At 36.4% G+C, this 283,461-nt stretch overlaps 27 protein-coding genes, 1 long non-coding RNA gene and 6 pseudogenes across 48 annotated transcripts; 20 read left to right on the top strand and 14 right to left on the bottom strand.

Moving 5' to 3' along the window:
• Positions 1 to 809: 809 nt before the first annotated feature.
• On the bottom strand, positions 810 to 3,601 carry LOC116133154 (protein FATTY ACID EXPORT 4, chloroplastic-like). Its single transcript, XM_031418828.1, has 5 exons — positions 3,522 to 3,601; positions 3,257 to 3,443; positions 3,073 to 3,137; positions 1,274 to 1,361; positions 810 to 1,115 (listed from the first exon to the last, which is right to left on the bottom strand). Exons 1-5 carry the CDS (start codon positions 3,558 to 3,560, stop codon positions 1,006 to 1,008), a joined length of 489 nt encoding a protein of 162 aa, XP_031274688.1. The 5' UTR covers positions 3,561 to 3,601; the 3' UTR covers positions 810 to 1,005.
• Positions 3,602 to 15,143: 11,542 nt separating this feature from the next.
• LOC116133156 lies at positions 15,144 to 18,588 on the top strand (annotated as a pseudogene).
• A 5,167-nt stretch (positions 18,589 to 23,755) lies between these two features.
• LOC116133168 lies at positions 23,756 to 37,965 on the bottom strand (annotated as a pseudogene).
• A 3,660-nt stretch (positions 37,966 to 41,625) lies between these two features.
• On the top strand, positions 41,626 to 44,177 carry LOC116133167 (annotated as a pseudogene).
• Positions 44,178 to 56,561: 12,384 nt separating this feature from the next.
• LOC116133166 lies at positions 56,562 to 62,472 on the top strand (annotated as a pseudogene).
• Positions 62,473 to 64,217: 1,745 nt separating this feature from the next.
• Positions 64,218 to 66,585, top strand: LOC116133165 (stromal 70 kDa heat shock-related protein, chloroplastic-like). The gene is made up of 5 exons (XM_031418835.1): positions 64,218 to 64,337; positions 65,018 to 65,189; positions 65,401 to 65,480; positions 65,585 to 65,727; positions 66,119 to 66,585. The coding sequence occupies exons 1-5, from the start codon at positions 64,218 to 64,220 to the stop codon at positions 66,306 to 66,308; spliced, it is 705 nt and encodes a 234-aa protein (XP_031274695.1). The 3' UTR covers positions 66,309 to 66,585.
• Positions 66,586 to 66,867: 282 nt separating this feature from the next.
• On the bottom strand, positions 66,868 to 67,628 carry LOC116133155 (protein FATTY ACID EXPORT 4, chloroplastic-like). The gene is made up of 3 exons (XM_031418829.1): positions 67,308 to 67,628; positions 67,128 to 67,196; positions 66,868 to 66,924 (listed from the first exon to the last, which is right to left on the bottom strand). Exons 1-3 carry the CDS (start codon positions 67,480 to 67,482, stop codon positions 66,887 to 66,889), a joined length of 282 nt encoding a protein of 93 aa, XP_031274689.1. The 5' UTR covers positions 67,483 to 67,628; the 3' UTR covers positions 66,868 to 66,886.
• Positions 67,629 to 69,359: 1,731 nt separating this feature from the next.
• On the bottom strand, positions 69,360 to 71,146 carry LOC116133152 (probable receptor-like protein kinase At1g33260). Its single transcript, XM_031418827.1, has 2 exons — positions 70,368 to 71,146; positions 69,360 to 70,254 (listed from the first exon to the last, which is right to left on the bottom strand). The coding sequence occupies exons 1-2, from the start codon at positions 70,702 to 70,704 to the stop codon at positions 69,575 to 69,577; spliced, it is 1,017 nt and encodes a 338-aa protein (XP_031274687.1). The 5' UTR covers positions 70,705 to 71,146; the 3' UTR covers positions 69,360 to 69,574.
• Positions 71,147 to 73,672: 2,526 nt separating this feature from the next.
• Positions 73,673 to 78,365, top strand: LOC116133164. Its single transcript, XM_031418834.1, has 4 exons — positions 73,673 to 74,868; positions 77,072 to 77,296; positions 77,403 to 77,956; positions 78,030 to 78,365. The coding sequence occupies exons 1-4, from the start codon at positions 73,854 to 73,856 to the stop codon at positions 78,138 to 78,140; spliced, it is 1,905 nt and encodes a 634-aa protein (XP_031274694.1). The 5' UTR covers positions 73,673 to 73,853; the 3' UTR covers positions 78,141 to 78,365.
• A 3,697-nt stretch (positions 78,366 to 82,062) lies between these two features.
• Positions 82,063 to 86,270, top strand: LOC116133178 (trihelix transcription factor GTL1-like). Of its 2 annotated transcripts, none has more exons than XM_031418853.1 (3): positions 82,063 to 83,074; positions 83,493 to 85,251; positions 85,423 to 85,575. In XM_031418853.1, the coding sequence occupies exons 1-3, from the start codon at positions 82,761 to 82,763 to the stop codon at positions 85,432 to 85,434; spliced, it is 2,085 nt and encodes a 694-aa protein (XP_031274713.1). In that variant the 5' UTR covers positions 82,063 to 82,760; the 3' UTR covers positions 85,435 to 85,575. The 2 variants fall into 2 exon arrangements, with proteins under 2 accessions (XP_031274713.1, XP_031274712.1); XM_031418852.1 differs by having other exon boundaries at positions 82,071 to 83,074; positions 85,419 to 86,270.
• Positions 86,271 to 88,662: 2,392 nt separating this feature from the next.
• On the bottom strand, positions 88,663 to 93,540 carry LOC116133182 (transmembrane protein 120 homolog). The gene is made up of 9 exons (XM_031418859.1): positions 93,225 to 93,540; positions 93,042 to 93,136; positions 92,860 to 92,964; positions 92,699 to 92,778; positions 90,693 to 90,783; positions 90,512 to 90,619; positions 90,169 to 90,255; positions 89,292 to 89,360; positions 88,663 to 89,111 (listed from the first exon to the last, which is right to left on the bottom strand). The coding sequence occupies exons 1-9, from the start codon at positions 93,505 to 93,507 to the stop codon at positions 88,983 to 88,985; spliced, it is 1,047 nt and encodes a 348-aa protein (XP_031274719.1). The 5' UTR covers positions 93,508 to 93,540; the 3' UTR covers positions 88,663 to 88,982.
• A 3,728-nt stretch (positions 93,541 to 97,268) lies between these two features.
• Positions 97,269 to 100,949, bottom strand: LOC116133181 (probable methyltransferase PMT18). Of its 2 annotated transcripts, XM_031418857.1 has the most exons (6): positions 100,623 to 100,949; positions 99,468 to 100,188; positions 99,128 to 99,338; positions 98,521 to 98,818; positions 97,962 to 98,429; positions 97,269 to 97,870 (listed from the first exon to the last, which is right to left on the bottom strand). In XM_031418857.1, the coding sequence occupies exons 2-6, from the start codon at positions 100,173 to 100,175 to the stop codon at positions 97,642 to 97,644; spliced, it is 1,914 nt and encodes a 637-aa protein (XP_031274717.1). In that variant the 5' UTR covers positions 100,176 to 100,188; positions 100,623 to 100,949; the 3' UTR covers positions 97,269 to 97,641. The 2 variants fall into 2 exon arrangements, with proteins under 2 accessions (XP_031274717.1, XP_031274718.1); XM_031418858.1 differs by lacking the exon at positions 100,623 to 100,949 and having other exon boundaries at positions 99,468 to 100,537.
• An 863-nt stretch (positions 100,950 to 101,812) lies between these two features.
• On the bottom strand, positions 101,813 to 115,685 carry LOC116133179 (HEAT repeat-containing protein 6). 2 transcript variants are annotated; one of them, XM_031418854.1, is made up of 29 exons: positions 115,297 to 115,680; positions 115,125 to 115,226; positions 114,858 to 115,033; positions 114,440 to 114,716; positions 114,295 to 114,362; positions 114,086 to 114,155; positions 113,628 to 113,987; positions 112,471 to 112,550; positions 112,316 to 112,367; positions 111,989 to 112,142; positions 111,758 to 111,845; positions 110,663 to 110,765; positions 110,476 to 110,566; positions 109,211 to 109,308; positions 108,596 to 108,775; positions 107,692 to 107,943; positions 106,772 to 106,867; positions 106,568 to 106,662; positions 106,396 to 106,459; positions 106,209 to 106,296; positions 106,047 to 106,120; positions 105,287 to 105,362; positions 105,100 to 105,212; positions 104,921 to 104,994; positions 104,001 to 104,107; positions 103,648 to 103,766; positions 103,028 to 103,105; positions 102,276 to 102,598; positions 101,813 to 102,236 (listed from the first exon to the last, which is right to left on the bottom strand). In XM_031418854.1, exons 1-28 carry the CDS (start codon positions 115,465 to 115,467, stop codon positions 102,392 to 102,394), a joined length of 3,513 nt encoding a protein of 1,170 aa, XP_031274714.1. In that variant the 5' UTR covers positions 115,468 to 115,680; the 3' UTR covers positions 101,813 to 102,236; positions 102,276 to 102,391. The 2 variants fall into 2 exon arrangements, with proteins under 2 accessions (XP_031274714.1, XP_031274715.1); XM_031418855.1 differs by lacking the exon at positions 101,813 to 102,236 and having other exon boundaries at positions 102,577 to 102,598; positions 103,580 to 103,766; positions 115,297 to 115,685.
• Positions 115,686 to 117,286: 1,601 nt separating this feature from the next.
• On the bottom strand, positions 117,287 to 121,116 carry LOC116133189. Of its 4 annotated transcripts, none has more exons than XM_031418871.1 (6): positions 120,717 to 121,116; positions 118,956 to 120,152; positions 118,223 to 118,850; positions 117,903 to 118,111; positions 117,630 to 117,741; positions 117,287 to 117,519 (listed from the first exon to the last, which is right to left on the bottom strand). In XM_031418871.1, exons 2-3 carry the CDS (start codon positions 119,577 to 119,579, stop codon positions 118,476 to 118,478), a joined length of 999 nt encoding a protein of 332 aa, XP_031274731.1. In that variant the 5' UTR covers positions 119,580 to 120,152; positions 120,717 to 121,116; the 3' UTR covers positions 117,287 to 117,519; positions 117,630 to 117,741; positions 117,903 to 118,111; positions 118,223 to 118,475. The 4 variants fall into 4 exon arrangements, with proteins under 4 accessions (XP_031274731.1, XP_031274729.1, XP_031274730.1 ...); XM_031418869.1 differs by having other exon boundaries at positions 117,630 to 117,826; positions 117,907 to 118,111; XM_031418870.1 differs by having other exon boundaries at positions 117,907 to 118,111.
• Positions 121,117 to 123,468: 2,352 nt separating this feature from the next.
• LOC116133186 lies at positions 123,469 to 125,500 on the top strand. Its single transcript, XR_004128505.1, has 4 exons — positions 123,469 to 123,758; positions 124,687 to 124,773; positions 124,859 to 124,991; positions 125,146 to 125,500. It is a non-coding gene; the product is annotated as an uncharacterized LOC116133186 (long non-coding RNA).
• A 1,807-nt stretch (positions 125,501 to 127,307) lies between these two features.
• Positions 127,308 to 128,108, top strand: LOC116133195 (RING-H2 finger protein ATL79-like). Its single transcript, XM_031418881.1, has one exon. The coding sequence runs from the start codon at positions 127,404 to 127,406 to the stop codon at positions 127,998 to 128,000; it is 597 nt and encodes a 198-aa protein (XP_031274741.1). The 5' UTR covers positions 127,308 to 127,403; the 3' UTR covers positions 128,001 to 128,108.
• A 255-nt stretch (positions 128,109 to 128,363) lies between these two features.
• On the top strand, positions 128,364 to 134,180 carry LOC116133191 (dehydrogenase/reductase SDR family member on chromosome X-like). Of its 5 annotated transcripts, none has more exons than XM_031418877.1 (11): positions 128,364 to 128,728; positions 129,406 to 129,460; positions 129,610 to 129,843; positions 129,933 to 129,999; positions 130,576 to 130,604; positions 130,690 to 130,898; positions 131,635 to 131,753; positions 132,155 to 132,250; positions 132,329 to 132,404; positions 132,669 to 132,737; positions 133,658 to 134,180. In XM_031418877.1, exons 3-11 carry the CDS (start codon positions 129,646 to 129,648, stop codon positions 133,701 to 133,703), a joined length of 909 nt encoding a protein of 302 aa, XP_031274737.1. In that variant the 5' UTR covers positions 128,364 to 128,728; positions 129,406 to 129,460; positions 129,610 to 129,645; the 3' UTR covers positions 133,704 to 134,180. The 5 variants fall into 5 exon arrangements, with proteins under 5 accessions (XP_031274737.1, XP_031274736.1, XP_031274734.1 ...); XM_031418876.1 differs by having other exon boundaries at positions 128,374 to 128,728; positions 131,698 to 131,753; positions 132,584 to 132,737; XM_031418874.1 differs by having other exon boundaries at positions 128,383 to 128,721; positions 132,584 to 132,737.
• A 1,505-nt stretch (positions 134,181 to 135,685) lies between these two features.
• Positions 135,686 to 136,699, top strand: LOC116133196. Its single transcript, XM_031418882.1, has 2 exons — positions 135,686 to 136,016; positions 136,316 to 136,699. Exons 1-2 carry the CDS (start codon positions 135,825 to 135,827, stop codon positions 136,556 to 136,558), a joined length of 435 nt encoding a protein of 144 aa, XP_031274742.1. The 5' UTR covers positions 135,686 to 135,824; the 3' UTR covers positions 136,559 to 136,699.
• An 879-nt stretch (positions 136,700 to 137,578) lies between these two features.
• Positions 137,579 to 139,945, top strand: LOC116133194 (probable cinnamyl alcohol dehydrogenase 1). Its single transcript, XM_031418880.1, has 7 exons — positions 137,579 to 137,732; positions 137,810 to 137,900; positions 137,976 to 138,089; positions 138,178 to 138,408; positions 138,950 to 139,235; positions 139,321 to 139,471; positions 139,592 to 139,945. Exons 2-7 carry the CDS (start codon positions 137,812 to 137,814, stop codon positions 139,786 to 139,788), a joined length of 1,068 nt encoding a protein of 355 aa, XP_031274740.1. The 5' UTR covers positions 137,579 to 137,732; positions 137,810 to 137,811; the 3' UTR covers positions 139,789 to 139,945.
• Positions 139,946 to 140,056: 111 nt separating this feature from the next.
• LOC116133193 (WAT1-related protein At1g43650-like) lies at positions 140,057 to 141,858 on the bottom strand. Its single transcript, XM_031418878.1, has 6 exons — positions 141,673 to 141,858; positions 141,407 to 141,586; positions 141,087 to 141,330; positions 140,844 to 141,002; positions 140,576 to 140,727; positions 140,057 to 140,487 (listed from the first exon to the last, which is right to left on the bottom strand). The coding sequence occupies exons 1-6, from the start codon at positions 141,843 to 141,845 to the stop codon at positions 140,304 to 140,306; spliced, it is 1,092 nt and encodes a 363-aa protein (XP_031274738.1). The 5' UTR covers positions 141,846 to 141,858; the 3' UTR covers positions 140,057 to 140,303.
• A 2,951-nt stretch (positions 141,859 to 144,809) lies between these two features.
• Positions 144,810 to 154,149, bottom strand: LOC116133162 (annotated as a pseudogene).
• A 4,787-nt stretch (positions 154,150 to 158,936) lies between these two features.
• On the bottom strand, positions 158,937 to 164,035 carry LOC116133161 (nuclear pore complex protein NUP98A-like). The gene is given in 14 exon segments (XM_031418833.1): positions 158,937 to 158,998; positions 159,463 to 159,538; positions 159,615 to 159,632; positions 159,730 to 159,816; positions 160,239 to 160,298; positions 160,418 to 160,483; positions 160,486 to 160,544; positions 160,547 to 160,678; positions 160,681 to 161,040; positions 161,139 to 161,366; positions 161,546 to 161,851; positions 162,236 to 162,592; positions 163,663 to 163,962; positions 164,017 to 164,035. Coding segments are annotated over 14 exon segments (2,130 nt in total).
• Positions 164,036 to 166,302: 2,267 nt separating this feature from the next.
• LOC116133160 lies at positions 166,303 to 184,127 on the bottom strand (annotated as a pseudogene).
• LOC116133198 (WAT1-related protein At3g30340-like) lies at positions 176,394 to 177,811 on the top strand. Its single transcript, XM_031418884.1, has 4 exons — positions 176,394 to 176,628; positions 176,941 to 177,003; positions 177,076 to 177,192; positions 177,280 to 177,811. The coding sequence occupies exons 1-4, from the start codon at positions 176,447 to 176,449 to the stop codon at positions 177,791 to 177,793; spliced, it is 876 nt and encodes a 291-aa protein (XP_031274744.1). The 5' UTR covers positions 176,394 to 176,446; the 3' UTR covers positions 177,794 to 177,811.
• A 300-nt stretch (positions 184,128 to 184,427) lies between the features above and the next one.
• On the bottom strand, positions 184,428 to 185,261 carry LOC116133188. Its single transcript, XM_031418867.1, has one exon. It carries the CDS (start codon positions 185,078 to 185,080, stop codon positions 184,592 to 184,594), a length of 489 nt encoding a protein of 162 aa, XP_031274727.1. The 5' UTR covers positions 185,081 to 185,261; the 3' UTR covers positions 184,428 to 184,591.
• An 862-nt stretch (positions 185,262 to 186,123) lies between these two features.
• LOC116133177 lies at positions 186,124 to 188,220 on the top strand. 3 transcript variants are annotated; one of them, XM_031418850.1, is made up of 7 exons: positions 186,124 to 186,264; positions 186,375 to 186,589; positions 186,880 to 187,014; positions 187,094 to 187,136; positions 187,653 to 187,709; positions 187,810 to 187,924; positions 188,032 to 188,220. In XM_031418850.1, the coding sequence occupies exons 2-7, from the start codon at positions 186,375 to 186,377 to the stop codon at positions 188,160 to 188,162; spliced, it is 696 nt and encodes a 231-aa protein (XP_031274710.1). In that variant the 5' UTR covers positions 186,124 to 186,264; the 3' UTR covers positions 188,163 to 188,220. The 3 variants fall into 3 exon arrangements, with proteins under 3 accessions (XP_031274710.1, XP_031274709.1, XP_031274711.1); XM_031418849.1 differs by having other exon boundaries at positions 187,650 to 187,709; XM_031418851.1 differs by lacking the exon at positions 187,653 to 187,709.
• Positions 188,221 to 189,326: 1,106 nt separating this feature from the next.
• LOC116133175 (protein NTM1-like 9) lies at positions 189,327 to 192,257 on the top strand. 3 transcript variants are annotated; one of them, XM_031418848.1, is made up of 7 exons: positions 189,327 to 189,658; positions 189,811 to 190,100; positions 190,320 to 190,583; positions 190,702 to 190,767; positions 190,873 to 191,088; positions 191,287 to 191,514; positions 191,600 to 192,001. In XM_031418848.1, the coding sequence occupies exons 1-7, from the start codon at positions 189,493 to 189,495 to the stop codon at positions 191,900 to 191,902; spliced, it is 1,533 nt and encodes a 510-aa protein (XP_031274708.1). In that variant the 5' UTR covers positions 189,327 to 189,492; the 3' UTR covers positions 191,903 to 192,001. The 3 variants fall into 3 exon arrangements, 2 of the variants coding, with proteins under 2 accessions (XP_031274708.1, XP_031274707.1); XR_004128503.1 differs by adding an exon at positions 192,012 to 192,257 and having other exon boundaries at positions 189,330 to 189,658; positions 190,702 to 191,088; positions 191,600 to 191,962; XM_031418847.1 differs by having other exon boundaries at positions 189,333 to 189,658; positions 190,702 to 191,088.
• A 3,287-nt stretch (positions 192,258 to 195,544) lies between these two features.
• Positions 195,545 to 196,104, top strand: LOC116133190. The gene has a single exon (XM_031418872.1). It carries the CDS (start codon positions 195,792 to 195,794, stop codon positions 195,969 to 195,971), a length of 180 nt encoding a protein of 59 aa, XP_031274732.1. The 5' UTR covers positions 195,545 to 195,791; the 3' UTR covers positions 195,972 to 196,104.
• A 2,064-nt stretch (positions 196,105 to 198,168) lies between these two features.
• On the top strand, positions 198,169 to 199,960 carry LOC116133184 (heavy metal-associated isoprenylated plant protein 30-like). Its single transcript, XM_031418864.1, has 3 exons — positions 198,169 to 198,515; positions 199,351 to 199,426; positions 199,507 to 199,960. Exons 1-3 carry the CDS (start codon positions 198,393 to 198,395, stop codon positions 199,827 to 199,829), a joined length of 522 nt encoding a protein of 173 aa, XP_031274724.1. The 5' UTR covers positions 198,169 to 198,392; the 3' UTR covers positions 199,830 to 199,960.
• Positions 199,961 to 200,495: 535 nt separating this feature from the next.
• LOC116133174 lies at positions 200,496 to 204,748 on the top strand. 7 transcript variants are annotated; one of them, XM_031418844.1, is made up of 6 exons: positions 200,496 to 201,081; positions 202,070 to 202,135; positions 202,238 to 203,394; positions 203,860 to 204,012; positions 204,183 to 204,265; positions 204,524 to 204,748. In XM_031418844.1, the coding sequence occupies exons 1-5, from the start codon at positions 200,763 to 200,765 to the stop codon at positions 204,210 to 204,212; spliced, it is 1,725 nt and encodes a 574-aa protein (XP_031274704.1). In that variant the 5' UTR covers positions 200,496 to 200,762; the 3' UTR covers positions 204,213 to 204,265; positions 204,524 to 204,748. The 7 variants fall into 7 exon arrangements, with proteins under 7 accessions (XP_031274704.1, XP_031274702.1, XP_031274701.1 ...); XM_031418842.1 differs by having other exon boundaries at positions 204,384 to 204,748; XM_031418841.1 differs by having other exon boundaries at positions 204,111 to 204,265.
• A 5,419-nt stretch (positions 204,749 to 210,167) lies between these two features.
• Positions 210,168 to 212,545, bottom strand: LOC116133197 (B3 domain-containing protein Os03g0120900-like). Its single transcript, XM_031418883.1, has one exon. It carries the CDS (start codon positions 212,170 to 212,172, stop codon positions 210,862 to 210,864), a length of 1,311 nt encoding a protein of 436 aa, XP_031274743.1. The 5' UTR covers positions 212,173 to 212,545; the 3' UTR covers positions 210,168 to 210,861.
• Positions 212,546 to 215,006: 2,461 nt separating this feature from the next.
• LOC116133185 (mitochondrial import inner membrane translocase subunit Tim13) lies at positions 215,007 to 215,846 on the top strand. The gene is made up of 2 exons (XM_031418865.1): positions 215,007 to 215,167; positions 215,480 to 215,846. The coding sequence occupies exons 1-2, from the start codon at positions 215,057 to 215,059 to the stop codon at positions 215,627 to 215,629; spliced, it is 261 nt and encodes an 86-aa protein (XP_031274725.1). The 5' UTR covers positions 215,007 to 215,056; the 3' UTR covers positions 215,630 to 215,846.
• A 2,659-nt stretch (positions 215,847 to 218,505) lies between these two features.
• On the top strand, positions 218,506 to 219,907 carry LOC116133159 (protein DMR6-LIKE OXYGENASE 2-like). The gene is made up of 4 exons (XM_031418832.1): positions 218,506 to 218,625; positions 218,829 to 219,076; positions 219,164 to 219,485; positions 219,640 to 219,907. The coding sequence occupies exons 1-4, from the start codon at positions 218,506 to 218,508 to the stop codon at positions 219,901 to 219,903; spliced, it is 954 nt and encodes a 317-aa protein (XP_031274692.1). The 3' UTR covers positions 219,904 to 219,907.
• A 2,072-nt stretch (positions 219,908 to 221,979) lies between these two features.
• LOC116133158 (caffeic acid 3-O-methyltransferase-like) lies at positions 221,980 to 225,091 on the top strand. The gene is made up of 4 exons (XM_031418831.1): positions 221,980 to 222,145; positions 223,567 to 223,701; positions 223,963 to 224,027; positions 224,798 to 225,091. The coding sequence occupies exons 1-4, from the start codon at positions 221,980 to 221,982 to the stop codon at positions 225,089 to 225,091; spliced, it is 660 nt and encodes a 219-aa protein (XP_031274691.1).
• The last annotated feature ends 58,370 nt before the right edge of the window (positions 225,092 to 283,461 follow it).

The raw sequence follows: 283,461 nt of genomic DNA, 5'->3' as shown, positions 1-283,461 counted from the left end.
TGCATGTGTAAATTGTAATGCGGTTGGTTTGACTATTCTTGGAAGCAATTAGCTTTCATGAAATTAAACTTTAATTTTGGAACGTGTTTGTTGAGTAGATAATACTCCGCCAATCCGCAATTTGATTGGCTAAAAGAAGGTCCCAGTATTTCCTTTTCGTTCTCTTTTGAAAGCACTTAAGATGGGATATCATCATCTTTATGGAAAATGCGCGCAACTCATAATTCATAAAGCACTAACCAATACCAACAGTAGTCACCGGAACCTTCCATCATCTTCTCCAAATGTGGCCACAGTGTTTGAGAGGTTTTCCCGCAAATTTAAATGGCTTAGAATCTAGTGCTTGCTATCTTTTTACTAATATGGATCATCTCATTTGACTTTTGAGGAATAATCTTTAAAACACATGATTTGGTTGTTGACTTTGAGGACAGGTTGAAAGTCTTACGAGGGGTATATACTTTTTTTTTTTTTTTTTAAAAAAATTATTAAATTAAATTTTATATTTATATATTTTCTAAAATTTTAGTTTTTTTTTTTCACAAAATAAGTCTTAGATTAATCAGGTATACCACGACATTTGTATGTCCATCCAATGACATCTCCCTACTGTTGTATTAATTTTATCTTTCTTCCAACTATTAAAATAATTGATTAATTTTGAAATAAATACATAGATAATAAAATTTTATTGGATAATCATACATTGTGTTTGCACCACCACAAGGGTTAGAGCAATATCAAATTTTAATAATCTTACAGTATATTACAATAGTTTACACTTTACATTATGATGGCTCGTCATCTGATAAATTGCCCAACCTACCGTGATTAAACTTACATTAAAATTGCGGAAAAGAATACTCCAACAGGCAAGTGATGAAGTTGAGAAGGTCAGTTTCTAGTTCGGTTATATACTAAGGACAAATAAATCACTGTCACAACTACCAACATTAACATAAAGTAATTCAAATTTGCAGCAATACTGTCACCAAATGTAGACGGTTATATCCTATCTTGCAGATAAGCAATGATAAACACAGCCAATGAACAGATGGAAAGACCAAGCAAAAGTCCGGCAGGAATTAGTTTTCGACTAGCTGCCAATCGTATACCTAGAACAGTAACACACAGAATAAGGAAAAAAATGTGGCTTCAAGTTTCGAGTCTCGCATTAATAAGAACCAGCATAAGAAGTTCCCATAAAATACCATAAAACTTGCAATTTTTATACATGGAGCAAAGCATTAACAAGAGCATGGAAAACACATACCAAATACAGAAGCAAAGAGGAAGGCAGATCCAAACCCAAGGGCATCACCTATTGCTTTTGTCTCTGGTGATTGCATAAGAAAATAAGCCTACATGGTAGAATCAAATCTTTGGCATTAAAAATTTGAATTTCTGCAGGAAAATCTTGTTCATAAACAATGTTTTCAAAAGACATTAGGTTTGCAGTTTCACTATTTTATACTCTAACAGCATTTAGAACCAAGAGAATCTTAAAAGATACAAATGCAACAAATGAAAATACGAAGTACATCAATATCAGTAAATTCAATTCTTCTTTTTTATTTATCATATTATTGTCTTCATCCTAATTGCCATGTGCTGACTCAACTGGTTCATAGACTACCATGAAAAATTAGGGAACCACAAAATGCCGTAAAAAAAACTTCAAAAATCTTTATCTGTTGTCCTGCTTTTGATTATCTGTTCAGTTTTATGTTTACTCAACTTGTGTATCAACATCCCCATCACATCATCATAATATAGCAAATTCAGATAACTTATTTGAGGTCAACATTAACTAAATGAACACTGTTTCTTTAATGCCTTTTAGAGGATTCTTTATGCGGGTGGTAAGTTTGTATTGACTAGACAAATGACATGGCAGAGATGAAGGTGCAATATTCACTGATAGAGTATGGCAGTTGAACAGACAGTACAAAGAATATATAGAGTTAAGAGGATGTCAAAGACCCATTGTGTGGAGAGAAAGAAAGATGGAGAGAATTACCATTTATGAGGATAAGAGGGAGACCAAATGTGTGCAGAAGATTCATGCAAAGGATGAGAGGACTTCACCTTGAAAGAGGCCATACACTATGTATAGAATAACCAGGGAAATCTTTCAACTTATAGGAAAGCCTCGTAATGTCACAGCAAATGTTTGCTTATTGCAAGTCACTGAACTTGCTCTGCTCCCAGTTGGGCAAACTCCACACTGGTCATATGTCATAGTATATAGAGTAGTACTCAGGGTTCCTATTATACTGTATTAAATCCTATACCAGTGACGCAGGATGTCCAAATAGGTGTTTTTGGTGCTTAATGCTAAGCGAAGACACTAAGATATAGAAATGTCGTAACCCAAATTACATACCAATAATTGCATAGCTCTTGCCTCTGTCCATTATGGATGCAGCATGCTCCACAGAATTTATATAGGTTTGATCAATGGGTAGAAAAAATTATAACTAAAAATTCGAGTAAAAGCTTTCTCAAGATAGTATCCAACAAAGCTAAAACACAAATACAGTGACATCACATCAACAAATTGGAGGTACAATTAAAAATGACTTTGGACCAATACTGTAAAGTCAGCATAAATAAAAATGGATGTCATAAGAACTTCACACAAGAGCAAAAGGCATTAAGGAGGACCGAGTCAACTCTAGTACCATGTTAGAAACAAGAGAACAAGAAATTAGCCTTCTCTTAGTGATTGTGAGGGTGGTAAATTAAGGGACAAAGCCAATGGATAAAAATTAATAGAAATTATAAAATATTAAAATTCACTAAGAACTTATCACATAATGAGAGGTGGAGGACGAAGAACATCAAAATGCGGAAAAGTAGAGAACATTGTATATTTGCAATCAAGATCAGAAATGACAATGAAATTGCCAACATAAAAGAACATTTACGAGGATTAGATAACAACATTTTGTGCTTAAGAAAAAGTGGGAAAGAGGTAAAACAAACTTAACATAAAAGAACATTTACGAGGATTAGATAACAACATTTTGTGCTTAAAGAAAAAATGGGAAAGAGGTAAAACAAACTTACTGATGCCATGAGAGCAGCCCCCGTTAATCCTCCAAAAAGGGAACCCTTGCTCCCTGATTTTGCGACTACATGCAAAAGTTAAAAAAATAAAAAATAATAATAATAATAATTTGACCTTAACTTAGAGAGGCAATGTATAGCAATTCAGGATATACGTAAAAGAAAGAAAGAAAGTATAATGTACAGGCAAAGAGACCGCCCCCCAAAAGCAGGACCCCATATGAGGCTGAGGTGATAGGAGCGAGCTCTGCTACAGCCACACCCAGTTGAGATTTACAGCAGAAACGCCTCCGGGTACCAAAATTACGTTTCCCATTCCTTAAATATGCAGCATTAGAGATGCTTCGAGAGAAACTCATTACTGGTATATCTAAACTCTTCACATTATAATAAGTATTATCATTATTCGAATATGAGAATTTGGTACTTTCACCCGAAAAGATCTTAGCCGGGGCTGCTGCCGAAATCAGTCCACAAGTGAACGACATCTTCAGTCTTCACAGTCTCGCACTTGCTCAACAAGTCAACATGCACACAGTTGTGTGATTGTGTCCCCTTTCCTCTAATTCTAATGCTTAAATGGGCCATCAGCCCAATCAAGATCGGCCCAAAATAGTTTAATTGAAAGGTTAGGCGGTTTAACTTGAATTTTACTTAAAACTCATAATCATCCATCTACTCTAATCTAATACCCCAAATAATGGACATAAAAAATTAATTAGGTGGATCAAAGAACGTATTACATATCAATGTTGTTTATTACACATAAAATAATGATTTTTAAAATAATTTTGTAATCAATATGATTTTTTTTTTTTTTTGGTGGTTTTATTGATTACAATCTCTATTCACTCAAGTATTATTCTATTGATTTAGTGTTAGAATTATGAAAATTTGAAATTTTTGTATTGATATATTTAGAAAATAGAGGTTGAGACCGGGTGTAAATAGTCTATTCCAAAATAATTTTATTTATTTTAAAGAAGAACAATATAAATAGTTTAAAATAATACTTGATGAAGTAATAATTAAAATACAAAAATTTGAGTAATACTACACATATAATATTTTTATACAATATTTCTTATATGTGGCAAAAGATGATTGAGTAAAAGTTTATTTTTAAATTAAAAAACCAATTATACTTTGTCACATCAAATTATACGGAAAATATTGTATAATTGCTAAAAATTATTCTAGTTTTTCCTTCAACGAATGAGTAAATAAAAACACTCTAATTTAACCATTGAGCATTGATAAACAAATCTTGTCCCAATAATTTTTATAAGAGCATCTCTAGGTGTTCTTTATTTTTTCATATAAATAAAGAGTATCTTCATTGATTTTTAAATATAAAGAATAAATTTTTTATTTAAATCCAGTAGACTCTTTAAATTTTAGGAGAGAGAATATATTTTTTCAAGAAATAAACTTAATATGAAAGATAAATCATAAATAAAATGTATAGAAACTTGTAATTTATTATTTAAAATTATGATAAAAAGTGAAATTTGACTCTCTAAATGTAGAAAGTTAAACTCACTTTTTAATTTATATTTAAATAATAAAGAGTATACAGTCAAACCTCTTTATAGTCATAATAGTGGGACAAACTAATTTTATTACTATAAGGAGGTTATAACTTAATGGAGGTGTAATTACAAAAATTATAGTTTTAATTTCTTATTTTATAATTCATGTTTTAGTAGTACAGTATTAAGATTTCAATTTATATTTTAGTAATATTAGGATTTCAATTCAGCGCTTCAATTGTCTACTTTTGAAAATGATAAAAGATCGTTTCTTAGAACCAGGAAAAATAAGTGTCATTGATGGAACTGTAAATGCAGTTGATGCATGGTTAATTGATGTGAAGCCACAAACAATTGTCAATGGTTTAAGTGCTGTAAAATTAGGACCACTAATGTCAATGAATTGTAAGTTACAAATGAAGTGGATGAGGAGAATAAAAGAGTCACTACAGAATTAAGTGATCATATTTGACAACTTCATTACACCAATCGAATGGATATTAATGTATTCTTCGATTATCCAAATGAGCAATAAATCGTGTATGCTTTAACCAAAGGAGAAATCATTGTTGCAATTTGGACAAGAAGATAAATGAAATAAATAAGGATAATAGTACGGAAATACAAAAAGTCATGTGCCATGAAGCTCTAAACATGCTTGAGAAACTGAAAATATTTTGGCTTCAACAAGAAGGTGTCCATACTAACGAGCTAGTACGTACTAGTAAGGTAAAAGATGTGATAACAATTCTAAAGCATAAATCATTGTCCCAAACAATTATAAATAAATATTTTATTTCATTTTAAATCTTTAATTTTACATAACATATTTTTTTTTGTAATATACAGATAATTATTACTATGTAGAGGCAACTTTCCTTAAGGCGGGAATTCAAAAAATTATAACTTATTACAATGTAGAGTTTATTCTTATTTGTAGCTATCCCAAATTGAGACTAGAATTTTTTATGACTATGTAGAGTTTATTCATATATAGAGTATCGCTATAGAGAGGTTTTACTAGAGGTGGAAAAGCGACCCGCCCGGCTCGACCGGACCCGGCCCGCGACTGGTTACGCAAAGTGGCGGGTCGGTCTTGACCCGCCTGCTAACATTGGCAGGCCGAGTTAGGCCCGCCAATTATGGGAAATTGGCTAACCCAACCCGGCTCGCCAACCCTAACCCATCGGGTTAGGCCGCGGGTCGGGCCAAGTTAACCCCCTTTTTGAATTTTTTATTTTGTTTTGTTTTGTTTTGTTTAAGTTTAAATGTTTAATTAACTTTTCAAATGAATAATTAACAATTTATAAATGAATTAATGTAATTGTTTTTAGTTAACTTAAATTTTTTTTTTTTGTTAACATTCCAAATATTAATTCAATTTTAATATATTAAAATTGTAATATAAGAAAAATTAAATTTATTCATTTATTAAAAAATAAAATAAGAAATTACAATAATTATTGCCTCGTTAAAAACCTCACCAAGAAAAACTCAATGGGACAAAAACTTGGTAAGGAAAGAGTGCAATAATTGACAATTAATTTACAAATTACAATTTACAATTTACAAAACAACTAATTTTGGGGTTGACTAGGACCTCCCTCATCCGTATCATCTATATTNCAGATTTAACGAAAGGGAACTGAATGATCTTCTCTTCCAGATTCTGTTTGATGAAATGTCGATCTATCTCCATGTGCTTGGTGCGGTCGTGTTGAATTGAGTTGTGAGATATGTCAATGGCAGCTTTGTTATCACAGAATAAATTCATTGCAGAGTCAGGAGGAAAACCAACCTCTGTTAGCAAACCTCTAAGCCAAAGAAGCTCACATAATCCTTTCGCCATGCCTCAGAACTCAACTTCAATGCTGGATAATGCTACCACCTTCTAATTTTTACTCCTCCATGTAACTAAGTTTCCTCCCACAAATGTAAAGTAGCCTAAAGTAGACTTTCTATCCAAGATATTCCCAGTCCAGTCTGCATCCGTGTACCCTTCAATATTCAGATGAGCATTCTTGGAGAACATTAGTCCTCTTCTTGGTGATGACTTTAGATAGCGGAAAATTTGAATTACGGCACCCATATGGTCTTCACTCGGATTATGCATAAATTGGCTTACCACACTTACAGTGTAAGCAATGTCTGGACGAGTGTGAGATAAGTAAATGAGCTTCCCTACTAGCCTTTGATACCTCCCCTTATCGGCTGGCACCTAGTCCGAATATTCTCCAAGCCTATGGTTCTGCACAATCGGCGTATCCACAAGTTTACACTCTAGCAATCCCATTTTCTTCAATAAGTCTAGTACGTATTTCCGTTGAGAGAGGAATATGCCTTTTCTTGACCTCGCCACCTCTACTCCCAGAAAATACTTAAGCCCTCCCAAGTTCTTCATTTCAAATTCAGTAGATAATTGCTCTTGTACCCTCAAGATCTCATTAGCGTCATCCCTCGTAATTATCATATCATCCACATAGACTATTAATGATGTCACCTTGCTTTGTCGATGTTTCAGGAAGAGAGTATGGTCAGAGTTACTTTGGCGATAGCCATACTTCCTCATAGCTGAACTAAGTCGGCCAACCATGCTCGCGGTGACTGTTTTAGTCCATACAATGCCCTCTCCAATTTACAAACAATTTTGTTCCCAGCCGATCCTGTATATCCTGGCAGAATATCCATGTATACCTCCTCGTCAAGGTTGCCGTGAAGGAAAGCATTCTTCACGTTTAGTTGATGTAGTGGCCAGTCCAAATTTGTTGCAAGAGATAGTAAGACTCTAACAGTATTCAGTTTAGCTACTGGTGAGAAGGTTTCTGAGTAGTCTATGCCATATGTTTGGGTAAAACCCTTTGCCACAACTCTCTCCTTGTATCGGTCAATTGATCCATCAGTCTTGTATTTTATAGAGAACACCCATTTGCATCCCACTATTTTTTTTCCTTTCGATAATGGGACCAACTTCCAGGTATTATTTTTCTTTAAGGCTTCTAGTTCTTCTTGCATTGCTTGCGCCCACTTTGGATTAGATAACGCCTCTTCAACACTACTGGGAATATGGCAGGCGGATAGTGTTTGAGTGAAAGTCTTGAGCGGCGTGGACAGACCTTGAGTAGATACATAATTGGGTACTTGGACTTCCTTTCTTCTTCATCTGGGCTGTATCTGTTCGGTGGTTTCCCACGATTGTGTCTAAAAGGCAACACATAACCAGTAAAGGAATCCAAAATATTAGCATGTAAAGGTTCAGTGTAAACCCCGTGTTATTATTCCGATGCCTTAAGGTATGAAATTTACCTTTCAAGTAATTTTTTTTTTTTTTTTGAATGGATGGGTAAAATGGTCAATTTACATGTATTTCGAGATGTGGCCATTATAAAGTATAAGGGGTGATGTCATTGAAGAGAAATGAGGGTAGAATGGTCATAAAGTTGATTGATATGGTTAAATGACGTAAACGGTAACCAAATGTATAATGGTCTTTTCATACAAATCCATATGTAATAAGTATCTATAAAAGTGCACCAAGGGTAAGTTAGTCATTTACCTAATGGGATTTCTTAATTGTTAAGTGTTTTAAAGAAGTCAAATGGCATTAAATGAGTGCTAATCTTTATGTTGTGGTAGAAATGACCAGAACGCCCTTATATGAAAAATTTATGTCAAATGACTCTTATATCTAACTTTTATTGACCAATCACATTAGAGCAACAATGGAATAAATATTTACAAGGTTTAAAGGGAGAGGAGTTGGCCTTGTACACCCCAAACATATAATCTTCTTCTTCATCTCTCAAATCCACCATAAAAGCCACTAATCCAAGCATTTTATTCTCAAATTTTCATAGGATTTCAAGTTGATTTTCAAAGGACATCACTATCCACACTTAAAGAACTTCAATTTCAGAGCTTAAGGTGAGTTTCAAAACCCTAGTTGTTCTGATCTTTTAGTTAAAAGAGAAATTCATAAGTGGTTATGTGTGTAAGGTAGAAAGGTGAAACTTTGGAGCCAAGGAGGAGTACCTTTGTGCTTTGAATACTAAGGTAAGGAAAAAATCTCCCTTATGACTACAATTGATAACACCTAGGGTTTATGAAACTTACATTTATTTATGTTAATATGAGTGTGATGCTATGTTTTGGTTATGGATTGTTTAAATGGGTGTGTTGATTGGTGTATGTGTGCATGTGGAGGATGATTATGCCAATTAAGAGATTTGTAGTTGGACGATGTTTTGGCACTTTTTGGTTCTGTAAAAAGGGAGGTTTTTATGGCCTTTTATACTAAGAATGATATGGCAAATGATATGAATGTGCAAATGAAGGTGACATGGTTAAAATGAATAGAATTCGGATTTGGCTTTTTGAGACTTATACTGTACATGCTTCACTGAATCAGTCATAACTGAAGTTATAGAAGTCTGATTGAGTTGATTCTTGAAGTGTTAAAAATTTGAGAAACAGACCTAAAACGTTTATGTTTTAGCCAAAAATAAATTCGAATTAGAAGATAATGGAAAAATTGCTTGAAAGTAACGAACTGTATGGCATCCACCTTCTTAATGGAAATTCCCATTTGTTTCTAATTCTAATAAACCCCTGAATAATCTTACTACTGAAATTCCTTGTATTGTATGAGAAATTGAATGAATTAAGTTAAGAAGTTTAGTAGGAGAATATAGTATGATTGAGCATGGAATATGTTAGTCCATATGTTTGCATTCATAATGGTAATGCATATAGCTTATTTAGTTGTCTTATGAAAAATTTATGAAATGTTAAAGAATGAATTCCATGAGTCTCTTGAGGTATAAACCAAGATCAGAGGAATGGAATTCTTATGGAAACCATGAGTCCTTTGAGGTGACGACCAAGAACAAGGTAATGGTTTAAATGAATCCGATCGGATAACAAAGACTAATGAAACCATCAAGTATAAAGACAAAAGAAATAAGCATGCCATGTACATGAATATTTCATAAGTCATATATGTTCTATGTTATATTATGTATGATTATGTTATGACTTATGTTTATGAGAAAAGTCCAAAGTGTATGATATGTTTTATGAACTTGTTATGTTAAAGAATGAAGGTCATATTTTGTAGGTAGGTAAGGTCCTAAGTAATATACTTGTAAAATCTTGTATAATGAACCTTAATAGTTTATAAATGGCCATATTCCTTACTGAGCGATTAGCGCTCACCCCACGAAATGTTTTAAAATGTTTTGCAGGTAAGGATTAAGGCATGAAGCTGGGAGAGGATTCCGAGGGACGCTATGAGCATGAAGGGATGTTTTAATTATGACTATTGAATGGTTTTGCTAGTATTTAGTGTAGTAATTATGTTTATATCTCATAGTGCAGTAAATATGTCCATGTTATTATGGAGTATATATGTTTGTGTTAATAAAGGAAATCAAATTGCTAGTAAATTTTGTAAAAGCGTGTATGTTCTCGTAAGTACTACTATGGATTTTATAATGTACTCCAAGAATGGAAACTATATTTTTACTTATACAATGAACTTATTATAGTTTAGAAATTAAATTAAAATAAAAATAGATATATTTTTTTTTAAAATACAAGTTTATTCTTTAAATAGGATTTTAAAATAAACTTCTTTCCTAGGCGTGCGTTTTCTAGGTTCTCAATGGCCAAGGGACACTTAGGAAATACTTGGCTAGGGAGGGGTTTTACATTCAGCAGGAGTACTTACCTCAAGAACATTCTCAGGAGGAGGAGGGTCTTCCGGTATTGAGGAGTGAGGGGACTGAGGGTACTTTGTATTTTTTGTTTCTTCATTTTCGGCTTCTTCATTTCCAGGTTCTTCGATTTCTTCATTCCTCAATTCGACATACAATTCATCCCTTCTACTTGAGTCTCCCCCTGAAGGGAAGAATTGGATACCGGTGAAGGATAGAAATTCTCAGACTCAAGAAATGTAACGTCCATGGTGATATAGGTTCAGTTGGTAGTGGGGTCATAGCACTGGAAGCCTTTTTTATGTAAACCATATCCTAAAAATAAGCACCGAACGACACATGGGTCCAGTTTGGTACGTTGATTCTTATGGAGGTGGACAAAAGCAACACACCCGAAAATTCTAGGAGGAAGCATCAATATCGAAGGAAGGGATTTATGAGTAGATAAGATTTGTAAGGGAGTTTTAAAGTGTAAAATTTTAGATGAAGTACACGACAGTAGCCACAACATCCCTCTAATGGCAACTCGACACCATTGCTCCAAGGAGTAAGGCACGGGATGTTTCCAAAATATGCCGATTTTTCCTCTCGGCGACACCATTTTGTTGTGGTGTTTGAGAGCATGAGGTCTCATGGAAGAGGCCATGTTGTTGGAAATAGGCCTGAAATCTGTGGTTGATGAATTCGCCACCATTATCAGAACGAAGAATTTTTATCTTGGAAGAGAATTGAGTCTGAACCATGGCATGAAATGCTTGAAAAATGGAGATGACTTTGTCTTTGGTTTTTAGCTGATAAAACCATGTCATTCGAGTACAATCGTCGACAAAAATTACAAACCAACGGTGACTAGAGGAAGTAGGTATCGGAGATGGTCCCCACACATCGGAGTGTATCAATGCAAATGGAGTATTAGTTTTATTCAAGCTAACTGGATAAGAAAGTCGTTGGCTTTTAGCCTTGATACATGTATCACATTTAAAGTCCACATTCTGCAAATGGGAAAATAAAGATGGGAGTAGATGCCGAAGATAGCCAAATGATGGGTGCCTCAAGCGCCTATGCCATAGCCAAATCTGCCGTTCATGGCTACTGGTTTGATGGTGCGTGTAATTTGCTTTGCCTGGGTTGAAGTCATCAAGGTAGTATAGTCCCCCCTCTTAGTACAACGCCCAATAATCTCCTTGCTGAGAACATCCTGAAGAAGACAAAAAGTAGAGTATATCAACACAACACAATTAAGCTCTTCAGTAACTTGACTCATAAACATCAACTTGTTGGAGAGAGATGGAACAAGAAGTATGTCAGCTAGAGTGAGAGAGGGAGACAGGGGCACAGTTCCAGCCCCTGTGACAGGGTAAGTGGCCCCATTGGCATTGGCAATGCAAGTCCTACGTGGCTCAGTTGTGTTGGAGAAGTCATTTGGATCAAATGTCATATGATCAGTTGCTCCAGAGTCGATAATCCAAGCACCATCATTTCGAGTAGTTGAGCCGCAAAAAACTTGACCACAATTACCTTGATCTAAGGTTGAGGTAGAAGGTTCAGCCACGGGAATAAGAGAGAGTTGAGATTCAGCCGTGGCCACCACTGCTCAACTTGGAACATCTTCAGTTGTAGAAGCATCTCGTTTCTTTCGGGCTTGTAATTCGTGTCACCAGTCTGGGTAGCCATGTAATTTGAAACAGGTTTCCCGAATATGTTTTGTACTCCCACAATGAGTGCACTTATTCCCATCAGAATAACCTTTGGGTCGTGAGGAGGACCCAGACTTTTGTGACTGGCCGGATTTCAAGCCTTTGACGGCTATAATAGCACCACTAGCCACTGCTTCTACTCCCAATATCATCACAGATTGTCGGAGATCTTCACTTCGAACGTGAGCATATGCTTGCTCAATTGAAGGGAAAGGTTTCAGGCGAAGAACATCGCTCCAAACATGATCCAATCGATCATCTAGTCCGTTAAGAAAAGTGTATACTCGCTCCTCCTGTAAAATGGAGTTGTAGCTTTTTATGTCAATTGCACATTTCATTGGATTTGATCGACGAAAATCGATCTCTCACCACAAGCCCTGTAGATCGTTATAGTATTTTTCTATAGATCCTCCTGCTTGTTTCATTCGAGATACATGACGTCTAAGCTCATATACCTGCGAGGTGTCAGTTCCATCGAAGTATGTTGTGGCAGCAAAATGCCATACTTGCTTAGCCGTTAGGTAGCGAATAAAGTTCACGACCAAGGAATGGTCCATGGAGTTGATCAACCAGCCTTTCACCATGGCATTCTCAGTGCGCCACTTACGAAAGGAGGGGTCGGTTTCCGGTGGTTGGGGGTAGTCTCCACTGATGTATCCCAGTTTGTCTTTTCCTGAGATGTACATCTCAACAACCTGGGACCATAAGCCATAGTTGGAACCATCCAACTTGATACTGATTGGAACCATCGGGGAATCAGTGGTGGGAGAGGAAGAGGTCTGGACCTTTGGCAAAACCTCCGTCATTTTTGACGTTGGATTATCAAGGATGTTTTCGGTGGAGTCAACCATGAAAGCTGAGCAAAATCTTGACCCTTGTCTGATAAAAAAAAAGGGAACCCAAGATCATGCTCTGGTACCATTTCAAACGTAACTTTCTTTCATATCCATTCCATAAAACTGAGTACAAGATATAGAGATACAAGAAACTAGTTTAGGAAGCTATTCTACGTCTGTACAATATTTACGCCTACAATCATGTTTGACCCTTGAATGGAGGGATTCCTAAATCTAAGATTTCCATAACTAGCTAATTGCGGGACTCACGCCAACACAAAGAACGCATCACATATCTATGTGTTTAGTACACATAAAATAAAGAATTTTTAAATAATTTTTGTAATCAATATAAATTTTCTTTTTTTTTTTTTTTTTTTTTTTTTTTGTGGTTTTATTGATTACAGTCTCTATTCACTCAAGTATTATTCTATTGATTTAGTATTAGAATTATGAAAATTTGAATTTTTGTATTGATATATCACCACTTCTCACATAGCATTTAATAATTATTAATTCTACTAAAATTATTTATTTAACCCAAATTAAAAAAAAAAATCGTTTGGTTTATTATTTTGGATATTGGGAATAATATTAGGTAGTTGGATAGGAGAGTATTACGAGGTAAAATTTAAAAATTTATGAAAAAACCCTTAGGTTTGCTAATTTAATTAAACACCCTAATATATAAAATGACAAAAACACCCCACCAATTACAGTGCCAGATTCTGGCCACCATCGTCGAAATCTGGCCGAAAAATCACGTTACGACATAGACCAGTCGGATCTGTGTCATAACACGTCGTTATGTGGATCTGGCCGGAAAAGGCCAGATCTATGGCCTGATATGGCCGCGACGACCGGAAAAGGCCAAAATGACAACGACGGCCAAAGATATTGTCGTTGTTGACGGCCAGATTCGTGAAATTCCGGCCATTTCTGGTCAGTAAATAGGTCGTTGCATAGATTCTGACTACCACTGATGGTGGTTACCGAAATCTGACAAGTATGGGTCATGGGGGTATTTTTGCTAATTTTTAAACTTTTTTTTAAGAGATATTTAATTAAATTAATAACCTTACGAGATCTAAAAATAATTAAAAAAATAGGGTAATATTTCTGCAATAATGTGTCAAACATTATTTAGAGAATATGATTGGAAATATGGAAATAATAAGCCAAACAAGCCCCAAAATACCAACTCAGTGTTCTTAATCACAATCTTGGCTTCTTCAATCCCAATCGATTTCCACTGCTCATCCATTTCCCTCAGTTTCCCTCTCCCCAAAGACTTGAACGCCTCTCTCCACTCCAAATTCAACGGCAAGTACTTGGAAAATTCACCCACTGGTGCTGGGTAATCCTCCAAATTCACCACTTCTTCACGCTCCTGTTCTCGTTCACCATTTCTTTCAGCTTCAACCAACGCCACATTTTCTTCTTCCTGTTCTTCTTTATCACTGGACTGCCGGTCTCCAAGTCTCTTGCTTTTTCGCTTGATTTGCTTGCCCCATAATTTGCGGGCAATCTTGAAGAGCTTCTGGTCATGGGGGGTTTTGATGAGAGACTTGGTTCGCAATCTGCGGAGCTTGTATGTGGTTTGTGACTGGGTGAAATTTGAGTTGAGTGCCGAGTTGATGCGGTTGAAGGTTTCGGGATCGACAGTGATTTGAGGGGATGATGGGGTTGACTTGATGAGTTTTTCAAGGGTTTTGAGAAGACGATGAGTCGGTGAACAGGCGGCCACCACCGTTTTGGATGGCCGACGACGACGACGGTGTGGCCTGCCTCGTCTTAGATTTGGAAGGAGTGGACATTGTTGTGTTAACGGGTGGATGTGAGATGGGTAGTGGGTGACTATGGTTTTGAAGCACTTTCCTCTATTTGGAACAGCATTTTTATTTATCAAGCATCTTTTATTAATTTTAAAATATAAAAAACATAAATTTTATTTAAATCTAATAAATTTTTTACATTTAATAAAGATACTTTTATTGTTAAGAAAGATATTTAATAGAAAAAAAATTAATAAATAAAATATATAAAAATTTAGTTTATTAATTAAAATTAAAATAAAGAGTTAATTTATATTTTAAAGACAAATAGTATATTAAACTGTTTTTATGAATAAAGCCATATAAAAAGCAACTCTTTTCAGTTTGGTTACCGTCGTCCGTCGGAGGTATTTTGACTAATTTTTTTTTATTTGGGTTAAATAAATCATTTTAATTAATATAATTATTAATTATTAAATGATGTGAAAGTGGTGATGTGGCAATTGACGTGGTAATACCACATCAGCTGTTTCTGTTTGTAAGCCTAGGATGTTTAAACTTTAAACACTAAACAGCTAAACCCTTACAAAACCATGTTCTGTCTCTTCTCCACTTCTCAATCTCCTTAAAATCCGTGAACTCAACTCAAACTCAATATGGCTTGTTCAAGTTTCACTCTTTCTCCTTCACCAAAACTCCTCCACAACAACAAGAGTTTTCATTTTCAAAATTTAAGCCCTTTTGTTTCATCAAACAGTAGCAAACACTCTTTCTCTTTGAAACCCCACCTCTCATTACTCATCGTTCTATCTCTAATCACGGCCGTTCTTCAGCCCACTCACGCGTCTTACCCAGAAATCAGAGCCGTCCATTGCTGTTGATGCACCCAGCAAACATGGTAAGCTTCTGGAACCGTGATTTTTCTGGGTATTGATATATTTTTTTTTACTTTTTTAATCTTTAAAATTGATGGGTTGTTGTTCTGTGGTTTTATAATCTTTGTTTGTGAAGTGGGTCAGTTCTTGTTTTGTAAAGTTTATAATTTCCTGGCGATGGGAAATGCTACTTTATCCTATATAAACCCGGTAAGGTTGCTGGATAAGCGTTTAGGTAACACATAAGGTGATATTGCTGTGAAATATGAATGTTTGAAATCATGTTTTAGTAGTAACATGCAATGTGTGATGGATAAAAGATAGCATTTTGATGTTGTAATTTGTCTGGTAACATCATAAAGCCAGCGTTGTAACACTGCCTTTTAGCAATAAGAAGAGTTAATTTGTTGATTCCTATCAACTTTTTGCCAGTTTGAAATTATTGGGAAGGAATTCGTTTGAATTTTGTGCTCAAACCTTTGATACTCCTGTTGTTAGGATTGTTGGATTTGCGGGTCCCATGTGGGTCACGTGATATGATTGATGAATATATGTTTGTATTGGAGGTTGAAGCATGGAAGATTATAAGCAATGCAGTGAGTATAGTAGTGCTATAAACCAATTGCAAATTGTGTTCCTGTTTTGTGTAATTTCATTGATGAATAGGAATCAGATAAAAGATAGAATAATATGTTCAAATGGATGATGTTGTTATTTGGTTATTTATGGATGGAGTAATTCTTTGATTTTTTTTTTTTTTTTCAATGGTGCAGAGGAGAGGGTGGTTGTGCTAGTTATTGGTGGAGGGGGAAGAGAACATGCCCTTTGTTCTGGTATGAAGCGATCTAGCTCTTGTGACTCTGTATTTTGTGCACCTGGAAATGCGGGGATATCTAGCTCAGGGGATGCAACTTGTATTCCTGATCTTGATGTTTTTGATAGTGAAGTTGTAGTTTCATTCTGCCGGAAATGGGGAGTGGGACTAGTTGTTGTGGGACCGGAGGCTCCTCTTGTTGCAGGTCTTTCCAATGATCTTGTAAAAGCTGGAATTCCTACTTTCGGCCCTTCATCAGAGGCTGCTGCTTTGGAAGGTTCTAAGAACTTCATGAAGAATTTGTGTGACAAATACAGGATTCCTACCGCTAAGGTTTGTGTTTTTTCTTTGGTCTCGATTAGGAAGTTAATTATGAATTATGATCAGATCAAGAAAGTGACTGTGACTAGTCATGAATGTACCATCCTGTTCCTACTTCCTGCCTTTTGTCGGCAAACTAAAAATCTTTAAGTTCATGGTGTCTCTCTTCTTTCCTTCCTTTCACCGGAGAAATTCTTTACTGATGCTTTATTTATTGCTGCAGTATAAAACATTTACAGAGCCATCTGCTGCAAAGAAGTATGTTCAAGAGCAAGGGGCACCTATTGTTGTTAAAGCAGATAGATTAGCTGCTGGAAAAGGAGTCATTGTTGCTATGACACTGGAGGAGGCATACAAAGCTGTTGATTCAATGCTCATTGAAAATGTTTTTGGTTCTGCTGGGTGTCGAGTCGTTATCGAAGAGTTTCTTGAAGGGGAAGAAGCATCCTTTTTTGCCCTTGTGGATGGAGAGAATGCTATACCTCTAGAATCTGCTCAGGACCATAAAAGAGTTGGTGATGGTGATACGGAGCCAAACACTGGTGGGATGGGGGCATACTCTCCAGCACCAATCTTGACCAAAGAACTTCAGTCTGTGGTCATGGAATCTATAATTCTCCCTACGGTGAAAGGAATGTCAGTAGAGGGATGTAAATTTGTCAGTGTCTTATATGCTGGGCTCATGATTGAGAAGAAGTCTGGCTTACCTAAGCTAATTGAGTACAATGTGCGATTTGGGGGATCCAGAGTGTCAGGTTGTTAAAAAGTTTCCCAGCATATATCTCTTAATATGATCCCGCTCATAATTTAGATATTGATTCAAATAGAAGTTTATTTCTTGCGGAGTTGTTCATGCCATCTATTGATGTCTATGGGTTGGTAGGTGGTTTGTAACAAGAGCAAGGTAGCGAGAGGAGAGTTCTAACGACCTATGAGATGCATGATATTGTTTCTCGTACCATAGGTTTTCTATGTTCTATTTTAATGATTGGCAAGTGGTTGGGTAATACTAATATCTAGTTTGCATACTTTATGGTGTCTTGTGCTGAAAGGAGGCAACTGACCATCTTTTGGGTTCATTTGCATGTTATAGCCAAGAAAGTTCAGTTTATGCTATGGATAGCATAAATGATGATATAATTTGATGTGGATTTCTCTTAACCATGTCTTATTACCCCATTAATGGTGCACAGGTATTGATGGTTCGCTTGGAGTCTGATTTGGTACAAGTTCTGCTTGCAGCATGTAGAGGAGAGCTAACTGGTGTGACGCTAAACTGGTCCCCAGGCTCTGCCATGGTGGTCGTAATGGCAAGCAAGGGTTACCCAGGATCCTACGAGAAAGTCACCATGATAGGAAATCTCGAAGAAGCAAAACAAGTTACTCCATCTGTCAAGATATTCCATGCTGGAACTGCACTTGATTCTGGTGGCAACTTCATTGCCACTGGAGGCCGTGTTCTTGGGGTTACTGCAAAGGGGAAAGATCTTGAAGAAGCACGAGATAGAGCTTATCAGGCTTTAGAGTAAATTAATTGGCCAGAAGGGTTCTACCAGCGAGATATTGGATGGAGAGCACTTCCCCAAAAGCAATTTGCCTCACAAGGGTAAATTTATGTCCAAAAACCAGGGCTGGCTTATTTGAGGACACACATATCATTCAATGTTAACTGTTGAAAATGGCTGATAGAGTTATCAAAATAATGTAATAAAAAAGCGTTTCCATGTTAAGCGAAATTCTGTTACCTGAGAAGTCTTCATCTTTTTTCTACCTCACATTAAAAGATTCAAACAAAGAAACTTAGAAACTTTCTTACCAATTCAGAATCTACATGATTCACTATGTAAGGGTAGCGAGGTTGACTTTTTGATCCAAGCATTGTCTTTTACACGCATGTATTTACACAACTACGTAAATTTTCTCCATTAATATGTATTGGTTTACTTTTAGTGAATTTTCCCTTGTTTTGAGAATTTTTATGATTAGATGAATTTTGGCTTACAAATTATTGTCGTCAACTCTCATTGATAGCATTCTACATTGCATCTATTTCTTTCCTTTTGTTATCCTGTTTATTTGTCAAGGTGGAACAGCTTCTAGGCAGTACAAGGATGGCATTTGTTATTGTGTTTATGTATTTGTAATCTTATGGCATTGTTTTCATTTCTTATATTTGAATAGTGTTATGAGTTCCACCTTCTCGATAATGTCATGATTAATTTGAAAACTTTCAGATTCTTTTTTCACATAAATTCTGCTGTTTATCTGTTTCTTTTTTTAGTGATCCAGTTTCTCTAGCTGAAAATCTTAGTGTCTGCAAAAAGGATTTATAATCCTCACCTGATCACCTGATCGTTTGAATTTATCATTTCAGTAGCAAACTATCTAATCTTGTTAGATTCCTCGAGGAAGCTTTTTGTATAACTCTTTTTATCAGGGTAAAATGGAGAGACATGGAGTGTCCACCTTGTTTGTACAGCATTTAGTCACAGCAACATGAAGTTGATTGGTACTCCATTGACACATCAAAGGTTTATTATTCCAAGAATTGCAGGAACTTATCAGCAGGGTATCCAAACTGGTAAACACATTTTACTTAGGCATTCAAGACACATTCCATAGCTTCAATTTCTTGAAGATTCTACTTTCGTCTGGCGTTGGAGTTCTTGCTATTTCTGGTGATGTTTCATTCTCATGCTGAATCACCAGTTTTGATTATTCAATTCCAAGAGATTCATTGATGAGCTCAGTGTCTTCTCTCCTAGAAAATGTCTTATCTTTTTTCTTGCCTAAGGCTTGAACAGTTGGCACTTCTAGGTTTGGATTTTGATGCCTCCATTAGCGAAATCTCTCAGCTTCTTGTATCTGTATAATGTTATTTGATTTTTTTCTTTCAAGACAAAAGCATGTTTTTTTTTTCTACATTTTAGTTTATGAATTTAGATATATTTCGTTCTTGTTCCAAACTTAACAGATTTTGTAACATTGATTGATTATCGTTTTATATATATATGAATAATTCTCTAGTTAAATGTTTGGGGTTTTTGGGAGGTGGTTTTGTGTAGATTTTGGATTTTAAGGCTGAATTTAATTTTTTTAATAGGGTCATTTTTTCTTTTTTTTCTTTTTTTTTTTTTTTTTTTTTTTTTTTTTTTTTTTTTTTTTTTGTGTGTGTTTAGTTTATTGTGCGTTTTTTAGGTTGAGTTGATGTTTTTATGTGGATTTGGTTAGCTTTGGTGGATTTTTTTTTTTTTTTTTTTTTTTTTTTTTTTTTTTTTTTTTGGAATTCTAGTGCTTCGGTGGGTAATGGAGTGTTTGAAATGCTGTCTACATCAGGAGATACCATTTGGTGGGGATGACTTTGATAAGGTTGGAATCTTTGCCTCATATGCTTTTATGCATTGTATATGGTCTTTTCCTCCTCTGCAGTCTGTTTTGGTGCTGAATGGACTTACTTATCCCATATGAATGCGAGGATGGTTGATTGGCTTGCTGCAAACTTCAAGAGGGACGAAGGTATGGACCTTTTGAAGGACAAGCAAGCTCTTCACCGGCTACTAAGACCGCTGAGAAAGCCAAAATCGGTTTGTCATCTTTGACTCAAGACAACCATCAGGTATGTTGCTTGTAGTTGGATGACTCTCTCTGTGGGCACATGGACAGCCCCTCCCTGATGCACTTATGTCTTACTGATTTTTTTTCTGTTTTGCTAGTTTGCCTTTCATCACTGCTACAGCAGATGGTCCTAAACATATAAGAACCACCATTACTAAAGGAGCTTGCAGACAAGGTTCCGCTCCGTCAAAGAGAAGGTTGAGGCAAAACTAAGGAGCTCAAGGTTGCAATTGCATCAGAGTCAACCAAAGCAATGAAAGATGCCATGGCTGCCCTTAATCAAGAAGTCATGCAATTGGTCATGTCCCTAACAACCACCATGCCTGGCACTGAAGCTAGACTGTCAAATTCATCAACCAAGGATCTGATAGTGATGCCATTGATGCAGATTTCACTGAGAGCAATTGAGCAACTGCTCAGTCTTTTTGACTTTTGGTAATGTGTAAAAGGAATTTGATTTTTGGGGGATTGGATATGGTTTGAGCTATAATTTTTTGCCGTCGTTTTTGTTTCACGAGAAACAGATTCATTTGTTTCTAGAAATATAGAGGATGATTTAGAGACCAATTAGAGAGAATCCATAGCAGCAAACCTTTCTATTTGTGTATATTTTTTTTTTATATAATTTTAGTGAAATAATTATACATGCAGAATATATTTTGCAAGTGTGCTGATTATATATCTAAATATTTTTTCTGAATTTCATTTGTCATAAAATACTTTTATGACAAATGAGGCAGCTCGATAGTGAAGAGACTAAGAGAGGAAAGCAAACCCAAACGACGACAAGATCCCGCAGGTTGGAAAACCTGACAAATCACCCCTGAGATCCTAAGTACAACCCGTGATCCCTTGCAGGTTTGAAAACCTGACAAACACACCGTTAACAACTTTCACATAATGAGAGTGTAGAACAAAGAACATGAAAATGCAGAAAGAAGAGAATAATGTATATTTGGAATCAAGATCGGAAATTACCATGAATTGCCAACATAAAAGAACATTTACGAGTACTAGATAACACATTTTGTGCTTCAAGAAAAAATGGGAAAGGGGTAAAACAGACCTACTGATGCCATAAGAGGGGCCCCCTTTAATCCTCCAAAAACGGAACCCTGGTTCCCTGATTTTGCAACTACATGCAAACGAAGAAAAAAAAAAAAAAAAAATTGACCTCAAATTAGAGAGGCAATGCATCAGCAATTCAGATATACGTAAAGAAGAAGAAAGAAATATAATGTACAGGCACAAGACCGCCACCCAGAGCAGGACCCTATATGAGGCTGAGGTGACAGGACGAGCCCTGCCACAGCCAAACCCAGTTGAGATTTACAGCAGAAACACCGCCGGGTACCAAGGTTACATTTCCCATTCCTTAAATATGCAGCATTAGAGTTGCTTCGAGGAAAATCTTAGTCTTACTGGTATATCTAAACTCTTCACATCATAATCAGTATTATCATAATTCGAATCTGAAAATTTTGTATTTTCATCCGAAAAGACCTTAGCTGGGCCCGCTGCCGAAATCAGTACACCATGAACGACATCCTCAGTCTTCACAGTCTCGCACTTGCTCAACATTCACACAGCTGTGTCAATTCAACCCATTTCTTCTAACTCTAACGCTTAAATGGGCCATCATCCAATCAAGATCGGCCCATATAGTTTAATTGAAAGGTTAGGCTTTTAACTTAAATTTTAATAAAAATTCATATCATCCTCTACTCCAATCTAATACTCCAAATAATTGACACAAAAAATTAATTAGTGATCAAAGAACATCTTACATAACTAGGATGTTTAGTACACATAAACTTTTAAATAATTTTGTAATCTATTAAAAAAAATTCTATGGTTTTTATTTATTAGAATCTCTATTTATTTTAGTATATTCTATTGATTTAGTGCTAGAATTATGAAAATTTGAATTTTTTTATTGAATTTTGTGATGCTTGATTTTGACACCAACTATTTTGTACTTGAAATGCTGAGCAGGCTCAGAAGTCACGCGTGATTATGAAATTATTTGATTTGATTGGTTTTGGTGGGGGGGGGGGGGGGGGGGGTGAAGAACAATGTTTAAGTGGTTCGGATGCTCACAAAGCGAATCCTACGTCCACTGATATTGTATTATGAGTGAAGTTAGATCACGTTCAGCGGCTGATATAGCTTGAGAATACAAGAGAAAGAGGAGAGAGTATGTTATTCCAGAGTGAAATTAGTCAATCCACAAATAGGAGAGAATCATCTATTTATAGTGGGATAACCAAAGTAATGATTACTAAATCTGCAAATGTGGTAGATGCCGTGCAAATCCAGCTCTGCATCCCATTGCTCATTTGCCCGAGTGATTTCCTTGACTCATGCAGGGATTGGACACTGGACCGTTTCCAACCATACGCACCTGACGTACACCTACCACACTGGCAGGAGCATACCACTCACGTCATTACGCAATGTAACCACATCTGAACGGTTGTAGAACCTTCTCAAGCTCTGACCACCCATGCTGACAGGGCTCTACATCAGTCCTACTTTTCTAGGCATAACAAATATATTTAATAGAGGTTGAGAGTAGTGATTTGGGTTTAAATAGTCCCTTCCAAAATAATTTTATATATTTTAAAGAGAAAAATATAAATAGTTTAAGTGATAATTAAGAATAAAAATTATTCTGGTTTTCACTTCAACGGTTGGATACTCTAATTTGACCATTGATAACAATCTTGGTCCCAATAGTTTTATAAGGCAATAGAGTAGGTATCAATATCATGTTCCTTGTGTTAAATAAACAAAATATTTTGGTTTAAAAAGAACAGGCAAGACCTCCTCCCTATGGATTTTTTTTTTCCCGTATTTTGGTTGAAAAGTCATATTGATATCATAGAGACACGATAATTTGTAAAAAGAATATGTTAATGGCCAAATGAAGTTTAAGGGTTTTTTTTTTTGGTTTTTTTTTTTTTGGTATTTTCACAATAATTCCCGCACATAAAACTATTAATTACCTGAATAAAATTATGTACACTACTAATTTAAGCTAATCCAAATACTAATATTGATTTTTAAAATCTTTCAAATAAAAATTCGAATTTTCATATTTAATACTTAAATTAATTAGTACATATACCATTACTCTAATTACCTACTCTGACTGCATAACTTTTTTTTCTTTAGTAGAAAATGTTGTTGAAAGATATTAACAAGATATGGTAGACTATTATATTGAAATGGATCTTATCTATGTATTTCAAGGACAAATTAAAATATAAAGATTTATTTGAATTTGATTATGTTTTTGTTTTCTGACTGAAGTTCAAATACACAATTGATTACAGCCTTTAACACTCTGTCGGCACACACGCGCGTCATATACCCACAATCACGATGGTACTATGACATGCAGCAAATTTAACTACAAAGAGAAAAATTAATTTACAGTTTTTCACATTAAAGGTTTATGGATTAATTATTTACTTGTGAATCTTTGTTTGTTGAGAGAAGATTTTATCCTCCATAGTATGCAGAGTTCACTAGCAGAAGGCCTGTGAAGGGAGCCTGTCGAAGGCAAAGTTCAGAGATTGATAGCATGGTCCTCGCCTTTCCAAGTCAACTCCCCGCCCAACCGTGGATCCACCCATTTCTTTTACTTTCTTGCTTTCACATTCAGAGACATCTTTCAGGACGGCTGCTGCTAAAGATGTCAATAGTTGACCTCTTTCGGGGCAAAAAGCCGCCATCCCCGTTACAAGTTCCAAAAGGATAACTCCATAGCTGTAAATATCATTCTTCTTTGGGCTATTCCGAGTTCTCAAGTAGTGAGGGTCTGTGTAACCTGGAGAACCCACATCACTTGCTTGGTCCTTGACGGTGGCGCACAACCAAGAAAACCCCATCTTTGCAGACCCAAAATCACAGAGCTTGCAGTTGAAATACTCGTCCAGAAGGGATGTTTGAAGATTTGATGTCACCGTGTACGATGTGCAGGGTGCATTTCTCATGTAGATACTCAATTGCTTTGGCAACCTGGAAAGCTATAGCCATCGTTTTTTCAACGAAGTATTGACTCCATCCTTTTGCTTCCTCCATGGAGCTTCTCATGCAAGCTCCCATTCGGCACGTATTCAAACACCAGAGCGCCTTCATCTGCATAACGATAAGGACACCGTGGCATCAATATATAACTCAAGAAACTCAATAAGACTAAAACCATAGATTGCTTTGCAAATATATATATATAACTACCTTTATCGTTACAGTAGCCGAGAAACTTGACAATATTTTCGTGGCAAAGGCGGAGCAGGATACTAGTTCTTGCTGGAAGACCTGATAGAGAATCTGATTGCCCCTTGAGGGTGAATGGAACCAGGTAAACGAGCCGATAGACGTTACTAAACCCTCCTGATCCAATCACTACCGAAAAATTATTGGTGAATGTCTCAATGCTCGTCCCAACTGTATTTCTTTGCGGAAGAACCATCACCATCCTCCGCCTTTTGATCAACCACGACTCCAACTTGATTATTACTGGGTCTGCGTCTCAATTTTTTTGATCCTGAACAATTTGGCGAGAGGCCATTACAAACAGTAAGACTAGTAAGAGAAGAACAGAGGAAACAAGGGCGGGGCTATGAGGGTCAAAGTTGTGGGATTTAAAAGGAGATATTGTCGGTGGATAATTATTAAGGAGTGAGTACGGTAGACCCAAAGAAAAAGCGGTAGCCTTAGCGGGTATGGGGTGGGAAGCGACGCAGAAGGTGAGTTGAGAAGACAAGAGAAATTAACAACACCAAAACCTGGAGACAAATAGACCACAGTACGGTAGGAGGAGTCTTGAAATTGAAACACTCGCTTCTTCCCCTTTGTTAGATGTCAAACCCTGGAAGGACAATCCGACAGGCATGGAATCCTCTTCGATCTATCATATTTAATAAAGATACAGAGAGAAAGGTAGAGCAGAGATTTAGAATAAGACGGACATTGGATCACGAACAGAACACAATAAAGAAATCATTTTCTACATTATTTTAATCGTGATGTTATTAAATTAAAAAGAAATTCTAGATGATCCCGTCGTTCATGAGTCTATCTCAGATGGGTTGGATAGATAGTAGTTTTCAATCTTCTTTAACACGTGGCTTCTTTGTGATGGTCCACTTATAATTTTGATTATAACATAACCAAGAACAATTTGAATCTCAGATTTATTAATATACAGTAAAACATTTTGATGCAAAACACAACTAGCGAATGGTTAATCATTTTAGTAATGTTTGGTGTGCCATCAATCATTCTTTATATATGCAAATCATACATACAATGTATATATGCACACGTGTTTATTTATTAAATGGTCTCCATCCAGGGCGTCAAGTCTGACTTTGCATTTGATAATTTAGGCAATGTATCTTTGTCACAAGCTCTATTACATAAATTGATTTGTGTGGGAGAAATTGTCTTGTCCGCGTGCCAGAACAGCAGACAATGAAAGATTCCATGCCATCTTGACATGAACCAATTTTGGAGAATCTCTAATTTTTATAAAGCACCATTCTCCTCATCTTAATAAATGTTTACATAACTATATAATTTTCTTCTTTTTCATTTCGTGACAAATATTCTGAAGCTCCCATATCATACCACTAATAGGAATGCAAAACTGAAACTCAGTTAACTTTTAGGTTATATCTTCACAAATTCATTGGAGAGTGGTCGATTTTTCCCTTTAGGGAGCCAACTCTTAACATTTATCTATCTTGATAGTATAGCTAAAATTTAATCTTGGTAATATCAATAAGTTAAATTTAAGGATGTTTTTATATCACAAAATGAAAAACTGTTGGTGTTGGGGAGACTCTTTATCTCTGAGTTCAATATTGTCTCATCCACCAAGGACTAGAGTTGATTCGATCAATTTGAGAAAGCTGATATCCACGTGTCTCACCCCAAGAAAGCCTACCACGTAAATTAAAGGATTCACAAAACCTACAACCCTCACAACTTCATTCCTCTCTATAGATAATGAATTGTAAAGATGACGCACACATCAGCAACCAACCTCTCTCTTTTACCAGGCCCAATCCCTTCCCTTTGAGATTGGCGTCGAAATCCAGCCACTAGCAATAACAATATTCTTCAAATTCTCTTTACCAATTATTATAATTAAATACATTTTTATAAATTAATGTAATGTTTATTTAGATCATTTTTAATCAATTTTAATTATACAAAAATTTATATTTGATATAGCAATATTATGTAACAAATTATCAAACTATATTTTACATAATGTTATCTGAATTTAATAATACAAACACATTAAGAAGGCCTTTAAATCATATAATGTTTTATTATAAAGAGATGTTATATTAACAGAAAAATAAATCATCTTGAAGATTACTGTGAATATTTAAGAAATGTGTTTTGTTAGTTCGAATAAATGGGTGAATAATATGCTTTGTTAAGAGGATAAATTGGTAGATATATTATATATATTAATAAATCGAACTCTTTTCCAAATATTAATATAATATTATTTTTAAATTATTTCTTTTAACCTCTTATATTTGAAATTTTGCTAAAACACCCCAATCATATTAAACTTTAATTTGTAGCAAAATCACATCCACCCATCCTATGCCACTGTCGACAGCCAGCCACCATCGCCAACCGTTATCGATAGTCGACGGAATGACGCACGACTAGCCGTATATGGCCAGTCGTGTGTCGATAGTCATTTCACAACCATATCTTTGATCGTGAAATGGTCATAGAAACAATTAGATCTGACCAAAAAAAGGCCTTATTGGTGCACGACTGGCCAGATCCCACCAGTCGTGCGCTATTATGACGATTGACGTCGGCGGTGGTTGTGGGTGGATGTGTGTATTTTATTAACTTTTAAACTTTTTTGTAGCTGAAGTGTTTTAGCTAATTTCTCAAATGTAGGGCGTTAGATAATTATTATTTGGTAGACATGTAAGAGTAAAATAAAATTAGATTGCCTAATAATCTTTTAATAACATCCAAGGTATCGGATTACCCCTTACATGACCAACCGTAAATACTATTTACAATGAAAGTTATCCATAATATTTTATTACTTGCAAAACAAACATAATAATTTTACAAAATAAATGAAGATTACTCAATTATCTTATATGCCTTAATCCAAACACATCCATTAAGTATTATTACTTTAAGAAAAAAAAAAATATTGTTTAATATCATTTATCAATCGTGTACAAAAAGTTATTTTTAATGCAAATTAACATCGTGTATGAATAATTTCAGGTAATTGGGCAAACCATTCTCTTTTGTGATGCTTGATTTTGAAACCAACTATTTGTACTTGAGAATGCTGAGCAGGCTCAGAAGTCACGCGTGATAAGAAGTATTTAGTTGATTGGTGTTTTGGTGGGGGGGGGGGGGGGGGGGGGGGTGAAGAACAATGTTTAAAGTGGTTCGGATGCTCACAACGCGAGCCGAATTACGTCCACTGTATACTTGTATTAATGAGTGAAGTTAGATCACTTCAGCGAGCTGAATTATAGCTTAGAGAATACAAGAGAAAGAGGGAGAGAGTATGTTATTCCAGAGTTGAAAGTCAATCCCACAATAGGAGGACGTCATCTATTTTATATGGGTGAACCAGAGTAATATTACTAAATCTGCAAAGGTGTAATGGCCGTGCAAATCCAGCTTCTGCAGCCCATTGCTCATTTGCCCGATTGATTTCCCTTGACTCATGCGGGATTGGACACGTGGACCGTTTCCAACCATACGCCAACTGACGTTAGCACCTACCACACTGGCAAGCATACCATCACGTCATTACGCAATGTAACCACCTGAACGGTTTATACCTTCTCAAGCTCTGACCACCCATGCTGACAGGGCTCTACATCAGTCCTACTTTTCTAGGCATATAACAAATATATTTATAGAGGTTGAGAGTAGTGATTTGGGTTTAAATAGTCCTCCAAAATAATTTGATATATTTTAAAGAAAAAAAAAATAGTTTAAAGTGATAATTAAGAAATAAAAATTATTCTGGTTTCCACTTCAACGGTTGGATACTCTAATTGGACCCTTGATAACAAATCTTGGTCCCAATAGTTTTTTAAGGCAATCGAGTAGGTATCAAATCAATGTTCCTTGTGTTAATAAAACAAATATTTTGGTTTAAAAAGAACAGGCGAACCTCCCCATATGGGATTTTTTTTTTCCTATTTTGGTTGAAAGTCAATATTGGATCATAGCGACACGCAAGTTGTTAAAAAGAATATGTTTTAATGGCCAAATGAAGTTTTAAGGGTTTTTTTTTTTTGGTTTTTTTTTTTTTTGTTAATTTCCAATATTCCCGCACATAAAACTATTAATTACCTGAATAAAAATTATGTACACTAACTAATATTTAAGCTAACCAAATACTAATATTGAAATTTTAAAATTTCTTCAAAATAAAAAATTCGAATTTTCAATGTTAATACTTAATTAATTAGTACAATACCATTATCTAATTACCTACTCTGACTGCATAACTTTTTTTTCTTTCTTAGAAAAATGTTGTTGAAAGATATTAACAAGATATGTAGAAACTATATATTGAAATGGATCTAATCTATGTATTTCAAGGACAAATTAAAAATATAAGTTATTTGAATTTGATTATGTTTGTTTGTTTTCTGACTGAGTTCAATACAACAATTGATTACAGCCTTAACACTCTGTCGGCCACACACGCGCGTCATATACCCACAATCACGATGGTACTATGACATGCGCAAATTTAACTACAAAGAAAAAAAATTACAGTTTTTCACATTAAAGGTTTATGGTAATTATTTACTTGTGAATCTTTTGTTTGTTGAGGAGAAGATTTATCCTCCATAGTATGCAAGATTTCACTAGCAGAAGGCCGTGAATGGGAGCCTGTCGAAGGCAAAGTTCAGAGATTGAAGCATGGGTCCTCGCCTCTTCCAAGTCACTCCCCGCCCAACCGTGATGCACCATTCTTTTACTTTCTTGCTTTCACATTCAAGACATCTTTCAGACGGCTGCTGCTCAAGATGTCAATAGTTGACCTCTTTCGGGCAAAAAGCCGCCATCCCCGTTACAAGTTTCCAAAAGGATACCTCCATAGCTTGTAAATATCATTCTCTTTGAGGCTATCCAGTTTCTCAAGTAGTGAGGTCTGTGTAACCTGGCGAACCCATATCACTTGCTTGGTCCTTGACGTGTCGGCACACGAGAAGAAAACCCCAGCTTTGCAGCACCAAAATCACAGAGCTTGCAGTTGAAATACTCGTCCAAGGATGTTTGAAGATTTGATGTCACCGTGTACGATGTCAGGGTGCATTTCTCATGGTAGATACTCAATTGCTTTGGCAACCTGGAAAGCTATTGCCATACGTTTTTTCCAACGAAGTATTGCTCCCATCCTTTTGCTTCCTCCATGAGCTTCTCACATCAAGCTCCCCTTCGGCACGATTCAAACACAAGCGCTTCACTGCATAACGATAAGGACACCGTGGCATCAATATATAACTCAAGAAACCAATAGACTAAAACCATAGATGCTTTGCAAATATATATATATATACATACCTTAATCGTTACAGTAGCCGAGAAACTGTTACAATATTTTCGTGGCAAAGGCGGAGCAGGATATCTAGTTTTTTCTTGCTGGAGACCTGATAGAGAATCTTGATTGCCCCTTGAGGTGAATGGAACCAGTAAACGGCTACAGATAGACGTTACTAAACCCTCCTGAATTTCCTAATCACTACCGAAAAATTATTGGTGATGTTCTCAAATGTCGTCCCAACTGTATTTCTTTGCGGAAGAACCTCACATCCTCCGCCTTTTGATAACCAACGATCCAACTTGATTATTACTGTGGTACTGACGTCTCAATTTTTGATCCTGAACAATTGGCGAGAAGGCCAGTACAAACAGTAAGACTAGTAAGAGAATAAAACAAGGAAACAAGGCGGGGCTATGAGGGTCAAAGTTGTGGATTTAAAAGAAGATATTGTCGGTGGATAATTATTAAGGAGTGAGATAGCGGTAGGACCAAAAGAAAAAGCGGTAGCCTTAGCGGGTATGGGGTGGGAATCGAACGCCCAGAAGGTGAGTTGAGAAAACAAGAGAATTAACAACACCAAAACCTGGAGACAAATAGACCACAGTAGCGGAGGAGGAAGTCTTGAAATTGAAACACTCGCTCTTTCCCCTTTGTTAGATGTCAAACCTGGAGGGACACCGACAGGCATGGAATCCTCTTCGATCTATCTATTAGATACAGAACAGAAGAAAGGGTATAGGCAAGAGATTTAAATAAGACGGACATTGGATCACGAACACACACAATTAAAGAAATCATTTTTCTACATTATTTTAATCGTGATGTTATTAACTTAAAAAGAAATTTCTAGATGTATCCGAGTCGTTCATGAGTCTATCTCAGATGGGGTGGATAGATAGTAGTTTTCAATCTTCTTAAACACGTGGCTTCTTTGGCAATGGTTCCACTTACTAATTTTAGATTAATAACATAACCAAGAACAATTTGAATCTCAGAATTATATAAAATATAACATAAAACATTGTGATAGCAAAACAACTAGGCGAATGGTTAATCACACTTGCGCATTCACATCGTTTTAGTTTGACATGAATGTTGGTGTGCCATCAATCATTCTTTACATATGCAAATCAGACATAACAATGTATATATGACCCCACGTGTTTATTTATTATGGTCTCCCTCCAGGTCGTTACTCTTGACTTATGTATTTGATAATTTTTTTTCAATGCAGCTGCAGGCAATACACCTTTGTCACAAGTGTTACCGAATATACATAGATTATCATATTATGTATTTGTGGGAGAAATTGTCTTTTTCCGCGTGCCAGAACAGCAGACAATGAAGACCCGAGTCATTGTTCCATGCCATCTTGACATGAACCAATTTTGGCGAGTCTCTAATTTATATAAAAGATCTTAACTATATGTTATATTTGGTTATCATAAATTAATCAATACTATTATTTTTCTATTGCCTTCCGGTTGGAAAACTTGACAAATACACCCCTGTGATCCTAAGTACAACCCCGTGATCCCTTGCAGGTTTGAAAACCTGACAATCACACCCTTAACAACTTATAACATAATGAGAGGTGGAGAACAAAGAATATGAAAATGCAGAAAAGGAGAGAACAATGTATATTTGGAATCAAGATCGGAAATGACCATGAAATTGCCAACATAAAAGAACATTTACGAGGATTAGATGACAACATTTTGTGCTTAAAGAAAAAATGGGAAAGGGGTAAAACAAACCTACTGATGCCATAAGAGCAGCCCCCGTTAATCCTCCCAAAAGGGAACCCTTGCTCCCTGATTTTGCAACTACATGCAAAAGAAAAAAAAAAAATTGACCTTAACTTAGAGAGGCAATGCATAGCAATTCAGGATATACGTAAAGAAAGAAAGAAAGTATAATGTAAAGGCAAAGAGACCGCCACCCAGAAGCAGGACCCTATATGAGGCTGAGGTGACAGGAGCGAGCCCTGCCACCACAGCCAAACCCAGTTGTGATTTACAGCAGAAACACCGCCGGGCACCAAAGTTACATTTCCCATGACCATTCCTTAAATATGCAGCATTAGAGATGCTTCGAGAGAAACTCATTAGTCATTACTGGTATATCTAAACTCTTCATATCATAATTCGAATCTGAAAGTTTTGTATTTTGATCCGAAAAGACCTTAGCCGGGGCCGCTGCCGAAATCAGTACACAAGTGAACGACATCCTCAGTCTTCACAGTCTTGCACTTGCTCAACATTCACACAGCTGTGTCAATTCAAGCCATTTCTTCTAATTCTAACGCTTAAATGGGCCATCAGTCCAATCAAGATCGGCCCAATATAGTTTAATTGAAAGGTTAGGCGGTTTAACTTAAATTTTAATAAAAATTCATAATCATCCATCTACTCTAATCTAATACTCCAAATAATTGACACAAAAAATTAATTTGGTGGATCAAAGAACATCTTACATACCTAGGTTGTTTAGTACACATAAACTAAATATTTTTAAAATAATTTTGCAATCAATATTAAAAAAAAAATCTGTGGTTTTATTGATTAGAATCTCTATTTACTTTTAGTATTATTCTATTGATTTAGTGTTAGAATTATGAAATTTTGAATTTTTTTTATTGAATATATTTAATAGAGGTTGAGAGTAGTGATTTGGGTTTAAATAGTCCCTTCCAAAATAATTTTATATATTTTAAAGAAGAACAATATAAATAGTTAAAAGTAATAATTAAAAAATAAAAATTATTCTGGTTTTCACTTCAACGGTTGGATACTCTAATTTGACCATTGATAAGCAAATCTTGGTCCCAATAGTTTTTATAAGGTAATAGAGTAGGTATCAATATCATGTTCCTTGTGTTAAATAAAAACAAATATTTTGGTTTAAAAAGAGCAGGCAAGACCTCCTTTATATGGGATTTTTTTTTCCCGTATTTTGGTTGAAAAGTCAATATTGATATCATAGAGACACGACAAGTTGTAAAAAGAATATGCATATTAAAGTCGGATGAAAGTGTGAAGTTATATAGATTGATGTGGCCGATAATGGTTCGAGGGCGATTTTAGGGTTCTTTTGTAGGAAAACCGTTGGAAGTTGGTTCAAAGGAAGGGGATAATGAGGAAGTTGGCAGAGATTTGCCTGATTTTAATTTGAACTGAGGGCATTGATTTGTTAGTTGAAAAATCAAGAGTAACGGTGAATTGGGTGGTGAGGGGACATTGTAGAAGAGGTTGGTCATGGGCGGCAGAATGAAAATGTTGAGGAGGAGGACCCTGTACATGTTCCCGTAGATGTAGAGATTCTTTTAAATAAAAATTATGCAGAAGGTGTAGTTTGTGAGGAAGAGAACTCTATGTCGTTTATGTAGGTTCAGAGAGGGGCAATTGCAGGTAGTAGTGAATAGCTCAGTTTTATGGATGGATCGGAGTTGCATATAGGGTATTATTTGACAACAAAGAGAAAGTGGTGAGGAAGCTAAAACTTGTTGCGGTGAGAGATAATTTTGAGGTCCATCTCCAAAAGAGATTCAAAGACTTGTGCGCACAGAGTTGGGATGTGTTGTTAGTTACTGGAAATGCTGAAAAGGAGACAACGTGCACAAGATTTTGTGAGGGGCACGCCGGAGCCCAGGTACGCAGTATTAGAAGCGACCGTATATGTTTGAGTTGACAAACGAAGGTAGCAAGACGGCTTTGAAGTGGGACAGGAATATGATGTTTAAATATTTTTTGTTGCTTACGGTTCTGCTATAAGGGGTTTGTAAACATGAGAAAGTGTTGGTTGTTGATGGTTACTTTTTGACGGGAAAGTATGGAGGTACATTGTTGGTGGCCATTGCACAGGACAACGAGAATCAACATATCCTCTTGCATGGTGTGTGGTTGACTCTGAGAATGCAAGTCGTGGACTTGGTTTTTTCAGCAATTACGTACGATAATGCCTTGCCAGCAACCTTGATTGCAGATGCCTCCTCTGCCAACCCGCCTTTGAGAAGTTTTCAAATTCTGTTTGCAGGAACTTATCTGAGATCATTGTTGGTACCATGCCTTGCCAGCAGCCTGATTGTAGATGCCTCTCTGCCAACCAGCCTTTGAGAAGTTTCCTCCCATTGTTTGCTAGGAACCTACAAAATTATCCGGCACACACCTGCAACCACGTAGCTTTTGTAAATAAAAAAAAAAAATCCAAAAATTTTGGAGTGCAAGATTGAGAAGTTCACTTAGTCCGTCTCTTTCGGTAAACTCGTATAAGATGACACCTGAACATCAGCACCATAACCCAATTATTAACATCAACATCAATAAACTACAATATTCAAAGTCAACTTCCATATCTTTTGATTAGGTTCTGGTCACTCAAACGGATCCATATGCCCCTGGAAGTACTCAACAGCCTAGCGTCCGACAGTTGCTCATTGTTCATCTTTAGTCTTATAAAGATTAAAGAAATGAAAGGGATTACAATTCAAAATCTTAAATGAAATGAGTGGACTGGATTGAATCAGCGGTATCTTGGTTGCATTTTTCTTGGAGGGATTTTCTTCTTTTATGCCGATATGCAAATGAAACCCTTCATAGCACCGCAAAGGTCTGCGTAAGCCTCTCAATCATTTTGTTCTGCTTTAGGTGCATTGGGGGGGGCTGCAGTTGTCGACTCTGAAAGAATGGTTTTATGTGAAGAAGAGGTCTTTATAAAGAATCAGAGCCTATTCTGTACCAGGATGAAAGAAGATCGGAGTCGTGAAAAGGAAAAGCTAAGACCGGTTATGCCGAAAGTAAAGAGCTGGTATTTCTCGCCTGGGGTGATCCGAGTGAGGAAGATTTGGAGATTGAATGACTTGCTGGGTATTCCTTATTATAGATAGCACACACAAGAAGATGGGTAGCTTTGGGATTGGTCATGGTCAAGAGCCAAGACCTATTAGGCCGAAAAGACTTGATCACCAAAGTGCTCAAACATCCCGCTATCATGTAACAGCCAACGGAACAACAATGACAGTGGCTCCAACCGATCTCCAACTGCTTGTCTCGACAAATAGTTGGGTTGCAGTTAAGGATCTTCAGCAACCCTCATCTAGATGCGCGACAACTGTATTTAGTGCATATCTCTGACGTTGATGATGCAGTAGGCTCTTTTAACCTTGCCCAACTGTGGCCCTATTTGGGCCTTTCCCCCCGTACATAATGCATAATCCTGTCATCAAACTTAAAATCGTCAGGGATGCAGTCTGAGTCTTCTGGGGCCAATCTTTTTCGCTTGGCTCCTTTTGCTGCACCTTTACCAACGACCTTTTTAATTAAATTGCGAATGTCGAAACAAACATTTGGCCAAAAGCCACATCGGTGAGGCACAGTCGGTATACAATAGATCACCATTACGGTCTGTGTTGCCTATCAGTGTAATACCTCATGATGTGCTGCATTAATTAAAAACAAAATGATAAGTATGGAAAACATAAGAAAATTAAGGAAAATAAGCGAAAATGACTCATCGGGTCCTCAAGCCACTGCCCATCGTCAACAACTATTCAAACCATTCCTGATGATAATCTCCTGTCTTACACTTTACATGGGATCACTTCCTGATTCATTGTAATAGGCATAGAAGAGTTTTTTCTTTTCCTCCTCTATTGGCCTATACAAATCGACTTTGAGTCATTTCTGCTTGCCCACTCCTACCCTCCTCCATTATACATCCCCACTTCTCCACCAACCTCCTTAACTCCTCCATTTTTGCTTCTTCCTATTTGTTTCTTAATTTTCTTCTTCTTCCATGTGTTACCACGTGTAAGGCAATTTGACAAACTTGCTCTTTCGACTCTCTCTTTTCAGCCTAGGTTACACTTCAACTGCCTTTAATACTCCACCAACTTCTCCTCCACCGTACCAATTTCAGCCACTTTATCCACTTTCTCTCCCACTTTTTCATCCGCTCTTCTATTTGGAAACCTGTCATAAACGGTTATTGTAAAACTCTCAAACAGGCCGTTATGAGGTTAACACCTCATTCTCCTAACGCCAACGTCTCGGCAAAGCGGTACCTGTTGTACGGTTTGCTGAGGCATACGAACCTCTTCTCCCTCTCCTCCTCCTCCTCCCTCCCCCCGTCGATTGGAGCTTCATCATCCTCGGCGTCAACCACGTTCTCAAGCAGTGACCCTGCAACTGCCGTCACATGGTGACCCCTTCTAAGTCCTGCATCAGGCGGTCTACCATTTCCCTTTCACCTCATTGCTTTGAAAGATGTGACATACCTCCGCTTCACCCCCAGTAGCAGTGAGAAAGGGAAGGACGACTCCTACAATAAGAAGGACATTTTAAAGCAACGCATATTCAAAAGCTTAATCATTTAATCTTACCCCAGTCGCTTCAATTTCAAGTCTATGTGGTCGTAATCCCAATGGGTCAATTCTGGACATGCACAGCAACATCTAGGAAAGCTCGTGTCATACATCCGAACTCTTCCCCCTCCCCCCGCCTTCGTGAAGACAGGGACGGCCTCATACACAAGCCTACATTGTAAAAAATAGTATATTCATAATTCAAACACATATATTACAAAAAATATAACAAAAAGCTATTAATATTTACCTGCATTGCCCATGGGAAGCCAAACAAATGTACGTGCTCGGCTTATCCTTCCGACCCCCTTGGGAGTGCTTTAAAGCCAGTTTTTCCCTTGTAGGGAGTCCATGGTTCGCTTAAATGATACCCATCCCCACGAATAAGAATTAAAGAAGTCCAAGTTGCTTGCAAACTCACTCAATCTATATCAACGACTTTTATTGGTCACCAGCCATTAGGATCGAATGTAAGAACAATACCAAGCACAGTTTGAACTTTTTGGATCGGTAAACCGAAGTCTCTTATAATCTTCTCTAAATTCCTGTATAGACGCTTTCCCCTGCAAAACCTTCTCAACCAACCTTACGGCTGCCACCCATCTCCTTTTGCCTTGCCTCCTCCTCATCTGGATTTCCCACATCTTAAGCTGGTACACACAATATTCCATCATCCCAAAACGTAGTGGCTTTCCATCCACCACGAACCACATTTCTTGCTTTTTTTGGCATTTTACGAGTGCAATAACTATAATGCACTCCCTACCCCCAGAACGCCTTTTTCCAATTTGCTCCGATTTTCAAAAACTGACTAAAACAAATTCTTTGAATTGTCGTTGACCATTCCTCAATCCATCTAAAATCCTTTATCTTCAAAAACATCCATCGACCTGATTGTCACCCTTACAAGGAAGTACGGTACATTTGCTACAATGTCCAACCCGTACTCTTATAGTTTACAGTCCGCACAATCTGTACAATCGATATAAACAAAAATCAGCAACAAAATAAACCAAAACAACTAATAAACAATATATCAGCAACAAAAATTACCTCTGTGGTCGCTTAAGCGATTTCGGAGCTTAAGAGATCTTGATTCTGCCCCGTGCAGATCTCTTAAGCGATTTGAAATCGCTTAAGCAACCAAGAGTAAACTGAATGAATCGCTTAAGCGATACAAAAGATCGATTAAGCGATCTTAGATCTGGGCAGATGATTTTGCCGCACAAGATCGCTTAAGCGATGTGGAATCGCTTAAGCGACCAACAGTTAGATGAATCTTAAGCCATAAAAAATATCGCTAACCGATCTGGAATCACTAAACGACAAGAGTAAAGATGAACGCTTAAGTGATCTAAATCTGGGCAGTGACTCTGCCTTGGACAAGATCGCTTAAGCGATCTGGAATCGCTTAAGCTACCATGAGTAATAGAGATGAAATGACGCTTAAGCGATCTTAGATCTGGACAGATGTTGATTCTGCCTCAGACAGATCGCTAAGCGATCTGAAATCGTTTAAGCGACCATGAATAAAGGGATGAATCGCTTAAGCGACAGTACAGAGCAATACACCCACAAACAAATCGTACCTTCTTCGTCGGCCTCCTCATCGCCTGCATTCTCTTCGGCCTCCTCCTCCTCGCCGGACTCCTCCTCTCGCCTGAATTCTCGTGGCCTCCTCTCTTCTAACCGTTTGCTTCTTTCTCTATTGTTGTGCCGCCGTCGTTCCTCTGACTGTGGACCACCTTCACTGATCAGATGATCCATGAAGCAGCCATTGAACTGCTTGCGCCATTGGACTCTAGGATTCCAAGTGGCATTGGGTTTTCGTCCTCATTGTGAATGTCAGCCATGGTTTGGATTGATTTGGTGTGAAAAAATTGCAATTCGATCGAAAATCTAGAATGTATCGCCGGAAATCGCAGAGATTCGTTTAGGGTTCAAGATCTATTTTAGGATGAATTTGGTGTGAAAATTTGCAGTTTCGATAAGAAATCGCAACTGTATCTCCAAAAATCGCGACTGTATTCGTTTAGGGTTGAACAAATTGATTTTGGATTGAATTGGTGTGAAAATTTGGAGTTGGATCGGAAATCGCACAGTCTCCGTTTAGGGTTCAAGAAATCGATTTTTTCCTCATCAGTTTCGATTAAGCGATTGAATGGGTGGGGTGAACTTTTAAATTTCAAATTTTAAAAACTTTCATTAATTATGATTTTTCCCACATATGTTTAATCCTTTCATTTTAACCATTTTACATGTTTATGAATCTTAACTGTGCCACGTCAGCCTCTAAATTAAAAAAAAAAATGAAAAAAATTTTCAAGGCCATTTTGTTAAATTGAATCTTGGGATGGCCGAGGAGTTAAATTTTCTCCTCAGTGTTCTATTCTTCAATCCCAATCGATTCCACTTCTCATCAATTTCCCTCAGTTTCCCTTTCCCCAAAGACCTCAACGCCTCTCTCCAACCAAATTCAATGGCAAGTACTTGGAAAATTCACCCACTGTGCTTGGTAATCTCCAAATTCACCACTTTTTACGCTCTGTTCGTTCACATTCTAGCTTCAACCAATGCCACATTTTCTTCATGTTCTTCTTTATCACTGGACTGCCGGTCTCCAAGTCTCTTGCTTTTTCGCTTGATTTGCTTGCCTCATAATTTGCGGGCAATCTTGAAGAGCTTTTGGTCATCTAGGGTTTGTTAGAGTAGATGCCCTGAGCCAATCAATTATTGTAGAATTGACTCTTTGTAATAATGTTCATTAATCAATAATAAAAGATTTTATTCTATATGCGGTAAATCATTATTATAGCAATATGTATTGATATATGTCCTTAGAATGTATGAACCGTGACGAGGGTATCAAGTGTTTCAAATCTTGATAGTGAGAACCCTATGAGCACATATAGTGGCCATTCTAGAAACGTCCGTAGCCCAGTATCATTCTGAAGGAAGGGCACAGATAACGGTAAGGCTATCATAGTGTTGAACGACCCTATCGAAAGGCATGACTGATCTCACTTGTCAAGGTTGTTTGGTGACAACCTGGTGCAACACCTGGGTGCTTGCTTTAGGCAAATACACACACAGCAAGTTCACTGGAATGACCCATCAGAGGATTCCATATGGATGATAACCCAAGTGTCTATGAAACAAACTTCTAACGAATGGTGGTGCATGTGATCCTAGAATTGAGATCACCGGAGCGCCTTGGTGACCGATTGGTGCAGTTTGACACTAACATAACGCAGTTTATTCAGAGTGTCAATATGGTGGTGATGACTGCATCAAGAGTGTATCAAGACTATGGTGAGTTGACAGAGGATTCATCACTCCCGGGTACAGGAGAAGTTATCTCACGGGGCAATTCAGTTATGGCAATGACACTAAAACTGTGGCTACAGTGGGATTGAGTTGTTGCTCTACCAGTTTATAATACAGGGCATTGGTCCAGAAACTGAATACATAATATGAGAGTAACGAAGGTTGACAATATTTCTATGCCTTCATCTCGTCGAGAAACGTATGATGAAATGATCAAATTGTACGGTAACCATATCATTGACAGGTAGCTACTTTGTTGAATCCGAATCTATCGGGTGGCCATGATGTCTTGCTAGGGGCCAATCTTGGTCTGTGTTAATCGGATATTATACACTGCCGGTTGATGAGGAGCCTAAGGGTCACACCATAGAAGATAATTTAAGACTCAAGAAGAAAGAAGGGCGTTTTCGTCTTTTAGGTGAAAGGGGATTTTGGTAATTTCACAGTGCAATTAAATTTGCTGAAGGTCGTAGCCTTTATTTAATTAGAAAAATTAAATAAGTGAAATTACGTTTAAATATGTGTTCACATATATTAATTAAATCATCATTATTGAATGTATAGATTAAAATATATTAATTGATTTATTGAGATAATGATGAAATAAAAATTAAATATCTAATTGGGAGTGTTTGGTAACATGGGGTGTTGAGTTGGAGCCAAGCCTATTCCATATGGAATAGGGTAACTAATTTTATAAAAGAAAAATGTTTCTTTGTAAAATATATGACTTTTCTTATTTCATTCTCTTGAAAACCAAAACAGCAGCCCCCTTTTCTCCCACTGCAGAAACCCATTTTGCTAAAATCCATTCATTTTGATTTCATTCTTCTTTAATCTTAAAGCCAAAGAGGATCTAACAAATCCCTCTTGGTTCTTTGTGATTGTCTTCATGTAGACTAGTCGGTTCGATCCTACGCTTGAGTCGGTAGCAAAAACGTTCAAAGACAAATATGGTGGAGCCTCAAACGTGCGTATAATTCTCTAACTCATGATTAACCTTTTTGTGTAGATTTTACTTAATATAAATTGTAAATTATAACCTGACTTGGCTCATGTAAACGATCCTTGTATTATTATTTTTTGTTTCCGCTACGTTATGGATCATTACTAACAAGGTTTTGATGAGAGAAGGTTGCAATCTGCGGAGCTTGTATGTGATTTGTGACTGGGTGAAATTTGAGTGAGTGCCGAGTTGATGCGGTTGAGGTTTCGGGATCGACAGTGATTTGAGGGGATGATGGGGTTGACTTGATGAGTTTTTCGGGTTTTGAGAAGACGAATCTCGTTTGAGTCGGTGACAGGCAGCCACCGCCATTTTGGGTGGCCAATGACGACGACGGTGGCTGCCTCGTCTGATTTGGAAGGAATGGACATTGTTGGTTAACGAGTGGATATGGGTAGTGGTGACATTGTTTTGAAGCGGTTTGTAAGCTCTCTTGATGTCGAGGTATTTTGACTATTTTTTTTTTTTTTTAATATGTTATGTGCACTAATCAAAACCATAGTAATAACTAACGTGATAGACCTCTCTTATTAAGTCAGTTTTCTCAAAAACAAAAAACAAAAAATTCAAAATTTCGATTGTTAGTACTTGGATTAGTATAATTGATTAATACATATAACAATACTCTTTCTTTTTTTAATTTAGGTTAAATAAATAATTTAATTAATAAATTATTAATTATTAAATGATGTGAAAAGTGGTGATATGGCAATTGACGTGCAAAACCACGTAGCTCTTTCGTTTGGAAGTCTAGCATTTCTCTATGTTTAAACACTAAACGGCAAACTCTTACAAAACCATGTTCTGTTCTTCTCCTTCACTTCTCAATCTCCTTAAAATCCGTGAACTCAACTCGAACTCAATATGGCTTGTCCAAGTTTCACTCTTTCTCCTTCTCCAAAACTGCTCACAACAACAAGAGTTCTTTTCAAATTTAAGCCTTTGTTTCATCAAACAGTAGCAAACACTCTTTCTCTTTGAAACCCCACTTGAGTTTCACCTACTCATCGTTCTATCTCAATCACAGCTTCTTCAGCCCACTCACGTGTCTTTCGCAGAAATCAGACGTCATTGCTGTTGATGCACCCAGAAACATGGTAAGCCGCTGGAACGTGATTTTTCTGGGTATTGATATATTTTTTTTTACTTTTTTAATCTTTAAAATTGATGGGTGTTGTTCTGTGGTTTTATAATCTTTGTTTGTGAAGTGGGTCAGTTCTTGTTTGTAAAGTTTATAATTTCCTGGCGATGGGAAAGCTACTTTATCCTATATAAACCCGGTAAGGTTGCTGTAAGCGTTTAGGTAACACATAAGGTGATATGCTGTGAAATATGAATGTTTGAAATCATGTTTTGTAGTAACATGCAATGGTGTGGGATAAAAGATAGCATTTTGATGTTGTAATTTGTCTGGTACATTATAAAGCCAGTATTGTAACACACTTTAGCAATAAGAAGAGTTAATTTGTTGATTCCTATCAACTTTTTGCCAGTTTGAAATTATGGGAAGGAATTCGTTTGAATTTAGGATTGTTGGATTTGCGGGTCCATGTGGGTACGTGATATGTTGATGAATATATGTTGTATTGGAGGTTGAAGCAAGGAAGATTATAAGCAATGCAGTGAGTATAGTAGTGCTATAAACCAATTGCAAATTGTGTTCCTGTTTTGTGTAATTCATTGATGAATAGGAATCAGATAAAAGATAGAATAATATGTTAAAGGATGATGTTGTTATTGGTTATTTATGGATGGAGTAATTCTTTGATTTTTTTTTTTAATGGTGCAGAGGAGAGGGTGGTTGTGCTAGTTATTGGTGGAGGGGGGAGAGAACATGCCCGTGTCTGCTTTGAAGCGATCTAGCTCTTGTGACTCCGTATTTTGTGCACCTGGAAATGCGGGGATATCTAGCTCAGGGGGTGCAACTTGTATTCCTGATCCTGATGTTTTGATAGTGAAGTTGTAGTTTCATTCTGCCGGAAATGGGTGGGGACTAGTTGTTGTGGGACCGGAGGCTCCTCTGTTGCAGGTCTTTCCAATGATCTTGTAAAAGCTGGAATTCCTACTTTCGGCCCTTCATCAGAAGCTGCTGCTTTGGAAGGTTTAAGAACTTCATGAATAATTTGTGTGACAAATACAGGATTCGTACCACTAAGGTTTGTGTTTTTTCTTTGGTCTCGATTAGGAAGTTAGTTATGAATTATGATCAGATCAAGAAAGTGACTGTGACTAGTCCTGAATGTACCATCCTGTTCCACTATTCTGCCTTTTGTCGGCCAAACTAAAAATCTTTAAGTTCATGGTTGTCTTTTTCTTCCTTCATCACAGAGAAATCTTTTCCTGATGCTTTGATTTGTTGCTGCAGGATAAAACTACAGAGCCATCTGCTGCAAAGAAGTATATTCAAGAGCATGGGGCACCTATTGTTGTTAAAGCAGATGGATTAGCTGCTGGAAAAGGAGTCATTGTTTCTATGACACTGAGGAGGCATACGAAGCTGTTGATTCAATGCTTATTGAAAATGTTTTTGGTTCTGCTGGGTGTTGAGTCGTTATCGAAGAGTTCCGAAGGGGAAGAAGCATCCTTTTTGCCCTTGTGGATGGAGAGAATGCTATACCTCTAGAATCTGCTCAGGACCATAAAAGAGTTGGATGTGTGATACAGGGCCAAACACTGGTGGGATGGAGGCTACTCTCCAGCACCAATCTTGACCAAAGAACTAGTCTGTGGTCTGGAATCTATAATCCTCCTACCGTGAAAGGAATGTCAGTAGAGGGATGTAAATTTGTCGGTGTCTTATATGCTGGCTCATGATTGAGAAGAAGTCTGGCTTACCTAAGCTAATTGAGTACAATGTGCGATTCGGAGATCCAGAGTGTCAGGTTGTTAAAAAGTATCCCAGCATAATTTCTTAATATGATCCGCTCATAATTTAGATATTGATTCAAATAGAAGTTATTTCTTGCGGAGTTGTTCATGCCATCTATTGATGTATATGGGTTGGTGGTGAGATTTCTATATAGGTGGTTTGTAACAATGGACAAGGTTGCAAGAGGAGAGTTTAACGACCTATGAGATGCATGATATTGTTTTTCGTACCAAGGTTTCTTGTTCTATTTTAATGATTGGCAAGTGGTTGGGTAATAATAATATCTAGTTTGCACTTTATGGTGCTCGTGCTATAAGGAGGCAACTGACCATCTTTTGGGTTCATTGCATGTTATAGCCAAGAAAGTTCAGTTTATGAGCATAAATGATGATATAATTTGATGTGGATTTCTCTTAACCATGCTTATTACCCATTAATGGTGCACAGGGATTGATGGTTCGCTTGGAGTCTGATTTGGTACAAGTTCTGCTTGCAGCATGTAGAGGAGAGCTAACTGTGTGTGACGCTAAATTGGTCCCAGCTCTGCCAGGTGGTCGTAATGGCAAGCAGGGTTACCCAGGATCCTACGAGAAAGGCACCATGATAGGAAATCTCGGAAGAAGCAAAACAGTTACTCCATCTGTCAAGTATTCCATGGAACTGCACTTGATTCTGATGGCAACTTCATTGCCACGGAGGCCGTGTTCTTGGGGTTACTGCAAAGGGGAAGATCTTGAAGAAGCACGGATAGAGCTTATCAGGCTTATAGGAAGTTAATGGCCAGGAGGGTTCTACGGCGGATATTGGATGGAGAGCACTCCCAAAAGCAACTTGCCTCACAAGGGTAAATTTATGTCCAAAAACTAGGGGTGGTCATTGAGGACACATATCATTCAATGTTAACTGTTGAAAATGGCTGATAGAGTTATCAAAATAATGTATTAAAAAGCGTTTCCATGTAAGCGAAATTTGTTACCTGAGAAGTCTTCATCTTTTTCTACTACATTAAAAGATTCAAACAAAGAAACTTAGAAACTTCTAACCAATTCAATGCACAGATCTACATGATTCACTATGTAAGGGTAGCGAGTTGACTTTTTGACCCAAGCATTGTCTTTTACACATGTATTCCACAACTATGTAAATTTTCTCCATTAATATGTAGGTAACTTGTAGTGAATTTTCCCTTGTTTTGGATTTTTATGATTAGATGAATTTTGGCTTACAAATTTTGTCATCAACTCTCATTGATAGCATTCTACATTGAATCTATTTCTTTCCTTTGTTATCCTGTTTATTTGTCAAGTGGAACAGCTTCAGGCAGTACAAGGATGGCATTTGTATTGTGTTTATGTATTGTAATCTTATGGCATTGTTTCATTTCTTATATTTGAATAGTGTTATGGTTCCACCTTCTCGATAATGTCATGATTAATTTGAAAACTTTCAGTTCTTTTTTCACATAAATTCTGCTGTTATCTGTTCTTTTTTAGTGATCCAGTTTCTCTGCTGAAAATCTTAGTGTCTGCAAAAAGGATTTTAATCCTCACCGATCGTTTGAATTATCATTTCATAGCAAAATATCTAATCTTGTTAGATTCCTCGAGGAAGCTTTTGTTATAACTTTTTTATCAGGGTAAAATGGAGAGACAGGGGTGTCCACCTTGTTGTACAGCATTTAGTCACAGCAACATGAAGTTGATTGGTACAACATTGACACATCAAAGGTTTATATTCCAAGAATTGCAGGAACTTACAGCAGGGTATCAAACTGGTAAAACACTTTTACTTAGGCATTAAGTCACATCCAGCTTCAATTTCTTGAAGATTCCACTTTCGTCTGGCGTGGGAGTTCTTGCTATTTCTGGTGATGTTTCATTCTCATGCTGAATCAGCAGTTTTGATATTCAATTCCAAGAGCTCATTGAGAGCTCGTGTCTTCTTTCCTAGAAAATGTCTAATCTTTTTCTTGCCTAAGGCTTGAACAGTTGGCACTCTAGGTTTGGATTTTGATGCCCATTAGCGAAATCTCTCAGCTTCTGGTATCTGTATAATGTTATTTGATTTTTTTCTTTCAAGACAAAAGTATTGTTTTTTTTTTTTTACATTTTAGTTTATGAATTTAGATATATCGTTCTTGTTCCAAACTTAACAGATTTTGTAACATTGATTGATTATCATTTATATATATGGAGAATAATTCTCTAGTTAAATTGTTTGGGGTTTTGGGAGGTGGGTTGTGTAGTTTTGGATTTTAAGGTTGAATTTAATTTTTTTAATAGGGTCGTTTTTTTTTTTTTTTTTTTTTTTTTTTTGTGTGGTTTTAGTTATTTTTGCGTTTTTGAAGGTTGAAGTTGATGTTTTTATGTGGATTTGGTTAGCTTTGGGTGGGTTTTTTATATTTTTTCCTTTTGTCTAATTTTAAGGCTATCTATAGGAAAATTTGTGATTGGATTTGTTCAATTATTGAATTTAAGGTTTTAAGCTCATATTTTATGTGGATTTGGTTAATAAAAAGGTTATGGAATCTGTGAATGATGTGATACTGATGAAACCACCCGATAGTGGTATACAGTAGAAAACCAAGGGAGGCAAGCAGGGGAATTTGGGCGTAACAGAAAGATTCTGATGGATGAGGTGTGAGAGTGAGGTGTAAAGGTTGAGTGAGCTGTAGAAATTGGTTATTGGGTGAACAGATGGCAGTAAAGGATGGGATAAGGGAATAATTCTGTTAGGAGGAAAAGTGAATAAAAAGGGGAGGCAATCGAGAGGATGATCATCAGAAAAAATCATAGGGAAATCGGGGGGGGCTGACCCTCGAAGTTCAGCAGGGATAGGAGTAATTTCTGTTTAATTTGTAATTTCCTTTTATGTGAGGTTGGTTGATTCCAATAATTGTCTTTGTTTCACCCATTTAATGCTTTTCTTTGTTAAATGAAATATGCAGTTTCCATTTCCATTTTAATATCGTCATTCTCTGTACGTTTGAGTTACTGTTTCTTTAATTTTGAGTTGTTGTGAAAACGTAGGGATCAACAGATACTTTCTAGGCTAAAAGATAGGTGTTTAGTTGATTAGTGTTTATGCACAAAAGGAGCTCACTAATTGGTGAGTGAGATCAATCGTGTGTTGTTTGATTTCTTTTTCATTTTTGGTTTATCTCATGTCACATACTTAGATTTTTTGTTAATAATTTTTTTTTTTTTTTTTTAAATTTTAGGTTTTGAGGAAGCTTGTGGACGATGAATCGAAGTTTCTAAATGATAAAGTGACTAAAGCTTCGGTTGCAGTTCCTGCTTAGTAAATGACTACAGAGGACAGCTACAAAGGATGCTGGTTGATTGCTGGCTTAGAAGTTTCTCGTATCATCAATGTGTCTACTGCTGTTCTTTAGATATGGTTTGAAAAGAAAAACAATGAGACTATCCTAGTTTTTGATCTTGGTGGTGGCACTTTTGATGTTTCAGGTACCGTCTTAAAGTTCTCTGTTATGTCTACTGTATTTATGCTAGGTAATAGATGTCAATACTTATTCATTCTATGCTGAGGAAGTAGTCTATGTTGAGTCAAAATTCTGTAACTTTTGTCTCTTGATTAGAAAGGTGTGTTCATACTTGAATATTTGAGTATTATCTCGTTTATTTATTATTTATTTATTTTTTTTGGAATTCTAGTGCTTGCGGTGGGTAATGGAGTGTTGAAATGTGTCACATCAGGAGATACACATTTGGGTGGGGATGACTTTGATAAGGTTGGAATCTTTGCCTCATATGCTCTATGATGTAATGGTTTTTCCTCCTCTGCAGTCTGTTTTGGTGCTGAATGGACTTACTTATCCCATATGAATGCAGAGGATGGTTGATTGGCTTGCTGCAAACTTCAAGAGAGGCGAAGGTATGGACCTTTTGATGGAAAAACAAGCTCTTCAACGGCTAACTAAGACGGCTGAGAAAGCCAAAATGGAGTTGTCATCTTTGACTCAGACAAACATCAGGTTGTTGCTTGTACTTGGATGACTCTCTCTGGGCCATGGACAGCCCCTCCCTGATGCACTTATCTCTTACTGATTTTTTTTTGTTTTGCTAGTTTGCCTTTCATCACTGCTACAGCAGCAGATCCTAAACATATAGAGACCACCATTACTAAAGGAGCTTGCAGACAAGGTTCCGCTCCAGTCAAAGAGAAGGTTGAGGCAAACTAAAGGAGCTCAAGGTTGCGATTGCATCAGAGTCAACTAAAGCAATGAAAGATGCCAGGCTCCCTAATCAATAACATGCAACTTGGTCAGTCCCTTTACAACCAACCAGGTGCCTGGCACTGAAGCTGGACTGTCAGATTCATCACCAAGGGATCTGATAGTGATGCCATGATGCAGATTTCACTGAGAGCAATGAGCAACTGCTCAGTCTTTTTGACTTTCGGTAATGTAAAAGGAATTTGATTTTTGGGGGATTGGATATGGTTTGAGCTATAATTTTTTGCCGTCGTTTTTGTTTCACGAGAAACAGATTCATATTGTTTCTAGAAATATAGAGGACGATTTAGAGACCAATTAGAGAGAATCCGTAGTAGAAAACCTGTTTCTTATTTGTGTATGTAATATTTTTTTATATAAATTTTAGTGAAATAATTATACAGCAGAATATATTTTGCAAGTATAAATCTAATTGTAAGGTGTGCTGATTATATATCTAATATTTTTTTCTGATTTTCATTTGTCATAAAAATACTTTTATGACAAATGAGGCAGCTCGATAGTGAAGAGAGAGGCAAGCAAAACCAAAAATATACATCAGAATTATAACGCCAAGTAGTACCCATATTAGTTATTTGAGTTTGATTGCTTTCTCTATTTCCATGTTGATTAATATGTTTATTAGCATGCCTTTTTAAAGTACTAGTACCATTACCTGAATCAACTTTATAAATATTTCCACAGTATTTGCATCTCGCTTTCTTGACTTGAACGCCATTTTCTATCTCGTAAAACTTGTCGAAATGCGCCCAAACGTCTGATGTGTGTCCGTCTTCGGTTTCGACAACAGTTGATGAACCTGCCTCAGCTTGAGATGAAGTTGGACGAGGACGACGATTACGAGGACAACTTCTAGAACCACCGGGAGCTGTATGGGGAGGAATCGGGGGCATATTTTGAGGTGTATCAGATTCTCAGACTGGGAAAGCTGTGGGACTATTTGAATCTCTTGCATTTACGTTAGTAAAATCAGCAGGACTAGGACTAGGATAGTAGTTTTCTTCATCATTGATATTGATGGGAGAGAAATATCTATCCATTGTAGTTGAAAAAAAAAATTGATGTAGAAGAAATAAAAAATTACAAAAAGAGAATTGGAATATGGAAATTGGAAATATGAATTGAAAATTACAAAAACTAATAAAAATTAAAATAAGAACAAATTGATAACAAAGAGATTAAGAGACTAAATGAATAATTGAGAGATTAGAGAAAATGAGAGAATGAGAGAATTTGAGTTGTGAGAAAAGATGATAGTTTAGGGCCAATTATAGAAAAAAAATGGAAAAAGAAAATGACGAAAAAGACCCATCCAACGGCTATAAAACGGCTATATTTCAAGGGTAAAAGGGTAATTGGAAAAAACAAAAAACAAAATTATTATTTTTTATTTGTTTTTCGGCCAACCCGCGAGTCAACCCGGCCGGTTGGCCGTTGGTGCAACAGCCAACCTGTCGGGTTGGCAACAGCTAACTCGTCGGGTCAACCCGGCGGGTTGGCGGTCCTTTCTCTAGAAAAGACAAAACAGTAACCGAGCCGGGAGTTGCTGAACCCGACCCGCCTTATTGGCGGTCCAGGTTGAACCCTCGTGAATGTGAGCCAAGTTAGGGTTGACCCGCCTAACCTGGCCCATTTGTTCCACCTCTAGGTTTTACTGTATTAGACTCTTTTCTATGAATAAACTATTTATAATAAAGAGTTTTGTTTAAAATGCTCTAAGTAATAGATATCACCACTTTTCACATCAGCATTTAATAATTATGAATTCTATTAAAATTATTTATTCAACCCAAATTAAAAAAAAAAAAAATTAATCAAGATACCCAACTCAGTGTTGGGGCATTTTATTAAAAGACCATTTTAACTAAAAATTTAATTAAAAGGCTATAGAGTTTGTAAATTTTAACTAAATGGCCTTGTTTTTTTTATTAAGCTTAATTAAACATGGTTAGGGAGTTAATTAGGATTAATGAATAATTGTGTAATTTTTTAAAAATTATAATAAGTCTCCAAAGAGTCGAAAATCTTGTAAACAAACCCAAACACCTTCTTCTTCTTCCTCCCGCCACATTAACACATTCCTCGGCCATTAACATCTTCTCTAACACAGATCCTCCTCCTCCTTCTGCTGCTGCTGCTGAAATTTTGTCCAGGTATGTGTGTCTCCCCTTTCGATTTACAAAGATTTAATGATGGATTGGGTTTGGGTTATGATTTTGATTTAGTTGTATAGGTTGTTGGGTTGTGTTTGATGTAATGGAAGTTGAAAGGAGTGGAATTTGTTAAAAAATTTCTTGCATTGTGGGTAGTTGGGGGTGGTAGCACCGACCGTAGGTGGAGATGATTGAAAACGTGTTTTGGATATGATGGATCGCTTAAGCGATCTGGTGTATCGCTTAAGCGATCTGGTACATCTGGTAATGTAGCAGATAGATCGCATAAGCGATCAGGTATGTGGCATAAGATCGCTTAAGTAATTTGCTAAAAGTTTGGTGTATAGCAGTAGATCGCTTAAACGATCAGTAAATGACATAATATCGCTTAAGCAATCATGCCTATCTACACTAGATCACTTAAGCGATCCATTATATCGCTTAAGCGATCATGTTTATTTACACTAGATCGCTTAAGCGATCCAGTAAACGATATACCAAATCGCTTAAGCGATACAGCAGATCTGTCAAGCACTGTGCAAATGCTTTTTAAAATATTTCAACCTTTAGTACATTAGTTAAGAATATTTTTTTTCTTGCATTATAGGTAGTTGGCTATTATTAGACATGGGACAAGTTGTTTTGGGTGTTGAATATTTTGGTGAGTGGGTTGAGGAAGAAAGTAGGTGGAAGTGGATTGGGAAGAGCAAAGAAGTTATACCAATTGCTGTGAGCACAAAGGTTAGTTTTGATGAGTTGATTGATGAAATAATTAGAAAAGGTGATTTGAGTTGCTCACGCAGTGATATAGTTGTAAAGTATGTTTTAAGCAAAGTTCCTGAACATTATAAGGTACCTCCTGCTATATTAAAGTCGGATGAAAGTGTGAAGTTATATATGATTGATGTGGCCGATAATGGTTCGAGGCCGATTTTAAGGGTTTCTTTTGTAGGAAAACCGTTGGAAGTTGGTTCAAAGGAAGGGGATAATGAGGAAGTTGGCAGAGATTTGCCTGATTTTAATTTGAACTACGAGGGCATTGATTTGTTAGTTGAAAAATCAAGAGTAGACGGTGAATTGGGTGGTGAGGAGGACATTGTAGAAGAGGTTGGTCATGGGCGGCAGAATGAAAATGTTGAGGAGGAGGACCCTGTACATGTTCCCGTAGATGTAGAGATTCTTTTAAATAAAAATTATGCAGAAGGTGTAGTTTGTGAGGAAGAGAACTCTATGTTCGTTTATGTAGGTTCAGAGGAGGCAATTGCAGGTAGTAGTGAATTAGCTCATGTTTTATGGATGGATCGGAGTTGCATATAGGGTATTTATTTGACAACAAAGAGAAAGTGGTGAGGAAGCTAAAACTTGTTGCGGTGAGAGATAATTTTGAGTCCATCTCCAAAAGAGATTCAAAGACTTGTGCGCACAGAGTTGGGATGTGTTGTTAGTTACTGGAAATGCTAGAAAAGGAGACAACGTGCACAAGATTTTGTGAGGGGCACGCCGGAGCCCAGGTACGCAGTATTAGAAGCGTACCGTTATATGTTTGAGTTGACAAACGAAGGTAGCAAGACGGCTTTGAAGTGGGACAGGAATATGATGTTTAAATATTTTTTTGTTGCTTACGGTTCTGCTATAAGGGGTTTTGTAAACATGAGAAAGTGTTGGTTGTTGATGGTTACTTTTTGACGGGAAAGTATGGAGGTACATTGTTGGTGGCCATTGCACAGGACAACGAGAATCACACATATCCTCTTGCATGGTGTGTGGTTGACTCTGAGAATGACAAGTCGTGGACTTGGTTTTTTCAGCAATTACGTACGATAATGCCTTGCCAGCAACCTTGATTGCAGATGCCTCCTCCTGCCAACCAGCCTTTGAGAAGTTTTCAAATTCTGTTTGCCAGGAACTTATCTGAGATCATTGTTTGGTACCATGCCTTGCCAGCAGCCTTGATTGTAGATGCCTCCTCCTGCCAACCAGCCTTTGAGAAGTTTCCTCCCATTGTTTGCTAGGAACCTACAAAATTATCCGGCACACACCTGCAACCACGTCAGCTTTTGTAAATAAAAAAAAAAAATCCAAAAATTTATGGAGTGCAAGATTGAGAAGTTCACTTAGTCCGTCTCTTTCGGTAAACCTCTGTATAAGCATGACACCTGCAACATCAGCACCATAACCCAATTATTAACATCAACATCACATAAACTACAATATTCAAAGTCCAACTTCCATATCTTTTGATTAGGTTCTGGTCACTCAAAACGGATCCATATGCCCCTGGAAGTACTCAACAGCCTAGCGTTCTCGACAGTTGCTCATTGTTTCATCATTTTAGTTCTTATAAATGATTAAAGAAATGAAAGGGATTACAATTCAAAATCTTAAATGAAATGAGTGGACTGGATTGAATCAGCGGTATCTTGGTTGCATTTTTCTTGGAGGGATTTTCTTCTTTTATGCCGATATGCAAATGAAACCCTTCATTATGCACCGCAAAGGTCTGCGTAAGCCTCTCAATCATTTTGTTCTGCTTTAGGTGCATTGGGGAGGGGCTGCAGTTGTCGACTCTGAACGAATGGTTTTATGTGAAGAAGAGGTCTTTTATAAAGAATCAGAGCCTATTCTGTACCAGCTGATGAAAGAAGATCGGAGTCGTGAACAGGAAAAGCTAAGACCGGTTATGCCGAAAGTAAAGAAGCTGGTATTTCTCGCCTTGGGCTTGATCCGAGTGAGGAAGATTTGGAGATTGAATGACTTTGCTGGGTATTCCTTATTATAGATAGCACACACAAGAAGATGGGTAGCTTTGGGATTGGTCATGGTCAAGAGCCAAGACCTATTAGGCCGAAAAGACTTGATCACCAAAGTGCTCAAACATCCCGCTATCATGTAACAGCCAACGGAACAACAATGACAGTGGCTCCAACTCGATCTCCAACTGCTTGTCTCGACAAATAGTTGGGTTGCAGTCAAGGATCTTCAGCAACCCCTCATCTAGATGCGCGACAACTGTTATTTAGTGCATATCTCTGACGTTGATGATGCAGTAGGCTCTTTTAACCTTTGCCCAACTGTGGCCATATTTGGGCCTTTCCCCCCGTACATACTGCATAATCCTGTCATCAAACTTAAAATCGTCAGGGATGCAGTCTGAGTCTTCTGGGGCCAATCTTTTTCGCTTGGCTCCTTTTGCTGCACCTTTACCAACGACCTTTTTAATTAAATTGCGATATGTCGAAACAAACATTTGGCCAAACGCCACATCGGTGATGGCACAGTCGGTATACAATAGATCACCATTACTGGTCTGTTGTTGCCTTATCAGTGTCAATACCTCATCGATGTGCTGCATTAATTAAAAACAACATGATAAGTATGGAAAACATAAGAAAATTAAGGAAAATTAAGCGAAAATGACTCATCGGGTCCTCAAGCCACCTGCCCATCGTCAACAACTATTCAAACCATTCCTGATGATAATCTCCTGTCTTACACTTTACATGGGCATCACTTCCTGATTCATTGTAATAGGCATAGAAGAGTTTTTTCTTTTCCTCCTCTATTGGCCTATACAAATCGACCTTTGAGTCCATTTCTGCTTGCCCACTTCCTCACCCTCCTCCATTATCACTTCCCCACTTCCTCCACCAACCTCCTTAACCTCCTCCATTTTTGCTTCTTCCTCTATTTGTTTCTTAATTTTCTTCTTCTTTCCATGTGTTACCACCGTGTAAGGCAATTTGACAAACTTGCTCTTTCGACTCTCTCTTTTCAGCCTAGGTTACACTTCAACTGCCTTTAATACTCCACCAACTTCCTCCTCCACCGTACCAACTTTCTCAGCCACTTTATCCACTTTCTCCTCCACCTTTTTCATCCGCTCTTCTATCTTGTCAAACCTGTCATAAACGGTTATTGTAAAACTCTCAAACAGGCCGTTTATGAGGTTAACCACCTCATTCTCCTAACGCCAACGTCTCGGCAAAGCGGTACCTGTTGTACCGGTTTGCTGAGGCATACGAACCTCTTCCTCCCTCTCCTCCTCCTCCTCCTCCTCCCTCCCGTCGATTGGAGCTTCATCATCCTCGGCGTCAACCACGTTCTCAAGCAGTGACCCTGCAACTGCCGTCACATGCGTGACCCCTTCTAAGTCCTGCATCAGGCGGTCTATCCATTCATCCCTTTCATCCTCCATTGCTTTGAAAGATGTGACATACTCCTGTTCCGCTTCACCCCCAGTAGCAGTGAGAAAGGGAAGGACGACTCCCTACAATAAGAAGCGACATTTTAAAGCAACTGCATATTCAAAAGCTTAATCATTTAATCTTACCCCAGTCGCTTCAATTTCAATGTCTATGTGGTCGTAATCCCAATGGGTACACTTCTGGACATGCCACCGCAACATCCTAGGAAATCGCTGTCATACATCCGAACTCTTCCCCCTCCCCCCCGCCTTCGTGAAGACAGGGACGGCCTCATACATCCAAGCCTACATTGTAAAAAAATAGTCTATATCATAATTCAAACACATATATTACAAAAAATATAACAAAAAGCTATTAATATTTACCTGCATTGCCCATGGGAAGCCAAACAAATTGTACGTGCTCGGCTTATCCTTCCCGACCCATTGGGAGTGCTTTAACGCCATGTTTTTCCCTTGTAGGGAGTCCATGGTTCGCTTAAATGATACCCATCCCCACGAATAAGAATTAAAGAAGTCCAAGTTGCTTGCAAACCTCACTCAATCTATATCAACGACTTTTATTGAGTCACCAGCCATTAGGATCGAATGTAAGAACAATACCAAGCACAGTTTGAACTTTTCTGGATCGGTAAACCGAAGTCTTCTTATAATCTTCTCTAAATTGTTTCCTGTAATAGACGCTTTCCCCTGCAAAACCTTCTCAACCAACCTTACGGCTGCCCCACTCTCCTTTATTGCCTTTGCCTCATCCTCATCTGGCATTTTCCCACATCTTAAGCTGGTCACCAACACATATTCCATCATCCCAAAACGTAGTGGCTTTCCATCCACCACGAACCACATTTCTTGCTTTTTTTGGCATTTTACTGAGTGCAATAACATATAATGCACTCCCTACCCCCAGAACGCCTTTTTCCAATTTGCTCCGATTTTCAAAAACTGACTAAAACAAATCTCTTTGAATTGTCGTTGACCATTCCTCAATCCATCTAAAATCCCCTTTATTCTCTCAAAAACATCCCAACTCGACCTGATTGTCACCCTTACAAGGAAGTACGGTACATTCTCGCTTACAATGTCCAACCCGTACTCTTTATAGTTTACAGTCCGCACAATCTGTACAATCGATATAAACAAAATATCAGCAACAAAATAAACCAAAACAACTAATAAACAATATATCAGCAACAAAAAATTACCTCTGTGGTCGCTTAAGCGATTTCGGATTGCTTAAGAGATCTTGATTCTGCCCCGTGCAAGATCTCTTAAGCGATTTGAAATCGCTTAAGCAACCAAGAGTAAACTGAATGAATCGCTTAAGCGATACAAAAGATCGATTAAGCGATCTTAGATCTGGGCAGATGATTTTGCCGCACAAGATCGCTTAAGCGATGTGGAATCGCTTAAGCGACCAACAGTTAAGATGAATCACTTAAGCCATAAAAAATATCGCTTAACCGATCTGGAATCACTTAAACGACCAAGAGTAAAGATGAATCGCTTAAGTGATCTTAAATCTGGGCAGATGACTCTGCCTTGGACAAGATCGCTTAAGCGATCTGGAATCGCTTAAGCTACCATGAGTAATAGAGATGAAATGATCGCTTAAGCGATCTTAGATCTGGACAGATGTTGATTCTGCCTCAGACAGATCGCTTAAGCGATCTGAAATCGTTTAAGCGACCATGAATAAAAGGGATGAATCGCTTAAGCGACAGTACAGAGCAATACACTCCCAAAACAAATACGTACCCTTTCTTCGTCGGCCTCCTCATCGCCTGCATTCTCTTCGGCCTCCTCCTCCTCGCCGGACTCCTCCTCCTCGCCTGAATTCTCGATGGCCTCCTCCTCTTCATAACCGTTTTGCTATTCTTCTCTCTATTGTTGTGCCGCCGTCGTCTCCTCTGACTGTGGACCACCTTCACTGATCAGATGATCCATCGAAGCAGCCATTGAACTGCTTGCGCCATTGGACTCTAGGATTCCAAGTGGCATTGGGTTTTCGTCCTCATTGTGAATGTCAGCCATGGTTTAGGATTGAATTTGGTGTGAAAATTTGCAATTTCGATCGAAAATCTAGACTGTATCGCCGGAAATCGCAGAGATTCCGTTTAGGGTTCAAGAAATCTATTTTAGGATTGAATTTGGTGTGAAAATTTGCAGTTTCGATAAGAAATCGCAACTGTATCTCCAAAAATCGCGACTGTATTCCGTTTAGGGTTGAACAAATTGATTTTAGGATTGAATATGGTGTGAAAATTTGGAGTTTGGATCGGAAATCGCACAGTCTCCGTTTAGGGTTCAAGAAATCGATTTTTGCCCTAATCAGTTTCGATTAAGCGATTTGAATGGGTGGGGTGAACTTTTAAATTTCAAATTTTAAAAAACTTTCATTAATTATGATTTTTCCCACATATGTTTTAATCCTTTCATTTTAACCCATTTTACATGTTTATTGAATCTTAACTGTGCCACGTCAGCTTCTCTAAATTAAAAAAAAAAATGAAAAACATTTTCAAGGCCATTTTGTTAAATTGAATCTTGGGATGGCCGAGGAGTTAAATTTTCTCCTCAGTGTTCTTATTCTTCAATCCCAATCGATTTCCACTTCTCATCAATTTCCCTCAGTTTCCCTTTCCCCAAAGACCTCAACGCCTCTCTCCACACCAAATTCAATGGCAAGTACTTGGAAAATTCACCCACTAGTGCTTGGTAATCCTCCAAATTCACCACTTTTTCACGCTCCTGTTCTCGTTCACCATTTCTTTCAGCTTCAACCAATGCCACATTTTCTTCATGTTCTTCTTTATCACTGGACTGCCGGTCTCCAAGTCTCTTGCTTTTTCGCTTGATTTGCTTGCCTCATAATTTGCGGGCAATCTTGAAGAGCTTTTGGTCATCTAGGGTTTGTTAGAGTAGATGCCCTAGAGCCAATCAATTATTGTAGAATTGACTCTTTGTAATAATGTTCATTAATCAATAATAAAAGGCATTTTATTCTATATCGCGTAAATCATTATTATAGCAATATGTATTGATATATGTCCTTAGAATGGTAGAACCGTGACGAGGGTATCAAGTGTTTCAAATCTTGATAGTGAGAACCCTATGAGCACATATTGTGGCCATTCTAGAAACGTCCGTAGCCCCAGTATCATTCTGAAGTAAGGGCACAGATAATACGGTAAGGCTATCATAGTGTTGAACGACCCTATCGAAAGGCAGTGACTGATCTCACTTGTCAAGGTTGTTTGGTGACAACCTGGTGCAACACATGGGTGCTTGCTTTAGGCAAATACACCACAGCAAGTTCACTGGACTGACCCATCAGAGGATTCCATATGGATGATAACCCAAGTGTCTATGAAACAAATCTTCTAACGAATGGTGGTGCATGTGATCCTTAGACTTGAGATCACCGGAGCGCCTTGTGCACCGATTGGTGCAGTTTGACACTAACATAACGCAGTTCTATTCAGAGCTGTCAATATGGTGGTGATTGACTGCATCAATGAGTGTATCAAGACTATGGTGGATTGACAGAGGATTCATCACTCCCGGGTACAGGAGAAGTTATCTCACGGCGCAATTCAGTATATGGCAATGACACTAAAACTGTGGCTACAGTGGGATTGAGTTGTTGCTCTATCCAGTTTATAATACAGGTCATTGGTCCAGAAACTGAATACATAATATCGAGAGTAACCGAAGGTTGACAATATTTCTATGCCTTCATCTCGTCGAGATAACGTATGATGAAATGATCAAATTGTACGGTAACCATATCATTGACAGGTAGCTACTTTGTTGAATCCGAATCTATCGGGTGGCCATGATGTCTTGCTAGGGGCCAATCTTGGTCTGTGTTAATCGCGATATTATACACTGCCGGTATGATGAGGAGCCTATGGGTCACACACATAGAAGATAATTTAAGACTCAAGAAGAAAGAAGGGCGTTTTCGTCTTTTTAGGTGAAAGGGTATTTTGGTAATTTCACAGTGCAATTAAATTTGCTGAAGGTCGTAGCCTTTATTTAATTAGAAAAATTAAATAAGTGAAATTACGTTTAAATATGTGTTCACATATATTTAATTAAATCATCATTATTGTTAATGTATAGATTAAATATATATTAATTGATTTTAATTGAGATAATGATGAAATAAAAATTAAATATCTAATTGGGAGTGTTTGGTAACATGGGGTGTTTGAGTTGGAGCCCAAGCCTATTCCATATTGGAATAGGGTAACTAATTTTTTACTATAAAAGAAAAATGTTTCTTTGTAAAAATATATGACTTTTCATTATTTCATTCTCTTGAAAACACAAACACAGCAGCCCCCTTTCTCTCCCACTGCAGAAACCCATTTTGCCTAAAATCAATTCATTTTGATTTCATTCTTCTTTAATCTTAAAGCCAAAGAGGATCTAACAAATCCCTCTTTGGTTCTTTGTGATTGTCTTCATGTAGACTATGTCGGTTCGATCCTACGCTTGAGTCGGTAGCAAAAACGTTCAAAGACAAATATGGTGGAGCCTCCAAACGTGCGTATAATTCTCTTAACTCATGATTAACCTTTTTGTGTAGATTTTACTTTAATATAAATTGTAAAATTATACCCTTGATCTTGGCTCATGTAAACGATCCTTGTATTATTATTTTTTTGTTTCCGCTACGTATATGGATCATTTACTAACAAGGTTTTGATGAGAGACTTGGTTTGCAATCTGCGGAGCTTGTATGTGATTTGTGACTGGGTGAAATTTGAGTTGAGTGCCGAGTTGATGCGGTTGAAGGTTTCGGGATCGACAGTGATTTGAGGGGATGATGGGGTTGACTTGATGAGTTTTTCAAGGGTTTTGAGAAGACGAATCTCGTTTGAGTCGGTGAACAGGCAGCCACCGCCATTTTGGGTGGCCAATGACGACGACGGTATGGCCTGCCTCGTCTTAGATTTGGAAGGAATGGACATTGTTGTGTTAACGAGTGGATATGGGTAGTGGGTGACTATTGTTTTGAAGCGGTTTGTAAGCTCTCTTGACTGTCGAGGTATTTTGACTATTTTTTTTTTTTTTTAATAATGTTATGTGCACTAATCAAAACCATAGTAATAACTAACGTGATAGACCTCTCTTATTACCACGTCAGTTTTCTTCAAAAACAAAAAACAAAAAATTCAAAATTTCGATTGTTAGTACTTGGATTAGTATAATTTGATTAATACATATAACATTACTCTTTCTTTTTTTAATTTAGGTTAAATAAATAATTTTAATTAATATAATTATTAATTATTAAATGATGTGAAAAGTGGTGATATGGCAATTGACGTGGCAATACCACGTAGCTCTTTCTGTTTGGAAGTCTAGCATTTCTCTATGTTTAAACACTAAACGGCTAAACTCTTACAAAACCATGTTCTGTCTCTTCTCCTTCACTTCTCAATCTCCTTAAAATCCGTGAACTCAACTCGAACTCAATATGGCTTGTCCAAGTTTCACTCTTTCTCCTTCTCCAAAACTCGTCTACAACAACAAGAGTTTTCATTTTCAAAATTTAAGCCCTTTTGTTTCATCAAACAGTAGCAAACACTCTTTCTCTTTGAAACCCCACCTCTCATTACTCATCGTTCTATCTCTAATCACGGCCGTTCTTCAGCCCACTCACGCGTCTTACCCAGAAATCAGAGCCGTCCATTGCTGTTGATGCACCCAGCAAACATGGTAAGCTTCTGGAACCGTGATTTTTCTGGGTATTGATATATTTTTTTTTACTTTTTTAATCTTTAAAATTGATGGGTTGTTGTTCTGTGGTTTTATAATCTTTGTTTGTGAAGTGGGTCAGTTCTTGTTTTGTAAAGTTTATAATTTCCTGGCGATGGGAAATGCTACTTTATCCTATATAAACCCGGTAAGGTTGCTGGATAAGCGTTTAGGTAACACATAAGGTGATATTGCTGTGAAATATGAATGTTTGAAATCATGTTTTAGTAGTAACATGCAATGTGTGATGGATAAAAGATAGCATTTTGATGTTGTAATTTGTCTGGTAACATCATAAAGCCAGCGTTGTAACACTGCCTTTTAGCAATAAGAAGAGTTAATTTGTTGATTCCTATCAACTTTTTGCCAGTTTGAAATTATTGGGAAGGAATTCGTTTGAATTTTGTGCTCAAACCTTTGATACTCCTGTTGTTAGGATTGTTGGATTTGCGGGTCCCATGTGGGTCACGTGATATGATTGATGAATATATGTTTGTATTGGAGGTTGAAGCATGGAAGATTATAAGCAATGCAGTGAGTATAGTAGTGCTATAAACCAATTGCAAATTGTGTTCCTGTTTTGTGTAATTTCATTGATGAATAGGAATCAGATAAAAGATAGAATAATATGTTCAAATGGATGATGTTGTTATTTGGTTATTTATGGATGGAGTAATTCTTTGATTTTTTTTTTTTTTTTCAATGGTGCAGAGGAGAGGGTGGTTGTGCTAGTTATTGGTGGAGGGGGAAGAGAACATGCCCTTTGTTCTGGTATGAAGCGATCTAGCTCTTGTGACTCTGTATTTTGTGCACCTGGAAATGCGGGGATATCTAGCTCAGGGGATGCAACTTGTATTCCTGATCTTGATGTTTTTGATAGTGAAGTTGTAGTTTCATTCTGCCGGAAATGGGGAGTGGGACTAGTTGTTGTGGGACCGGAGGCTCCTCTTGTTGCAGGTCTTTCCAATGATCTTGTAAAAGCTGGAATTCCTACTTTCGGCCCTTCATCAGAAGCTGCTGCTTTGGAAGGTTCTAAGAACTTCATGAATAATTTGTGTGACAAATACAGGATTCGTACCACTAAGGTTTGTGTTTTTTCTTTGGTCTCGATTAGGAAGTTAGTTATGAATTATGATCAGATCAAGAAAGTGACTGTGACTAGTCATGAATGTACCATCCTGTTCCTACTTCCTGCCTTTTGTCGGCAAACTAAAAATCTTTAAGTTCATGGTGTCTTTCTTCTTTCCTTCCTTTCACCAGAGAAATTCTTTCCTGATGCTTTGATTTGTTGCTGCAGTATAAAACATTTACAGAGCCATCTGCTGCAAAGAAGTATATTCAAGAGCATGGGGCACCTATTGTTGTTAAAGCAGATGGATTAGCTGCTGGAAAAGGAGTCATTGTTTCTATGACACTCGAGGAGGCATACGAAGCTGTTGATTCAATGCTTATTGAAAATGTTTTTGGTTCTGCTGGGTGTTGAGTCGTTATCGAAGAGTTTCTCGAAGGGGAAGAAGCATCCTTTTTTGCCCTTGTGGATGGAGAGAATGCTATACCTCTAGAATCTGCTCAGGACCATAAAAGAGTTGGATGGTGATACAGGGCCAAACACTGGTGGGATGGAGGCATACTCTCCAGCACCAATCTTGACCAAAGAACTTCAGTCTGTGGTCATGGAATCTATAATCCTCCCTACCGTGAAAGGAATGTCAGTAGAGGGATGTAAATTTGTCGGTGTCTTATATGCTGGGCTCATGATTGAGAAGAAGTCTGGCTTACCTAAGCTAATTGAGTACAATGTGCGATTCGGAGATCCAGAGTGTCAGGTTGTTAAAAAGTATCCCAGCATATATCTCTTAATATGATCCCGCTCATAATTTAGATATTGATTCAAATAGAAGTTTATTTCTTGCGGAGTTGTTCATGCCATCTATTGATGTATATGGGTTGGTGGTGAGATTTCTATATAGGTGGTTTGTAACAATGGAACAAGGTTGCAAGAGGAGAGTTCTAACGACCTATGAGATGCATGATATTGTTTTTCGTACCATAGGTTTTCTCTGTTCTATTTTAATGATTGGCAAGTGGTTGGGTAATAATAATATCTAGTTTGCATACTTTATGGTGTCTCGTGCTATAAGGAGGCAACTGACCATCTTTTGGGTTCATTTGCATGTTATAGCCAAGAAAGTTCAGTTTATGAGCATAAATGATGATATAATTTGATGTGGATTTCTCTTAACCATGTCTTATTACCCCATTAATGGTGCACAGGTATTGATGGTTCGCTTGGAGTCTGATTTGGTACAAGTTCTGCTTGCAGCATGTAGAGGAGAGCTAACTGGTGTGACGCTAAATTGGTCCCCAGGCTCTGCCATGGTGGTCGTAATGGCAAGCAAGGGTTACCCAGGATCCTACGAGAAAGGCACCATGATAGGAAATCTCGAAGAAGCAAAACAAGTTACTCCATCTGTCAAGATATTCCATGCTGGAACTGCACTTGATTCTGATGGCAACTTCATTGCCACTGGAGGCCGTGTTCTTGGGGTTACTGCAAAGGGGAAAGATCTTGAAGAAGCACGAGATAGAGCTTATCAGGCTTTATAGGAAGTTAATTGGCCAGGAGGGTTCTACCGGCGAGATATTGGATGGAGAGCACTTCCCCAAAAGCAACTTGCCTCACAAGGGTAAATTTATGTCCAAAAACTAGGGGTGGCTCATTTGAGGACACATATCATTCAATGTTAACTGTTGAAAATGGCTGATAGAGTTATCAAAATAATGTATTAAAAAAGCGTTTCCATGTTAAGCGAAATTCTGTTACCTGAGAAGTCTTCATCTTTTTTCTACCTTACATTAAAAGATTCAAACAAAGAAACTTAGAAACTTTCTAACCAATTCAATGCACAGAATCTACATGATTCACTATGTAAGGGTAGCGAGGTTGACTTTTTGACCCAAGCATTGTCTTTTACACATGTATATCCACAACTATGTAAATTTTCTCCATTAATATGTATTGGTATACTTGTAGTGAATTTTCCCTTGTTTTGAGAATTTTTATGATTAGATGAATTTTGGCTTACAAATTATTGTCATCAACTCTCATTGATAGCATTCTACATTGAATCTATTTCTTTCCTTTTGTTATCCTGTTTATTTGTCAAAGTGGAACAGCTTCCAGGCAGTACAAGGATGGCATTTGTTATTGTGTTTATGTATTTGTAATCTTATGGCATTGTTTTCATTTCTTATATTTGAATAGTGTTATGAGTTCCACCTTCTCGATAATGTCATGATTAATTTGAAAACTTTCAGATTCTTTTTTCACATAAATTCTGCTGTTTATCTGTTTCTTTTTTTAGTGATCCAGTTTCTCTAGCTGAAAATCTTAGTGTCTGCAAAAAGGATTTATAATCCTCACCTGATCACCTGATCGTTTGAATTTATCATTTCAGTAGCAAACTATCTAATCTTGTTAGATTCCTCGAGGAAGCTTTTTGTATAACTCTTTTTATCAGGGTAAAATGGAGAGACATGGAGTGTCCACCTTGTTTGTACAGCATTTAGTCACAGCAACATGAAGTTGATTGGTACTCCATTGACACATCAAAGGTTTATTATTCCAAGAATTGCAGGAACTTATCAGCAGGGTATCCAAACTGGTAAACACATTTTACTTAGGCATTCAAGACACATTCCATAGCTTCAATTTCTTGAAGATTCTACTTTCGTCTGGCGTTGGAGTTCTTGCTATTTCTGGTGATGTTTCATTCTCATGCTGAATCACCAGTTTTGATTATTCAATTCCAAGAGATTCATTGATGAGCTCAGTGTCTTCTCTCCTAGAAAATGTCTTATCTTTTTTCTTGCCTAAGGCTTGAACAGTTGGCACTTCTAGGTTTGGATTTTGATGCCTCCATTAGCGAAATCTCTCAGCTTCTTGTATCTGTATAATGTTATTTGATTTTTTTCTTTCAAGACAAAAGCATTGTTTTTTTTTTTTTTCTACATTTTAGTTTATGAATTTAGATATATTTCGTTCTTGTTCCAAACTTAACAGATTTTGTAACATTGATTGATTATCGTTTATATATATATAGAATAATTCTCTAGTTAAATTGTTTGGGGTTTTTGGGAGGTGGGTTTGTGTAGATTTTGGATTTTAAGGTTGAATTTAATTTTTTTAATAGGGTCGTTTTTTTTTTTTTTTTTTTTTTTTTTTTGTGTGTGTTTTAGTTATTTTTGCGTTTTTGAAGGTTGAAGTTGATGTTTTTATGTGGATTTTGGTTAGCTTTGGGTGGATTTTTATATTATTTTTCCTTTTGTCTAATTTTAAGGCTATCTATAGGAAATTTTGTGATTGGATTTGTTCAATTATTGAATTTAAGGTTTTAAGCTCATATTTTTATGTGGATTTGGTTAATAAAAAGGTTATGGAATCTGTGAATGATGTGATACTGATGAAACCACCCGATATGTGGTATACAGTAAGAAAACCAAGGGAGGCAAGCAGGGGAATTTGGGCTGTAACAAGAAAGATTCTGATGGATGAGGTGTGAGAGTGAGGTGTAAAGGTTGAGTGAGCTGTTAAGAATTGGTTATTGGGTGAACAGATGGCAGTAAAGGATGGGATAAGGGAATAATTCTGTTAGGAGGAAAAGTGAATAAAAAGGGGAGGCAATCGAGAGGATGATCATCAGAAAAATCATATGGGAAATCGGGGAGGGGCTGACCCTCGAAGTTCAGCAGGGATAGGAGTAATTTTCTGTTTAATTTGTAATTTCCTTTTATGTGAGGTTGGTTGATTCCAATAATTGTCTTTGTTTCACCCATTTAATGCTTTTCTTTGTTAATATGAAATATGCAGTTTCCATTTCCATTTTAATATCGTCATTCTCTGTTACGTTTGAGTTACTGTTTCTTTAATTTTGAGTTGTTGAAAACGTAGGGATCCAACAGATACTTTCTAAGGCTAAAAGATAGGTGTTTAGTTTTGTCTATTAGTGTTTATGCTACAAAAGGAGCTCACTTTAATTGGTTGAGTGAGATCAATCGTTGTTGTTTTGATTTCTTTTTCATTTTTGGTTTATCTCATGTCACATACTTAGATTTTTTGTTAATAATTTTTTTTTTTTTTTTTTTTAAATTTTAGGTTTTGAGGAAGCTTGTGGACGATGAATCGAAGTTTCTAAATGATAAAGTGACTAAAGCTTCGGTTGCAGTTCCTGCTTAGTTAAATGACTCACAGAGGACAGCTACAAAGGATGCTGGTTGTATTGCTGGCTTAGAAGTTCTTCGTATCATCAATGTGTCTACTGCTGCTTCTTTAGAATATGGATTTGAAAAGAAAAACAATGAGACTATCCTAGTTTTTGATCTTGGTGGTGGCACTTTTGATGTTTCAGGTACCGTCTTAAAAGTTCTCTGTTATGTCTACTGTATTTATGCTAGGTAATAGATGTCAATACTTAATTCATTCTATGCTGAGGAAGTAGTCTATGTTGAGTCAAAATTCTGTAACTTTTGTCCCTTTGATTAGAAAGGTGTGTTCATACTTGAATATTTGAGTATTATCTCGTTTATTTATTTATTTATTTATTTTTTTTGGAATTCTAGTGCTTGCGGTGGGTAATGGAGTGTTTGAAATGCTGTCTACATCAGGAGATACACATTTGGGTGGGGATGACTTTGATAAGGTTGGAATCTTTGCCTCATATGCTCTTATGCATGTATATGGTCTTTTCCTCCTCTGCAGTCTGTTTTGGTGCTGAATGGACTTACTTATCCCATATGAATGCAGAGGATGGTTGATTGGCTTGCTGCAAACTTCAAGAGAGGCGAAGGTATGGACCTTTTGATGGACAAACAAGCTCTTCAACGGCTAACTAAGACGGCTGAGAAAGCCAAAATGGAGTTGTCATCTTTGACTCAGACAAACATCAGGTATGTTGCTTGTACTTGGATGACTCTCTCTGTGGGCACATGGACAGCCCCTCCCTGATGCACTTATNCTTTTATGCATGTATATGGTCTTTTCCTCCTCTGCAGTCTGTTTTGGTGCTGAATGGACTTACTTATCCCATATGAATGCAGAGGATGGTTGATTGGCTTGCTGCAAACTTCAAGAGGGACGAAGGTATGGACCTTTTGAAGGACAAGCAAGCTCTTCAACGGCTAACTAAGACCGCTGAGAAAGCCAAAATCGGGTTGTCATCTTTGACTCAAGACAAACATCAGGTATGTTGCTTGTAGTTGGATGACTCTCTCTGTGGGCACATGGACAGCCCCTCCCTGATGCACTTATGTCTTACTGATTTTTTTTCTGTTTTGCTAGTTTGCCTTTCATCACTGCTACAGCAGATGGTCCTAAACATATAGAGACCACCATTACTAAAGGAGCTTGCAGACAAGGTTCCGCTCCAGTCAAAGAGAAGGTTGAGGCAAAACTAAAGGAGCTCAAGGTTGCGATTGCATCAGAGTCAACTAAAGCAATGAAAGATGCCATGGCTACCCTTAATCAATAAGTCATGCAACTTGGTCAGTCCCTTTACAACCAACCAGGTGCCTGGCACTGAAGCTAGACTGTCAAATTCATCAACCAAGGGATCTGATAGTGATGCCATTGATGCAGATTTCACTGAGAGCAATTGAGCAACTGCTCAGTCTTTTTGACTTTTGGTAATGTGTAAAAGGAATTTGATTTTTGGGGGATTGGATATGGTTTGAGCTATAATTTTTTGCCGTCGTTTTTGTTTCACGAGAAACAGATTCATATTGTTTCTAGGAAATATAGAGGATGATTTAGAGACCAATTAGAGAGAATCCGTAGTAGCAAAACCTGTTTCTTATTTGTGTATAATTTTTTTTATATAAATTTTAGTGAAATAATTATACATGCAGAATATATTTTGCAAGTATAAATCTAATTGTAAGGTGTGCTGATTATATATCTAATATTTTTTTCTGATTTTCATTTGTCATAAAAATACTTTTATGACAAATGAGGCAGCTCGATAGTGAAGAGACTAGAGAGAGGAAAGCAAACCCAAACGACGACAAGATCCCGCAGGTTGGAAAACTTGACAAATACACCCCTGTGATCCTAAGTACAACCCCGTGATCCCTTGCAGGTTTGAAAACCTGACAAACACACCGTTAACAACTTATCACATAATGAGAGGTGGAGAACAAAGAACATGAAAATGCAGAAAAGAAGAGAATAATGTATATTTGGAATCAAGATCGGAAATTACCATGAAATTGCCAACATAAAAGAACATTTACGAGTACTAGATAACAACATTTTGTGCTTCAAGAAAAAATGGGAAAGGGGTAAAACAGACCTACTGATGCCATAAGAGGGGCCCCCGTTAATCCTCCAAAAACGGAACCCTGGTTCCCTGATTTTGCAACTACATGCAAACGAAGAAAAAAAAAAAAAAAAAATTGACCTCAAATTAGAGAGGCAATGCATAGCAATTCAGGATATACGTAAAGAAAGAAAGAAAGAAAGTATAATGTACAGGCAAAGAGACCGCCACCCAGAAGCAGGACCCTATATGAGGCTGAGGTGACAGGAGCGAGCCCTGCCACAGCCAAACCCAGTTGAGATTTACAGCAGAAACACCGCCGGGTACCAAGGTTACATTTCCCATTCCTTAAATATGCAGCATTAGAGATGCTTCGAGGGAAAATCATTAGTCATTACTGGTATATCTAAACTCTTCACATCATAATCAGTATTATCATAATTCGAATCTGAAAATTTTGTATTTTCATCCGAAAAGACCTTAGCTGGGGCCGCTGCCGAAATCAGTACACCAGTGAACGACATCCTCAGTCTTCACAGTCTCGCACTTGCTCAACATTCACACAGCTGTGTCAATTCAACCCATTTCTTCTAACTCTAACGCTTAAATGGGCCATCAGTCCAATCAAGATCGGCCCAATATAGTTTAATTGAAAGGTTAGGCGGTTTAACTTAAATTTTAATAAAAATTCATAATCATCCATCTACTCCAATCTAATACTCCAAATAATTGACACAAAAATTAATTGGTGGATCAAAGAACATCTTACATAACTAGGTGTTTAGTACACATAAACTTTTAAAATATTTGTAATCAATATTAAAAAAAAATCTTGGTTATTTATTAGAATCTCTATTTACTTTTAGTATTATTCTATTGATTTAGTGTAGAATTATGAAATTTGAATTTTTTTTATTGAATTTGTGATGCTGATTTTGACACAACTATTTGTACTTGAGAAATGCTGAGCAGGCTCAGAAGTCACGCGTGATTATGAAAGTATTTAGTTGATTGGGTTTTGGTGGGGGGGGGGGGGGGGGGGGGTGAAGAACAATGTTTAAAGTGGTTCGGATGCTCACAAAGCGAATCCTACGTCCACTGATATTGTAAATGAGTGAAGTTAGATCACGTTCAGCGAGCTGAATTATAGCTTAGAGAATACAAGAGAAAGAGGGAGAGAGAGTATGTTATTCCAGAGTGAAATTAGTCAATCCCACAATAGGAGAGAAGTCCTATTTATAGTGGAGGAACCAAAGTAATGATTACTAAATCTGCAAATGTGGTAGATGCCGTGCAAATCCAGCTCTGCATCCATTGCTCATTGCCCGAGTGATTTCCTTGACTCATGCAGGGATTGGACACGTGGACCGTTTCCAACCATACGCCAACCTGACGTACACCACCACCTGGCAGGAGCATACCACTCACGTCATTACGCAATGTAACCACATCTGAACGGTTGTAGAACCTTCTCAAGCTCTGACCACCCATGCTGACAGGGCTCTACATCAGTCCTACTTTTCTAGGCATAACAAATATATTTAATAGAGGTTGAGAGTAGTGATTTGGGTTTAAATAGTCCCTTCCAAAATAATTTTATATATTTTAAAGAAGAAAAATATAAATAGTTTAAAGTGATAATTAAGAAATAAAAATTATTCTGGTTTTCACTTCAACGGTTGGATACTCTAATTTGACCATTGATAAGCAAATCTTGGTCCCAATAGTTTTTATAAGGCAATAGAGTAGGTATCAATATCATGTTCCTTGTGTTAAATAAAAACAAATATTTTGGTTTAAAAAGAACAGGCAAGACCTCCTCCATATGGGATTTTTTTTTTCCCGTATTTTGGTTGAAAAGTCAATATTGATATCATAGAGACACGATAAGTTGTAAAAAGAATATGTTTAATGGCCAAATGAAGTTTTAAGGGTTTTTTTTTTTTGGTTTTTTTTTTTTTGGTAATTTTCACAATAATTCCCGCACATAAAAACTATTAATTACCTGAATAAAATTATGTACACTAACTAATTTAAGCTAATCCAAATACTAATATTGAAATTTTAAAATTTCTTCAAAATAAAAAATTCGAATTTTCAATGTTAATACTTAAATTAATTAGTACATATACCATTACTCTAATTACCTACTCTGACTGCATAACTTTTTTTTCTTTAGTAGAAAATGTTGTTGAAAGATATTAACAAGATATGGTAGAAACTATATATTGAAATGGATCTTATCTATGTATTTTCAAGGACAAATTAAAATAATAAAGATTTATTTGAATTTGATTATGTTTTTGTTTTCTGACTGAAGTTCAAATACAACAATTGATTACAGCCTTTAACACTCTGTCGGCACACACGCGCGTCATATACCCACAATCACGATGGTACTATGACATGCAGCAAATTTAACTACAAAGAAGAAAAATTAATTTACAGTTTTTCACATTAAAGGTTTATGGATTAATTATTTACTTGTGAATCTTTGTTTGTTGAGAGAAGATTTTATCCTCCATAGTATGCAAGATTTCACTAGCAGAAGGCCTGTGAATGGGAGCCTGTCGAAGGCAAAGTTCAGAGATTGATAGCATGGTCCTTGCCTCTTCCAAGTCAAACTCCCCGCCCAACCGTGGATCCACCATTTCTTTTACTTTCTTGCTTTCACATTCAGAGACATCTTTCAGGACGGCTGCTGCTAAAGATGTCAATAGTTGACCTCTTTCGGGGCAAAAAGCCGCCATACCCGTTACAAGTTCCAAAAGGATAACTCCATAGCTGTAAATATCATTCTTCTTTGAGGCTATTCCAGTTCTCAAGTAGTGAGGGTCTGTGTAACCTGGAGAACCCATCATCACTTGCTTGGTCCTTGACGGTGGCAGCACAACCGAAGAAAACCCCATCTTTGCAGACCCAAAATCACAGAGCTTGCAGTTGAAATACTCGTCCAGAAGGATGTTTGAAGATTTGATGTCACCGTGTACGATGTGCAGGGTGCATTTCTCATGTAGATACTCAATTGCTTTGGCAAGCTGGAAAGCTATAGCCATACGGTTTTTCCAGGGAAGTATTGACTCCATCCTTTTGCTTCCTCCATGGAGCTTCTCATGCAAGCTCCCATTCGGCACGTATTCAAACACCAGAGCGCCTTCATCTGCATAACGATAAGGACACCATGGCATCAATATATAACTCAAGAAAACTCAAATAAGACTAAAACCATAGATTGCTTTGCAATCGCATATATATATATATATATACATATACCTTTATCGTTACAGTAGCCGAGAAACTTGACAATATTTTCGTGGCAAAGGCGGAGCAGGATATCTAGTTCTTGCTGGAAGACCTGATTGAGAATCTTGATTGCCCCTTGAGGGTGAATGGAACCAGGTAAACGAGCCAGATAGACGTTACTAAACCCTCCTGATCCAATCACTACCGAAAAATTATTGGTGAATGTCTCAATGTCGTCCCAACTGTATTTCTTTGTGGAAGAACCATCACCATCCTCCGCCTTTTGATCAACCACGACTCCAACTTGATTATTACTGGGTCTGCGTCTCAATTTTTTGATCCTGAACAACTTGGCGAAGAAGGCCATTACAAACAGTAAGACTAGTAAGAGAAGAACAGAGGAAACAAGGGCGGGCTATGAGGGTCAAAGTTGTGGGATTTAAAAGGAGATATTGTCGGTGGATAATTATTAAGGAGTGAGTAGCGGTAGGACCAAAAGAAAAAGCGGTAGCCTTAGCGGGTATGGGGTGGGAAGCGACGCAGAAGGTGAGTTGAGAAGACAAGAGAAATTAACAAACACCAAAACCTGGAGACAAATAGACCAGCAGTAGCGGTAGGAGGAAGTCTTGAAATTGAAACACTCGCTTCTTCCCCTTTGTTAGATGTCAAACCCTGGAAGGGACAATCCGACAGGCATGGAATCCTCTTCGATCTATCATATTTAGATAAAGATACAGAGGAAGAAAGGGTAGAGCAGAGAGATTTAGAATAAGACGGACATTGGATCACGAACAGAACACAATTAAAGAAATCATTTTTCTACATTATTTTAATCGTGATGTTATTAAATTAAAAAGAAAATTCTAGATGATCCCGTCGTTCATGAGTCTATCTCAGATGGGGTGGATAGATAGTAGTTTTCAATCTTCTTTAACACGTGGCTTCTTTTGCAATGGTCCACTTATAATTTTAGATTAATAACATAACCAAGAACAATTTGAATCTCAGATTTATTAAATATAACAGTAAAAGCATTTGATGCAAAACACAACTAGCGAATGGTTAATCACACTTGCGCATTCACATCGTTTTAGTTGAAATTGAATGTTTGGTGTGCCATCAATCATTCTTTACATATGCAAATCATACATACAATGTATATATGCCCACGTGTTTATTTATTAAATGGTCTCCATCCAGGGCGTTAAGTCTTGACTTTGTATTTGATAATTTTTTTCAATTGCAGCTGCAGGCAATACACCTTTGTCACAAGTTGTTACCGAATATTACATAGATTTATCATATTATTGATTTGTGTGGGAGAAATTGTCTTGTCCGCGTGCCAGAACAGCAGACAATGAAAGACCGGAGTCATTGTTCCATGCCATCTTGACATGAACCAATTTTGGAGAGTCTCTAATTTTATAAAAGATCTTAATATATGTTTACTAGTTTTGTTACATAAATTAATCAATAACTATATAATTTTCTATTGCTTCCATCTTTTTCATTTCGTGACCAATTTTCTGAAGCTCCCATATCATACCACTACTAGGAATGCAAAACTGAAACTCAGTTAACTTTTAGGTTATATATTCACAAATTCACTGGAGAGTGGTCCATTTTCCCCTTTAGGGAGCCAACTCTTAACATTTATCTATCTTGACAGTATAGCTAAAATTTAATCTTGGTAATATCAATAGGTTAAATTTAAGAATGTTTTTATATCACAAAATGAAAAACTGTTGGTGTTGGGGAGACTCTTTATCTCTGAGTTCAATATTGTCTCATCCACCAAGGACTAGAGTTGATTCGATCAATTTGAGAAAGCTGAAATCCACGTGTCTCACCCCAAGAAAGCCTACCACGTAAATTAAAGGAGAATTTTTCATTCACCAAACCTACAACCCTCACAACTTCATTCCTCTCTATAGATAATGAATTGTAAAGATGACACACACATCAGCAACCAACCTTTCTCTTTTACCAGGCCCAATCCCCTCCCTTTGAGATTGGTGTCGAAATCTAGCCACTGGCAATAACAATATTCTTCAAATTCTCTTTACCAATTATTATAATTAATTACATTTTTATAAATTAATGTAATGTTTATTTAGATCATTTTTAATCAATTTTAATTATACAAAAATTTATATTTGATATAGCAATATTATTTAACAAATTATAAAACTATATTTTACACAATGTTATGTGAATTTAATAATACAAACACATTAAAGGGCGTTTAAATCATATAATGTTTTATTATAAAATGATATTATATTAACGGAAAAATAAATCATCTTGAAGATTATTGTGAATATTTAAGAAATATGTTTTGTTGGTTCGAATAAATTGGTGAATAATATGCTTTGTTTGGAGGATAATTTGGTAGGCATGTTATATATATTACTAAATTACACTCTTTTTTAAATATTAATATAATATTATTTTTGAATTATCTCTTTTAATCTCCTACATTTAAAATTTTGCTAAAACACCTCAGTCATATAAAACTTTAATTTGTAGCAAAATCACCCCCACCTATCCCAAGCCATTGTCGGCAGTCAACCACCACCGCCAACCGTCATCGGTAGTCGACTGAATGACACACGACTAGCGGTATATGGCCGGTTGTGTGCCGACAGCCATTTCACAACCATATCTTTGGCCGTGAAATGGCCATCGAAACAACTAAATCTGGCCAGAAAAAAGCCTTATTGGCGCATGACCACCTAGATCCCACCGGTCGCGCGCCATTATGACGATTGACGTCGACGACCGACAATGGTCTTGGGTGGCTAGATGTATTTTATTAACTTTTAAACTTTGTTTGTAGCTATAGTGTTTTAACTAATTTCTCAAATGTAGGGCGCTAGATAACTATCATTTGGTAGACATTTGAGAGTAAAATAAAATTAGATTGCCTAATAATCTTTTAAGAACACCCAGGATATCGAATTACCCTCTACATTACCAATAATAAATACTATTTACAATAAAAGATGTCCGTAATATTTTATTACTTACAAACCAAACATCATAATTTTACAAAATAAATAAAGATTACCCTATTATCTTATATGCCTTAATCCAAACACATCCGTTAAGTTTTATTACTTTAAGAAAAAAAATATATTGTTTAATATCATTTATCAATCGTGTACAAAAAGTTATTTTTAATGCAAATTAACATCGTGTATGAATAATTTCAGGTAATTGGGCAAACCGTGATTTCCTAAGAAACTCAATTGAATAAAAGCAAAAGCCTGTGTTGAACAAGGAGGAAAAAAACAAATAGAAAATGAAGAAGGCATTTAAAATTTCAAGGAAGGGTTCCGGATACAACAACGAACAGAGAGCGGAATGCAACTCATTTATGTGTAATCATACATATACCATAAAATCCCAACGGACATCTCTTTTAATATTTGTCCCCATTGCGGTTATAGGTTGGCTTTTCAAAAACACCCTAGAATCTTACAAAACTTATCAAGGAAATGATCGTTGCCAGACATGGTGATAATCTCCTCTTATTGTAACACTACTTCTACTACTATTACTGATACTAATGATCTCCGTTTACTGGAGAAGAATTCATTCCGTTCCCCGCTTCTTCGCTGTCGAAGCCGTCGATCGCGACATAATCGTACTGGTACCGCTATTGTCATCCTCGCTGCACTCCTCCTCTCCACCACGGCTTGGCTATCTCTCGTCTTCTCTGGAACCACTACCCGTTGCTGGCTAAGCTTTAAGAACTGGGAAGCAAGCCCCCATTCTCGTTTTGATTTTCATTCTCATTACAAACCCTCATCCGCATCCTTCCCCTCTCCGCCTCCGCCTCCGCCTCCACCTTCATCCACATCTCGCAATCGCAGTCTGTCTGAGCAGGAACAAGAAGAGGATTTGTCTCTCAAGCACATAGTCTTCGGAATCGCTGGATCCTCTCGCCTCTGGAAACACCGCAAGGAGTTGGTGAGACTGTGGTGGCTTCCTAGTATGCGTGGCCATGTCTGGCTGGACAACATGGTGCCTTCTGAGAAGGACGATCATTCCTTACCTCCTATCATGCTTTCCGAGGACATTTCCCGCTTCCGCTACACCAATCCCACTGGCCATCCTTCTGGACTTCGGATCTCTCGCATTGTCATCGAATGCTTTCGCCTCCGACTACCTAATGTTCGCTGGTTTGTTCTCGGTGATGACGACACCGTTTTCAATGTTGATAATCTTGTTGCTGTTCTTAGCAAGTATAATCCTTCTGAGATGGTTTATATAGGTAGCCCCTCTGAGAGCCACTCTGCTAATACCTATTTTAGTCACTCTATGGCCTTTGGAGGTGGTGGGATTGCCATTAGCTACCCGCTCGCCGAAGCCCTCTCCAAAATTCACGATGATTGTCTTGAGAGATATCCTAAGCTCTATGGAAGTGATGACCGGCTACATGCCTGCATTACCGAACTAGGCATTCCTTTAACTGTAGAGCATGGCTTCCATCAGGTATTGCTGTCTTTAATACTTTGTAGTATGAGTATGACATAGCTGTTTGGAAATAGGATTGAGCAATTTACTTTTTTTTTTTTTTTTTTTTTTTTTTTTTTTTTTTTTTTTTTTNTGTATGAATAATTTCAGGTAATTGGGCAAACCGTGATTTTCTAAGGATCCGTTTGGGAGTTTTATGGTAGCGATTATGAGGGTAAACCATCGTAACAGTTTTGAGGGTAAACTACTGAAACGGTTTTGAGGGGTTTTTAGTAGCGGTTTTTAAAACACCCAACTTGTGTTTGGGAGAGTATTTTCCAACGGTTCTAACAATTTTTTAAAATGATAAATTTACATATATGCCCATAAAAATACTCAAACTTTAACAAGTATTTGAGAGTTTTTTTTTTTTCAATTACCAATACTTAGTATCAAAATTCCTTCCAAGTTTAATTTATTTGTAAGCTCTTTCATTGTATATTATTTAATTCATCACACAATCATTCGAAATCTGTCATTTTAAGAGAATAAATATGCTGCCACAATATTGGACTTCGCAAATTATCAATATAACAGTCGCAACAACATTTCTAAAAAACTGTTTTTTGTTCTTTTCTTTAATCAGTAAAGCAAAGCCATAAAAAACAATCTCTATTTAACAATCTGACAATGATTCAATCAATCACCTAAACGTAAATAGAAAGAATCAAATAAAGGAAAAACCATCTAATTTTGTAAAACAATTGGTAAAGAAATGCAATTAAATTGTATACAGCCTGTAGAGGAGTTTACCAGATTAAAAGAACAAAAAGTTGAAGGGGAAAATGAAGAATAAAAAAAGAAAAACCTTCGTATCTCTAATGAAGGATTAGAAAGTCTAAGATAAAAGATTCAAAAGCATTGTAACAATGATCTAAAAGTTGACGATTGAATGGGGTTTGAAGAAATTTTTAAACCAGCAAATGGATTATTGTATATGAATAATAGTGGAAAGGGGTTTTCTTAGGATAAAAATTTTTAAACCAGCCAAAACACCCTAATTTGGAGTATTTTATAAAACCCTTAAAAATACACTATACTGGTTTTAGAGAATTTTTAAATCAGTCAAAACTAGTCCATAAAAGTCTGGTAAATAATAGGCTTTAAACATTTCAAAAGTAGTCTAATTAAAAATCACTCAAAATCAGTGGAAAAAAAAAAAAAAAAAAAAATAAAAAAAAAAAAAACAAATACCTAAAACGGGCCATCTCCAGGAAACTCAATTGATAAAAGCAAAAGCCTGTGTTGAACAAGGAGGAAAAAAACAAATAGAAAATGGAAGGTATTTAAAATTTCAAGGAAGGGTCCGGATACAACAACGAACAGAGAGCGGAAGTAATCATTTATGTGTAATCATACATATACCATAAATCCCAACGGACATCTCTTTTAATATTTGTCCCCATTGCGGTTATAGGTTGGCTTTTCAAAACACCCTAGAATCTTACAAAACTTATCAAGGAATGATCGTTGCCGACATGGTGATAATCTCTCTTATTGTAACATACTCTTCTACTACTATACTGATACTAATGATCTCCGTTTACTGGAGAAGAATTATTCGTTCCCCGCTTCTTCGCTGTGAAGCGTCGATCGCGACATAATCGCACTGGTACCGCTATTGTCATATCGCTGCCTCACTCCTCTCCTCTACCACCAGGCTTGGTATCTCTGTCTTTCTGAACCACTACCCGTTGCTGGCTAAGCTTTAAGAACTGGGAACAAGCCCCTTTTGTTTTGATTTTCATTCTCATACAACCCTCATCCGCATCCTTCCCCTCTCCCTCCGCTCCGCCTCCACCCTCATCCACATCTCGCAATCGCAGTCTGTCTGAGCAGGAACAAGAAGAGGATTGTCTCTCAAGCACATAGTCTTCGGAATCGCTGGATCCTCTCGCCTCTGGAAACACCGCAAGGAGTGGTGAGACTGTGGTGGCTTCCTAGATGCGGGCCATGTCTGGCTGGACAACATGGTGCCTTCTGAGAAGGACGATCATTCCTTACCCCTCATAGCTTTCGAGGACATTTCCCGCTCCGCTACACCAATCCCACTGGCCATCCTTCTGGACTTCGGATCTCTCGCATTGTCATCGAATGCTTTCGCCTCACTACAAGTTCGCTGGTTTGTTCTCGGTGATGAGACGACACCGTTTTCAATGTTGATAATCTGTTGTGTTCTTAGCAAGTATAATCCTTCTGAATGGTTTATATAGGTAGCCCCTCTGAGAGCCACTCTGCTAATACTATTTTAGTCACTCTATGGCCTTTGGAGGTGGTGGGATTGCCATTAGCTACCCGCTCGCCGAAGCTCTCCAAAATTCACGATGATTGTCTTGAGAGATATCCTAAGCTCTATGGAAGTGATGACCGGCTACATGCCTGCATTACCGAACTAGGCATTCCTTTAACTGTAGAGCATGGCTCCATCAGGTATTGCTGTCTTTAATACTTGTAGTATGAGTTGACATAGCTGTTTGAAATAGGATTGAGCAATTTACTTTTTTTTTTTTTTTTTTTTTGGATTTTTTATTTTTTTGTTGGCAGTGGGGAATATTAGGGGTAATGCTCATGGTCTATTATCCTCTCACCCTATTGCACCATTTGTATCCATTCACCATGTTGAAGCTGTGGATCCTTTTTATCCTGGTTTTACATCTTTGGATAGTTTAAAACTCTTCACCAAAGCCATGAAAACGGATCCCAGGAGCTTTTTACAGCGATCAATTTGCTATGACTGGGCAGGCCGTTATACATTTTCGGTTTCACTTGGTTATGTTGTCCAAGTCTACCCAAACATCGTGCTTCCCCGTGACCTGGACCGCTCTGAGAAGACTTACTCTGCTTGGAACAGAATAAGTAACCGCAATGAATTTGATTTTGACACCAGGGATCCTCATAGATCTATTTGTAAAAAGCCGATTTTATTTTACTTGAAAGATATAGATGGACAAGGCAATGCTACAGTGGGATCGTATGTACGAGCTACAGGAAAAGATTATTTGAAAAGAAAAGTTTTCTGCTTCCCACATTCACCTCCACTGCGTCACATCAAGAACATCCAGGTGTTGGGCCATCCTCCCAGGAAGAATTGGCATTTGGTGTGTTTCTTTCTTTTCTTTCTTTCTGTGATCTCAGTTTCTAATAACTAATGTTTTCAATGCCCTTGGACAGGTACCCCGTCGATTTTGTTGCAAAGTAAACCAAACTGATGATGAAATCCTTAAAATAACGGTTGGCCAGTGTGGGAATGGAGCTTTAAGTTCTGTTACTGATTCTGTGTGAATGCTGGACCGGATGGTGGCTATTGGTCTGAGCACAACTATATAGAATGTGTTTAGTTAAGAAGAAGGGCTCTCAACTACCTTAGTCTTTTTACATTGTTTAGCCATATCGATTTCACCTCTGTTTTGCAACGACCATTAGTCAACTTACATCCAGCATTTTCAAAACACTTGCGTGCAGATTGCAGGTAAGAGTGTGTCATTGCTAATCCTCCGTTTGGAGATACATTCTTTGCCTTCACTTTTTCCTCGGAAGGTAATTACTGTTAAACCAACACCTAACTATTGGAAATTGCTAATGAAATGAGCAACAATATTGGCAGTTTTACAAATTGAAATGCTAAAGTTAATTGTCTTGTACCTTTAAGGTTCTTCTGTTGTTTATACTTTCTGTGTACTCAGTTTGCACTCCTCTGGTTTTCTTTTGTGATTCTTTGTTTTTTTCCTTTTTTCTTTTGGTATTAAAAGGCGAGGAAACGGAAGATTGTGGTGTTCTTTTATGGGGTTTTGTTTGAAAGTTGTCCAGTGGTGTAATTGAATTGAATTTGAAAATTGCTCAAGATGAGTCCAACATAAGGAGCTTTTAGAGTGTAATGCCATTTTCTCGAACAAAATATAACCTGGTGGGTAAATGATTGGGATAGAGTATTGCTATGACTCTATCAAGTACAGGCTTAACCTCAGTACTGATGAATTTTGGTAATAACTGATTTGTGGATTGCCAACATCTTGGCATTTGGATTTATACTGAGCGAAGAAATGGTATTTGGAACATGAAAAAAGTGAATAAAAGTATTTTAGAACCTAAAATAAAGGACAGGAGAGTTTTCTTAGATAGGGGGAATTAGGTTATTAAAATCCTTTCCCCAGTACTCATTGCTGGATTTAGAACCCTTTTCGCCATTTAGGTTTACCCAACATGCATTAGAGTAATGAAAAGACTTGAAAACAATTGGACAATGAGATATATCACTGGCAGAATTCAAGGAAGTCTCTCAAGTAGGTGCATGTCATGTATATAATGCTTTTTATTTTCAAGTATGTAATGAATCTGTGAAAAAATAACTACTAGTCTATCTTGCCATTATTTTTCGGATTGCAACTCTGACAATGATTGTTTGTGTATCCTTTGTGTTTGGAAGTTAGTGAATTTATAAGAAAAAGAAAAGAGATATATTCTTATCCTTGTACATGAATAACAAAAATGATTGCCTGTGATTGATTTTGCTTGTGCCTTAGTTTCTTTTTGGATAAAATTAAGAACAATAGAATTCAGCATACTGTCTGCAAAACATCCACTTAAGGGCATCCATTTTGTGTTCTAATTCAAGCATGAATTAACTAATGGGTCAAGCTACTCTTAACTTAAATTTTTTTTACTAAATGTAATGCTAATTTTGGCCATTGATGTAATGCAATGTGGTGGATGGAGGGAGAAATTAGAGGTAGTTAGGTTTAATGTGAACTTAACATTTTTAACATGATTTAGAATTTGTTATGTGTTTATGTAATATAATCTAGCGGAGCTACGACTTGATGAAGCTTACTTCTTATCTTAGGCTCATTGAGAAAAAGTGTTCTGGTTTTGTCACTTGGGTTGCTTTGACTTAATTTGAGTTGAGTTCGCTCAGCTCATGATTGCGTCCTCAATAGTGTGTGGCCATGATGGGATAATAATAGAACAGAGAAGGCCACTAGACTGAGAGATGATTTTATATCTTTCTAGTGACTACATTTCATATGTACATAAAAGATGACCTTCGAAAAAAAATACTAGATTTATCACTCTGCCATGACTTATATGATTCTGTACGGATTTTCTTATATGAGTCAACATTGAGGGGATGTTTGTCGTATATCACAACTTAAAAATTGTTGTACTTTAATTTAGATGGCATATTTGAAGTTTAATTTGACTATACAGTATGCCTGATATATGAATGCTTTTGAAAGTTAATAAGTTGATGTCTTAGAGCTTGGGTAGAATCGTGATGTAGATAACTCAAATTGCTTATGGGTGTTTAATTTCTATATCCCTGGGTAACATAAATGGATAATTGCACATTATATACAAATAGTATTATCGTTTGTTTGCCCTTGTGATTTTACTTCGTGTTTATTGCTTCTAAGTCTGTTAACAACTTGGTGGCTTCTGTACCAATTTGATTGACATAAACAGAAGGTGATGATATTGAAGTTAATGATGAACATGATATTGAGGGCCGAGTAAACTTCCAAAAGGGCAAGAGAGATTCTTTGCGAGACTTGCATCAAAAGACTTGTGGCACTAATATGAATAAGCCACTTAAAAACTTGTAGATGCACGTTGTTTGAAGTGGTGAAAGAGTGTTGGAACAAATAGATCCTCAGTGTAAGTTGGTTTTAAAAAGGCGAAGTTGTAGTTGGAGAGCACATTAGACCTGGCCATTGCAACAGTGACTGGATCAAAACGAGGGAGGTTTCAGAAAAACATCACTTTGCCTTGGATATATGGTCAAACCTTATATGCTTAATCAAAGTGGGCCTTTTGGCAATGTCGGGCCTACTATTTGAAAGTGATCGGGACTGGGTTTCTAATATTTGTCTTTTGATATTTTTTTGTTTAATAGAAATTTGATAAAAAAGTTTATTTAGATTGAAGTGTTTAATTCTTGGTTGGCTCCTTCTTCCATGCTTGACCCAAAAAAAAAAAAAAAAAAAAAAAAAAAAAAAAACTTAAAACGATGTTTCAAGGATTGAAGGAATTATTGTTTGATAAAAGTATAATTGTAGAAATGTAGAATAGGCTTGGTATGCACAATCATGATGGCCGGGCATTTTTGCAAGATAATCTCTTTCTTCATAAAGTACAAAAATGGCGATGAACATTTTCTTGCTTATATTTCCCCTATTTTGTTTCTCTGGATGTCCTTTTACACACAACCTCACTATTTCACTGAAAATTGGAATCATAAGTAACCCACGCAATCCGCTCGCTTGCCGTATTACATGATATTTGCGAGCTTAACATATGACCAATTTGAGACCATTGTTTTGGTACATTTAGATATATAAATGTATTGACAATCTGTATGAGTAAAAAGAAAGATTAGAGGAATTGAAATGAATAGAATAGAATAGAGGAAGAGGAAATGAAAATGAAGCAAGAGGCATGTCACCGATTTGGCATAGCATAATGGGTAGATGCCTGGCAGTTGGGGGGTTCACAAATCCGGGAGAAACGCCACGCACGTTCTTACCACCTCATTTGTTGCCCCTCTACAGCTGTACCAATCTGTTCTTGTCCCTCCCTTTCTTCCATTTCATTACGATATTTTCCATTTTTGTGTGTTTAAACGCCTTTAGTTGTCTTTAATTATTATAATATTATTGTTATTCAATTACTACCGCAATCAAGTTTTAATTACACACCGTTATAATAACCTACGCCCCATCACATGGAACTTATTAAGCTGTCAGATGGGACCGACAAACTTTTTTTTTTTTTTTTTTTTTTTTAACTAAAGTCATCAACTGACTGCCACTACGCCCCCCCTTCTCGTGTGTGTAATTGGAGCGTGACTGGTATGTATCGATTGCGATTAAAATTCTAGATGTAGATCTTACTTGTTTCTTTTCCTTTCTAAGCCCTTTGGTTAACTTTTAACTCTAGTTAAGTTGGAGCCTACTATTCTGATTCCTTTCTCAATTTTTAATATCCCAATCCTCTCCACCACGTCTTTAGACTTGAACATTATTGAACTCCAAAACTAAGAGAGTATGCACCTGGATTTTTATCAAGAGATCCTCAAGAAATAAAATTTAAATATTTCTGTATGTATAATAAAATATAAATTAATGGAAGAAATGTTGGTAAAAGTGGTTTTAACAATTATTAGCACAAAGTGAGACCGCTGACAACACAGCATCTCCTTGTTTTTCATTTCACTTCCCCTTTTCTCTCTCTTAATCATCACACCCTCAAAATCGTCATCTCCATTCATTTTTCTCTCTCTCTCTCTCCACAACTTTCTCTTTTTACTCTGTCAATTTTGCAGTACAGTGCAGTGCAGCGCGCAGTTGATGATGATGATTATGCCCTTCTGCTTATCTTCTCTTTCTTCTTTACTGCTGGCTTTCTATATGTTTTTCCTTTTCATGATTTTGCCAGATTAGTATATATTTATTTAATAACTAAAAAGGAATTTAATCTAAATCAGGAGGAGAGCACTAACTCGTAGGAATTCTCTTGCTAGCTTTCAATCTTTCCAGTTGTCTACTGTTCCGTCTTTCTTCTTCTTCTTTTTTATATATATATTTTTTTTTGTTGGTTAAATCATTCTTTTAAACATCTTTCGCCAAACTTCTCTTCTCTTACTCTTTATCTCTCACAACCTGTCGTATCTCGCTTCAATCTCCCATTCCCCTTCAAACCAACCTCCCTCCCTAGCTAAGCTAGCGGTTAAACAAGAGTGAGGGAAGGAAGGTGATACAAGTTTTGTAAATTATTTCATATTAAAAGAGATGGTGATGCACATAAAAAGCCAAGGAATTTAATTTGTTAGAGAAGTGGTGTGGAGGTTATCGTTGATAAATAGAAAGAAAGTATGCGCAAGGAGTGGCTCCATCTCAATACGCGGAGATGACTCCTGCTGCAGCTGGAGCTGCAACTACAACTACAACCTCACACATGGGGCAGCAGCCAGTAGAATCAGCTTCACCAATTAGCAGCCGACCACCTAGTAATTTGGATGAACTTATAAGACTTTCTTCTGCTGGTGGTGGTGGTGGTGGTGGAGGAGATGAGGATACAGAAGGCGATCGGGCAGGAGGTGTTGCGAGCGGCAACAGGTGGCCTCGTCAAGAAACACTAGCACTTCTCAATATTAGGTCTGATATGGATGCGGCCTTCCGTGATGCCACCATTAAAGGTCCTCTCTGGGAAGATGTCTCCAGGTATAATCATTATAATATTACTTTTTTAAATTTTTATATTTCTTATTTGCTTAATTAAAACTTCTCTTCTCGAGATCTCTCAATTTCATTTTGCACACAAAACACAAACGCACATGCCTTCTATCTCTTTCCGTCACGACTCACGAGTAGGGCATCTTTTCTATCTTTCTTTCTACCTATTTACAAGTGGCCCAGATCTGCTGCATGTATTCTATCCAATCCCCTCTTACCTTCTTTCTATTTTTATCATTTATTTAATCTATATCTAATTTTGAAAATCCCGAGACAAATTCTTTCAATTTTCCAAGACCACCGCCACTATCTACTTTTTCATATTAATTAAATCCGATCCATCTTCTTGATTTTGGTTACAAGGGCGGAGAAAACGTTTATAATTTGCCATTACCGTTGATGACAGGAAACTAGCAGAGTTGGGATATAAACGTAGTGCCAAGAAATGCAAAGAAAAATTTGAGAACGTTCACAAGTACTATAAGCGAACAAAGGAAGGAAGAGCTGGTCGTCAAGATGGTAAAAGTTACAAATTTTTCAGCCAGCTCGAGGCTCTTCATACAACCACTGCCACCACCAGTAACGTGTCAGCTTCCTTATCAATGCCAGTGACAACTGTCACCACCACCTCCTCCAACACAATCACTTTAGATGTTGCTCCTGTCTCAATAGGGATCCCCATCCCCATCTCTTCATCTGTTAGAATTCCAACTATCGCTCCTATGTCTTCCTCTATATTTCCTCCCAATCTCAGTGCACCCACCATCAACGTTCCTGGATCTACTACTACGGCACCCCCACCACTACCACCTCAAACTGCAACTGCTACCACAACCGCCACTCCTGTCCCGATCAGCTTTTCATCTGATAGTTCTTCTTCCCCAGAAACTGAAGATGATGATGATGATGATGATGAAGACGATATCGACTTCCAAGGACAGCCATCAAATACTGCTGGTAGCAGCCGCAAACGAAAAAGACAATCATCCAGTAGTACTAACAGGATGATGGAGTTCTTTGAGAGTCTAATGAAACAGGTAATGCAAAAGCAGGAGACCATGCAGCAAAGGTTCTTGGAGGTGATAGAGAAGAGAGAGCAAGATAGGATGATAAGAGAAGAAGCTTGGAAGAGGCAAGAGATGACAAGATTGGCTCGTGAGCACGAGCTTATGGCCCAAGAGAGAGCCATCTCTGCTTCCAGGGATGCTGCCATCATTTCCTTTTTGCAGAAAATTACTGGTCAGACCATTCAATTGCCTTCTGCTGCTCCGCCACCTCCACCACCGGCACCAGCACCAGCACCGGCGCCTGTAGTAGTTGCACCAGCAATCCCTGTCCCAACACCAACACTATCTCATCTGCCACTATCGATACCACACGAACAACGAGATCAACAACCCCAACGACGACATCAACATCAACATCAACATCAACATCAACATCAACAGCAACAGCAACAACATCAGTCCCAACATGCTGAAGCTTTGAGGCATCAACCGGCCTCCACTTCCTTACCTTCTTCTGAAGTAGTCATCGCAATTCCCGAACAACAGGTACCACCGCAGCCACAGGAGATTAGCGGCAGTGGAAACTTTGAACCCACTTCCTCAAGATGGCCAAAAGTAGAAGTTCTTGCACTTATAAAGTTAAGGAGTGGACTTGAACCCCGGTACCAAGAAGCTGGGCCTAAGGGACCTCTTTGGGAAGAAATCTCCGCAGGAATGCAGCGGATGGGTTATAAGAGGAGTGCCAAGAGATGCAAGGAAAAGTGGGAGAATATTAACAAGTACTTCAAGAAGGTCAAAGAAAGTAACAAGAAACGCCCTGAAGATGCCAAAACCTGCCCCTACTTCCACGAGCTCGATGCACTCTACCGGAAAAAGATAATCGGCAGCTCAAGTGGCACTAGTAGCTTTAGTAGTCAGAATAGACCAGAAGAACTACAGCCAGAAGTACAGCATCAGCAGGAAAGCATCAAATTGGATCCAGTCCCACCAGCAAATCTCCAAGAGAGCGGTAATGTTCCAACTGTAATGCCGCCACTACAAGTGACGCAAGCTTCTGAATCAGTTAAGCAAAATGTAGCAAATGTCGATGCACAAGCAAGTAATATAGGTTTGGCAAGTAGCCTCTTTGGAGAAGGAAATGGAGGATCATCAAAGAAGGTAAAAGTTATTTTCTTTTTTAATTTTTAATAATTCAAAATAAATGGAAAAAAGTCTTTATCATATCCTTTTTTATACAGAATTAAATAATTAACTAATATTGCCATGGTCATTTCTCACCACATGGATCTTTTTGATGCCTATTGATTCTTGTTTTCATATTGAAGCCAGAAGACATTGTGAAGGAGCTGATGAACCAGAAGGAGATGCAACAGCAACAGCGAGCGCCGTCCATAATGGATGATTTTGATAAATACAGTGACAGCGAGAATATGGAGCAAGAGGAAGATGATGAGGATGAGGATGATGATGATGATGATGATGATGAGGATTTAGAAGAGAGGAAGATAGGTTATAAAGTAGAATTTGAGAGGCAAAAAGCAAACACATCAAACGGGGGAGGAAATGGGACACCCTCTTTCTTGGCGGTAGTTCAATAATATTAAAATTCGGGGGAGGAGGATTGCAGGTTGGTGGGGTTCGTTCTTCATCACCAAAATGTACCATATGTACCTTTTTGTTCAGAAGCCTAACAATTCAGTTGCAAGCCTCATAACTAAATTAATTCTTCCTATTTTTTCTTCTTTCTCATATCTTTTCTTTTTAAAATTTCTTTCTTTCATGTTCATCCATGCTACCACATCTTCTTCTCGTCATCGTCATAGTCATCGTCATCGCCATCGTCATCATCACCCTCCTCTTCTTTTTCTACTTGTTGAGCAATACAGGTTTTAAGATGGGGAGGGTGGGGTGGCAATTGGTTTCACATTTTGAATTTATTGATTTGTTGGAGAATAAAGAACCGTTGCAAAGGCACGGAAGGGATTGAATGAAGAGAAACAAAATAAGCTTGCCCAGCAGCATAATCATCCAAACGTAGAGTGGAAAAGATAGAGAGAAACACAGACCGACGGAGAAGCAGAAGTCGTTTGTTTCAGTATTTCTTTTGATATTAATTCTTTGTTACTTGCTTTGTTTTGAATTAATAATATGAATGAAAGAATCTGTGTTTTCCATAATGTCATCTTCTTTTACGTTGTAATAGTGACCCGTGATTGGCGAACTACTGGATGTCAGCCTTATAAAATCTCCTTTAGGTTAAACATATTATAACTTAAAAAGGATTGATCATCTTAAAATTTAGATGAAAACAAATAAATGACAATAATTACAAGGCACGATAGATAGAGTGAGTGGATTTTGAAAAGAAGGAAATTAACTGTGTAAAAATACAAGGCATTCCTCCAAGTTATGTATATATCTTCCATTTCATTTATCTTTGCATAGCATTTGCAATATTTCATTTCAGGCTTATTCATTGTATACCCAGATGTGTAGAGGTATAAGAAAGAAAGGTGGATTAAATACAAACTGTTTTAATGAAGAAATTATGGATGAGTATTTCATACAAATGAAAGAATGGGAAGAGGAGAGATATACATTGTCGTGTGTATATATATATATATATACTAGGGGGAAAATGTAAATGGAAATGGAGTCCACTTACAACAGCAATGCCAACTAGCAATGGAAATGCAACATGGGGTTCTATCTATAACGCAATTATGTTCCACTTACATAGCCCTACCCATGTGCCTTCCTCCCAAATCCCATACATACTCTCCCACTTGTTACTTTCCTTTCCTTTTCTTCCTTTATTGCTGTGAGTGCTGCTCATTTATTCAGCCCCCCTTTCTTTTTATTTATTTATGCATGTACTCTACTCCTTTTTATTTATTTATTTTATATAAATATACTACCTTAATTCATCTGTAAGAGGTGCATCAAGCACAAGCACATGGTTTTGGTTGCCGGATTTGCACTTCAGTTAACTCACAGTCTCTACTTGTAAACTAACCATTTTAATTGTAAAGAGGAACCGGATGGTGTAGTGGACTGGAGCATATTATAATAATATGCATCTATTCCAATTTTAAAAATATAATACTGAATTATATACTATTAGCATCAGCATCAGCATCAGCATCTCATTCTTACAGGATTTTCCATCCACAAACCCATAAAGTACATTGTCTCATCACATTCACCTCATAAATTTTCCATCCATCAACTACCTCTCTTTCGAATCAACTTCACTTGTTAACGAAATACTATCTACAATGTTCAAACAACTGCAAATTCACACAGGTAACTTCAAGTAATTCTTCTCAATTCCCAACTGCTACAATCTCTGATTCCCAACTTAATTTCATCCCTTCAATAACTTAACACCTCGATTCTGTAACCCACTGAGCTAACTGTTTCCGTACCCAGGATTCTCTTGTTTTCACTTAATTGACATGTTTATTTAATCGTTAGCTTACCCATGGTTGACTATCATTGACCGACAAAACCTTCATTATTTTTAAACATTAAACTTGCAATTAATCAACACCATTCCAACCAAGCAATAATAGAGGAATCTCTTTAGGCTGCGTTTCGTCTGGGGTGATATAAGATTAATCTTGTAATCTTTATTTAATTTTCAAGATTCTCTTGTTTGGTTGTTAAATAATAAAATATTACGTAATTTTTTATTGTAAATAGTATTTACTATTGGTAATATTAGGGGTAATTAGATTATCTTACCAAAGAGTGTTAATATAAGATTACTAAGGTAATCTTAATTTTGATCATATTTTACCCTTAACCTTTTATCATTTCAGACACATTTGCTCTTATATGTCTACCAAATAACAATTACCCAGACCCCCTATATTTGAGAATTTAGCTAAAACACCCCAGCTATAAAAAGTTTAAAAGTTAATAAAATACCCCCAACCACCCAAGACCATCGTCGGTTGCTAGCCACCACCACTGGCCGCCGACAAAAGTGGTCATATTGACACAAGACCGACGGGATCTTGCCGCTCCTATGCTGGTAAGGATGTTTCCGACCATGAAACGCCAAAAGGCCAGATCTTTGGCCGTTTCACATTCACGACTAAATGTAGATCCATGGCCAAATTAGGCCTTACTGGCGCACGATCACCCAGATTCGACCGATCATGCGCCATTACGACGGCTGGTGGCAGTGGTGGTTAACTGCCGGCAATGGCTTGGGGTGGATGGGGGTGATTTTGCTACAAATTAAAGTTTTATATGGTTGAGATATTTTAGCAAAATTTCAAATATAAGAGGTTAAAAGAAATAATTTAAAAATTAATATTATATTATTATTTAAAAAATGAGGACAATTTAGTAATCTATATAACATACCCACTCATTTATTCTCTCAACCAAACAAATTATTGTAACATACCTACTAATTTATTCTAACCAACCAAACACATTTCTCTAAAGATTCCCTAGCAACTCCCTTCCTCCTCCTTCCTCTTCCTGCCCCTGCCCCCCCCCCCAAAATGTTTGGCCTAAAGATGCATACAGCCTAACAAGTCTCTCAGCCAAAAATAAAAAAACAATAAAAATCAAAGAAACTCAACTAAATATTCAACAATTTGGTTTCTTTTGGCACAATTTAAGAAATTTGAAAGGCTCTCCACTTCAAACTGCACCTAAGAGGACTGCATGATATTGGAATAGTGCCATATTGATCATGGCCAGTTGATTTTATGCTCTTAGGGTCACTTCATGTTGTGGCACAAATATTTAAACATGTATTCATATAAGGTAAAAAGTAAGTTAAAAGTGAAAACATCTTTGAAACCCAATTCCAAAACTGAGATCCTACAATAGCTCTGGTAAGATTTAACCTAAAACTTAGGGATGCTCTACAACTCCTGCTTGCTCTTACTTCTTTTCATTTTTGCTTTAAACCTGGACTTTGCCATGAGCGTCTGTACTGTATTTATGAAGTTCCCAACTGCCATTACAACCAAAAGGACCCCACAAAAAATTACCTGCCAAAAACAATTTTCCATCACCAATATTGTTATGACATAAATGCAACCATGTCAACTTTCATTTTAATTTAATATCATACTATCCTTTTAACCTATAAACAAAGGAAGATGTTCCACATGACACAAGTGAACAAAAATATATATATAATAATAATAATAATATTTTGAATAACCAACCTGCCATTCAGATACGACCCCATCCAATGCAGTCCTAAGCAGCAGTAATCCAACATATGCCTCAAAACCCTAACATCAAATTCATAAACATAAAGAAAACAATAAGTTGAAATCAGGTCACTGTGACAACTTCAAAGAAGTCAAATCCCAGATGCAAACCAAATTTATTGACTAATTTCATTAAAATTGAGGAAGTACAGGGAAAGGATGCTTCATGCTAAACTGGAAAGAGCACAAAATAACCAAGAAGCACTTATACAAAATGCTCGAAGAATATCAAACTCAAATGACTCATGCTCCTTGCAGTGACACTAAATTCAGTATACACAAAAGAGCACACATACACAATAGAACAAAGAAGAATCTATACAAAGTTCTCAAAGAATATCAACTATGATCCTTGCAGGGACACTGAAACCAGTAAAAAGGTTGAGTAAGAACTTAAGAGAAAAGAAGCTGCAACTGGTTTGAATCTTGAAGGAAAAGAAACCAATATTTAAATTTCTCTGTGTAAAATTTTACACAACTGAAACCAGCAATCTACACACAAGTAGATAGAATTTACAGTCTCTCAAAGTTCTGCACTTGTGTAGTAAGTCACTAAACATGGAAAACCACTAAACTTAAAGGCATGCTTCTGTTTCTAACACACCACACAGTTACATGTGATAGAGTGCTGGTCATGAAATGACACCTTTCTCTGGAAACAAAAAAGGCTACAAAGGAGTGATCTTAAAATTTCGTTGATGCAAACAAATAATCAATGAAGGGCATTAATTTGTAAAATATTATTTTAAGAGGATAAAAACTTTTAAGGCAATTGTTACATAGGTAAATTTGTACAATAACTAGTAATCACAAAAATAGCTTGAATCACCTGCAAAATGAAAAGCATTGGACACAAGAGCCATAGTTGGCCATCTACACCAGCTGTTTCTCCCCAAACAACATCCATTCTCTTGGCCTGAATAAAAAAGGAAATATATTTAAGAACTCTAATCGAAAATTATGCATTTAAAACTGGGGCATTCTATATCCTGTTCAATTCGGACTAAAATAGGAGACATAATATTTATATCAACAATGATAGGGGAGATCCTAAAAGAACGAAGACAGGCAAAAAGGGATCAAGAATTCATAAATGACATAATCAATGTAAACCAAAGAATGATAAAGCAAAAATAAAATCTGCAATGCATAAAGTAATTTTGTCAAGACACCTTTCCCAATGCAATACGAGTATAGAGTCTCTGGCGTTGATATCTGTTTTGGAGAAGCATGGAAACTCCTTGCATCATAGCCCATTGAAGGAAAAGTTGAACCCCTCTCTGTACAATGTTTATCTAAATTTTAATCAAACAGACTAAAAATATAATCAGCAGGTAATGGAGTAAGTGTAACCTGCTTTTGTGCACAATTTGGCTGTCCTTTAATCTCCCACGTGAGACTAACAAGGGCCATAAGCATAGCACAGTAATGATGGTAAACCCACCTGCATAAGTATATTCAGTATCTTTGCTGAAATAGTCTGCAATTTCAGGGATGAAATTAATAAAATAAGCAAGCTTGTATGCCAAAGATTGTCCATTTTGATAAAAATTTCATTTCCATTAATCTTCAATAATGAGTACATTAGAACCAAGAGAGGGATGCATATACACAACAAACAACAAAAGTTTAAAAAATTAGATAGTACACTATTGTAGATACAATTCATCAAATACAGGTAGAGAGTACCACTTGAGGCTATAATCTGGTTCATCTTCCACACTTGTTTTGTTTGTTATATGCTTACTCTTGTTCTACACATACTTAAGATTGGGAAATGGGCAAACAAATTTTAAGAACAGGGAAAATAAAGTAAAAAAAGAAACTCAAAAATCTTTTTCTTATCTGAATTGCTGAGATAACATAGCAGCAAGACAACAGGGTGACAACAAGGAAATTAACAACCTTCAGATTAAAATTTAGGGAAAATAAGGAAGAAGAGAAGTGGATGCTGGTATTAAGTTTTAGCTTCAAGAACTTCCAGTTTATGGAGATAAATTGCATCAGTGAGGTTGCTTTTACATAAAGTAATTCCTTAGTAGATTCTCATATTTGAAAGCTCTTTAGACCACAAAGAAGAAGAAACAATAAAAAGGGTGAACTACAAGTTAGTATCAACTGAGAATGGTGATTGTTCTCTTATAAATTCCTACCTTTCATGATCTTATATTGCCATATGTCTCGACCAATTAAGTGAAACAGACCATAATCTAGATAAATATGGTGACATAAATTACCACAATCATCAACATATGTTGGTAATTTTCCATGATGTGCTTAAGGTTCCAAATGGCATAACAAGTCATTCTTGGAGGTTTCAAGGTCATCTAGCGCTCATGATTCAAAAAGTATTATCGTGATTTCCCCCTAACAACCCTGAAAAGCCTCAAAACTTTAATGCTATGGCAATATGTAGGATTTGAGAAGGGTTTCCTATTTATTTACTTTATTCACTTATTTTATATATTATCATTATCATTTATTAACTTTTAGGGGACGGGGGAAGGAGTGTATAATAGGCACAGTGACTACAACAATAACGACTAGCTTGCAAAAAAGTGGCCAACTTATTGTCATCATCAACATTGATAAGATCTGATGACAATTTGCAGCTCTTCATTTATCCATATTGCATGGCACAAAACGGAGGACGAAAGCCAGCCTCAACTGTTTCTTCCCTCATCAAGTCATAAACTGATCCATCAATCATGTGCAATCCCAAACTAATTTATAAGTCCTGTCTCTTGGAGACAAATTCTTTCAAATGTGTATGCTAGGACTATCAGGATGGTTTATCTTAAACTTGAGTTGGAAGTCATAAGATTCCATAATTAGCATCAAGATGTAAAATCTAGATAAAAAGGTACATGTCACAAATGTTACTATGTGGATAATATAAAAACAAAAAGACATAAAAGGAAAAACAGAAAAGATGATGAAGAAATAAAACCTTCACAGAAAATATTACAATAAAACTTATGAACAACATCTTTTATTTGCATCCTCTGTTCATGAGCTCAATCTTCTCAATTTCATAAGTGTCATCTCACGAAGATGTTAGTGAACATAACCACAAGTTTTGTTCAACATTATGAAAATAATACAATTATTTAATAGCTAGATGTAATTAGATTTAGGAAAAGGAAGAGGCAGGAACCCGGTTATACTGATATAAATTTGAACTGAGGCAGAAGTCACCATTCAAAATAATTCTTGGTATTTGATTGTACTATATATATTTATGATGATGAACATGATGAAACCTATAATGAAATTGGGTTGGTGTCGTCAAGTACAGAAAAGATAATACACATATAGGAGCAGAATAAGATGAATTATTATTGAAAAAGGCAATATACCAGGGGCGAATGTCACTTCCATTGAGTCTCAAAATGTTCTCTCGCAAAGCCAAACCAGTATAGAGGAACAAGAGCCATGCCTAAGAAAGAATATGGCGAATGGGCAATGTTAAGAGATTAAAAATAGCATTTAAAACAAGAAGAAAACAAAAGAGCATTACCTGATAGAGTTGAACAGGAAATGCAGGCAAGCATCCATCCCAGATCCAGGATCTTAATATAAGAAGCGTGGAGGGAAATAGAAGAAAAAGAAGGGCAGTCCTATCCTGCTCCACCCACAAGCAACTTATATAACAAACAATCAAATTGAAAACAAAGGAAAGGCATAGAATCAGACACATACCCTGTAAGCGTTGTACTCCTCTTTAACCTTCAATTGGACATCTTTGCGGGAGGCTCGAACATTAATTGGACCAATAAACATTCTAAGAAAACCACCTAAGCAAGAAGAGAAGAGAAGAGGAAGAAATAAATAAATTAAATAGAGATATGTAATAGAAAAGAAAACAGTGAAAAAGAAAAATACCCTCTGCTTTGGTTGGAAGGAAAGCAGAAGCATCGCCATCATATATCAAACATGTAGCTCTCTGTAAATCTTCTTCGAGCTTGTCAACCAACTTGGAATCAAAATTGTTGGAATGAAGTAAAGAACGCAAGCGGCGAATATTAGAATCCAAAGAAAGAGCACGCTGTCTTAAAGATTGTTCTTCACCCGATGTTCGATTAATAAGAGAAGCAGCCGAATCATGCAACTCTTTAGCCTCTTCGACAACCCTTTCAACTTCCTCTTCAACCTCCCTTAGAGCCATCGGATTTTTTTTTTTTTTTTTTTTTTTTTTTAAATCTAATTATAAAACAAAGCAAACTACCCAATCCCAATCCCAATTCCAATCCCACCGATCTCACTATAAACTAGGTTGTGCTTTCCTTGTCTTTTTGGTAACATAACCCCCCAATTCAATTCCTTGGACCCAAAAACTTCTGCCCTCATTCAACCTTTTTGTTATTAATGTTATTAAGAGTAGACGACATGTGCCCACCCAAAGTTTCGCGTACTGACAAGTTCCCACCCCTGATTTCATAAATTCCAGATTCCCACCCAAAGACCAACACTGTTAGCAATTGCTAGGTTATGACCCAAGGGCAGAGGATGTTATTACTATATAGTCCTTGACAAATAAATTAATAAATTATTTTTAACCCCCAAATTAATAGAATTAGAAAATAACATCTTACTTTTAAATTATTTCAAACCTTCACATTATCCCATCTCCAACCAACCAACCTAGCCACTGCCACTGCCGCCACCTAGCCACTACCGAACACTAGGGTGCGTTTAGTGTAGTATTTTGGATAGGATTTTGAGGATAGTATTGGATTGTTGGATAGGGGAGTATTACAAGGTAAATTTAAAAAATTTATGAAAAAGCCCTTAGGTTTACTAATTTAATTAAAGACCCTACTATATAAAATGACAAAAACACCCCCACCACCTGTAGTGTCAGATTCCGACCGCCATCGCTGGAATCTGGCCGGAAAATTTCGTTATGGCACAAACCGATCGGATTTATGCTGTAACGCATCATTATGGCCTTTTCCGACCAGATCCACCACGGATCTGGCCGGAAAAGGCCAGATCTACGGCCTGTTATGGCCGTCGACGGTCGGAAAGGCCAAAACGACGGCCATCTTTGGCCGTTAGCGATGGCCAAAGATGTGGCCGTCGTTTTCGGTCAACGATGGCCATTTCTTTAGCTGTCGTTGACGGCCAGATCGGTGTAATTCCAGCCATTTATGGTCGGAATTTAGGCCGTTGTATAGATTCTGGCTATCACCGGCGATGGTTACCGGAATCTGACAAGTTGGGTTGATGGGGGTGTTTTTGTTAATTTTAAAAAAAATTCAGGGGGTATTTAGTGAAATTAATAACCTTATGAGGTCTAAAAGTAATTAAAAAAATAAGATAATATTTTTGGAATAGTGTGTCAAACATTATTTGGAGAATAGGATTGAGAATATAGATAAAAATAGGGAGCCAAACGAACCCTATTATGCTTTTTGAAATTCAATAAATATTTAATCACATTATGAACAACCTGTAAGCTGCAGCATAAATTTAAACTAAAAATCAATTAAACAAATATTTAGTAACCTTCAAGCCAAGAGACGCAGTAAACCAAACCAAAAGAAGAAGAAAACCCAAACCCCATGGACTGCCGTGAAAAATTCTGTTTCTAATAATTCCAGATAATTTTTTGTTTTCCTTTTACAATAAATTAATAAGAATTACAGGATACTTGAAATTCTTTTTCTCTCAATAAATAATAGTAATGAACAAATTAAAAGTCATGTTTCCAAAGAACCAGTCATCCTTAAAATTGAATTCCGAACTCGACTTAAATCTCTCCCAACGATTACATGCGGCAGAGTGATTTCTCCATCTTCATGTTCTTCTTCAAACTCATCCGTATCCACGAACAGGTAAATGTCACCTGGGCTGGGAGTTGGTTTGGGCAATGCGTCAAGCAGGTGTAGGGCGACAGTAGTGGCAAGGAAAATCAGTGACCGACGGTGGGAAAAACAGCTAGAAAAAACCCACAACCCATTAACAAATCAAATTCACTTCAAAACACAACAAAAACCCAGCAAATCGAACTTCAAAAGAAGGCTCCAAATCAACCCAAACCTAGTTGTTACACGAAGAGATGGTGAAGTGACGGACGGCGACCGGCGACCAAACGATTGTCAAGGATGGAAGGGGCTTTTGTGAGGGGCGACTGGTGAGGTGAATGGCAGTGACGGGAGGAATTTCTGTTGTCGAAATCAATGGGGAAATAGCAAAAGTCGCACGGGGAAGAAGAAAAAAATGGAGAAATACGAGAGGGATATGGAAAGTCACGGCTAGATCTGGGCTGGACAAGTTCGACCAGTAACTGGGCAGACACAATCATAGGAAAAAGGCCGAGAAAGCGGAAGATGGAGAGATTGACTGATTGAGTTGAGAGGGTTTTGGAATCCTCTCTCTACTCTCCTGCAAAATGACTATTTTACCCCCTCACTGTTATATTAAATGATTTTCGGTTAGTTTATGGGTGGTAATTTGAAATATATGAAACCAAGGGTGGGAACGGGGCTTTTCGCGAAGCCTTGGGTGGGAGCACTGTATTATTAATTATTAGTATTATTATTTTCGTGTGCAACTCTGAAGTCTGAACCAAACTCAAACGCCCTCTTCCGTCCACACATTTTACAATTTAACGATACAAACCCCTTTGTCCTTGTCCCCTCGCTTCTTGCCCCTTGCCCCCACCCCTACCCTTTCTATCCACATATTATAATAAATTTCATCCTTTTTTTCTTATTTAGGCAGCGCCCATGTAACCTTTAATTGCAATTTTCAAAGTCAAAAGTTTCTAATTGCTACATTAATTATGATATATTCTCCAATAAAATTCTTTGAAAAAAAAAAAAAGATGGGTGGTCATTATTCTTATCCTAAACCTAGTGAGGTAAAGCCTCCCCGAAGCTTTAGAGCTGCCTTAAATTGATTATACTAAATTAAACAACATTTTATTCAACCACCAAGCCTGCAAGAATTACAATTGGGCTTTCATACTGTATACCTAATTCTTGTGAAAGTAGCTCTCTTTTGGTGGGAGCAAAAAGACACAATAGTTTTCTAGTTTGTTGTTTTTGTCCTTTGAAAGGAGAGATTGAGGAGGAAATAATTATTCAACTTAAAGCATTCCCTTTGGGGTTGATTTTGTATACTACTTGGTAGTTTTTGCTCTATATTTGAAACAGAAATAGAAATTTGATGAGGGTGGTTGCCTGGTTGGGCAAGTGGGTGACCTGCACATTGCCTGATTAGATCATTATGGTTACATGTCACTTACATCAACTTCTTAAATGAGACATTGCGTACTAAAATGGAGAATTGAAGAGTCGCAATCGCAAATAAGTTTAAGAAAGAATGAAGGGTGTTATACCGAAAAAAATAGGGCTGACGTAGAGTCTCGTCAATAAAGGATGGTCAGAATTCAGAAGAGTTCTACGTTGTCTAGGTGCGGCCACATCGCTCATAGCGCAAGTGGCATGGTTCCTGTCAGTACAGTAGGTGAGTGTTAGGTCAGTAAGCGACTGGAGATCGCCCACGTATCAAAGTCCTGTTTTAATCGAGGAAATCCCACAGGCAAGTGATCAATGAGACACAAAGAAATGATTTGCACAGCACTTTCCCACTCAAAGCTTTCATAATCATTACCTTGAACTTTCCTACTATAAATAAAGGACTCCCCTCTCATTTGTGAGGGATGATTAACTGATTTTACGCTGAAATAGTTCTCTCTCTCTAAACTGTAACTCAGCTCTCGGAACGCGACCTGATCTCTCTCTTATTAATACAATAGCAATGAACGTAGGATTCACTTTAGAGCATCCGAACCACTTTAAATATTGTTCTTCACCTTTTATTTGATTCAATCCCCTCATATCACATGTGACTTCTAAATCATTTTAGCATTTTATACTTGCGAGTAGTTAGTGTCAAAATCAAACATTAGGGTAAGGATTTCCCAAAATAAAAACACTAAATTAATGGCTTTGCGGTATTTTACATTGCAGTTACAAGCTAACAATATTTCATCATCAACAACCAACAACCGATAACAAAATAGAGGCTGCTTCTGGGTAGCTAGCGCTTGAAAATTTGGCCTCGTATGAATGAAAGAGATCCATCTCCTTCACAGCTCCACCACTACCCATCTAATTAACAACTTCATTCTCTCTCAACATTTTCTTGAATTAATGAGCATGTTTCCAGTCCTACTACGTAAATATGATCACGAGATAATGATGAGCAAACCTACCTATTTCACATTTGAAAACAAAAACAGCTGCGTGCATAAAGGACATAAACAAATAAAACTACATACAACTCTGCACTAGTGTTGTTTTTGTGTAGCTTCACCAGTCCAATAGGTTTTGACTGCAAAAAGGACTTTCTCTGGATTAAACGGTCCATTCTCATGGTCCATTATCTGGCTCTTCCATCTCATTCCTTCTGTTATACTCTTTATCTTCACAAGCAACTCTACTGTATCCCTGAATATAACTGTTCCTTCTGGCCTCAGAATTCTATCCATCTCCAACAGAATGTAGGTAATGTCACACCTTCAAATTCAATGTACATCAATTAAGATCAAAACATTTACAAGTTTATGATAGATTAATCAATTAATTAGTTAATCAACTGTTAAATTACCTGTCCTGGTATATACTGAACACACCACTAGCATGGATTAGATCATATGTTCTTGGATACGTTGAAAAAGCCTCACACCAATCTTGATATGTACCAATGAGACCCCGTTCATATATAATGCCTAGGGTATCTTGATTTGAATTCACAGGAACCACATTCATCACCCACAATGGATACTTTAACAGAGCTGCAGCAAATCCCCCAATATATGCATTCATGTCCATTACATTCCGGTATCTTCCTTTGGGTAATAAACCATTTATGCTTTTATAACGTCTCACCCTTTCCTTCCATAGTTCATTATCCGCTTGGAACTTTTCTTCATTTATACCTGGTATTGTCCCTCTGCTGATTCTAGGAGGAACAGCAAATGCTCGCTCTGGCCATTTCTCCAATGAACCACCAGCAACTTCATCTGGGTTGCTAACTTCTGGCAGCGGGGTAATGCAACTTTCCATATCTCTGTACCTAATTTTAAGCACATGAGCAGTTAATAAATGTTACATATATAATATAATAGGTAGCATGAGAATGAAAAATGCTGAGATCTATTGAGTACCAAGCAGTGTCTGGATTTTCTGACTTGCATATATGTGGTGTTTTATAGACCTTCCTACTTTTAACACACTCAATGTGGTTGATAGGCTTCTGCCAAATTGCTAGATCATCCTTTTCAATAACTTTCTTCCAGCAGAGCCGCTTGGCAACAGTCTCAATAGCATTTTGTTCAGCATTCAAATCTTGTTTACTTCTTTCCCAACCTCTCCAGTATTTCTTCCACCGAATAGGAGGACCCGAGAGAACCCAATAACCACCAGGTCTTAAAACTCTATCTATTTCAAGTAGATATAAACCGTCTGTAACCATTCAAACAATTTTTTAGATATGTAATTCAATTTTTTTCTACTATCAGGGAAATTAATTGGAGATTGATATCAACATTATATTATATTTGGTGTTTAGTTTTAGCTATTAAGACAATGACTTATTATAGGCAATGAAAATCTATAAATCATTGAGTAATTCTTCACTGGAAACAGGCATGTTGTTCATTTTGTTTATTTTAATAATAAAACACAAATGTCAAGACAAGATGTTATTTGGCACAATAAACAAATTTAAAGAGTTGTGAAATAAAATAGACAGGAATCAGGATAGGACCCTACCGTATTGATGCCAAGGTATCAAGCAGCGGGAACAGTGAGCCATATCAAAAGCCCTAGCTGGGTAAGGAAGCCGCTGAGAAGCCATAATGCCAATCATAGCAGGGACTCCTCGTTCAAGTGCAAATTGAACTTGTGCTTCATGTGTATCCCTGGGTGCAAAAGACATTGCCAGGATGTCCCTCTTCAAAAGATATGCACCCCAACTTGCAACCTTAAAAGATAAAACCAAAAATATGACAATTTTAAGCACTTTTTACCATGAAAAACTTATGATAAGTAAGGTATAAGAGTCTTAAACAAACATACTGAACTTGGAAACTTATTTAACAATTTTACTTACACCGCAGCCCGTATCAATTGCAGTTCTAATGGTTCCACTTTTAAGAGGAATAAGCTCAGCAATATCATCGATGTATGCATCAGCTCCATGGGGGAACATAGTGCCGCCACCAGGGAATCGGAAGCGGTCACCTTCTGCTTGAATCCAGTTCTGAACAGCCTTCTCTATACTGAGCTCTTTATGGGGGATATTGTCATACCAGGCATAGTCGCGGCTCTGTGGCCATTTAAAAGGGTTTTTATATTTAGGTGGAGCAGGTATTAAGCAGTGAAGAAGCTCATCGGTTTTAGGACAATGGCGCTCCCTGTATTTCATCATTTTTCTATCAAATTTCCTACCCCTCACTGGATCTTGGCAGGGAGTATATTCACTATACTTCATCTCACAAGCTGGAAAGTTTTGCACTGAATCTGAATTATTTATTTCAATTTGATGATGACTATCAAAATCCAAAACACCTGATGATGTTGATGGCAATGGTTGTGGATTTAGTAGGGGGTTGTTATTTTCGGTCCCGTTATTATTACAACTAGCTTTAGTATACGCATCTGATTGATTGACGAGAGGATTAGTACTAGTAGTTGTCTGCCAAGCTCCCAGAACATAAAACAATATGCACAACCCACTAACACCTAATATCCAACTCAGACGCTTTTTCTTTGATTCCAGTTGATTAGGCTTCGTTGATCCACTGTTCTCCTTGGCCATCTTCAAAAAATCCCTGTAGTAATCTCAAAACACAAATTAAAATATATATGCATGTTGATTTCTTAAGATCAAATTGAGGGATTCAATTCAGAACAAGATAAGATTAGGTAATGAACGGAAGAAGCAGAGATGAGACGGCGAGAATCAGGAACAGTCATCATGAGATTAAAAATGTATTATATAAAAAAGGATAAAGCAACTCAACTAAAGGTAGAAAAAATTATTATTAAAGCTTTTTCGCATTGGAGAAAGCATAACAACCCAGATAACGACAAAGCTTAATTGAAAAAAGAAAAGAAAAATGAGAAGCTGTTTTTCCACAAACTTTGCAGACCCTTTACGAAGGCTGTTTAATTTACTATTATGAAAAAAAAAAAAAAAAATCTTTAATAAATCCAGAAAATAACATTGGAAACCCAGAAGAAAGATATAAAGAAAGAAGCATACCTGAGGAAGTTTCACAACTAAAAGTAGTTGAATATACAAAGATTAATATGTTTAATAAAAGTAACCATGGAAGTAATGGAAATGTGAAGTATTAGGAAGGAAAAATAAGGAGGTAGAAAGAGAGGGAAATGGAAGAATAATATGTTATACAAAAAGGAAGGAAGGTTAATGGTGTCCGGCAATAGAGGAGATGGTGAGAGATAATAGTGAAAAGATAAAAGAAAACTGTTAAGCTTACTTATTGTTGTTTGGTTTCCAAAAATGGAGGAAAGGAAAGTAGAGGAGGATGGATTTGGTAAAACAAAGGACAAGCTTATGCCTGAAAATGAGCGTTTACAGAAGACTGACCAGCCTTTTTTTTCTCATCTCCACAAGTATTATTTTCTCTCTCTTCTCTTCAATCTCCGTAATTTTAGCTTCTTTATCCAATTATTTTATTTTATTGTTGTCTATACCATAAGCCTCCACTTGCAATTCCTGTTAATATTAGTAAGTCATTGTTAATGCTCACGTATAGTTGTAGATAAAGATATGGCCTCCAATTGAAAAAGAAACAGTGATTTCGAACCAAATTGATATCTTCTTTTGGCAAAACACACTCTTAGAGAAGTAAGTTCCCATTCGAGATTGCAGCTACCACTAGTCCAAGAAATTGAAGCACGTACTCATGCAACCAAACTCCAAATAAAACACCTAACACGTGCAACAGATTTCTAGTCAAAAAGATGTTTTGGTTATGTCACTGTCCAAAGACAACAACTCTCCTATTCAAATTTATGCTCATTAATCATGAATTATAATCAAATATTTATAATTAATATCATTGAAACAAGTATAGATTGCACTCTCGACTCATCCCATCCTTATCTTTTTCCATAAGAATTTGAAGTGCAAACGTTTATTTAAATACCATCCTCCTTTTTTTGCTTGGAAATTAAAAAGCAGACCATTAATCGATGGTTCTTTAATAGTAATTATCACACCACATGGTGTTTGCCCTGACTTTTTTATACATTTGAGCTTGAACCGATTTCTTCTATGCACTCATCTTCTAATCTTCAATTATTTTCCCTCCTTTTTCCCACAAGTCCAAACGTTCATTTGGAGATCCTTCTCTTTATTTTATTTATTGGCAGACATGTTATTGACGTATCAGAATTCAGAAGATTAAATAAAGCGACTCCCTTTATTAGTGATAATGACACCACATGGTTGCCATCACTTTGCTTTTATATTATACATTGAGTTTACATAATAAGTATAACTAATGTATGTGAGTGTTAAGAGTTACAGGATTGCATAGGCCAATACCCCAACCCCAAGATATATTATAATCACAGTTGCCTACATGCAAAAGCAAAACTGCCCAGGGCTGAATATAAACTATACGAACTTTACAATGTAGCAGCATTCATAATCACACTTTGAATCTATCCATCGCAAGCTGCCACTAAAAAATAAATGAAAGAAACCACATAATTTACATACAGTAGGCCGATCCGATAACCTAATTCAGTAATTCTCACATTCGGCTCCCACCTGCACCCACGCTGGACTATGGGTGAACACCTACCTCACCACCACGTTCTACAAAGGGCAGGGCGCACCATGGCCACGCTATGATACCAATCACCAGACTGTCAACTGACAATAGCATCTCCAGGAGTATATAAATGATTGGGTTCATCACACGCTATCACTTGGTATGAACTTGAAATAATCACACAAGTCCTGGAGCAATGCGAGAACCATGACAACATCCAACTCATTCACCATATGCTGTTGTCCAACATCTTGAATTTTTTAGCAATTGTCTGTTGATTCCCGCGTCCATACACTACAATTAGTGATCGCATGGCCTTGGATATCATCTGTTTCTTTTGGTTCTCAAAATTATTTTCAGACTCAGGCTGAGTAGCTGACTCCCCCAGTGATGAGCATAGCATCTTAAACCACTCCTCAAGAAAGGAAGCTTTCTATATAAAAAATAAATAAATAAAAGAAACAAAACTTGAGAAAAATTATAGTAAATCATATACTGAAATGCTGGCCATTTATATAACCAAATATCAACTAGAAAGCAATATAGGTTACTCCTTTAATTTAACCAATATGTTGACAAAGATTTAAGCAAGAATGATTAATGCAAACACTGAAACATATGAAATAACCCACTCTTGTAAAGGCAGCCTTATATATCAAATTCTTTAAAACAGGTTCTCACAAGACAAGAGCACAAGAAGATGCAGTGCTACTTAATATTTATTTTATATTTTATAATTTATTTGTAGGCAAATACGTCATTAGTAACTATTAGCAGAAAACTCCATAGCACTTTTGTGCAGTATTTGCAAATAAAAAATGCTTACAAAAATGCCTAGTATTTGTAAATACGAAATGCTTACTTTCACCAGAAAATCTTTCAGAGGTTGGTGATCAATGCTTGAAGCAAGGCTAAGAACGTGCAACATTGTTGAAGTCAACTGTAACAGGAAAAATATAATTAGAAATACTAATCCAGAAAATGAACATACAAAATATCAACCATAATTACAATCGTTTCAAGGGAAGCTTTAAAATACAACCATAAAATCACTCTCTAGACCCCATAATTGTATGATGCAATCAACCCAAAGATTCATTACCTCATCCTCAAAAGAATAAACTCTTTGCCTTCTTAACTCAAGAACCTTTTGATGGGGCACACCATACAACAATTACTAACCCCTATAGAACACTGTTCAAATCTTATGCAACATTTTTGTCCTTGCAAAAACTACATAGCACCTTATCCTCAGTGTCACATATTGGAAAACAACAGTAAGACCTAGTAATAATTCCCAACTATTAAGGGTTGCATAAATGCAATCATGTCAATGAATCAGGTTAATCTGTATTCGTATGATGTTGTCCATTACTTTCATTTCAATATCTAATTAGTATCTGACAATGTTGACCAGCTGCAGAATCTCATATCACTTCTGTCTAGAGTACTGCTATGATGCAGATTATTTAGGTGCTTGACCTGCTTCTCAAGTGCAACTCTATATTTGAAGCTTGATGGTGCTGAAATTTGGTCTGAACCTAAATTCTCGAGTATATGCTCCAATCCTTGGATGACATCTGAGAAGGAATTCCCATAATCTGCATCAAAAATAAGGAAGGAAACCTTGTTATCCAGCTTTAGCATTTTATGGTAGATGGAAAGTCACCAACTAAAAACTGCAAGCAGTATGCATAATTATTGATTACATTTGAATAAGATTAAGCTAAACCAATGCTGGTGACATGAAAAGCTGTTGTTGAGTTGCAAGGACAAAATAAAAAAAATAATTAATTTCAGCCATAGCAGCAGGAACAAGAAAAAGTCCTACTTACCATAAAACGATGATGGCACAGCCAAAGCAGCAGCAGCCTGTATCCTGATCTTAAAGTTAGAAGAGTCGCGCAGTAGTAGTAAAAGAACACTGAAAACAGATGGAGCCCTGCCACAAAAGTACGTATGCGCGATTAAAAGGGAAATATCCAGGTCAAGAAAACAAAGCACACTGTGGCCAAAACATGTAAATGACATGAAATAGTTAACTAAATTACCAACAAGAAATTTATCACTTTTTCCTCTGATAGAAAACAAAATGTGGGTATTACTGTAGAAGAGAAAAAGAAGTGGAACACTTGTCCCAAAGCTTAAAACAAAAACAGTCCTTACGGAGACAATCTATACAAACATGTGTAGTTGATTCTTTGGCATGTATGATGAAATAGGAAGGATATAACATAATTGCTTCAAGCAATTCAAATATTTCCCCCCACGTATTTTGTCAAACATCCACAAACTTCAATATGCATATTCTTGGACATCTTCCATATCAACTTGACTAGCTAGTTTCATCATGTTCATTTACTAATAGACACAAAAGCTTAAGCTGATGGGTAAGGGTCCAACAATAGTATTTAAACTCTAATACACCCTTTCATGTGCACTTGCACGTGGACAAATTATGGTCACAATCATAGTCACAAAACAAATTACAATAGTTAATTGATACAATTGAGGAATTCGAACACAAGGCCACCTGGTCAGTTTGTCTTCATTTAATAACACGTTAGGTTACCAATTGGCCTAAATGTTAAAAGCCAATAGGAAAGGACCCAACAATTGTATCTAAGTTCCAACAAACACATCAAAACTTATCAACAAAAAATTAAGATTAAAGAAAATAATAATAATAAATGAACAAAAACATAAATACCCAGCATTTCAACCAAGCAAACACAAATAACTAGTTTTGCCATACCAATCCTTGTCTTGAAGGTTTAATGTCTCGTTTAAAAAAAGGTTGCTCAATGCATGACAAACATTCCATTGAACCTGTTACGTACAGAGTCAAACTTGAGAGGAAAAGATATGGAAGATGGTTCCAATACACAACATCAAATCATTAGAACGATTTTTAATTATAGCAATAGGTGATACCTTAACATTTCCTGTTGTAACACAAGAAAGAAATGCTTGCACCATTCTGTCCAGGCAACGTGAATCTCCCAAACATGCAGGATGGGATGAATTTGCTACACATCCGTGACCACCTGTTTTATCACTGCTTGCTGGTATCACCTCATTATGGTTGGTTAAAACAAAAAAGCGTAGTCCACTGCCTTACCATGCACACATGCAGAACTTGTATATTTAACAAATCTTGCAAGATTTCCAAGAGCCCTCACAGCATTTGACTTGATCTAATGTAAATGAAAATAAAGAGTGTGGTAAAGATACAATCATTACTTTAACTACAAAAAACTAACATATATGATAAATAAATCCAAGAAGGCCAAGCAATGGAATTTTATAGGACAAGAAAGAAATTCCATGTGCGTGTTTGTATCTATTGTTGACAGTGGGGGCAGATGCAAAGAAGGAAATACAATTGAGGGCCTAAGACAATAAAGATCTGCTAAAAGTAACACAAATATACTAAAGTAAAACCAGAATAATATAACACTCGTATAGATATAAGGAGCTTATGGTACTAAGTTCTAAAATTTGTACTTAATAGCCACATCAAACACTAATCGAGTAAAAAAAATTATCATTTAAAGTGATTTGCGAACTACAATTATCCACTATTACCATAGATTTTCACTCTAGTAATCATAATTCATATAATTGGAGCTCAGATGAAAAGTTCAAGCTAATTTTTATTCTAACTGCAATTGTTGGCAGAAATCAGCCAGTCACACCAACACGCACTAAAATTCAACCTCCAAAAGAGACATCATCCAAGCATTTATAGAGAGTGATAGGTAAGGTAGGCTACAGAGAAAAATAGAGTCTACATCAAACACTAATTAAACCATGCATGAACCAAAAAGTAGCAAAATTAAGAAACCAGCTCTAATGGACTTGCGATTTAGCATGTTTACCTTGTCTCCATCCTTTGTTAAATGCAAAGCACACTCGGTCAATGATTGCATCATCTGGGAGTTCACATTTGAGTCTACAAATAAATAAATGAAAACTTGAAATCAAAGTTACTTTTAGAATGTGTCAAACTTGAAATGCACTCTCGGTACCCTTATGCCCACCTGCAGATGATTTAAAGGGAAAATCATCTATACAGCGACGAAGAGAATCACATATATTTGCCAAAGCCCAAGAGGCCGTTATACGCACCTGAAATGGGAAGTAATCGCGAGTTATATTAACTTGCTAGAAACATATAAATAAGGTACACTTCAAAAAATGTAAATTAAGAACTTATGTAACAAGTACCGAGACTAATGGATCACAGGTGTTAATCTCAACAGCATGGATAAATTTGTCAAGGATCTCTGCACTATATAATATAAGTTCTTTGTAAATTCTCTATCCATTCTTGCAAACAACAAGTTAATCAAAGATTATTAGAAATTAGCTAGATGAACAAACAACAATTAAGAATCACCTGTGAGAAATGTGTGGAAAACATGAGATGACACCAATGGCACGACAAGCAGCTGACCTAACTGAAGGAACCTCATCATGTAAAGCAGCACTGATCTACAAAAATTTTCAGGTATAATGCATAAACCAACTAGTAAAACTGTCCATACTATTGGTTATGCTGCAGAAAACCATAATGAAATTAAAGTAAATGTTAAAGACTTACTACGGAAGATATAATGAACTCCTGTGTTTCTTTCACAAGAGATATAAATACAGAAGAAGTTATACCCGCGAAACAAGTAATTGTTGCAGTTCTCACCTTCAAGAGAAAAGAATGAGATCACATTAATATAAGGTAGACGAGAAAAGAGAAACATACATCTTCATATCAGGTAAATATAACATCTTGAGACCTATGGAAGATTTAATCTTTGTAAAGATACAACAGTGGTCAGAGTTTCATCAATCCTAAGTGACACAGGTAAGACACCAAAAGAATGTCACTTCCAGCTTGTTCAAGCTTTTCTTCAATTGATCAACATAGTATTTTCCTAACAATACGTATAAAACAGATATAAGCACATACGCATAATCTAAGAAGCTATTCTATTGATGTAAACTTCAATTTCAGGCATTCAAAGAAGCCATCTTGAATTTCAGGCATTCAAAGAAGCCACGTGATACTACATTTGAAATGAAGCCTTCTTCACACTGATCAACTGATTTCAAATTTCATCACCATCAAAACCAGATATGTATCTCACAGCAACAAATCAAATAAAATACAAAAGTTAAAAAAAATGAAATAAACCAGGTATTTCGCAGCTTGAGAAGGATAATTTAAAATTGATAGATTAAAACCTATTGGTTCCTATTGGAAAAGCTATGACTAGAGCTTTAAGTTTACTAAGCCAGCACCTGCTATTCTGGGTTATACCTAATGCCCATCAAATTTTAAATTAAACTGACATCAATGATTAAAGCCAACAAAATAGAATGGTTCAAACTATATAAGAATATTAGCTTTGGATCTACTGTCTGTGACTTGAAACAATCATGACGAAAACTACATAAAATTCTTCAACATGAGAAATATAACCACAGAGGTCTCTCATTTCAAGGAGCAAGGAAATTTTAACCAACCATTGCAGAAGTATGCCTCAAAATAAGTGGAATATGCTTCTCAATTGTCTCAGACCACTGCTCACTTCCAGACTGTGAAGCTTTTGCTTCTTCTCTTATATCTTCCGGACTCCCTTGCTCATATAGTGGAGCTGATGATACTTTCTTTGTCCTTATACAATCAGAAGTAAATGGGGTATCCAATAATTTATCATCTAAAAGATCCTCAGTTCCTTTAAATCCAGATATTGCTCGAAGACATTCATCAAGAACCTGGAAGAGAAAAATGGCATTAAAAACTACTAGAAAGTAATCATTTCTAACAAAAAGAGGAAAAAAGTAAAAGCAACAAGGAATACACAAGGCATCAAGAATTCTGATCACTGCATCCAATTGAGATTGCAAAAGCACAATTTTTAGAATATCTCAAGAGCAACAGAATCTCCGATGTGTATAAAATTTACATTGAACATATCTTTCACTAATTTCATGGTTTATATTTCTTACATAGAATGACTAATAAGAAATTAAAAAAAAAAAAAAAAAAAAAGTACGTTGATTTTCTACTTTCAATTAGCAACATTTAATCACAACAAAGGCAATGATATCATAAAGATAACAAGGTGCATGGTGTAGAGAAACTTTATATATTTATTGTTCAATTTTGCTATGTATTAATCAAAGACATTTTTTGTTAACAATTTTATGTTGTAATCAATTACGTAAGTGTCATGCAAATTTTGAAAATCCACAACAAGCACACCTTAAACTAGAAGATTAAAAGATATAACTGTCAATCTGCAAAACCCTGCACATCGTTGTGTCCCTCTAGATTCTAATATCATGAAATGAAATAATCTTAGGGATCTTTATTACGAAAGACTCAAACACAATCAAATAATCACCAAAAACCAAAACGATATACCTTGATAGCAGCTGTAATGACTTTTTCCCCAATAAAACCAACAGATCCAACATTTCCCTTCCATGTCTTGGTGGGAACTTCTGCAGTAGATGCTTTCAAAATTTTGAATACAATGTTGGAAACATGCTCCCAACATGCTAACATTATGTTCGGGTAATTGTGTGACACAGCTCTGAGGGCCTGCAACACATGAAGTCCGTAATTTAGAATGTAAGATCTTCATAAACATAAATAAAAAATAATTTTGTAAGGGCAATATCTTATGTGATGTTTTAAATGAAATCTTCAATGGCCTTGTTTCTGTCTCCGGTGTGATTCACATGACTAATTCTTAAACAGATCAACTAATGGCTAATATATTAAATCAAAGCTTCAAACTTCTAATAGAGAAGTAGCACACATTGATTCTTCTCATAGGTTACAAATAAACTTTTTTTTTTTGGCTCTGCTTATATCTTCCACTCTTTTACCTCCCATCAACCATGATATAGAAACTTTCACTTTATTAAGATGATTTTTAATCACATTTAAGTCAAAACGATCCAAAACCTCATTATGACAATCAAGTAAAACATGTCAACTAACTCTTGGCTGTAGCCTGTATGGAAATATTACCTGAAGAGACTCAAAGCATATTGTTGGGCTTGTTAGCTGCTCAGAACCTTGAAATAATGTAAAAAGAACACCTGGCCTCATTTCAGTATCAACTGAACCTGAAAAAAGCTTCAAACTTTTCATAAATAACAGTATACAAACCATTAATTTTTGAAGCACTACACTGAAAGGAATGAGAGCAACAACACAACAAATGACCAATGCAAAAAGGGGATGTCCATTGCCATATCCTTGCAAGATTAATTTACATCAAGCAAACTTCACAAAGCAAATAATATGTATATGCAATCCTTGAACATTAAGGAATCATCTTTAATGGAATAATGCCAAAAAAATTTTCTTTTCTTTTTTTTAATTTTTTTTTAATTGGTATACTTACAGTGAACCACATTCCACACATTGGTAAATGATCTACCATTCACATGTGAGTACCATTTATCATAACAATCTCAGTTCAAAGAAACATATATGAGCAGAACGAATTGCCAAGATCTCCAAACTAGTTGTCTAGAACAGACCAGTTTCTTTAAATCTATTATTTATAGTGTCATTATGTATTTCCAACTTTCAGATTCCAAGGACAGTTCAATAACAAGGGCATTGTGGTCAGCATATTAAAACTCCTATGAGACAATAAAACAAAAAAAGACACCATTGAGGTTGAGGAAATAATGAATTCCTATATGTAAACTCACTATGCTTATTGCAGCTACCATGTCGCAGTTTCTAGGTGCAAAATGAAATTCATAGGATATATGAGTAATTCAAAGGAGAAAGATAAATATTTTATAGGATTCCATTCATTTTAGTAAGACAATGAATACAAAAATGCAAACATACAGAAATAGAATAATCAGAACCTAATTTCTTTAGTTATCAATAAGAACTACCCATTTTCCAATTCTAAATTGTAACTCATTGGAAAACATTTGAGATTGATCTATGGAAGTATTCTAATGAACTTGGCTCCTCTAATTGTATTACCAAGACAAAAACAGTCTACCCATTAGAAAACATCACATGCATATACATTCAGGATGATTAACTTAGGACCTCCAGCATGTGAAGAAATTCCAGCAATTAGAATATATGACTTATTGTGTTGTTATTATCTCTGGCCACCCAAGCTCCACCCACAGGCCACAGACACACGAAAGAGAAAAAGGTCCAGTGGAATTGTTAAGTTCCCATCAAGATATCAAGTAACAACAATAATATTGAAAATACAACGATGAGAACACAATTGCATATCCAAAAGAAATAACCTGCCGATATTTCCTCTAAAAACATTTCTTTCACTTGTGGTAGGGAAGGTGATGTAGATAGAGCTGCTGTTAAGCAGCTAATAGCAGCAGCCTGTCAGAAGAGGAATTATTACAAGTCAGAAATCAGTGATAACCCATGATCCCCCTTCCCTTCTACCGAATTGAGCATATGAAAATTAAAACTAACCAAAAGGCCAGTTTGATCACTTTTGAATGGAAATCCTTCTTCAACCCTTGATCGCAGAGATGTGATCACTGTTGGCAACAACTCCCCAGGCATCCTTGAATATCTGCAGAATAATCATCAAAACACAAGGAAAAATGAAAAAAGATAAGTACACAACCAACTGCTCTATCAGAAAGATGAAAACAAGCAAAGCATAAAAATTAAAGAAGGTAGAAATATCCAGCTTCAGAGTCCTCAAGAGTCAGCAAGCATATAATAATAACCAGACATGCTCTTATAAATTACCAGAGCTCATTGGTTCTCATCCATCACTTAAAAATTAACACGAAAGTAAGCTTGTCACAAAGTCCTATGAGATCCACTTTACATATAATTGGTTAATAAGTAGCACAAAAAATTGGTTCTCATCCATCACTCAAAAATTAACACGAAAGTAAGCTTGTCACAAAGTCCTATGAGATCCACTTTACATATAATTGGTTAATAAGTAGCAGATCCCATAATAACATAAATCTTGTTTTATTGCACAATACTGACTAGAAGATATCAGAAACTTCCAAGACTAGTACCAGTGAAAATCTTTTATTTTTTTATAAGAAAGTATAAAATTTGCACTAAAATTAAAAAATTTGAGACACAGTTGTCGATCAAGTGTCTATAGATAATCAAAAAATGCAGAAACCAGCTCTATACAAACTACCCTGAATAACCATTCCTCCCTGAACCAAGGAAAACAAAAACCCATAAACTATAAAAAATCAACCCAGAACTCCTTCACAATTGAGGTAATTAAAGAAAAGCACAGAGCTCTTAAAACTTATTAGCAACCAAAACCCAAAGGAAAGTGAGGACAGATCTATCCACAACTCGCCACTGTCACATGATGCTACTGAGTTTCCAAATTTGAAATTCCAATGCCATAGTTATTAACAACATTTTCTCTAACATGTATGAAAAATTAGAGTGCCCACAAGACAAATTCCACGTCATAAGAACATCATAAATGCAATGAAAGCATTGAAGTGAAAGTAAATGATCAAGGAAAACTGATCATTTTAACCAGAATGAGATAACTATGAGAAGAAGGATTCATACGGTGTGCAAGATATCAAAAGCATAAGAATCTTGAACAGGGATGTCAGCAATCTATGATGAGTTTCACGTTGGATTAAGTATATAATACCTACAACATAAAATGAAAAAAGAAAAACAAATATAAGAATCAAGCATGTGAAAAGTAAAGATAAAGCATCAATAGAAAGCACTAAACAGGACCAATGTTTGCACGAAAATGACGGAATCATAAAGACAATATCTTCCAAGTACCATCATGCAGTTGCATTAGTATCTGTCCAAGAGAACTTGAAAGCGCCATGAAAGATCCATATTTAGAAGATTCCTTGTATTCTGCTACCTGCAGGAAAATAGATGAAGGCCCATCCATCATGGCCGCCAGAGTTGAGGCAGATGCCATCCTTGCCTAAAAACAACAAAGTAGCATACATAAGGCACAAGCAACACCGAAATTACATTTCATACAGCAGCATGCAAGAGACAAAGTTATCAAGATTAATTATGGGGCCTTGATAGTAAAACGTGACCAACAAAAACCACTCTACTTCAGACACTACCTATAAACAAAAGAACTAGTACCTTTAAGTAAGGATCAAATAGTAAGCATGTCATTAGAGTTGCTTCAAACTTCCTGCAAATAAGCAAGCATTATGAGATAACTGGATAAATCAGACAACTTTGATTGGACAAAAAAATTAGAGCACAAAAGAAATAGAGGAAGTACAATGCTTCACCTTGGTCGTAGTACGTCATTAGTTGGCAGAAGAATTGTCCATTGGCTAGTAAATGATTTAGGATCAGCTTGACAAAGATCCTTCAACCGGTAAAAAAAATAGATTAGAAGTATTCTTGGAAATTTTTATGGATTTGCTACCAGCTAATTGAACATTATCCAGAAATTCAAGCATACTAAACAAACTGAAAAGGTAAAACTAACAAACACAATAGTCTTCCCAACAAAATCACATCAAACATATCTTGAGTAAATAAAGAGTACATATTGGCCAAGAAAATAGTTCAAAAGAAATGAACAGCAAACCTTAACTAACTAACTAAAGAAAAAGAAGCGATAAGCACACAGGTTAGCGACAATTTAAATTAGAAAGTTAAAGTTTACAAACAGGTTGCCGTTTAACAGCTTTCAACAGTAAAAGAATACATTGAATACGACTCCAAAATGCCAACTCTACCAAGCACATCAGACAAAGCACATGGAGAACTTAAATTTGATGCTATTCAAGTTCAATAGTACAACTATGATATGAACATGATTACACAGAAGCAAGAGCCTTTTAATTAAAACTGTGATTCTTGCCTCAAATACACAAAAGGATTTGGAAATCTCCTACAATCCTTTGAATTCCTAATAACTTCTTCCTTATTTTCTACAAGATGTAATCTAAAGTGGTAATGACATAAATGGTGAAGCAGCTAAGATTCAGAGGAGAAATATCCACTACTTACCTAGACCAAAATATCAGTCCACGCTAGATTCAATGGCAAAATAAATTTCCCCAGCTAATTCAGTTAAAGATAAAATATCCCAAACACCTAGAAAATCAATGTAACTTAACACATATAAGTGGGTAAGAAAGGACTCTTGTGAGCCTTCCTGATGCAACAGGCACATTCTTCTATATTCCCAGAAACTTTTCTCTACAATAAGACTCAAGACTCAAGTCCTCTGACCAAGATTTAGGCCACTTCCAGATAGCGTGCTATGAGTGTTACTTATAATTCCTTCTGTCAAAAGTTATTTGCCAGTATTTAGTATGAATTTGAATTTGGGACATTCTAAAGTCACCTAGAAAAAGCCTATCATATCAGAATAGAGCTTTGAATTATCAGAACACCAGGAAATGGGTCAAAGCATATGGTGTTTTGAACTCACCTGCAAGCAAACAATTGCAGCTACTCTGACCTTAGAACTCTGAACACTATCAGGGTCTTTAAGTGATCCATCACTGTCACTGTAATCTGAATCTGATGATGTGAAATCAACAGTAGAAGATTCATGGTCAGCGGAAATTCGAGAATCCTGAGCTTTTGGCCGCTTGATATTTAAGCCATCCTGTTTGCGCAAGTGTGGAGGCCTATAAGGAGTTTTATCTTTCTTTTTTGGCTCTTCCAAAGTCAAACTATGGCTCAGTAAATCAGGCATGTTGTTGCCAACAGCTGGAGATTTAACTTGAGGTCTAATATTAAGGCCATAAATAAAGAACAATTTTAATGCTGCTACAAAACCAGACACCTGTGATAATGTATTAGTTAAGAATGCGTACAGACAATCACTGCAACCAACTATTAACAAATTAAGTTGAAATACTGAACTCAAATAAACAAACTTACATGGTCAGATAGGGAACCTTTTGGATCTGTAAGAACTAGATGTAGACAATTCAGTAGAGATGAATAAAACCTGCAGCAATGAACTGCCACAATCTCTTAAAATTGAATATATCCGCAAGAAAATTATGGAGTAAATCTCTTATCCTTTTTCATATCCCTTTTCCTTTCACTGATGAAAGAAAATGGGGGAAGAGGGAAGAAGCTTTTACCTGGACAAAATGCTGCCTTCCACAAGCACACTCTTAGATGCGAGCACATCCATTACTTTCCTAAGAACCTAATTCAAAAAACACAGACATGCATGTAAACGACTTGTTTATACTATTTAAACCAAGCGGCGAAGAGTATGCATACCTCAATTGTCGACTGCCAAATGTCAAACGGAAAAAAAGACCCAGCCCTTGAGAATGCTTCGGCAAGCATAGTAAAGGCAAGAGTATGATCTTCCCATAAACAAGTGAATCTGGGAAACCTATTCCCATTTTCAGCAGTAGATCTCGATTTGTTGGCATTTGAATTATATAAGTCGACAAATTCTGGATGAAAGCATTCAAGGATGTGCAGAAGGAATTTTATTAACTGAATATTTTCTAAGGGCGAGAATTTTCCTTGATATACACTGGTAAGACGCCTGGTAAAGTAAACAGTTATAACAAGAGTGTCAGAATTTACTTCAAAAGCATGAACAATTAAGTATCAATTATTAAAATAAGAATATCACACTAGTGGATGACAAATGAAAATGACAGCAAACAATGAGGAATAAACAAACCTTATAGTCTCTAGACATTCCATGACAGGTTTAAATGTAGTAGCGTTAGGCGAAATAACAGCTCTGGGAACACCTTGACCCAAGAAAAAAGCAACCATGTTTTGAAAAGAGTCAAGGATGACAATGAAGGAAGAGGAATTGAATTCAAAGGAAACACGATGACATATGCCGTGAATCTGAGACAGATAAAAAATAATAATATTAAGAAGAAACAAAATGTGCAGAGAGATTATAAAAATATTGAATTCAGAAAAAGTAATTGCACACCAAGTGGCAAGTAAGCGTAAATGTTTGAGTGATGTCTTCTCCATATCTACAGGCACCCACATTTGCCACCAATTCCAGTAAAAACAACACATCGCAGGTGACCTACATTTACCACACAAAAATAAGTAAATGATGAACAAAAATTTAATAATGTAAATCTAATATAAAATACCTCGTGAGGAGGAAGGTCGGAGGCAGCAGAGATGAGAGAATGGGAATTGGCGAAGATAAGATTGTGAACAAGTTGATCAACTGAGGTGCCGGCAGGAGCACCGCTTGAGGTTTCATCCCTTAGTGTCAGAAACGCCGTTCTCCACGATCTAACAGACGACGACGATGCCATGTATCAAAAATTACATATGATTTCTACATGAATAAACATTCAAATCGATCCACCACCTCCACCGTCTGTTCTAGCCAGCCAACCGCCACATGCGTATTTGCCTTGTAGGGTTTATACCAGTGATGTTTTCATTGGTTGATTCAAATATTGCTTAAACATACTACTAACATTTGAAATTCAGTATCTTAACATCATATTTTGTAGGGAGAACGACATTTTCCCACCCAAGGTTTGGCAAAATACCTTTCGCACCCATCAAGTTTCAAAATGACACTTTCCCACGCACTGTTATGTTCTGTTAGAAAAATCCGTTCTAAAGAAGAGTAGAATGGTCAATTTCACTTAAAGCCTCATAAATCCAAATTTTAAAATTGAAATCTGGTCCGTGTAATTTTTCCCTTTCCCTTTCTCTTTTCTTTTCTTTTCTTTTCTTTCTTTTTTCCCGTATCTTTTTTTTCGCCATCATCTCTTCCTTCTAAGCTGGAGGTTGCAACGCCAGCGTAACCTACAACCACTAGCTGGGCTGGCAACGTCGCAACCTTCAGTCACAAGTTGGCCTCCTACTGGCGCCCAACCCGCCTCTCTCGCCGCCTCCAACGACTCTGCCAGCCTCCCTCACCAACTCTTCATTGCCCCAAACCCATTCTGCTTACCTCTCCACCGAGTCGCCGCCTCAAAGACCTCCACTCTCCTTCGTAGTTGCAGCGCCCCGCAACTGCGAGCAGCCGCATCCAGCCTCCCCGCCATCCGCCGCCACCTCCATCTGCCTCATCGTCCCCCACCAATTACTCCCCATCATCTCACAACCCCACCCCTGCCTTTGTAGCCATTGTTTAGAGAAGTTCGTGTTTGACGATTGAAAGTGGATTGTTTTGTTGACTTTGTGGAGTTTAATTTGGTTTTGAAGCGTTGTTTTTATTTTTACTTTGTGGAGCATTTGGGCGATTTCCGCGATTTCCAACCCCTTCACATAGTTACCTTGCCAAGTCGCCCACTACCCGTTCGACCAAAAAACCCCACCCAACAGCCTCTATATTGTTAAGCTGCAGCTACTATTCTCAATTTTTTGTTCTGTGGTGTAACTATTCAATCTGCTAAGCTTGGTTGAACTATTTTAACCTTTGATAAGAACAAAAGTGCGAGGTCATTTGTGTTTGTATTTTCCTACATGTACTTTTGTGCATGGATACTGAATAGAGTGATGAAGCAGGTGATGAGAGTTTTGTTTTTGTAATTTGATAGTGCTATGGATGTTCTGATATTAATTTTGCGCATTTGAAAATTTTGATGGGTTTGTTGAAAGTTGGTAGATCTTGTGTTTTTTGAGTTTGTGAAAAAAAATTGTATATGAATTTTGGTTAAATTATAGTAAAATATTATTTTTGATAAAAAAAAAAAATTGGAGGGATAAATTGGTAATTTATGTTTTTGTATTTGTATATAACAGAGCAAGGTTCTGAAAACTGGCTAGGGAGCTAACCCGGCCAAATGGTCGGTTCCCGGTTCGAACGGTTTGACCGGTCCGACCGATTGGTCGGACCGGTGACGTCAGCATGCTGACGTTAGCATGATGTCATGCTGATATTAGCATGCTGAAATAAGCAAAAACGTAAAAAAGCCAAAAAATTCAGATTCTCCATCTAATTAAAGTTTAAAAACCATCAAACCAACCCTAGGCTACAACAATAATAAAACCATCAAAGTTTGATAGTTAAAGTTTACAAATTCAATCCTCAAGTCTAAAGTCTAAACTCTAAAGTTTTGAACAACATTAAAGTCATTACAAAGTAATATCAATTATCAAATATGAATCCACCAACGGCCAATCATCAAAATTACAAAATATCAAAATACCTACCAATCCACCAACCAACATATAAAATTACACAATATCGATCCATTCCACCAACCCAACCACAAACAAATTCAATAGCAGCTCACGGTAAGTGAATGGAAAAAGGAGAAACCAAACAGATTCTTCAACAGGTTAACCCATCATAAATTGATTATCCACATCATTATCCGAGTCATCATCATTATCATCACCATCAACTACAAATTTAGCAAAAATTAAAAACATAAGTTAAAATTTATAATGTACGTTGTTTTTTGATATTATAAATTAAAATAGTTACCAAGTTGGTTAAAAGTTAGAAAACAACCTTGTGAACCACCTGCTGAATCATAATAGGGTTGGCCATCAACACTGATAGGAATAGATCCTTCTTCGTAAAGTGTTTGCTCCAATTCATCTAAATTGAAGTCATCACCCTCCTGTTCATCATCAGCAATCCAAAATTCTATTATGTCAATGTTTTCATAATCGATAGGATCACAACTGTTTTTCTTGTAACACATCCTGAAAGACACGCCAAATAAAAATATCACTAAAAATACGAGATAATAAAAATATTAAAATTGCCAATGCTTTATACCTACTTTTCAAACGCAAGTTATAATTGATAAAAACCAAATCATTCAACCTTTGATGATCCAATCTATTCCTTCTTTTTGTATGGATACGTTCGAAAACACTCCAATTTCGCTCACATCTCGAAGAGGTTGAAGTTTGGCTCAGAATCTTAATTGCAAACTCTTGCAACTGTGGAGTACTGTCTATACCCATATGTCCTCCACCATTCATCTAATTAAAAGTTAAGAGTGTTAAGTGTTAACCATATGAAATAATCAAATAAACAAATTCATAACTTAGAAATTGGACTTAAAATTGAGAAATTTAATAAGTATCACATACCAGGTCGTGTGGTTCTGCAAGTTTGAAAGGCAAGCTCACGAGAAAAGCTTTCCTCGCGATCTCGATATTTTCTACTTTCTTCCACTACCCTTGTCTTGTTCAACTTGAATGCACTTGCTTTATTATCGACAACATCAAGGAAACCATGCATAACCTCTGGTTTCCTGTAGAAACTTGCACGGTCATACTGAAAAGCCGGATTCAAATAATAAGCAGCAGCGTGAATGTCGCGACGCAAAAGCAAATCCTATCGCTACTTAATAATTTCGGTATAAGGCTTGTACATTGTCTTTCTCTTTCTAAAGAACTTCTTGATTGCTTTTTTGGCTCTGTACATGCCATCATACACGTATCCTATTGCAGGTCTCTCATCTAAGTCCACAATTCGCAACAAACGCATCAAAGGAGCCACAATTTTGGAAACGTAACCCATGTTATCCCAAAATTCATTATCTAGAATTATGGGAACAACATTCTTGCCTTTACTACTTCTGGCATATCGAGAGTCCACAAAAAACCTATCAGTCACCATAGCTTGCAAGTCATGTTTATGCTCATGTAGACTTCTTAATGCAATGAAAGTAGTAGCAAACCGAGTTGCACCCGGTCGTATGATTTCTCTCCAACCCTGTTCAAATGATACATACAATACATAATAGATGTTAGTAAATTAATACAAAATGTTTATTAATAACTTGACAAAAACATGAGTTAAAGGTTTATAAGCTATTACCTCTCTTTTCCTCAACCAAGCTATCAAAATTGTGTGATTATACACAAACTTTGTTACTTCAGAAGCACGTTTTGCAAGATGCACTATGTGGTCCAACTCAGATATATCTTTCAAAATTAAATTTAAGCAATGGGCTGCATAGGGTGACCAAGTAATATTCTCATACTTCTCAGATAACATTCTTCTAGCAGCTTTATAATTTGCTCCATTATCCGTGACAACATGGACAATATTGTTTGGTCCAACCCATAAAGCCATTTCCTCAAACAACTTGAATAATGTAAAGGCATCCTTTACAACATCTGAAGCATCCACTGATTTTATAAAGCAAACACCTGTAGGACAGTATACAAGAAAATTAATCAATGATCTATGGCAAGTATCAGTCCAACCATCAGCCATTAATGTACATCCAACCTCTTGCCAAATCTTCTTATAATTGTTAACAATTAATTGGACTTCCTTCTTAGCATCTCTCAACAAATTCACACGCATAGCATCATAAGTAGGTTGTTTATACCCAGGGCAAATTGCAGCTACAGCATCCAACATAGGCTGAAAATAAATTGAATTTAAAGCATTCATCGTGATGCAAGCATCATAAAAGAATAGTGCAACAGACATGTCTGCTCTACACTTTGCATCTTTTCCAGCCAAAACACTCCTAATTGAAGGCTGAGACCCTGAAGTAGTTCGTGGAGCAAAATAATTACTAACCCTCGTAGTTTTCTTTCTCTTACTGCTCGTAAATTATTTTTTACCGTCACTACTACCATCTTCATTCATGCTCATTTGTGATGGGAAAACCTCTTCATTTTCTTCATCTAACTAATCACCCTTAAATTCATGTACTGCAGCACCAAAAGGAGTTGCATGCTTCTAAAAATCTTATTTTTCCTTATTTTTTACTCCTATTTCTTTTGATGATTCATTCATATTGAATCTAACATCAAATGGAACCTTCGGACACTTTCTAATATCCCCTTTTACTCCTGCTACGTGTTGCTTCATTCTGAAAATACCACCACCTCTAGTAACCTTGCCACAATGAAGACAAGATAATATTTTCTTTTCATCTTTATCAACACTCTCAAGAACATGTCCCCATGCTATATCGGTATTTCCTCGAAATAGATTGCGAGGAAATGGACGCGGCTGATGAGTTATGTGCAGATGAAGATGATGACATTCTCTTCCCTGGAAAGTGGCAACCAACAATCAGTTTGTTATAATTTATAAAATATAACTTTAAATCAATTTGTTTTTCAGTGAAGAACATTTCATGCTACTCAATGAAAGAACCAAGCAAATTGATAAGTCAAAACCAAAAACCTGTGTTATTATCACAATTCACAACATGAATAAACTCCCTCTTTCAATTACTCTTTACTGTAATAAACTAATAATAATGCTTCATGGTGCAAGCAAGTAAGAAACTTCCACTGTTCCACAGATCACAGTTTCACCATCAATTTCTAATTTCCTAGGAGAAATTGACAGATTCACTGATTCACATTTCACAATTTCACATCACATTACAATAAGTCAATAATACAATATCATGAATCAATTCAAATTTCAAAACCAAAAACAAGGGGCGAATTTACTGTTTACATTTTACACAATCTACATCATAAATATTAAATACAAAAGCCAGCCACTAACATGCAGGTTCATAAATCTGTAAGCCATTAACATGGTTCATAAATCTGTACATAAACCATAGAAGACAGAGAAAGATAGGAATCTGTAGATTGTTACGTGGTCACGGCAAATGGCAGCTAGTAGATGGCGGTAGACGGCAGCAGATGTGAAGGCTGAAGCTGAAATCTGAGCTGAAATGACTAATCCAGCAGATCAGCAATGGCGATGGTAATGATTGAAGAGTTCACGTTGAAGACTGGAAGACTGGAAGTTGAAGAATGAAGTGCTAAAGCAGAGTAAAGCAGACTGCAGACCGAAGACTTGAAGACTGAAGAGTGAAGACGTGAGGCTGAATCGCTGAAGCTTAGCTAAAAGCTTGAAGGAGATCTGACTTCTGAGATTGCGAATGGAGGACACGAAGAGGAGGATTAGACTGGAGAGTGGAGGAGATCGCGAATGGCAGTAGCAAACCAAGATGAAAAACTGAAAAAGTGAAAAACTGAAGAAGGGGCAAGACGACTTTGTATCTGTAGCTCAAAAGCAAATTGAAAATGTGTTAAAAAATAAAAATTTTGAGGGTTTGGTTTGAGTTTGACAGTTGACACTTTGACTTTATGTGTGCGCATGTGGTTTTTAATTTTAATTTTTTTTTTTTTGTTATTTCATATTTTCATGTGTTAAACCAGAAATGTGTGGACTAGAAATCTGTTAAATACCAGTTGGACCGTCAGTTTGCTACAGTGCGACGGTCCAACCGCGGTTCGAAACGGCTTGATGGTAAATCCCGGTTATTTGCTCTCTTCAAACCGGAAATGCAAGCGAGTCCCGGTCGGACCGGTTCGACCGCCCGGTCCAGTCCAGGTTTCAGAACCTTGTAACAGAGGGCATATCAATGATCTTATATTTAAAGAGTGTGTATATTGGTAATTGAATTGTTGACATGACACAAAATAATAAGAAAAATATTAAATCAAATGATAAAGGTATTTTCGTCTTTACAACCAAATAGTAACGGATTTTGCTAACGGATCATAATGATGGGTGGGAAAGTGTCGTTTTGAAACTTGATGGGTGGCAAGTTATTTCACCAAACCTTGGGTGGGAAAAAGTCGTTCTCCCAGCATATGAAACACATATTGTAGTTTGTAAAAAAATTTAACATAACTTATTTTTTATAAAGGAATTTCAATTTAAATTAGTTTATATTATAATTTCAAATGTATGATATAAGAATTTTATTATCGATTTACTGTAATATATAGTTTTGATTTCTAAACCATCGGGATTATAACGAATGAATGAATGAATGATTAAAAATTTAATGTTATAAACTTAAATTTAAATAGTTTAATCCTTAAAATGAGTAATTGATTGTCCGAAATAGAATTTGAGCCTGTTTGGGATTAATAGAATTTGAGCCTGCTTGAGATTCTTGTAACTTTAAGTTAATTAGTTTTTTCCTAACTTAAAAAATGATTTAATGTGTGTTTTAAATACAACTTTTTTTTTTTTTTTTGGTAACTACTAATTATATAAAAAATAAAGGATTACAGATATTATTTTTATAATTGCTGTGATTTTAAAAATTGTGTATTTGATAAATAAGATTTTGAAATTGCAATGGTATGGATAATGACAAAAAAGACATTTTACTTTTAAAATATTTTTATAATTATAAATTTGTAGTTTGATAAGTATTTTAAAATATATTAAAATGATTTATATTAAATAAATTATTAATTAAAAAATAATTTGAAATATTGGATTGGAGCCATAGCCGATCCCATCAGAATCGGAAACTCACGATCTACAAGAATTTGTGATTCCATCAGATTTCGATGATATTTAGGTTACAGAAGACGGTTGAATATTTCACCATCTTGTGTAACCAAAATAAGTTTCGAGATCCTGTAAAAGTACTGGATTCTGAAAGATCAAAAGTTTTTGATCTCAACAAAACTAGCTGTGGCTTTAACGTGCTACCATAACTGTGAAAAAAAAATTGCAAATTGATAAAATCTGGTGGGCAAATTTTCCATCTCCAAGGAAAACCACTTTGACCAATCAACGGTGGTATGAGTATATTTTGCATTTTACAATCTAGAAATCAACTTTAGAAATAATATGATTTTAAAATATGTTTACCAAAAACTTTTATTATCTTAGCTTAAAAGTTAATTGATTATTCTTAAACTACAACAATTCTAAACACACACAAATTTTTCTATCTATTATCTATTGAATTATAATTCCAATTTAAATATTGCAAATGTTTTAAGGATTATTTTGCATGTCAAATATTATAATAAGTTGATGTTTTAAGGTTTTCGGTTCATAAATCAATTGTTTAAAATAACCTCAAATTTCCAATTAGTGATTAACACTTATTTATTGTAAGGATGTTTCCAAAAATTAATAATAATATTTCAATCCACATATATGGAAAAAGTCTTCCATGCATTTGGTGTACTATAACGTTTATTCATGTCAACCATTTTAATTATCACTTATTAAGATTAAAGGTTAATCACATTTACCTCCCCTGAGGATTCAATGATAAAATATGCATAAAAAAGATGATTAGAGTGACACATAACCCCACATTATTAACTTCTCTTATAACACTGTTAATGGAGGAAGGATATGCTTTAAGAGAGAACGACTTTTTCCAACTCAAGGTTTGGCAACATGAAACTTTCCCACCCATGAAGTTTCAAAACGACACTTTCCCACCCACCGTTATGTTCCGTAAGGCAAATCTGTTCTGAAGAAGGGTAAGATGGACTATTTACATGAAGCTCTAAAAATCAAAATTTAAAATGGAAACTTTGCCTGAATGGTTGCCACATGTCCCACTAAAGTACTTAGAAAAGAAGAAGGGAGAAGCCTTTTCTCCTTGTTCTCTATAGTCTGTAACCCTCCCTGTTCTCAGTAACTTAAGCACTAGCGACTTGGGGTTGGCGAATGCCGACTTGGGGTTGGCGACTAACGAAAAGTCATTTTCCTTTTCTCCTTGTTCTCAGCTATTAGCGACTTAGGGTTGGCGAATGCCGACTTAGGGTTGGCGACTGGCAAGAGAAGAGATTGTGTGGAGAAAAATCTAGGGTTTCTTTGAAATTGTAGAACTACAATGAGGATTATCACTACCTGCGGATTTAGGTATATTTTCCTGTAAATCACATTACTTTGTGTTTTCATTGTGTTGTTTATTTCTGTCCCTCAGTGTTTTTATTATCTCCTCATTTGTTGATCGTTGCTTCTTATTTGGATTTTTTACTCTTGTTTCCGCATTCTAAGTGTTTGATTAATTATCGCACTGGATATATTGTAGTTTTCCCACCATATGCTCAATCATGCTTTCCACAAACAAAGCCATAGCTGACTCTATTAAATCTATAGCCTCCTCTTCTTCTCACCAATGCCAATCATCATCAGCCGAAAAAATCGCCTACAATTATGACCTTCTAATTGAAATATTTGTTTGCCTCCCTATGAAATCCTTGGTCAAATTTAAAGCTGTATCTAAGCACTTGATTTCCTTAATCTCCAACCCCAACTTCTCCCTCCGCCTAAACTTTATTCCTAGATCTATCTTTGCCCTCATTTTGCTTTTAAAAGATAGTCCTAAAAGTTTGTGTTAAAAATTTAACGCTGCAGGTTGAACATGTGATATAAGAACAAAATGTTTTAGCTGCAAATAAATTCATTGAGCTATTTTTTGAGTTAATAGCGGCCAGACTTACCATCATTGCAAATGGAAAGCTAGTGTGATATTTGCCTTCCCAAGGTCCTTAGAAATTCTAGAACTAGTGGCAATCAGGAATATTTTTGAGAAATAAATATGAGAAAGATTTTGTATCTGCAACCTAATTCTGGAGTAAATCCCATGGTAATCAAAGATTTATGATTTCATAATTTGTAGATATCTCATTTTTTTAGATATACATTCATACTATCATAGAGCTTCTCTTCAAACATGTTATCAAGACAGAGATGGTACATGCAGGAACATTTTTCATATTATGCTACGTTTGGTGTGTCATAGTATCCTTTCATATGACTTAATAGTGCTTGGTTTTGCTTATAGTTAATCGAGAAACTATGTGAGAACCCCTCCTGGAGAAGTGAAGTTAAAAGTGATGAAACAAATAGGAAAAGAATGTCAGATTGACTGGTACACTTAAAACCTTGGTTTGGAAAATTATGTCTCCTTTTTTGTTTTTGTTTTTTTTTCCCTGAAGCACTTATAAATATTGTAGATACACTATGATAGGACAGATGAGTGCAAAGAGTGATGTTTATAGCTTTGGAATTGTCCTACTGGAACTCTTAACTGGGCGGAAGCTTGTTGATCATACTCTGTCGTGTGAGTAGCAGAGCCTTGTGACATGGGTATGAACTTCATCTTTGTTCTTTTCTACCACTAACTTGTTTTGGAACATACTTATTTTTCCTATTTTGTTATTCTCTATACTGATAGATAACAAATTCACATACGTGTAAGCTTCATTCAAGCTTATTTTTATGCAATTGTGGATTGTTTTAGGCAACTCCAAAACTTAGTGAAGATAAGGTGAAGCAATTCGTTGCGCTAAGTTAAGTGGAGAATAGCCTCCTAAGGCAGTTGCAAAGGTAATGGTAACTTCGACTGAAAATAATACATCAAAATCGAGCTTTCTTGGTGGAAGAGCAAAGGATTGTGAAGAAGGCTTTGAAGATCTAGAAAGCAAAGGAAAATCAAGCTTCAAGGAGCTAGAGAGAGGGAGGGTGAAAGAAAATTTTTTTGGATTTTGAGAAATGAATGAGAAACTGTAAAAGCTTCTTTCTTTGTATTGAATTCCCTACTTTTATTGGGTTTGAATTGATAAAATTACTTATACATATGCACAGTAATTTTACAATCTGGATTCTTATTTAAGAATGTAGTAATGTTGATACTTAGTTTTATTTGGATTTAAATTGACAAAATTTAAATATAAATGCGTTGCAGCAACTACAGGGATAAACTGGTAATTTTAAAGGTTTCAAATTTTTAAAAATCTAATTGTAACTTCATTGATTTAAAACATTATTTTTAATAAAAATATAGAGAGACAAATTGGTAATTTATATTTTCATATATTGTTAAGGGTATATTAATAATTTCATATTTAAGAGTGGGTTTATTGGTAATTGATTTTGTTAACATGACATATAATAAAAAAATTATTAAATCAAACAATAAAGGTTATTTTTGTCTTTATAATCAAATAGTAATAGATTTTGCTAACGGAACATAACGGTGGGTGGGAAAGTGTCGTTTCGAAACTTCACGGGTGGGAGAGTGTTGTTTCGCCAAACCTTGGGTGATAAATTGTTGTTCTCCCTGTGTTTTTACTACTGACATTACTTAAATAACCTTTCATGGTGGTGTTATTTTTAAAAATTTTATCATACCTACCCATGTAACCATATATAAATGAATGGAGCTAAAATTATCTTTAATTAATAAATCAATCACTCAACAAAACATGAGCCTTAAAGGTACACATGTTATATTAAAGACAAAAATAATATTAAGATATTGTGATTAGAGAATAATCATGCTAGTTGGTATGTACAAGTAGCCATTCTGCATTGATTATACGAATGAATTAAACCATTGATTGGAGTAGTGTAAGGAAAACCAGAAGGGGGGCGTCCTCCACCGAACGCATTTAGTAATGGGCATGGGCATGGGCATCACATCAGTCTCAGCTCAAGATGAGGAAGAAGAATAATTTTGTCATTATTCATTTAAAAGTATTATCAGTGTCAGTGTCAGTATCAGCATCATGCAAATGGCAGTGTTCAATTACCTGTGAGGCAAGGCGATTGCGTCCCCTGTTTTAAAAGGAACCTTCTAGTACTCGCTGTTACTGCCCATTGCACGATGACACGTGGTTTTGCGTTTCCCCCTCATTTACTAATACGGAGTGTGGACCTCTTCTTCTTTCTTTGTCACTCAACCAAACAAAGGATGCTGATGGGACTTGGCTATTGTCTACGTCTAATACAACCAAACTTATTCCAATCACACTCATTTTAACTAGACCTTATCCACTTCACTTTTTGGAAATTAAGCCCTCTATATTATATTGATCATCACTACCATTAAGCAAGCATCTTTTAACAACTATTTCCTCCAAAATTCCAGATTTATACTAACATGCCCTATTTCTTTGTGTGTCTCTGTCTATTTCTGGAACTGCACCACTCAATTATCAAAGAACACAAATTATTAATTAGGAGTTGGGTATATTGTATTTCCTTTGTGAAGGAGAAAGTGAGTACATATCACATTAATTGTAACTCATAATTACCCATCGCAATCATCTGCGTTTCTTTTGTTGACTCATGCCAATCCTCATTAACGATACCCATGTGAAGCTTACATCAACATTCATTCATAAATGAAATGACGCCCCTCTGAGGTTAACCAATTAATCAATTATGCTGCTACACATTCCGGAAAAATCATGAAATATACAAACAGATACCAACATTGTAGCTTGACAGAACTTAATGCATATTAAAATGGAATTGGTAGGGCCAAGAGTGCATCTGATTAGACCACAGATAAATATCCGAATAACTTGAAAATAACCGGGAAAAGAAAACGGTAAAACCTGATCTGCACGTATCCATTTCTTGTTGCCCGAGTGTCTATATATTATCCAGTCTATACTCGCACGCAATTCCCCCATCTTTATCTCTCTCTCTCTCTCTCTCATATTAGAACCAGAATTCCCATTAACTGGAAATAAGATATCATCTTAAAGCCAAATGCGACCTCCACCATCATCAGTAGCAGCTAAAAACGAAAGCCCCGAATACCCGGTCCTTTCATCCACATCCACTCCAACATGTAATCCTCATACCTGTCGTTGGAAGCCTTACGCCAATTCAAATAACGATTTTGAAGCCAACACAATCCTGGTCCTCATCATCCTTTTCTGTGCACTCACATGCGCTCTTGCTCTCAATGCCGCCATCCGCTGCTTCTTACGAGGCAGTTCCCAGCAACGTTCCCCTGGGTCATCCGACCGCCTTTCAGCTCACCAGAGAAAGCCAACGATTGAGGTAGCGGAAACCTCATTGGTGGCAGCTCCAACGCTTGTGTATTCAGCTGGGATGAAGCTAGCAGGAGAAGAGGCGGAGTGTGTGATTTGCTTGTCAGAATTTGTGGAGGGCGACGTGATTCAAGTTCTGGAAAGATGTAAACATGGGTTCCATGTGCAGTGCATCCAACAGTGGTTGTCTTCTCACCACTCATGTCCCACTTGTCGATGCAATTGTCTGTCTTCTTCTCCATCGTCACAACAACTTATCCACCATAATTCTCAATTAGCTGTGCCCCAGACCGGGCCTTCGATTCTGTAATGTATGCAGTTGAGGTTTTTTATTTTACTTGTAAAAGTTTCAGTATTACTATGTAGCTATAACGAGATTTGCAAACATGATTAGTGCTAAGAGAATCTCTTGTTTTTATCTTGTGGGGAATTAATTGGTATTTTGTCCGGTCAAATTCTCAGTGTTGGGTTGAAAGATGGGGGTTGTCAGCCAGGCAAATTTATGGCCATAGACTCATAACTTTTGTGCTCTATGTAAGTTTCTATTTAGGGGCATTCACATGGATTTTAACAACCACGCGCTGTATGGTTTTAATAAGCCCATGAAGAGATTTATAAATTGGCAATGATCATGCGTTTAAAAATAGAGAAATATCTACACAAAATTGGCCATCAATCTCGTAAAACCAAATAACAATTCAACCACCAATATTTTACTAAAACTACTAATAACCCCGGCTACATTCCACAAAATGCAGGGGGTGAGAAAGAGAGATCATGGCAGGTAGATAATATACTTTTTCGTAAATTTACTCCTTTAAAAGTTCCAAAATTATCGTAAATGCACAGCAAAACTCGTTTAATGTCTCTTCTTCTTCACTCTCATCTGTGAGAACTGAGAACAACTCTTCACTCCCCATCTTCTTTTTTCTTACATCAAATTACACAAAACAACAACCGCCTATTAGGGACAACACGCAAGACTCTCATGCGAAATTTGTTTGTTCTCACCGGTTGCTATTGTCAAAATTGTAAGAGGTGACCCAATTTTTTGCAGTTTTCTTTAATTACTTACACCTATTTGTTTTGAGTTTTTTTAAGTTTGTGGATTATGGTGGTCTTGTGAATGTCTTCTAAGTGTTTGTTCTTCTGTCTGATTGAATAATTCTAAATAGTCTAAATTCTTATTCCTAAAGCATAACGGGATATTTATAGTGGATTTGAAATGTCAATTGCTTTATTTGTAAAACTTTGTGCAATTTCTGATATGCTGCAGATAATGTTCTTCGGTCAGGCATTCTCTTTCTCGGCTTTGCCTCACTTCAACACTTTTTTTTTTTTTTTCTGATTCATCAAAGTATATTTCATCTTGTGGCTTGAATTAAGTCAATGTTATACTCATTATTATTCACGTTCCGGGTAAGTTTAGTTGTCAAACTAGTAAAAACAAATGAATTGTTTCTATTGTGGCTATAGAATCTGTAATAGAAACAAATGAATTGTCATTGTTTAATTAATTTTAAAAAATTTCAGTTGTTCGTTTTATATTTAATTCTTTCATAATTCACATTGTACCTCAGGTTATTTTTTTGGATCAATGATGTAAGTTCATCTTAGTAATGTATTCTTTAATGAATTTTAATTGCCTAGTTATAAAAATCTAGCCCGCAACTTCAGGAAAATTGTATTCACAACAATTTAGTATGTTTTTGTAGGAAGTTGGTTGGGGCAAATAGTACCGCCAGATCAAAATAGTTCAGCCAATCTGAGGTGAGATTATTCTTCTGTTTAGTACTCATCATCCTTCCATAGTTTGTACTACATTTGATCATTAACCTCTTTGAAAATTGGATATCATTTTTTTAATGTGTATTCAATTACTTGTAATTTCTTATCTGAAATAAATTCCATGATCTTAGAACAAGTTCTCTGAGAGAACGAAGACAAGAATAGTAATGAAAGAATTAAAAGGGCTCCTGCATTTTATATGCTCGGTTCAGTTCTGGAGAATGGTGGTGCTTTGGACAGTATCTGTTCTGACCTCGTACTGGCAACTTTTTGTCCAAAGTCTCTTCTCTCAGAAATCTGACTTTTTTACTCGTCATCTTCCTCCAACTACAGGGCTTACAAGACCTGTTTGTGTCATTACTGGTGTAAGTTATCTTCAGTTTTCCCTGGAAATATGTATTCTGTAGCATGTCATATAGTTATTATTCTATAATTCATTGCTTTATTGCTGCAGGCTACATCTGGTTTGGGTGCAGCTGCAGCCTATGCTCTTTCAAAAGAAGGGTTCAGTGTTGTTCTTGGTACACCTCGTTTCATTCTCCTAACCTTCTATCTTTATTTTTCAAGTCATTATGTTACAATGGTAGCTTATTATATTTGTACTTATTAATCAACAACAATAATGCACATGGACCTTTTCTGTGGTCTCCTGAATATTGAGGTCTAATGCTTTTACTCTTGAAGGAAGGATTGGTCGTTGTGAAATTAGAATTTCTGGAAAAAAAGTGCTTGCTAGTCCATATCAAAATCATTGCACAGTTGATCACACCCAACATCGTCTATTCTATGTTTATTAATCCTTCTCTGTAAATCATTATTCAATTCATTTTTTCCATTCAAACTTTAATTCAAGAATGTTATAACTCAATTAGGATCTGAACCATAATAACATTGTCCAATTATTTTTTCCGGTGATTTTGATGTATGATTATTTGAATTTAGTATTTTATATATTCTCTCATTATACATGATAAATGGGTGGTAAAAGTTGTGGTTGTTTATATAATCATATAATAAATGTTTGATTCATTTGGTGCATTTTTTTTTCCTTTTTAAGTTTACAAGATATGTTACTGAATTTAATATTGTATATGCAGCTGGGCGGTCATCCCATTCATTATCAAAGGTATATTTTATGTAATAAATTATCTTTTAATATGTAACCCTACTTTACTCTTTTAATAATGCTTGTGCATATTACTTGTTGACAGACTATGAAAGGAATACTGAGTAGGAATAAAGATGCGCACGTCAAAGCTTTTCAGGTCGATCTGTCATCTTTCCAGTCGATCTTTAAGTTTAAAGACTCACTTCAGCAGTGGCTTTTGGATTCTAATATGCATTTTTCTATCCAACTCTTAATAAACAATGCTGGGATATTGGCAACGTCATCTCGACTCTCATCTGAAGGCCATGATCAGTAATTACTTCTTTTCTTTTCTTTTCTTTTGAAGATGGGCTTCATTGCTGAAATAACATTTCATTTATATAATAACCTGTGGAAATTTGATCAAACATAGACCCTATGGTGCCACTGCCAAGTTTTGTAAGTTCCAGCACATTGCCTTTTCTTTTGATGAGAGAAATGCAATAAGACATTTTCCATCTCACCCCACTATGTTTCCACCTGAGCAAAGCCCAGGATAGTGTCAGTTGACTCAGTACAATTGCAATTTGCTTCTCTTTGTGTCACATAACTATGTTGCTAGTAAGAGGGTACCTCAACCACCAGCACTGGCAAACTCAATCTCTCTTTATGCTCTTGGAATGAAATCCTTAGTACATATAATTTTTATCTCGTCTTTTCCATTCTTAGGGATTCTATATTTTTTGTGTGTATAATATGTTTCCTTGTTGTCTTGCATGCTGCGTTAGGCTGCTTCAGTTTTATTCTTTGTGTGTAGAAATAAATGATGATTGTGTTACATTATATAATATATTCTTGTACACATCATATGTGAGTCAGTCTTTTTACACAGGCCATACAAAGTTTTTAGGTTAACTTTTTTTTGTACATAAACTGTCTCCATCCTATGGGAGTAATCTGACACCTTAATGGATACATATATTCTTCTTGTGCTTGGTACCCATCCTGATCACCTATTTCTCTTGAAGTATGTCATTATATAGGTGACAACTGTCCTTGTTTTTCCCAGGATGATGAGTGCAAACTACATTGGTGCATTCTCTCTTACTAAACTTCTATTACCACTTCTCAGAAACAGTCCTGTTCCTTCCCGGATAGTGAATGTTACTTCATTCACACATCGAAATGGTAAGAAGACTTCTAAGCTTTTGTAGACGAAGCATTTAAGTGAACAAGGCTTTTTTTTTTTTTTTTTTTTTCCCCATTGTTTCCATAAAATCATCATTGGAACAAGTTAATTTTTTGAACAGGGGCTATGTTATCACTTTTCTTATTTGATGTATACAATTTTCCATATGTTGTGATTTTTAGGAGAAATAAGAAGACAAAGGAAATGTCTTAACATGAACCTTGATGTCTGAAGCTCAGCTTGATATGCCTCTTAATGTGTTGAATGAGGGGAAAAATGCTATAAGAGAAACCTCAGTTTACCATCTACTACAATTGCGTTTAAAGCTAAATTATCTATGATAATGTTCAAACTAGAATGTTCTGGTAAAACATAACTGCACTGGCTCTTTCTTCTTCAGTGTTTGGTGCACAGATTGACAATGAGACTGTCACTGGGAAGTGCTTCTTGAGATCTAAAGATTATCCATTTGCACGTGTCTATGAGTTTTCCAAATGTAAGCTAATGATGCCTCATAAAATTTTCAGATTTATTTTCTCCTCATTTTAACATTTTTATCATTTTGTGTTAATAGTATGCCTACTTCTTTTCACTTATGAGCTTCACCGACAACTTGGCTTGATGGATAACTCTCGACATGTCTCTGTCATGTATGGTTACATACTTCGTTTTTGTTAATTTATGAAAAATAGTTTTGGCGTTGAAGCAACTTGTAGTTGATAATTCATTTTATAGATAGATCTTTTACTTCATGAGGAAAAATGATTTTAATAATTATTGTTTCTGTTTCACTAGAAAATTTAGTTTTGGTTTTGTTTAATATTGAAAGTGCTGCGGATCCTGGTGTCGTGAAAACAAACATCATGCGAGAAGTTCCTTCATCTATTTCTCATGTGGCATTTATTGTATTGAAGCTTCTTGGCCTTCTGCAGTTGCCTGAAAATGGTATCAATAGTATTCTTGATGCAGCCCTTTCCCCACCCGTAAGTTTTCCTTCCTCAAATCTTTGTATACTTATAACTTAACAGGGACTTTCTATTGTTGTTGTTTTATATTACTACTATATTACCCTTCCAGTTTAAGGTGTTGCACATATCAAGTTACCATCTTAGGTAAATTGGTAGTACACAAACTATGTGGAGAAATTTTTTTGTTTATTATGTATTCCTAAATTCAGTTTCCCATCAATGAAAATGTATGTGCCTGAAGGAAGCAATCTTAGTCTTTTAATGTTAGGAAGTATTTAACATGGCCCTGGTAGCTATGATTTTTAGGACACTAATCCCTTTGAAAATTTGAAACTTGTACAAACAGCTATAAAGAATACATCTTCAGCTAGCTAAGATATGTTAAAACTTTAACTTTAGAAGGCTCTATGCAAATTCTATTGTCAAACTTTCACATTCTCAAAAGCTTCATGATGGTTTTGCTTATGTGGTTTTACAAGCTAACGGACACTCAATAATGTTTTAGTATATATACATAAATATCATACATATGTGTAAGCAAATCCTCTTATGTAAAATTTTGAGAGTTACTGAGTCCAACACCCTAAATATATATATACAAGCCTATAAATTCGAGTTTTGTAGATGATCGAATATTCATATTTCTACTAGTCACAAATACTTTTCATGGTTTCTTGAATCATTGACCAGTTTCTTGGAAGCTGTAGCTGAGGTTGATAAGATGATTGTGGTGCTGCTCAGTTTTAATAGTTTTAGTAGTTCAAATGAGATTGTTTATTTTTAAGATTGATTATTTAGAATTCATGATGCTGCATTGTATTTACAGGACTTTGGTGTAATTTTGTCCACTTTTGGAATTTTTAGATTTAGTGAGTGATATCTGGAGAGTTCAACTGAATCTGTTTTTTAGCTCATCAGTTGTTTGTTAACCTCAGGAAACATCTGGAGTTTACTTTTTTGGTGGAAAGGGTAGGACTGTAAACTCTTCTGCACAATCCTACAACTCCAGACTTGCAGAGGAACTTTGGACTACTTCATGCCATCTCTATGAAGAGTACGAACGTGCTTGCAAGGAATTATCGAAATAAGCATAATAAATTAAGGAAAGGATAAAATCCTGGATATAAGAGGTCAGGCCTATTATTTGCGGTTGGAGTTTCATGGTTCAGGAGAAACATTGCCTTTGAAAGTTGGTGTGACAGTGAAACAGGCCGAAAACAACTATTGTGGGAGTGGGACTAGATATTTCTGATGTGCTGAATTGCTTAGGCATGGGAGCAAATCAGCAAAACCTTGCCTTGCCGCCCCTAAACCCATGGGAGCTACACAATGTTACACAATTTCATGAGTTTATTTTACATGGTTTTTGTTTTACATTGGTTTCTATATATTTTAATTGCTTGGTTTAGGCCTTAGTCCTTACAACTGAAAATAGAGAATGGTAATTAATTGAGTTTATTGTACGTGCTTTATCATAGTTTCTATATGTATACGTTAATAGATTTATATTTAAAATCACTTAATACAAAGAATTAAACAGTAACATTTGTACATTTTAATATTTTATTATACGTGACATTGATGTGTAAATAATGAGTTGATATAGAAAATAAAATATCAATGTTATCATAATAATAATAAAAAAATAAAGTAAAAGATATTAGANATCGAATATTCATATTTCTACTAGTCACAAATACTTTTCATGGTTTCTTGAATCATTGACCAGTTTCTTGGAAGCTGTAGCTGAGGTTGATAAGATGATTGTGCTGCTGCTCAGTTTTAATAGTTTTAGTAGTTCAAATGAGATTGTTTGTTTTTAAGATTGATTATTTAGAATTCATGATGCTGCATTGTATTTACAGGACTTTGGTGTAATTTTGTCCACTTTTGGAATTTTTAGATTTAGTGAGTGATATCTGGAGAGTTCAACTGAATCTGTTTTTTAGCTCATCAGTTGTTTGTTAACCTCAGGAAACATCTGGAGTTTACTTTTTTGGTGGAAAGGGTAGGACTGTAAACTCTTCTGCACAATCCTACAACTCCAGACTTGCAGAGGAACTTTGGACTACTTCATGCCATCTCTATGAAGAGTACGAACGTGCTTGCAAGGAATTATCGAAATAAGCATAATAAATTAAGGAAAGGATAAAATCCTGGATATAAAGAGGTCAGACCTATTATTTGCGGGTGGAGTTTCATGGTTCAGGAGAAACATTGCCTTTGAAAGTTGGTGTGACAGTGAAACAGGCCGAAAACAACTATTGTGGGAGTGGGACTAGATATTTCTGATGTGCTGAATTGCTTAGGCATGGGAGCAAATCAGCAAAACCTTGCCTTGCCGCCCCTAAACCCATGGGAGCTACACAATGTTACACAATTTCATGAGTTTATTTTACATGGTTTTTGTTTTACATTGGTTTCTATATATTTTAATTGCTTGGTTTAGGCCTTAGTCCTTACAACTGAAAATAGAGAATGGTAATTAATTGAGTTTATTGTACGTGCTTTATCATAGTTTCTATATGTATACGTTAATAGATTTATATTTAAAATCACTTAATACAAAGAATTAAACAGTAACATTTGTACATTTTAATATTTTATTATACGTGACATTGATGTGTAAATAATGAGTTGATATAGAAAATAAAATATCAATGTTATCATAATAATAATAAAAAAATAAAGTAAAAGATATTAGACAGAAAATCTAAGGGTATTATTAACAGTAATATTATATTTACCGACTCAAATATCGATTTTTATATACCGGCTCATTACCTAACAACCCAAATCTCAAAATTTAACTCAGAATCAGTATGTCAAATCGGTCCTGGGTCGGTAAGCCTAGCATTACTGTATTATTAAAGATTTGTTGCATTATTTTTAATCAAAATTGATGCATAAAAGAAAATAGTGGAGAGAGGTCAGTCGTGACTCGTGACTGCTGACTAGTGGTGTTAATTCACGTGGCTAACACGTGCTTGCCTTGATGAGAAGTGGAAGGAAGAAGGGTTTTAGGGCTCTTGCGTAAAAGCCCTTAAAAAATTCAATTACGGAGTAGAAATAGAAGATCTATGGTTTGAAAGTTGGAGAAAGATGTGGTTGGGAAATTTAAAAGCAATTCGAAACACATTGGTGAGGTATTACTCAAGAAAAGCTGCAGTGAACGTGAGGAAAATAAACCCTAAAGTACCAACTCAGCAAGCTTATTCAATTGCTCAATCTCTTTACGACATCATCAAGCAAAATGGTCCTCTTTCCGTCTCCAACACTTGGATTCATGCCAAGGTTTTCTTTTTTTCTTAATTTTATTTTAATAATTTTGTCTTAGTTTTGATGAATTGATTCCTGCTAGAAGTTATATAGGATTTGGATATGTCGTCAAATGATTTTAAATAAATACTCATTGAAGGAAATAATTGATTGAGACGGTCAAGGCTCCAGCAATAGTTAAAGGTTTTTATGTTATGTTGTGTAGGTTGGCTCTGAATTTCATGGATTAAAGCCTTAGATTTTGTATTTTTTTTAATTTGAGACTAGGCCATCAAAAATATATGTTGAGTTGTTGTTTGGTATGACTATGACAGGATGCTGGGATTGATGGGTTGAATAGCAAAACCCACATGAAAATAATGATGAAATGGATGAGGGGGAGGAATATGTTGAAGTTGCTGTGCGATCATGTTGGTAATACTAAGAAATTTCTCCACACTACTCTTCCTGAAGAACCTCGAACTGACAAGTTGGAGAATGAGAAAGAGAAGGAGAAGCCTCGGGTTAAAAAGAGGAAGAAGCATCCGGTTAAAAAGGGGAAGAAACTAAAAGCATAAGATGCAGCTAGGAGAACATTACCTCCTATTGTATTTCTTTCATTGTTGGATTAAATTTGAGTGATTCCTTTTGGGCTGGAACATTTTTTTCTCTGTTGTGGTTCCGATGGACTATGATATTGCTTATGCTTTGAGTTTGAATGCTGGCCTGTTCATCCCCATCTTTTACTTGAGATGTTTTTAGATGCCTCTTCTGATACAAGATACCATTCTTTTTTACTTGGGAAGTATTACTAGAGGACTTATCAACTAAATTCCTACCATTTTTTATGGCATCAAATGAATGATAAGTTTTGCATTCAAACTCACGTTATACTCTAATTGATAGATAATCATATTCATTAAGAGCGTATTATAGGCATTTAAATTCTGTGGTAAAAATCAATCTGATGATTTGTTTTTTTACATTTCATTTGTAAAATACAATTTGATGATTGTTTTGATTTTCCAAAGCAACGAATTAGTGTATAATATCTTGTTATTCAGGTATGGTACAGAAACTGGTTTCGAATTTTGTTTAGAAACATATTATGGATTGCTGAAAGGAAGCTATTGCCTATTGATGCAATTTGGTTGGCGCTACATTGCGTTAATTGCTGGTCTTGTTATTCTCCCGGTTGAATTAAATAGGTGTAGTTAGGTAGAAGTAAAAACGTAGAAGCTACCCGGTAACCAGGTCAATTATATAATCAATGTAATGTAGATGTTTCCTGATGTTAAAAAACAAAAACAAAATAGTGAGAACGAGAATAATAAAATTCAAAGTTAATCGCGAATTATAATTATGTCGGGCGTCAGGGCATCGGTAAGAAAGCGAATGTAATGCCTGATTGCGTCACAGTAATAAGATAAGTTTCAAAGTAAATATAGAAAGGTTTGTCCAGTGACCTGTTAAATTAGAGAAGGGAACTGACAAACTTTTCTATATTTACTTTGAAACTTATCTTACTTCTGTGTTTGAAACTTCTCTTATTACTGTGATCCAATTAGGCAATTACATTAGCTTTCTTGCTGATGTAGTGGCAGAAACCAAAGTAATAAAATCGGCGAGTGGGTCTAAGAGCATTTTTAATAGTAAAGCATCTTTAAAATAAAGAGCATTATTAAAGAAGCTCTTATACGTGTGTTACACCCACTCGCCGATTTTATGACTTTGTTTCTGCCACTGCTTCTGGTTTGTAAATCTCTTCCTTGTTTAACTATATAAGTTGATTATGTAGTTAGAATCTCTCATATGTCATTCATTTTCAGCTATGGAGCACCCTCAGACTGTGAAGGACTGCCTTGGCTGGGCAGCTAGGGATCCCTCCGGACTTCTATCCCCATACAACTTCGCTCGCAGGTGCGTTTTGTGTTTCTAGAAGATACACGTCTCTTTGTTTTAACCCATTTCTAATCGAAAATTTTAAGTTTTCAGGACTCTCGGGAGTGATGACGTTTCACTAACCATAACCCACTGTGGAGTTTGTTATGCTGATGTTATTTGGTCTAGAAATAAACATGGAGACACCAGATATCCTTTGGTGCCTGGGTATGTATCAGTATCTATATACGCCGTTACACTTTTTTTTCCACTTCCACAAACTCACGTTTCCATGATCTTTTCATTTGCATCATAGGCATGAGATTGTTGGAATTGTGAAAGAGGTGGGTTCAGGTGTTAGCCGCTTCAAAGTTGGTGACCATGTTGGTGTGGGGACTTATGTCAATTCCTGCCGAGATTGCGAATATTGCAACGATGGCCTTGAAATTCATTGTGTAAAAGGCTCAGTTTACACTTTTAATGCCATTGATGCTGATGGTACCGTCACGAAAGGAGGATATTCTAGTTACATTGTTGTCCATGAGAGGCATGTTTCATGATGCTTAATTGTTCTTTTCTTTTTCCTTTATATAATTATTAAATTTCTTGTTTGATTCACATTCGCAGTTACTAGGATATAAGATACCTCCAATACTTTCCCTGTTCCAGTTTCTATTATATAGGTTCCATCTGTACTCTGTAGTCTTGTGTCAATTCATGTTGGCCTGTGTTTGTGGTGATTTCTTATAATATAATTGCAAGGTTGTGAGAGAGGTGCAATTTCCAGAGACTCATGGGGTGGCGCTGTTCTGCTTTGCACCGTATCGACATGTGCATAGACAGACACTGGCAGGGGAACCGTTTTCATTTCCTTGCTAGGATTTAATGGAAATCAAGTTGTGAATGTCGTGTTTTTGTAATTTGACTATTTGGTGTCTTTTTTTTCGGGGAAATCTATGGATTGAATTTGGTGAAGTATAACAATTGATGTTAATGTAATGGTTTTAATTCTGTTCATTCTACCCAGTGAATTTAGAAAATATTTGCCACAATAAAGTTGTTAATTTTGGCATTGATTGGATAAACAGGTACTGCTTCAGGATACCCAACAACTATCCATTGGCTTCAGCAGCACCTTTGCTTTGTGCTGGAATTACTGTTTACACTCCAATGATGCGCCATAACATGAACCAACCTGGAAAGTCTCTAGGAGTAATTGGTCTTGGTGGTCTTGGTCACATGGCAGTGAAGTTCGGGAAGGCTTTTGGACTGAAAGTAACTGTTTTCAGCACAAGTGCTTCCAAGAAAGAAGAAGCCTTGAGTCTGCTTGGTGTGGACGCATTTGTCATCTCATCTGATGCAGAGCAGATGAAGGTAAAAATATGTTAAGCATTCTAAAAGCTACGGTATAACTGATAATTAGTCGTAGGGCTCTCCTAAACTAGTATTTGATATGCAGGCCATCGGTAAATCACTTGACTTCATAGTCGATACAGCGTCTGGTGATCACCCATTTGATCAATACATGTCTCTTTTGAAGGCTACTGGTGTTTATGTTCTTGTGGGGTTCCCGAGTGAAGTCAAATTCAGTCCTGCAAGCCTCAATATTGGTACTTTCACTTTCCCATTATATAGACTTGAAACAACTTCATCACTTTAACTGTAGATTGTTCATCAAAATAATGTCAGTCAGCCAGTGTAATGAAGTGCTTGAATTTCCCTTTTGGTAGGTGCGAAAACCTTTTCTGGCAGTGTAACCGGTGGTACGAAGGGGACCCAAGAGATGTTGGACTTCTGTGCTGCTCATAAAATTTACCCACAAATAGAAATAGTTCCAATTCAGTATGCCAATGAAGCTCTTGAGAGGTTGATAAAGAAGGATGTGAAGTATCGGTTTGTGATTGATATTGAGAACTCCTTGAAATGACCCGGTGGGGCCAAGGGGAGTTAGTCAGTTGAATGCAGCATGTGTTAATGAATAATAATCAAACATATTGGAGATCGAATCATAAACTTGGCAGTAATAGCCTCTATATTCTGTTTGTATCCTGCTATGCTTTTGGAAAATGTTATTTTTCTAATAATCACTTTGTGTTCTATTTTCAAAACAAGTGAATAGCCTTAACCATTTTAAGGATGGACAAGATCAGGATTTCAAAGGCTGGTTTGTTAAGGCTAGAGTCATTTACAATTATAGCCTGGTAGGTATAAACCAAATGAGTATAAATGTGAAAAAAATTAAAAGAGTATTTGCTTTGCTTTTACAGCTGCCTTTCTTAAGTTATTTCAGTGGAACGAGTGACAGTTTCTTACTGTTTACTGATTGCCAAACTGAAACTGGGAACTACTGTTCCAGTTGACCTAATTATCACTGTCTTGAATTAGATGCATTGTTATGCAATTGGTGAGCCAATAGCGGCTGGATAGTTTCACTAGAATCATTCACTTCTGACATGCATAACTTTCATTAGTGGTGGAAATCTCTAAAATGTTACTATTGTGGCCGAAGTCTTTTCCATCATCCTCTTGTTGAGCTTGAGATTGAGATTGAGAAACATTACTATCTGCCCTTTTGCCCCATAGTACACAGTAAAGCCCCACAATTATAAGAAATGTGCCCATCAAGCTGTAAACATATTAGAAGCGTGGTTAAATTTTCCTTTCCAATTGTGTAGCAGAAGAAACAAGTTGAGTTCGAGTGATGTATACATTACCTGCCCAAGTGAAGTCTCTCTGCAAAAGCAACTGCCGAGAATATTCCCACAATAACTAGTAGTAGTGGACTGAACATTGCTGCAAAAACTGGCCCCTTTTTGCTGATACACCATGTTTGTAGATAGTACACTAATGCTGAGATTATGACTCCCTAAAAATCAATGCATTATAAACATACATATGTCATATAATTTGATTTTTCAACTGTGGATCAAATCAGATCATGAAAGCCAGGGCCATTCTTTAGCTGCTAGTTATAAACCTTACACAATAGATGATGGTTAAAAGTTGTACATCCCACTCCAGCTTCCATAAGCTTGGATTTCTTCCGAAGAACAGGGCAAGGAAAGATGATTGCAGTGACGCAAAGAAGCAAATGAGAGTGTTGAGTGATAGCCGAGCTGGGTAGTCTTCGAAGACCTTAGCCTATGAATATCATGTCAGAAACAATTAATGCGAAAAACAACAAATTGTTTATCTGAAACCAAAATATGTTGTCAGATTCAATACCTGGAGGATTAGCCACCCACTCCAAGCAATGTAACTGATTAGAATAAGAGCTGAACCTTTGATCCAGCTTTCCGTGGCAACAGGATTTTTGGCGGTATACACGTTAATGAGGGGCCTGTGCATAAAGCTTTTCAATTGGTAGTCTCCTTTCCAGAAGGTAAATATTAGTGATCCGCCAATGCAAATAATCGTACCCAAAACCTTTGCACTACCTCTAGCACTTGTAATCTTCACTTTCTCCATCCTGATCAATATCAATAATTAAGAAGCCGACTAAGTTAAAATAATTATATATGAATTTTTAAAAAGAGAGCAATTACCCAAGCAGAAAGGCCATGAGAAATGTCAAACTGGGGATAACATTACTCAACGCACTTGCCACTGTTGGAGAAGTGTAGACTAAACCAGCATAATAAACATTAAGATGGATGGTAGTCCCAAGTGATGCAAGCACAAAAATCTTCACCATCACTGAAAATGAGAGCACCGGGCGCTGTTTCCTGCTTTATCATGCATATATAGAAATTCTCATATTCTCTTCTTCTTCTGCTGAAGGAAATACATAAAAAATACAATCCGAACTTACCTTTCCAGCATATAAGCTAAGGGGCCTAACAAAAACATGGCAATTATATGGCGGTAAACCACAAAGACGAATTGATTGAGTCCCCTCTCCAGGGCAATTTTGATGAGGATATTTGATCCACCATAAGCTAATTGTACAAGTACCATTGCAATGTAAGGTCCACATTTTTCCATGGTTGTGCACTGAGAGATTTGTATTAATGGTGCAATCCGCATTGCGAATGAATACTTTTTATAGTAGTGTGAGTGGAATTCGTTATCGTAATAACATTTATGTGTTCGCCTTTTTACGAAAGAAGAACCCTCTTCAATGGTGGTCTTTTTGTTTAAGAGCATCTTTAAATTGAACATCTTCATTGATTTATATTTAGAGTATCTTCCAATCATCTTTATTAATTATAAATATGAAAAAAAAATTTTTTTCTTTAGAAGAGAAATACGGTTTTTTTTTTTTTCTTTTTAAAAAGACTTAGAACAATACTTAAATTTGAATAAAATTTTTGTCACGAAAGATGCTCTTTACCGTTACCGTTGAAAACAAGAAGCGTTCATCCACACAAATACAAGACAGTTAGAAGTACTTACTGATATTCCCCATTTGTTCGCATTATTCACTCAACCTGACGAATAGCTTAAGCTAGAATAATTAATTTTAGTTCTTCAAGGTTTTGATGAGTGAAAACAATCGTTTAAACAAGTAACATTGATATCTCCTTGGTGAAATTAACTAAACTAATAGTTTAATGAGATTTTAAACAAGAAATTTCTCTCGTTTAACTGTGTAGTAGTGTGTACACCAAACAACAATGTCCATATATTCACCAATACGCATAAACCCGTCCAAACAAAAGGCCACATTAGAATATCAAATATCATTTCATCGCACTTACTTACTTCGCTCCACTCCAACACTGCTGCATATCAAAACCATGTTTTAAAAACCGGACCTGAGGGCAAACCGTTTTGATGGTCGGGTCACGGTTCAATCGGTTAGACCGCTGATTGAACCGGTGACATCATCACACATCATGATGACGTTAGCACATTTTAAAAAAAACAAATTTTTTTTAGATTTCTATTTTTCAATAAGACAATAACAACTTAATTACTATCCAACATGATTCAAAGTTCAAATTCAACAACAATCTTAACACAATTTAAGTATTTAAACACAATTCAAAGTCCAAATCCAAACATTATGTTGTATTTACATATCAAATGATAAAATACATAACAATTAATAACAAAACATTTGATGCAAGTGTTTTTCTTTGATCCGTCTCTATGTTGATTGAGCTTCACACTAGCATCAAAATTCATCATCATCATCACCATCATCATCATCATAACCATCACCACCATCTACAAATAACTAAGGTTGAGAATTCCAAATCAGTAAGGAAGTAAACAGTTCACAACATAATCAAAATAAGTTGTACATTTGATTAGAAAGGAAAACATAACAAAATATAGATTCACTTCTATCAGGAAGGAGAAGAATAGTTCGGGACATAAACCAAAGTGAGTCATATTGAATGAGAAACCTAACAATATATAGGTTCACTTACAGGATTAATATAGTACTTCTGAAACAAACCAAATACAAAGTTATTGAAACATAATAAAAAAGTCATTTCCAACACAGAAACCAAATTCTAGTTCTAACAATTTCTGCCATCCGAAGTAGTTTATGTCAGCCCACAAATGTCATTAATAAAAAATTTCATAGGTATATACCAAGAATATAAAATTTTCTTATTCTTATTTATTGTTATCATACAAACTCGGCATATCATGCTTCAGAGTCGAGAAATTTAAGAAATGATAGTCACCAGAACCACATTAGAAGTGACAAGATAGACCATTCATTAATACAAATAGAAAACTTAATACAAAATATTTCCAATAGTATCCTTGTTGAAGGAGGAAAGAGCAGCAAGGTAGGGGAAAGCAAGTTCTACTGTTAATCCCTAATATCTGAGACTACATAATCAAACTAGGGAATTAAGAAACTTCCATTTTCTTATTTGTGCCCACAAATTTGATATCCTTTTTTTTTTTTTTTTTTAACAGAACTGATTTGATCATTTACATATTCATGGACCAATTAAATTCATATCACATAGACTATAATTAATTTGATTTTAGTTGAAATAAAATAATACAACTAGCGGTGGATTTTGATTAATATATTCCAGAGACCTTCCTTCCAATTTCGAAGATCACCGTCATCAATTTGATAATGGTTTCTTTAAGAAAATCGGTGCAAGATTACAACTATAACACATCAAACTTCAACCGTCTTAATCCCTAAGAATCCTTCCATCATCATCTCCTCCATTTCTCTTCATATAAAACACATCAAGAATGAAACGCAACCCTCTCACAAATCTGCCCAGATTACAACGAGAAAGACCCCAGCAAAAAGCCCCAAATCAATTGCTCATTCAACACAAAAGAACCCTAACAATTTCAGACTAAAAATGTAAGGGAGCGAGAGCGAGATGGCGTACCTGGATCGAGGAATGGAGCTATCGTCAACAAATGAAGCTATCGCCGTCGATTTCCAGCGAGGAACGGAGCTGCCGTCGTCGATTTCCGGCGAAGGAGGAAGACGTCGTCGATTTCACAGAGTTCAAACGCGATTTGGGTGAGATTTCAGAGAGAACAGAAGACAGAGTTGAAACCGTTACAATCTTCGCAAAGAACTGAGAGTTTGTTTAGAAATTTTCGTGAGGAAAATGGAGAAAGAGAAGAACTGAAGATTGAAGATTGAAGAAGACGAGAGAGGGGCGTGAACCGAACCGGACAAGTGACCGGTTCACGGTTCAACCAGTTGGACCGGCCGGTCCGATCCGGTTTTTAAAACAATGATCAAAACCTCACTATAAACTGTGGTTGGTCACATGTACACGTTTGAAACCACGAAACATTTGCGCAAGAAAACTACTTTCAGGGCCAGTTGAAAACACTTCAAATAATAGTAATAATGATGATGATGATAATCGTCTGGTCGTTTATCCATTTTACAATACACAAATCTTTAATTACAATAAATAAATACTCGGATATAGAGAAGCATGCGCCCATGAAAAACATATTAGAAAAATAGAAATGACAAAAAGAAGATTGAGTGAATTAAACAAGACAAATACAAAAACCATAAAATAAAAAACTATAGAAACCACAATATAACAAATGCCATGACGCAATCTGAAATGTTTCAAATCACAATTTGACAAATTCTATACAAACCCTACTACAAAACTCTTTTTTTAAGACCCGGAGTCTTCCTCCTAACACGAGCAAATTACAGAGTGTCTCTCATCTAGTCAACAACCTGGGGCTACACAACCATTCTGGTCCTCTTCCTCCTCTTCATCTTCCAGTTTGTACTCACTGAAGTGGTTAACCCTGAATTTCCACTCACCCTTGACGGGGTCATAGGATAGAAAAGTAGCACCTTGGTCCTCAGCCTTTCGCTTCAGCATCTCCTTGTATTTATCAATTTTTGGACCTTCCGTATACTGAATTCCAGTCTTTTTGTCGAAGCATTTTATATTTAGGAGTGTTACTTCCGCAGGCTTATTAAGACCTTGCCCAACAGGAGGTTTCTTGCTGTCATCCATGTACACAATCACCTCACGGTTGTTAAACTGAACAAGAGACTCAAGATCAAGTCGTCGCACATCTGTTTCACCCAAGAACTTGATGCTTCCATAGCCATGGCGTCCAACTACAAAGTCCTTGACACGTTGACAGTACCCTGGCTCAGCCCTTTCCTTGGCTGCAAGTTCTTGGATTCGAGGTTCTGTGTAGTAGTCAGATCGTCGGAGCTTCGGCATCAGTGCCTCAATGTTGGCCCCATGCTCATACACAATTGCAGCTTCACCAGCTCTGTGGCCACCAAGTGTCATATATGAGTCATCTCTTTGTACAGTATGATCATCATGGACTCCATTCAGTTTGTGATCAATTTTGACAGGATGTACTCGCTCCTTCACAGCTCCATTTTCAAGAGGATTTTCTGCAATCAAACAGTCGTTAAACATAGTGAATTACTAATCAAACTCACAAATAGTCAACAAACTCACAATAGTTCATAAGCCTTAGCTAAACACAAATTTGCACTATCGTACTTGCTGTTGGTGAAAATGAAGCCATTGAAATGATCTGTTCGTCTAAATAAAGTCATAGAAATAATTTATTGCCGACGGGATTTTATATTCATTGCAATTGGAGCAAGGGACCCAAAAGAGAAGATATGAAATTATATTGGTACAAATACATGTCAGCTTGAGTTTGCCACAGTAGAAACTGAGTTGCTAGTTTAAGTACCAAAAGAGGGTGAATTTTTTTTTTTTTTTTTTTGTTGGTAATCCAAATATACCCCAACCTCGCTTCGCGAAGTCGAGCTTCAAACCGAACCCTATAATCCTGAGGAAGTGGAAAACAATGGCTTTTGGCCATGTAGGTGCCCATGAGGGAACTCAAACCCTAGACCTTGTGGAAACTAACCACATGCCCAATCACTCGGGTAACCTTTCATGGGTAAGTAACGCAAGAGTTAACAACCCATCAAAAAGTAGAAAACAAAGAACCTCACATGTCCACTGTAGAAACATTTCTTCCACGTGTAGTTATAAGATAACAAAGATTCAATTAAATTTGTATACAATAAATGACCTCACAACTACCATGTTTCTCATGAGGAATTCCAAGGTTTGGTCAACAGAAGACGGTCTAGTTAACGGAAACCCATTTCACTGTTGTAAAATGAACTGAGGACAGAACTGAGAAACAAGGACCCAAGAAGTTTTCCAGTCAATTTATTTATCATCCAAGGGCTATGATTCTTTTTTTTTTTTTTTTTTTAAAATATGGGGAAAAAAAGGAACTGAGCAGTTCTGTAGTAAGCGCCAAATCGCAAGGACAGACAAAGTACATAAACACAAAAACCAATACTCACTCTCCTTATCCTCAGTAATGGAGCCATCTTCAGGGATTTTACCTGGAAAGAAAAAAAAAATGTTCAAATGTTCATGTCAAGAAGTATGAAATGTAACATAAATTTTATCTCCAGTACAAAAAAAAATTCCTCTTAACTGATCTAAAAGTACAATATAGCTATCTGCTCATCTTTTTTACAGAATGGAATGGAAATAAATGCCTCACAGTTATACATGGAAAAGCAATCCTCTTAGCTGATCGACACTATGCTATAACCTTACCATTCTCAGGTACACGAGACGTATCTTTTAATGATGATGTCTTTGCTGCACTAGCACCTAAAGGAAACTGTTCTGTAGGACGAATAACTAGAGCTCTTGGGTTCTCCCTTGGAATAAAAAGGGCATCTGCCTTCGGAGTGCTAGGTGTCTCTTCTTCATCACTGAAAAAAGGAACCTGCATTCGGCAATCAGGAAATTGTTACATGTATAACCTATATGGACAAAAATAATAATCATTCTCAAATAAGTTATCACAAGTAGCATCGCACCTTCAGACCATCATTCTTGGGATTATATTTCCTAGCAGGCAACCTAATCCGCCTTTGTGACAAATGTCGAGAAGTCAATAAGGATGATATTCTGACGGGAGCTGATTTTTCAACAGCCTGATAGTAACCACAAGTGATTGTAATAAAATTTTTGAAGAAATAATCAAAGTCAACCCAAAACCTTGAGAGTTCGCAAGGCAAAGTTAAAGAATGAGAAAATTTACTGGCATGCTTGAAATTCCATATTGGATTGAAGGAGAAGTTCCAGCTCGGCCAATTGACATTTGAGGCATTGCCGGGAGTGTCCCAAATGGATTTGTAACCGCAATAGGTTGCACAGCAACAGAACTCTGAGTAGCAGACCTGGTCAACAAAGGTATTTCAGCATAAATCAGCATATGATAAAAACATCCTTTAAGTTGTTACCAAATAATAACTAAAAATAAATTCCCTCTGCTTTATAATAAACTTCGACTAAAGGAAGAGCCAATCAGAAAAATTTAGCAAGGGCAACAATCACCAAAAACAATAACCAAGAGATGGCAATAAGAAAAAAAAAAGAACAAAAAATGCATGATAAACTAGTTATACAAGCACTTGGGATACCACACTTGATCCAAAAAGAATTGTTTGGATTTACATGCATATGTTATACTAAACAAGAGCTTAAGAAGGTGAGACATACGGTTGTCCAAAGTTATTCTGACCAAGAGTGCCCAACATGCCAGTGAAGTTACTTGTATTACCTACTACAACGGCAGATAAGTTTATAAAGTCAGCACTATCAGGCAAAAAGCTTAAGCACTGTTATATATATCATAAAATTGCATGGAGAGAAAAAAGAACAAGCTACCTGCTTGTGTCTGACCCAAGTTGCTAAATCCAAAAGCACCACCAGTCTGAGCAGGTTGACCCAGTTGAAATGGCATAGAAACAGAGGGCTAAAGATGCATGCACAACAAAAAAAAAAATTCCATAAGATTTTAACAGAAACTTCAGAATCCAACATCACTCCAGAGGAGCACAAAAACAAACAAGAAAGTCCAACAGAAGAAGATTGTTGCAAGAATTAAGCTCAGACTCCTGTGGTAGCAAAAGCAGCGATAAGGTTAACCAACAAATAGCCCAAAAAGAGTATTCCAAAAATTACTAAGCACATATAACAAAATTATTGCTCATCAAGCCTCTAATTGGGCATGTACGTGGAAATTTAATTCCAAGAACGTAATTCTATTAAAATTTATATTTTGCTCCACTTATTTATCTATCAGTCTCCATAAACCTAAGTCCATAACATTTTAGATACGCCAGCACGAAAAGTTTAGATCTCAAACATTGATGCTGCATATTCTACAATCCATACCACTTGCATATCTGTCGTTCACCATGAGACTCAATGGGGCAGATTGAGTGTCATGTAATTGAAATAGGGACAGGCAGATTAAAATTAATGTAAAGGACTACTTAAACAAACAAAAGCAGCAAAGGAAAAATTCCAGTAATGGCCTTAACAGCAATAAACTCTAAAACTCTCTCAAGGAATTAATAAATAAAATAAAACACCATAATACTTAATATCAATTGAACAACTAAGCCTTAAATGACAATGAAAGAAATCAATTTTAGCAATTTCAAGAGTCACTTACAGTTGGTTGACCGAACAATGCTGTGCTAGAAGGAGCTAGTGTGGAGTGCTCGAGAACATGCCACCAGAAAATCCAGTGGAAGGTGTGCTAAATAAATTTGAAGACCAAACGAAGACATAGTATTACTGTTTCCAAATGAAGAGGTGGCCAGTCCAAAACCCGAACTGTCTGTCCCGGCAGCGGAACTGAACAAAGGAGATGACTGACTACCAAAGTTCATGCCAGAGCCAAATGATGACATTGTACCCTGAGCTGCTGTACTATTGAAGAGGGATGGTGACGAACCAAAAGTAGATGGAGATGAATTGGCACCAAAGCAGAAGTTGATGTTGGCCCATGCCCAAATATGGAAGGAGCTGCAGATGAAGTTGATCCAAAGGATTGGGGGTAGACGATACACCAAAAGGTGAGTACCAAAGCAGCTGAAGTGGTGGTTCCAAAACTTGATCCGGTAAAAGTTGAAGTTTTGGGAGCAAATAGATTTGAAGAGTAGTGCTGGAAAAAGGACTAGCTGATGATGCCCAAAATCTGATGAAGGAGCGAAAGGGCTGATGGAGCAGCTGATACACCAAAGCCAATTCCCCCAGCAGACTGACAGCAGGAAGTGGCCCCCTGAAATTTGGAATTGTAAAGTGGAAAATAAATGAATCAGCCAATGTCACCACATAGGAACAACAACTACTAATTTTCCAGATTTCATCAACTTACCTTTATCTCCCACTGATAATCCTCCCATCTCAGCTCCTCATGACTTTTATCTTTATAGACAGGCATGGCAGATAGACTCCAACTTTCCAGCAGCCGTGTACACTGCCAGTATCTGCTTCAGTTGTAGGTGTGTAACAGCCATCTAATTCCACCACGTTGGCCCCCAAAATTTGACTGCCCAAAGGGGGTGTTCCAAATGTGGTTGTGTAGCTTGGGATCCTGCATGATAGCATACAACAGTCATAAAATTTATTTTGCTTACTTTTGATAGTTGATGACAAAACAAGTAATGATAGAGAAATAGCATATTGTAGGGCTAATGAGTTCCTATCGAAACAAATGCTTATCAGAAGATAAAAAATCATTATTTATTTAAGAAACTCACCGAATGGAGAACTCTGTGCTCCAAAGGGAGATGTATTGGTGCCAATGGCTGCTACCAAATGCAGAAGCTGACTGGCCAAAAGAAGGAGATGACCCAAAACTGAAAGATGCAGTACTAGATGCCCCAAAGGGGGAGTACTTGAAGGCCAAAGGAGGAGCACTTGAAGCCCCAAAAGCAGGAGCACTAGAGGCCCCAAAAGCAGGAGTGTTGAAGCCCCAAAGCGGGAGTGCTAGAGGCTCCAAATGCAGGGGTGCTTGATGATCCAAAGAGAGGGGTGCTTGAAGCCCCAAATGCTCCCCAGACCAAAAGTGGGGCACTTGATGACCAAATGAAGTCCCTGTGCCACCAAAGGCTGGAGTGCTGGTAGCACCAAAGGCCGGAGAACTTGTAGCACCAAAGGCTGGAGTGTTGTAGCACCAAAAGCAGGGGTACTAGCAGCCCAAAGGCAGGGGTACTTGCAGCCCCAAAGCAGGGGTGCTTGTCGAACCAAAAGCGGGAGTGCTAGTAACACCAAATGCTGATGACTTGATGCACCAAAAGGTGTGGAGGAACCAAATAAACTGCTCCCAAATGCAGGCTGTGATTGCTGAGTCGTGCCTCCAAAAGGACTTGTTTGAGTAGGAGTGGACCCAAAGCCGAAAGCAGGCTTTGCACCGAAAACAGAAGAACTATGTTGTAGAGCAACGCGAGAGAGAGATCAGTTTTTCAAGACTAAAAAGATAACATAAGTCAACAGATTAACAGCCTTTTTAAGATAAAGCATGTTAACAGTAAAATAGAAAGTTATATACAAATGCAATTATCAAGATCTGAACTTATAAAAAAACAAAAAAAAAAAAAAAATAAAAAAAAAATAAGGCTGCCATGTGAAGAGGGTGATAATAAAGAAACAAATCAACTCAAAATGAGGGCTAAAACAGAAACACCACTGCACGGAAAATACAAACCAAATGTAAAGAAAGATGAACCAAATATAGTAGCTATGAGAAGGCTTCTGTCTTAGTGTTTATCATTATGTTTCTCGTCATCCAAAGAAGTTCACACTTAATTAATGTACCAATGGAATCCTATCATATTAGGGGGTATAGGCATCTAGTCTTGTAACCACTGACAAGGAGAAGTTTTGCCTAGGATTAGATAACCCTTGTCTATAATAATCAAAACTTCTTAAATGATAAATTCCCAGTAGTAAAATGACCTCCTAAATAAAAATCTCCTAGTGGTTCAATGACCTCTTCTATCGAGAAAAAAAAAATGGCAAGGAGTTGTCTGGGAGATAAACAAAAATACAAGAGACATTCATACGAAAAAATCCAATGGAGTAAACAAGTGAGTTTGCTTCCATTAAAAATCTCATAAGCTACACCGAGAAAATCAGCTAAAGGAGTTAGTATTATAATAACAATAAACATACAATGACAAGAATGTTAGAAGAACATATCCGTCTCCAACCCCCTCATAGCCAAAAGGTCTCCTGTTTACACTTGAACAATTAGTCATGACAAGCACACACAAAAAAGGGGCAAAAATACCTGTAAAAACTCCATTACAAAATCACTGGCACCCCAGACATCTATCAACTGAAAACAATAACCATCTTTCTCAAAAGTAAAAATAAAATCAACAAATCAAGTAAAAGTGAAAAGTGGAGACAGCAACAAATAAATGGGTAAATATTTATGAAACATTCTAATCCATATACATACCACAAATGTGATGATGACACCCAAAAGCAGGAGTGGAAGATGCTCCAAAAGCAGGCATTATTTCCAAGGCTGGTGATGACGATGCACCAAAGGTTGTTGTGGACGAGAAAGGTGAAGATGACTGGGCAGCACCAAATACACCGGTTGAAGTACCTCCAAACACTGAACTTGTTGTCGAACCAAAAGGGGTTGTGGTACCGAATGGTTTGGGAGCGAAAGGATTGTTACTTGCATTGTTGGTCTGCCAAAGACTGATTGGGACCCAAATGGGCTACTAGATGACTGCCCAAAAGCTGTTCAGTGGAATCCCGCCAGTTAAATGATATTCCAAAAAGTAATTACTAACTAATCTCAGAATTCCCATGCACACAGATATGCGATGATCACCAAACAGTTGAATTAATAATGGCAGCATGTTACAAAATGTATTGATAGAAGTGACAGAGTGCTTGACCAATAAAAAAAATTGAAACATATTCACAAATCTGATGTATATTTATCAGTATATAGCATCAAAAATTTTACACACACAACAAAAAATTCTAGTTTTACAGGAACTTAGACGTAATTCAGCAAATCACATAATTTATGAAAAAGAAGCAATTATAGTCCATGAAGATTCATACAAGCTACAAAGGTTACCACAATACCTTCAAGTTCAAGGGGAAAACATGGACACAGTAACACAACCATACAGTAAGTTGTAAAAGCAATATAAATGAATGCAAGCATGGCCGAAACAACATAAATTTTGCAAGGAAACAGAAAAAAAAAAAAAAAAAAAAAAAAAATCAATATACTAGAATACAAGGTGAAAGGAACACTACGGTTAGTTGAGCCGAACATTGTCTTCTCACATTATTCTTTCTTTCTTTCTTCAGTCCAAACAGTAACCAAGCCTTGATTTGATCCAAACTAAACTCACAGTTAAAAAACATGAAAAGGAAACAAGAAAATCAGTCGTTAAGTCAAATAAAAAAAGTCTATTTAAATAAACAACACAGATAATTTCCAATCATTTCAATCAATATCACTTCAATCATTACAAATAAAATCAAAACAAAGAGAATCGTTTCGAATATAGTGAAAAGAATAAGGTGGAAGACAGAACAACAGTATGAATCATCCAAATAAACACGCATTGCTTCGATGAATCAATACATTAAAAAAATAAATAAAATGAAAAAACCCTAGCTGCGAACCAGGAATTACATGTATGAGTGTCATGTGAATAAGTGAGAGAGGTACTCACCGAGGATCTGAAGGGCGTGAGAGAAGCAAGGGTTTACACTTGTACACCGTCTTACAGACGTGATGGGTCTTTTTTAGTTATGTTTATGTTGATTGTTGAGGATTGAACTCAAGATCAGCGTTGCGTTATTTTTAAGTCCGTACTTGGCCAGTACAATCTACAAAGCGTAGCGTTTCTTTTAAGTCCCCCCCTTTTTTATCTTTATATTTTTTTTCCATTTTCTTTTAATAAATATTTCAAATTATTCATTTTCTATACTATTTAAAAAAAAATATTAAATCATTTTTATTGTTTTGCATGTATATTCAATCTCTTAGTAAATACGTATTTTATATATAATTATATTCATATAATTAATTCATCATAAAACATGTATTTACATATTTATAAAGGCTACCAAATTATACGCATATAATATGAATATATGTAAATTCACGTATTTTTTGCGAATTATTAGAAAAAAAAACTGAGCTTTGTTATTCACGAACAAGCATGCGGCCATGGCTTCTGGAGGATGGAGGAAGGTAACAGAGCTTGTGTATTAGTATTTGAAGAAGCAATTGAAGAATAAGAAGAGGAAGAGGAAGGTTGTCTAGTTGAGTTGGTGGCGGAGGTGGCGGGAGAGATATTTTTTTCGAGCACGTGATTGAAGTTGAATGAGGTGTACTTGTTGGTTGACTTGGTTCTTGCCATCCACCACAACTCCAGGGAACGAGAGAACGAGATTGAGATTTAGATTTTAGATGTGTTTGCATCAAGGAAATGGTGGGCGGTGGTTTTGATTTGGGGGAAATACAAAACAGCAGCAAAGGCTAGAGGCAAAAGGCAAAACGATGATGGTGAGAGTGGTCTGGGCAATTTATCAAGCAGGTGGTGGGCAAGGTGAAAGTGGCGAATTCCACAACAAACAAATTCAATCACAGAATCCATTCAACACTTCCAAGTCAAAACTCCTAAACAAACAATTTCTCCAATCAAATTTCACACCAGATGGGCAGCAATTCCCAACCAACACAACAAACAATAATCCACAAGAGATTTATCCAGCAAAAACACACATGTTGCAGATAGTGGAAGCTACCTGTGGAGTCGCGCGGTAGTTGTACGCTGGGCGTCGGCCGTGGGTGTCATGCGTTGGAGTACGGAGAGGAGAGAGAGATGAGAGAGCGGCGGCGGCGGGTATGTGATGGGTATGGGATGTGAGAAAGTGAGAATGAGGAGGTAATAGTGTTTGAAAGTGAGATGGGTATGGGTGGTGTCGGCGGGTCACGGCAGCAAAATCCTATTGTAGTGTTGAGAATGAGGAGAAGAGTAAGTGATAGTTTTTGGTCTTTGCACTTTGACTTTGAGATTCAGTACTGTTTTGTTTGTGATGGTGTTTGAAAGAAAATCTTTGAGGCGAAGCTGCAGAATCGCAACATTGGATGGTGAGGTCGGTCCCTGTGCCTACGTGGAGAGATTTTAACGAGGGTTCACAACGATAAATTTTTTCTGCTTCTTTTAAGATCTTCTGTATTTGTATTATCATTCATTTTAATTGAATTAATATATTAAAATAAATTGATATACCCACAACTTCAAAATTTTATTTTCAGATTGATGATGTTAGATTTGGGTACCTTATATCTAAAAAATACTATATAAATTCAAATGTCTCTTCTAATATAAAATTAGAACTTTAGATCAATAAAAAATAATGTAAATAAAATAAATGATAGCTTTTCATTTACGACTCCGATCATTTTAACTTAAATATATAATAAGGATTTATAATTTTAATATTAAAACTGAAGGTTACTTCTTAAAACAAACACTTATATAGAAATGAAAGCACTGATATAGTTTTAACCAGGTAATTCATAAAGTGTTAAAACTAAGATTGATATTGTCATATTCTTCAAAACGTATTATGACAATACACCGTATTAAACCCGTATATACTCGTATCGTATTTTTTCTGTATCTGAATTTTATGACCGAATTTTTATAAACGTATTTTTTACCGTTTGCCGTATTATACCTATAAAATTTCCGTATCTTTTTTTTTTGTCGTACCCGTATTTACTAACTAGGGTATATTCATATTAGAGGATAAATGAAAATATTTAAACATTTAGTATCTGAGGGCAGGCTAGTTTTTCATTTTTTTAATTAAGAATAAGGATGTAATTTGTTACACAAGTATTTGCACAAGTGACTAGAGTAGGCAATGAGGACCGAGGATTTTTGCCTAGGGGAGGCCCCTCGCTCTGCCACTGTTTGCCAATCAACTAGTGAAAACATAAGAAAATAACATTACAAGGAAACACAAGAAAATTGTTACGTGGAAAAACTTCTTCAATGTGGAGAAATAAAAAATACCACGAGAATCTAAGATCCATTTAAATCAATATAATAAAAGAGATTACTGATGCGCATTTTTGACAAACATACAAATGTAGCAAGTGCATAGTCGCAAAAAGTAATAAAGTGATAAGTACAGTATCGTTCCCACGAGGATAGTGGTTACTAAGTACCGATTTATCTAGTTTAGTCTTAATTGAAACAACAATAAATTGGATTGATAGAAAATTAACGAACTAAATACAATTTAAGAAAATATAAATGAATTATAATGAAATTAAAGCAAAACCCAATAAACTTTAACTAATAAAAAAATGCTAAAAAAAATGCTAGGGTGTTGATTCACCTAGATACGCTAACCCAAATCATAGAACTATTACCCAAGTTCTAATTCCTTGATTGAAAATCGAATTCCCTAAGTTGTAAAACATACTTTCTCAGGCTATATTTTCCTACTTATCCATATTAAGCTTCTGCACCCAACAAAATGAAGATTAATAGTTCAAAGTTTTTTAAACTTTACAGAATTCTATTAGATTTCATAAATTGGGAAAGCTATCTCTAGCATTTGTTTAATCTACGGTATTTATCCCAAGAGGCACAATCAATCACTTCTTAGTCTCATTGTCAACAACACACATTTGAATGTTGATCAAGTATCAAAAAGTCATTAAAAAAAGAGATAAACCCTCAATCATGAAATTAAAATTCAAAGTAAATCGATTCATATAAATTTGAATCATTGTATCAAGGTTACATCAAACCCTAGCTAAACAACTCAATTCATACTCAAAACAAACAAAAAAACAAAACAAACTGAATCAAGATTCATCATTGAAAAAAAAGTAAAAGATGGAAAAACTTCTCTCATTTGAAGCCCAAATCTTCAATAATATCTCCTTCCAGAGTGCCTTCTAAATGACGAACCAAGACCATTTTTCTTTCATTTTCATGCTAATTTATACCTCTTTCACTTAAGGACGAAACCCTAGCAAGCCAAAACGCGTCATTTATTTTTCACATCGATGCAGTTTCGCTGCGGTGTGAAGCTTTTTCCTTATAACGGCGAGAATTTTCAGGCCAAATTTGAGCATGAAAGAGTTGAATCTGGAAAAGTGTTAAACATATGAATTATAGTCCTTTAAATTATTTTCTACTCGTTCAAGAATCAGCACAATCCGAGGTCTAAAGCTCAAGTTATGGCAGAAATACTGAAGCACATCCAAGAAGTTTTTCTTCTGTTTCCAACATTTGTTCATGACTTCAAGCCAAGTTTTCACCCTTGTCCAGTCAGAATTAGAAAAAAACTCAAAACCTGAAAGTTGTAGCTCGGTTCTAGCTTTCCAAAGCTTCTAAAAATAGGTCTTCTGAGTTTCCAAGCTCAAGTTATGCAATTTACGCTCAAAACTGTCATTTATGCTCAAAATCATCGTTTAGGCCTGCAAAGACAAATTAATAGAATTATGTAAAAATTAGGCTCAATTGTATAAGAAATATCTTAAATCCTATCGAAATTTAATGCAAAATCATAGGAAAAAATATGATTATCATTTACAACAATCACACAATCTATCAAAATATTCTACATAAATTTAGAGCTCAATCACAACTCTAACAAAAATAAAATACACAAAGGTTTACAAAAGTGGATTACAATCACTCCAAATTCAGACCCGCATGTAAGAGGGAAGTTGGGAATTGGGGAAGAAAACTTGAATATAAAAAAGATAAAACTTAACTTTTAATTTTTAACTTCTAACTTTTCACTTTCTTTTTTACCTTTTAATAAAACTTTTCAATTTTTTTTTTAAAGTAGAGGGCAGGCCTGGGCCTACCCTCAAGGGGCCTGGGTCCCGCTCTGAGAGTGAGGTGGGTGTAAACAAGCCGAGCTTTGGCTTTCGAACTTGGCTCGGCTACTACAATATTAAGCTCGACCAAGCTTGAGATATTGAGCTTCAGCTCGACATAGAAAAAGCGAGCTCATGCTCGAGCAATACCTGCTCGATCCACCATGGTCGAAAGTGCCGAAACAAACATCATCGCCTACAATTCATAGAGCCATCTTTTCTACCAGCAATGTCTTCTCATTATTCACTCTCTTCCAGTAAACGAAACCAATCTTAAACTAGTAATGATCACAGTTTCTTCCATTCCCAGAACTCCATTCTTATACTTAGATTTCCATTCTCTTACAAATCAAGAACAATGATAAGAAGAAACAAATAATCACTAATTATTTGCCGTCCATAAATCCCAAATCGACATACCTGATGAAGAAAATCCACAAGAGAAGTTACGATGTGGACGAGATGAGGCGGCAAGGAAACAAAGCGATCTGGTCGAGAACAAGGCGACGAGACCGACACTCCACGTGACAAACGGTGTTGGATTGGCAGAGGATTCACAAAGTCGCAATTAGGGTTTTTAATTATGTCCTAATTCAAATTCAAATTTGATTTTTACATATTTGGGAATAAGGTTGTGTTTGTCATTTTTACAAACTGGTAAGTTCTATATACCCCCAATAGTTGTGAAACTATCACATCACCCTTTCGATTTGAGCTCACAAGCTTGGTGAGCCGACTATCAAGAAACTCAAACCGATTCCCCACCTACGAGGCTACGACGAGCCGCTCAAGCTTTCCTCAAGCCGAGCCGGAGCCGCTCACGAACGGCTCGACTAACACCCCTACAATTCTTCTCAAATTTGAAATTAAATTATAATAATATAACTTTCTACAAACTGGTAAGAAGGTTATATTATTATAATAATTTAATTAAATTATACATATATAAATTCTTCTCAAATTTGAAATTGAATTATACTTTGTCTCATTCCTAAAGAAAAAATTTTAGGCTATGTTTGGGTTAGTATTTTTATCCATATTCTGGATCTATTCTCCAAATAATGTTTGGCACATTATTCCAGAAATATTACTCTATTTTTTAATTACTTTTAGCTCATAAGGTTATTAATTTCACTAAATACCTCATGAAAAAAGTTTAAAAATTAACAAAAACACCCCATCAACCCAATGTCAGATTCTAGCAACCACCGTCGGTGATAGCCGGAATCTGTACAACGGCTAACTTCCAACCAAAAATGGCCGGAAGTTACCGATCTGGCGTCAGCGACGGCCAAAGAAATGGTCGGCGTTGACGGTCAAAGAAGGCCAAATCCTGGCCGTCGTTGACCGAAAACGACGGCCACATCTTTGGCCGTCGCTGACAGCCAAAGAGGCGTCGTTTGGCCTTGTCTGGCCGTCGACGGCCATAACAGATCGTAGATGTGGCCCTTGCCGGCCAGATCCGTGGTGGATCTGGCCGGAAAAGGCCATAACGACGTGTTACGGCACAGATCCGACTGGTCTGTGCCGTAACGAAATTTTTCGGAGATATTCGGCGGTGGTGGCCGGAATCTGGCACGAAAAATTCTGGGGGGTGTTTTGTCATTTTACATATAGGGTCTTTAATTAAATTAGTAAACCTAAGGGCGTTTTCATAAATTTTTAAAATTTACCTCGTAATACTCCCCTATCCAAAAACCCAATACTATCCCCAAAATCCTATCCAAAATAATAAACCAAACGCACCCTTAAAGTTTTGGATTATAACACTCTAGACTAAAGAGGAAAAGCATTAATATATACACTTGAAAGAAAAGCATAATATTTGGGGGTTCATACCCAATATATCTTAAATTATCCAATTTGTTATCATCATCTTCATTCTAAGTTTAGAGAAAGCTGATATCCCCCAGCAGACTGACCAGCATGAAGTGCTCTACCTGAAATTGGAATGTAAAGTAGAAAATAAACGAATAAGCCAATATCACCACTTATAGGAACAAGAACTACTAATTTTCCAGATTCATCAACTTACCACTGCCAGTATCTGTTCAGCGTAGGTGTGTAAGTAGCCACTCTACTTCCACCACATTGGCCCCCAAAATTGACTGCCAAAATACTGATGAAGGAGCGAAAGGGCTTGATGGAGCAGCTGATACACCAAAGCTATTCCCCCAGCAAACTGCCAGCAGGAAGTGATCCGCCTGAAATTTGGAATTGCAAAGTGGAAAATAAATGATCAGCCAATGTCACTACTTATTGGAACAAGAACTACTGATTTCTAAGATTCATCAAACTTACCTTTACCTCCCAACTGATAATCCTCCCATCTCAGCTCCTCATGACTTTATCTTTATAGACAGGCATGGCAGATATTGACTCCAACTTTCCAGCAGGCTGGTACCACTGCCAGTATCTGCTTCAGTTGTAGGTGTGTAAGCAGCCACTCTACTTCCACCACCTTGGCCCCCAAAATTTGACTGCCCAATACATGATGAAAGAGCGAAAGGGTTGATGGAACAGCTGATACACCAAAGCCAACCCCAGCAGACTGACCAGCAGGAAGGGGTCTACCTGAAATTTGGAATTGTAGAGTGGAAAATAAATGAATCAGCCAATTTCACCACTTATAGGAACAAGAACTAATAATTTTCCAGAAAAAAGAAGATACCTGCTTGTGTCTGAGCCAGTTGCTAAATCCAAAAGCACCGCCACTCTGAGCAGGTTGACACAGTTGGAATGGCATAGAAACAGAGGGCTAAAGATGCATGCACAACAAAAATAAAATTACATAAAGATTTTAACAGAAACTTCAAAATCCAACATCACTCCAGCGGAGCACACAAACAAACAAGAAAGTCCAATAGAAGAAAACTGTTGAAAGAATTAAGCTCAGACTCCTGTAGTAGCAAAAGCAGCGATAAGGTAACAAAACAAATTATAGCCCACAAATATTCCAAAAATTACTAAGCACATATAACAAAATTATTGCTCATCAAGCCTCTAATGGGCACGTATGCGGAAATTTTATTCCAAGAACTTATTCTATTAAAATTTATATTTTGCCCTGTTATTTGTCTATCAGTCTCCATAAACCTATGTCCCTAACATTTTAGATATGCCAGCACAAAAAGTTGAACTGGCAGATTGAAATAAATGTAAAGGAGTCCTTAAACATACCAAAGCAGCACAGTACAAATTTCCAGTAATGGCCTTAACAGCAATAAGCTCTAAAACTCTCTTCAAGATGAATTAAAATACAACAATAAAACACATACTTTTCTAAATATCAATTGAACAACTAAGCTTTAATATGACAATGAAAGAAATCAATTTTAGCAATTTCAAAAGTCACTTACAGTTGGTTGACCGAACAATTGTGTGCTAGAAGAAGCTAGTGATGGAGTGCTCAAGAACATGCCACAAGAAAACCAGTGGAAGGTGTGCTAAACAAATTTGAAGTACCCAACGAAGACATAGTACTATTCTTTCAAATGAAGAGGTGGCCAGTCCAAAACCAGAACCTGTCTGTCCTGGGGCCGCGGAACTGAACAATGGAGATGACTGATTACAAAAATTCATGCCAAAGCCAAATGATGACATTGCACCTGAGCTGCTTTACTATTGAAGAGGGATGATGACGAACCAAAAGTAGATAGAGGTGAATTGGCACCCAATGCAGAAGTTGATGTTGGCCCATGCCCAAATATGGAAGGAGCTGCAGATGAAGTTGATCCAAAAGGATTAGGTGTAGACGATACACCAAAAGGTGAGGTACCAAAAGCAGCTGAAATGGTGGTTCCAAAACTTGATCCAGTAAAAGTTGAAGTTTTGGGAGCAAATAGATTTGAAGATGTAGTGTTGGAAAAAGGACTAGCTGATGATGCCCCAAATACTGATGAAGGAGCGAAAGGGCTTGATGGAGCAGCTGATACACCAAAGCCAATTCCCCCAGCAGACTGACCAACAGGAAGTGGTCCACCTGAAATTTGGAATTGTAAAGTGGAAAATAAATGAATCAGCCAATGTCACCACTTATAGGAACAACAACTACTAATTTTCTAGATTTCATCAACTTGCCTTTACCTCCCAACTGATTATCCTCCCATCTCAGCTCCTCATGATTTTTATCTTTATAGACAGGCATGGCAGATATTGACTCCAACATTCCAACAGGCTGCGTACAGCTGCCAGTGTCTACTTCAGTTGTACGTGTGTAACCAGCCATTCTACTTCCACCACGTTGGCCCTCAAAATTTGACTGCCCAAAAGGGGTGCTACCAAATGTTGGTGTTGTAGCTTGGGATCCTGCATGATAGCATACAACAGTCATAAAATTTTATTTTGCTTACTTTTGATAGTTGATGACAAAACAGGTAATGATAAAGAAATAGAACATTGTAGGCTAATGAGCTTCTTATCGACACAAATGCTTATCAGAAGATAAACAATCATTATTTATTTAAGAAACTCACTGAATGGAGAACTCTGTGCTCCAAAGGGAGATGTACTGGTTCCAAATGGGCTGCTACCAACTGCAGAAGTTGACTGGCCAAAAGAAGGAGATGACCCAAAACTGAAAGATGCAGTACTAGATGCCCCGAAGGCGGGAGTACTTGAAGCGCCAAAGGCAGGAGCACTTGAAGCCCCAAAAGCAGCAGCACTAGAGGGCCCAAAAGTAGGAGTGCTTGAAGCCCCAAAAGCGGGAGTGCTAGAGGCTCCAAATGCAGGGTTGCTTGATGATCCAAAGAGAAGGGTGCTTGAAGCCCCAAATGCTCCCCCAGAACCAAAAGCTGGGGCACTTGATGCACCAAATGAAGTCCCTGTGCTACCAAAGGCCGGAGTGCTGCTAGCACCAAAGGCCGGAGAACTTGTAGCACCAAAGGCTGGAGTGCTTGTAGCACCAAAAGCAGGGGTACTAGCAGCGCCAAAGGCAGGGGTACTTACAGCCCCAAATGCAGGGGTGCTTGTCGAACACAAAGCGGGAGTGCTAGTAGCACCAAATGCTGACTGACTTGAAGCCCCAAAAGCAGGAGCACTAGAGGCCCCAAAAGCAGTAGTGCTTGAAGCCCCAAAAGCGGGAGTGCTAGAGGCTCCAAATGCAGGGTTGCTTGATGATCCAAAGAGAGGGGTGCTTGAAGCCCCAAATGCTCCCCCAGAACCAAAAGCTGGGGCACTTGATACACCAAATGAAGTCCCTGTGCTACCAAAGGCTGGAGTGCTGGTAGCACCAAAGGCCGGAGAACTTGTAGCACCAAAGGCTGGAGTGCTTGTAGCACCAAAAGCAGGGGTACTAGCAGCACCAAAGGCAGGGGTACTTGCAGCCCCAAATGCAGGGGTGCTTGTCGAACCAAAAGCGGGAGTGCTAGTAGCACCAAATGCTGACTGACTTGATGCACCAAAAGGTGTGGAGGAACCAAATAAACTGCTCCCAAATGCAGGCTGTGATTGCTGAGTCGTGCCTCCAAAAGGACTTGTTTGAGTAGGAGTGGACCCAAAGCCGAAAGCAGGCTTTGCACCGAAAACAGAAGAACCTATGTTGTAGAGCAAGAGAGAGAGATCAGTTTTTCAAAGACTAAAAAGATAACATAAGTCAACTAGATTAACAAGCCTTTTTAAGATAAAGCATGTTAACAGTAAATAAGAAAGTTATATACAAATGCAATTAGTTTCAAGATCTGAACTTATAAAAAAACAAAAAATAAATAAAAAAATAAAAAAAAAATAAGGCTGCCATGTTGAAGAGGGTGATTAATAAAGAAACAAATCAACATCAAAATGAGGGCTAAAACAGAAACACCACTGCACGGAAAATACAAACCAAATGTAAAGAAAGATGAACCAAATATAGTAGCTATGAGAAAGGCTTCTGTCTTAGTGTTTATGCATTATGTTTCTCTGTCATCTCAAAGAAGTTCACACTTAATTAATTGTACCAATGGAATCCTATCATATTAGGGGGTATAGGCATCTAGTCTTAGTACACCACTTGACAAGGGAAGTTTTGCCTTAGGATTAGATAACCCTTGTCTTATAATAATCATAACTTCTTCAAATGATAAATTCCCAGCATAGTAAAATGACCTCCTTAAATAAATTCTCCTAATATGGTTCAATGACCTCTTCTATCGAGAAAAAAAAAAATGGCAAGGAGTTGTCTGGTGGAGATAAACAAAAATACAAGAGACATTCATACGAAAAAATCCAATGGAGTAAACAAGTGAGTTTGCTTCCATTAAAAATCTCATAAGCTACACCGAGAAAATCAGCTAAAGGAGATTTAGTATATTATAATAACAATAAACATACAATGACAAGAATGTTAGAAGAACATATCCGTCTCCAACCCCCTCATGAGCCAAAAGGTCTCCTGTTTACACTTGAACAATTAGTCATGACAAGCACACACAAAAAAAGGGGCAAAAATACCTGTAAAAACTCCATTACAAAATCACTGGCACCCAAGACATCTATCAACTGAAAACAATAACCATCTTTCTCAAAAGTAAAAATAAAATCAACAAATCAAGTGAAAAGTGAAAAGTGGAGACAGCAACAAATAAATGGGTAAATATTTATGAAACATTCTAATCCATATACATACCACCAAATGCTGATGATGAACCACCAAAAGCAGGAGTGGAAGATGCTCCAAAAGCAGGCATTGCATTTCCAAAGGCTGGTGATGACGATGCACCAAAGGTTGTTGTGGACGAGAAAGGTGAAGATGACTGGGCAGCACCAAATACACCGGTTGAAGTACCTCCAAACACTGAACTTGTTGTCGAACCAAAAGGGGTTGTGGTACCGAATGGTTTGGGAGCGAAAGGATTGTTACTTGCATTGTTGGTCTGCCCAAAGACTGATTGGGACCCAAATGGGCTACTAGATGACTGCCCAAAAGCTGTTCAGTGGAATCCCGCCAGTTAAATTGATATTCCAAAAAGTAATTACTAACTAATCTCAGAATTCCCCATGCACACAGATATGTGATGATCACCAAACAGTTGAATTAATAATGGCAGCATGTTGACAAAATGATATCTGATAGAAGTGACAGAGTGCTTGACCAATAAAAAAAATTGAAACATATTCACAAATCTGATGTAATATTTATCAGTATATAGCATCAAAAATTTTACACACACAACAAAAAATCATCTAGTTTTACAGGAACCTTTAGACGTAATTCAGCAAATCACATAATTTATGAAAAAAGAAGCAATTATAGTCCATGAAGATTCATACAAGCTACAAAGGTTACCACATAGCTTCAAGTTCAAGGGGAAAACATGGACACAGTAACACAAACACTACAGTAAGTTGTAAAAGCATAAAATGAATGCAGCATGGCCGAAACAACATAAATTTTGCAAGGAAACAGGAAAAAAAAAAAAAAATCAATCTACTAGAATACAAGGTGAAAGGAACACTTACGGTTAGTTGAGCGAACATTGTCTTCTCACTTATTATCTTTCTTCTTCTTCAGTCCAAAACAGTAACCAAGCCTTGATTTGATCCCAAACTAAACACAGTTAAAAACATGAAAAAGAAACAAGAAAATCTCGTTATAGTCAAATAAAACAAGTCTATTTAAAATAAACAACACAGTAATTTCCAATTCATTTCAACCAATATCACCTCACATTATACAAATAAAATCAAAACAAAGAGAATCGTTTCGAATATAGTGAAAAGAATAAGGGGGAAGACAGAACAACAGTGATTATTACAATAAAACACGCATTGCTTCAATGAATCAATATATTAAAAAAATAAATAAAATGAAAAAACCCTAGCTGCGAACAGGAATTACATGTATGGTTGTCATGTGAAATAAGTGAGAGAGGTACTCACCGAGGATCTGAAGGGCGTGAGAGAGAAGCAAGGGTTTACACTTGTACACCGTCTTACAGACGTGCTGGGTGTTTTTATTTATGTTTATGTTGATTGTTGAGGATTGAACTCAAGATCAGCACAGCGTTGCGTTATTTAAGTCCGTACTGGCCAGTACAATCTACACGCGTAGCGTTTCTTTTAAGTCCCCCCCCTTTTTTCTTTTATATTTTTTTTCTATTTTCTTTTAATAAATATTTCAAATTATTCATTATCTTACATTTAAAAAAAATATTAAAACATTTACTGACGGGTATTATTTTTTTTGTTTTGCATGTATTCATATGTTAGAGGATAAATGAAATATTTAAGCATTAGGCTCGCTTGTTTCACTCTTCCGAATATTATTTTGGTTTTTTCTATAAAGTTAAACAGTAAATAGTTATTATGAAAATATTATTTATATTATTTAATTTATTTAAACCCCTATAATTTATAATTATAAACACCCCCAATTTTTTTCAAAAATTACAAAAACACCCCAATAACCTACATTACACAGATTCTGGCCACCACTGTCGAAAGCGGCCGAAATCTAAATGATGCACTACCGACTGAACTGACAGGTAGTGGGCCGATCTAGCATTTTTCAGTCAGATCCATGGTAGATCTGACAAAAAAATGTCAAATATTTGGTGTAGCCAGTCGTCAATGACGATCATATCTTTGACCGTCGTAAACGCCAGATCCACCGTAGATCTGGCCGAAAAAGGCCATATCAACGCACGACGACAAGATCCGCCAGTCATGTGCCAATACGGAGGCTCGACCACTCCGACGGTGGTGACCGACTGTCTGATTTAATGGGTGGATTGAGTGTGGTTTGTTAACTTTTAATATTTTATTATAAGAGTGTTTAGTAAATAAACAAGCATAGGGATATTTTTGTTAATTTCTAAATCCTACATCGTAATACTCACCACACATTTAACTTTTAAAATATTATTCTAAAAAGTGTTAGAATAGAACCAAACAGACCCTTATATCCGAGGGCAGGCTAGTTTTTCATTTTTTTAAATAAGAATAAGGATGTAATTTGTTACAAGTATTTGCACCAGCGACTAGACTAGTCTTCTAAAATTTGAAATTAATTATAATAATGTAACTCTTACAAACTGGTAAGAAGGTTATATTATTAAATTCTTTAATTAAATTATACATATATAGAATTCTTCCAAATTTGAAATTAAATTATACTTTGTCTCATTCCTAAAGAAAACATTTAAGTTTTGGATTATAACACTCTAGACTGAGAGGAAAAGCATTAATAATATAACATTTGAAAGAAAAGCATAATATTTGGGGGTTCATACCCAATTATTATCTTAAATTATCCATTTTGTTATTATCATCTTAATTCTAAGTTAGAGAAAGGATATCCCCCAGCAGACTGACCAGCAGAATGCTCTACCTGAAATTTGGAATGTAAAGTGAAAATAAAAGAATAAGCCAATATCCACTTATAGGAACAAAACTACTAATTTTCCAGATTTCATCAACTTACCATGGCAGGATCTGCTTCAGTCGTAGGTGTGTAAGTAGCCACTCTACTTCACACATTGGCCCCCAAAATTTGACTGCCCAAATACTGATGAAGGAGCGAAAGGGCTTGATGGAGCAGCTGATACACCAAAGCCAATTCCCAGCAGACTGACCAGCAGGAAGTGATCCGCTGAAATTTGGAATTGCAAAGTGGAAAATAAATGAATCAGCCAATGTCACACTTTGGAACAAGAACTACTGATTCTAAGATCATCAACTTCCTTACCTCCCAACTGATAATCCTCCATCTCAGCTCCTCATGACTTTATCTTTATAGACAGGCATGGCAGATATTGACTCCAACTTTCCAGCAGGCTGCGTACCACTGCCAGTATCTGCTTCAGTTGTAGGTGTGTAAGCAGCCACTCTACTTCACACCTTGGCCCCAAAATTTGACTGCCCAAATACTGAGAAAGAGCGAAAGGGTTTGATGGAACAGCTGATACACCAGAGCCAACCCCAGCAGACTGACCAGCAGGAAGTGGTCCACCTGAAATTTGGAATTGTAAGTGGAAAATAAATGAATCAGCCAATTTCACCACTATAGGAACAAGAACTACTAATTTTCCTGAAAAGAAGATACTGCTTGTGTCTGACCCAAGTTGCTAAATCCAAAAGCACCCCCACTCTGGCAGGTGACACAGTTGGAATGGCATAGAAACAGAGGGCTAAAGATGCATGCACAACAAAATAAAATACATAGATTTTAACAGAAACTTCAAAATCCAAACATCACTCCAGCGGAGCAGCACAACACAGAAAGTCCAATAGAAGGAGATTGTTGAAAGAATAAGCTCAGACTCCTGTGGTAGCAAAAGCAGCAATAAGGTTAACAAACAAATTATAGCCAACAATATTCCAAAAATTACTAAGCAATATAACAAAATTATGCTCATCAAGCCTCTAATTGGGCATGTATGCGAAATTTTATTCCAAGAACTTTATTCTATTAAAATTATATTTTGCTCCTGTTATTTATCTATCAGTCTCCATAAACCTAGTCCCTAACATTTAGATATGCCAGCACAAAAGTTGGACTGGCCGATGAGAATAAATGTAAAGGACTCCTTAACATACCAAAGCAGCACAGTAAATTTCAGTAATGGCCTTAACAGAAATAAGCTCTAAAACTCTCTTCAGATGAATTAAAATACAACAATAAAACATCATACTTACTAAATATCAATTGAACAACTAAGCTTTATATGACAATGAAAGAAATCAATTTTAGCAATTTCAAAGTCACTTACAGTTGGTTGACCGAACAATGTTGTGTAGAAGAGCTAGTGATGGAGTGCTCAAGAACATGCCACAAGAAAATCCAGTGGAAGGTGTGCTAAAACAATTTGAATACCAAACGAAGACATAGTACTATTGTTCAAATGAAGAGGTGGCCGTCCAAAACCAGAACCTGTCTGTCCTGGGGCCACGGAACTGAACAATGGAGATGACTGATTACAAAATCTTGCCAAAGCCAAATGTGACATTGCACCCTGAGGTGCTTACTATTGAAGAGGGATGATGACGAACCAAAAGTAGACAGAGGTGAATTTGCACCCAATGCAGAAGTTGATGTTGGCATGCCCAAATAGGAAGGAGCTGCAGAGAAGTTGATCCAAAAGGATTAGGTGTAGACGATACACAAAAAGCGAGGGTACCAAAAGCAGCTGAAATGGTGGTTCCAAAACTGATCCAGTAAAAGTTGAAGTTTTGGGAGCAAATAGATTTGAAGATGTAGTGTTGGAAAAAGGACTAGCTGATGATGCCCCAAATACTGATGAAGGAGCGAAAGGGCTTGATGGAGCAGCTGATACACCAAAGCCAATTCCCCAGCAGACTGACCAGCAGGAAGTAGTCCACCTGAAATTTGGAATTGTAAAGTGGAAATAAATGAATCAGCCAATGTCACCACTTATAGGAACAACAACTACTAATTTTCCAGATTTCATCAACTACCTTTACCTCCCAACTGATAATCCTCCATCTTAGTCCTCATGATTTTATCTTTATAGACAGGCATGGCAGATATTGACTCCAACATTCCAACAGGCTGCGTACAGCTGCCAGTGTCTACTTCAGTTGTACGTGTGTAACCAGCCATTCTACTTCCACCACGTTGGCCCCCAAAATTTGACTGCCCAAAGGGGGTGCTACCAAAGTTGGTGTTGTAGCTTGGGATCCTGCATGATAGCATACAACAGTCATAAAATTTTATTTTGCTTCTTTTGATAGTTGATGACAAACAAGTAATGATAGAGAAATAGCTATTGTAGGGCTAATGAGCTTCCTATCGACACAAAGCTTACAGAAGATAAAAAATCATTATTTATTAAGAAACTCACGAATGGAGAATCTGTGCTCCAAAGGAGATGTACTGGTGCCGAATGGGCTGCTACCAAATGCAGAAGTGACTGGCCAAAAGAAGGAGAGCCCAAACTGAAAGATGCAGTACTAGATGCCCCAAAGGGGAGTACTTGAAGCGCCAAAGGTAGGAGCACTTGAAGCCCCAAAAGCAGGAGCACTAGGCCCCAAGCAGGAGTGCTTGAAGCCCCAAGCGGGGAGTGCTAGAGGCTCCAAATGCAGGGGTGCTTGATGATCCAAAGGAGGAGTGCTTGAAGCCCCAAATGCTCCCCCAGACCAAAAGCTGGGGCACTTGATGCACCAAATGAAGTCCCTGTGCTACAAAGGCTGGAGTGCGTCCAAAGGCGGCTGGTAGCACCAAAGGCCGGAGAACTTGTAGCACCAAAGGCTGGAGTGCTGTAGCACAAAAGCAGGGGTACTAGACGGGTACTTGCAGCCCCAATGCAGGGGTGCTTGTCGAACCAAAAGCGGGAGTGCTAGTAGCACACAAAGCTGATGACTTGATGCACCAAAAGGTGTGGAGGAACCAAATAAACTGCTCCCAAATGCAGGCTGTGATTGCTGAGTCGTGCTCCCAAAAGGACTTGTTGAGTAGGAGTGGACCCAAAGCCGAAAGCAGGCTTTGCACCAAAAAAAGAAGAACCTAGTTGTAGAGCGGAGAGAGAGAGCGAGAGCGAGAGAGAGAAAGAGAGAGAGATCAGTTTTGAAAGACTAAAAGATGACATAAGTCAACTAGATTAACAGCCTTTTTAAGATAAAGCAGTTAACAGTAAATAAGAAAGTTATATACAAATGCAAATATTTCAAGATCTGAAATTATAAAAAAACAAAAAAAAAGTAAGGCTGCCAGTTGAAGGGTGATCAATAAAGAAAAAAATCAACCTCAAAATGAGGGCTAAAACAGAAACCACTGCACGGAAAATACAAACCAAATGTAAAGAAAGATGAACCATATATGTAGCTATGTGAAAGGCTTCTGCTTTAGTGTTTACACATTATGTTTTTCTTCATCGCAAAGAAGTTCACACTTAATTACTAGTACCAAGGGAACCCTATCATATTAGGGGGTATCGGATCAGTCTTTGATACCACTAAACAAGGAAGTTTTGGCTAGGATTAGATAACCCTTGTCTAATAATAATCAAACTTCTTTAAATGATAAATTCCAAGCATAGTAGAATGACCACCTTAAATGATAGTTCCTAGTATGGTTCAATGACCTCTTCTATCGAGAAAAAAAATGGCAAGGAGTTGTCCGGTGGAGTAAACAAAAATACAAGAGACATTCATACAAAAAATCCAATGGAGGAAACAAGGAGTTTGCTTCCATTAAAAATCTCAAAGCTACACCTGGAAAAATCAGCTAATGGAGATAGTATATTATAATAACAATAAACATCAATGACACTAATGGTAGAAGAACATATCCGTCTCAAACCCTCATAAGCCAAAAGGTCTCCTGTTTACACTTGAACACATTAGTCATGACACGTACACCAAAAAAGAAAAGGGCAAAAATACTTGTAAAAACTCCATTACAAATCACGGCACCCAAACATCTATCAACTGAAAACAATAACCATCTTTCTCAAAAGTAAATAAGATCAACAAATCAAGTAAAAAGTGGACAACAACAAATAAATGTGTAAATATTTATGAACATAATCCATATACATACAATCAAATGCTGATGAAACTACAAAGCAGGAGTGGAAGATGCTCCAAAGCAGGCATTGAATTTCTGAAGTCTGGTGATGACGTGCACCAAAGGTCGTTGCGGAGAGAAAGGTGAAGATGACTGGGCAGCACCAAATACGCCAGTTGAAGTACCTCCAAACATGAACTTGTTGTCGGACCAAAAGGGGTTGTGGTACCGAATGGTTTGGGAGCAAAAGGATTGTTACTTGCATTGTTGGTTGCTCAAAGACTGATTGGGACCCAAATGGGCTACTAGATGACTGCCCAAAAGCTGTTCAGTGGAATTCCGCCAGTTAAATTGATTCCAATAAGTAATTACAACTAATCAGAAAACACCACCGCACAAAATATGCGATGATCACCAAACAATTGAATTAATAATGGCAGCACGTTAAAAAAATATCTGATAGAAGTGACAAGAGTGCTTGACCAAAAAAAAAATTGAAAAAAAATACAAATCTGATGTAGTAATGATCAGTATATAGCACCAAAAATTTACACACACAACAGAAATCATCTAATTTTACAGGAACCTTTAGACATAATTCAACAAATCACATAATTATGATAAAGAAGCAATTATGGTCTATGAAGAATTCTACAACTACAAAGATTACCACAATACCTTCAAGTTCAAGGGGAAAAACATCGAGACAGTACACAACCACTACATAAGTTGTAAAACCAATATAAATGAATGCAAGCATCGGCGAACAACATAAATTTTGCAAGGAAACAGAAAAAAAAAAAAAAAAAAAAAATTCAATCTCGAGAACAAGGTGAAGTGAACCATACTGTAGTTGAGCCGAACATTGTCTTCTCACTTATTATTCTTCTTTCTTTCTTCAGTCCAGAATCGTAACCCAGCTGATTTGATCCCAAACTAAACTCACAATTAAAAATCATGAAAAATAAACAAGAAAATCAGTCGTTCTAATCAAATAAAACAAGTAAAGTGATAGTCACACAAAGCGTGGCGTTTCTTTTAAGTCCACTTTTTCTTTCTTTTTTTCCTTTTAAATTTATTTCATCCTTTTTAATAAATTTTCAAATATTCATTTTCTATACTATTTTACTGAAAAATATTAAACATTAGGAGGGAAATTGTCGCTTCGAAACTTGACAGTTGGGAAAACGGAAAGTATCACTCCCCCCTTAGCATGGTGAGGGCAGGTCAGTTTTTTATTTTTCAATATAAGAATAAGGATGTAATTTGTTACACAAAACTATTTGAACATGTGATTAGAGGTAAGAAGGTTATATTATGATTTTATTTGTGTAATTGAATCGATTGTTTAATGAAATTATCCGTTTATTAAATTAAATTATACTTTGTCTCATTCATTTGGATTATAAAACTTTAGAATGAAGAGGAAAAGCTTGGGGTTTCATACCCAATTATTATCTTAAATTATCCAATTTTGTTATTATTATCTTACAATTCTAATTTTAGAAAAAGCCTATGAATATGATACCACAAATATAAATTATTCATATTTCAATGTTATCAACCTTTTACTTTTATTTATTACCAGAATCATAATTTAAATTTTTAGTTATTTATTTATGAAATGGAAACATTGCTCTAAAGCTTTTAAAAAAAAATGCAATTTGAATTTACTTGAGCATATAATGCTAAGTCATATCATTCATTTAAAGAGGGATTATCACTTTAGAGTTTAGACTATCTCTAACCACAAACCCCAAATTAGTGCAACTTTCACACTAAATTGGTGTAACTTTTACACCATTTTTCTATAGTATCTCCAACACATTATACTAAATATTACACTAAAAATAATATTCTCTTTATTTTTCTTTCTATTAATTTTCAACAGTTAATTTATTTTACTAATTATTTTTGTATCTATTAATTAAATATTACGAATAATATATTTTATTAATTAATAATAACTTTGAAAATTATACTAATTTAATAAAATTAAACATTCATTAAATTAAATAAATATTACATCTAATATAAAATGCCACAAAAAATAAAAAAAATAAAAACATATTCTATCTTTTTAATATTTCGATGATCTTAGAGGATTCGGAATTAACCTATTAAAATATATCGTGAATAGAGTGGTGTAGACAATGTGCTAGGCTCTCTTAGTTATTCAGGGCACCCCCTTATGTCAATGGGCTGTTTTATTCTAAGAAAATGGATTTCATGCCTTTCTTTCAAAATAGCCCGTACCTCAGATAATATGTTGTCCACTTTTAAGTGAGAAATTTAGTTAATTTTCACATCCATTGTTGAAAGGGTGTGCAATGAAAACTTGATTTGATTTATTGTACTAATTTAATAATATAGATCGATGAAAACAACATGGCCTGCAATAATTTGTAGCAGATACAGTAAGTAATTTAATAAGTAGATTGTCATATTGATTTGTACTCTTATGGAGGAGGGATATACCATTTCAAGGACACCATTATAAAACTGGTGGAGTAGGTCAGATAATCAGTTGGTTTCAAAAATGGGTGCAGCAGTTCCTGCGAATAATATCAGGGGAAGAAGGAAGTCTTCCTCAAGGGGTCACCATAGATTTGTTGGGGTTAGGCAGAGGCCATCTGGGAGATGGGTTGCAGAGATCAAAGATTCTCTGCAAAAGGTCAGGCTGTGGCTGGGAACATTTGATACTGCAGAGGAAGCAGCAAGAGCCTATGATGATGCTGCCAGGGCCTTACGTGGTGCTAATGCACGCACCAACTTCGAACTGCCTCAATCAGAATCTAACTCTGCTTCTAATCGTATTTTGGTTGATAATATAGAGCCTTTCTCATTTGAGGAAGTTTGTGGGCCTGCCACCGAAGCTGATGGCCTACTTGGTGCACTTAAGGCCAAGTTATTTGAAGGCAAGGGACCTAGTTCTGCTTCTAGGCTACAACCTCAGCCTAATAATACTGTTGCCACTAATAGTAAATCAACACTAGTTATTCCTCGTGAGGTTGGGATTATTAATGGTAGTAATTCAGGGCCTGTGGGTAATAAATCTGACGACCTAATTCTCATGGACCACGATCTCGGTCAGGACGAGGTGGCAGCAGCAGCAGCAGCTCAGGTTGGTGTTCAGTGGCATCATCCAGCACCAGGACAGACTGCATCAAGTAGCAACATGGCATGGTCTAGTGAACCAGCTGCATATCAAGTAACTTGGGCCACACAGATGAACCATGTCCCTGAGAATGGTTTTTATACTACAACAAATCCTACATCTGCATGGCCGATTTCTAGGGCAAGTGAAACAGCAACAATCGATTTCGATCACTACCCTCGAGAACTGTCAACAAATAATACAATGAGAATGCCACCAATCATTCAAATTGATGGAGCAACAGAAGGTGTTTGGTCATCGGAGCCACAGTTTGTGCATTGTGAGAATAAGGGCGGTTGGGGTGGTGCTAATAGTAACAACTCTTGGGATCCTCTCCTCTATATGTCCTCTGTGCTAGGGTGATCTACCATACCATGATTGCATTTACGTAATTCTTTATATATTTTCCCTTTACAATATAACTTGTATCAACAATATTCAGTACTCGGCAGCTAGTTAGATAATTATTCTTTTCAAGTGTCCTGTATATTTTAAACTTTCCAACTGTAAGACTGAAGTTTAATTAGGTAAGCTTCATATCATGTGCTTGCCGTTTACACATAATACGCACTCTTAAGCTTTTGGTTCCACAAGTTTTCTAGGTGCAAAAAGTTGCCAACTAATTGGCACCCTTTGTGCCAACCCCTATATCATGAAGACTGGTCATGATCTGATAATAACTCTGAAATTCCCTGACAAACTAGTCAAAAATCTAATTTATCAGGAATAATATTAACTAGATTCTGTGATTACCAACGTGTAAAATTCCAATTATAAAGTTTTCATAACCTTGTAATGGAGTGATTGCAATATATTCCCACAGAAAGGAACAGGCACTGGGCAGCACTCGTTTAAAGTTGATGAAGTGTATGATGGGCAATGTTTGAGACCATTACCCAAAAGACAACGATAGGCAGGTTAAATTTTGAAGAATATTCTGATTGGATGACTGGGCAGGCTCATATGACTAAGGGAAAATGATAGCGACTCCAGCCATAAATGGGTTTTCCCAATTACAAAATCAATGGACAGAGTGACAGTGACAAAATGTATATTACAGATTATATAACCTGAAATGATATCTATCTAATAAATCCACTGAGAAAACCTATAAAGAGGTTTTGTTTTCTTCTTAATGACAGATGCTATCAAGAAAATGACTTTGTTATCAACATGTTAGTTCTGTCCTAAGGCGGAGATAAAAATGAGAGCGCGCATAAGCTTGATCTTTGTTTTTAATATTGAATGAAATCTTGCCAACTCAAGTATCCAACTAAGTGTTCTCTCCTTCTTTATCCTGATATAAACTTTTCTACTAATTAATTAAAAAAAAAAAAAAAAAAAAAAAAAGGTTCATGGAAGTAAAAGAATTGAAGGGCTTGTGCAAGTGCAAGTGGCTGCTCCAAATGGTCCTGCCACTAACTGCATTGGTTACTCTTATTATAGTATAATAGGATTGATTCTCTCTAACTAAGAAAGTTGACTTAAATGATGTTGGTTTTATAAATTGTGTAAATCTGAGCAGCAATAATACTATGGTGATATGGCCAAGTGGCTGAATGAAGGGTGGCTATTGTTTACTTTAGATTTTATTCCAGACCGTAAAAGAGCTAGTGGGACACTGTCAGCTGCCTGCAAAGGAGGATAGTACGGATAATAAGGGATGGTAATCATCATTCCAAAGTTCATTATTTGGCATATGGAATCCTGCTTTTCTTCTCTTTGCTGCGTAATTTTAGGAAAAGCACGACATGAAGGGAACCCAAAGTGCTCAAAGAGAAAGATGTACCATCTTAAGCATCTCCTACTCCAACTTGTTCATCCCAATTTATTTTACATGTTACATCCTATTCAGATGATCATTAGTGCACAAAAACTGCTTTTTTTGGGAACATTTATAAAGCTGCAAGCTAGTGGGAAAAAATGAGTTTACTAAACATAGATTAAACTACCTTAAATCAGGAATATTTTCAATCTCAAAACAAGATGGAATGAATGATTGATGTGAAGTTGTGAACCAAACCTATTCAAAGTTGGCAAGAAGAATATTTTAAAATCACTGGTTAGGAAAGTTTGGCGCTTGGAAGATACATTAAATTAATAAAATTTTCCCCTGTTGAATCGCCCCAAGGAAGCATCTACTCTACTATAATAATTTTTGTAAGATTTGACATATTGTTCTTTCCCCATTGTAAAAATGAGTGAACTGGTGTACTGCTAATTCAGTTTCAAAGATGGAGTATTAGATGCTATAAATGTACAGAAGTGATGAAGAAGAAAAGGGTATCGATTATTTCCGCAACACTAGCACTGAGAAGATGCCCACGAGTCATAAGTGGTAACACTGATCACCACAAAAGCTTGACCAGCAGAAGAACATAGGCCGAATAAAGACTGGAAGAGAATGCAAATAAAAACTTGTGGCCCGTATTGATACTATGGCATTCTGGAATGAGACCATGCATTGATGCTTTTGGTTTAATTAATAAAATAATCTCCATCTGTTGGAAAGGATCTGTCAAAAGAAGGCAAAAAAAAGGAAAAAAAAAAAAAAAAAGAGAGAGAACAGATATAAAACTACTGTTAAAGTTGGTAGCTTAAAGCGTTGATGTGATTTGCAGAATTTCATCTTGCTTTCTGCCCACTTATTCTTGACTGTAGTCTATTTATTTAAGATTACAGTTACTTGAGATATGTGTCTCACGAGATTAGTGGTTTATAGAGAGAAAGATAGATAGATAGATAGATAGGTAAGGCCTTTCTGCATATAGAGATAGTCTTACTAAGATGAAGAGCTGCAATGAATGGAAACCTTTTTTTGCTATGATATCAATTGAATTTGCCTTTTCCATTATGAATATTCTTCTTAAGAAAGTCCTTGACCAAGGGATGAACGATTTGGTTTTTATCACATACCGCCTCTCCATCTCTACCATTTTCTTAGCTCCAATCGGATACTTTTGGGAAAGGTACATATCAACTATTCACTCTTCTTCAACTAATTATTGCTTACTCTTCTCTTTTGGAATTTTTTGGTTCTTTGTCTTAAGCTAAGCTCCATCTAAATCTACATATATATTTTATTAACTCCTAAATTAATTATGTTTACCTCAGTGTATAATCAACATTTATCCTTCTCTGCATGCAGCTATACCTGGCTACGATAATCTCTTTAATTAGTATTTTAAATCATGACTGGATAACCTCTCAGGAGTAAACTATCATCTAAATCCATGTTATTATTATTATTTGATTTTTATGTATTTGAGTCTTGCTTGCAGGAACAACAGACCTAAGCTCACACTTCGCATCTTGTGTTACCTATTCTTCAGTGCAATTCTGGGGTTAGTTACTATAATGAATTATATTTTAATTTTTATTGTTAATATAAGCACCTAAATAATTATTTCTTGTAGGAGTTCATTGACCCAATACTTTTTCCTTCTTGGAATTCAATACACATCTGCAACAATTGCATGTGCCTTCATCAACGTGGTTCCTGTACTCACATTTCTAGTGGCACTACCATTTCGGTATGAATATGTAATTAACATCTCATTCATACTGGTAATTAAAGTAATTTAATTGTCTGTGTTTGCTACTAATTAATTACCCTGCAGGTTAGAGAGTGTGAACATAAAACACAACAGTGGAAGAGCCAAAGTAGTTGGTACTCTGGTGTGCATTGCCGGGGCTATGATGTTGACTCTCTACAGAGGAATGCCTTTGCTTAACCATTCACACATGCAAGCTGAAACTTCAACCATGGATGGTGTTAAGGAGATGCACTCTACCAGGAGAACTGAGAGATGGACTCTTGGTATGATAGCTTTGACCGTAGGAACCATCTTATGGTCTTCTTGGTTTCTTATTCAAACAAATATAAGCAAGAGATATCCCTGCCAATATTCAAGCACTGCCATCATGTCCTTCTTCGGTGCTATTCAGTCAGCCATCTTGTGTTTGACAACAAGTAGGAACCTTTCCATGTGGATTCTCAAAGGAAATATAGAAATTATAACAATCCTCTATGCTGTAAGTGATCCCTTCTGCATGTCATATTGCAATATAATCAGAATATGCCTTCTTCTTCTTCTTCTTCTTCTTCTTCTTCTTCTTCTTCCACTCTCTTAGTGGCCAATAGTTTTTAGACCAAACTTCTACTTTTTCATGAGTAATACTGTTAATTCACAGTAAATTAATATATAGTGATTAAGATAAAAGTCACTAGCTAGTCTTCGTCTTTATGACCCCAGTTAAATTGATATTCCAATAAGTAATTCAACTAATCTCAGAAAACACACGCACACAGATATGCGATGATCACCAAACAGTTGAATTAATAATGGCAGCACGTTAACAAAATATATCTGATGAGTGACAAAGAGTGCTTGACCATAAAAAAAATTGAAAAAAATTTACAAATCTGATGTAGTAATGATCAGTATATAGCACCAAAATTTTTACACACACAACAGAAATCATCTAATTTTACAGGACCTTAGACATAATTCAACAAATCACATAATTTATGATAAAAGAAGCAATTATGGTCTATGAAGAATTCTACAACCTACAAAGATTACCACAATACCTTCAAGTTCAAGGGGAAAACATCGAGACAGTAACACAACCCACTACATTAAGTTGTAAAAGCAATATAAATGAATGCAAGCATCGGCGAAACAACATAAATTTTGCAAGGAAACAAAAAAAAAAAAAAAAAATGCAATCTGCTAGAATACAAGGTGAAGTGAACACTTACGGTTAGTTGAGTGAACATTGTCTTCTCACTTATTATTCTTTCCTTCTTTCTTCAGTCAGAATCAGTAACCCAGCCTTGATTTGATCCCAAACTAAACTCACAGTAAAAATCATGAAAATAAACAAGAAAATCAGTCGTTCTAATCAATAAAACAAGTAGACGTGATAGTCACACAAAGCGTGGCGTTTTTTTAAGTCCACTTTTTTTTTTCTTTTTTCCTTAAATTTATTTTCCATTTCCTTTTTAATACTAAAAAAATTATAAACATATAAGGAGGGAAAGTGTTCGCTTCGAAACTTGACAGTTGGGAAAACAGGAAGTATCATCCCCCCTAGCATGTTGAGGGGGGTCAGTTTTTATTTTTCAATATAAGAATAAGGATGTAATTTGTTACACAAAACTATTTGAACATGTGATTAGAGGTAAGAAGGTTATATTATGATTTTATTTGTGTAATTGAATCGATTGTTTAATGAAATTATCCGTATATTAAATAAATTATACTTTGCCTCATTCATTTGGATTATAAAACTTTAGAATGAAGGGGAAAAGCTTGGAGTTTCATACCCAAATTATCTTAAATTATCCAATTTTGTTATTATTATCTTACAATTCTAATTTTAGAAAAAGCCTATGAATATGATACCACAAATATAAATTATTCATATTCAATGTTATCAACCTTTACTTTTATTTATTACCAGAATCATAATTTAAATTTTTAGTCATTTATTTATGAAATGAAAACATTGCTCTAAAGCTTTAAAAAAAATGCAATTTTAATTTACTTGAGCATATAATGCTAAGTCATATCATTCGTTTAAGGAGGATTATCACTTTAGACTATCTCCAACCACAAACCCCAAATTAGGCAACTTTCGCAAAAATCGGTGTAACTTTTACACAATTTACTATTGTATTCTAATACATTATACCAAATATTACACTAAAATAATATTCTTTTAATATTCTTTTTTTTTATTTCTATTAATTCTCAACAGTTAATTTATTCTTAGTAATATTTTAATATTATGATAATGTATTTTATAATTAATAATAACTTTGAAGTTATACTAATTTAATAAAATAAACATTATTAATCAATAAAAAACATCTAATATAAAATGCCATTAAAAAAAAAAAAAAAACATGCACAGTCTTTCTAATATTTAATGATATTAGAGGATTCAGAATTAATCTACCAAATACTAAATTATTATTCTAGTTTATGTTCTATTTTTTTAAATTAGTGTTAATTTATTTTTGAGTTATTAAGTTTAATACTTGCATAAATGAATTTTTAATTTTTATCATTTTTTTAATTATATAATTATTATAAATTTATCATTATAAATATAATAATAATCAAATTAAATAAATATAAATTAAAACAAAAACAAGAAAATAAAAATGTTTGTGGTAGATGAATAGTTCACACTAAATTGGTGTGACAATATTCATTCACACTAATTTAGTATAATTTTGGTATACCGTTGGATCAAAATTTAGACACCAATTTGGTTCCCATCGGAGATGTGGTAATCATTTATAAAATATAACGTGAATAGATGTGTGAGACAGTGGGCTAGGCTTCTTAGGTATCAGGGCACCCCTTATTTCAATGGGCTGTTTTATTCTAAGAAAATGGATTCATGCCTTTCTTTCGAAATAGCCCATACTCAGAAAAATATGGTGTCCACTTTTAAGTGAAAATTTAGTTAATTTTCACATCAAATGTTGAACGGGTGTGCAATGAAAACTTGATTTGATTTATTTTACTAATTTAATAATATAGATCGATGAAAACAACATGGCCTGCAATAATTTGTAGCAGATACAGTAAGTAATTTAATAGGTAGATTGTCATATTGATTTGTACTCTTATGGAGGAGGATATACCATTTCAAGGACACCATTATAAATCTGGTGGAGTAGGTCAGATAATCAGTTGGTTTCAAAAATGGGTGCAGCAGTTCTGAAACAATATCAGGGGAAGGAGGAAGTCTTCCTCAAGGGGTCACCATAGATTTGTTGGGGTTAGGCAGAGGCCATCTGGGAGATGGGTTGCAGAGATCAAAGATTCTCTGCAAAAGGTCAGGCTGTGGCTGGGAACATTTGATACTGCAGAGGAAGCAGCAAGAGCCTATGATGATGCTGCCAGGGCCTTACGCGGTGCTAATGCACGCACCAACTTCGAACTGCCTCAATCAGAATCTAACTCTGCTTCTAATCGTATTTTGGTTGATAATATAGAGCCTTTCTCATTTGAGGAAGTTTGTGGGCCTGCCACCGAAGCTGAGGGCACTTGGTGCGCTTAAGGCCAAGTTATTTGAAGGCAAGGGACCTAGTTCTGCTTCTAGGCTACAACCTCAGCCTAATAATACTGTTGCCACTAATAGTAAATCACACATAGTTATTCCTCGTGAGGGTGGGATTATTAATGGTAGTAATTCAGGGCCTGTGGGTAATAAATCTGACGACCTAATTCTCATGGACCACGATCTCGGTCAGGACGAGGTGGCGGAGGCAGCAGCTCAGGTTGGTGTTCAGTGGCATCATCCAGCACCAGGACAGATGCATCAAGTAGCAACATGGCATGGTCTAGTGAACCAGCTGCAATCAAGTAACTTGGGCCACACAGATGAACCATGTCCCTGAGAATGGTTTTATACTACAACAAATCCTACATCTGCATGGCCGATTTCTAGGGCAAGTGAAACCAACAATCGATTCGATCACTACCCTCGAGAACTGTCAACAAATATACAATGAGAATGCCACCAATAATTCAAATTGATGGAGACAAGAAGGTGTTTGGTCATCGGAGCCACATTTGTGCATTGTAGAATAAGGGCGGTTGGGGTGGTGCTAATAGTAACACTTCTGGGATCCTCTCTCTATATGTCTCTGTGCTAGGGTGATCTACCATACCATGATTGCATTTACGTAATTCTTTATATATTCCCTTTACAATATAACTTGTATCAACATATCAATAATCGGCAGCTAGTTAGATAATATTCTTTTCAAGTGTCCTGTATATTTTAAACTTTCCAACTGTAAGACTGAAGTTTAATTAGGTAAGCTTCATATCATGTGCTTGCCGTTTCCATAATACGCACTCTAAGCTTTGGTTCCACAAGTTTCTAGGTGCAAAAAGTTGCCAACTAATTGGCACCTTTGTGCCAACCCTATATCATATATCATGAAGACTGGTCATGATCTGATAATAACTCTGAAATTCCCTCACAAACTAGTCAAAAATCTAATTTATCAGGAATAATATTAACTAGATTCGTGGATTACCAACGTGTAAAATTCCAATTATAAAGTTTTCATAACCTTGTAATGGAGTGATTGCAAATATTCCCACAGAAAGGAACAGGCACTGGGCAGCACTCGTTTAAGTTGATGAAGTGTATGATGGGCAATGTTTGAGCCATTACCCAAAGACAACGATAGGCAGGTTAAATTTTGAAGAATATTCTGATTGGATGATGGGCAGGCTCATATGACTAAGGGAAAATGATAGCGACTCCGCCATAAATGGGTTTTCCAATTACAAAAACAATGGACAGAGTGACAGTGACAAAATGTATATTACAGATTATATAACCTGAAATGATATCATCTAATAAATCCACTGAGAAAACCTATAAAGAGGTTTTGTTTTCTCTTAATGACAGATGCTATCAAGAAAATGACTTTGTTATCAACATGTTAGTTCTGTCCTAAGGCGGAGATAAAATGAGAGCGCGCATAAGCTTGATCTTGTTTTAATATTGAATGAAATCTTGCCAACCCAAGTATCCAACTAAGTGTTTCCTTCTTTATCCTGATATAACTTTCTATAATTAATTAAAAAAAAAAAAAAAAAAGGTTCATGGAAGTAAAAAATTGAAGGGTTGTGCAGTGCAAGTGGCTGCTCCAAATGGTCCTCGCACTAACTGCATTGGTTACTCTTATATAGTATAATAGGGTGATTCCTCTAACTAAGAAAGGACTTAAATGATTTGGTTATAAATTGAGTAAATCTGAGCAGCAATAATATACTATGGTGATATGGCCAAGGGCTGAATGAAGGGTGGCTATGTTACTTTAAGATTTTATTCCAGACCGTAAAAGAGCTAGTGGGGGCAATGTCAGCTGCCTGCAAAGGAGGATAGTACGGATAATAAGGGGGTAATCATCATTCCAAAGTTCATTATTTGGCATATGGAATCCTGCTTTCTTCTCTTTGCTGCGTAATTTTAGGAAAAGCACGACATGAAGGGGAAAGTGTTTACACATTATGTTTTTCTGTCATCGCAAAGAAGTTCACACTTAATTACTAGTACCAAGGGAACCCTATCATATTAGGGGGTATCGGCATCTAGTCTTTGTATACCACTAAACAAGGAAAGTTTTGGCTAAGGATTAGATAACCCTTGTCTAATAATAATCATAACTTCTTTAAATGATAAATTCCCAGCATAGTAGAATGACCACCTTAAATGATAGTCTCCTAGTATGGTTCAATGACCTCTTCTATTGGGAAAAAAAAATGGCAAGGAGTTGTCCGGTGGAGATAAACAAAAATACAAGAGACATTCATACAATAAAATCCAATGGAGTAAACAAGTGAGTTTGCTTCCATTAAAAATCTCATAAGCTACACCTGGAAAATCAGCTAATGGAGATTTAGTATATTATAATAACAATAAACATACAATGTCACTAATGTTAGAAGAACATATCCGTCTCCAACCCCCTCATAAGCCAAATGGTCTCCTGTTTACACTTGAACAATTAGTCATGACACGTACACACAAAAAGAAAAGGGCAAAAATACTTGTAAAAACTCCATTACAAAATCACTGGCACCCAAGACATCTATCAACTGAAAACAATAACCATCTTTCTCAAAAGTAAAAATAAGATCAACAAATTAAGTAAAAAGTGGATACAACAACAAATAAATGTGTAAATATTTATGAACATTCTATTCCATATACATACAATCAAATGCTGATGAACTACCGAAAGCAGGAGTGGAAGATGCTCCAAAAGCAGGCATTGAATTTCTGAAGTCTGGTGATGACGATGCACCAAAGGTCGTTGCGGATGAGAAAGGTGAAGATGACTGGGCAGCACCAAATACGCCAGTTGAAGTACCTCCAAACATTGAACTTGTTGTCGGACCAAAAGGGGTTGTGGTACCGAATGGTTTGGGAGCAAAAGGATTGTTACTTGCATTGTTGGTCTGCTCAAAGACTGATTGGGACCCAAATGGGCTACTAGATGACTGCCCANCCGGTCAGTGGGACCCCCGAGTGCGTCTCCGTTACCCATTAATGCTGAAGTAGTCGACAACTCCAACAGTTAGGGGTATCTGATGGAAATGGCAACAGTCCCATACGTAATAGTTAGAGTACAATGCTACTTGAACCTTAAATGAAGCATAAACAGAATACTAATGCCTAATTATTATTCATTTTTCTTGATAACCAATCATTATTAGAAGTCTTACGGGAAGAAGGAAAACAGAGATATAAAAGGAAACCGAAGTCAAAATGAGTTTACAATACTCATAAAAGGAGATTTTTGTTAATTATCCTCTATATTTCTTTGCGAATGAGAAACAATCTTTTGTTTTGATGAGGCTTGTGCAGGAAGCTCGAAGCGATTCAATGGATATGCTGCATTAACCAACTTCTGTCCCATTGCATAACGAAATTTGGTATTTTATAGACTTGTATTACGAATAAAATAGCAAATCATACAATTTGTTCACCTGGTATGTAAAGACACAGTTTAACAGATTATATATTTTCTCTTGTTTGCTTTGAATTAGATATGGTTCCAAGTAACTACTCTGAAAAGCCAGTCTTTTGGCTGGAACTGACAAGAAATAAGTAAGTTTCCCAATAATGGATTGTTTTCTGATGTAGTTAATGATGATTTAGCATTGATATAAAAGTAAATGCAGTTATATGATTGGAGTTAACATAGATGAAACCAGAGTTTGATGACCACGCCAAAAACAATTAATTTATTGTTAAGCTTAACACTCCAAAGAGAGTACACACACTGATACATAAATATTTCAACCTTGCAAACTGGAAACATGCAGTATAAATGAAAACTTATTATGAGATACGAGTAAAAGAGTAGAAGCAATTGGTGGATCAATTGGACTGTTCGGTTTGTTGGTCGCTTTTGAAGGCTTCCTTATCTTTCTTCTTTCCCTTCTTTCCATGCTTATCAGGCTTCTGATGAGCCTGGTGTTCGAAAACATCAGTGATGTCCATGTGAACACCAGGATCATTGGTGTTGTATTGGCTACTGAACATGATTGAGTTATTGACTGATTGGAAGTTGCTGTTGACATAAGTATTCATTGGCTCACCCTCACCTTGTGACAAAGCATGATGAACATTTTGCTTATCATCTAACTCGCTTCGCATACTAGCACCAGTGTTAGTTCCAGCAAGAGTGATGATTCTCACACCATGATCATCATCATCGTCTTCATTGTGGAGACTTGAACCAGTCTTGTGAAGATCAGTCATGCGATCAGTGATTGCATTCACCATGTCTCTCACTTCTTTAGTATGCGGATGTTTCTCTCCTTCACTTGATGAGTGGTGGGTGGGCTTCATTGTTTCTGAAAGCATGATGTTTAATTTGTTTGTATGAAACAAATATGAAGTTGAAAGTTGGTTTGGATTGGAGGTGGATGCATATTATATATATGAAAATATGGGCTCAGAATAAAGGAAGGTAGTGCCTTCAATGATAATAAAAGAATTTAATTTATTCCTTAGAGGAGAATGACTTGGGAAGGAGTTCATCTCATGTACTTGTTATAAGCTTTTGTCATCCTTACTCCATTTTGTTATTGTTAGTTCTCTGTCAAGGAAAGAATCATCCTACTACCTTCTTTTACTATAATTGTCAAAAACTTACGAACATCTTTTCATTGAAATTGCAGGAAGAGTGTCGGTGAGTTGGGAATTGGACATACAGCTACGATGTCCATTTTCCAAATTATTCACAACATGGAAACAGGCCACATTGGATTTGGACCCATTTGTAGATCACAAAATCTAAAGTGACAGTGCGGCGCAACGAAGTGGGCTAATGGGCCTCACCCATTGCTAGATGAGGTAGGTAAAAGGATAATGACATAGAGTTAACCATCCATATTTATCAAATCTTCAATCAACAGCGTAAACCTTAAAATAGTTTAAGCCACCGGCGCCAGTCGTATCTCAGACATGTTCAAGCACTAATAATATTATATCAGGTATAAATTACAGCATTTACAAATGGTATAACTTATAATTGGGAAACTGTTTGACTGCGAAATCAAATACGAAAGAAGCGCCCAACTCACCGCTGGCGTTGCGTCACTTCAAAAGATTGATGAATTAGTTGGGTAATTTTAATCCTTTAAAACAGCCTAAAATTCCCAAACCTCGATTTATCTATCCGAACTTCTCTACATAAAACCTTCATCTCATCAGGTTAGTGGAGTTGTAAATATTAATTTTCCTTTTTAATTGATATGTATGTAGCTGCACAATCTTTTTATTATGAATTAGGGTTTTATGGGTTTTTGTTGTATTTAATTCAGATGCANAAATTACAGCATTTACAAATGGTATAACTTATAATTGGGAAACTGTTTGACTGCGAAATCAAATACGAAAGAAGCGCCCAACTCACCGCTGGCGTTGCGTCACTTCTAAAGATTGATGAATTAGTTGGGTAATTTTAATCCTTGAAAACAGCCTAAAATTCCCAAACCTCGATTTATCTATCCGAACTTCTCTACATAAAACCTTCATCTCATCAGGTTAGTGGAGTTGTAAATATTAATTTTCCTTTTTAATTGATATGTATGTAGCTGCACAATCTTTTTATTATGAATTAGGGTTTTATGGGTTTTTGTTGTATTTAATTCAGATGCAGCATGAGGGCTCAAATGCTGAACAAGACCTTGAAAGGCAGGGAAACAACAATCACGAAGTTTCTGGTGTTGAGGACAATCCCACTTTGCCTACCATTGTGATTTCTGACGGTGACTCTCATCGCCACTCTTCTAATGATGAATTGCCTCTGGTTTTATCTCCCAAGAAGGGTTACTTGTCAAGAAGTGGCAGTTCTCATGAACAATGCAGGTTCCCATTTAACTTTTTAATTTGCCAATAATTTGTTTCGGCCCAATTTTATTACGATATGTTAAATGCTCATCTGTGTTTTATACTGGTGTGGTAATAGTTATCACTATCGTCAAATTATTATTGGTCTTCGATTTAGCTGGAAAAATCAGTTGCATACAATAATTCAACAATCTTCTTTGTCTGACTTTGTTTTTTTCAGGTGTCTTTATGATTTAAGACAAAGAACTTAAGACTGTCATCTAGGCTAATAGGCAATAACCCATATTTGTTTGTTTCTTGTTCTTCAGAGTTTGTCAGCAGGACAAGGAAGAAGTTCTGATAGATCTTGGATGCAAATGCCGAGGTGGTCTTGCAAAAGCCCACCGTTCATGCATAGACACTTGGTTTCGCTCCAAGGGATCAAACAAATGCGAGATTTGCCAGTAATCATTTTCTAAAATCATTCATGATTTCAAGTTGGTTTGTTTCTAAACGCATCATAAAATTTGTGAATTTTTGCAGAGAGGTTGCTGCAAATGTACCTCCTCCAGAGACCCAGCCAGGTGTAAGTATTCTCTGTATTAAGTACATAAACTTTTCTTAGAAATTTGAGGATACCAGTTACCTTGTTTATGGTGATTAGTTAAATACATGCCTGGTGTTTGGCATTTGATGCTAGTTCTTCCCATTGTTTTGAAACTGTTTTGTTCGAGCTGTAAGCATAAATTGAGTTGGGCATTAGAACTAAATAAGATATTGTAACATGTAACATGTTTCTTTTTTCCTTTTTAAGTCTAGCACTGTGTCTACTTTGTGTTTGTTCAATGGCTGGGCGTCTGTTTTTGGACCAAGATACACAATAGTGACAAGTATCATAAAATGTTTGGATGTGAAAAGCATAACCATGTGTATAAGTGAATGGCAGTACCCATCATCGACAGAGGCATTAATATTTATTACAATATGTTTACTGCAAAGCAAGAACAGCAAATGGTGCCAAAATTATGAATTTTGTTTTAATATGCATTTGCAGTTTCTACTTGATCTCTGTAAATTTTTATTCTTGTGTTTCTTGTAGCAGACAAATTACTTGGTATGGAGTATCGACCAAACCTTTCGATCACAAAATCGTGAAAGGGTAGGAGTGATGGTGGCCTATTTTATGTGTCATTCTTCTGGTCATGTTATGAATATGGTATTGATTACTTTGGTTTAACATCAAATTATTTATGTAACAGGGATGCTTTAGTCCACTTTGGGTGGCATTCTCAATCCTAATTGGTGGTCTCCTATTGGATGTGCTGATATCAATTACACTTGGTGTCTCTGCTCTGCCAGTCAATATTATAATAGGTATATATTTCACTTCTTTACACTTGCTATCTGCTGGTATGCAAATCATTATTCTTCCCAGAAGCCAAATATGCATGATGATTTTGAACTTGAGAGATATTGTCCAGGTGTCATTGTTGTGCTTGGACTTGGGACTGCACTTCGTCTTGCCCTGGAATTTTGCCATGAGTGGAGTTTGAGGAGAGTTGTGCAAAGAGTAGATACAAATGTGAACCTGGGATACCATCCCGCTTTGTAGGTAAATCTGTATATAATGAAGTTTAGAACAAAAAAATTGAAATCTTGATTTGTCCACATATCTATAACTGTTCACTTTTTATTTGTTTTATGAGGGGACCATTGTTGGTTGCTGCTGACATTGGTGCACCTTCTGATGAATACTGAAACAACATCTACTTGATTGGTTTGAGAAATTATAAAGTTTGACATGGAGCGACTATGTGGATAACCATAAAATGATTTTAGGTCTTTGCCGTGAGTGAGAGTGATAGCTGTTTATTTTACGATGTGAATGAATGGTACAGTATTTCAAAAGGTTATCACTTATCATTATCAGAATAGACTGGAGGAGCTGTTATCACGATGCATGTACTTAAGGTTATAGTATATTAGTATGATTGTTATTTCGATCAGTTATAAGTAAGTGGTCTAAGAAGTTATGGTAGCTGTAAATTATTTGCAGTGGGAAAATCATGGGTTACCTTCAGATCAATGTGATTTCAGCGTAAATCCATATAAGTTTATTATTTTCAATTATGTTTTGCTCGTATGTTATTGGGAAAAAAAGTGTAATGAAATGTGATGCCAACAAAATGCATTAATGATATGGCTTCTAAATTCTAATGGTGGATTTAAAGTGGTGGTCCAAACGCACTAGCAAATGTACAAATTAAAGTCAATTCCGGCGTTTGGCGGCTCCTTTGTTTTCTGGGGGCTTTTGGAAGATGGGAAATGAAGAGATGGAGATTGCCGATTTCGATTTGGGAAACGTAGAGGACTCCACATTCAAATTCAATGTGTTATAAAGTAAAAGAGGCATGTGGTTGGAGAATATTTTACTTTAGATTTGATGTGACCCTACCTCCTTTCATCTTTTTTGGCAGTTTCTCCCATGACCTTGCTGTAAATATTTTGGACCATAGAAAACAAGATTAAAAAAGTTTTGAACTGGGGGGTTGGTATTTAATTTTAGAAGCTTTATGTCATTTGGGGTTGTTTCAATAACCCACGAAATAGTTATATCTGATTTTAGAAACTGTGTTAAAGAAATATCTGGTAAAAAAGAAGCCGAAAATGCAAATGATCATGTGACGTTCAACAGTGTAATATAAACTTTATGGTAGAAAAAAGAGGAAAGGGAATCTGGAAGCTTGTGGGTTAAGCAAAAGGCAATGGGGACGTGGTTTACTATGTGTAACGTGTCAGAGTTGTATTGGAGAAACGCGGATTGAAGCAGCGTACGTGCGTAAGCCTCTTTGCACTTTAGTAAGAACGCGGGTCAGAAAGACGCACACATTTGGTATTTGCTAAAGCTAAACTGAGAAACCAAAATCATCTTCAGAAGAAACATGACAGTGCTGTCAATGGGATCACTGCCTTTGGGTTTCCGATTTCGACCCACCGACGAAGAACTAATTAACCACTACCTCAGATTAAAGATCAATGGTCGTGATTCCGAGGTGCAGGTTATACCAGAAATCGATGTCTGCAAATGGGAGCCTTGGGATTTGCCTGGTATTTCTTTCAAGTTGATGCTCCGCACTCTAATAATAATAATTCCTTTCATAGTTAAGGTTCATAGGAATAATGAATAATTCTTCTTGTTATTAATATTCTTGTTAGTGCTGACTAAGATTCGTTATTTGTTTTTGTTGGTGTCAAAATAGGTCTATCAGTTATAAAGACGGATGATCCGGAATGGTTCTTTTTCTGCCCGCGTGACAGAAAATACCCCAACGGCCTTCGTTCGAATCGTGCTACTGACGCTGGATACTGGAAAGCTACGGGTAAGGATCGGACTATACGCTCTCGAAAGTCTGGCTCTGTTACTTCTATTGGTATGAAGAAGACCTTGGTTTTCTATAGAGGTCGTGCTCCTAAAGGTGAGCGTACCCACTGGATCATGCACGAGTATCGTGCCACTGATAAAGATCTCCAACCCACCAAACCCGGCCAGGTTACCTCACTTTACTTCTCTTTACTTAACATATCTCCACTCTGGTTAGTTATAGGTTGATTTTTGATGTCCCCTGTGCTTGATTTTGATCATTTATACGTTTAATTTTATGATTACGATAAGCTAGGGTTTGAATTATTTGTTCACTTGGATGCAGCCAATGTTCATGCTCAAGTTCAGTTGCTGTAACTTATTATGTGATTCTGTCATAATTTTCAGGGTGCTTTTGTCCTCTGTCGCTTGTTTAGAAAATCAGATGAGAAGAATGATGTTCCCAAGTATGATGAAGTGGAACAAGCGGGATCTCCTGTTACAAACAAATCTTCGCCTGAGGATACCTCCTCTGATCTTGTTCAAGAGACTGCAATATCTGATTATGGAACCAACGGTAATGGTGCTATACCTGTTGAGAGCTGCTGCAATAGTCATATGACTTCTGATGTGGAAGAACATTCACTTTCAGTAGAAGCCACTACAGTTGAGGTCAGAAGTTGATTCTATTTACTGTTCTTTATCTTTCTTGTACCTATTATCCTAGTTTTTCAGTATGAGCGATACATCCCATCAACTGAAGATTATATTTTTGTGCTTTTAACTCTAGGAATATCCTATTCTGGAGGAAAATTCCTATCTACATGAGCGTAGCAACGGTCAAATTGATTGCAAAGTATTCTCTCCAATGCAATCACAAATTTATGCAGAGCTAGCACCATTCATAGATTCACCCTATGCCAGTGACTTTGGCAATGATAATTATGGATTGAATTTTCAGGATGGCACTAGTGAACAGGATGTTGATTTCGCTGAGTTAGATGAGGTCTTCAATAACCATGATGAGGTTTCCTGTGAAGACTCAAGCAGTCAAAAGGACTTGCTTCTTGAAAGTGAACTGCTGTCATCAGGTCAACAGCTACTATCACCAGCAAACTTTTTTGCCAAAGACAATGCTACATACAATCACACAGATACTGAAATGTCTCGTTTACAGGTAAATGAATAACCCCCCAGTAGCTTGTAAGTGACTATGTTGGTCATTTTAGCTGTTTCATGTTTAGCTTGTACAACTTTGTAGTGTGATTTGCTGGCATTGTCTTATGAATCTGTTGCTTCAAGGCTGTTTAGTTTAAAAATTTGTTCATAGATGAATGCTAACTGATATATTTTGAAACTGTTCAATGTTTCAAAGAATCCTGTGAACTACAGTGGTGAATTTGCTGGTGGCACTGGAATCAAAATCAGAACTCGGCAGCCTCAACAATCACCAGATTCATACAACTTTGTATCTCAGGGCACTGCTCCAAGAAGACTTCGTTTGCAGATGAAAGTTTTTACTACACCCCCAGTTGGCAATAGCGAGGAGAAAGATGTGAGTCACAGTAAAGAAGAAGATGAAGTTCAATCCGCCTTCACTGAGGTAAGGATTGCCAAGTAAAGATAAGTTTGAAGGTCTTGTCTGATATGCATTCACTACTTATTGAGTCTAATATTTTCTCATGCAGGTCAATAAAGCTACAGACCATGATCCTACTCCAGATGAGCAGGATAGAGAGAGCCAGCTACTCAAGTTTAATAAAAGTAGGGAAATTACTGAAGAACCTTCTGCAAAGGTGAGGTTAAGGGTGAAACGGGATAGTGAATCCGGCAGCAGCACGACAGGACCATCAGTATTTCCAGATGGAGCTCCACAGCACCCTGGTCGTAGTTCTTCATTAATTTATTTGGTTAGTGTCATGTTAGTCGTGATCTTCTTCACATTCTTCAGTGGGATATGGAGTCGTCAAAACATCTTGATGTTGCGCTAAGAAAACTTTAGGTAGTTTGTTGTTCTTCTGAATGTTTACTCTGTAGGAAACAGGGATGGGGTTGTAAAAATTATGTATACGCATATTATGTGTAGGAAACAGGGATGGGGTTGTAAAAATTATGTATACGCATATTATGTGTAGATTAGGTAGTATTCTATATTGGACTCTTTACTGTTAGTGTAACTTTAAGTTTTTGTACTTTCTTTCAGCGTAGCGTGATGTTAGCTATACATGATACTTAGCATTAGGAGAGGAAGTTTTTGTTTGGTATATTTGCCAGTATAGTTGTGCAATTTGTCATTAATAGGTGAAGTTATATGGATAACAACAAAATGGAAGATTTGTTTAATTATGAATAGGAGTTTTTTAATTACGAGTCCAATGAATGAGAGTGATGTTGTAGTTTGGGTTTTGGACGTAGTTTAAGTAACTCCTATCTCAATACTGCATTTTTGAAATGTAAAAAACACAAGTCTTGAACAGTAAATGTTTTATATTAAGCTCCCACTGGAAGGTCATTTAACCTGAGGTTATGCCTTTCATTGCATCAGTGGAAGGTAATTATACAAAGTATATGATAAATATATGAATGAGGAGGTAAGTATATAGATATTCCCCTTGACGATGAGTGAGGAAAACGTTGAACTTCCAATGGAGTGGTATGATGAAACATTGACCTTCCCTATGTTCGTAGGTACAGGTAATTGTTTTTATGAAATAAATAAAAAGAAAAAGGAGAAGTTAGGCTAGGCGAGAGGTGGTATACAACAAGTAGAATAATACAGAGATAGTAGTAATTAATTAATGAGTAAACGGCATATTTCCACCGTTTGATCAAATCCTAAGTTGGTATCCCTAGTTACATTTATTCTAGATTCTCAACCTTAAAGTTACGGAAAAGTGTTTGATGTAACGGTAAAGGGGCGAATTAGTCATTTTGCATGAACGACACACGTTAGCAGATCGCTGCCTTTAACAGTCCTCCGACACACATTAGCAGATAGCGTCTTCGACGCTTTTAGCCTTTTTTTCGACAATTCTTCCACCCAAAATCACCCTTGTCGCCATCATTTGAACCCCCATCCTCCCCTCTACAAAACCTTACCTTTCACAACCCCTCATCACTTGTCGATTGCTGGCCACAGCAGTCACGACATGTGATTGGTTTTTGTAGGTTTTTGGTCGTTTTAAACGACGACAACCTCAACCACCACTACCATTTGACTCCTCGCATCATTCCTTACAAAACCCCTAACCTTCCCAGCCATGATAGCTCACCGTTTGCCGTCCACCACTTTACCAAAAAACAGTCGATGAACACGAACTCTCGCCCTGCGAATGGCAACTAAATGGTTGTTGGGGACATAGGGGTTTTATAGAGTTGGAGATGTTGGTTGCAGTGTGTAACGCCCCACTTGAGGTATGTAATTAAATTATTGTTGCATTGCTTTAATGTTTATTGATTTGTTTTCATTTGAGCTTGCATGTTGTTATTTTTGGTTGGTTGGCCCTTAGTTGAATTTTGTTAAAGTTATTTTAAGAAAAATGTGAAGAAAATCCCTTAAACTTTCATTAGGGGTAAAATGGTCTTTTCACTCAAAATTAGTTGAAAAATTGGGAAGTGAAAATAGATAGAATTTCATGGAGAATGTAATAAAAATGAGGGCATTACTGTATTTGACTAAGGGACATAGATGGAATTTTCAAGAAAGAGCAAGGGCAAAATGGGAATGATTATATGTAAGTTGAGCTAAAAAGGGTTTAAGTGTTGAAAGCCCTTCATTCTTCACCATCTCCACTGTCATTCTCATTCCCTAATTTCTCTCAATCTTCCAAGAATTTCTTAGGATTTTTGGAGTAATTTTTAGTAGAGATTTAATCTAATGTATCCTAAGGTAATGATTCTTGCTTTAGATGAGAATTTGCTTATGATTTGTTAAAGTCTTATGTTGTTATTGTTTAAAGTTGTAGATAGAAGACAAGATACAAAAGGGAAGGAGAAGTGCTAGAGAAGCCATTTACCCATAAGGTAAGTAAATCCAATCAAGTTAAGATTTAAGAAAATCAAGTGAGTAGGGATTTCTTTTAATTATGTATGTGTTATGTTTATTGAGAAATTGAGATGAGATTAATGATGAATTATGCTTGTTGTTGGATATATTGGGCATCTTACAGATTGAACTGAGTTTAGACCAAAACATAAAAGTTGTAGCCCTGTCTCTAAGCTTTAAAACGAGACCAAAATCGTAGCAATCTGATATGTATAACTCAAGTTATGCCTTCTTGAGTGTGACCTGTGCAGAATGACTATCTTGTTGTAACATTACATTTGTGCATTTCATGAGTGCATTAATGAGCATGAATCATCCATATGCATTAATTATGCATTAGAGAAAGAGTAGAAAAAGAGTAGAGAACTTTGAATGTGAGCTTTATTAAGAGAAAAGAGATAAAAAGAGAATAGAGTATGTTGTGCGATGGGGAACCTGTGAGTAATGGGTAGAGTATTCCCGCATGTACGTCGCATTGAGAGAGTGGCATGAGTATGGGAGAGAGAAGTGGTGTAGCCTGTGAGAGTGCATGCGGATGAGGACTATACCCGAGAGTACCCGAGAGAGAGATTATATACTCACATGACCAAGGGTTCCGAATCCATGCATAACCGAGTCCGATCGGCTAAGAACGAGTAGAAATCACGGAGAGCGAGAGCGAGTCCCGGTCGTGCCCTCGGTAAGATGGGGCCGTGACTTACTAAAGAGAGTTAGTAGAAAAGAATTCTAAGAAAGAGAAACAGAGAGAGAGAGAAACAGAAAGAGAAAACATAGAGAAGTATAAAAGAGAGAGTAAATGAGAATTGTAAGAAAAGACTTAGAAAGAGAGAGAGTTACGGGGATAGATGACTAAAGGGTTTACTTGCTAAGCATTATTTGTGCTCACCCCGTTGTCTTTCTATGTTTTTGCAGGATTTAGGTGAGGACACGGTCGAATGGACGTTGGCATGCGAGGAGGAATGGCTACACTGTCTACATAGTTTTTGATAGTTTTTTGTTTATAATACTAATTTTGTATAAAAAAATGTATATGTTTAATAAAAAAAAAATTTGGGTCCAACTACTTATGTTATTATACATGTATTTTATTATGTATATTTTTATGAGTATTTGAGTAGGAAGTAGTTATTACATAGTGGTGGTGTCCAATTGGATTTTCACAGCCGAAATCAACCAGAATCTGACGAAGAATAGAGAAACCCTAAGCCTAACGGCATCAGCAATTGGAGTGGCCAATGAGTCAGGAACTAGAGGGGTTTTGGATAAAAAAATACGGGGAAGGTGATATAGGTGACCAGGGGGTTCGACGCAGTCGAAAACAACCCAGATTGGGCAAAAATAGATAGAGTGTACAGTGATTGAGGGTGTTATTAAGATAATTTAAAAATAAAATGATAAGTTATAATTCTACTAATTTAGGGGTTAAAATATAATTTATTAATTTAGGGTTAAGGGCAATGTCAGTTTACTCTTAATTGATAAATAAGAAGGAAAGGATAAGGATGAGAGTTGAGCGAGTAGGAAAATAAACAAACAGGAAAGAGAAAATCCAAAAGCAGAGATGAGATGACATATGATAATGTTAAATAGACGCGTGGAGAGTGAGGAGCACACTGGAAATAGGATGGGTTTGGTTACATGGCGCCAGTGGTAAACAATTGGATAGCAACTAGTTTTTGCAACTCTCTGGAAACAACGGTACCAGAATCGCATCCCAAAACTAAATCAAACATGATATGACCATCCATAGCCCAGCACCCACCCAATATATATTTGACTAACAAGTCAAGATATTAGAAACCACAAATAGAGAGGAAATCGACATCGACATCGACATGTTTCTGGTGGCTGTTGTAGCAGAGTTAATGGAAGAGTACATGGTGCTTTTAGCAAGAGTGCTTGAGCATTTGTTTCACGATGCTCCTTTTCCGAGGCGGGTTCGTTTTCTCATCCTCCGCAGTCTTCCCTTTGTATCCTCCTCCTCCTCCTTCACTGCCCCCCGCCGCTTAATGTAACTTTATGTTTGTTAGTTTCTCTAATTTCTTTTCGACTCTAGAAGGCTCCATTTGTGTATATTCTTTGAGTTTCTGAATCGCTTTCATTTTCTGTAATTACATGAGCTCTAATTAATTCAAACTATTTTTTTTTTTGGTTGTTTCCTATTTGAATTGAATGGAATGAATGATTCAGTATTATATAAATTTTCCCATTTCCATCGTCTTGAAACATAAAAATACGATATCAACTGAAATAGATCAAAAAGCCAGAAATTGATCCATTGTAAGTTGATAGAGAGGAATTGGGGTTGTTGACAGTTGTCATATATAATGATGGTTTAAGATGGTCCATGTCAACATATGTCATGTAAATAAGAAAAATTGGGCCATTTCTCAGTATTATTGGTGGTGGTGGGTCTCTCAAATTATGCTTCCATGATATTGATGCCTATGTTTCATCCTTACCATTTGGTATCACAACTTACTAATAATTTCAAACAGTGACTAATCACCTCATTTTATACACTAAAACATTAATATGCCTTATGGGTTCTGAAGAAAATGAAACACAAGCATATATACACATAAAATATGTTTAAACGAGTAATAAATTAAAGATTGGAAAACTTACCCATTAATGGGTACCAGCTTCAGCTTCAGCTTCAACTGGAGCAGCTGAGATGGAAGAAACAGTGGCATTGAAAGGTGATATGTATGAGTACGACGGTGAAGAGGAGAATCAGTATTCAGTAGCGTTAGCAGTTTTGAGATGGATATTATTAATAATAACCGTGTGCCTTGCGTGTAAACTATTCACAACTGGATTTGATTTAGAATTAGAATTTGGAACTTGTCTAAAGTTTATGCCTGTTGCCTTTCCATGGAATAATTATAAATAAAACAAAACCAAATTAACTACCTGACAATATTATTAGGGTAATGCTATTCGTATTAACGGATTTTACTAATCAGTTTACTAACCTTTGTTAAAATTATATATGGTATCCGTACTATGCATATAGTACTTGTACTATGTTTTAGGTTAGTACACTGGTTAGTAAAATCTATTAGTACGTAAAGTATTATTGATATTATTAATACATTGACACACACATATATATATATATATATATATATATATATAAAATATGCTACTTGTACAATCTGACATAGAACGTTCAGTGCCAGATGGCATGTGCCATGTTACGTAATGCTCTAAAAATTTAAAAAAAAAAATTAAAACCCAAAATTTCCAAATCAAATTTCCTCTCAAATTTTACAATCCTTAAATCTGATTTTCTATTTCTTCTTCGCCATTTTTCAATTTTTTGTTCTTCTTCTCCACTTTTCATTTTTCTATTTCCTCTTCTTCTTCTTCCTCTTCTCCATTTTTCAATTTTCTATTTCTTCTTCTTCTTCTCCATCGCTCTTTCGATAAATCAAACCCTAACCCTAACCACTGAAACCAAAGAGAGTATCAAAAAGGGTTAGCCAAAATTCCTTAAGCAAATTTAATTGCATTCCAATAGCCTTTTTGACGTTGACATGGACAACATGGAATATGGTGGGTCTTATTAGAATAACTTACCAGTTAATTAGCATCTTATGGTAGTATATATACTTGAATAATTTCTTTGCTAGCCCCCTTTTCAGACCAATATATGTACATAAATATATAAAACCAACATGATGTGCATCGTGTAAAGAGACAAGAGTGGTGGAATAATAATACCAATATGGTGCTGATAATATATTGAATGGTTGGATAATCAATAACAGTACACTTATTCTTACAGCTTAAGTAATGAAACACTGATATTTTTTTAATAAAAATAAATGGTAATAAAGCAGTGTACAACAAGGCAAAGGTTCTGTTTTGAGATGAAGGGTTGTTGAAAAAACCAAGTCCTGACTAATAGCAATGTGTTGGAATAAAAACTTTAAAATGGAAGGGTGTGTAGATAGAAATAGTGGATGTTGAGTGAGTAGTGATACGAATACTTTGAAAAGAAGATTTCATAGAATATATGTATTATGTTCATAATGTTCGCCTTTTGGTTAATTAAGCCCATCCCAGAAGGAAAACCTGATATTCCCATATGCTCATGCTATCCTAACCTACGTATGAAGCATCAGTGTCATCCATTTTTAGAGATACCATTCCCTTCCCTTGTTTAAAGGGTTTATGTTTAATATATTTTTCTTTAATTTAAGTAGCACAACCGGCAGGCATAGGAAGGAATAGTATATATAATTAGAGAGACATGCTGCTTTGGAATATATTACCCAAGAGATTACAGCTGAAGGGAAGCGATGCCAAATCCAAACACAAAAAGAGGTAGATTGATCGAGAGGAATATCTTCTAAGGGCTGGAGTTCCTTTGTTTCCAGTTTTATCTTCTTACTTATCTATATATATAAATACATATTCAACTCCCTATGGCTACCTTACTATCAACCGCATTCCGTTCTGTCATATCTTCAATCGCTTACTGTTTCTTTGGCTATCAAGACAACATCAAAAGCGTCAACATGACTAAGGGTCGACCACTTTCTTTGCAGGTTCAATTCGCTCCCTTGATCCTTTTGTTTTTCATTTTTCAAATTAATTAACAAACCAAACTTATGATAAGAGACTCGCTCCTCCTCTAAATCTCTCTTCAACTTATTGATTTCCACATAAAGAGAAGCATGCATAACACCAAATTAAAACATCACCAAGGAGCACGCAATAGTTACTTCTTTCTTATCAACACCCTCTTATTAATTTTCACGTAGCTAGCTATGGCGTCACTCATGTTTTATTTCGTTTCATCGGTTTCTTCTGTTAATTGAAGCATCTGCATGTGTAATACGTATATATTTTAGTAGCCACATCCATGGCTCTCTCTCTCTCTCTCTCTCTCTATATATATATATATATATATACAGAGAGAAGAACTAAAGAACAGGATATTTCATATATATCATGCATGTTTTTCACTTGTACACCAGGTTTATATAGTCTATATATCATATATCTATATATATATATATATGTTCAAAAGCTATTCTCTGTTATAAACCTAAGGCTACTCTACCATGTATATTTCAACCAAAATTAATGAACTTCCATTATTTAGGTATCTTAATTAATCAAAACTTTTATCATGTTTTATTTAATGGAAGGATCAATGCATACATATAAAAGTGAAGGTTCCTGGCCTTAGAGAATCCATAACTAATAACATGGCTTTTCTTAATCCCTTTAGTTTCCTATAAACGCATGGCCTAAAGCATAAAGTTACTTTTTGACTAAGAGAAGGGAACAAAGGAATAAGATTAAACTGCGTACATGCCATCGATATATTTATATTTTAATATTATAGCCACGTGTTGCATAATATATGCTTCACAGACTGTGGAGCTCAAAGTTAGGATGTGCTGCACCGGATGCGAGAGAGTTGTCAAAAACGCCGTTTACAAGCTTAAAGGTAATTAATTATATTTGTTTAATTTAATTGCGCATGAAAATCAATATTAATTGAAATTAATTAACAATATATTATTACAGGGGTTGATTCTGTTGAGGTGGACCTAGAGTTAGAAAAGGTGACGGTGGTGGGATACGTTGACCGGAACAAGGTGTTGAAGGCTGTAAGGAGGGCTGGAAAAAGGGCTGAGTTTTGGCCATATCCAGATGTACCTTTGTATTTCACTTCTTCTAATAATTACTGGAAAGACACAACTCATGAATTTAAGGAGAGTTACAATTACTATAGACATGGTTACAACGTTGGTGACAGACATGGGACACTTCCAGCCACCCATCGGGGAGACGACAAGGTCAGCAACATGTTCAACGATGATAATGTTAATGCTTGTTGTCTCATGTAATAACTCTTCTTCAATTACACATCTACTACTTCTATGTCAACTACTGTTGTACTTGTAACATAATATCTACTGTATTAAATTATACTTATATATATATGTATGTAATTATCTAATAAACAGTACTTAATCATTCTCCAACATCCTAAATTTTACATTTTGTAATTGGTTGGTTTGATTGATAATTGATATTGGACACAAAAGCATGCAGCAGTAAATTAAGATGAAAAGCTATTATTATTATTATTATTATTCTGGGAATGGAGCACATATTCACTTCCTAATTCTGTAATGAAGAAATTCTTCTTTGGGTTGAATTAACCCGTTAATATAAGTAAAACAAAATTAATTAGCTTTGGAAATGGGTCTTGTGGAATCACGCAGTTTATGAAAGGAATACATTACAGAAATTAATTAAAATTGTTCTCATTCTCTGTTTTATATATATATATATATATCCACTGTCTTATTCCACAAGGATTCCCTTGTTTACTTTCTCACCCTCTCCGCCCCCACCATCACCCCTTCCAACGCATATCGATTTCCACTATTCTTGTTCACATCATATATATATATATATATATATAGATTCTACTTAATCTAATAAAAAAACAACCAATGAATGAACTCCTATACTTTTTCTATTTTTTTCTTAACGTCCAAGAAAAAACCCTACATTTTCTTGGCAACTGCTATAGCATTTCCACATACCTTCTACTTGTCTCTAAATGATAAACGAATTACTGATAATTTTGATGAAAATTGGAAGATCAAAAAAATTAGAAAATAAATACAAAGCCCAACAGTACAATCAAACACTAAAGTCGTCCCTCAAAGTAATCTGGGTTATTCATGTCAGGTCAGGTCTCTTCCTCAATCTCAAACTGTTTAAATTCCAAGGCTTGAGTTGAGTTTGGGTTTTGCAGTTGGAGAATAATGAGTGATACTAACGGTAAAATTAACAAGAGCATTAGACAGACAGAATCATCGTCCCGTTTGTCACCTTTGGCTAAGCCCTTCAACTTCAATAACCAGGCCCATGAATATGATGGTCAACAATCCTTTAACTCATTTTCACTTGACCTCTGCAATTTGAAACAACTTTATGATTATGGTGGGTGCTATGATCAATCGGACCCTTTTCTAATTCATTCCGATTCTGATGCTATGTCTTCGTCTTTCGCTAAGGCTGCCCATCAAACTGTTATTGGGGACCATACCTCTTCGTTGTCTTCCAATAGCTTTCCCAAACAAGGTATCCTATACCTCTTTTCTTTACAACTATAATTTTTTTAATTTGAATGTTATTCATCTTTGTTTTATATCCTGCTCAAAACTCAACTTATGTTGTTATAAACAAATATGACATTTATGGGATTTTTTTTCAAATATCATATTCCTAACATATGTAATTATGAATGGAAGGAGTGGAGCCATCGCCAAATTTGTTGCTGTTTAGAGTTATTATGAATTTTGAGATTTATAGGTTCAACTACTGAAACCAAAGTTTTTGTCATCAGCCTTTTCAGCAATGACCCCACTCCAGATGGTAAATTTTCCCTTAAATTTTGAGGACTCGACAGGGTTAATCTGTTGTTATTAAAATTCAATAACATTTTTGCTCTCCCCTGTAAAAGAGTTGTTTAATTCTCCAGACTGTTTGTTAATTCTGTAATGAATGTGAAAATGGGTAATTTTAAAATGCTGCTTCACAAATTTATGCATGACTACCATGTATAAATTTTGAGCTCTAATTCCAGGTAAAGCGTTGGAGGTCATATATTTGATATTCATATCCGTTCCTTTCCCCCAATTTCTAACCTGCTATAGTGTATACATCTTTGTCATGGATACTTTACCAAGTTGTATTTAGTTTCTTGCTTCTTGCTAGGCTAGTTTCAGTTCTTTTTTACGGTATGGTATCAATTTTTCTTTTTGGCTCACCATATTACTTCAGTCAAGTCTGCTGATGAATTTATAAATGAAATCGCACTTTTCTCTACGGTTTTATTCTAGTTTGTATCTGCTTATGAATAGCTTGTAGATTTTGTTAACTTTGTCACTTTATGTCTTCTTGTTGTACTGATAATTGATGGAGTATGCAATTAATTTTGGATGTTTATGTAAGTTTTTTGTTCCTCAAGTCTGCTATCATGCCTAGCTACAACATAGATGGCTTGGAGGCAATGTAATTCAAATATTGCTCTAAAAGGGAAACTTACCAGTTCTGTATCCTTATGCAGATGAATGCACACATCCTCAGCCATCAGAATATAAGTCTCCTCAAGCTCGAGTTATGAGACCATCAGGTGCCAATAATTTTTTCCTTAAACCTGTTTTGTCAGGAATTGTGGATTCTTGTTGTCATGATGCTGTCATCAGCAATGAGATTTATTCTTGTGGATTTTCAGGAACTGTGGATTCTTGTGGTGATGCTGCTGTCATGATCGAGCCACACATTCTTCTGAATGCCAATGATAAGATTGTTTGCCATGAAAATGTTCCCATAGGTAAAGGGAAGGAAAAAAAGAATGGTGAACATGCCAATAATGAAGCTATAGATTCCTTGGTCATGGCAACAAGAAAGTTGTCAATCACTTCTCTTGACTGTCCTGATGTTTTTTCCTTGGAAACTGATGGTACTAAATCGGGTGTCCCTGTCCAAAATTCTTCTGTAGTGTTAGACCAGAATGACTCTGACTCTGATGTGGATTCACCTTGTTGGATAGGAACCGGTGCTTATCAATCTCCTTTTGAAGTTACTAAGCCTGTGGGTTCACAACTTCCTAGAATTGAAATAGAAGCACGTAAAACCTTGAATCCTCTGGCACCTCATTTTTTTCCTGAAAGTGCTAAACAACTTGCAAATTTCCATGAGAGTGATTCTAATGGAAATGACCACTTGTCTTTCATGATGGATCTATGTGCGGGTTTTTCTTTCTCAACCAAAGAACAAAGATTTATTGATTCTGTGAAAGCAGGAGCTTATTCTTCAGAAATGAGCAATGTTATAGGAACTCAATGTTCTAATAACATTCATGATGGAGGAAAGATATATTCCCTACCCAAAAAGTCAAATAATCTTTCTGTGCCCAATTCTTTACTTGGTGATCAACCATTTCTCTTGGAAGATTACCTTACTTCCAGTGGTCAGGGCGTGATAGGGGCAGATGTTACTGGTCCTATGAAAAATATCAAAGACACTGTGTGTAATGGTTCATCTTGTGTGACTTCCGCTGTGACAGGGAATTTCCGGATTTTATCTTGTTCTAGAGATGGTGTTCCCTCAGTTGTTGATGGGAAACTTCAAGGTGCATCAAAGTCTACATCTCCAAAATTAGATGTTCAATCAGTGATTAGTACAATGCATGATCTATCAAAGTTGCTTTTGTGGAATTATTCAAATGATTTAGATTCAATAAATGAGCATGAGCATGATATGATCCAGCAGATAATCAATAATCTTAATATCTGTATGACAAACAAGGTTGGACAAAGGATTTCAATACCTGAATCAGGTCATCACTGCACTTTACACAGTCCTATGAAGTTATCTGATTGCAACAAGGTATGGCATTGTATGAATTTTGACTGCTGTTGATCTGATTTGCAATAAGTAACGGTAACTATTCATTTAAAATCTTTGGAATGGTAAATGATTTTTGCCAATTAATGGGAGTGCAACATTGAAGTTATGGAAATTGCATCCTCTAATTTACAATTGTATTGTCATGTTTTGAATTGGTTATTTATTAATTTTTTGAGGTATTATCCTTTTTTTTTTTTTTTTTCTCTAAAAGCAAATAATCTTGGTTTATATGCCTTCATTTGCTGTCCAAAGCCTGTGCTGATTTTTTATCAGCATTGTGTTAAGTGAAATTGTTTATGGCTATTAGCGACTAGTGAACGAAGTCCCCTACCAAGTCCATTCATGTCTTAACCACTGTGTTATGATATCAATGGTGAAATGTTTGAATTGAATTATTGCCTTTATGTTCCAATTGAATAATGTCCGTGCTGTCATTCGAACTAGGAATTCAAGTTAACAAGGTTGAAGACTATGACTGTTCCACATGATTGGGAAAGGCAAAAAAGTTGGTCCACTAGATTTGACAAGAAAGTTGCCGGTCCTTCTTCTTATCCAATAAATGGTGAAGGCATTAAGAATGGTGATGCATACACTGAGGTACTTTCGGCTGCCTTTTGATGATCATATTATCTTCTAATTTGATATTATTAGCTAAAAAAGATAACCAGTTTTAACAATCAGGATGCAAGATGCAGATAATCAGGAAACAAAATCATCAGATTATAGAAGGAATGTGCTCTCAACCTTTGTTGCATGGAAATTCACAGGTTGAATCTGAAGCTGCATTACGTATATGAAATGTTTTTTAGATCTTGCAAACTGAGCTGGAATGACGCAAATCAGTCAGAAGGTAAGATTAATTTCATATCTTATTCCAATCTTTTTGGACCAACTTAATACTCTGGTCTGTTGGTTATACAGTAATTTTTGTTTTTTGGGTTTTTTTTTTTTTTTTATCATGAGCATAGAATGGTTAATGTTTGGAAGCGAAGGCTGCTGTGCAAGTAGCATGTATAGTTGTAAACTTAAGGCTACTCATTACTAGTTTTTACTGGTTCGGCAAAAGTTTTTTGAGGCTCTTATTAAGGGTTTGATCCGTGTTATTAAGGAAACAATTTCTCGGTGGACGGTAGATACAAGATATGGGGGAAGCCATAAGCTGAAAGGTTCCTATCCTTCAATCCCCAACCAGCTGATTAAGATTCGGAGACTGAAGTTGCATAAACGTGAAGAAAACATTGTAGCACCGGAGAATGTATAGGTCATTGTAAGTAAGAGAAACATCATTTGTTGGTAAAGCATCTTCACAATATGTACTTAAACATTATATCAAGTTATTAAAACTTGTAACAATTATGTTTAAAAATTATCTCTCGCCTCTCTTGTCATCAAGACAACTTTGTACTTTGTTAGATCTAACATTATTGAGGGAGGTATGAAAGTGAATCATGATCCAATGGCAATGGATATGAGATATCTTTTAAGCTGCTACAAGGGTGTGTAACATTGAAATAAGAGTAATATTACACTTGCTAAGTGAAATCTCTAAATTTCATCTTATGCACATAAGAGATTTCACTTTGAAAGTGTAGAATTACTCTTGAAATAAATATCACCACAGGTTAGCTAGGGACAACAACTCAATTATGGGAAGTTTGGGTCAGGGCTAGAGCTAATTATAGTCTGATGTGGGCTCCTTAAATCGTTTTCAGGTTCAGTTAACAACTGGGTCATAAGAATAGAATAGACTGGGGCTTATGTTGGCCCAGAGATCATGACTCTAAAAAACTTCACCCCCAGAAGGCTGGGCTATAACCTGAGTTTTTTTAACATAAATTGAGACAAAAACCAGATTGTCAAATAGGAGAGAAATACAAATCTTCTTAAACACTACAAAACAAAACTATCAGTGTCTATGAATTTCACTTTCCTCACCAATATATTACTTTCTTGTTGCTTCTAGGATGGATCTCTCGGTCTCTAAAATCTTTGTTTAATTGTCTCTTTTTCTCTTCTCTTTGTGTTTATCTCCTTGTGAACATAGATTGAAGTTGCAATAGCACTTCTGAGAAGCTATATACGAATCTATAAATTGGAAATGGTAATGAATAGGGGTTAGGGAAGTGGAGGGTAATTGAATAATGTAGTTTTAAAAAGAAAGAAATTGAATGATAAGAGAGAGAGAGAGACAACAGAAAGACAAAACAAGCTCATTAATATCTCATTAACTATGGATGGTACTGTATGAAACATTACATACTTAGGTTATGAATAGCTAGTTGGAAGTACAAGGACAACCCATGTAACTGTTCATCCCAAAAAATTATTTAAAAAAAAAAAGAAGTGACCATTCATAACAAGTGGGGACCTTTAAGTTGTTGCAAATTTGGCATCTACTCCTGTACATTAAATATTATTATAAAGTAAGTTAATTGTAAATTAAAGCAGGAACATGTTTTGTCATTTAGAGAAGGTGCCAAACTTACAATTAAATCTTAGTTTAGGAGTAATCAATTTCTAAGCGTGGTGCTATGGTCCCATTCCAAGATCACATGCATGAGTTAATATAATAGATAGCAGAAAAGAAATAGAATGAAGACAAAACAAAAGGGAAGATGAACTGAAAGAGGAAAGATTGGTATTGGGCATTGATTGGAGTACAGGGTAAGGTTTAGCGACAATCTGGGTATCCGGCATTGAATGAGGGAGAGCCAGCTTAGGGTTACAAAAAACATAACATCTAATAATACGACAAATATGTATATATCATGTAAATGAGCCCCATCCCGTCCTCATCCCATCAGCAAATTTCCAGGTGGGTCGTCAGAAATTTTTTGCAGGCAGCCCCACTTAGTTTTGTCTCTTGGTTTGCTGTTTGCAGATGAAATATGTAGATTTAAAAATTGAAGAAATTAAAAAAGGAAGAAGTATCTTTTATAAGATTACGGCTGTTAAGTTAAAGAGGATGTAGATGGATCTTATCCCATCCCATCCAATGACTATAAGCATGAGTTGTAACTATCAATATTTCACTATAATTGCCGTTGTTTTTTGGGATCGACTGCCGTCCCACTCTTAGCACTGTCATTGTTAATCCTCTGTTGCGTCAATAATAACAATATTATCAAATGGGTGTGTCAGCCTTATTTATTTTCTTCTTCTTCTTCTTCTTCTTCTCCTTCTTCTTCATTTTTGCTGCATCATGACATGACACAGCAGCATTATAAAATTATAAAAAAAGAGAAGATCGAGAAGGGTATATGCAATGTGTATCAGTTGTCCATATTAACTTTTAGAAACAAGGAATGTTGAGTGGTTGAATATGGAAATGAAGACAGAGACTCTGAGAGTGACAGGTCTCTTTAGTTTTGAGCGTGAAAAAGCCTATAGAGTCTGCCTCTAATACCACAAATACTGAATACATAGAAAGACCAAAAGCAATCCTCCATGACATTCACGGGAATGTGATGCATTAAAAGCGAAATAAAATGAATATATATATATATAAACGTAGGTGTCGTGGTCCATAGGAAAGAAAGAAAGAAAAGAATTGGGGGATTAAAATGCACGCCACTGTCCTCTTCAATTAAAACAATAACTTTACTACTTCTCTCTTTTATTGATTGTCCACATTCATTATACACACCCTATTCCCTTCCCTTCTCTATATGTTAACCCTATATTACATTTAAATACACTTTCTCTTTCTAGAGTGGGGACTCCACTGCCACTGCCACTGCCACTGCACATTCTCATTCTCATTCTCATTCTCAATCTCAATCTCCATTCCATTCCATTCTAACTATCTAGTTCTAATTCTAGTTGTAGTTGGTTATGCAAATGTGGTGTTGATTAGGGTTTGGTTTTGTAGGAGGTCCTTATCAAATATTCTGGTTTTGTAATAGCAGACTTCACATGGTAGGATTATTAAAAGCAAGTAAAGAAGTACTGGGCATGTGAAAATAATATCAATATATATATATAAAGTGAGAAAGTAGATATCGTTAAGGCTGTCTGGGCTGTTTCCCGAATACTAATTACGCTCATAAACAACGCTGAAAGCGATGTGTCTTTCTGCCTTTATTTTTTAACATTACGTATCACACTAGTCTAGATGCTCATAGCCTCACAATTACAAAACGACGTGGCGGGGCCCAAGCTATACTTTTCTTTTGCTATTCCATGCATTTCTATTCTGTTCAACTCAGATGAAAATATCCCTACTGTATACATTACTATTACCGCCCTTTTTATATGTCTTCTTCTTCCATTTTCTATATAATTTGAGATCGTGTTTTTTGCCCAACTCCTCCACATGCATAATTAGTATGTAATTAAGTTGATCGCTGCATTAATTACTCATATACAATGACTTGGTATTTATGCCATTATGGTGATTTTTTTTAAGTATATATGAATAATATTATCAATCATTTGATCCACCCCATCCACAGCTTGATCTGAAAAGAATACAACGCCGCTAAAAATCGAGCTTGACATATGTATATATATAGAAGATCTCCTCTCGTAGCTACATGCATCCCATGAGGATTAGCATTGAAAGAGCTTGATTTACTTAATTAATATCGTTGGTCAAACCCGGTTAAATCTGCCCATTAAACACAAACTCTGATTGGACACCTTTTCCAACACAAGATCATGAATCACATCCACAGAAGGGAAGAAGCAATTTAGTTTATAAACCCATAACATCACATATTGGAACGACAAAAAAATGTTAGTAGTCACCCACGCTCAACTAATTCTGCTGCTGCTGCTGCTCCATCAATGAAAAGGTTTCGGTAATCGCAACCTATATTGCTAACAAGCCCTGTAATTAGGGCCCTTCTTGCTTTAAATCAAACAAGACATACCATTCCAATAATCTGAAAACTCATGTGGAGTTCATATATATAAGAGCAGAAACCGTACATGTCTACCCATAGGTTGCAGCCAGACTGCGTATAATGACAGTATTTTACATAAATATAAATGTGTATTTAAAGTTTCAGCAATAACTCTGCAGTAAGTACATTCTTGTACTGGAATTGGACAGTGGAAACCAATTAATATAACTAATTTCTAAAGATCCACAACTCTCAACAGATTCAATTATTATTAGAGAGAAATGGAGATATGCAAAAGCTACTGTATGGAAATAAGCTGATCACATTACAACACATAACCAACATAATATTTGATTATGTACACCCCAGGACTATATCTATACAGCATTTTAGTTTTCTAATAAAGAGAGATTAGTACTACATTATGTAAACGTTAGATGATCAAGTGATTTTGATCATTAATGCACCACTATGCTATGCAGACAAGCTAATTAGCATATAAAAATATCCTGTATAATAATATCAAACAAAACATAATTCTAATGCACTAGAACAATCCAATGGTCACAACATGAAAATACTGCTTTCTTTCTCTTTTTAACTTCTCTAAAGCTTCTGTCATTTGACACTGTCTGATGCTTTTAAAAATTGCATCTAATTGACTAATTGTGCTATTGCATGATGATTATAACTCCAAAACACCAATAACCAGTGTATACGTCACAAGAAACCTAATATAATTCGATAAAAGAAAAAAAAAAAAATTAAGGAAAGGAAAGGAAAGGAAAAAAGAAGAAGAAATTAAGTTCTACTAATTATTGGTTAATGGAAATTAACTTTCCTATTCCAATTCTTTTGCAGTCATTGATATCACCTTAACACAGTAGGAGGATTTATACATACATATATATATGGGATATAAAAAATAGCTGAACTAGTAACTTCCATTTGAAAAATGGGAAGGCAGTACAATACGTATATTCAAGGAAGCAAAGGTATGATCACATACATATATATAGAATATTTACCGCTAAAGAGAATTTTTAATATCCAAGATACCCTAATTCACATTACCGGAAAGAAGTAGAGATTTAAGCAGATATATGTACACGAACGAAACTGGCTAAGTCTATAGGGATCATTTATTTTGAGATATATATTATATATTAAATTTAAATTTTTAATTTTAAATTATATATTCTATTATTAGTATATAGAATATACATACAGATGCATTCCCGATCTGTTTATGTTATAATTGAACAATTATCCCTAAAAAATGCATGACGTAATCAAAGAACAAACATATAATAAAATCTTGCTGTTGCCTAAACATTATGGCTATGTGTAAGAAAATCGGTGCATTGTATAAAAAAACAAGATACTGAAATAGTGTAGGAATTGGTATGATGATCAACAATAGAAAATGACAAACTTCTACAGGACACAGTTATTGTCACACTGGTACGAAACTTGAAAATTTTGGATGATTTGTACTCTTTGCAAGGATGTAGGGAATGCAAAAAATTGATCCTTAAGGAAAGCCAACAGTTTAAAGTGGTGATTTGTTTAGAAAGTGATTAGCAATTCCAGCTAAATAGCAGTAGCATTACATTTACTCTTTTACATGATTATAGAAATCTACTGACTAGCTAGCACTGAGAAAGGAGAAACACAACCATATATGATTCCAGCGAAACAGCACTTCATGATATTATGTGTGCAGTGAATACAGATGATCAAGAACAGGTTGATTATTGTAGAGAATGCATGAAGGCAACATATAAAGAAACAAAGGAGAAGATATATATATATATATTAAATAAAGGTATTTATGGAGTTGAAGAAGGGGAGCAAGAATCAAAGTTAAACAAAAAGAGTTGAACAAAATTTAGTTAATTCTACCTTTTAAAGCTCTGGCAAATTGTCTGCAAAACCTGAGGTGTGCCCAACGAATCAGCGACAAGAACAACAACCTAGCAAGGTAAAGACAAAAGAGAGCTAAAAACTTTAATAACATCAGGTAGCTAGCGGTGTGCGCAGTTACTGAGCCAGGAAAGTTTGTTAATGTTATTACAGGATAACAGCGTCTAGAGTTAGTAATTGTGAGCCAAAGAGAATAAAAGATCTTCCAATGAAACTAATTCAGTCGGATGGATACACATTGCTGAAACCAGGCCTAGAAAAGGTAAACATCACATCACATCTCATCTCTCTCTCGCCCTTGATAAAAAATCAAATCAAATCTATATCTCATCCCTATTCATTTCTATCTATCCATCTATTTATATATAATATATAAATATATAATATTAATCATGTATTATCTAAATTTACACGAGTTAATCGACGAAGACGGTACTTCTTTCATCTCTATCCAGTTTCTTGGCGAAGCCCAAATCATCAGCTTGTTCCACCACCCTTGATCATTCTCGTTATTAAATTGTTAAGTATAGATAGATATTGATACACCACCATCGTCTGCTGGGTGTTTGGTGAGCATGAAGAGATTTCATCAAATATAAACTGAACAGTATGAAAAGAAAGCTATTACGTGTCTTAGCCATTCCCTTTTTCTTCATCTTCGAGAGATACTGTGTTAGATTGATGATGTTGAATCAAAAGACATGGAAGCCTTCCCTTTGTTGAGAAAGTCGACGGGAGCTGCTGGCAAGCTAGGTGCTGTTTGAATTGGGGTGCCATTGTAAAGCCTTAATTGGAGAGGAGATTGTGATGATGAAGAAATCTGGGAAGGCTGCTGAATTGTCATTGTTGTTGAAGACAATATGTCACACTCATCTGACTCCGTCAAGGGACACTCCATGTTTACGCCGAACAGTCTCAACCTCTTGGCTGCCGCCTTCCCTTGGACCACCGGCACCGAATCAAACACCATTGGATGCTGTTGTTGATGTTGATGTAGTTGTTGCAGCTGTTGCAGCTGTTGTTGTTGTTGCCACTCCACCATTCCCATTTGGACTTGTGGGTTTATATGAGCTGGTTGTGGTCTCAAGTAGAGAATTGACCCCATTGAAGAAGGGTTTGCAACAGTACCACTACCATAACCACCATTATAGTAGGAATTCCGATTGTAGTAATTATTGATTTGTGACAAGTGCGAGTGGTCCCTGGGCATTCCCGGGATTGGAGGTCTCATTAGTAAAGGACTCCAAGGAATGGAGCGGTGGAATGACAAGTGATGGTGGTTTTGAAGAGGAAACGTAGGCGGTGGATTAGCTGCATCTGGTCTTCGCCTCCAGTCGATATAAAGATGGTCTTTACCCAACTCACCAACCCCGCGTTGAAACGACACTATATCTCCTGCATCTAGTTTTTTATCCTTGACAAAACGGCTCCAACCTTTTGTCATGACGTAGCTTTGGCTGCTGTTCCAGTAAGAGTAGCGAAATCTCCATGGTTTTCCATTTCGATCCTCGAAATTCAAGAGTAGACCCTTTTCATTTGTGGAAGAATCTAAGGGGAAATACTTTTCGGCGTGTTGTTTTGGGATGACTAAACGATTTAGCTTACCCACATCACTTGGAGTGACAACTTTATCGAACATGTGTTCCTTCTCGATGCTAACACTTGCACTATTTCTGACGTCTTCATCCACGTTTGTTTGGGATGTTTCCATGAGATCAAGCTTTGTAGATACAGCTTCTTCAGTAGACCTTGAGTTGTTATGATCTTCTTGATCAGATGGGCCCAACCAAGGACCCATTTGGTGGTGAGGTTCCCATCTGCTGTTGTTGTTGCTAAGAGGAAGCAGCTGGGTCTTGTAGTGATGGTGAGAAGATGAAGATGATGGAGAGGAAGAAGAAGAGTATGAGGAATGAAGTTTAGCAGCTTTAACCATCTGAATCTGATCTTCTTCAACAAAACCTTCTTTGTTTGACCCAAAATCCATGATTTAATTGGGAGAAATATAGTTATAGCGTCTGCAGGTGAATGGATCTAGAATGAGTCGAGTCCAAGAGGATATAAAGATAAGGAAAGGGAAAAATCAAAGGGAATAATAATGGTGTGCGTAGATGAAGAAAATGAAAACAAACAAACAAGAATAAGTAACCACTACTCAGAAGTTGTTTGTTTCTTAGTAAAGCTAGGGTTGAAGAAATTGGAGAATAAGAAAAGGAAGGTCAGAGGAAAATGAGGGTTGTGGAAGTTTTTCTAATCTGACTGTCTTCAGTCTCAAACACGAAACTAAGACTAAGAAAAGAAGATGCCCCCCATGGACGTTTCAGCTCAAGACAAGAGAGAGGGAGAGAGAAGAATTGCAAGCAAGGCAGTTCCTCTTCTTGTTGACCTTGAAAAATCAATAATAATAAAAGTGGGGAAATTATATAGGGTGTGATATTCTTACAGGGTGCCTCCCTGGAAGGTTCTGTAGTTAGGCTGAATAAGTTTGATTTTCGTTTTTTTTTTTTTTTTTTAATTTGAAAAATAATTAAGAGGGATTGTACGTAGGGACCCCATGTATTTATCTGGTTGGGTTCATGTGATTGAGCTTGTCATTATCATCACCCTATCTGGTGTTATACACTCACAAGTCACAACATATATATTATTATTTCTGTGATAACACAGCTGTTTTCTATTTATAATTTAATGTTGAGAAATATACTTTGGAATCTAACTGGAGTAATTAGGGTTTCATTTCATTCATTTGGTAGTACGGACATCTATCACTGTTTCCACACGGGTCTTCTCATCTCAATTCTAATTAAACATAAAATCAGTCAATAATTAAATTATGAATATATTTGTGATGTCTTCTTGACTGCATGTGACACTTTGATCCCATCCCATCACCATCCTCCACCTTTGCTTCTTCTCCTATTCCTATATCTATATGCATGACTTCCAATATTAATTAACTCTTCTAATCACATTTCAAATTTTAATTAATACGTTAATAATTAATTAAGTGTCAGTATGAATCTACCCTGAAACCATTATCAGCTACGAAAGTGTATAGATTTTTTTAATAGTAATGTGGCACAGATTTCATTATAATAAAATACATAGAGACAAACAGAGTTTAATTAAAAAATAAAAATAAATTTGAATTTGAATCTAGTAATGCTAGCTTGTCTGTCTCGTGCGAAACCTGTTCTCCTTAAATTAATCCGAAAGGCAGCTTCCGTCACCTGCTGTGATTAGAGTGACGTTAGAACGCATAGAACTAATCAACACTCACTTAATATGATTAACTAATTATTAATTTTGTATAAGTATGATTCTTTTGACTTCCCATAAACGGGAGGGAGGGGTCTTCAGTACTCATCCTTATTTCTAATCCAAGAATTGCAAGTTGGAACTGAACCAGCGTCCCAAAGACGCGATATTATCATATCCCATTTGTTTTAATTTAATTATTGGTATATACAAGATTATGAGTTAAATAAACCTCTTACCTTTGTTTTAAAAGTGATTCTCCAAGTCAAATTTGGTGGCTACTCCTTGTGCAAATTGCCCATCTTTGGATCTTATCTAGCTGCCTATAAAGTCTTCTATATGTTTAATTAATTTAATTAATTAATTAATGTTCATGTTGCATTTTATTAATTAAGATTATTAATTAATTAATGTGTTATATCAAGTTGCAATCAAAACTTCATGATAGAATATGTAATATAGTCAGCAATATTTTGTTTAATTATATTTTTCACGTGGTGTATCTGGTGGATATGATGGATGTTACTTGTAATACTATGTTAGTAATGTATTATAAAATAATTTTTCAAAGCCCTGGGTGGGCGGTGCCTGGCCTTCTCTTTCTCTTACAACTTGTTAGATGAAGTGGAGGAGTGGGTCGATCAAATTTAAAGGCCGAGAAAAGGTAAAACGGATGGCAGCTTTTTTTTTTTTTTTTTTATGAAGTAGCAAATAAGATTATGGCAACTACCGGCAGCCACTCAAAATCCTACAAAATTAATTATCAAAATACATCACTGTGATGTCTCACCCATTGGAGTTATTGATGGTCCCCTTTTTCCCTAAGTAATTTATTTAACTTATCGCAATAACAATTTTAATTAATAGTTAANCTCTCTCTTTCTCTTACAACTTGTTAGATGAAGTGGAGGAGTGGGTCGATCAAATTTAAAGGCCGAGAAAAGGTAAAACGGATGGCAGCTTTTTTTTTTTTTTTTTTATGAAGTAGCAAATAAGATTATGGCAACTACCGGCAGCCACTCAAAATCCTACAAAATTAATTATCAAAATATATCACTGTGATGTCTCACCCATTGGAGTTATTGATGGTCCCCTTTTTCCCTAAGTAATTTATTTAACTTATCGCAATAACAATTTTAATTAATAGTTAATATATAGGTCGGTCGTTTAAATTAGACAAGTAGAGGTAAAGCTGGTACTAGAAGAGAGGAGGAGGACCACACTGGTTCAGATTCAGCTTCCAAATTAAACTCATCATAAAACTGGACCATTTACTTTACCCTCCAGTTGGCTGTTGGCGGCTTATCTTCTTTTATTTCTATCTCCTCTCCACTGTCTGTCACGGTGTCACCATCTTCCATGGCTCTTATTGGCTTACTGGGCTTAACGTTGCCCACAAGCTAGGGCAGTGCGCCCAACATTAGATAAAAAAATAATTTTGTCCTCTCGATTGATTCAAACAATATAAGTTGGGCCGGCCTTACTCAAATTTGCAGCCCATATGTTGGACCAAACCCAATCCCTTGCGAGAGACGGAGTAGTTTAATTTAGGGTTTACAAGTGCTACACTGTTCTCTTTTCTTCTCTAGGGGTTTTCAAGGACGCGCAAGAGAATGGATTCGTTTTCATCACCGACTGGATCGTCGTCTCCGTTCTCCACCGACGATTTCATGGACAAGTTCAAAACTCAGCTTGCTCAGGCTTACGCCCAAGAGTTCCTTGAGGTTTTCATTCTCTCTCTTAATTCATTTTGAGATTTTGCTATGGCGCCAATCTGTTTTCATAGAAATTTATCGATCTGTTATTTTAGAGTTGTGGTTTTAACCTTATTAATGTAGTAAAGCAATCCTATTTACGGCCTATTTTTTATTTAATCATAATGCTAATGATTAGGTTACGGTTATGGGGAAGGCACTGCAAACTAAGCCCAAATATAAGAAGAAACTTTATCTGTTACCCATTCATCTCTTGTTTGGAACAAATGCATATTTATCTCCCTTTGCTTAGTTATTGATGGCATTTCATGTATTACACAGACTGTAACAGGCAAGTGCTTTGAGAAGTGCATCACTAAACCAGGATCAAGCATGAGTGGTAGTGAGAGTAGTTGCGTTTCTAGGTGTGTGGATCGCTACATTGAGGCTACAGGTATCATTGGCAGAGCTCTGCTTAATTCGTCACGCTAGTATTTTTGATGAACAATATTTTCTTGAAGAATGTTTATTGAAAAATCTTGGAGAAATTGCAAATTAGAGAGTAGAAATTGTCTGTTTTTTGAAAATTCCATCCAGTATGGGGACTAATATTTTCTTCTCGTTCAGTCTTTATATATGTACTTGATCTTTAATCATGCAAACTTTGTGCATTTGAGCATTTCAAATGTTAATGCTATAATTATTGATACTTGGATGTGTATTGTTTTGTGGCGCAGACAATAATGACCTCAGGTAATTGATATACAAAACCAATCAGTGTTTCCTTGCATTACCTTTTCTTAATCTTTCTTTGCTTCGTACAACTGACAGATAGTCTTCTACTATGTTAAGGTGATTTTAGTCTGTAAGCATTACACAACCTGGTTTAGAATAATTAGACTTTTCTTTGAACAAATATGTGCCCTGCTAATGTCCGCAACATGCTTGCTGATCTGTTCTTCTTAGGTGTCCTCTCTTTTCCAATAGCTTCCATCTTACTAGTATGGGCCAGCTTGTGTAGCAACAGGCTTTGCTCTTATTGTACAATGCACTCAAAGTATATGGCCCGGCTGCTTCTTACCAGCAATACTTTGCAGTTTACCTTCTCTCATGTTTGAATAGCCCTCCAACTCTAAATCATCCCCGTTATCCTTGTTTAAGCTGAATAAGGCCAGTCTAAATGCTGAATTTAGGAGTCATTCCTGAAAGTAATTAACTTGTCTTGCAGTTAACCAGTGTCATTGACTTGAAAAATATCAGTAGCTTGAGGTATGCTATCTAAAATTCTGGTGATAATACTTCCAAACATATACTGGTCATCTAAAGTCAGAGGTTCATAGGTTATGAACATTTGAGATTGAGAGGCATAGGAAAATGTTTTAAAGTGCTTTGGAAGGCCTTGTGGAGGACCAAGATTCTTGTTTTCTATAACCTTTGGTCACGAAGCCCATCTAGGAGGGCCGAGGTCAGGGTTGAACCATGGGGTCGACCCATGATATCTGCGTGCTCTATTTATGCTAATAGATCATAGTCTGGAGAGCATTGTTCTGTTTGAATTTTACAAGTATGGGTAAATTCTTAAATTGGGACCTGTTTCACATAGAATTTAAATTATAGTTAAACAAGGGGTATAAGTAATTTTGTAGGTAACAAACCTAATTATTTCCAGATAAAAAATGATTACAGATATCTAAATAGTTTAATTTGTGACCCCACACTCTACACATGTGGAAATCCACCAAATTGCCAAATTATCTGGTTTGCTAGTTAGTGTAATGGGATAATTTCCAACAACTGATATTGTGATCGAAATTCATTACCCTCAACTTTAAAAGTTGGTTTTCGTGGAGAATTTATACTCCACAATCAATTTCATGGTCGGCAGATGTGCCTTCGCGCCCACAAGTTAAATTACAAAAACATGCTGAATTTCTTCTGCATCTGGAAGCTGGTGCCGACATGCAGAGACACTATTCTTTGTCAATTGTGGTTGGGTGCCAGCTGGACCACAATTACCCTATCACAAATTGAAACGAATGATTCTGAAGATTGGGACGGTGTATCTGAATTCCATAATTTTACAGTAGATATTCTAGATTGCCCATATCATGTAAACAATCTGTGCTGTTGATGAGCATCTGGCTGAATTTTTGCACATGAGAAGGGTGCTACTTATGCCATAATTTCACATGCATTTAACACTATAAGAACACATGTTAAGTTATTAAATCGAAGTTGATCTTTTTTTAAAAGGGAAATCTGATTTTTGGCTGCGCATCAAAATGTGCAGTAGAAGTGCGAAAAGATGCCAAGCGAATACTGATAGTGCCGGATTTCGTCCCAGGGGCCAGAATATGTAATCTGTTTTAAAAATAAAAAATAAAAAAAAATTTCACAAATAAGTATGAGGTGCTGGTGACGAAGGAGGTGGGGTTAGGTCAGGTCAGTGCCTTCCGTCAGTGGCAATTCATTTTATAAATTTGGATAAATTATAATCAAATCATCATCGTCACCGAATAAATGACGTAGTAGCAGCTAATGTCATCTTACATACGTAATATTCATTTCATTGGTCTACTTTGTGTCTCATCTGAAGGTCCGTATCGTATTTATATTAACAACTCTTTCATTTTTAGTTTATTACAGCTAAATTCAACCTATATATATATATATATATATTGCGGGATGATTCCTCAACCTTTGTTTATTAAACTAATTACCACGAGCTGCATGAGCTGAGTCGCATACAATAGCCTGTTGAAGAGTCAAGAGTGGTTGAACTGACAGATTCATACCAAGTTTAGATTTATATTACCGCACAAGCCCCGAGTCTTGCAGAAACAAAACACAAAGCGTTCTGTTTCACACATTTTGAACTACCATTCCTCCTACTATTACCATTTTTTAGCCGATTGATCAATATGATCTGACGTTACTTGCAGATGCTGTATTGATGACACGATCAGTCGATTATAATACTTATTCTCAATTATTTAATTTCTGACTCTTGACCCTTACCTTACCCTACCCATCCCTGTGGAACACTTCAAATAAGCACCAAATTTTTAACTCATTTACGTCTATTCACAGTTTCGCAGAAAAAAATTATAAATTTGATAAATGCAGCAGTGGCACACCGCACACACTCAACCCAATAAATTTGTCAATTCTCACTGCTCAGTCGGTCACTCGTGACATTAATATGATATCTTCCAGCGGTTCAGTCGGCAACTCCTCCTTTATCTTATCCTCTCTCCTCTCTCATTTAGCAATATTGTTTCCTATAAATAGGAGACTATCAAACCCCATACCATCCATCACTTTTACAGTTCCTTCCCTTTATATTTCATAATAATATATTATTTCATATGGCTACAGCTACCGCTTCCACCAAGCTCCTACTCTCCGACCTTGCATCCACTGTTCAAAACGTTCCCTCTAACTATATCAGACCCATCAATGACCGTCCAAATCTCACGCAAGTTGAGGTATCAGATGCTTCTTCTATTCCTCTTATCGATCTTGATGGTCTTTACGGTCCTCGCCACTCTGAAATCATCCAACAGATTGGTTTAGCATGCCAACACGATTGCTTCTTTCAGTTATATACTTTATTATTTGCAATAATCTTCAACTTCATTATTACTTGCTATAACTACATCTTAATCTATACATTCACCTGTCCCTGTAGGTGAATAACCATGGAGTTTCAGAGGAAATGATCAATATCATGTTGAACATTGCAAGAAGATTTTTCAAATTACCAGAGAGTGAGAGGTTGAAGAGTTACTCTGATGACCCTTCCAAAACCACTAGGCTCTCCACTAGTTTCAATGTTAAGACCGAAAAGGTGGCCAACTGGAGAGATTTCTTGAGACTTCATTGTTATCCTCTTGAAAATTACGTCCATGAATGGCCTACTAATCCTCCATCCTTCAGGTCTTGTATACATACATATATATATAAATACACACTTAACTTTATAGTGGCGAATCATGTATCATTAATAAATTTGTGTGTTAACAGGGAAGACGTGGCCGAGTATTGCACAAGTATTAGGGGGCTAGTATTGAGACTACTTGAGGCCATATCAGAGAGTTTAGGCCTTCAAAGAGATTATATAGACAAATCATTAGGCAAACATGCCCAACACATGGCTTTGAACTATTATCCCCCCTGTCCACAACCAGAGCTAACTTATGGACTTCCTGGACATACTGATCCTAATTTAATCACTATTCTTCTTCAAGATGATGTGCCTGGCCTTCAGGTTCTCAGGAATGACAAATGGGTTGCTGTCAATCCTATCCCCAACACTTTTATTATCAACATTGGTGATCAAATGCAGGTAAATTAATTGTATATATAATAAAAGAACGTGCTCCTTGTGTATAATTTATTCTCTGTTAATTAATTTTCTACCTAGCTCGTCCATGTGCGCCCTGGAGCATATATTGAATTTAAAGATCGTAATAATTTCGTGGTGGGTCAATTTGTATCAGGTACTCAGCAATGATCGGTACCAGAGTGTGCTTCATCGAGCTGTGGTGAACTCTGACAAGGAGCGCATATCCATTCCAACCTTTTATTGTCCATCGCCAGATGCTTTAATAGGTCCCGCCAAGGAGTTAATCGACCATAACCACCCGGCTGCCTATACAGACTTTACATATGCTGAATACTATGAGAAATTCTGGAAGAGGGGACTTGAAACTGAATGTTGCTTGGACATGTTCAAAACCTCTACTACTGCTTCATCCTTTTAATTAACCACAGATACACTAGGTAGTTGTGGAGAGAAAATTTCACACCTCAATTAATTATTGAGGCCAAATAGATAGTTAGATATATACTTTCAGTGATCACTTTTATTAGTAACTTAGGTGGATCAAATACAAAATCTCTTGAATAATACATTTAAGAATCATAATTGATCGTTAGACCACCTAATGATTGTTGTGAAAGAATAATTCCATCACCATTAAAATTATTGATTATATTTCATCTGTACTCAAGTTTAATGTTATGTAATTTTAATTTAAATTAGTGTCAGGAATTATTTTTATGTGGTGCTAGTAACACCAGTTATGGTATTGACTATTGAGGTAAAACTACTTATCCTGTGTCTTAAGATATGTGTTGTCTTTTATAGAAATTTTGAAAAGGCCAAACTCCAAAGCGCGTAACAGGTCGGCAGCCTAGCAAAAGAGAAATGTCAAACTTGGACACGGCAGGAAGCTGATGTCTTAGTCCGACTATTTTTAAAATGTTATTTATTATAAAGAGTTTATCTATAAATAAAAAAAATTTAATTATTTAAATATTAAAAAATGAGTTTATATTTCATATCTAAAAAGTTAAATTTTACTTTCTATCATAATTTTAATTTATAAATTATAAGTTTTTATATATTTTATTTATTTATTCTTCTATTAACTCTCTTTCTTGAAAATAAAGAGCATTTTTATTAAATTTCAAAAGTGTATTGAATTTGAATAAAAATTTTGTTCTTTATATTTAAAAAATAATGAAGATGCTCTTTATTTATATAAAATATGCTCTTTAAAATAAAGAACACTATTGGAGATGTTCACATCTTCAAATGACTCTTTATATGACCCAAACTCTTTATTATAAAGAGTTTATCCATAGAAACAAGAGTTCAACAGACTCTTTATTATTTAAATATAAATTAAATAGTGAGTTTGACTCTCCATATTTAAAGAGTCAAATTTCACTCTCTATCCTAATTTTAAATAATAAATTACAAGTTTCTATGCATTTTGTTTATTATTTATCTCTCCTATTAAGTTTTTTTTTTTTGAAAAAACATATTATTTCTCTTAAAATTTAAAGAGTCTATTGGATTTGAATAAAAATTTTGTTCTTTATATTTAAAAATAAATGAAGATGCTCTTTATTTATATGAAAGATGCTCTTTATTTAAATTACAAGCCTTGATCATGACTTTTTGTCTTCTTCCCTTTTTCTCCTCAAATTATTAAGAATTTCGATGCATTATAAACGCATCTCTAATTGTGCTCTTTATTTTAAAGAGCATCTCTAATAGTAATCTTTATTTTAAAGAGCATCTTTCATATAAATAAATAGCATCATAAAAAATAATGAAGATGCTTTTTATTTATATAAAATATGCTCTTTAAATAAAGAGTATCGTTAAAGATTATATATATAAATCAATAAAGATGCTATTTATTTATATAAAACATACTCTTTAAATAAAGAGCACCAATAGAGATGCTCTTAAAATGCATCAAAATTCTTAATAATTTGAGGAGAAAAAGGGAAAAAGACAAAAAATCATGATCAAAGACTTCTCTCGATGTATATATATATATATATAAATTAAAAGATGCTTTTTATTTATATAAATGATGTTTTTTATTTATATAAAAGATGATCTTTAAATAAAGAGTATTATTAGAAATGCTCTTAGAATGCATCGAAATTCTTAATAATTTGAGGACAAAAAGGGAAGAAGACAAAAAGTCATGATAAAAAACTTCACACGGTTGTGAATATAAAAGGAAAATGATATGTGTACAAAATCTTGTCGTAAACTTTCTTATAATTTTGATGTGACAATTCGTATATGGACAGATAAGACTTATATAAGAAAATGAGACTCATTTTGTGAACCGATCGATGACAAACTGTAACATTAAGATTATGAGAAAAAGTTTGTGAGAAAAGATTATGAGTGTAATAATACTTGTAAACAAATGTCCACCTATAATAATTAACTTGTACTGTTTGCGCTGAGATTAAAGATCTTAAATTATCCTCCCTAAAACTCTGTTTTCAACTACCAAAAACACAAGATGAACTCCGAGGAAAACCAGATGAAAACGTCCACAAATGAAGAGGACGATCATATTCATGGACAGTACGCTATCCAACTAGTGAGCGCATCAGTCTTGCCTATGGTGTTAAAAGCAACAATTGAACTTGGTGTGCTTGATATCATAGACAAAGCTGGTCCCGGAGGTCAGCTTTCCTCGTCATAAATTGCAGCCCAACTTGTTACTCAAAACAAACCACAAGCCCCTTAAATTCTCGATCGAATTCTCCGCCTTCTTGCTAGCCACTCTATTTTAACATGCTCTCTTACTAGTGATCATGATGGTTGTGTCTATGGTTCAGTACAAAGTGATGTTAGATATGTGGCATCATCTAAAAGAAGCAGTCGTTGAAAGGGAACTTCCATTTAACAAGGCCTATGGGATGAGTGCTGTTGAGTATGTTATATAAAGGTTTTGATGGTTTAAAATCTCTGGTTGATGTGGTTGGTGGGGGTCAGTGGCGGACTTAAAAGAAAATAATACAATATCAATAATCTGAAAGAAAATAATGGAATAACACGATCCTTTACTACTTGAATAAATCTATGAGAAGCAAAACCTTGAGCATATTATGTTGAAAATAATATCCAATTTATGAGGAAACATAAGAAAACTTTTATGTGGAAAAACCTCTTTAATTAAAGAGAGCAAAAGACCATGAGAATCTAACGATCTACTTAAATCCAATATAATTAAAAGAGTTTACAACAATCACAATCTATCCAAAATGTTTTACACAAATTTCTTATTTCTCCTTTTTATTATCATTATTTATTTAATTTTTGGCTTTCAAAGATTATAATATAAATTTTCATGACTTTGATCAGGCTTAGCCTAAGCTAAAGTCAATCAAAACTTAAATTAAGTCAACGTTGCCTTGACTTTTAATATGAATTAATAAAAAAAAAGGAAAATTTTCTTAGTATAAACATAAATAATAACTCAAACTTCTTTAATAATTTTGAGCAATCAAACAGTAACGTTTGAAATATTGGAAAGTAATGGGTGAAAGGTGAAGAATAACATTCAGTAAAATATAGTTAAAGTTTAATTTGGGAAAGCAAGAACATTCTTAAACACAAAACATAAAACAAACTCACAAGATCCATACATTTTTTTTTCCATTAAATTAGAATAAAAAACCTTCAAAAAATAAGTATGATTTTGTTCTAACATAAACTAAAATGAAATGAGCAATACACATAGCTAAAATTGATAAAACAGAAAACGAAGCTAATTGTGGCACTTTGATTAGTGAAAGCTTTAACCATTCAGTTTTCAAAAGTTTTAAGAACGAATAACATAGAAAAAGTGAAAGAGAGAATAAGAGAGTAAAAAATTTTAAGGATAAAATCATAAAAAATAGGTGGGCGTAAAAAAGAGTGGAGAGAGTTTTAATTTTTAATATGATATAAGCCTGTAATATATATATTAATAGTAAGTTTTTTATGAATCTGGATATATATATATATATATTTAAATTTGAAGGTAGGCCTGAATATATATATTAATAGAATTTTTTGGTGGGCTATATAAACAATTTAAAAAAAAAGAAAAAAATGTGAGGGTTGGCCCAAGGGGCTGGGTCCGCCCCTGGTGGCGGTGGTTCTATCCTTAAGATGATCATATTCAAATATCCTACAATTAAGTGTGTCAACTACGATCTGCCTTCAATTATTGAAAAGTCCACTTCCTATCCTGGTATGAACTTTTAGGTTTTGTTTCTGATCTCATAGTACGTAGACTTATCAACTGCACTTTATCTTCTTTGACTATAATGAGCCGAAAGTTTTGATCTACTTTACTGCTAACTACCCGTAGAAAATTCGATTTGATTTTTCAATTTGTATAAAGAAATTTTTTACTTTTTTGACTTATTTTACATGTTTGATTATGATACTGAAACGTTCCAAAAAGGTTACCAGTTTTACATATTTGATATTTGAACAAATGTTGTTGCAGGTATGGAGCATGTTGCAGGGGATATCTTCGTAGACATTCCAAAAGGAGAAGCCATTTTCGTAAAGGTTTGCAGATATCAGACTTGATTATTTTAGAACAATTTAAATGATTTCTGTTAATGACTTGGTTGATACTTTTGAAGTCGTAGGAATCCAAGTATTCATTTCAATTTATAGTTTGTTTTATTGATAGGAAGACACTCCAATAACTTAACAATTTGGACTAGGTCATGGGTCTTTCATGGGCTTATGTAAAACTCTCTTTGGAAAACCGACTTGCCAAAGGAGGGTGTCCAAGTCTTTATAACTCACATGCCCACACTTTTCCCTTTCAATGTGAGATCTTAACATTCTCCCACGCTTCGAGACCCAACTCCTTGGTTGGTCTTCCTTCCATAGAGCGCTCGCCCTCATCGGCCTTTATTGCCCTCCCTTTGGGTCTTACCTTGCCTAGAAGCCTGTCAACAACTCTCCTTCTCGACCCCTCGGGGGGCCCACTAGGCCCTGCTACATGGGCCTCTTTACCTTTTGAGTGACTTCGCGGATCTCCTTTCCTTGGGGTAGCAACCCAGGCCCAAGGTCAGCCTGCCATACGTGTGCAGGATCATGCTCTGATACCAATTGATAGGAACTCATTCCAATAACTCAACACTTTGGGTTGGGTCATGAGTCTTTCATGGGCTTGGGTAAAACTCTCCTTAGAAAACCAGTTTGTCAAGGAAGGGTGCCCAAACCTTTATAACCCACGTGTCCACCCTTTTCCCTTTCAATGTGGGATCCTAACATTTTATTCAATTCAATTTAGAGCTAATCAATACAGAATTTGTATGAAACAGTGGATGCTACACAGTTGGGACGATAAGCACTGCGTGAAGATACTAAAAAATTGCCATGAAGCATTACCAGCCCATGGGAAAGTTGATTTAGTAATACCAGAGGCCCCTGAAACTATTCTTGCTGCAAAAAGCTTATTTCAGTTAGATATGCTCATGATGAACATGAATTCGAGGGGAAAGGATAGGACAAGAAAAGAATTTCAAAGTTTGGGAGAAGACGCATGGTATTCTCATATTCAAGTGCCATGTTCTGCATTTAATTTCTCAGTTATAGAGTTCTATAAATCTATATGAAGTAGTTTCCTCTACTGTCATTATGGCTTGTCTTATGTTCATGTATCAGAAGCATAATTTTACTGATTTTAACAGGGCATTGAATTTGAGCCCATTCAAACCTATTTAACGAATCTAACTGGCAAATGATCAAAGCGATAACAGAAAAAGGAAGATTGAAGAGAGTAATTGATATAACGCATAAGAAATTATCCCTCAACAGTCAACACCACCTATATGTATGCTAAAGGAATATAAATCAGCCAAATCCATAGTTGATGTGATCATTTAACTGGTGTAAAAGAATTTGAAAAGTTAAAAACTGACACCCGGCCCACCCAGAAAAACACCACATACCCAGTCATCTCTCCTCAGAACTACTGCCTACTGGGGCTCTATCTGAATAGTCACCTGGCTGCTGTTGTATTCTCGCCTAATATACTCGATAACCTTGTCTAGAACCATGTCAGCATCAGCATCGGGCTTTATTTTGACATGGCACGCTAGTAACGCTTTCCCAACTGTTATTCCCCAAATGTGTAATTCGTGGATGGCAACAACCTCATCCATCTGTCAAAGCCCCTTCTCTAGTCTAGTGGCATCAATCTCTCTAGGCGTGCTCTCCAGCAGAACCTCCAAAATGTTTCATAACATTCTGATTTTTGCGCCCAACACAATAGCTGAGAATATGAGGGAAGGCATAGCAAACTAAGACTAAATATAAGAAGAAACGTTATCTGTTATCCATTCATCTCTTGTTTGGAACAAATGCTTATTATCTCCCTTTGCATAGTATTTATTGATGGCATTTCATGTGTTACATAGATTGTAACAGGTGTTAGTATATGCCTTAGGAACCAATCGTGTTGTCGGTTTCATGACATTATATCTTGTAAATGTATTATAAATAAAAGAAAGTGTTCTTTTTTCACATGTTGATTTTCTGCTTCATTTATATTATATTATATTTAATATTGCATGTGAAATGTCCGGATGACATAGATCTTCAGAAGATCAAATCATCAAAAGAATTCCCTATGTAAGTAATGTTAATTGGGCAATAACATTACATAGTAGGCATATTGAATGTCTCCATTGAATATCATGTGATGGTATTAGTGTGGGTGATTATAAGAGGTATGTCACTAAGGCAATAGCATGGATAAACGGTTAGTGAACTGTTTATCGAATATGACCGATTACGATGAATCACATGGATATGATCAATGATGCATCGTAGGATCGTGCTAGTGTTCCACTTATCCTTAGACCTAGGACATCACGATTGGATTCAACAGATGATGCATATGGTTCATATGGTGTATAAGCATGAGACTAGTCATGTCTTGTGTAATAAGTCAGTTTGGTCATATGTTATCCATGTGCGAGGACAAGTGATGGTCAAGATGGGGTCCGTTAACTCAAAATAGTCCAATCTCGAGTTCCCAGATGAATGTCAATAAACATTGGAAAAGGGAAATCTCTGGCCAGAGTATAATGAATGTCAGATGAAAAGTAGTTTCATGTTGACGAGTTCCATTGTATCGATTGACAATTCGATTAAAGATTAAGTTAAAGGTTTTGACATAACATGAACCATTCTTAATCGGGATTATATATCAGAGGGATTTGTCTACACGGTACGTACGATCAGAATAGGTTCATTGGAGTTTACACTTTATTGTTGTTTAGGGGTTATGGAACATTGCTAGACGTCTACCATAATCAGTGGGAGTTTCGATTATAAAGAATTATAACGAAACATATCAAAATCAGTTATTGGGCCCACGACTAGATCATAGTGAACCAAAATGGTCACACATAAAACCAAGCTCAAGGAGAGAGAATAATACATATCATTAATCAGATTAATGATGTTCGGACGTAAACGGTTGCATCCGAATTAATGTATTGATGATAAATGATTATTCATGGATAGTTAGCACTAACCAAGGGTAATAAGGATTTATTAAATATTATTATTGAATTGGATTCAATGATGGGGGCAAAAGTGGATTGGTCTTATTCTAAAGGGTTAGAATTTTTAATAGAATTAAAATTTTGTCTAATTATGAATTAACCATAAAACCAAGGACTTGACATAAATGTTTATTCTCAAGTTAATTTTAAATTGTTTGAGGCCTTCCCAAAACAATTTAAAATTACATTTTGTACCATGGTATATAAATTAAGTTTTATATACCATTTTAATTGAATTGAATCAATTGAAACAAAAAGCAATCTCTCACTTTCTCTCTCACTCTCTCGGCTCTCTCATCTTTGACTTGGGTGGACTTCATTTTGAGTTTCTTCATTTTCTTTTGAAGAATCTAGACTCCAAGTTTCAATATCAAGCTTTTAATAGCAAAAGGCGTTAGTAATTTTCTATCCTTTTCTTACATTAATATGTTAATGTTATGATGGTTTGTTTTCTATCTTATGTCCATCATCTTGATTATCATTTTCTCTTCATTTCCATGTCCAAAATGCATGAATCCCAACAATGGTATTAGAGCATGTTTAAATTCATGCATGCATGTAGCATTTTTGGTGAAAAATGACTTGGTTTGGACATGAATATGTTTTTGCTTTAGATGCATGTTGAAGTTATTGTGTATTTTGAATACAAATGATGATGGATATGTGATATTCATGCTTATTAACATGCTTCTATGAAATTTTGATATTTAGAATACAAAATTTCTTGTTCTTGAAGTCATATGTAGTATGCATGTTTGATTTATTGCATCTTGATGCATTTTTGTTAAATATGAATATGTCTCATTCATATGATACATGCATGTGTAATATAAGCATATTTGATGCAAATTTGATGATTTTGAGAAGGGATGAATTCGGTCAAAACTGATTCAAATGAATAATATATTTTAAATGCATATTTGAAAGTGTTATATGTGATACAATAGTCTATAAATGCATTTGACTTAGATTGTATTGTGAATGCAAGTTGGTTGATTCATCTTTGAGTAAAAATCGGTGCATGATGCATAGATTTGCATTTTTTTTATTTTATTTGATTGAATGTGATGTGAGAGATTTTTTTAATGCGATGGGTAATATAATATTTTTTATAAATATTATGGTGATGAAATTAAGCATGTACCCTTGGTTTAATCATGACATATTTTATACATTTATTGCATGAAATATATATATATATATTCATGTGATAGATAATATAATGATATTATAAGTTTAAGGGTAGTAAAATTATGCATGTACCATTTGTTCAATCATGGCATGTTTTTATTTATTTATTACATGAAGTCCTTTATTTATAAATATTGCAACTTGCATAAATATTTATTTATATGCCCTTGATTGAATTAATAGTTATTAATGTGATGGATGAATATTAATTAGGGGATGATCATGGTGTATATTTATTTTTCCCAAAAATATTTGATATTTGGGCATGTAATATTCTTTCAATGGCTTGAAATAATAATTAATTTTATTATTAGTTTGTTATCTAGGCCTGCGTGTCCTAAATTGGTTTATGTAATCGTACGGCCAGACGGAGGATGGAGATCAGATCAATCATTGGATGAAGATCTGCAAGGAGTAATAGAATTAGGTGAATAGTTTACCTAATTAGGGTGTATTTTCCAAAACCCCATGATCATCCCACCATCTTTTATATTTATATGGATGCATTTGAATTAATGTAAGCGATAAATGTAAAACATTTTTTAATCAAAGGTTAAACCTAATAATCTCCCTAACAAACAATATTAGATCCAAGCCTTCCATTATGGGCCAATTAATTCTTTGGCATAAAATTAGAGATCCCAAGGTTTCTATTATGTGAGGGATGCTAATTTTATGACATGGAATTAATTGTCTTAGTTCTTGGATAGAAATTTTCATAATACCCAAGATTTCTCTTATGTGAGGGTATAATGGGAATTCTATTTTAAGAAAGCATAATGGGTTGGATTTAACTAGTCTAGGGTACCAAGATTTCTATTATGTTAGGTATCCAAAATTAGAGTCAAGGATTGAATCATACCTTATATAGTGATATAAAAAGAAATAGTTTCCTACTTGTTAAATTTAATTGACCAAGATTTCTATTATGTGAGGTTTAATTAAGTTTAATAAGAATTTGATTCCCCACTAGAAATTTATTCCAACGAAATTTCCAAATCATCATTTAGGGGAATATGAGATTTGAATAAAATAGTGGGAGCTAATAAGATTAGCATTAAAGGGTTTGAATTTACAAGACACTAATAAAACTTATATTTTTCCTTGTAGTCTCTTTCGGTATTTTGTGATATTTAGTTAACGAAAATGAGCAATAACTTGCTTTTGAGGATTCTCGATAACAACATGCTGATCGAACCTAATTTTAATAATTGGTTAAGGAATTTGAGAATTATTTTCAATTCCGAAAAGGCTGGGTATGTCTTGGAAGCACCCCTTCCACTTTTTTTGTCTCCTGATGCCACAATGCAAGAAAAGGAAGTTTTCGATAAGTGGTAGGAGGATGAATTACGAGCTCGAACCTACATGCCAGCATCAATGAATGCTGAGCTCCAGGTTGAGCATGAAAAGATGGAAAGTACGAATGAGATAATGATCCATTTACAAGAGTTGTCTGGTGAGAACTTAGTGGTGAAGCAATACGAATTGCGTTTGACACTATTCACAATGAGGCTTAGGGAGGGAGTTGCCCCAGATGATCATGTTATGAAAATGAGTAATATTATAGGGAAATTGCGTACACTTGAGATTGTGATGCCACACAGTCTTGAGGTGAATTTGATTATGCAATCCCTTCCACCAAGTTTCAAGCCCTTCATCACAAATTATAATCTCAATAGGATTGAGCACACTCTTGCAGAACTGTCGAATAAGATTCAACAGTTTTATAAGAAGGGAAGAAAGGAAAAAGGGCAAGAGGATGTTTTTGCAGCTTCTTCTAGTAAGACTAAGAAGAAGCAATGGAAGCAAAAGAAAGGTCCAAAAGTTGGACCATGGAAAAGGCCTTTTAAGAAGGATGCTTCTAAGACTGAGAAGGGCAAAGAAAAGGTCAATGATAAAGGCCAGTGTTTCCACTGCAAGAAAGATAGACATTGGAAGAGGAATTGTTTTCTTTATCTGAAGAGCTTGAAGAAAGCTGTAGCAGGTATATTCCATTCTTATGTTATAGAATTTGAATTAAATGTTAGTTCAAATGATCATTCATGGATATTAGATTCAGCTGCTACATCTCACATTTGTGTTTCATTGCAGGCACTACGGAATAGTTCCGCACTTTTAAAAGGTGAAGTAATTTTGAAGATGGCAAATGGAGCAAAAGTTGCTGTCGAGGCAGTGGGGACTTGCCATTTGACATTGCCATCATGACACATTTTGTATTTGTACATAACTTTGTATTTTTCCAAAGCAACTAGAAATCTCATTTCTATTTCTGTTTTATGTAAATCTGGTTACAAAATGAAGTTTAATGGAAATGAATGTCTAATTTATTTTGGAAATGAATTAGTTGGCAAAGCAATTAGTACAAATGGTTTGTATGTTTTGGTAATGAATGATTATGACATAATGAATGCTATTACAAATAAGAGATCTCGAAATGAAATTAATCCAAAATTACTTTGGCATCATCGATTATGTCATATAGGAGATAAAAGGATAATCATGTTAGAAGCGAATGGGCTTTCAAGCCCATTGGGTTCAGAACCCTATCCAACTTGTGAATTCTGTCTTCAAGGAAAAATGATCAAATCATCCTTTAAGGGTAAAGGGGAAAGATCCAAAGAATTATTAGAGGTTGTACATTCAGATGTATGCGGACCATTTAATGAAATGGCTCGAGGAGGTTTTTAATACTTCATTACCTTTATTGATAATTATTCTAGGTACGAGTATTTGTATTTAATGAAATACAAATCTGAATCCTTTGAAAAGTTCAAAGAGTTTAAGAATGAAGTAGAGAAACGTACCGGAAGGAGTATTAAGTCTCTGTGATCAGATCGTGGTGGTGAATACTTAAGTACAGAATTTCGAGATTTTCTAAAGGAGAATGGTATAATATCCCAGTTGACTCCTCCATATACGCCGCGACATAACGGTGTGTTTGAAAGGAGGAATCGTACTTTATTAGATATGGTACGGTCGATGTAAGTTTTACGGACTTGCCAATGTCACTATGGGGATTTGCCCTTGAATCTGCTGTGCATATTCTGAATAGGGTACCATCTAAATCTATTGAGATGACACCATATGAGATGTGATATGGTAAACCTCCTAGTCTCAAATTTATGAGAATTTGGGGTTGTCCAGCTTATGTCAGGATTGTCAAGACAGACAAGTTGGACGTTAAATCTGAGAAAGGTCGGTTTATAGGGTATCCAAAAAATAGTTTAGGATATTATTTTTATTTCCACACTGATCAACGAATTTTGACTAGTAGGAATGCACACTTTCTTAAGAAAGAGTTCTTAGAAGAGAGTGGTGTGGGACGAAAAATTGTGCTCTAGGAAGAATTTGGGGAGGCTCAGACCAAAAATACTCAAATGGGTAGTCCTTCTCAGGAAACATTAATACCTGAAATGGTTTTGATTCGTAAATCATCTAGAGTATCTCGACCTCCAGAAAAATATGAGTTACTTCATGAAGAGATTTTTGAATCTATCATGATTGGAGAAGTCAGTCATGGGGATGATCTTAGAAGTTATGAAGAAGCGATATTAGATATCGATTCTAGAAAATGGCTAGAAGCTATGAATTCTAAGATAGAATCCATTCATGCTAATCAAGTATGGACTCTCGTTGATCCTCTCAAATGAATAGTTCCTATTGGATGTAAATGGATTTTAAAGAGAAAGATTGGCAAAGATGGAAATGTAGAGACCTATAAAGCAAGACTGGTTGCGAAAGGTTATACTAAAAAACAAGGGTTGGATTATGAGGAAACTTTCTCACAAGTCGCTATGCTTAAATCAATCAGAATTATGCTAGCCATAGCTGCACACTATGATTATGAGATATGACAAATGGATGTCAAAACAATATTCCTCAATGGATTTATTGAGGAAAATATCTACATGCAATAACCTATAGGATTTGTATCTAGTTCTAAAAGAAATAAAGTGTGCAAGCTGCATAAATCCATTTACGGGTTAAAACAAGCTTCAAGAAGCTGGAACATTCGGTTTGATGAAATAATCAAAATGTTTGGTTTTATAAAGAATCCGGATGAACCCTATGTTTATAAATAGACAAAGGATCATGCAATCATATTTCTCATACTGTATGTAGATGACATACTATTGATGGCAAATGACATTGGGATGATGACTGAAGTTAAGTTGTGGTTATTCGAAACTTTCTCCATAAAAGGCTTAGGAGAAGCGACCTACATCCTAGGAATTCGTATCTATAGAGATAGAACAAAAGGATTAATAGGCTTATCCCAAAAGATGTATATAGAAAAGATGCTAAAACGGTTCGGAATGTGATAAGAGCTTAAAAGTATATATTTTGTTAGTGATTTAATTGGATTATTTGTGGAAAAATGTGTTTAATTTGTGGAATTTGAATTAATTATTTCATAAATACCTTTTACGGGATCACAAGTGTATTTTGAGTATTTTTAGGTTCAAACCGATATTTGAAGGAATAAGAATGATGTCGATGGAATTCGTGACAAGTAGGAACAAACGGTGCAAGAATCGGAGTTGAAACGAGAAAGTTGTGACGCGTCGAAGATACAACGTAAAATCTGGAAATCCTTCAAGATGAGCATGCTTCGATGTTTCAATCATAACTTGAGCTGTAGAAATCAGAATTTGACGATTCTTGTGGCACTGGAAATATTATTCAGAGAGCTACAAAGTTTATGTTGATGACTTTATAAAATTCTAAAGATCACGGACTTGTAGGACAGAAAGAACGATCACCGTAGCGATGGGTCACAGGCCTGTTTGGGTTATTGCATTCTCCTAATCGGAATCTCAATGGCTTAAGGCATTTAATTCTTTCCTAAGTAACCTTAAAACCCTAGCACTATAATTAAGGGTCTTTAATTAGTTTTTATGAGAGGAGAGAAGGAGAAAGGACGTCTACTATTTTTGGAGATCGGAATTCTTGCAGTTCTCGTTCGCCTATTAGAGAAGTTTTTCTATTTTTCATTCTTGAACCCATGTTATTGAATACAATGGTTTTTTTCATTACTGTAATTATGAACTAAATTCCTTTTCTAGGGCTAAAGATGTAGCCCAATTTATGAATATGTGTTGACTATATTGTTCTTAATTTTTATTGAGCATTAATTATAAGTTTTATTATTGTGTGTAATGCTTTCAATTCTTAAGAATCCAAGAGTTGAATGATATCATGGGTTGGGTTGAGATCGAGAGATGAAACCTGATTTTTCTAAGGTAATAAAACCATAGATTGAGTGAACGCTAGAGATAGGTTACTGCGATCTATGAGGCTTTGGTAAATTCTATAGAACTTAATGATCTCTTAGCTCCTAAATTGAACTTAGAGATATTTTGGGTTGTTGCTTAAGGGTTAATTTGCTAATTGTTTGAGAGAAAGTTAGTGGAATAACAGGGAGTTTGGCCTTTAGAATAAGCTTAATTAGGTTAGCAATAATTGTCAATGCATAGGATTAAATTGGTATGAAATCAGTGCCCTAGGTTTAGTCATATTGATCTTTATACCAAAGTATTTATAAAATACTGCTTTTGTTTAGTTTTTAGTTTGTTTTCTTTTTTATTAAATTCATTCTTAAAATTTTGTTTCATCAAATAGTTACAAAATAGACTAGTTTGGTACTCGGTAGGTAGTTCCCTTGGGATTCGACACTCGTTTACTCGAGCTTTATTACTTGTGTGATTTCGTACATTTGCGAAGCCTGTCAAGTTTTTGGCGCCTTTGCCGGGGAACTATTTTTTTTTTTTTTTTTAACAATATCAATACAAAATATTTTGTTGGTAATTTGATTTTTTTTTTTTTTTTGTTATTTTTATTAGTTTAGTTTTAATATTAGGTTTAGTTTGTTCTTTTATAAATACATTTTTTTAGCTTACCAAAGTTTTCTTGTTTTTAGGTTTTGGATCATGCACCTACTAAGAGTGTAGTCTTAGTTCATTTTAACCCTAAAAACGAGAGAACACTCTGATAGTTAAGAAAAGTGATGGCAAGCAACAACTATATGATGCCTTCGAAATTGAATTTTTCAAGGAGAGTAGTAGGAGTTCATGAATTAGATTTAGATGGTTACACTGCTTTGGCCGCTCAAGTTTCAACTATTCAACAACAATTGGGTGCTGCACTTAAAGTTAATGCTATCAAGTCTCCTACTTCAATTTCTGAAATTACAGATTGCCAAATAGGAAGTCCGTTTGCACAACCCGAACACTTCAATTACATTAACAACTTCCAAAGAAGGTAAGGGAATCCATATTCCACAATTATACCCTAGCATGGCAGAATCACCCTGATTTCTCTTGGAGCAACAACAATGATCCTATGCCACCTCCTGTTTTTCAAACTCAAGAGCCAAAATCTAACTTGGAGAATGTGCTTACCAAATTCATTGAAGAGACAAGCAAGAGGTTTGAGAAGACTGAAGTCCTTGCCCAAAATCAATCAGCCTCTATTAGAAACCTTAAGACTCAAATTGGGCAAATTCATAACATATTAGCTGGAAGAGTTCAAGAAGTTTTGCCGAGTGATACAGAGAAGAATCCTAAAGAACAAGTGCATGCAATCACCTTGAGGAGTGGAAGAACTTTGGAGAATTCAGAGGATGAAAAACAGAACCAAGAACAAGAAAAATATTTGAAGGAAGAGTAGAAGAACGATCGTCTCATCAAGCGTGAAAATATGGAGAAGATCGTCAGCATGAAGGATGATTGTTTCGGTGATGATACTAGTGGCCGCGACGATCATGAAACAACTCCCAAATCAGTAGAATTTTCAACTTGTCGCCGCGGCGATGAATCTGGTGGACGCGACGAGTGTGAATCTGAGCTGAAACATTCTTCGAGACATGCAAACCTTCCGTACTCACACCGATTGAAGAATCAGAAGCTTGACAAGCAATTTGGTAAGTTTATCGACATGTTTCGAAGCTTGCATATTAATATTCCTTTTGTTGATATGTTAGAGCAGATGCCCAAATACGCCAAGTTTCTGAAGGAGATCCTCACGCATAAAAGAATATTTGAGGAACATGAGAAAGTAATGCTAACGGAAGGAGTGTAGTGCACTGATTCAAAAGAAACTGCCACCTAAACTATAAGATCGAGGAGTTTTAATATCCCTTGTATTATTGGTAGTTGTTTTTTTGATAAAATCTTATGTGATTTAGGGGCGAGTATAAATTTGATCCCGTTTTTTGTTTACAAGAAACTTGGATTAGGAGAAGTGAAGCCAATCACCGTGTCTCTCTAATTGGTAGATCGATCAACAACATATCCTAGGGGAGTGGTAGAAGACGTCTTGATTAAGGTAGACAAACTGATTTTCCCAGTAGATTTCATAGTGTTAGACATGGAGGAAGATCGGGAAATGCCTTTAATCCTAGGACGACTTTTTCTAGCCACGGGTAAAGCATTGATAGATGTTCATCAAGGGAAACTAATCTTAAGGGTAGAAGATGAGCAAGTAGAGTTTAATGTTTTTGATGTTAAGAAGCGTCCATCCGACTTAGACACATGCTTTGAGATTAGTGTCTTTGATAACATAGTGAATAAAAAATTAGAAGAAAACTACCCTAGTTCACCCCTAGAGAATTGTTTAGTCAACTCTAGGACTATGGAGGTTGACTTTGAGATCGTAGATGAACAACGATTAAAGCCCTATGTGAATGGTGAAATTAAGGATATGAGGGATTGGATTCTCCTAGATGATCCGGATTGAAGAAAATGAAAAGTCAAGCTTACGACTTTAACCAAGTGCTTTTGGGAGGCAACCCAAGCTTTTTATTTTTATTTTTTATTTTATTGATTAGTGTGTTATTTTTGCAGGTGCTAATTTTCAAGTATGTTTAATTTTTTTTTTCTGTTTTGTGTAAATAATTTTGATGTTGTGGTTGTTTCTCTAAATTCATAAATTTAACACATGATGTGTGTTTCCGATGAGGTGCACCGCAAGTTTCTTTGTTTTGACAGAATTAAAAGACAACAATGGAATGAAACGAGTTGGTGATCGAATTGTCACGTGTATTCGCACTTCACTATTGCAAAAGGGGGTAACTTTTCTTTTTCTCTTTTTCCTTTTGTTTATATTTGTACATTGGGGATAATGTAGATTTTAGGTTGGGGGTAAGGGAAGTTTCTTCCCAAAGACTTTGAATTTATGGATTTATGAGAATTTTTATTTTTTTATTTTTGTGTTCTGTTTTGAATTTTGGTTCTATTCTTGAATTAATTTATATGTCTATGATAGGAATGTGATTGCAATAACATGTAACAAATGAAGGACATTAATTTTTGCCTTTAATTATGGATGATTGTAAATGTTAATGACATTTAGTTTGAGACCCTAGTGATTTGTGGATTGGAAGTGGTTCAGTTTACCTACTTAGAGACGTTTTATGTGTGAATTTTCCATGAACATTTTTGCGATCTCAACAAACTGTAGAACTCATTTGACAACCACTCAAGGCGAAACCCTAGAGTTTACATCACTTAGGAAATGATTTAGACTGTTTTTGGACTGATTGAGCCTTTCAAGCCGACCCTTTTTATTGCCATTGCTAGTTAACCCTTTGAGCCTTTTAAACACAACTTAGCCTTGTTTTTCTTTCTTTGAACTTAATTTTTACCCTACCCTGATTATGAGCCTAAAACAAAATCCTACCCATTTTATCATTAGGAGACATAATTGTTATTCAAGCTTAGTACGAGTATTGGTGATGAAGTGTAGTTTTGCCACAACCCAGGTTTATGCGAAGAAACTGGTTGGGGGTTGTGGAGTGTTTGTAAGATCAGTGGGGCTATGTGTGTGTTTTCTAATTTCTTCCTATTATTGTTGTGAAAAAAAAAAGTGGGCATTGAAAAGCATTGTGAAGATTTGGAATTATGCAAATGGGTTTATATTACTATCGAAAAAAAAAAAAAAAAAAGGAGCTCGATAAAGGTTGGGAAGCTACTGAGTGAAAAAGGGAAGTGTTTTTGTATGATAGTAATAAGAATGAATGAAAATTAAGTTTCTCAATTTGATTTTTGCTAATGTCCCTTTTCGTTCCTTCATGAACTCATACCCTAGCCTAACGTTACAACCTTTACAAAGACTTATTGATCCAAGGTAATGTAAAATTCTACATTAGTGGAAAGTGGTTTGAAAAGTGAGCCTATGGAGTTTGATTCTATGATTCACATATAAGTCATAACTCGAATACTAAGATCAAAATTCTGTTCGTGAATGTTATGAATAAAATCATCCGGGTTTGTAGACTAATGGTTTGTGGTTGTATAGATGTTTTAGGGTTGATAACGAAAATGGAATTGACGTTTGCATTGTCTGTGAGTTTAGGTGATTTTTAATTATTCTATTTGTTTTGTGTATATGCGATTTTTGAGACAACTTTATGAATTGATCCAAGAGTTTTTGTTAGTTTTTGTTCTTTTTATGTTTATTTTTATTTTTGGAGTTTAGGTTAAGTTTAGTGTGGATGTTTGTGGGTATCATCGCTGGAAACCCTCACGAGACTACAACTCGTCCAACTAGGTCCGCCTAGGGGTTTAAAGGCTTGTTGCATATGTTAAATGCAATCGTGTCAATCTACGAAAGTGATTTAGGATAGTTTAGATATAGGTTTTGATTGGTTGTTTTATTTTCAAGCTTAGAGACTTATTTTATCGCTTAATTTGCTAGGGACTAGTAAAAAGCTGGTTGGGGGTTGTGATAAGAGCTTGAAAGTATATATTTTATTAGTGATTTAATTGGATTATTTGTGGAAAAATGTGTTTAATTTGTGGAATTTGAATGAATTACTTCATAAATACCTTTTATAGGATCACGAGTGTATTTTGAGTATTTTTAGGTTCAAACTGATATTTGAAGGAATAAGAATGATGTCGATGGAATTTGTGACAAGTAGTAACAAGCGGTGCAAGAATCGGAGTTGAAACGAGAAAGTTGTGACGCGTCGAAGATACAACGTAAAATCTGGAAATCCTTCAAGATGAGCATGCTTCGATGTTTCGATCATAACTTGAGCTATAGAAATCAGAATTTGACCATTCTTGTGGAGTTGGAAATATTATTCAGAGAGCTATAAAGTTCATGTTGATGACTTTATCAAATTCTGAAGATCACGGACTTGTGGGATAGAAAGAACGATCATCGCAGCGATGGGTCACGGGCCTGTTTGGGTTATTGCATTCTCCTAGTCGGAATCTCAATGGCTTAAGGCATTTAATTCTTTCCTAAGTAGCCTCCAAACCCTAGCACTATAATTAAGGGTCTTTAATTAGTTTTTATGAGAGGAGAGAAGGAGAAAGGACGTCTATTATTTTTGGAGATCGGAATTCTTGCAGTTCTCGTTCGCCAATTAGAGAAGTTTTTCTATTTTTCTTTCTTGAACCCATGTTATTGAATACAATGGGTTTTTTTATTACTGCAATTATGAACTAAATTCCTTTTCTAGGGCTAAAGATGTAGCCCAATTTATGAATATGTGTTGACTATATTGTTGTTAATTTTTATTGAGCATTAACTATAAGTTTTATTATTGTGTGTAATGCTTTCAATTCTTAAGGATTCGAGAGTTGAATGATATCATGGGTTGGGTTGAGATCGAGAGATGAAACCTGATTTTTCTAAGGTAATAAATCCATAGATTGAGCGAATGTTAAAGATAGGTTACCGCGATCTATGAGGCTTTGGTAAATTTTATAGAACTTAATGATCTCTTAGCTCCTAAATTGAACTTAGAGATATTTTGGGTTGTTGCTTAAGGGTTAATTCGCTAATTGTTTGAGAGAAAGTTGGTGGAATATCAGGGAGTTTGGCCTTTACAATAAGCTTAATTAGGTTAGCAATAATTGTCAATGCATAAGATTAAATTGGTGTGAAATTTGTGCCCTAGGTTTAGTCATATTGATCTTTATACCAAGTATTTATAAAATACTGCTTTTGTTTAGTTTTTAGTTTATTTTCTTTTTCATTAAATTCATTCTTAAAATTCTGTTTCATCAAATAGTTACAAAATAGACTAGTTTGGTACTTGGAAAGTAGTTCCCTTGGGATTCGACACTCGTTTACTCAAGCTTTATTACTTGCGCAATTTCGTACACTTGCGAAAAGCCTGTCAGCATGCAAGACTCCAAAAGGGGAATTTTGCCTTGCAGTCACGGAATTCATCTTTCAAAAGATATGAGTCCAAAGACTGATCAGGATCTTGAGTGGATGCGTGGGATACCCTATGCTTTAGCCACAGGTAGTCTCATATACGCTATGCTATGTACTAGGCCTGATATTGCATATGTTGTGAGTGTTACAAGCAGATATTAGTCCGACCCGGGGGAAAAACACTGGTCAGCTGTTAAGAAGATCCTTAAGTACTTAAGAAGAACTAAGGATCTAATACTAAGTTATAGAGGTTTAGAGTTGAAAATTGACGGATACTCTAATTCTGATTTTCAATCAGATGTGGATGATAGAAAGTCTACATCCAGGTTCATTTTCATATGCAATGGAGGAGCAGTTAGTTGGAAGAGTTCTAAACAGTCAACTATTGCTGATTCCACTACTGAAGCTGAATACATTGCCGCTTCAGAAGCAGCAAAGGAAGCTGTTTGGATGCGCAAGTTCATGAATGAACTTGGTGTGGTTCCAAACATGGTTTATCTGATAACCTTGTACTGTGACAATATTGGTGCTATTGCATAGGCAAAAGAGCCAAGAGCACACCAAAAGTCAAAACATATTCAGCGTAAATATCACATTTTGAGAGAATTCGTTGGAGTTGGAGAAATTTTGGTGTAGAAAACACCTTCAACAGAGAATGCAGCTGACCCACTCACTAAAGCGATGACACAAAAGCAGTTGGACTATCATCTTGAGAAGATGGGTATTAGATACCACAACGATTGACTCTAGTGCAAGTGGGAGTTTTGTTAGTGTATGCCCTAGGAACCAATCGTATTGTCGGTTTTAGGACATTATATCTTGTAAATGTATTATAAATAAAAGAAAGTGTTCTTATTTCACATGTTGATTTTTTGCTTCATTTATATTATATTATATTTAATATTGCATGTGAAGTGTCCGGATGACACGGATCTTCAGAAGATCAAATCATCAAAAGAATTCCCTACGCAAGTAATGCTAATTGGGCAATAAAATTGCATAGTAGGCATGTTGAATGTCTCCATTGAATATCATGTGATGGTATTAATGTGGGTGATTATAAGAGGTATGTCACTAAGGCATTAGCATGGATAAACGGTTGGTGAACTGTTTATCGAATATGACCGATTACGATGAATCACATCGATGTGGTCAATGATGCATCGTAGGATCGTGCTAGTGTTCCACTTATCCTTAAACCTGAGACATCATGATTGGATTCAACATAGGATGCATATAGTTCATATGGTGTATAAGCACGAGACTAGTCATGTCTTGTGTAATAAGCTGGTTTGGTCATATGTTATCTATGTGCGAGGACAAGTGATGGTTAAGATGAGATCCGTTAACTCAAAATAGTCCAATTTCGAGTTCCCAGACGAATATCAATAAACATTGGAAAAAGGAAATCTCTGGCCAGAGTATAATAAATGTCAGATGAAAAGTAGCTTCATGTTGACGAGTTCCATTGTATCGATTAACAATTCGATTAAACATTAAGTTAAAGGTTTTGACATACCATGAACCATTCTTAATTGAGATTAGATAACGAAGGGATTTGACTACACGGTACGTACGATCAGAATAGGTTCATTGGAGTTTACACTTCATTATGGTTTAGGGGTTATGGAACATTGTTAGACGTCTACCATAATCAATGGGAGTTTCGATTATAAAAAATTATAACAAAACATATCAAAATCAGATATTGGGCCCACGGCTAGATCACAGTGAACCAAAATGGTCACACATAAAACCAAGCTTAAGGAGAGAGAGTAATACATATCATTAATCAGATTAATGATGTTCGGATGTAAATGGTTTCAGCCAAATTAATTTATTGGTGAGAAATGATAATCCATGGATAGCTAGCACTAACCAAGGGTAATAAAGATTTATTAAATATTATTATTGAATTAGATTCAATGATGGAGGCAAAAGTGCATTGGTTTTATTCTAAAGGGTTAGAATATTTAATGGAATTAAAATTTTGTCTAATTATGAATTAACCATAAAACCAAGGATTTGACATAAAAGTTTATTCTCAAGTTAATTTTAAATTGTTTGAGGCCTTCCCAAAACAATTTAAAATTACACTTTGTGCCCATGGTATATAAATTAAGTTTTATACCATTTTAATTGAATTGAATCAATTGAAACAAAAAGCAATCTCCACTTTCTCTCTCACTCTCTCGGCTCTCTCATCTTTGGCTTGGGTGGACTTCATTTTGAGTTTCTTCATTCTCTTTTGAAGAATCTGGACTCCATGTTTCAACATCAAGCTTTTAATGGCAAAAGGAGTTGGTAATTTTCTATCATTTTCTTAAATTAATATGTTAATGTTATAATGGTTTGTTTTCTACCTTATGTCCATCATCTTGATCATCATTTTCTCTCCATTTCCATGTCCAAAATGCAAGAATCCTAACAACAGGCTAGTGCTTTGAGAAGTGCATCACTAAACCAGGATCAAGCATGAGTGGTAGTGAGAGTAGTTGTGTTTCTAGGTGTGTGGATCTGTTGGTTTTGATGGAAAGTAATGAGAAGAATGATATTAAGCAAAAGAGGAAGAGACGACAACATGAATATGTGCTCTACTTTTCATTCATAAAACAGGGGAAATATATACACAAACCAGTCCACTGTTACACCTAATGCAGTGGATATTTTTACAAATTTGAATTTGAACTAGATTACATTCAACTAATACAATATCAAGTTAGCCAAATACACCACTTAATCACTGCAAGTTTCAACTAAACCTATCACAAATTACATCAAAATACAACAAAAGAGCAGTTCTAACTACTGCAATCAAAACAACAACTTTGTATTCTTGGCACCAAAAAGATTTTTCAAAAAGTTGATAGAATTTGCTGCATTTCCAGCAAAATATCATCAGCTTCAACACTCCTTGATATTTTTGCTAGAAACACCAAGTTTGAGCCTTAAATCTTTAACTTGGCTTTGGATAAAGCCCTAGTCATGATGTTTGCCACTTGGTCTTCACCCCTGCAATGAACTAACTTAATTTCTCCGTTACATTCAACCTCCCTTATAGTATGAAACTTAATCTTGATATGCTTTGTGCGACCATGTAAGACTGGATTTTTATCCATTGCAACAACATATTGATTATTGCATAGAATCACAGTAGAATTCTATATTTTTGCTTCAAATCATCTAAGATTTTTCTTAGCCAAATGACTTGGTTCACGTCAGCAGCAACATATATATATTCAACTTTTGCTGTGGATTGAGCTACAGTATCCTGCTTTTTGGACAGCCAACTAATAGCACCCGAATTCAAGAAGAATACATAGTCGGAAGTACTCCTCATTCATCAATGGGTCCAGCCTAGTCACTCAGAGTATCCAACAAGCTAAAAATTTTCAGACCTCTTAAACCAAACACCAAGATTAGAACTCCCCTTAATGTACCTTAACACTCTCTTGGTTGCCATGAAGTGGATTTCACTCTGGTTGCTCATAAACCTAGAGAGGAGGCTTGTTGTAAACATTAAGTCAGGCCTGGTTGTTGTCAAATACAACAAACACCCTATCAAGCTTCTGTAAATTCCCTCATCAACCTTCACATCCCCATCATCTTTGCTCAGCTTCAGGTTTGCAACCAATGGAGTATCCACTGGTTTGCATATATTCATATTGAACTTTTTCAGGACTTCATTAGCATATTTCTGTTGGCTAACAAAGATTCCATATTGAGTTTGACTGATCTCTATACCAAGGAAATAAGACATTTCCCCTAAGTCAATCATTTCGAACTCACTATGCATAGCCTCTTGAATTCATTCAGTTGGCTTGTGCTACTTTCGGTGATGAGTAAATCATCCACATACAAAGACAAAATGATGAACTCCCCTTCCAACTCTCTCACATACAATGTGTGCTCATTAGGATTCCTCATATATCCCAAACTGATTAAGTAATCATTAATTCTGCCATACCAGGCTCTGAGAGCCTGTTTTAGGCCATATAAAGCCTTCCTTAGCAAATAGACTTTGTTCTCTTGGCCCTCAACTTCATAATCATATCCCTCCAGCTGCTCTATATAGATTTATTCATTGAGCCAACCATTCAAGAATGCAGACTTAACATCTAATAAAAAAATTCTCCATTCAAATTGGGCTGCTAGAGCAAGGAGAAGCCTGATTGTATCATGCCTGGCCACTGGTGCAAATGTATCCGAAAAGTCCACTCCAAAATGTTATGCAAACCCCTTGACAACCAACCTTGCTTTGTGCTTGTGAACTGATCCATCTGGATTCAATTTCCACTTGTAAATCCATTTAACCTAAATCAGCTTTCTGTTTGCTAGTATGTCCACCAATTCCCAAGTATTATTCTTCTCAATCATGTTTAACTCCTCCTTCATTGCATCCCTCCAAGTGTCTGACTTTGCAGCTTCAGTGTAGTTTGTAGGCTTAAGTATGACAGCATTACATCTTTCACAAATTTCTGTCAGAGGTTTGATACCTCTAATTGGAACCTTTTCATCTGATTTAGCCCCCTCTTCTTCATCATCTTGATTCACTACAGGTTTTGTCGACTGTGATCTTGAGTCTTCATTAATTTTGTTTTCCTCCCAATTCCAGACTCCATTCTCATCAATTTTAACATCCCTTGTGTGTATTTTATTGGTCTCTGGAACATAAACCCTGTATGCTTTGGATTGACTACTACAGCCAATGAAAATTCCTATCATGGCTTTGTCATCCAACTTACTTCTCTTAACTACTGGAATAAGAGCATAAATATGCTCCCAAAAAATTCTCCAGTTTTTCATGGCAGGTTTCATTCCATACTAGGCTTCATAGGGAGTTTAATTGATCAAGACTTTTGTGGGGATTCTATTAAGCAAATAAACCCCTGTGTTGACAACCTCTGCCTAAAAACCTTTCGACAACTTCTTCTCAGCAACCATACTTCTTGCCATCTTCATAACAGTCCTATTCTTCCTCTCACTAACTCTATTTTGCTGTGGAGTATAGGGACTGCTAAGTTAGTGCTTAATTCCAGCCTGCTTGCAAATTGATTCAAATTCATTTGATGTATACTTGGTCCCATTATCACTGCTTACTGTCTTGATACTTAGACCAGTTTGGTTTTCAACTTGCAATTTAAATCTCCCAAACACAGCGTGTAACGCCCTACTTAAGGTACGGGGGAGAATTCTAACGCCCCACTCGAGGTACGTCGTAAATTATGTTGTATGTTTGAATGTTTATTGCTTTGTTCTCATTGAGATTGTATGTCGTTATTTTCAGTTGGTTGGCCCTTGGTTGGTTTGGTTAAGTGTTTGCCCTGATTTTTGGTTGAGGTTTGGCGGACACCGCAATTACAAAGCCAACGTCGCCGCGGCGAAGACTATTCTTCGCCCCGGCGAAGATCAAAATTCCAAACTTCGCCAAACCTCAACCAAAAATTAGGGCAAACACTCAACCAAACCAACCAAGCGCCAACCAATGAAAATAACGACATACAATCTCAATGAGAACAAAGCAATAAACATTCAAACGTACAACATAATTTACTACGTACCTCAAGTGGGGCGTTACAATTCTCCCCTGTACCTCAAGTGGGGCTTTACAATTCTCCCCCCTTAAAAGAATTTCATCCCTGAAATTCACACGAATAAATCCAGGTACCGATTCTGCATGTCTTGTTCTACCTCCCATGTGGTCTCTTTGACCTTGTGATTCTGCCAAAGGACTTTTACTAACGGAATACTCTTGTTCCAAAGCTCTTTAACCTTTCGATCTAAAATCTGTACTGGTCACTCCTCATACACTAGATTCTCTGCTAAATCAACATCTTCTATACTCAAAATATGGGAGGGATCACTTACATACTTCCGCAGCATCAAGACATGGAAAACGTCATGTACCTTGTTCATACTAGGTGGTAGTGCCAATCTGTAGGCAACCTTCCCAACTCGTTGCAATACCTTAAATGGACCAATATATCTCGGTGCTAACTTCCCTTTGCTCTTGAAGCGCATTACTCATTTATAGGGGGAAACTCTCAAAAATACCTTGTCACCCACTTGGAATTCCACTTATTTTCTCTTCAAATCGGCATAACTTTTCTGTCGATCTTGGGCTTGCTTCATTCTCTTCCTGATTAATTTTACATCCTCTATCATTTTCTGAGTCATCTCTGGTCCAAGAGTGGTACTCAAATCATCCCTTTTGCCAATCTCATCCCAATGTAGTGGAGACCTACATCGTCTACCATACAAAGCCTCGTAAGACGCCATCTTAATTGTAGACTGATAACTGTTATTGTAGGCAAACTCCACCAAAGGTAGCATTTCATGCCATAACATTCTATAATCCATGCAGCAGGCTCTCAACATATCCTCAAGCACCTGATTTGTTCTCTCTGTTTGGCCATCCGTTTGAGGATGATAGGCAGTACTGAATGCTAAACGGGTACCCAAATTCTTCTGTAAACTCATCCAGAAAGCTGAAACAAACCTGGAATCTCTATCTGACACTATTGTCTTGGGCACACCGTGCAACCTGACTATCTCCTTAATATAAATCTGAGCCAACTAATTTGTAGTGGTGCTTTCCTTTACTTGAAGGAAATGGGCTGACTTGGTTAACCTGTCCACAATCACCCATATAGCATTATACCCTCTCTGTACTCTAGGGAGACCTGTAATAAAATCCATTGAAATGCTCTCCCATTTCCATTCGGGAAGACTCAGTGGCTGAAGCAACCCTAATGGCCGTTGGTGTTCTGCTTTCACCTGTTGACAAACCAGACATTTAGCTACAAATTCTGCAATATCTCTCTTCATACCTAGCCACCAATAGCCTCTCTTTACATCTTGATACATTTTGGTTGCTCCAGGATGAGCAGTGTATGGTGTGTCATGAGCCTCTATAAGTAGTCTCTTCCTCAACTCATCATTCTGAGGGATACACAACCAATTCCTGAAATAGAGGACACCATCTATTACTTGAAACTCTGTTGTCTTGCCCTCATGCACTTGCTGAACTATTCTCTAACACCACTCATCGGCCACTTGCTTATCTCTGACTTCGTCCAGTAAGGCAGACTGAACATCTAACCTGGTAATCTTTCCTGGAAGTACTTCAATCTGTTCCCTACATAATTCTTCTATTAACTCTTTTTGCTTAGTGAGCCGAGACAAATAAGCTTTTCTACTCAAGGCTTCGGCTACTGCATAGGTCCACACACATCTATGTGGATGAGTTGGAGTTTCTCAATAGCTCTTCAAGCCTGGTTTACGAGAAATGGCTTCTTACTTAACTTGCCAAGTTGACAACCAGGGCATACAACCTTAGTTTCTTCAATTTCAGGCAGATTTTGGACCAAGTTTTTGGTCTGAATTTCTTTAAGGCCATGGTAATTGAAATGGCCAAATCTTTTATGCCGTAACTCAGACTCAACTATCTTAGCACTATAGGCTTTGAGTTTTGGTTTTTTCAGTCTAATAGGGAAGCTTTTTTCCATCATCCTAACCCTCATCAGTTCACAACCCTCATTATCCGAAATTGTGCAAGATTGGTCTTGGAAATGCATGACATATTTTCTTTCTAGCATTTGTCCTACACTAAGCAAACTATGACTTATCTCTGGTACATATAGGACATTAGGAATCAGTTTGATACTTGACTTAGTCTATACAACAACATCTCCTTTCCCACAAACTCTCCATACCCAATTTTAACTCTAAAATGCTATGTCCTGTCCAAGCTGATGAAGTCCTACAAATTTGACCTAGGAACCAATTGTGTCGTCGGTTCCAAGGCATTATGTTTTGTATATATATGTTAATGTATATATTTTGTATATACATTTTATCTTATCAATAGAAGAAAATGTTCTTATTTCACATGTGGTTTATTGCTTCATTTATATATATGTATTACATGTGAAATGTCCGGATGATACAAATCTTTAGAAGATCAAAATCATCAAAGTATTCCCTACATGGGTAATATTAATTGGGCAATAATATTACATAGTAGGCACGCTGAATGCCTCCGTAGAATATCATGTGATGGTATTAGTGTGGGTGATTATAAAAGTTATATCACTAGGGCATTAACATGGATAAGCGGTTAGCGAATTATTTATCTAATATGACCATTTATGATGAATCACATGGACATTTAAAATGTAGTTAATGATTTATTATAAGATTATACTAGTGTATTATTAATCCTTAGACCTGAGATATCACGGTTGGATTTTGCATAAACGCATATAGTTCATATGACGTATAAACATGAGGCTAATCATGTCATGTGTTAATAGGCCAATTTGGCCGTGTGTTGTTTATGTGTGAGGACAAATGATAGTCAAGATGAGATTCGTTGACTTGGTATAGATTGATATCAAGTTCCTCGACAAATGTCAAGATAAATTAGAAAATGGAAACCTCCGGTCGGGGTATATAAAATGTTACTTGAAAGGTTGTTTTATGGTGACACATTCCATATGTATTGATTGTCAATTTGATATAAAATTAAGATAAAGATTTTGACATACCATAAATCCATTCTTAATTGGGATTAGACAACAGAAGGATTTGATTATATAACGCGTATGATTATAAAAGGGTTCGTTTAAGTATATCTTCATTGTGACTTAGGGGTTATGGAGCATTGCCAGATGCCTATCATAATCGGTGGGAGTTTTGTTCATAAAGAGTTATGACAAAATATATCAAAATAGACTATGATATTGGGCCTATGGCTAGGTCACAGTGAACCTAAGAGGTCACACATAAAAACTAAGGAGAATGGAGAAATAGCCAAAGAGAGTTGATTATCCAAGGTTGTCTAGCACCTACCAAGGGTAATCAAGTTATTTATATTATTATTATTGAATTAGATTCGATGGAGGGTTATATTAGTTATTATGAATAATTTAAGAGTTAAATTGCTAATTGGAATTAAATGGAATTCCAATTCATTATTAATCATTTTCTTTATATTAAATTGGATTTAATAATGGGTTGTAATTGTAAACATATGAACAATTTAAGGGTTAAATTGTTATGTAAACAATTTAAGAGTTNTTCTTAAGTTGTTATGTTTACAGAGGGATTTTAACAAGTGTTTAGTGTAGTTCAGAGTAGTCCAGTTTAAGGGAGGATGTTAGTAAGAGTTAGAAAATGGTTAGTTAAGTAACCTATAGAGTGGGTTAGTTAGCTACTATTATTGTTAGTTAGCTACTGTTATGAGCACTATAAAAAGTGCATTTACTGTACAAACAAAAGTAGTAAAAAGCGTGAAAATTTTCAGAACCTTCTCTTTACTTTTCTCTGTATTTTTTTCTCTGTTTTTCTTTCAAAACTCTGGATACTCTTTTGTTTAATTTCTCTTGAAATTAAAAGTCTCCAAGGTTGCTAAGGACTGGAGGTAACAAATTATACCTTACTTGTTTTCAATTTGATTGAAATTTTTTTGCAAAATATGAATGTACATGTTATAGTATCACATGCATCATTCTCCATATATTCCATCTTTCAGTGCATCCACTGTTTATCAACCAAGTATCATTGTAAACCTGAGTTGTATCATAGGATGCCACAAATAGCTGCTCAGATTCTAGATTTTGCTGTTGATCTTCAATAATCTAGGCTTGCTGTGGTGGCTGGTTTGACTTGTTTTTGCAGACCCTTTCAATGTGGCCAAATTGCTTACATGCTCTACATTGAATATTTGGTATGAACTAGCACCTCTTCTCGGAATGGCCCTTCTTCTTGTAGTGAGAGCACGGTGGATACTTCTTCATTCCACCTGATTTGTTCCACTGATTACTGGTTTTCTCCTTCCTATTTTTATCTCCAGCAAACCTCTTGCTTTCTCCCTGAACAGCTTTGCCTTTAAAGCCTGCCACCATTGCACCCTCACTTGAATCCTCTTGTCTCAGCAACCTCCTTTGCTCTTGAGCTTGCAGAGCATGTGCCAGTTCAGTGAGTGTGATCTGTGATATATCGTAGAGTCCTCAAGTGAAGAAATCTTAGACTCAAACCTCTCAGGTAGGCTCTCCAATACCTTCTCTATAATTCTTCTATCTATCAACTCCACCCCAACAGCCTAATTTTGTTAACGATACTCATCAATCTGTCAACATACTCCTTTACCTTCTTGGACTCCTGTATTCTTAGCATTTCAAACTCTCTTCTCAAGTTCAACACTTGAATGCCTTTTGTTGTGTCACTTCCTATAAACTCCTCAACTTATCCCACGCTTCTTTTGGTGTTTCACATGCCATAATCCTTGTAAATACAAGGTCAGTTACAGCTACATGGATGTGAGACAAGGCTCTCGGAGCCTTGCCAGCTTCTTCTTCATGTATCTTGATTTGATTGCGGGTGGGATTTGGTCCCAACTGAGTTGGTTTACGGTTTTCTTCTACATACTGCCACAAGCCTTGTCCTCAGAGGAATGCCTTCATTTTGACAGCCCACATGTGATATTGTTCACCATTGAAGACTGGAGGAGTAAGGGAAGCCGTGGGTTGTGCCATTGAATCGAGTTATTTGGAGTTTGAAACAATTTTGCTGTAACAGAGGTTGAAGAGTTGGATAGGGGGAGATGAGTGTATCAGGCCCTTTAAGATCAACAAGTGCTCTGATATCAATTGTTGGTTTTGTTGGAGAGTAATGAGAAGAATGGTATTAAGCAAAAGAGGAAGAGACAACAGCATGAATATATGCTTCGCTTTTCATTCACAAAACAGGGGAAATATATACACAAACCAGTCCACTGTTACACCTAATGCAATGGATATTTTTATTAATTTGAATTTGAACTAAATTACATTCAACTAATACAAAACCAAGTCAGTCAAATACACCACTTAATCACTGCAGGTTTCAACTAAATCTGTCACAAATTACATCAAAATACAACAAAACAGCAGCTCCAACTACTGCAATCAGAACAACTTTGTATTCTTGGTGCCAAAAAGATTTTTCACAAAGTTGACAGAATTTGCTGCATTTCCAACAAAATATCATCGGCTTCAACAGGATCGCTACACTGAGGCATGAATTATCATCTGTAATCAAGTTTAATATTATGTGATTTTAATTTAGATCAGTGTCAGGAATTATTTTTATGTGGTGCTAGTAATACCAGTTATGGTATTGATGTAAAACTAAATATCCTCTATCTTAAGATATGTGTTGTTTTCATAGAAATTTTGAAAGACGAAAGCGTGTAATGAGTCAGCAGCCTAGCAAAAGAGAAAATGTTTGAGATTGAGAGGCATAGGAAAATGTTTTAAAGTGCTTTGGAAGGCCTTGTGGAGGACCAAGGTTCATGTTTTCTATAACCTTCGGTCACGAAGCCCATCTGGGAGGGCACTGGGCAGAGGTCAGGGTTGAACCATGGGGTCGACCCATTATATCTGCGTGCTCCATCTATGATAAAAGATCATAGTCTGGAGCACATTGCTCTGGTTGAATTTTACGAGTATGGGTAAATTCTTAAAATGGGACCTGTTAGACATAGAATATAAATTATAGTTAAACAAGGGGTATAAGTAATTTTGTAGGTAACAAACCTAATTATTTCCAGATCACAAACGATTACAGATATCTAAATAGTTTAATTTGTGATCCCACACTCCACACATCTGCAAATCCATCATGTTCATGCCAAATTTTCTAGTTTGCTAGTTAGTGTGATGGGATAATTTCCAGTAACTGATATTATGATAGAAATTCGTTACCCTCAACTTCAAAATTGGTTTTCGTGGAGAAGTTACACTCCACAGTCAATTTCATGGCCGGCAGAGCTGTTTTCATTCATCTTTTCACTTTTAGCCCACATGTTAGATTACAAAAAACATGCTGAATTTTGTATGCATCTTATTTTTGATGCTGGATCTTCATGCCGGTGCTGACACGCCGAGACTCTTTATCACTATTCTTTATCAATTGTAGTTTGGGTGCAAGAATACATAATCAATTGCCAGCTGGATGTCGATTACCCTATCACAAAATGAAACGAATGATTCTGAAGATTGAGAGCATTGAGACCGGATATCTGAATTGCAAAATTTTACAGTAGATAATTTAGATTGCCCATATTATGTAAACATGACCTATGTGCATGTGGACCTCCGAAGTCTTAAAGTTAACGGTCAAATAAGTCTTTAGTGGTTATTCCTTATTAATAGTCGTGTGAATTCGATTCAGAACTTTTTGAATAATATACATAAGAATTCCAAACGAATCATCAAACTACTTAAGAGGTAATCTGATTTGATTTGGCTGCTAGTAAAAGTGTGAAAAGATGTCAAGCTCCACAAGAATACTTTAACATATTTACAATATGGCTGTTTTACTAATGAAATGATAGATGATAGTGCCGATGTCATTGCAGAACATGTGATATGTTTTAAAACAAATTGAGAAATAAGTATGAGGTGTTGGTAACGAAGGAGGTGGGGTTAGGTCAGGTTAGTGCCTTCCGTCAATGGGAGTTTATTTTATAAATATGGTATAAAGAATTTTGTTGTTGATGATGGTAAATGAAGTTGAAGAAGATGGTTAAAAGCTGATATGTATCAGCATCCAAATAAATGACGTTGTAGTTGCTAATGTCATCTTACATACGTAATATTCATTTCATTGGTCCTACTTTCTGTCTCGTTCAATTTGAAGATTCGTTTCGTATTCATATTAACGACACTTTCTTTCAATCGGTTTTAGTTTTTTACAGCTAAATTCATATTGCAAGATGATTCCTGAAGGACCTGAACCTTTGTAGGCGTTGTTTATTAAACTAATTACCACGATCAACGTGCTCAAGCTACATGAGCATGTTGAACTGACAGAATCATACCAAGGATTTATATTTTTGCACAAAATCACAAGTTTTTCAGAAACAGAACACAAGCGTTCTGTATCACACATTTGATTGATTTTGAACTGCCCTTCGTCCTCCTATTACCATCTGTTCGATTGATCAATAGGATGTGACGTTACTTGCAGATGCTGTATTGATGACGATGAGTTGATTCTAATACTTATTCTTAATTATTTAATTTCTGACTGCTGTCCCTTACCTTACCCATCCCTGTGGATTACGTCTATTCACAGTTTCGCAGAAAAGAATTATAGATTTGATAAATGCAGCAGTGGCACACACCAAGGCAATTAATTTGTCAATTCTCACGGCTCAGTTGGTCACTCGTGACATTGATATGATATCGTCCAGCAGTTCAGTCGGCAACTCCTCCTTTATCTTATCCTCTCTCCTCTCTCATTTAGCAGTATTGTTTCCTACAAATAGGAGAGGAGACTATCAAACCCCATACCATCCATCACTTTTACAGTTCCTTTCCTTTATATTTCATAATAATATGTTATTTCATAGGGCTACAGCTACCGCTTCCACCAATCTCCTACTCTCCGGCCTTGCATCCACTGTTCAAAATGTTCCCTCTAACTATATCAGACCCATCAATTGTTGATCAAGATGATATTATGCTGGAAACTTAGGAAGTTGGTTCCATTTTTGTAATAGTAGAGCTGCATATTCTGGCGGCAAAATCTGGAGTTCTGTTGCTGTTAGTTTCTACTGTAATGCACCAGCATTTCTTTGATTATTGTAATGTATACCTTAGGTGAATTCAGCTAAAAATATGCTGTGAATTAGTTGCTAATGTAATGTGATGTGTTTGTAGTAGTTAGTAAAGTATGGCTGTTTAATTTTGATTGTAAGCTTGCTACAGAGTAGGTGTAATTGCAGTGCAAACCATGCTTTATATTATTTTTTTTGTTCAATGAAATACAATTCCTGTATGCAACTATTTTTAGTGTGTGTGCCAACATAATAGCTACATTTTTCCTTAGAATTCTCCAGCTCTAAAACCATCATTTGGTATCAAAGCCACCGTAATCCTCTAGACCAAAAAACCTCAACTCCCTTAAGATCTCCTCCATGGCAACAAATCCAGCACCTCTTTCTCCAGCTATCTTCAATGGTGAGCAGTACCATGTTTCGGCTGTCAAAATGAAGACCTATTTGAGAGGCCATTCCTTATGGCAATATGTGGAGGAAAAGAGACAAATCCCTCAACTTGGAGCAAACCCAACATTGAATCATATTAGGATACATGAAGAGGAGGTTGCAAAGGCTCCAAGAGCACTCTCCTACATCCATTCTGCAGTAACTGACCAGGTCTTCTCCAGGATAATGGCATGTGATACTCCTAAAGAAGCTTGGGACAAGCTCAAGGAGGAGTTTGGGGGAAGTACCCAAACCAGAAACATGTAGATCCTAAACTTGAGGAGAGAGTTTGAAGTGCTCAAAATGCAAGAAACTGAAAATGTCAAGGAGTATGTGGATAGATTAATGAATGTTGTAAACAAGATTAAGCTACTTGTTGAGGAGTTGACTGATCAGCGGATTGTGGAGAAGGTTTTGGTTAGTTTACCAAAAAGATTTGAAGCAAAAATCTCCTCACTTGAAGACTCAAAAGACCTGTCCCAAATCAGCCTAGTTGAACTTGTGCATTCCCTTCAAGCATAAGAACAGAGGAGGCTGCTGAGGCAGGAAGATTTAGGTGAAGGAGCTATGTTTGCAAGTCAAAAAAAGAAGGAATTTCAAGGGGAAAGCAGGGGGTACGCTGGAGAGAAGAAGGGGAAAGAAAAGCTGAGTAATCAAGGAGGAAAGAATGTGGGTGCAGCAAGAACTTTTGCTCCTTGTCCTCACTGCAGAAAAAAGAACCACTCTGAAAATAGATGTTGGTTCAGGTCTAGCATTCAATGCAGGTCTTGTAATCAATTTGGGCACATTGAAAGAGTGTGTAAGAACAAAGGGAATCAGCAGGAACAGCAAGCTCAAGCTGTGGAAAGTTCCCAGCACTCCCAGCAGACAGAAGAGAGTTCAGCTGTTTGTGGTCTCTGAATGCATGGTTGCAAGCAGCCCTGACGTGTGGTTGATTGACAGCGGCTGCACCAACCATATGACCCCAAATGCCAAAAATTTCATGAGCCTAGATGAGGGTTACCAATCCAAGGTGAAAGTGGAAAATGGTGAGCTGCTAGAGGTGAAAGGCAAAGGTGATGTTGCTGTCCAAACCAAAACAGGTACTAAACTCATATCTGATGTTTTGTTTGTACCTAAAATCAGTTTGAGCCTACTTAGTGTAGGACAAATGTTAGAGAAAAAGTATTCTTTGCATTTCAAGGACTTCACTTGTGTTATTTTAGAGAGTGATGGGACTGAATTGATGAAGGTTAGGATGCAGGGAAAAAGTTTTCCTTTAGAATGGGGAAATCTTGTTTTTCAAAACCACTCAGCTAGGATGGATGATTCGGAGTTGTGGCATAGAAGATTTGGACATTTTCATTATCATGCCCTCAAGGAACTCAAACACAAAAACCTTGTCCATAACCTACCCAAAATAAAGCAAGGTGAAGGATTGTGCAAAACCTGCCAAATTGGCAAACTCAGTAAGCCTCCATTCCCTGCAAATAAAGCTTGGAGAGCAAGTGAAAAGCTCCAGCTTGTGCACACTGATGTGTGTGGTCCAATGCGGCAAACTTCTCTAAGTGGAAGTAGATATTTCATCCTTTTCATAGATGATTTTTCTAGGATGACATGGGTGCATTTCTTGAACCAAAAGTGTGAGGTAGTTGCTACATTCAAAAGGTTCAAGCTGTTGGTTGAAAACCAAACAGGTTTGACACTCAAAACTTTGAGAAGTGATAATGGTGGAGAATATACGTCCAATAAGTTTGAAGAAGCATGCAAAGGGGCTGGAATTTGGCATCAGTTCAACAGTCCATATACTCCACAACAAAATGGAGTGAGTGAGAGAAAGAATAGGATAGTGATGGAAATGGCTAGGTGCATGATGATTAAGAAAATTTGCCAAAACTTTTTTGGGCAGAAGCTGTCAACACTGGGATATATCTCCTTAATCGGTTACCAACCAAAGCACTTGACAACAAGACTCCCTTTGAAGCCTGGTATGGTGTCAATCCAAATGTGGATCATTTGAAAGTATTTGGAAGTGTGTGCTATGTGTTTGTTCCAGCAAACAAAAGGACTAAGTTAGATGAGAAGGCTGAAATAGGCATCGTGATTGGATACAGCAGCCAGTCTAAAGCCTACCGAATTTACAATCCAAGCTCCAAAAGGATTGTGATTAGTAGGGATGTCAAGGTTGATGAAGGAGCTACTTAGAATTGGGAAAAAAGGCAAGTTGAGAGAAAGATCAGTAGCTAACATGACACAGATCCAGAAATTTAGAATGCTGAATTGAATCCTGAAAAAGTGGATGAAATGCCAGTCCGGGGCACTAGGTCTCTGCATGACATATATGAGAGGTGTAATGTGGCTGAATTGGAGCCTACACGCTATGCTGAAGCTACAAAATCTGAAGCCTGGAAGGCTGCAATGCAGGAGGAGATGAATGTGATTGAGAAAAATCAAACTTGGGAGCTGGTTGATAGACCACTTGACAGAAAAGTAATACAAGTTAAGTGGATATTTAAAAGGAAACTAAATCTTGATGGATCAGTGAACAAACTTAAGGCAAGGCTTGTTGTTAAAGGCTTTGCACAGCAATTTGGAATTGATTTTTCAGAAACCTTTTCACCTGTGGCAAGACATGACACCATTCGGCTTCTCATGGTAGTGGCAGCTCAATTCAGTTGGAAAATCTTCCAACTTGATGTAAAGTCTACATTTTTAAATGGATTACTTGATGAGGAAATCTATATTGAGCAACCGGAGGGGTATGAAGTCAAGGGAAATGAAGAGAAGGTCTATCTACTCAAGAAAGCCTTGTATGGTCTCAAACAGGCCCCTAGAGCCTAGTATAGCAGAATTAATGACTATTTGTGCAAGCTAGGATATGCTAGAAGTCCAAATGAGCACACCCTTTATGTAAGGGAACAAAGAGGAGAAGTGATGATAGTCTCTCTTTATGTTGATGACCTCCTGGTGACTGGAAGCAATTTTGATCAGTTGGAAGAGTTCAAAAGAGCAATGAAGATGGAATTTGATATGACTGATTTGGGTGAAATGAGCTACTTTCTTGGCATAGAAATATACCAAAGCTTAAAGGGTATATTTGTGTGTCAAAAGAAGTATGCAAATGAAGTGCTAATGAAGTTCAATATGGACAATTGTAAATCAGTTGATACTCCACTGATTCCTAGCCAAAAGCTGAGCAAGGAAGATGGTGCCAAGAGGGTGGATGAAGGAGTCTATAGAAGCTTGATAGGATGCTTGCTATACTTGACAGCAACCAGGCCTGATTTGATGTACACCACCAGCCTCCTGTCCAGATTCATGAGCAAGCCAAGTGAGAAGCATTACAAGGCTGCAAAGAGGGTGCTACAGTACATTAAGGGGACTACTGAGTTAGGAATCTGGTTCAAAAGGGCTAAAAAATTTAGCCTAATTGGGTATTCAGACAGTGACTGGGCAGGCTCAGTTGATGACATGAGAAGCACTTCTGGATATGTTTTCTTTGTTAACCATGGTGCCTTCAGTTGGCTCTCCAAAAAACAAGATACAATTGCTCAATCTACTACTGAGGCAGAATACATTTTTGCCGCAGCTGCTACAAACCAGGCAATCTGGTTGAGAAAAATTCTGGCAGACTTGAGGCTGAATCAAGATGAGTCTACCACCATTTATTGTGATAACATGTCAGCTGTTGTAATTGCTAAGAATCCTATTCTCCATGGTCGAACTAAACATATCAAAATTAAATACCATGTTGTGAGAGAGGCAGAGCAAAGCAAAGAAATCAGCTTAGTTCATTGTTTGGGAGAGAACCAAGTTGCTGATATTATGACCAAAGGGTTGAACAAGTCCAAGTTTGTAGAATTCAGACTCAAACTTGGAGTTTCCAGCATGAATATCAAGGAGGAGTGTTGATCAAGATGATNTATACTGAACTGAAAAGTATAATCATTGCTAAATCCGTGGTTTGGTGTGATTGTCAGTGTATAATCAGGCTTTATGTCCCATTTCCCTTTTTCCAAGCTGACATCGCACGACTTGTGGCAGGAGAAAGGACGCGTGTGGGCTCCACATCACTTGGCAGGTCTGACGTGTGCGTGTTGCTCTGACGAGGGCAGGTCGCCCTTCACGTGACTCTTCCCACGTCAGGCCTTTATTTCCTTAGGCATGTGCGTGTTGCTCTGACGAGGGCAGGTCGCCCTTCACGTGACTCTTCCCACGTCAGGCCTTTATTTCCTTAGGCATAACAATATCCAAAATCCCAGACTTGCATTTGAGTTCTAAAGCCTTCAAAAATATGTCGAAGCTTAAATTTTTAAAATTCTATGTACCTGGTGGGCATTTTGGAGACTTGATAAACATCAATAAAGTACATCTTCCCCGAGGACTAAAATATCTCTCTAATGAATTGAGATTTTTATATTGGCATGGATATCCTTTGAAAAGATTGCCATCGAATTTTGATCCGAAGAACATAATCCTACTATCCTTGCCGTATAGTAATATTGATGGACAGTGCCGGGTGGATACAAAGGTAAGATTTTGATTGTTAAAAATATTATTTAACTAAGTGGAGATATAGGATAATATGTTAATTTTAATGATTTATTAATTTATTGGAATCATTTTCTTGTGTTACAGCACGGTTTTGGTTTCAAATTGTCCAGCATTTGCTGTATTTCTTCACCTATTGATTATATGGTCAACCTCCGCAACTTGAACCTGAGAGGCTGTTAGAGTATTCAAAGATTTCCATGCGGCATACATTTTGTATCGCTTCGCACACTTAATCTATCCCATGTTGATCAAATGATATTATGCTGGAAGGTCATGAAGTTGGTCAATATTTTGAAGTACTGGAGCTGCATGTTCTGGCAGCAAAAATCTGGTGTTTTGTTGCTGTTAGCTTCTACCGTAATGCACCAGCATTTCTTTGTTTTTTATAATGTATATCTTAGGTAAATTCAGCTAAAAATCTGCTGTTGATTTGGTGTTAATGTAATGTGATGTGTTTGTAGTAGTTAGTAAAGTATGGCTGTTTAATTTTGATTGTAAGTCTGCTGCAGAGTAGGTGTAACTGCAGTGCAAACCATGTTTTATATTCAGTTTTTTGTTCAATGAAAGAGTATTCCCGTTTGTAACTTTTTTTTCAGTGTGTGTGCCATCTCAACAGCAGTTTTTCCTTAGAATTCTCCAGCTCCAAAACCTTCATCCCACTGCATTAATCTAAAACAATTTCCTCTGATTTCGGGGAATGTGAAATATTTACATTTAAATGGAACTGCAATAGACGAGGTTCCCTCGTCAATTTCCCGTCTATCAAATCTCGTCATTTTACATCTACAATATTGCAGAAGGCTGAAAAGAATCTCAGCTAGTATTTGCGAGTTGAAATCTCTTCTTTGGCTTCGTGTTTCATACTCCAGAGTTTCTATAAGCCAATTACCATTCTCTTCCCGAAATTGGAAAGAAATTACGTGCTTAAAGTTATGTTTCTGCAATATAACAGACTTTCCCGAAGATCTGTGCTATTTATCCTCTATGAAATCTTTAGATCTCCGTGGAAACAAATTTGAGCGTCTTCCTTCAAGTTTCAAGCGGCTATCTCAGCTGAAAAGTCTTTACCTACAGAACTGCGATATGCTTCAATCAATGCCAGAGCTTCCGCTGGCACTGAAATACTTAGATGCTAGAACTTGCTGTCGACTCCAATCGTTACCAAAGCCTCCATCAAATATAGAGGTATTGGATGAAGCGGAACTAGAAATAGTATCTGAATATTGTCTGCAATATGACTTAAATAAGTTTATATAATTGAGTTTTGTGAACTGCTTGAAGCTGAATCAGAATGCCGACAAAATTTTGGAGATTTATATGAAAGAATTAAACAAATGGCGATCATAGCACTAAGACTCAGTTACGAAAAGGTTACTGTCTCTCTTTCTTTCTCTCTTTTTATGTCCCCTCTCACCCGTACAATCTCTCTCTCATCAGATATTATAAATTTCATATTTCAGGTATTTGATAGAATACCTGGAGTGCTGTTATGTTTACCTGGGAGCGAAATTCCTAGGAGTTTTGGGCATCAAAGCTCAGGTTCAATTATAACCATTGAGCTACCTCAGCATTGGGATTGTTACAATAGAAGGTTCATGGGATTCGCTTTCGCTGCTATTTTTGTAGTTGGGGAGAATGATGACGAAATCGAAAGCTTTAGTATCTCATGTAATTACCGTTTTGAAGACACTTACGGTAACAAAGTTCGCTTTAGTTGGAATAGCATTCTCAGAATGTTCAATAACCAAGATCACATCATACTAGCATATAGTCCTTGTATGAATACTAAGCTTGTTGAGGTTGAATATACAAATATCAGATTTAAGTTCGGGGGATCAAGAAAAATTTGCACAGTCAAAAGCTGTGGGGTTCATCCACTATTTCTAGAACCCAATATGACCAAGCCCAGCACCAGTGGAAGTAGTAGATCAAATGATGAAACCCATGCCACTTAACTTTAAGAGGAAGTTTCTTTTGTGGATTTTTTGTCTTTTGACTTCTGGACCATCTTGAGGTTATTATCAACTGAATCTTGATTTATTTTTTTTCTTTTTTAATTTATTATAATTTCATTACTAAGTACTTCAATTTAAACAGGATAATGTTTATATTGAAGTTCGGAACTCTGAAGGGTACAGCTTGTCTAGTGAAGTTATGAACCACTCCAAAAGTTGAATTTCAGGTGCCCAGAAACTTTTTATTATTATTCACTAGTACTGATGATTCTGGTTTTGCTACTTTTTAGTTACAAAAATATCGATTACCTCCTGCATGAGTAAGAAATTGATGATGGCTGTTCCTTATAACTCACGAAACACTGCACATACTAGAAGTAGAAAATAATTCATTGAACTTGATGACCAGGGCTAATTATTGCATCAAAGAAGGTCATAGTCGTTAATCATGCAACGTAATTGTGTGGTTTGATGGACACTCACAAGAAGGGAAGGCCTTTGTTAATTGGAGGTATATGTTACAATTTTATAACTGCTAAGTTTGGTTCAGGTTTGAGGATAAACCAGCTAAATTGACAAAAAAAATTTGGCCCAAAGTTTGAGATTAAATTATTCAAATTGGTAGTCAGACAAGTTAATTTTCGGCTAAAATACGCTTTGATATATGTAGGTTCTCACTGAGTGTTTAGCCATCTGCAGGGATGCTGGATGAACTCATTAATTGGGCATTTTAGAATGTGTGACTGCTAGCAGTATAAAAGGAATTGAATTGAATTAGATACTCATTAAAATAAATCACTATCTATCTCTCTTTCTACAATAATTGTCAATAAATCACTATTGATATAAGATTTTACCGACAATATTAATAGTATTCTCCTTTATGATCAACTTGAAACAGGAACTAAAAAAATCATGCTTGTCAAGGTTGTCTTCGAACATACACAAGGATCAGGTATGAATTGAAAGATGCATATACAAGGATTCATGTCCTTCATTAGTCAGAGTTCAATTTATGCAATACATTTATGTGCCTTCAAAATCATTTTATAAATCTTGTGAAATATATAACTTTAAAACTACTGTTGTCAATGGAAAGAGGTATTCGCCTGCAGGAAGCTCAAACTGCAACTGATAAAGAAGTTCAGTGAATCTATTTCACCTGCAGATGAAATAGACACCTTTTGTGATAAAGAAGTTCATTTTATAAATCTTGTGCCTTCAAAATCATTTTATAAATCTTTATCGCCTTTTGTATCAGGTACAAGACCAATTAATTAATGTATGGAACTCGGTGAATTAGTTTTACAAATATTAAAACTATTTAACCTGTGGGAGTTGACTATGGAAATATGTTTTTCAGTTCATGGAATCTATCAAGAATTAATTTGAAAATTCCTTTGTCAGGTAGTCTTTTCTAAATTTTTTTTTTTTTTTTAAATAACTTAGGCTTGTAATTAAATGTTATTCTAGAGTGGATGTGTTTGATCAGCTTGTATATTTTAAGGTTGTTATGGAAACCAGCTAGGCAGACAAGCACTTTGGCCTTCTGTAGACTTGACCAAAGAGATGAATTCCCTGTGGTTGATAGATAGCGAAAGAGACTTGCTTTAGAGGTAATTAATCTCTTGTATTGTTTAAATTTCCTTCATTTATGTTCAATAAGAAGTGGCACTTTGTACCCAAATGGTTTTAAGAATTTCCATTTTAATTCCCTCTTTCATAGCAGAAAAAATTTATTCTACGGATTCTATATGTTTGTCATTGCTTTTAATTATCTTCCTTAGATTTGTATAGATGCATCAAAAATCTTTCAAAAATTTTCCACACAGGTTTGCATTGCTAAATTGAATCCAACTTATGAGGCGGACTTGGACAATTTCTTCAGCAAGATAAATTAGTGTCGCCGAGGTGCGTAGTGATTTTCTTTAATTTTGATAGTAGCTAATTATTAAAGAATCTCTACACTGTGACAGCCATGGGAGATGCACCAAATCTGATGAAAGGGATTTGTTTGTGACAGTTTTATTATTGATGGGTGTTGAAGGTGAAGTCAGAATACACTGCCGTTTTGCTTCAACTAAGTCACTCATCCAGCTGTTGATTCTCAAGCAGATCTCACGCCTCTCATCAAGCCACGTGTACAGCAAAATAAAAGCAACACAAAAGTCAGATTTCGGGTCAACATAGATCAAAATATTTCTCTCTTTTGCTCTCGATTTTTGTTGTATTAGGGTTATTTGTTCTTCGTTTTGTTCTTCTGAGAAACCTGTGTAATCGAGTGTCTCTGAAATTCACTCATAGAGGATATTTTTTGTATTGCAAATGTTTGTACCCTGTACAATTGGACAATTTATACAAATTGATGAATGTAAATTAGGAATAAAAATTCCGATAAAATGTAAACATTCAATCAATCACAGCAATTAGGGTGAGTGATTGAAACTTAATTACATACAAATACACAAATAATTTCCTTGATCTTAATTTCCTTGATCTTAGCCTACTAAGATCAAGGAAATTATTTGTGTATTTGTATGTTAAGATCAAGGGAAATCAATAGCATTCCCTTTTATATATTGTCACTCACTCTCAAGCTTGTGGTTTTTAGATGTCGAAAACTCCAAGCTTGCTAAGTAGATATGAATATTGTCTGGTACACAATAGTTTTGTAAAAATATCTACTAGTTGTTCTAAAGTACGAATGTGTAAAGTTTTAATTACCCCTTCTTGTATTTTGCTCCTCAAAAAATGACAATCAATTTCTATATGTTTCGTTCTTTCATAGAATATTGAATTTTTTTCTATGTCATTTGCAATCTTGTTATCACAGTATAAAAGAACAAGGTCCCTTACTTGTACCTCAAGATCTGCCAGCAACCCTAGAATCTAGATGATCTCATGTGTAGTCTTTGCCATGACTTTGTATTCGGCTTCTGCTTAAGAGAGGGATACGGTAGTTTGTTTCTTTGTTTTCCAAGAAATAAGTGCTTCCCCTAGCTTTATACAGAACCCAGTGAGAGATTTCCTTGTCATGGGATATGTGCCCCTGTCTGAAACAGAATGTGTTGTGATATCTAAGCCTTTGTTATGAGGAAGAAGAAGTCCCAAACCAGGACATCCTTTCAAGTATTTCAATACCTTTATTATTGCATCCATGTGAGATCGTTTAGGTTGTGCATGAACTGACTAAGAATGTGAATTGCATAGCTAATGTCTAGTTGAGTCATTGTGAGATAAATCAGCCGGCCAACAAGTCTTTGATAGTTTGAAGGATCTTCCAAAGGTAGATCATTTTCTAAGGATGATGTCACATTGTCATAGTCATGACTAGTTCTACTAGAATGACACTTGGCTTGCATCCTGATTGTCCAAAATTAGAAACGAGTTCTAAGAATTTCTATTGACTAAGAGATATCCCTAGTAGAGATCTTGCAATTTTGATTCCTAGGAAATATTTTGGCTTTCCCAGATATTTTATTTGGAATTGTCTGTTGAGATGTACTTTTAAGGATTTGATGCCAACTTCGTAATTTCCTACAATGAGAATGTCATCGACATAGATAATTAGAGCAATAAATGTTTTACCTCTATGCCAAGTAAATAATGCATAGTCATGTTTGGACTGAACAAATCATGTGTCAGTGAGAGTTGTGTGAATTTCTCATTCCATTGTCAGAATGCTTGCTTTAGATCATAGAGGGATTTTCGCAGATGACATACTGTGTGCTCCCCTTGTCTACAGATTCTTGGAGGAAGGTCCATACAGGTTTCTTCATGGAGGTCCTCGTGAAGAAAGGCATTATGAACGTCCATTTGATGTAAAGGCCAGTCGCGAACAGAAGCAACTATAAGAAAAGCACGGACAATGAAATGTTTGGCTGCCAACGAAAAGGTCTCTTGACCCCTCACGTTGAGTGAAACCTTTAGCGACCAAGCGAGCTTTGTACCGTTCAATTGACCTATCGGCACGATACTTAATTTTGTAGACCCATTTGCAGCCAATGGGTTTTCTATGAGTAGGATGAGGGACAAAATCCCATGTATGATTCTGATTCAAAGCAGCAAGTTTATCAGCCATTGCTTGGCACCAGTGGGAATGTTTAACTGCATCTAAGTAACAAGTGGGTTCTCAATCGACAGAAATGTGATAGATACAAACTCAGTGAATAAGAGAAATACGATCATAGTTCACATAATTAGAGGTAGGATACCGAGTACTTGAAGATGTTGATATTGTAGGACACTCATAATCTGTTGTCCAGATTGGTGGCCGAGTCTGACGAGTAGTTCATCGAATAAGTAATGTTGGAACTGAATCAAGAGACTCTGGATGAGAATCTAGAGGAGAGGAATTTGTTAGTATATTGTTAGTGGCTGCCGAATCATTATTAGAATCAATAATAGTAGGTTGCTAAGGAGCCTCAAGAGTATGTATCATAGAAAAAAGAGGATCTGGTAGAGTGGGAGCATCATCATCATAAAACAGCCATGGAGATAAAGACGTAATAGGGTCGGTGTTGGCAAAAGAGAATATGTCTTCATGAAACACAACATCTCTAGATATCATAAATCAATCTTCAGTTGGATCATAAAAGAGATAACCTTTCTGGAGTGTGGGATAGCCCATAAAAATATAGCAAGTGGCTCGGGATCCAAGCTTATCATGAGAATCAAGAGTAGCACCATAACAGAGACAGCCAAACACTCGGAGATGATCAATGGTTGCTTATTTCTTCAATACTTTCATAAGAAGTCTTACCATGAAAAACTCTGGTCAGCGTGCAGTTGATCATGTATGTGGTTGTGATCACACATTGTATAGGCAAAAATTAGTTGGCTATATAGATGTTAGGTACCTTTTTGATCCTCACAAAGCCTGCTCGTAGACGGGATATGTTTTCACTCATAATGGTACTACAATCTCATGGCACTTTACAAAACAAACATTGGTTGCTACTTCCTCCAACCACTTTGAGATTTTTGCGCTTTATCAGCCAGCCGAGAATGCATATGGTTAAGATCTATTATCCATCATATTGAAAGTATATGCAAATTGCCACGTACTTTAGATGCTCCCACAATTATAAATGAAGCATGTATTGCTCAAGTCAGGGGAGGATATATAAAAGGAGACAGAACCAAGCATATTTCACCAAAGTTTTTTTACACTCACGAACTCCAGCAAAATCGAGAGATTGATGTCAAACAAATACGCTCAAGTGATAATCTTGCAGATTTATTCACTAAGGTCTTACCGATGTCAACATTTGAAAAGTTAATGTATAACATCGGTATGCAGTGGCTCAATAAGTTACTAAGTTAATTCTATCATTATGAGGGGGAGCATTTATCAAGAGAAGCATAGAGTAGGGAAAGTTTTTTGAAAAGTTTATTATATTGTTTATTGTATTGGACATATGTGCACTATACTCTTTTTTCCTTGATTAGGTTTTGTCCCATTGGGTTTTCCTGACAAGGTTTTTAATGAGACAGTATGAAGCACGTCTAACTTCACATTATAGTTGGTACTTTAGTCCTTGTTATTTACTTTATATACTTTACCTTTCTTGAGTTATTATTAAAGAACACCACTAAAATCACAACACCATTTCAAAATTGTAAAATTAAAAATGTTTTCTTATTGCATCCTAAAAATTCCATATATGTCCTTTATTCCATTTTTTTGTTTTGTATATGTTTTAAAAATTCACTTATGTTATATAGCTCCACCATTGTTATTCCAAAGATAAAATTTTAGGTAATTAGATTGAAAAAAAAAAAAAAAAATTAAAGCTATCAAACTCCATACAGTTAATCTCAAGAACATAATAATAGATATATATATATGCGAATCAATTAAAAACTTTTACAATTTAATATTATTTATAATCTGATATATCCCATGACAAATATTCTTCCCCTATTAAACTGTCTTTTTTGTGAAGAATGATTTGAATAGTATTAAAAAAAAAAATGGTTAAATGAGATAATAGTGGAGTCAAAAGTATTTGTAATGAATATAAAATTAAAGTTAATTTTAATCATCTAATCCAAGGATAATTTGTCACTATAAAATTTATCAAAAAGTGAGGCTTTTTAAGTCCATTAGTCCGGTGCTCATAGATCCATTCTTTTTAAAAGTCATAGGGGTCTATTTAATTTATGATCCAAAATAATTCTCAAAAACTAAAATAGGATTCAAATTTTGTATATATCTTAATATTTTTAATATAACATTCAAAAATTGTTTCACATAATAAACAAAATAAAACTATAAAAATGATTTTTAATTGCTTTAAATTTATACCAAATTTTAGGATTATATCCAAAAAAAAAAATAAAAAAAAAAAAAAAAAAAACTCTTTTTGTAAACGTTGTGACTCATTTCTACTAAATGCATTTTTATAAAATTTGTTATATTTTTTATTTTTTTTAAAAAAAAACTGTAATTAAATTCAGTATGAAAATAAGCACCTGTCAACCGTCTTCAATCAAAATGGAAGTCCAAAATGAGATACTAATGAAGTGTCAAAAGTATTTGTAAAGAATACGAAATTAAAGTTAATTTTAAGAATCAAATATAGGGATAATTTGTCATTATAAAATTTATCAAAAGTGAAGCATTTTTAGGCCATTAGTTGGGTGCTAAGAAATCTATATTTCTTTTTTCAAAGTCATAAGGGTCTATTTATTTGTGATCCAAAAATAATTGTCAATAACTAAAATATGATTCAATTTTTTTTATGCATCCTAATATTCTTAATATTTAAAAATCTGTTTAATTTAATTAGACTTGGCAAAATGGATATTCTATTCGTGAGTCCACCCGTATTAGAGTAATTTATGTGGATACGATTTAATATATTTAGAATCCATAGGAACAGTACCGTGTCCACCTTCGTTTTTTACGAGTGGGCCTAGTGGTATCCGCACAAAATAAAAAAATAGCAAATAGCAAATGCAATAAGGTAATTAAGCTTAGTTAGACTTAAATCTTTAATTAGCTGACTTATCCATGAATAATGTTATTATAAAAAACCACTTATCCATTAATTTCAAAATTTATACTTACCCAAAAACAAAAAAAAAATTATAATCAATCATTTTCAAAAAAAAAATAATAATAATTGTTTTACATTTTGGGAATCTTCTTATATGGAAAACTTATAACTTTAATTAAAAAAAAAAACTTGGTCTTTCTTTTTTGATGTAAAAAACCAAGTATTAGATTAGGTTATAAAAAAATAAATTTTGTTTTGTATAAAAAATAAAAAAATATGAAATGTCTCCCTCCAAGTTGTATATACCATTTTCATGGAATACGGCTTTCCAATCTAAACTTTAAAATACTTTTTAAACTCTTCAAAATTTTTATTTTATTTATATATTAATTTATATTCGGCGACCCCACAAAAAACTGTTTAAATTTTGTATGAAAATAACCACGTGTCAACCCATTAATCAAAATGGAAGTTCAAAATATAATTCTCTCTTTAAAACATTTTATCAAACACCTTACACTCAGGGGTGAGCACGGGTAACAGGTAGAATCAGAACCGGGGATAAGAATCGAAACCGGAACTGGAACTTACCCAGAACCTACACTGTGCGGGTAGGTTCTGGTTCCAATTTTTTGGAACCGCTACTGTGTGGTTTCGGTTCCGGTTCTTGCATGTGGAGGAACCGGAACCGGAATTGGAACCGGAATCGAAACCAGAACCTGTAAAAAGGGTACCCTGTTTGGAACCTGTAGGGGGTACCCGGTTTGGAACCTGTTTTGGAACCTGTTTGGAACCTGTTTTGGAACCTGTTTTGGAACCTATTTGGAACCTGCTTTGGAACCTGTTTTAGAACCTGTTTTGGAACCTGTTTTTAGAACTTGTTTAGAACCTATTTTGGAACCTGGACTATAATGAAATATTTGTGAAATGTAAATAATGGGGGAGTTTCTATTATTTTACATATAAAAAAATTTAAAATAGAAAAAGTTAAATTTTTAGAATAACCTAATTAAATAAATATACGAATACAATTATACTTATCATATAAATTACACCATATAAAAGCTTTAATATATTATAATACATTATATTAAAGTTTTGATCAATTAAGTGAATAATTGGAATTATGATCCAATTAAAAGTGTTTTACATTTTTAATGTTATTAAAAGAATTATTTTTGAATAAAATAGTATATTTGATTGAGTAATAATATTTTTGTTTTACTTCAATTATCAATTTCTAAGTATATCTATAATTAATTATATATGATAAATTGATAAACATTGATAAATTTAATTACTAGTTAATATCATACTTAATCAATTATACATTACATTATAGTTAAATGATTACTTAATTATTAATTTTTTAACATAACTTAATTGATTTATAGTATATTAATATAGCATTACATTAATTGATTACTACTTATTATTGCTTATAAGTTATACCATAATTAAATATTTACTAATTGACTAATATTAGAATTTAATTAATTAAACATTACGTTATAGATTTAGTATAAATTACTTAATCAATTATAACATTTTATTATAAACATTAGTACACCTTAATTAAATGATTAAAAATTAATTAATTATAATTTACATTAAAAATTTATAGTATTTACTTAAGTTAATTCCTATGCATTACATTAAGTAATATTATATATTAATTATAACATTACTAATTAAATAATTACTTAATTGATTATGTCATTATATTATAAATATTAGTAATTACTAATTTACTACATAAACATTAGCATAATACTTATTAAAATGTAGAAATTTAATTAATCATAACATTACCTTATAAACATTTTATATAAACATTAATTAAGCATTACATTATAGTTAATAATTATTCAATTAAATTATAATATATATATTACATTATATATTATGATCACTTACTTATTATAGCTTATTAGTTAATTATTCTAATTACATAATTATTTATGAATTATACATTATATTATAACATTAGTATTTACTAATTTACTATATTATTACATTCTTAATTAAACGATTAAAAATTTAATTAATTATAACATTACTTTATATATTTATATATGATTACTTAATCAATTGTAACATTCCATTATAACATTAGTATATTAATCAAATGATTGAAATTTAAATTATTAATTATTAAATTATAGATTTATAGTATGATTACTAATTTATTATACATTACATCATACTATTATAGTATGATCATATATTAATATAACATTACGTAATTAAATGATTACTTAATTGATTATGAGTTATGATATTATGTTTTAAACATTAGTAATTACTAATTTACACATAACCATCAGCACAATACTTAATTAAATGTAAAAATTAATTAATTATAATTTACTACCTTATAATATTAATTAAGTATTACATTATAGTTAAATAATTACTTAATTAATTATAATATTATTTATATACATTATATTATGATCACTTACTAATTATAGCATTATAAGTTAAATGATTACATAATTACATAATTAGTTATGAATTTATAACATTACATTATAAACATTAGTATTTACTAATTTACTATATTATTACATTACTTAATTAAACGATTAAAATTTTAATTAATTATAACATTACTTATATATTTGTAATATGATTACTTAACATTATAACATTCCATTATAAACATTATGATATTAATTAAATGATTTAATTAATTAATTATAATATTGAATATAGATTTATAGTATGATTACTTAATTCATTATAACATTACATATACTATTAGTATGATCATAATTAATATAACATTACATAATTAATGATTACTTAATTGATTATGATATTATATTATAAACATTAATAATTTACTAATTTACACAATACTGAATCAAATTTTATAACATTATATTATAAATTTATGGTATGATTATTTAATTAATTATAACATTCTATTATAAACAATATTACAATACTTAATTAAATGATTAACAATTCAAGTGTTGCTTAGAGATTTACATGTTATGAGTTACATTGGACACAAATGAATGAATAATGAAAATTTGTTAGGGGTGTATTTGTAAACTTATAAGGTGTTTTTGTTATTTTTTAAACTAATAGGGGGGTAATTGATTTTTTTACAGGGTACCCTGGAAAGGAGCCGGAACCTGCATTTTAGGTTCCGGTTCCTTGAATTGAAGAACCTGCACTGTGCGGTTCCGATTCCGATTCCTTTTTTTGGGAACCTGCACTGTGCGGTTCTGGTTCCGGTTCCGGTTCTCCCGGAAAATACAGGGTACCCGGAAACGCTCACCCCTACACCTTAGCCTTGTCTCTCTACATTCGCTAGGCAACTAGCAGGAAGAGTAAAAGCTCCGAGAAAGTCGCAAAAAGCGGTCGAGAATTTCTACACGGTAAAGTTTACTTCTTCAAATCAAGAATCACTTTGTTATGCCCACTGATTTTGCATCATGGCTTTCTTTTTTATAATTATATCTTATTCAGTCATCACCCATCAAGTTAAAGTTGACATAATCATTGTTTCTTTAGCACAATCATGATCTTTTACTTGTTTTTGTTTTAGTTTTGGTTTGAGTTTGTGTTTTCTATTTCTGCTGTTTTGGTCACTTGTGGAAAGGGTTACTTATGATGGTTAAGTTGTGATTTTGAATTTCAAGTTTCTAGGTGAAGCTAAGGAAGTAAGGATTAGGGTCATTTTTTCAGTGTTTGACTAGAAGAGAATTGTTAGAGGGAAAACATTTATGCTTGGTTTGTGCTTAGCTACTTGTTTTTATGTACAATTGTGGAAGCTTTCTGGTTTCCTCTTTATCATTACTAATTGGCGAATGCTTTTCTTTTTTCCCACTATTCCATGACTTGTGTTTGAACCAGTTTGTTGTTGCTTATCCTCCATCTTGGAAATTGATGTGAAATTTGTGAAACTTGCTATGTTGTGTTTAATTGCTTCAGGATACAGTAGATGCTTGAAGTATATAATTTGACATGGAGACGTTGATTTGATTATAGGAAGAAGGGAGGAATTGGGAAATAGTTATCAAGTCTTGATACCTCGTATTTGCAAAATATTCAGATGGATCCTGAATCATAAAGCTTCATATCCTTCTTGGAATATAAATGGATATAATATATAGAATGAGCTCCTGGAACTTTACAACTGCTTGCCATGATGGGGATAGTGCAAATACGTGACAATAAAGTAACTATATTTCTCAATCTGCATTTTCGCTTTTGTTTGGATTCTGAACTTCCTTTTTATTTATTTCTTAATTCTTATGGTTACGATTGTGCAAGCTTTGGCATTCTATTGATAATTACGGGATTATTTATTTTCTGAGATGATTGATGAAAGTGTGTCAATCCGTAATACGGAAAACTTTTGAACCATGGTTTGCTCAATGCAGTTATTTGATTTTCTTAATTGTTGGATGGAACCTATGTCAATGAGTTTTTCTGGTTGCATGCTGATTACTGAAGAATTTCTGATGTGCTTTTATACATTATCAAGGACAAATTAGGATTTTGTAGATTGCTTTTTCTCATTGGAGTCTATTCAGTCAAAGCCTTTTAGAATTGAAGATCAATATGAATAAGAGCATGACTCTTAGACGAGGCCTAATTAAACCTTAGTTGATGTATTTTCTGGTAGATGATCCCTGTTCAAAAGATAATTAAACGATTTTATAGGAATTTGATTTCACATTTAGAGACCAAAAGTAGTTGATGTTTTTATCGTTGTGCTGCTTTAAGTGGCAGATGTGATGGTTACTTCCTGAAGTCTTATTTTGGCCTCAAAGTTAAGGATTCCAATTCACACTACAGTCATGATCTGATGATTATTTAATTTTTTTTTTTCTCTATCACATTTTTCCACTTAATAATTTGTTCTATTTGTGGAGAAACTATTGAGGCTAGTTTGTTGAGGTTTACAGCCTTCCTTTCATCCTAAACTTCCAATACTTCTTGGGATTCATCGGTTTAGTCTTATAACCTTTCAGACTGTTGATGCGTGATTCTTACACCAACTAATCGACATGTATGTAACGTTGATTGGTCAAAAGACACACGTGATTATGGATAGAAAATGCGAAATGAATGCAATGAAGGCTTTTTAAAGTGGTTCGGATGCTAAGGTAGCAAGTCCTACGTCCACTGATTTGTATTAGTAATGTGGGTCAGGTCGCAGCAGCGGACTGACTTACAAATGATTAGGAAAAGTAAATACAAAGTTTTGCAAGAGAGAGAGAGAGAGTGTTCAAGTGTAAAAATGGCCGAATCCCCTTAATGAAGGGGTCTTCTTCTTTTTATAACAAGCTGAAGGCGTGTAATTATCATTAAATCCATGGGTTGGTGTGAGTGTCAGGACATAATCCGGCTTTACGTCCCATTTCCCTCTTTCCAAGCTGATTTCACATGATTTATTGCAGGGAAATGGACACGTGGGAGCTCTATATCGTTTGGCAGGCCTGACGTGCGCTTACTGTTCTGACGGGAGCAGGTCACTCTTCATCACGTGACTTTCCACGTCAGCCCTTGCTTTCCCAGGCATAACAGAAGTCCCCTAGTTTTTAAGGTTTGAGGATCGAACCTTGGAAACTAAGTCATGCTACGATTGGAGGTTCTGGTAATTTTGACCTGAACGGAAGAAGCTCGGGAGAGGGTCTTTTGCGAACACGACCTCGCATTCTGCCCAAACGACCTGACAATCATCATCCCAGCGACATGGATTCATCGGACGTTTCGTACCGTGTCTTGGTTGGAGATTCAATGAGTCTGTTTCCGCGCTGTCAGGCACTCTGCACGTGTTAAAGCGTCTGGCAGGCGCATTAAATGCATTGTGTGCTGATCCGGCGTTGTTTTGACAGCATTAATTGCATGACACATTTGAAACGACGACCATCATCACAGCATTGAATGCGACGTGGGGCGCATTTAATGCAAAGATAGAGAGAGGGTTGTCGTTTCGATTCCAAGAGGTGGTAACCGTCGGTTCGCAGTCCATATAAAAGCCCAAACTTTTCATATGAAGCCACCAAAATCCCTTCTGCCTCGAGCGATAAATTTTTGCAAACCGGAAGTTCTTCTTTTCCAATTGGCGCCTCTCAGATATCTAAAACAAGATCTGTTCTTGGTCACGCCCCCTAAAAGGTAAGGTCTTCTTCTTTCTTCCTTTCCCCCCCCCCCCCCCCCCCCCCCCTCTCTTTTTTTGTGTTTGGTTGGTGGGCAATGGCGTTGGGTCTCCCGGTGTTTCACCAGAGATGCGATGCCGTCGTCGGATTCGAGCCGTGGATGGTGGCTCGAGTTACTGTTAGGGTTTAAGGTATTTGTCCCATGCCATCGTGCGGGACATGCGATGGCTAAAATTACCTATCTGTCGGTGTTGCAGACTCTGGAATGGAACCGTCAATGTCCAGACCCGAGGAAGCGGCTAGTTCGTCCTCGCGGGATGTTCCTGAGGACGCATCCCTTGATGTCTTCTCGGTTCTCACCCAAGAAGAGTTCAATAGGATAAAAAAACAGTTTGACGTCTGCGCAGAGGTATTCCTCGACCACACCCGGTCGTCACGGCATCCTTCCGATGGCCTTGCTGTGATCTCCGAAGAGATCTTCAAGGGTGGAGGGATGATTCCCTTCCATCCTTTCATCAGGTCGGTCCTGGATCACTTCGAGATCGCACCAATGCAGTTGACGCCAAACGCGTATGTCATCGCCGTCGCGATCTACATCGCGTGCCGCAAGAGTGTCTTGGGCGAACCAACAGCGGTGGAGCTCGGTATCGCCTACTATCTCAAAAACAGTAAGGACAAGGATTCCTATTACTTGTCCCAGCGACCTACCATCGCCAAAGGGATACATAGCTATCCCAGCAACGCAGGGGCCTACGAGACAAAATTCTTCTTTTTCTGCTATGACGGCCACTACCGCTTTCAGAAACCAAGTAGGTTCTTCTTTGCTAGGCCCATTGTCTATTCGTATGCTTTATCATAACGACCTGCCTTCTTTTGTAGTTAATAAGACGACCAGCCAAGATCTGCTCGATGACCCAGACAAGCTCGTGTCTTTTGGAGTCCTTCTTGAGGAAAGCCGGGACGCGAGGAAGCTCGTGACAACTGCACTTGTGAAAGTACGGTTTCATCAGTAACAACGCGTCTTTGGAGCCCCTAGAAGGTAAGTTACACTAATTCCCTTCTGGTCGCAGAATAACTTTTGTTTACTAATGTACTTACATGCAGCGACTATGCCTCCGAAAGAATCCGAGCAGCCTCACCGAGCACCGTTTGTCTTCCCTCGATAGAGGAGAGAGAGAGCGGCCAAAGCTGCTTGTCCTATTACAGCACAACCGGTGCGAACAGCCACGCCTTCCCAGCCCCGTCCTGTGAAAGAAGCGACCAGGACAGAACAGGTCGCTCAGACACCACCTACTCGCCCAAGGTGGAAGGCTCCGGCCCAGAGGTCGAAGAATAGGAAGCAGATTCAGGTCGACGAGTCAGAGATCGAATCTAAGGAAGAACCTTTGAGGTCGTGACAGGACTCAAGAAGGAGGTCGGGCAAGGAACCCGCGGACGAGACGATCGTTGCCGACAAGGCAAAGGGCACACCAGTGCTGAACTCGTTGGGGAGCCTGCCCGATTACCTGCAGCCGATAGTCTATTCTCTGCTCGAGTGTGGGCTATCAGAGTCATATAATGAGTTCGTCGATACGGGCGACGACCTGATGACCACGTCGTTTCATCATCTAAGCAAGGTAAACGAACAACTCTTAAAGCTTGTTCGCCGTTTTTATTCTAATCCACTTCTTGCTCACAGGCTTTGCTTGCGATGAGGATGTCTATGGAGAAGACTCGATTGGGGGCCGCCAAGGGAGCAAGCGACCTAAAGGAGGAGGTCGCGAAGCTCAAACAGAACCTAGAGTCCGTCGAAGCAGAAAGAACGCAAGCATTCGAAGCGGCGAACAGATACCTGAACCAAAAGGGTGCCGCTCTGCGAACAGTGGACTTCCAAAAGGTGGAGCTTGAGCGACATGCGGAGGAAGTAAAGGAGCTTCAGAGGAAAACTGCTAGGCTCTCCAAGGATGTCGGAGAGTAGGACCAGGAGCTCCAGACGACCTCCATATGGGCTCAGCGAGCTGAACAAGAAAGGGAGGCTTCCGAAAAGGAAAGGCTTGCTCTGGAGGCCGAACTTCAGGAGAGTCGGGAAAGAATTGCTTCACTGACTGAAGAAATGCGTATCCAGTCAGAGGAGATCGAGGATAAGGCCGCCGACTGGGCAATCGGGTCCATCTATACCCTACAACCGAAGAACCCAGATCTGGATATTTCTGACCTCCCATAGGGGTGGCAAGAGACCTCGCGGATTCTGGCGGAGGAAGATGATCAGGCAGCAGCGGCCACCCAAAGATCCGACCAAGCAGAGGGTTCTAGTCCTGCTTCGAAGGATCCCTCCGACCAGCCATAGTGTAATAGGTCTGACTCCATTAGAATAGGATCTTAATTTTTTGTTGTAAATAAATGAAAATACACTTTGCTTTCAATTGTTGTTCGCTTTATCATACATAAGTGCATTTTACAATTCAGTTTTACATAGGCAATATTACATGAGAATCGCTACAAGCGAACAGAATAAATGCGAACTGCTTAAGCGAACAGAATAAACGCGAACTGCTTAAGCGAACAGAATAATACTTTACAACAAAAGAGGGAACTAACAAAATCAAAAACTGATCTATAACGAGAGCTGAGTTCGGGATTCCTGATAGTATGGCCGGAGGTGCTCGGCATTCCAAGCTTGGGGTACTTTGGAACCGTTCAATCTTTTGAGATGGTAAGTCCTCGGTCTGATCACCTTGTCGACCCGGTACGATCCTTCCCAGTTAGGTCCTAGTAGACCCGCACTTGGCTCCCTACTTCAAAGGAGAACTTCTTTTAACACAAGGTCTCCGACCTGGAAGTCTCTTCGCTTGACCTTTGAATCGAAGAACCTTTTCACACGTTGCTGGTAGGCTGCTATCCTTAGCGAAGCCTTGCTGCGGTGCTCTTCAACGAGATCCAGACTTGCCCTCATAAGTGCTTCGTTTTCAACCTCATCGTACAAGTCTCTCCGAAGAAAACCAGTTCCCACCTCCACAGGAATCATTGCTTCGCAGCCATAAGCTAGCGAAAAAGGGGTTTCTGAGGTGGAGGTTCTTGGAGTTGTCCTGTACACCCATAAGACTTCGGAGAGATTGTCAGCCCAATTTCCTTTGGCTGCCCCAAGCTTGGCCTTCAGAGTGTGCTTGATGGTCTTGTTGACAGCTTCAACTTGGCCATTCGCTTGCGGTCTAGCGACTGAGGCGAATTTTTTATGGATGCCCAGCTCGTCGCAGAACTGTTTGAACTCCTCGTTATCAAATTGCTTTCCATTATCCGAGATGAGGGTGTGGAGAATTCCGTAGCGGCACACTATGTTCTTGAAAACGAAGTCTTTCAGCTTTCTGATCGTGATTGCGGCTAGCGGTTCAGCTTTTACCCATTTTGTGATATAATCTACCGCGACCACGACATATTTGACCCCTCCCTTTCCAACTGGCATGGGACCGGTAAGGTCGATCCCCCACATGGAAAATGGCCAGGGGCTAGACATCGTTATCAGCTCGTGCGAGGGGGCTCGCGGAATGTTCGCGAACTGCTGGCACTTATCACATTTCTTGACAAAATTGTGCGTATCTTCTTGGATTCGAGGCCAATAATATCCCTGACGAACAACTTTGTTTGCAAGAGATCGAGCAGCTGTGTGATTTCCGCAGATCCTTTCGTAAATTTTTCTCATGACGTAGTCTGCTTCTTCACTGGTTACACATCGGAAGAGAGGGGTACTGAATCTTCTCCTGTACAGCTGGTCCCCGATGAGTGTGCAACGAGCAGATCTTGCTCGTAGGACCCTTGCCTCGACCTTGTCGCTTGGCAAGGTCCCGTCCTTGAGGTACTGGACAATGGGAATCATCCAGGAATCCGGTTGAGTCATATTTACGACCTGTTCGGTTGAGCTGATAGTTGGAGCATCGATGAAACGAACAGGAATGTTATCTGGAGCCTCTGAATCCAACGACGAAGCTATCTTTGTTAGGGCGTCCGCTATAGAATTGCTATCTCTAGGGATCTGAGTGATTTCAAAGTGCTTGAACGACCCGAGAGCGGTCTTAACTTCTTTCAGGTAGCGGACCATGTTCTCTTCTTTGGCTTGGTATTCCCCTAAAATTTGGTTGACGACCAGCATGGAGTCGCTGTAAATGCTGATCGCGGTTGCACCCATTTCTTTGGCAAGTCGCAACCCGGCAAGCAGGGCTTCATACTCAGCCTCATTGTTGGTCGCCTTAAACCCGAACCGGAGAATACCATAAATTCGAGCCCCTTCGGGGCTTACAAGAAGAAGACCCGCACCGGCTCTTTTCCTGTTCGATGACCCGTTGATGTAGAGGTTCTAGGTCGACAGGTTTTGAATACTTTCCTGCATGACTTCGCTAAGCTATTGCTCGCTTGGGAGTTAGGAAAATTCTGAGATGAAATCTGCAACAGCCTGCCCTTTAATGGTCGACCTAGGCTTGTAATTCAAGTCGAACTGGCTTAATTCCATGGCCTATTTGAGCAGTTTACTTGAGGCTTCTGGTTTCTGGAGGACCTGCCTCAGGGGGTAATTAGTCATTACGTAGATCATATGGGCGTGGAAGTAAGGTCGCAACTTTCTTGATGCGATCAACAAAGCAAAGGCTAGTCGCTCCATTTCCAGATACCGCATTTTGGCATCCGACAGGCACTTGCTCGCATAGTACACTGGCCATTGCGCCTTTTCCTCTTCCCGTACCAGAGCTGCACTGATCGCGAACTGAGATACGGACAGGTAGATGAGCAGGATTTCCTGTGGAAGAGGCTTAGAGAGGAGAGGTGGCTTCCCAAGGTGTTCTTTTATACTCTGGAACGCCTGTTCGCATTCGGGAGTCCATTCGAATTTCTTATTGGCCTTCAGAACATTGAAAAATGGCAAGCAGCGGTCTTTAGCCTTGATATGAAGCGACTAAGTGCCGCTATCCACCCATTTAGACTCATGACCTGTTTCTTGCTGGTCGGGCTCTCCATATCGAGCAGAGCTTGGATCTTTTCGGGGTTTATTTCTATGCCCCGCTGATTAACCATATACCCCAGGAACTTTCCTGATGATACCCCGAACGAACACTTGAGAGGGTTCAGCTTCATTCTGTACAGTCGGAGGATGTCAAACATCTCAGTGAGATGTGCAATGTGTTCTAAGGTGGCCTAGGATTTGACCAACATATCGTCCACATAGACCTCCATTGTCCTTTCGACCTGGTCGGAGAACATTCGGTTAACCAACCTCTGATAGGTCGCACCTACATTCTTGAGGCCAAAGGGCATAACTTTGTAACAGTACAGCCCCCAGTCCGTAATGAAGGACGTATGCTCCTCGTCTGGCCCATACATCGGGATTTGATTGTATCCCGAGTATTCATCCATGAAGCTTAACAGCTCGTGCCTCGAGGTGGCATCAACGAGCTGGTCGATTCTCGGTAGGGGGAAGCTGTCTTTTGGGTAGGCTTTGTTGAGGTCGCTGAAGTCAACGCAGGTCCGCCACTTGCCGTTTGGCTTCTTTACCAGGACCGGGTTGGTATTCTAGGTCGGGTAGAGAGCTTCTCGAATGGATCCATTTCTGAGAAGGTTTTCCACTTCTGATTTCAGTGCAGCGTACCGCTCTGGATCCATCGCCCTTATTTTCTGGTGAACCGGTTTGGCTTCACTGCTGACGTTTAATGAGTGGCAAATAATGTCCGGGTTGATCCCGACCATATCTGCATGTGACAAGGCAAACACGTCAATGTTTTTCCTTAAGAAGCTTATCAGCTCGGAAGCGAGCTAAAGGTTGAGACAGCTTCCAATCTTCAACACTCGGCTCGGCTCTTTTGGATCAATTAAAATTTTGGACAGATCCTCAACCGAGCCGCTGGGAGGGATTTCCTGGATTCGTGGATCTATGTTATCCTCCGCTGGACCAGGCTGTGGTTCGATCCGGCTGATCGCCATAGCCTGGCAAGGCGCACATCGCATAATGCCCTTTCCCTTGCCTGCCATCTGCACCGCTTTTATGTAGCATTCGCGAGATGCGCTCTGCGATCCGCTCACTTCCCCTATCCCCGTTGGAGTGGGGAACTTCATCTTGAGGTGATATATGGAAGTGACTGCCTTGAAGCTTCTCAACAGAGGTCGCCCCAAGATTCCATTAAAGACCGATGGGCAATCCACGACCAAAAATTCGGTAACCCTAGTCACCTCGTCGTAGTCGCCGAGTGTGACTAGTAGCTGGATCGTTCCTTTGGGGATCAGGTGATCCCTTGTAAAACTGTAAAGAGGCATCGAGGCGGGCTTCAGGTTGGCCTCGTCTAGGCTCATTCTATCGAAAGCGGTCTTGAACAGGATGTTCACAGTGCTTCCGTTGTCCACAAGTATTCTGCAGACATTATGGCACCCTATCAGGGGCGTGATTACCAGGGCGTCCTTGTGAGGATGGTGCAAGCGAGCTGCTTCCTTCTCACAGAAGGTGATCAGCTCCTCCTTTCGAGCCTTTGGCGGTTGCTGCGAAGTGTTCATTACCCTGATCGGGTCGTGATATGCTTCGCGAGCGTACCTTTCCTGCGCACCTCGCGTGTTTCCTACGAGGTGCAGACCTCCGAAGATTATGTTAACACTGCTGTACCTGTTGCGATCACGACGCTTTTTCTTCTACTCCCCTTGGTTCTCTTTTGGAGAGTCATCAATATACTCTTTGAAGTGCCCTTTCTTGATGAGCTCCTTGATTGCCTGCTTTAGAGCTCGGCATTCATCAGTGTGATGCCCATTATCCCGATGGAAACGATAATATTTTTTGTTGTTTCTGGCCGTAGCAGGGGTTTTCATGGGTTCCGGTTCACTGAGCAGGCTGGCCTCCTCGGATTTGTCAAGGATTGCAGATATGGACACGTTCAGCGAAGTGTATTGAGCTCTGTCCCGGTCGCGACGAGGAACAGAAGCATAGGACTTCTTGTGTTCGTAGTGGGGTTTCTTCCCTTTTCGCTGATCATCAATGTCTCCTTTGCGATCAGTTCTCCTATTTTCTCCCCGACCAGACACACTGCTCGAAGTGCCGTGATCGCGACGGCGAAGTGCCGCCAATGAATTCTCTATTCGGAGATGTTTTTCTGCAAGGTTGTAAAATCTGGTGAGGGAAACATCATCCTCAGCCTGCAGTTCTTTCCACAGGTCGGTTTGCAGGCGAACTCCAGCTATTATAAGTGTTCGGATGGACTCTTCTGGGGCATGAGCCACCTTGTTGAGTTCCCTGTGGAAATGGTCGATATAAGATTGCAGGGATTCGTCTTTTCTTGCCTTATGTTGCTGAGGTAGCTCAGAGGCATCGAAAACTTCCGATTAGCTTGGAAATGCCATAGGAACGTCATGCTCATCTGAGGCCACGAACTGATCGATCCCGCTGGGAGCAACCTCAACCACCGCTTGGCGTGGGAAGTCAGCGTCACGACCAAACAACGGCATTTTGCAAGATCCGAAACCTGGTGGAGCTCCATCAGGTCGTTGAACTCATATAAATGATCCTGGGGATCATGGTTCCCATCAAACGGCCGCATATCAGGCATTCTGAACCCCGGTGGGAGTGGAGCAGCTAGCACTTCGGGGGAGAAAGGGGATGCAGAGGCGACTTGGGCCTGTTCATTTTGCTGCTCCCTTAACCTGTCTAGAGCTCGCTGTAGCTCCTCAATTTGTGGTAATGGAGCCAATTGGGGATTGCTCTCACCCATGCGAGTTCGGCCTTCTCAATTACGGTTCAGGAAAGTCTGGAGGTCGGACTCTTCTTCACCGCGGCCGGTATTTCCGGTCGCACTCGACACACGCTGACTAGAGGCGTGTGAAGGTGAAGGATTGTGCAAGGCATTTTCATGACCCTCGCGGTGGTACGAACCTCCCCACGAGGTGTGGGGACCACCCGCATGATAGCGATCAGGATCGTTCTGCTGGTGGTGACAAGAATCATCGCGCCCGGCACCTTTGTTTGGATTCACCTGCGACGTGGCATGGGACAGCTCGGGATTCACTTTTTCGTCGAGTCTCAGCTTTGTCGGCACCCTGCTCGGGGCGCGGTTTCTGTTCGCTGGTCCTTGGGAGCCAGTAGGCTTACTTTTTGCCACTTCCTTACCCTTACGTCTATGCGCTACAGTGCTTGCGGCATGGGCTATTTCCCTTTGCCGCGCTTTCGCGCGACCTGCAGGCGTTTTTAGCGGTTGCACCGCCCCAGCTGTTGTAGATGACATTCCTTGGTCCAAACGGTCCAGCCTCTGGTTAACCGTCTGGAGAGTATTATCGAACCTCTCCAGGTAGCTTCTGATGGCGGGGTCAAGCTGCGAAGCTGCCGGGATATCCCCCGTAGCATTTTGTGAAACTAGAATTATCCTGGAAGGGGTATCCCCTTGGGTCAAGGGGACTCCTTCAGCGCGCTGGTTAGCTTGCTCAGGTTCAGATTGGTGGGTCATTTGTTGCTGTAGGACTAGTAGGTTGCAGATTCTCCTGATGAAGGATGAACACTAAATCAGGCCCTCCTTCTAGCGCCAAACTGTTGATGTGTGATTCTTACACCAACTAATCGACACGTATGTAACGTTGATTGGTCAAGAGACACACGTGATTATGGATAGAAAATGCGAAATGAATGCAATGAAGGCTTTTTAAAGTGGTTCAGATGCTAAGGTAGCAAATCCTACGTCCACTAATTTGTATTAGTAATGTGGGTTAGGTCACAGCAGCGGACTGACTTACAAATGATTAGGAAAAGTAAATACAAAGTTTTGCAAGAGAGAGAGAGTGTGTGTTCAAGTGTAAAAATGGTTGAATCCCGTTAATGAAGGAGTCTTCTTCTTTTTATATCAAGCTGAAGGCGTGTAATCATCATTAAATCCATGGGTTGGTGTGAGTGTCAGGACATAATCCGGCTTTACGTCCCATTGCCCTCTTTCCAAGCTGATTTCACACGATTTATTGCAGAGAAATGGACACGTGGGAGCTCCATATCGTTTGGCAGGCCTGACGTGCACTTACTGTTCTGACGGGAGCAGGTCACTCTTCATCACGTGACTTTCCACATCAGCCCTTGCTTTCCCAGGCATAACACAGACCTTGTCCCATTAGTTTTTCATCTAACCACAACTTCAATCCAATATCAACAAGCAAAATCAAAGTCTGAATCAATGAACAACTTGCCTTCTTCTCCCATCACTTTTGTAATGGGAGTCTTCATTAGAATGTCATCGCTAGACCTCAACTACTGAGGCTATTGATGATCAATTCAATACATTGCATATTAATTGGTCAGTTTAATTATATGATTTTATATTTTATATTTTTCTTGCTTCAGCTGGACATGCAACTCCTATAGAGCGTCTAGTATTAAGTGTAGTCATTGCAATTCCAATTCTTGGATATTCTCTAGCGGGATATGGATCAGTAAGCTTGATTTATGGCTGTATTATGTTATTTGAGTTTTTAAGAACTATGGGGCATTCCAATGTTGAAATTATTTTGCATGAATTGTTCAAGCCCCTACTGATTCTTCGATATCGTCTCTATACCCCCACGTAAGTATTTTCATTCTCACAATCAAGTACCATGGATTAATGCATTAGAAAGGTTCTAAGTTTCATATATCTTACATTTTTATTCATCTAAGTTTAGTTTAACTTTCTAGATAGGCAATATGTTGAACTGATCATTATTGGCCTCAATTGTTTTTAAGAAACAATTTGTAATAGAATGAGGAAAAGAGAATTTGTGCTTGAGTAACTTCTTGTACCTTCTTTATGGTGAAGATTTCAACAAGTCTTCGTTAGATGTCTTTGCTGGATCTCCACTCTTTAGATTCAAGCAAATTACAGTAAAACCTCTCTATAATGATACTCTATATAGGAATAAACTCTACATCTATTTCCAATTTGGGATAGTTACAATAAGAATAAACTCTACATTGTAATAAGTTATAATTTTTCTAATTCCCATCTTAAGGAAAGTTGCTTCTATATAATAATAATTATCTGTATATTGCAAAAAAATATATGATTTGTTATATTAAAGTTTTAAGATGAAATAAAATATTTATCTGAAATTGTTTGGGACAATAATTTATGCTTTAGAGTTGTTATTACATCTTTTAACTTGCGAGTACATTACTCGCTAGCATGGACATTTTCTTGTTAAAGCAAAAACATTTCTAGCTTCTTAAGCATATTTAGAGCTTCTTAACATGAAACTTTTTGTATTTCCGTACTAGCATCCTCATAATTATTTTCTTTCTCTTCTTGTTTAATTGTAGAAACGATTTTTTCTTTTGTTAAAACATACATGACTTGTTACTCATTTGGATTATTAAAGAAGACATTAATTTGATCATTCAATTCTACAATGACTCTTTGATTCTCCTCATTCACTTTATTTGTAATTT

Source organism: Pistacia vera, unplaced genomic scaffold, assembly GCF_008641045.1.
Source record: "Pistacia vera cultivar Batoury unplaced genomic scaffold, PisVer_v2 Contig266, whole genome shotgun sequence".
Taxonomy (NCBI): Eukaryota; Viridiplantae; Streptophyta; class Magnoliopsida; order Sapindales; family Anacardiaceae; genus Pistacia; species Pistacia vera.
Note: the sequence above shows the minus strand (reverse complement) of the source record. Positions and strands in the feature narration are given on the sequence as shown.

What these genes read in the sequence shown, in the direction of transcription:
- LOC116133159 (XM_031418832.1), top strand. Translation starts at nt 218,506, where the DNA reads ATGGCTACAGCTACCGCTTCCACCAAGCTCCTACTCTCCGACCTTGCA. An exon ending in CAAATCTCACGCAAGTTGAG is followed by an intron (nt 218,626 to 218,828) that starts GTATCAGATGCT and finishes CTGTCCCTGTAG; the next exon opens with GTGAATAACCATGGAGTTTC. An exon ending in ACTAATCCTCCATCCTTCAG is followed by an intron (nt 219,077 to 219,163) that starts GTCTTGTATACA and finishes GTGTGTTAACAG; the next exon opens with GGAAGACGTGGCCGAGTATT.
- LOC116133182 (XM_031418859.1), bottom strand. Translation starts at nt 93,507, where the DNA reads ATGGCTCTAAGGGAGGTTGAAGAGGAAGTTGAAAGGGTTGTCGAAGAG. An exon ending in AGGAGTACAACGCTTACAGG is followed by an intron (nt 92,965 to 93,041) that starts GTATGTGTCTGA and finishes TGGGTGGAGCAG; the next exon opens with GATAGGACTGCCCTTCTTTT. An exon ending in CTCGTATTGCATTGGGAAAG is followed by an intron (nt 90,256 to 90,511) that starts GTGTCTTGACAA and finishes TTTTTTATTCAG; the next exon opens with GCCAAGAGAATGGATGTTGT.
- LOC116133158 (XM_031418831.1), top strand. Translation starts at nt 221,980, where the DNA reads ATGAACTCCGAGGAAAACCAGATGAAAACGTCCACAAATGAAGAGGAC. An exon ending in AGACAAAGCTGGTCCCGGAG is followed by an intron (nt 222,146 to 223,566) that starts GTCAGCTTTCCT and finishes AAAAAATGTGAG; the next exon opens with GGTTGGCCCAAGGGGCTGGG. An exon ending in AAAGTCCACTTCCTATCCTG is followed by an intron (nt 223,702 to 223,962) that starts GTATGAACTTTT and finishes ATGTTGTTGCAG; the next exon opens with GTATGGAGCATGTTGCAGGG.
- LOC116133181 (XM_031418857.1), bottom strand. Translation starts at nt 100,175, where the DNA reads ATGGCCAAGGAGAACAGTGGATCAACGAAGCCTAATCAACTGGAATCA. An exon ending in CAATTGATACGGGCTGCGGT is followed by an intron (nt 99,339 to 99,467) that starts GTAAGTAAAATT and finishes TTATCTTTTAAG; the next exon opens with GTTGCAAGTTGGGGTGCATA. An exon ending in GATACCTTGGCATCAATACG is followed by an intron (nt 98,819 to 99,127) that starts GTAGGGTCCTAT and finishes GAATGGTTACAG; the next exon opens with ACGGTTTATATCTACTTGAA.
- LOC116133196 (XM_031418882.1), top strand. Translation starts at nt 135,825, where the DNA reads ATGTGGTTGGGAAATTTAAAAGCAATTCGAAACACATTGGTGAGGTAT. An exon ending in ACACTTGGATTCATGCCAAG is followed by an intron (nt 136,017 to 136,315) that starts GTTTTCTTTTTT and finishes TGACTATGACAG; the next exon opens with GATGCTGGGATTGATGGGTT.
- LOC116133177 (XM_031418849.1), top strand. Translation starts at nt 186,375, where the DNA reads ATGCAGCATGAGGGCTCAAATGCTGAACAAGACCTTGAAAGGCAGGGA. An exon ending in AGTTCTCATGAACAATGCAG is followed by an intron (nt 186,590 to 186,879) that starts GTTCCCATTTAA and finishes CTTGTTCTTCAG; the next exon opens with AGTTTGTCAGCAGGACAAGG. An exon ending in GATCACAAAATCGTGAAAGG is followed by an intron (nt 187,710 to 187,809) that starts GTAGGAGTGATG and finishes TTTATGTAACAG; the next exon opens with GGATGCTTTAGTCCACTTTG.
- LOC116133155 (XM_031418829.1), bottom strand. Translation starts at nt 67,482, where the DNA reads ATGATTTTCCCTCGAAGCATCTCTAATGCTGCATATTTAAGGAATGGG. An exon ending in GGGTGGCGGTCTCTTTGCCT is followed by an intron (nt 67,197 to 67,307) that starts GTACATTATACT and finishes GTTTGCATGTAG; the next exon opens with TTGCAAAATCAGGGAACCAG. An exon ending in CCCTCTTATGGCATCAGTAG is followed by an intron (nt 66,925 to 67,127) that starts GTCTGTTTTACC and finishes TGTGTTTGTCAG; the next exon opens with GTTTTCAAACCTGCAAGGGA.
- LOC116133191 (XM_031418874.1), top strand. Translation starts at nt 129,646, where the DNA reads ATGAAAGAATTAAAAGGGCTCCTGCATTTTATATGCTCGGTTCAGTTC. An exon ending in TTCATTCACACATCGAAATG is followed by an intron (nt 131,754 to 132,154) that starts GTAAGAAGACTT and finishes TTTCTTCTTCAG; the next exon opens with TGTTTGGTGCACAGATTGAC. An exon ending in TGTCTATGAGTTTTCCAAAT is followed by an intron (nt 132,251 to 132,328) that starts GTAAGCTAATGA and finishes TTGTGTTAATAG; the next exon opens with TATGCCTACTTCTTTTCACT.
- LOC116133190 (XM_031418872.1), top strand. Translation starts at nt 195,792, where the DNA reads ATGTTTCTGGTGGCTGTTGTAGCAGAGTTAATGGAAGAGTACATGGTG.
- LOC116133193 (XM_031418878.1), bottom strand. Translation starts at nt 141,845, where the DNA reads ATGGAAAAATGTGGACCTTACATTGCAATGGTACTTGTACAATTAGCT. An exon ending in CTCATGGCCTTTCTGCTTGG is followed by an intron (nt 141,331 to 141,406) that starts GTAATTGCTCTC and finishes GATATTGATCAG; the next exon opens with GATGGAGAAAGTGAAGATTA. An exon ending in TTTTAACCATCATCTATTGT is followed by an intron (nt 140,728 to 140,843) that starts GTAAGGTTTATA and finishes ATTGATTTTTAG; the next exon opens with GGAGTCATAATCTCAGCATT.
- LOC116133185 (XM_031418865.1), top strand. Translation starts at nt 215,057, where the DNA reads ATGGATTCGTTTTCATCACCGACTGGATCGTCGTCTCCGTTCTCCACC. An exon ending in ACGCCCAAGAGTTCCTTGAG is followed by an intron (nt 215,168 to 215,479) that starts GTTTTCATTCTC and finishes TGTATTACACAG; the next exon opens with ACTGTAACAGGCAAGTGCTT.
- LOC116133198 (XM_031418884.1), top strand. Translation starts at nt 176,447, where the DNA reads ATGAAGAGCTGCAATGAATGGAAACCTTTTTTTGCTATGATATCAATT. An exon ending in ATCGGATACTTTTGGGAAAG is followed by an intron (nt 176,629 to 176,940) that starts GTACATATCAAC and finishes TCTTGCTTGCAG; the next exon opens with GAACAACAGACCTAAGCTCA. An exon ending in CTAGTGGCACTACCATTTCG is followed by an intron (nt 177,193 to 177,279) that starts GTATGAATATGT and finishes ATTACCCTGCAG; the next exon opens with GTTAGAGAGTGTGAACATAA.
- LOC116133154 (XM_031418828.1), bottom strand. Translation starts at nt 3,560, where the DNA reads ATGTCGTTCACTTGTGGACTGATTTCGGCAGCAGCCCCG. An exon ending in TGATTTCGGCAGCAGCCCCG is followed by an intron (nt 3,444 to 3,521) that starts GCTAAGATCTTT and finishes GTGAAGAGTTTA; the next exon opens with GATATACCAGTAATGAGTTT. An exon ending in GGGGGGCGGTCTCTTTGCCT is followed by an intron (nt 3,138 to 3,256) that starts GTACATTATACT and finishes TTTTGCATGTAG; the next exon opens with TCGCAAAATCAGGGAGCAAG.
- LOC116133194 (XM_031418880.1), top strand. Translation starts at nt 137,812, where the DNA reads ATGGAGCACCCTCAGACTGTGAAGGACTGCCTTGGCTGGGCAGCTAGG. An exon ending in TACATTGTTGTCCATGAGAG is followed by an intron (nt 138,409 to 138,949) that starts GCATGTTTCATG and finishes TTGGATAAACAG; the next exon opens with GTACTGCTTCAGGATACCCA. An exon ending in CTGATGCAGAGCAGATGAAG is followed by an intron (nt 139,236 to 139,320) that starts GTAAAAATATGT and finishes TTTGATATGCAG; the next exon opens with GCCATCGGTAAATCACTTGA.
- LOC116133184 (XM_031418864.1), top strand. Translation starts at nt 198,393, where the DNA reads ATGGCTACCTTACTATCAACCGCATTCCGTTCTGTCATATCTTCAATC. An exon ending in GTCGACCACTTTCTTTGCAG is followed by an intron (nt 198,516 to 199,350) that starts GTTCAATTCGCT and finishes TATGCTTCACAG; the next exon opens with ACTGTGGAGCTCAAAGTTAG. An exon ending in CGCCGTTTACAAGCTTAAAG is followed by an intron (nt 199,427 to 199,506) that starts GTAATTAATTAT and finishes ATATTATTACAG; the next exon opens with GGGTTGATTCTGTTGAGGTG.
- LOC116133188 (XM_031418867.1), bottom strand. Translation starts at nt 185,080, where the DNA reads ATGCTTTCAGAAACAATGAAGCCCACCCACCACTCATCAAGTGAAGGA.
- LOC116133178 (XM_031418852.1), top strand. Translation starts at nt 82,761, where the DNA reads ATGACTCCTGCTGCAGCTGGAGCTGCAACTACAACTACAACCTCACAC. An exon ending in CTCTGGGAAGATGTCTCCAG is followed by an intron (nt 83,075 to 83,492) that starts GTATAATCATTA and finishes CGTTGATGACAG; the next exon opens with GAAACTAGCAGAGTTGGGAT. An exon ending in ATGGAGGATCATCAAAGAAG is followed by an intron (nt 85,252 to 85,418) that starts GTAAAAGTTATT and finishes TTCATATTGAAG; the next exon opens with CCAGAAGACATTGTGAAGGA.
- LOC116133189 (XM_031418868.1), bottom strand. Translation starts at nt 119,579, where the DNA reads ATGTCTGTTGCACTATTCTTTTATGATGCTTGCATCACGATGAATGCT. An exon ending in CTTGGTTGAGGAAAAGAGAG is followed by an intron (nt 118,851 to 118,955) that starts GTAATAGCTTAT and finishes TCATTTGAACAG; the next exon opens with GGTTGGAGAGAAATCATACG.
- LOC116133197 (XM_031418883.1), bottom strand. Translation starts at nt 212,172, where the DNA reads ATGGATTTTGGGTCAAACAAAGAAGGTTTTGTTGAAGAAGATCAGATT.
- LOC116133152 (XM_031418827.1), bottom strand. Translation starts at nt 70,704, where the DNA reads ATGGCCTTCTTCGCCAAGTTGTTCAGGATCAAAAAATTGAGACGCAGA. An exon ending in CGGCTACTGTAACGATAAAG is followed by an intron (nt 70,255 to 70,367) that starts GTATATGTATAT and finishes ATCGTTATGCAG; the next exon opens with ATGAAGGCGCTCTGGTGTTT.
- LOC116133174 (XM_031418841.1), top strand. Translation starts at nt 200,763, where the DNA reads ATGAGTGATACTAACGGTAAAATTAACAAGAGCATTAGACAGACAGAA. An exon ending in TCGAGTTATGAGACCATCAG is followed by an intron (nt 202,136 to 202,237) that starts GTGCCAATAATT and finishes GTGGATTTTCAG; the next exon opens with GAACTGTGGATTCTTGTGGT. An exon ending in AGTTATCTGATTGCAACAAG is followed by an intron (nt 203,395 to 203,859) that starts GTATGGCATTGT and finishes CATTCGAACTAG; the next exon opens with GAATTCAAGTTAACAAGGTT.
- LOC116133164 (XM_031418834.1), top strand. Translation starts at nt 73,854, where the DNA reads ATGGTGATAATCTCCTCTTATTGTAACACTACTTCTACTACTATTACT. An exon ending in TGGCTCCATCAGGTATTGCT is followed by an intron (nt 77,297 to 77,402) that starts GTCTTTAATACT and finishes TTTTGTTGGCAG; the next exon opens with TGGGGAATATTAGGGGTAAT. An exon ending in CCAGGAAGAATTGGCATTTG is followed by an intron (nt 77,957 to 78,029) that starts GTGTGTTTCTTT and finishes GCCCTTGGACAG; the next exon opens with GTACCCCGTCGATTTTGTTG.
- LOC116133195 (XM_031418881.1), top strand. Translation starts at nt 127,404, where the DNA reads ATGCGACCTCCACCATCATCAGTAGCAGCTAAAAACGAAAGCCCCGAA.
- LOC116133165 (XM_031418835.1), top strand. Translation starts at nt 64,218, where the DNA reads ATGGAATCTGTGAATGATGTGATACTGATGAAACCACCCGATATGTGG. An exon ending in TGGCACTTTTGATGTTTCAG is followed by an intron (nt 65,190 to 65,400) that starts GTACCGTCTTAA and finishes TTGGAATTCTAG; the next exon opens with TGCTTGCGGTGGGTAATGGA. An exon ending in TTGACTCAGACAAACATCAG is followed by an intron (nt 65,728 to 66,118) that starts GTATGTTGCTTG and finishes CTGTTTTGCTAG; the next exon opens with TTTGCCTTTCATCACTGCTA.
- LOC116133175 (XM_031418847.1), top strand. Translation starts at nt 189,493, where the DNA reads ATGACAGTGCTGTCAATGGGATCACTGCCTTTGGGTTTCCGATTTCGA. An exon ending in AACCCACCAAACCCGGCCAG is followed by an intron (nt 190,101 to 190,319) that starts GTTACCTCACTT and finishes CATAATTTTCAG; the next exon opens with GGTGCTTTTGTCCTCTGTCG. An exon ending in TAGAAGCCACTACAGTTGAG is followed by an intron (nt 190,584 to 190,701) that starts GTCAGAAGTTGA and finishes TTTTAACTCTAG; the next exon opens with GAATATCCTATTCTGGAGGA.
- LOC116133179 (XM_031418854.1), bottom strand. Translation starts at nt 115,467, where the DNA reads ATGGCATCGTCGTCGTCTGTTAGATCGTGGAGAACGGCGTTTCTGACA. An exon ending in CCGACCTTCCTCCTCACGAG is followed by an intron (nt 115,227 to 115,296) that starts GTATTTTATATT and finishes TGGTAAATGTAG; the next exon opens with GTCACCTGCGATGTGTTGTT. An exon ending in GTGATCAAACTGGCCTTTTG is followed by an intron (nt 110,567 to 110,662) that starts GTTAGTTTTAAT and finishes CTCTTCTGACAG; the next exon opens with GCTGCTGCTATTAGCTGCTT.